This window comes from Arvicola amphibius, chromosome 2 (assembly GCF_903992535.2).
Source record: "Arvicola amphibius chromosome 2, mArvAmp1.2, whole genome shotgun sequence".
In the NCBI taxonomy this organism is placed as follows: Eukaryota; Metazoa; Chordata; class Mammalia; order Rodentia; family Cricetidae; genus Arvicola; species Arvicola amphibius.
In genome coordinates this window covers 13,785,252-13,998,101 of record NC_052048.2, presented here as the reverse complement: position 1 = coordinate 13,998,101, position 212,850 = coordinate 13,785,252, and the positions used below count along the sequence as shown (strand labels likewise).

Below are 212,850 nucleotides of genomic sequence, written 5' to 3'. Positions count from 1 at the left end.
TATGCATGTGACTCTCATCAGATAGAATCACCACGTGCACGAGCACAGGGCCACATATGCAAGCTTATATAAAACCTGGAGAACGGTTTACCAGTCAGGACTCTCCGCTTCTGGCTCTGCCCCGACTTCTGTTGTCTTATTGGCCCCATGTAACATATAGCTGTCATGCCTTCATGCTGCCGTGGTTAGAGCCTTGCGCCATGCCTTTTCTACCATAGTGGATTACAGCCCTTGAACCATGAGCCGATAAACCCTTCCTCCCTTCAGTTACCCCCAGCAGGAGCTTGCCTCAGTGATGTAAAAGGTCGATGCCCCCATTTCTAAATTCATGTGAAGAGTCTTTGTATCCTCCTTGTTCTGTCTTTAAGTTCATACCCGCAACCATACTCAGCTGTATGTTCTCTGTCGTTTGTCCACACATCATTCTCAAACCACTTATCACTGCTTTCCTAGCCTGAGATCAAAGTACCACAGGATGCAAAAGTCCACAAGGTCACGGTCATAGTCATCACCTTCCTGGAGGCAGGTTTGCTGCACGGCTTCTCTGTCACACCAAGACTATTACATCTCCCTTCTTACAGAAATGCTCGTGCTGGCGTTTTCTTTGCTTTTCCTGTTCCTTACGTTCTGGTTAGAATTGGTCCCTGAATTCTGTCTATTTGAACTTTCAAATACTCATAGCTACCACAGCAGTCACATGTCTTCTCATGCCTAGACTCCCGGAGTTTCCCAATCGAAGATAGTGTGGGAGGTTTTTTTTCTCCGTCCATCGAGTTTGTTCCTGCGTGCTTCTGCCAGCTTGCCTGTCCTAATCCCCGGGTTTCTGTGTGTCATGCTCTTTCTCTACAACATTTCATGACCTGTCAAAGAACAAAGCAAATCCTTGAATCTGGATTCACGGCCTTCTACATCTTGACCTCAGACTTCCTTTTCTAAAATTTGTTTCTATTCTCGTGTTTCACCTGTGTGCAGTTACCCAAGAAGGCCAGAAAAGGGAGCCAGGAAGCAGACTAAAGATCTGCAATGGATTTTTCAAGCTACTTTGCTGTCAGTGGTGGTGGTCTCGGCTAGGAAAAAAAAAACACAAAGGAAAGGCTCACACAGATTTGCAGAAGACGCGGGACAGCTTATTTGGAGCGAAGAGATAGTGCAGGCTGTAGAGGGAGACCCTGTCCAGGCTGAAAGTGGGCCGCTGGAGTGATTGTTCTCAAGGGGTCCCAGTTACTATTTGGGTCTCATTTTTATGCGAAGAGAAGGAGCTGATTCCGAAAGGGCAAAGTCTGGTTACCAGGTTAGGTCACACATGATCAATTTTCTTACTGCACATGACCCTACCATGCATGGATTTTTCTCACGTTGATCACGCATGTTGGCAGTGCTGTGTGGTGCTGAGCAGAGCGTGATCACTGAGGGCTTTTAATGTGCCGTAAAAACCACTCCTTTTAGAATTACCATGAAAATGCCCAACTAATGATTCCATATTGATTTCATGCAAGCTGAATCTAAAAGTTTATCTGGTGAGTGTGGTGGGGCCCAAATGGGTCCATGTATTTGGACACTTGGTCCCCACTTGGTGGCACTGTTTGGGGAGGTTATAGATCCTTTAGGAGGTGGAGCCTTGCTGGAGGATGGGCATCCCTGGGAGTGGGCTTTTTATAGCCTTCCACACTTCCTGAACACTGCTGGTCAAGACATGACCTCTCAGCCCCTGCTCTTGCTACCATGACATCCTGCCGTTGTGGGCTCTGCCTTTGGAACCATAAACTAAAATAAACTCTTTCTTCTATAAGCTGCCTTAGCTGTGCCAGTTCATCACAGCAACTAAAGCAGCTAATGCAGAGGAAGTGTGTGCACATATCAAAACAATAGGAGATATACATAGACATCACATGTGATAAGTACGAACTGTCACATACTCAGTGAGAGCCATGTGTCACTTAAGGAAGGGGCTACACTGTCAGAGAGAGCAGATGCTTAGGGATACTGGTGACATCCTAGGCCGAACAGAGCATTGTAGGAGTCAAACCTCTGCCTTGTCCCTTCTCAGGTCTCTGTCACGACACATGTAGCACATTCATGTTGCTAAGTAGACAGGCCAAGGCAAAACCGCTGTTTTAAATCAATAATGTCCCCATGCACAGAGGGTGCTAGTGACCTTCAAGGATCTTGCCCCTGAGCCTTGTCTGATTCTTTCAGCGTGCACGAGTTGATGGCAGGTAGCCCCAGGAAGAGGAACAGACAGTAGAAACATATACTAGACTCTCAAAATGTTTATTTCTACCAAATATCTAGCAGGAGTTCTGCAAAAGTCATGAGTTAAGGACACTTTCACAAAGATAGGCTACTTAAAATATAGTTGAGACAATTAAAAAAAATTCTCTCATGTGTGCAGAAGAAAGAGCCAGTAAACAAAACAAAAAATGAAATAAGAACAAAAATCCAAGTTCTAGAGAGCACATTCCTTCCTCCTCTTCTCCAGGCCGATGCTCCGGGACAGCTGTGGGATTGGGGGCTCCGGAGCACAGGGCCATTACACCGCCAAGGACACACATCTCAGTAGGGAGGTAGCGTGGGAGGATCTTAGAAGTTCAAAGTCATCCACTGCTCCACAGTGAGATCGAGGACATTTGGCGTCTGTGAGACTCTGTCTAATACAACAAAAAAACCAAAAGCCAAAAAAACAAAACCAGAATACCCATGTGACTTGCAGAGGAATTCTATGTTCCAGAATAAGTGCTTGTCTGTGTCATGGAGGTCTCTGGAAATTGCAGATCTGGAACACTGGAGGTCGCTACTGTCAGTTCTTAGACCTCACCTAGGTCTAGAAATAGGTGTTCTCGTGGTCTGAGTTGTTCAGCTGCAGGTATTCCAAGGCGCCTTTTTTGTAGCTGGCCACCCGTGTGGGCCTCCGGCTCTTCACGCCCGAGGCTTCTCTTTTCTGTAAGGAACTGACAATCATGTCTGAAAACTCTGCTTGCAGACGCTGTTGGTTCTCCCTGGAAAGCGTGTGGGGAGAGAAAAAGTTGTCAGTAATCCACGCAGAACGTTGCTTAGCTTCAGACCTTATCCAGTGGGTGCCTGTTCCGTGCTACACACAGGAAATGCAGAGAATATAAAATCATCACTGCCGTGGATAATTCCAGAGAACCTGCTTCCCTGCCCTGTGTCAGTTGTAAGGTATTGTAGACAGAAAACAGGTCTTTCTCTTTCAAAGTGAAATATGTTGTTAGAATTGGGGAACACGGCAGAAGAGCCACCAAGATTCAGAACAGAATCGAGGGAGCTCAGGACTCTACCACACAGCCCCGGAAACACACAGTTCCCCACATAGCCATGAATGTGGGGGTTGTGTGGAGAGGGCTCAGGATGGCAGCGGGTCTACAAAGTTTAGAATGACCTGGGCAGCCCTAGTTTGAAGCCAGGCTTCCCAGGTTGATTTGGCTTGCCTTCTGTCTGTCTAGCCTCTAGGCCTCTGAACCAGAGGGGCTCTCCTCCAGCCAAAGCCATCACAACAGCCACGAGGCTTGCTAATGGAGTAGACAACTTGAGTCTCCTTCAGAACTGAAACCTGCTGGCTAGACAGGAAATCTTCCTATCACCGGGCTAATGCAGACTCCGTGGTAGGACCTAGCACTGTGACTTTAGGTGAGGCTGGTGTCTTCCTCTTTAGGGACACCAGTGGACAGAAGGAGGCAGGAGTGGAAATGCAGAGAGCCTCTCTGCTTCCAGCATTTTCTACCCTTGTTATTGTTGTTGTTTATTGTGTATGGGTGCTTTGTCTGCTTGAGTGTCTTGTACCGCAGGTGTGCCTGCTGCCCAGGTGGTGGGAAGATGGTATCTGGAACTAGAGATACTGATGGTTGTGAGCTGCCATGGGGGTGCTGAGACTCAAACCTGGGTCCCCTGGACTCAAGTCCTCTGAAACAACAGCTAGTGCTCTCAACCTCTGAGCCATCTCTCCAGCTCCCGTGTTCTATTCTCGTAAGGACCAAACAGGTGTGGCGTGAGCTCCCAACTGCCTTCTTTTGTTCTGAGCAAGGCGGGAGCAGAACCCTAACTTTCTGAGGCTTCCTGAGCAGAATGTGACCAGCTTTCCACCAAGCGAAAGAGAATTGCATCTTCATGACTTTTGTTTCTCTGTATTTCTGTGTGTGATGTATGTCATGTGTGGTGCCTGCGGAAGCCAGAAAGAAAGGATCCGACCCTTTGGAAGTGGAGTTGCAGGCATTCATAACCGGATGGGGATGTTGGGAAACACACTCACGTCCACTGGAAGAGCAGCAGGTATTCTTAGATGCGGAACCAACTCTCCAGCCCCTGATTTATTTTATTTTTAATTACGTGTGACTGGATGTGGGGTGGGGTGCATTGCAGTACTCACAGGATCCAGAGGAGGGCATCAAATCCCCTGGGACTGGAGTTACGGAACCAAGGGGATGGGAACTGAACTCAGGTTCCCCAATCACTGAGTCACCTCTAGGGGCCTCCCCCTCCCTTTGCGGTTGAGACAGTGTTAATGCAGATTACCCTGGCCTCAAACCCACAGAGATCTACTTGCCTCTGTCTCCTGAGTGCTGGGAATAAAAGTATATGCCACTACACCTGGCAAATCAAGTTCATTTTAAGGAAGACAAACTGTTTACAATATAACTAGGTGAGGCATGGTGGCATATGCCTAGAGAAAGCCAGCAAGGAAGACTGAGAGGTGGAGGCCAGTCTGGGCTACATAGTGACCTTGTCTCAGTCTGTGTGTCCGTGTCTGTGTGTGTGTGTGTGTGTGTGCACGCGCGCGTGTGCGCATTTGTGTGCGTGTGCGAGTGTGTGCTCATATATCATGTACTCTATTTCATCTATCAATCTATCGTCTTGCAGCTACATCGTTGGCACAACCAGAAAACAACCTTAGGAGGGCAGAAGCAAAGGAAGGAGTCAGTGAAACAAAACGAAACCAAAGTCAGCTAAATAAGAACAGAATCTCTTCTATGTCTAGAGTAGCCTCCTTCCCCTTTCCCAGGTGGAGCCTCCCTGAGACAATGGGACAAGAGTAGCCCGGTGTGACTTCTCTGAGAACACACATCTGACTGACTCAGGAGGGAAGTAAACCCAGGGCTCCAGAGCAGCAGAGGTTGTGCATCTCTGTGTCACCGAGTCTCAGGAAGATACAGGAATTCTGGACACTCCAGTTCAGCAGCTGGAGAAGGGAACATTCTAGACTTTCTTGTGTCCCTAGGCACTTGTCAGGTTAAATACATCTAAATATCATAGTGTGCAGCCTGACCCAGGACTTCGGGGCTTCTCTCCCTCTTCACCTGATCCAGGACTTCCAGCTCCTCCTCTACCCTTGCTGGACCCTATACTCCCAGCTCCTCCCCTACCCCTGCTGGACCCCGGGCTCCCAGCTCCTCCCCTTTCCTTCCCCCCACCTCCACTGTATTCCAGACTCCAAGTTCCTCTCCCTCCCAGCTGACCCCCAGACTCCCAGCTTCTTTCCCTCCCTGCTGGACCCAGGGCTCCCAGCTCCTCCCCCTCCCTGCTACCCCTGAAGCTTACACAGTGGGTGGGGTTGGCAGGTTGTATTCTTGGTCCTTCATCCCAGTCAGCCAGTATGTGGTCTCTGTCCCTCTTCCCTAGTGAGACAAAAGGAGGTCCCATGAAGGTGCTGTTCTCACCCGCAGCCCCCACGATGATGTGTTCCAAGAGGCACACCACCCTAACTTTGCCCATCAGGGCCTGTGTTTAAGCACATGGCACATCCCTAAAATTTAGAAAAAAATTAAGAAGTCTCTCACCAGGCTGGTCTTTTACTTTCCTTTTCCCTCCCTTTCTGTTTTTGAAAATTTATTATGTATATTAAATTTATTATGTATATTTATTATGTATATGTGTATAAAATAAAACTTATTATGTATATACTAATTTATTTATTTGGAGGCAGGATCTTATACTATGGCCCAGGTGGTCTGGCGCTCACCGTGTAAACCAGCTTGTCTCAAATTCATAGCAGCTCTCCTGGTTCAGACATGGAGTACCACAATTTCAGATAAGAGCCCAGCCAGACAAGCTGTTTTCAAAATAGTTTTCTTTTTCCCAAGAAGATATTTCAAATTACAGTATAGCAACATTTTAAGACCCCTACCTTAAAAACAAAGGCATTCAGGCCCGAGGAGATGGCTCGTTTAGAAATGCGAGGACCTGAATTCGGATCCCCAGTGCCCCAGTAGAGAGTGGGGTACAGAATACATCTGTAACTCCCACTCTGGGGAGCAGGGACAGGGGGGCTCCTGGAGCTCACTGAGCAGCCAGTCTAGGAAAATCAGTGAGCTCCGGGTTTAGTGGGAGAGCCTGTCTCAGGAAGTGAGGCCAGCAGGGCAGACAGCTCCTACGGGTAAAGGCACTTGCCACAAAAGCCTGACAGCCTGAGATTAGTCTCTGGGCATGCGCAGAGCTAGGGAGAGAGACCACAGACTCCACAGGGGTGTCCTCTGGTTACCCAGACACACAGACACAGCAATAATACAAAATAAAATCTAGAACTTAAATAAGGCTTAAAGCAACTGGAGATGACACCCAGTTTTGACGTCTGGTATCTATATATCACACACAAGAACATATCCAACACACACACACAGTAAAGTTTAGAGAAAGGAAGAGGTGTGTTTTGATTCTGCCATGCTAACAAGCATATCAGTTTCCACTGTGTGTGTTTTCTTTGTTTTGATTGTGTGTGTGTGTGTGTTTAAGACAACACACATGTGCTAGTCAGAGCACAACTATCTCCTTCCAGCCTGTGGGACTACTCTCTGGCGGACAGACTTGCCAGCAAGAACCGTCTTTCTCCAGCTCTGAATGTCCTTTTAACCTTTGACAACAAAGTTTTGCGACAAAATTGTTGTCCCAGCTTCATTATCTTGGCGTGTAATTACGAAAACATGTACCATAATAAGTACCTGGAAGGAACATTTGCTCATGGTGGGTGAGTGGGTGGGGCTAGGAATCAAACGGATACTTACATAAAATTCCATTTTTGCTAAGTTCTATATCTAAGGAGATCAGATGGGTCTCGATTAAGAGAGTAATCATAGCTCTACATTTTTTTACAAGACTATAAACAGCATTTTAGAGGAATGATTGTAGATTAGTCAATGTATTTGTAGAAGACTCAAAAACTGAGTGCTTTATTAGACAAGTTTCATGTAAAATGTGACATTTCCCAATTTGCAACTGCAATTCCATGGCACAGAATTTATGGGTCCTAGTGACCAAAACAGAGTCTGGTCAGTTACTGGCTTCAGACCAACGGTGAAAAGATTCTGATCATTTTAAAGCGCATCTGAGGGGGACAATTGGTGGCATCCCAGGGCAGCTGTGCCAATCATGAGAAGCAGGTAAAGTGTTTGTCATCCTGGCAAGAGGACCAGGGTCTGAATCCTCAAAACCCACACAAACGCTGGGTGGGTTCTCTTCTTACCGATAACTCCAACCTCAGAAGACAGAGAAGCCTCAGGCCAGCCTGGCCATCTAGACAAACTGCTTTGGAGAATGAGGGGGAGTCCAGATAACGACTTCAAGTCTTCACATTGCGAGTGGACACTCGCACACATAAGTGTGCTCTCACACATGTACGTGTATCTAACACACATATACGAGAGAGAAAAAGTGAGACAGAGCACGGAGAACCTATAGCCTTGATCCACAAACAAGGAAGGAAGGGTGCTTGTTCTGTTCATTCAGAGAGTCTCGGGAGGCCCAGCAAGGTGTCTGGACTCCTGCAGTTCAACAAGGACTCAGAAGCGAGGAGTACCCACATCTTGGTAGCCAAGGGTCCACAGCTTCAGAATGGTAAAAGCAGCTATTGAGACAGCTATATTCAAAAATGAGCAAATGGGTTTTGACTTCAGTAAATCCTGACTGGTTTGAGCTCTCGGGTTTGGAGGAGCAACTAGGGACAGACGTGAATCTAGGTGGAGGAAATGGTGGCAGTGTTTTGATGCTGTCATTGGTGTTTTTTTCATTATTTAATTATTTTTAGATTTATTTATTTTACTTTATGTATATGAGTGTTTTGCCTGCTTGTATGTATGCATAGTGTATGCATGCAGTACCTGTGGAGACCCAGAGAGGGCACCAGATCTCTTAGAACTGGAGTTTCACATGGCCGTGACCCACCATGTGGATGTTGGGAGCTGAACCTGGGTCCTCTGCAAGAGCAGCCAGTGCTCTTAACCTCTGAGCCACCTCTCCAGCCTGGGAGCAATGCTTTATAACATGCTGGTCCCAGCACAGGGTATCTAAAGGGCTTGCGGGAGCACAGAGCAGTCTGGATTCACAGCTTGGATGGATGCTCTTTCTCTAGTGATGATGGGTGGAGGTTCCTGCCTTTGTCTTTTCTAACTTTCTTGGTGGAGGGTCGCACGTGGCCCGCATCTGCCTCAGTGCTTGCGGCTCGCATGTGGCCCGCGCGTGTGTCTGAGTGCTTGCTTGCATGCGTCTGCTGTCTCCTTACCTTTAAGTATGTTTCTCCCCTCACTTCGTACAGGAACTGGCAGTCCGTTCTCTTCAGGATGGCTATCGTGGAGCTGCTCATGTGGATCCGCAAGGCTGGAAACACAAACCAGACCAATGAAGGTTCCCCCGTGTTGACGTCTGCTGTGGCCACATTGGATTCTACCTGACTCTCCATATCAACAACACTCTAAGTACCTCCTCCATCGTGGAGAAACACACACGGATGTTTTGGTGGAATGGCCTTTAAAAACAGTGTCAGTGAGAAGAGAAAATTCTACCCACGTAGGTAGAAGGGTCTGGCATTGTGTTTTTAGGGTTCTGAATGTTGTCACTCCTGGGTTTTGTCCACTGAGTCTCATTCCAGCTCAGAGTAGGAAATTTGGATCTGGCTTTGGATGGAACATCTCGTGCAGAGCCTGGGGTCGGGCTTTGGCTGAGCAGTCTCCAGTTTAAAGTTCTAGTAAACAGCTAAGGTGCTGTGAACAATGTGAAGATTTGGGTTCTGGGTTTTTTCAAATTTTCCTCTTCAACAGACTATTATCCTTCTGAAAAACAAGTGGTGTGGGAGTTCCACCTACAGGCCCATTGATGGATGCTCGACAGCCACACCACAAGCCATGACCATGGCCAGAATAGCGGACACCCTCCGTGGACCAGAGGATCGCCAAGTGCATAACACCGCATCATCCGAGTCCTGTCCAGAAACCCTCCTAACAAGGGAGGCATCTCATCCTCTGTGCTCCTCTTCCTGAGGCCTTGAGAGATGGAGTAACTCCCCCGACATATGCAGATGATTGTTTGTATTTTAGTCTAAGTCTGTTTGACTCCTACCTCGTTCTTTTCTTGATGATTTGATTTTGTGGTACACGCTAAGAACACATTGCCAGTTTAACCACCAAAATCCTGTCCTGGGTCCTGTTTTCATCAGCTTTTAGACATCACCGGAGACTGCTTTTCTTCTCTCTACTATATATTTTTTGTTCTTGTCACTATTATTAATATTGATAGAGCATCTACTGCATATTTATCACTATCATTAATATTGACTGAGTGTCTACTGCATGTCGAACTGGGTTCCTCAATTCTGCCAGACTCACGCCTTAGAAATATGTCAAGAGCTGATCCAATGTGAAGAGGAACCTGAAACTTTGTGCACTAACAAATTCCTATAACCAATCACTTTCTAGAGAAATCAAATACACAGGAAATGTGAAGCCAAGTCAGGGTGTGTCTGGTCCATATCTTTCCCATTGGAGACCACACGGTTTACACAGGTCTATACTAAAGTTCATGGCTAGTCCAGCTAGAACACGCCTGAATTCATTGCACGTGGTCCAAAAATACAAAAACAGTCTAAAGCTGAAGGAAAAAAAAGGCTAAAAATATCAGGGTAAATACAACAAAATCAAACATGGCGAGCCTGCTAACACAGGCTCAATCAAGTCTAGCCCATGTGAGGGTCCATCTGTCTTTGGCTGACACTCTGCACCTCACCATGATGTAGTGAATTCTACAAGTGCACCTGCTGGAAGAGAGAATCTCTGTTCTCTAAGGAAAGCAGCAATCCCCCTTCTTACGGAGGCCGGTGGATTCCATCCTAGAGGCCGTGTTGACCGTATCTCCAAATAGGCAATAACGAGGCATCTTGATCCCCACAACACCGGCAGCACAGGGGCCTAGAATGAAGGACGAAGAGGAGATATCATTGCACATTGAAGAATGGAGCTGGGATGGGTGAGCGTCTCTCACAGTCAGGTTGTGAGGCTGAATACTTCAAGGCATGGAGACACGGCTGAACACGTGTGGTTCTTCTAATGAATGAATGCATCGTCTCAGGTTTGGCTTATAGCAAAGAACACTCATATTTTCACTGAACACAATAGTATCAGAGGTTCAGGTCACAAAAATGCCAACATTTAAAAATCAAAGGCTCTCAAGAAGGGCTCAGGCGACCCCACAGCCTGCCTGCTGTCCTGAGGCACACAGCCCTGAACTCTGGATTGCTAGAAGGAACCATAGAGCTGAAGACACAGTTGTTCATGTTTACTGGTGGCATATCATGGAACGCTCAGAAGACAAGGACTTGGCAGAGTCTTCTGTGAGCATCCTAGGCCACACAAATGCAGCTAGATTAAGCCTGGGCACAAGGATGTTCCTAACATGCAGAACAAGAACCAGCATCATGGGTGGGTGCTGGGGGCTTCCATCCCTTAAGCGTACCCAGCCACTGTCTTGGTCAGAGTGGCTGCTAATGTTCCTTTATAGAAGGATCCTTAGACCCTTACCTGAGATTTTAGCCCCTCCCTCTCTCCATCCCTCCCTCGCTCCCTCCCTCCCATGTCTTTCTCCCAGCTGTGGTTCTGCCCTCATTGCATGTGATCCGGGGAGATGTTACAGTATTTATGTATGAGGAGGGCGACGTACTGAAGCAGTGACACCGTCCACGCAACAGTAAGAAGCCATCATCCTGGGGACTTTTGAGTGATGTGGCTATTTGAGGTCACCCAAACTCTTGTAAAATAAACTCAATGAACTACTTCCTGGCCCACCAAGCTTTCTCTGGTAGCTGCCCTAAGCAGATGCTCATGTCTCCCCAGGAAAAGTTAATGTGACTGTTGGGAAGAAGGGTCATTGCATCAGGGTTTGCAGGGAAGACTGGATGCAGAGTTAAACATTAACACGTGAACTGAAGACTGGCTTTCCAGCGAGGGCAGTGGTTCTCAACCTTACTAATGCTGAGACCTTTAAATACAGTTCCTCACGTTGGTCTGACCCCAAACCATAACATTATTTTTGTTACTTTTTCATAACTGTACTTTTGCTACTGTATGAATCATAAATATTTGGTATGAATGTAAATATTTGGTATGCAGGATGTGCCTATCCACTGGGCCTATGTGCACATGTTCTTTTTCCGTCCCTCTGTTGTTGGACACCTAGGCTGCATATGAGTTACGCTCCAGCTATGTGCTTCTATAAGACTGACTGCTTGTCTTCTCAAGTCTCTATAAACTAAACTGTAAACTAAACTGGAGGCCTGAGGCTGCTCCCTACCTTGAGTCTCTCAGCTCTGCTCTCTCTCCCCCACCTCATTTTTTCAGACAGCCTCCAGCTTGAGACCTTCCTGACTCCGCCTTGTGGGGCGAGGATTCGGAGCAGGCGCCGCCCCACCAACCTCACTTCTGTTTTCTGTCTGTAGGTGCTCCCTGTCCATATTGCCTGCTGAAGCACTTTGGATCTGAAGGACACCGTCTGTGAAATGTTCTTTCTTAAGTAAACTCATTAGTCTGGTCTGGAGTCCAGGGCTATCACATTTCTGTGGTCCCCGTAGTCACCGAGAGCTTTCTGTAGAGTAGGTATAAATGCTGGAGGAATCCGACCAGCTGTTTTCCTCTGAACCGCATATTTTTAAGATAGTATTTTTCCTTTTCTAAAAAGGATTTTACTTTTTATTCTGTGCACGCTTCCATTTCATGTGGGTAGGTGCCCATGAACGCAGGCGCTGGAGGGGACCGGAAGAGGGCCTCAGATCTCCAGGTTGTGAGCCGCCCAGCATGGCTGCTGGTGCCCGCCAAGTGTAGTGTACTTTCCTCACCGTTAAGGCAGCGCTCCAGCCCCAAGATTGCACTGTTCTAACGGGAGATGAACAGGAAGTTGGGGCTGTGCGCCGGAAGGCGATAAGTGATAGAGTAGACGTGACGACTTCACTGGAAGTTCAGAATGTCTGCCGTGACGGTCCTACCCATGATGTTGTTTCAAGCGTTCTCTAGGAACTGGCTCTGTGCCAACATGTGTAATGAACCCCACATTTGGCACATAGAGTTTAAGGAGTCTTTGATGAAAAGCAAATCACGTCAAGATGCTCTTGTGTACTCTGCTGTGAGTAACTCCCACTTGCAAGGACGCCCAACTCCTTACCAGAATGAACTCCAATGCGAATCCATACTGGGAGGCCGGGGAGATGCTCCAACTCAAAGGTCCCCATGAAGCTGAGGATGTCCAGGGCCATCTTGGAAATGTCTACCGCATGTCGGTTGCCGTTTCTCATAGGCAAACCGCTGGCCACCACATAGGCATCGCCGATGGTTTCTACCTGTGGGAACATGCTCTCATCAGTGACTCTGCCCCATGGGAAGACGCCAGAATTGAATGAAAGTCTGCACTGAATGCACACACAAATCGGGGCTGGGAGCTCAGTAGGGGCACAGTTCTGTGCACCTCATTCAGGGCCAGTTCTATGCCAGTTTCTCCAGGTAGCTTTTCTTTCAGTAGTCAGTTAACCTGACGACGGAACAGCTATGGAAGACTTTAACCACGTCACGTTGTCTCATAATTATATGGATTGTGCAGATGTAGCGACAGCTCTGCACATGTTCAGATAATCTGGTTGCGGGGCTGGAGACCTGTCTCAGTGGTTGAGACTGCCTGCTGTACTCGCAAATGACCAAGGTGCAGCTCCCAGCCCCGCACAGTGGCTCACACCTGCTTGTAACCTCAGTTCCAGGGGATCAGATGCCCTATTCTGCCCCCCCTGTGGGCACCTACATCTAAGTCAGTCAGATTATTAAATTATTTACTTTTAATTTCAGTTGTTAAGTGTATGGGTATGGGAGAAGTGTATGGATATGTGAGTGTCTCCCTGTCTGTACCAATTAAATAATCTGAAAGACCCTATATAATTTTAGTAATATACTAAATAACCGGGAAAGTCATCTTTAGTGGTTATCATTTTCTACATAGGTTTTTTTTCCCCAATAGTAATTGTAGGTTCCTTTGGGAATCAAGCATTTTTGCAGTCTTGTGCTGTGCTTATCCTAACTCCACTGTCTCCACTTGGTTTGCAGTCAGCTTAAATGCTACCCATTGTTTTGGAGGTGATCTGAAACTCTGTCACTCCCTCTACATTTGTCGCCCGAATTCATTTTTGCTGTAATTTGGTCCCCTGTGCTGCTCCTTAAAAAGGTGGAGCTCATTTGGACATTTGACCTCTCTCCATCCTTCCACACCTCTTTTGTTTCTGCTTGGTGTAAGCCACCACTCATCAAGTGTTAGAGGTTTATCTATTTATTTTGGGTGCATGTTTGTATGTGCTTATGTGGGGGCTTCTGCGTGCATATAAATGCAGGTGCCTGGGGGAGGACAGAAGACGGTGACAGATCCCTTGGAACTAGAGTTACGGGCAGTTCTGAGCCCCCTGAATTGAGAGCTGGGAACTGAACTCGAGACCTCTGGAAGAACCGGAAGCATTCTTATCAGCCTCTGGGTATCTGTTGGACAAGGGGCGACAGGAAGCAGGAGCAAGGGTGTCAGGCCCCGTGGCCTTGGGCTGCCCAGCTGTCTCAGCCTGAGGGCCAATCCATTACCTTATAGACATCATGGTGATCCACAATCTGGTCGAAACTCTTGTAGATGTCATTGAGCATGTCCACCACCTCCATGGGGGTGCTGTACTTGCAGATAGTTGTGAAACCGACAATGTCACTGAAGTAGATGGTGACTTCCTCAAACAGCTCTGGTTCCACGATGCCTTTCTCCTTCAGGGATTTTACCACCGGCCTAGATGAGGGAGGGACGAAAACCATGTTTAACCTCTCTAGAGTTTTCTCGCCTTAACATAAACAATTTAGACTGTAGCAACTGAAATTTGAGCTTTCTAATGAATTCCAGTGAGTGCCCAGGAAGCAAAAGGAAGAGATTGCATACACTGTGTGGATGAATACATTGCCCACACGCGTGTGTATGTATGGATGTATTTAAACTTGGATGAATAAAAGCATTTTCAACATTAACTTAGATTATCAATAATACACATAAACGCACAGCCCTAACACCTGTCTAACTCTAATACCTATACGTGTCTCCATTGACAACCAACTTCAAACAAGCACAGCACCATTTTCAGAAGCCTAGATGAGGAGTGCATCACTGATGTAAGAAAGAGACCCCAAAGCTAGGTGCACTACCTCTGTCCACAAAGCCAACACTTCCGCTCCTCTCATACACTTCATGGTATTATTTAGTATCATGCCAAATGAATAATGCAGTCATCGTTCATTTTGATATATTTAAATTGGAATTTGTTGGATATTTTGAATTAGATTTGAGTCCTTTGAAAAGTTAAGTCAACCACACTGTGTATAAGTTGCAACTTCAGCAAAGGATGTCAAAGGAAATGACAGAGAAAGCCTCACTGGGGGCTGGAATGATGCCACAGCAGTTAAGAACACTGGCTGCTCTTCCAGAGGATCGGGGTTCAATTCCTACCACCCACATGGCAGCTCATAGCTGTCTGTAACTATAGTTCCAGGTCCCTGACACCCTCATGCAGGCAAAACCCCAATGTACATAAATTAAAAAAAAACAGAAAAAGAAAAGAAAAGTCGCACTGAAGAGATGGAAGGTGCAGCTTCTCAGAGCAAACAATACAACAGAAGCATCCAAATGGACTGGGACTTCCTTTAGGGGCCAAGATGCCTTTCCCTTGGAGGAGGAGGCATGAGAGCTGACTGGAGCTGGGCACACTCTGCTGCCACTGGGGTCATTTGGAGGGGAGTCTGTATTTTTGTAGAAATACAGAACCTTAGAATCAGAACCTAGAAGCTGGGAAATGCTGCGGCAGACCATGAGAACAAATCCCTCATTTTACTTTATTTTGTACAAGTGTCTGCTTGCACGTATGCATATACTACATGCGTGCCTGGTACCTGCAGAGGCTGAAAGAGGGCACAAGATCCCTTGGGACTGGAGTTAGAGATGGTTGTGAGCCACCAAGTGAGTGCTGGGAACTCAGGTCTTTTTCAAGAGCAGCAAATGCTCCTAACCACTGAACCGTCCCTAACGCCTCCATTTTTATATAGAGAAGAAAATAAAGGGCTGAAAAGGAAGTGGGAATTTCCAGTGATCCCATTGGACAGAGCTGTTACTGGGACCGAGCAAGACCAATCCCGTGCACTGTGAGCCGTCTGCGATCCAGACCCTGGATGTTGAGGGAGATGGAGCAGATTTGGAGGTGAGAGAGTAACAATTGCAGAATGCCTGTGGATCTTCCAGAAAACCCGTGCCTATCACCCGGTAATGAAAGCATATTATTTTTGTCAACTAAGCATTACTTTCCAGGCAAGGAATTCTGCATAATATAACAAGGTTATGGGACGCAGCGACACCTACCCTCTTTGACATAGAAGTGGTGGTGGGGGAGAGGGCTCTAGTGTATTTTCAGAATGCTCTCCCAGCCTGTACGTAAGAGCGGAAAGGCTCATGGTTCCATTAGGATTTTCCTCGTTTCAGGGACTGAGTGGGGCATGTGTGTACCCCCCCCCACCACCTCTCCGCCCAGGCTAATGGAGAAGAAACTATTTTTCTATTTGGGAAAAAGTCATTCGATTGGGAGGGGGTGGATCTGGGAGTGGCTGAGAGAGGAGTAACCCGGACAAGCCATCATTACTGTGTCGTCCAGCATGGATGTCACGGGCAAGTGATGGTTTCCTTTCTGTGACACTGGCCTCAGTTTCCATGATTTTACTGGAACTTCTCCATACACTGAAGTCACAGCTTGCCACACCATAATGGGAAAAGACCATTATTTCTCGCTTGTACAAAGCCATGGGCCAAACAATCATGGTGTAATTCCCTGTTTATCTTAACATCCCTCAGGAACATATTCGAATGGCAGTGCTCCAAAAACATGAAGCTATCTTGGGACCTCTGTCCTGAGTATGCCGCAGCTTCACAAAGAAGAGGCCAACGTTGGCTCCTGGAAGCCCGGGTGGCGAGGCATCTGAGGAGTGTTGCCTACCTCCTCTCCCATTGGCAGCTTCTACTTACGACTCCGAGTTCCAAAGAAACTAACCCTTAAGGCCTGACGGTCTCACAGTTCATACACTGCACAGGGACACTTGAGTTTCTGCTTTTGAGACCAAGGGCAGACAGACAGCGACTTGCCTGAAGGCTGTAAGCTTTACAAGGTGTCAGAACTCACAGCTTTCTTCTCAGTCCAGGATTCTCCCAAAACGTCTTGCTTTAGGAATTGAGAGTGAAATCGGAAGTGGGGCTCAGCAAGGAATAAGCACCATCAACCCCAATAATCTGTTCATGGATCTACAAAAGGAAGCCATCCTATACAGTCCCAAGTAAATACAAGGCCAGACCAAATCTAGAACAATCCCAGCAACAGTGAGAGATGGGCATGCTGAAGGGTTCAGTTGGGAGCCCTGGAGCCTGGCTGTGGAATCAGGGAAGTCATGTCTGCCGGAGACTCGCCTTACCGTGGGAGCAGCATAAAGTTAAGGCGGTCAGCCCTGTCCCGCTCTGCCTTGTACAGCTGCGTCCTCTCCTCCACCAAGTGTTCCAGGTTTCGAGAATACAGTTGGAGACGTCGGATCAAGGTGTCCATGTAAGATTCGTTTTTTTGGTCATGAAAAAGGCTGCAGGTGGTAACAAAGAGCTCTTACATATGTCACGGAAGGGGCACGTGGGGTTCTCACAGTGTTGCGTGTATTAAAGATAATGCTTACAATATGCAAAGGCATGGGGACGGAAGGTTCTAAGATGCCACATCCTTGACAGGTTCCCACTTCTGCCCACAGGAAGAGATGGTTCGCTTTGTGTGAATGTGTGTGTGCGTGTGTGTGTGTGTGTATGTGTGTGTCTGTCTCTCTCTGTGTGTTTGTCTCTCTCTCTGTCTATCTTTGTCTCTCTGTGTGTCTGTCTCTGTCCCCCCATGTGTGTGTGTGCATGTGTGTGTGTGTTTGAGAGAGAGAGAGAGCGAGGAGAGAGAGAGAGAGAGAGAGAGAGAGAGAGAGAGAGAGAGAGAGAGAGAGAGAGAGAGAGAGAGAGAACAAGTGCCTTGATATGGGTTTAGAGGTCAGAGGACAACTTGGTTGTTCTGGGGATTGAACTCACTGCAGTCTTGTGTGACAAAAGCCTCCGATTAAGCCATCTCTACAGTCCCAAGAGACATACTGTTTTTTTAACAGGCTCCCAAGGGATTCTTAGTTGGTTCCACTGGTAGAGGCTGGTTGAGCAGAATGGAATCAGTAGCAGGTACAAGAAACAATGATAGATTGTTTTATTCCCTTTGAATAGATTCAATTAAAAGTTTTCATGTCTTGACTGTGAATCTTTACCACCTGGGGAGCTATTAAAACTTCCAATGCCAGGTTACACCTGAGACCAGTTACATCAAATGTTTTAGGGTAGAAGTCGGGTGTCAGGTTTTCTTGAAGTTCCTCTGGGGATTTCAAATGGGCAGCCATGTTTTGAGAACCACAGTCAAAGCTGAAGACTGGGGGCCCCTGTATCTCCCTGAGGGTTCATGTCATTGATACTGCACAACCCCTTCCGACCTCGGTGACAGGTCAGGGAAGGAGTGCAAAGGGAGGGATTTAATCTGTTGTTCTTTCCTGCTACAAACAGTGGGCCGTTCTGTTAATCAGACCACGGTCTCAATTAGCTTCAGCTCCCATCCTAGCCTTGGATTTCCACCTCCCCAGGTATCTGAATCTTTGGATGTAATGATACCTCCAGAAAGTCAGAGATGGAAGGAATGATAGAAACCGTCCAGCTCACTCCAATTTTATGAACGAGGAAGTTGGTAGCCTGTGATGTGTTTAACCCTCTGGGCCTCAGCAAGCCATTATGGTGTCCTACCATGGAAACTTGGATTCCTAGCTCTCGTCTGCACTGAGCTAACTGAAAGCGCACAGCACCCAGAATTCGGTATCAATGGATAATGGGGCACACCCCCACTTTGAACTTGAATGCTGTTCTGATTCAGAAATGCAAATCTAAAGTGTCTGGGCCAAAGCTGGTGATTTTGGAGCCTTTCAAACTTGCTGACCTCAGGGGCTGGAAAGATGGCTCAGTAAGATCGCGCTGGTTTTCCAGAGGACCCGAGTTCATCTCCCAGCACCCCAGGAACCTGGCGCCTTTATTTTCCTTGGGCACCTGCACACATGTGCACATACCCACACATCACACAAATAATTAAAAATGAACAGTACATCTTAAAAATATTAAGAACCTACTAGTCTTAAGAATTACTCATTTGGGCTTGGAGAGTTGGGTAGGTGACTAAGAACACTGGGTGCTTGTCCTGAAAGTCTGGGTTGATTCCCAGCACCCTCATGGCAGCTCACAACTGTCTGTAACTTCAGTCCCAAGGTCAGAAGCCTTTCCTGGCCTCTGTGAGCTATGCATGCACATGGCACACAGACATACATGCAAGCAAAACACCCGTACATATAAAATAAGTAAACTTTGAAAAAGAACTTCCCAGGAGCTTTACAGAATCTTGGGACCCAAGTTAGACTTATAGAAGAGTCTGGATGTTTAATTAAATTTTTTCATACAGTATATTTTGACTCTGTTTTCCCTCTTCTCTTAACGCCTCCCAGGTTCTCCCTACTTGCCCATACACCCCAACTTTATGACCTCTTGGAAATTTTATTTTCTTTAAGATTTATTTTTAACTTATGTATGTGTGTGTGGTGGAGGAACTGTGCTCTGAACACAGTTGCCCAGGAAACCCAGAAGCATCATACCCCTTGGAGGAGTTAAATGCATTGTGAGCCTCCTGATGTGGGTTATCTGAAATAAATTTGGGTCCTCTACAAGAACAGTACATGTCTTTCTTCTTCTTCTTCTTCTTCTTCTTCTTCTTCTTCTTCTTCTTCTTCTTCTTCTTCTTCTTCTTCTTCTTCTTCTTCTTCTTCTTCTTCTTCTTCTTCTTCTTCTTCTTCTTCTTCTTCTTCTCCTCCTCCTTCTTCTCCTTCTCCTCCTCCTCCTCCTCCTCTTCCTCCTCTTCCTCCTCCTTCTCCTCTTCCTCCTCCTCTTCTTCCTCCTCTTCCTCCTCTTTCTCCTCCTCTTCCTCCTTTTCCTCCTTCCCCTCCTATTCCTCCTCTTCCTCCTCCTCTTTCTCCTCCTTCTCCTTTTCCTCCTCCTCCTATTCCTCCTCCTCCTCCTCTTCCTCCTCCTCCTCTTCCTCCTCCTCTTCCTCCTCCTTCTCTTTCTCTTCCTCCTCTTCCTCCTCCTCTTCCTCCTCCTCCTCTTCCTCTTCCTCCTCTTCTTCCTCTTCCTCCTCCTCCTCCTTCTTCCTTCTTCTTCCCTTTTTCTTGGTCTTTTGAGACAGGGTTTCTCTGTGTAGCTTTGGAGCCTGTCCTGGAACTAGCTCTCATAGACCAGGCTGACCTCGAACTCTCAGAGATCCACCTGCCTGTGCCTCCCAAGTGCTGGGATTAAAGGCATGCACCACCACTGCCTGGCTACAGTACATGCTCTTAAATACTTAACCATCTTTCTAGCCTCTGGAAACTATTTTTTTAATAAAAATATGATTGATTATGATTTATTTTGTCCCTGAGCATTTAACTTTATAAGTGAGTATGTCCCTGAGAAGTGGCCTTTTTATCTCTGAATCATTTGAATTTTATGTGACAGGTGTTGGTTACAGCCTGAGAATTTTATAGACTTAAGCATTTTCATTCTCTGGTGTGGCTAAATATCAACTATCTGTCATTAAGGAATCCAAAATTGAGGAAGAAAAGTAAAAATGTCAGTAATACCCAAATATCTTGGCTAGTGTGCTCTCGATTTTCTTGAAATCTGGCCTCTTTTCTGGGTCCTCCTCCCAACAGTTTTTGACGAGTAGATAAACCTGCAAAGAAGAAGAAGGTGGCTTAGCTCGGGATGCTAAACTCTAGGAACGAGTCTCACCGTGTTCTCCTCCATGATCAAGGCAGGGGGCATCTCAGAAGGATCTACCATGATGATGAGAACCAATCTGAGGTTCTGCCCTTTTCATGGTATGGACCCTGGCACCTACACCACCACACCCAGCCAGCCTCTCGGGGGCAATTCATTAAAATGCAGTGACCGTTTGGATAAGGCTAGGTTTATGGGAGAGATTAAATGTTTTATGAGAACATGTGGTGTTTAGGGAGGGTTAAAAAAGATGAGGTTATAAATGGTTTACTCTGGAATTTCCCGTGTAGTAATTTTGGACCTCAGTGGTTGCTGGTAACTGAAACCACAAGAGGGGAAAAAGCTACCAACAAAGGAGACTATTTGACTTTCTCAAACGTGATTAACCGAGGAATCTCGAGAGAGGGCAATTGTACTAGGTTCCCCGGGGTGGGTCCAAATGGAATCACTAGGGTTCTGATTGGCAGAAGAGATGAGAAAAAGCAAAACAGGAGAAGCAAGAGGATGTCACTAGGGGGCTACACGCCAAGAAAAGCCACTTGAGAGCTTGTGAAGGAGGAATGGGCCACCTCCAAGGAACCTGGAGGCCCTGTAGCATTTCTCTAAATGAATACGTTTTTGCAGTTTCGCCCACAGGCTCTGTGGTAGACTGTTACGGTAGACAGATGGCTGAAGACTGGGAACACCGACTCACCTCCAGCTCCTTCTCGTCTACAGTTTCCAGGAACAGATCCGGACGGAACGGTTTTATCCCATCTGAGTTTTCCACCCTGAAAATCTTCTCTGATTGGGATGAGAATAATTACATCACAGGAGGAACTTCAGCGTGGACTGTTGGGCACCTCTGAATTGGCTCACCCCATGCTCGCTCTTTAGTCCAGTAGGAGAGTCAGGTGGGAGGAGTCTTCTCCCACTTAACCCAGGAGCCTCCCTTCAGATAGAGGAGCTAAGGCTGAACACCTCAGATTCCACCACTGCCTCCATGGGGCTCTCTCTGTCCCACGCTCTCTCCCCTGCCTCCCAGATCCCACGGTCACCTGACCTCCAGTCATGAGTTAGTGCGTAGTAAATGCTCAGAAAGTGAAGACCGGATGAACAGAGCAAAATGCTTGCCCTCAGTGAGAACGGGACAGAAAACTAAGCGGTGCTTCCGATGAGAATGAAATGAACTTGCTGTCTCGCTAGCGTGTGCTAGTCTAGCTAGAAGGCAAGTAACTTCCCTTCTGTGATCAGGAGGAGAGCCAGAGGGTGCAGGAAGAATGTGTGTGTTGTTGTTGTCTTGTTTGTTTGTTTTTTTGTTTTGGCTTTTTTGAGACAGGGTCTCATGCAGGCCGGGCTGACTTTAAACTAGTCAGGAACTCCTGATTCTCCTTGCCTCCAAGTGGTGGTTAGAAAAAAAAAATGGCCCCCAAAGGGAGCAGCACTCTTAGGAGGTGTGGCCTTGATGGAGAAAGTGTATCACTGTGGGGACAGGCTTTGCGGTCTCTCTGGCTCAGTTTCCCTCAGTGTGACTGTCAGCCAACTTCCTGTTGCCTGCACGATGTGGGACTCTCAGCTACCATCTGCCTACACGCTGCCATGCTACCTGTCATGATGACAGTGGACTGAACCTCTGAAGCTGTAAGCAAGCCACCCTAACTGAGCTGCCGTGGTCATGGTGTCTCTTCACAGCAATAGAAACTCCTAACTAAGACACTCCACCCCCGAGTGTTGGGATCACAGGTGTGGGCAGCTAGAAAGAGAAGGAAGATCCTTTAGCACCCATACGTGATGCACATAATAATGGCACTTGGCCGAGCGCTCTAATCCTGAGCCTTTGCAATCCTAGAATGTGCAACTCAGAGAAAGAGTCATTCCTTGAGCAGATGAGAGGCCTGGGATGTGGGACCAGAGACTGGCCAGTGAGTCTAGAGGCCAGATCGCCTGGCTCCGTGCCAGGCTGTGGAAGAGGTCTGACTCACCATTCTGGTCCCGGCAGCTCAGCGTGTAGAAAGTCTCCTTGCGAAGGATGATCTCCTGGGCAATGATCCCGAAGCTGTACACATCTCCTTTCTGAGAGATGTTGGCATGCCGCAGGTGCTCCGGGGCAGTCCACAGGTCTGTGTGTGAGACGCCAACAGGACAAAGTTGAGGGAGGTGGTTTACTTAGGCTGAAAGTTCAGGTAACAGACATCTGTAATCAGCAGATCCGGTTGGGAAAAGCTGAGGACGATGGGCTATGTCTCAGCTCATTAAAAACTCTGTTTCTTTGCTTTAGGAACCAAAGTGGTACCCAGCAGGTCTTTTATAAGATCTCATTAGGGCATGGGAGGATGGCCCCGTGGGCAAAGCACTTGTGTGACAGTGAGGACCTGAGTTTGGAGACCTCAGAACCCATGTGAGTGGTGGGCGGATGTGGTGACTGCCTGCTGTGCCAGTGTTCTGTGCCAGCTCTCCGAATGTGGAGACTGATTCCCCAAGCCAAGCTGGCCAGTCAGAAAGGCCTGATAGACAGGCCTGGGGTTTAAATGTGAGACCGCCTCAGTAAATAAAGTGGAGAGGGATGGAAGGCTCCTGCCTAGCCTCAGGCTTCTCTGGAGCTCACAAGTAAATGTGCACTCACACCAATGGAAATATTTAGTCCAATACCATGCTAAACTTCACAGGATTGTGGAAATAGAGGCAGGACTATAATTTTTCTTCTATTTTGGAGGACAAAACCCAAAGGATTGTTACACAGAGTTGGAAATGAGACCTTCAATTTTGGAGCTAGAAAGTATGTTGGAATAAGTTCTAGATTTCTGAGGTCACTTCGCTGTGACTTATGCTAAAGAATGGAGGGGAAAGGCTTGCATACAGCCCTCACACAACTCAAGTGTTTGTGGTCTTTTTCTGGGCCCTCCCCACAATACTGAAAATGACTATGTAAGTTAGGTAGAAATTTCAATAAAGAAAGTAAAAAATGCACAGACCTTTTTTTGGAGGTAGGATGGAATTGCACCCAAAATCTGTGATCTTCACCACCATCCGACTATCCACCACGCAGTTAGTGGACTTCAGACGCCCATGGACCTCAATCTTACTGGAGTGCAGATATGACATTCCCTGCAATGTTTCAGATGGTGAGAAAACAAAGAGCCATCGCAGGCTTTGGCTGAATGACCATTTGAAGGAAAGAAACGACATTTTGAATTGATTTCTCATTACATGTTGCCATGCTATCCCATTTTAAATTCGGTGCTGTGAACCTTGCTTTAAAAGGATTGTGAAAACCCCAGTGCTTGCCGGTACGATGCGGGGTACAGCCCATAATAGGAACAAAAATGATGGCGCGTGTAAACTCTAGTGGAGTAGCTGCCTGCTATACAAGACATAGGGCTTTGGGATTCTGCATGTGTGGGGGTGGGGACACGTGTGTGGGTGCATGGGAAGGAAGGTCAGAGGTCAGCCTCTGGTTGTGTTGTTACTCAGGTTCCATCTACCTTGTTATTTTTTCTTAAACTGTGTTTTCTTTTTGTTGCTGTGTGTTTGATGCATGTGTGTGGGTGCCTGCGTGCGTGCCACAGCACGCATGAGGAGCCAGAGAACAACGCCCAGGAGTTGGTTGTCTCTCCGCTGTGAGTTTTGGGGGTTGTACTCACATCGTCAGGCTTGTGGGACAAGTGAGTCATCCCTGAAGCCTTCTGGAAAGCCCCCGCCTTGTGTTCTGAGGCTGTCTCTCACTGGGACCAGAGCTTGACAGTTAGGCCAGGCTGATTGGCCAGTGAGCCCGGGTCAATCTGCCTGTCTCCTCCTCCCCAGTTCTAGAATTACAGATGTGCACCACCATAGCTGATAATTTTTACACGGGTTCTGAGACTGGACTTAGTTCTTCGTGTTTGAGCAGCAAGCGCTTTACCGACTGAGCCTTCTCACCAGCCCTGCTTTTCCTGTTTCTGTGTCTTCACTTACTGTTCATTTGGACAGTGATCATGGACATGGCTCTAGCTCTCTGCCGCCTTGATCTAAAAGCACTGATAAGACAGCTTACATTTAGGAAGGGAATGACTGGGCTGGATTACTTTCTAAAATCGAGCAGACTGGAAATTGTTTCATATGGGTTTCCTTTCTGACAAATCGACAAGAATGGGTGAGTACACACATTATTTCATCAAGTCCTATATACACCACAGCTGCCACTGTTGTCACTTGCGGTGAACCGGCGTGAGTGACGCCCAGCAACGGGATACACTGTCTCACTTTCATGAGTGCTTCTGTGTACACGCCTCTTACCTTAGCGATGTCATATAAGACAGAGATCTTAAACTCCCAGTCCATGAATGTGCCATCGGGGTAGGAAATCGTGTCGTTTAGAACTTCCTAAGGAGGAGAGAAACACACACACACACAAGGAAGAAGATGAAACGCTGTGGGAAAGACGGTGTGGAGAGATTAGGAATTCAGTAATCCAACCACGGGGCTGTTGCGTGAGGAACACACCGGGGCACCGTGGTTTTATCATGACACACCATCATCCCGGGTTGTTTGACAGAGCTACAGCCTGAGAAGTGTGTTAACGACTCTACTGTGTGACTGTCATGCGGTGTTCTCACTCAAACCTAGAGCCCAGGACCTTCAAAGTCCAAACCACGGGGCACAAAGCCTCCATACTATGGACATGCTTTTGTGTAGAATGGCTTTCTCTCCCACACTCTGACACAGATAAACACACACACACACACACAAGCACACACAGTCTCTTTCTCTCTGCCTCTCTCTTTCTTTTCCTCTCTGCATGATCTTGCTCCCAGGGTCATGAGGAACAAAACAACACAAGAATTAATCAAGTATCATCAAAATGACTCGGGAATCTTAAATAAGAGAATTTCTGCCAGTGTGAGGTCAGCCTGGACTATGTAGTGAAACCCTCTCTCAAGAAAGTAAAAAGAAAAGAAAAGAGGAAGGAAGGAAGGAAACGAAAGTTGAGATGAACTATGTAGCTGGCTAACACAGCGTACTGCTCTAAAGTAAGGTTTTTTTCAATAAATGGAAGTATGTTGTAAAATAATCAACACTGTAGCATAGTAACCTAAGATAATGATAAAGTATATGGTACGGGAAATACATAAACCAGAAACATAGCCATTGGCTGTCATTATCAAACATGTACTGTACTTAGGAGGTGGAGGCAGGAGGATCAGAATTTCAAGGGCAACCTGGGCTATGTGAGACTGTCTCAGAAACTCCAAAGAAAGAAAGCAGGTGTTGGGTGAATTTCACCATCAGGTAGAGGGGAAAGATGAGCAGACGCTGCCTGGCGACCGGCCTTGGGGAGTCAGACTGAACCGTATCTGCCTTGCCTGCTCCATCTCACCAAGACTGGATGGATGGATTTGTTTTCTATGTTTTTAAACACTTTGCTTTTGAGGCAGGGTCTCCTGAAGCACCCTGTGTATCTGGCGTACACAGCCTGGAGGCAGAACTCCCTATGTTACCTTGAAGCTGTGATTCTCTTCGACTGCCTCCTGAGAGCCATCAGCCTCCTGAGAGCCGGGATTACAGGCATGTGTGCCACCACACCCAGCTGGACCAGTGTTTTCAAGCATGGAATTGCTTCTGGGAATTCCTTCATTAGGTTTCTGTCTCTATTCTCAATGCTAATTATTTCAGGTGACTTAATTGCTCTGGGTTTTCTTTACATCAGCTAAGATCTCTGTCGTTAGAGAGCTCCTGGCTTTCCTAGGAATTGGAGGAGGTAGGCCTTACACTAATCTGACATTAGGGTGGATCCTATGAAGATACAGGGCTTAGTTAAACCAGGAAACCACTGTTTTCAGTATAACCTGGAGCAGAACAATTGCTTGTTTTAGGAAAAAGCCTGATTGGAGTCTTGCTTTAACTTGGGCGTGGCACCAATAATTTCTCAGGAGGTTCTAGAGTTGTTAGTTATTACAAATGCGGCCATGGCGCAAGGAGGGAGCTGTGAGCAGTCGGAACTCTCTGGAACTCCTTCCTTTCTGTCCTGGGCTCAGCACTTGCCCATTCTAGCCTGCTCTCATCTGTCAAAGTTCACCACTTGGCAGGATTCTGTTTCAAACAAAAAGAACATATCTATTAAAGAGCCCAGGAATGTGAAAAATTGTATGCTTGTAGCCTATACGCTTATTTCTGAGTGTAGGAGGATGGATAGCCACTTTAACCCTCTGCCCTGCCTTCTCCCAGGCAGGGGAAGGCAATTGAAATGAACCCACGACTATGTAAACATTTTGAACTAACACTGTAATCAGAAGTCTTAAATTCCGATGTCCCTCAGATCTCAGAGGTGCCTGGAGATCTAGCTAGCTCAAGTCTTGAGACACTGAGATGCCCTGAACGCAGTAGACCCCAGTATGCACTGTGCCCTGTGTATCACCCTTGGCTATGAAAAGGAGCTTGTAGCCCTCTCTCGGGGCTACAGAGTCAAATAATTCTCTGCTGCCCTGACTAGTTAGAAGCCCCACACTCCACCCCGTCACACACAGTGCTTTTAAATAAAATGGCTTCTGGTTAATAGACTTTGGAGGTCTGATCCCCACTATTTGCACATTCCAGGACCCAACAGTATCTTTCATGAAGTGTGAGCAGAATTTGAAAGATATCAAGAGGTAGAAAAGAAAATCACTGCCAGCTGCATCACCTGGCCTGGTCTCATTCTGGCATGCCCCCTCTTTAATTCTTTATATCCTTAAAGCACACACCCCTGCGCTATAAAGTCAGATACGAAGGCTTATGTGCCACTTCCTGAGCTGTTTTAATATTTTCAGCTCTAGAAGGCCGGGAAGACTTATTATCAGAAGTGCATGTTCATTTTATCAGTATCAGTTCAACTGATCAATTTCGGGTCCATTAACACGATCATATGGAGGATGAGGGGATGGTAGACTGGGTAAACCTCTTTCCTGCAATCCTAATGATGGGAGTCCAGATGCTGGGCCGCTGCATGGGTGTCATGCCATAGGGGCCTCTGTAAGCCCAGTGTAGGGGAGGCTGAGACATCCTGGGGCAGGCAGCCTATTGAAATCCATGGACTCTGATTCAAGTGAGAAGCCCTGCCTCAATATACAAGGTGGGGCGTGAACAAGGAAGATGACCAACATCGACCTCTGACCTCCACATTTGCACACACACACACACACACTTGTATATACACACACAACACACAATATACATGGCATGCACACACACACAAACAACACACACATATACAACACACACATACAATACACACACTTGTACACACACACAAAACACACAATATACATGGCATGGACACACACACAAAAACAACACACATACATACACAACACACACATACAATACACACACACCACAAGACACACACACCACACCATGCACACACCACATTCATACACCATATCGACATACAGATAATACAGTTGTTCTATGCTCTTTAGTATAATACATTATCATATTTTACTACACACAGAATTAATTAAATTCTATTGCTTTGGATACAACTAGCTTAATATTGCAGCATTTCATTGATATTGATATGGTTATGTGTTCATAACCATAGTTACGCTATAGTCAGTTATACGGTCAGTCTTACGCTAGCCTTGTTTGTTAAGTGTCCAACAAGTCTGGAGGGAGTTAGCGTAGGTTCAGCTTTCAAACAGTATTTATATGGAAAACGGGGATTAGTCATCAAAGTTTAAAGGAGTTGAGCTGCAGTGTTTGTGTGGGAATCGCAATTTAGTCCTTTGTTGGTGGTGTGATGACAAGATAAAACATGAAATATGATTGGTCTTCATGTCTCTCTTCCTGGCACCCAGTTTCTAAACCCTGGGTCATTTCCTGACACAGAAAATGGGGACAGGAAGGAGAAAGAAGAGCTCTGTCACCCTTTGTGATGAGACTCTTCCAACAGCACAGCGTGTGCTGACAATTCTCCGTGGACCTGCACAGTGCAGGGGGCAGCGGTCACCTGAGCTAGCCTCCTAAGTGCCACCTTTTTCTGCACCCTTAGCCTCCTAAGTGCCACCTTTCCCTGCACCCCCGGCCTCCTGAGTGCTGCCATTACCTGCACCCCTAGCCTGTCTGTGTGTTTGTTTATAAAATCAGGGCTGACAAGAAGGCTCAGTGGCTGAAGCTGCCACCAAGCTTTGTTATGAGGCTCTAGATTATTATGAAGACCGATTTATTTATTTGTATACGTAGGGTGGGGGTGAACATGCTACAGCGCTCCCGTGGAGTCATAGAGACTGAACTCAGGCCATCAGAATTACCTTGCCCACCGGTGTCTGGCCACCCAGAGCATCAGAGCTCGTGCCCAGCCATTCTGCAGAGTTGGGATCAAATTCTTTAGCCCCACCTTGAGTCCTTGCCCTGGATTCCAGCCTCTCCTTGCCTTTTTCGAGCCCTGTTTCTGACACCTGCCCCTGTGCAAGTTGTGCACGCCCTTCAGGATGCTCCGTGGCTTGAGGGTCCTAGCTTAATGCGTGACTCTTCTGGAAACCTTCTTTTCCAGCTCTGAACTTGCTCGTCCAGAATTCCAGAGCCCACCTGGCTCCTGCTGAGTCATCCACTCCATTTGAGGGAGCGTGGGGTGAAAACTCCATGGGGCAGAAACAGGTCCTATAGCAGGTCACCTGATGCTACCTGAGCACCTGTCCCTGTGCCTTCGACACCAAAGCAAGGGAAGTAACATAAAATGTGCCGAAGCGGGCACTTGATTTCCTCCTACTTTGTCCCTATGTCTATTCTGCTTTTCTGAATGGCTGGATTGTAATGATATCATAGGACCGGGGGATGCAGCCTGATGATTCTGCTCATTCTTTCTGACATCTCTCTGATGTTATTTCATTAGGGACAAATTTTAATTTGTTTTATGTGAGTGCACATTTTGCCTGCATGTGTGTATGTGCACCACATGTGTGCGAGGCCCATAGAGACCAGAAGGGGATGTTAGATCCCTGGCTACTGGAGTTACAGGCGCATACGGAGCCATCTCCAGTATGTATTTTGTTTGTCTTTTTTCATGTGGTGAACCACCTAGGCAATAGGAAGTGACGATGGTTCCTTACCCGGAGGGACCCTCTCTCACAGTATTCGATCACCCCAAAGATCCTGGTGTCCAGCTTCACGGTGCCATAGAACTTGGTCAGGTTGTAGTAGTCCGACTGCAGCAGCTAGGAGGGCAGACGGCTAGGCTGGTTACAAACCAAAGCAGCAGGGGGCAGGTGGGGGTGCCAGGGTGGAGATTGATGCACCAGTGAAATGTGCTCCTTTTGAGATCCCACATAACAGCTGAATGCCAGCATCCGCTTCTTCCCCCAAACATCATCTTACTCAACCACATTGAATAAACATTCGAAGTAGTTTTAAATAATCCCAGGGCTGTGTTGTAGCTCACACCAGGCCCCACACCCCAGTACCCCTTGGTAGGCGGCCAATAAGAAGCCTCGTCACCCTTTCCTCTGCCCGGGGTTCTCTGTCAGCAGTGGCACCCGGGGGACCGCAGTGTTTGGAGAAATGGGATGAAGTCAGTTCCGAAGGGTTGTACAAGCACATACCTTGTTCAGTTCAATCTTCTGCTTCTCGGTGAAGTTGCCGTCGCTGTGTTTGAGGTCTTTCAGAATCACTTTCTGCCGAGATCAATTGCAGAAAAGGGGGATTGCTGCAGCTTGTACGTCTTTTCACAATCTCCAGCCAATTGAGCCCCAGGACAGCAGAGGTGGTGCCATTCACTATAAGCATTTCCCAGAAGTCTTTGCGGCCCCATTGTACAGTAAACTTTCTGGAGCCGTCACAGCCTGAGACTAAGGCTTCTATCTCTGGTGCCTCATAACTGGGATTTAGTAGGCTGGAGTTTGCACATTTCGTACAGAATGGAAGAGAGGAAGGGAGGAGGGACAGAAGGAGGAAATAAGGACAAGTGGGAAGGAAAGAGAAAGGAAGGAAAAGCGAGGAAGGAAGGACGGAGCCCTTCCCTGATAGGAGAGCCTTGAGAACGAACCAAAGTAGAAGGGCTTCCTTGAGTGAACTGACTCCCATGCTTCCTTTTCCTTCCTGTTCTCGACTTCTCCCAAGAAAGCTTCATCTGTTTCTCCATGTCCCCAGGGCTCTGCCTTCTATATGAGTCTCTTACAGCTACTGGGCACCTCTACCGCTGCATTGCCAAGGTCAGGGACTAGGACAACCCTGTGTCAGAGCACGCAACTTAACCCGGACAGGGCTGCTCTAACTACCCACAGGGTTCAGGGGAGCAGGGGTGCAGTGGAACAGGGGATGGGGATTGTACTAACTGGAAGGGTTATAGGGGACATGACGATGATGAAGCCGCCTGTACAAACTGACGGGTTTGGGACAGAGCGGGCTGTACTAACTGCAAGGGTTCCTGAGTGGGCGCCGGGTGGGGAGTACTATGCCAACCTTTTTGTCGTATTTGCACTGCCGTAGTCTCTGGATTGTATCCCGTCTTTTGTCGTCGTCAATCTGGCAGAGAAAAGAGCAGCTGTTACAGAACTTTGTGCCTGTCCCGTCCACTGCCAAAGACGAAGGGACTCTGGAGGGGGAGTGTCCGCTGAGTCCTCTACACCATGCAGGGCAGGCCCCCTGATGCGATCCGGGTGCACCCTTTGCTCCTTCTGATCACGACCGTCTACCCAGGTGTCTACCACCTCATACTCTGGGCTTTCCTCACTCCCTCTCGTGGTCCTGGTAAAACCCAGAATTCTCTTGGCTTCCTACCCCTCTGACTCTCCTCCTGGGGGAAACCTTGGCCTATGCCAGCTCCCGGCAGGTGCTCCCAGAGGAGGATGCTTCAAAACTCACTGCATTTGAGTTGCAATTTTAGGCCTAAAGGGCCAGCAGAGATACAAGTGAGATGCTAGGACCAGGTCTCTAGCAATCCTGGGTTTGGCTAGAACTGCCAAGTCAGCTAGGTTTTCAAAAGAAGCCTGAAATTCCAATTTTTATATAATATTTCATGATTTTATATGTTGGCAAGTTTGATTTTAAAAAAAAAATGTCAACACAGGCCAGGTGACAGTAGTACACACCTTTAGTCCTAGCACTTGGGAGACACAGGCAGGCCTCTCTGTGAGTTCAAGGCCAACCTGGTCTACAAGAGCTAGTCCAGGACCGCTAGGGTACAGAGAAACCCTGTCTCAAACAAAACAAAACAAAACAAAAAGTCAACACAGAACAACACATACATGTGGTTTGCACCCATGTAAATGAACATATGCACACCATTGCAGGTTAGATATAGCTCCTGCCTTTCCTGCCACTGACTTCTGCTCTAAAAACAGAAAAACAAGACTTGTATGTCTTCAATGTGCATTTCATTAAAACTTGGGGTGCTGTACTGGCTAGTTTTATAACAACTTGACACCTGAGTCTCCATCTACAAATGGCACCAGCATGGGGCAACTACATCCACATAAAAACTGAGAGAGCTTGGGAAGGAATTCTAGACACAAAAGAACAGTGTTAAGCACAGCTTCTTGGTAGCTGCATTTTTTTTTTCAGACAGGTTCTGCTTGCTGGCAGCGTACAGAGGCGTGGCTTCTCCAAGAGAAGGTTTCCTGAGGTAGCATTAGCAGAAAAAAAAAAGGCAACTTCCGGATTCATGCTAGTAGCTCTTTCTGGAGGTCTTGCACTTAAATGGGATGAATAATAATAATAAATGCTGTGAGCAGTGGGCTACAACTTGTTTAATGGCAACATAGACCTTCTGCTTCTTTGGAGCTGGGGCAGTGAGCATGGCTCATAGAGCTGCCAGTAAACATACCTTCACCATATTCAAAAGGTCAAGAGAGGCAGAGCCAGCATCTAGGGCTGATGCAACCAAGCTGCTTACCATTTTAAAAACACTCCTGGTCAGAAAATAATTACAGATACTCAATAGGACAGATTTAGACATAAAAGGCCTCTAAATGAGACACAGTGTGTTTAAAAAATGTATGTAGTCTTGGGAGATGGAGGAAAAAGAGTGCAGACAGTGATAAAAAGAAGTAAATGGTTTAAAAAAAGACAAAGTTTTTAAAGAGAAAATAAAAGTAATATAAATGAGTACAGATAGTTATATATTAAAGGGGTAGAGAAAAATAAGCCACGTAAAGATGGAATATGCACAAAGTCTGGATTATGCATATTATTGTGTTTTCTTTGATTTTTTTTTTTTTTGACTGCAGAGAGACATTTGATTCTGGGGGCTGCTAAGCTAAACCAACTTACGGGTATCCTGTCTTCAAAATTTGGATCTAAGGATATGTTGCTTTGGAAAAAAGATTATGCTTTTGTTTCCACAGAAGATGAACACCTTTGGATTCCTTCCAGGCTAATAATGTCGTTTGATGGAACAAGATCCCCCAAAGGTCTCCATGAACCCCTAAAATACTTCACCCAAGAAACAGTAGAAATAAGTAGAGAAAACTACTATACCCAAATTCCCAAAATGATTGCTTATAAATGTTTATTTTCATTTAACGGGAGATATGGTATAGAAATAAATACTTTGCATTGGTATGGATCTTTGTTTATTGACACAAATTTAAGGTCAATTTTGTTATATTTCCACTTTTGTTTAAGGTATTCTGTTTGTACAGCTCACTTAAAAATGTAATGTATAATTTAAAAATATAGATTAATAGATAGCCATTTATAATAGCCAAACTTGTAGTCATGTTAGTTAGGTTTTCTAGACTATAGGGATATATTTCAAATGGATATGTGTTCTTCAAACCTTTCAATGACCTACAGAATTTGTTATTTAAAATGTTTTAAGAATTTAGGACTTTCCGTGACAATGAGACACCAATCTTCTTCAAGAGGATGATGGGCATCAAAGAGACTTCCTGTGGAATTTGTTAGCCATCTGAGCAAGAAACTGCTCTTGCCTGGACTGCTTAATGGTATGCTATAAGAACTGGCCATGCAGGACCCACAGAAAAATTACTGCTGAAATTGCCTAAAGAAGGTAAGACAATCTTTCAGGGTTTCTGCTTCATGAAAGAGTCTGCAGATATTCTATAGGACACAGAAGAAATTTTTTGCTTCACTGAAAAGTCTGCCAGATACTAAGGGCCTGTAGACTGAAGATGGATGCCCCAACAATACAGAAGAACTCTAGGTGACTGTCCAGGCACTGAGACATTTCTGTCAACTCTAGAGTTGGAGTGGGATTTGCTTACAATGCACTTCTGTTTACTTAGGTAATATTATATCCTTCTGTGGTCTTTGTTAGTGTTAAAGACAATTATAGTTTTTCTTAGTTATGATAAAAGATGAATTAAATATGACACTTTCCAGATACAAATAGAATAAATAAGTGTAATTCTTGCTTGATACCTGTTTTGTTATATGAAATTTTACTATGTTAAAGTTAAAACCGTTTTTTTTTTTTACTTAGACCAAAAAGGGGAGATGATGTGGGAGTCCCCTCTATACATTGTAAATATGTTTTATTACCATTGGTTAATAAAGAAGCTGTTTTGGCCAATGGCTTAGCAGAGTAAAGCCAGGTAGAAAATCTGAACAGAGATATATAGAGAGAGTAGGCAGAGTCAGGGAGATCCCATGTAGCTGTTGAAGGAGGAAGACACAGAACCTTTACCGGTAAGCCACAGCCTTGTGGTGATACACAGATTAACAGAAATGGGTTAATTTAAGATATAAGAGCTAGTTAATAAGAAGCCTGAGATAATAGGCCAAACAATGTTTTCTGTGTGGTTTTTCAGGTCTGAGCAGTCTCTGCCTACAGAGGCAACTCTAGTTGGGAAAATGCCTCCATAAGATCAGCTGTACGCAGGCCTGTAGCGCATTTTCTTAATTAATGATTGATGGGGGAAGGTTCAGCCTATTGTGGGTGGGGCCACCCTGGGCTGTGGTCCTGAGTTCAAAAGCAGGCTGAGTGAAGACACCATGGAGAACAAGCCAATAAGCAGAACTCATCCACGGTTTCTGCATCAGTTTCTGCCTCCTGGTTCCTGCCCTGATTGAGTTCTTATCTTGATTTCCTTCAATGATGAACAGTGACATAGAAGTGTAGCCCTTTCCTCCAAAGTCACTTTGGTCATGATGTTTCATCACAGCAATAGAAACCTGGACTAAGACAAAAATTGGTGTCAGGAGTAGGAGTATTGATATGACAGTCCTGACCATGTTTTGAGGGGGAGGGATTGTGGAAGGACTTTGGAAATTTGAACTAGAAAAGCCATTTAGTATTCAGACATTGATGAGCTATTCTGCAGGTACTTGGAAGATAAAACTGTTGAGAGAAATGCAGATGAAGGAGGCCTGGCTTGTGAAGATCCAAAGAAAGGTTTGAGAGTTGCTTAAAGACTTTATCAGGCCCATTTCTATTCTGAGTTAAGAATCAGTGGTTCTGGCTAGCTGTCAATGAAGAACCAGCTGTGATTAATGAGACACCAGCATCACTGAAGTAAAACATTTGCTCTACTGGGACAATTGATGCTGGTCTACTGGAGGTGAGAAATTAGCAGTGATTAAGAAGAGATCAGCATCATTGAGATAAGACCTTCTGGGAAGTGCTTCCTCAGAGTTAGCACTCAGGAGCTATGTTCCAGAGGTGAGCAAGGTTACACCTTGTGCTGCCAGTCAAACCTGGTAGTGTAAGAGTCACCCACCCAGGTGGTACTGATTTTGAAGGCATGAGGGGTCATGGAAATAACTGAGGCTTAGTACTGTATGGTAGGCTGGAGTCCTTGAAGAGAGACCAGGGGAGGCTATTGGTGAAAGCACAGCTCAGATGCAGCAAGAGGCCCCAGCATTTTGGAGATGCCAGTACCATGGGATGACTGCCAAGAGCAGCAGCAGAGGTGGAGTAGAGTTTAGAAGACAAGCTGTGTGAGCTGCAGAGGGTGAAGGGTGTCAGAGAAGGGGCCCAAGCTCCTTGGAGAGGCCCAGAAGACTATGAGTAAATCTGAGATATTAGACAGTGAGTTATGTATGTTGTTGAAGCTTGGTTTTGCTTTATTTGGCTTGTGACTGTACCCTGGTTCTTCTCTCTCAAAGTAATAAAATATTTAATTAATCTTGATTTTACAGGAGCCCATGGTAAAAAAGACTTTAAACTTTTAAAAAAGAGATTTTAGAATTTTATAGATTGCATTTTAAAGGAGACTGATATTTTTAAAAATACAACTTTTAAAGTGTTTAAAAATTTGAGTTTGTAAAATATTTTGTGTTATAATGTTTATATTAATGTGTGACCTTGGTGCTGAATAGGAAAAGAAAGATTATGGCTTAATAGAGATGTGTTTGTGTGTTAAGTTTGACAAGGGATCGATTGTGCTGGCCAGTATCATATCAACTTGACACATGCTATATTCATCTGAGAGGAGGGAGCCTCAGCTGAGAAAATGCCTCCATTTTCCTTTTACCTACATTGCTAGTTGAATGATAAAGAAGGCCAAATTCAGGGTTCAGAAGACTACAGGAGGGCTGCTGGAGCATGAAGTAAGCCTGGGGCAAAGGAACATGTCACCCATGTACAGCTGTGAGTAGGTTCAAGCCACCAGAAGGCAGCGTGCAGGATGTGAAGGTGGAATACCCATAAGGCTTGGCACCACTTCCTGTTCTCTTTCTCTGCTTTCTGTGTGTGGTGACATCATGTGACCACATTGCTGGCAGAGAAGCTCCAAACTGTAATGTGATTTTATGTCTATCAGCTCTTGCCTGACTTGAGAGAACTCACAAACTCCTTTCTGTGCTTCAGCATAGAAATACAGATAATTCTATGGCATGTGTCAGGAGGTAGGATCTTCAAGTCTTCAATTAATTTGGATTCAAACTGTAGTCACATTTCTGGAATTCCAGTCCTGTTACCTGATGGGCTCAGGAGAAGATGAAACAGAGTGATAACACATCTAGCATGTAAATTCTCAGTAAGTGTTATCTATCTATCTATCTATCTATCTATCTATCTATCTATCTATCTATCTATCTATCTATCTATCTATCTATCTATCATTTCTATCTCTATCATCTATGTATCATCTATGTATCTATCTATGTATCTATGTATCTATCTATCTATCTATCTATCATCTATCATCTATCTATTTATCTATCTATTATCTATCTGCCCATCCTGGCTGGTTTTGTATGTCAACTTGATACAAACTGAGTCATCAGAGAGGAAGGAGCCTCTGTTAAGGAAATGCCTTCATGAAATCCAGCTGTAAGGCATTTTCTTAATTAGTGATCAATGGGGGAGGGTCCAGCCCATGGTGGGTGATGCCATCCCTGGGCTGGTGGTCTTGAATTCTATAGGAAAGCAGGCTGAGCAAGCCAGGAGAAGCAAGCCAGTAAGCAGCACTCCTCCATGACCTCTACATCAGCTCCTGCCTCTATAATCTTGCTCTGTTTGAGTTCCTGTCCTGATTTCCTTCAGTGATGAGCAGCAATGTGGAAGTGTAAGCCAAATAAATCCTTTTTTCCTCAACTTGCTTTTTGGTCATGGTGTTTCATTGTAGTAATATCAACCCTATCTATCTATCTATCTATCTATCTATCTATCTATCTATCTATCTATCTATGACCCTAAACTGATGTGGGAAATCCTTCTGTATATGTGTTGCTTTTATTGGTTAATGAATAAAGAAGCTGCCTTGGCCTGTGATAGGGTAGAGTAGAGCTAGGCAGGGAAAATTAAACTGAATGCTGGGAGAAAGAAGGCGGAATAAAGAGAAGCCATGTAGCAGCCACCACAGATAGATATGCTGAAAACTTGCTAGTAAGCCACAGCCACAGGTGATACACAGATGAATAGAAATGGGTTAACCAAAGATATAAGAGCTAGCTAGCCATATGCTTAAGTGATTGGCCAAGCAGTGTTGTAATTAATACAGTCCCTGTGTTATTATTTCGGGGCTGAGCGGCTGGGAACACCTACACACAGCTTCTCAATCCTTTGTCTTTCAGTGTCGTCATCCCAGGCATGCCAATAAAGCTGAAGCAGAGGCTCTCTATGGGGAGTTGGCCTTCCTGCAGTAAATGCGGGTGAGTTGTTCACACTGGCTACCATTTGCATTTCTAGACAAATCTCAGCATAGGCCTCCTCAGCAATGACCAAAACATGTGGCAGCTACTGAGCATGAGGCGATGAGTACCCAGGGTGAGAAGAGCCTACCAGCATTTATTTCTCTTCCAGGTCAGATGCAAAGACTGACACACTGTTAGGGTTTGAAGGTGAAATTCCTCCCATAGGCTCATGTGTATGAAGACTTGATGCCCATCTGGTGATGTTACTGGGGGATGCTCTAGAACTTTTAAGACATAGCTGGGGGAAGTGAGCCACTGGGAGGAAAGGGGTGGGACAATCCTTACAGATTGGAATATCACAGGGCTCTGTCCTAACTGCTCTCTTTGCTGACCCATGGAGTTATGGGCAAGCTATCCAACAAGCCACCATGATCACAGCCAAAGTAGTCCTGAAACCACGAGCCAAAACCGTCCTTCCTCCTTTAAGTTGCAAACATCTAAATCTTGGATTTCTGAATGAACTAAAGTGTCCATGTGTGGCACATTTGCTACCATGCCACCAAAGTCCTATCATCACAGAGTTCTCATCAACAGGTAGATCACACCTAACTTACCTTCAGGCTGATCTGGCTGGTCTCATTGGTCTCCAGAGGAAAGATATTTTCAGAAGGAATGTGGGACCATTTTTTCTGTCGAAGTTCATTATCTCTTCTGTATTTTCTGTAAAATGAATAGAACCACCAGGAGGTATTTATAAGTATCTGTCATAGTTAGGGTTTCTGTTGCTGTGAAGAGACACCATGACCACAGTAGCTCTTATAAAGGAAAATATTTAATTGAATGGCTTACAGTTCAGAGTATTATCATCATGGTGGGGCATGGCAGCGTGCAGGCAGGCATGGTACTGGAGAAGGAATTGAGAATTCTACATCTTGATCCAAAAAGGCAACGGGAAGTGCTCTGAGACAGTTGGTGTAGCTTGAGCATATATGAGACCTTAGAGCCTGCCTCCACAGGGACACACTTCCTCCAAGAAGGTCATACCAACTCCAACAAAGCCACACCTAACAGTACCACTGCCTATAAGCTTATGAGGGCTGTTACATTCAAACCACCACAGCATCCATTCCATTTGGCTCCCAGACTCTAGGAGAAATTCAGGACCTTGACCTACAGACCTCAGGCCGGCAGACACTGAGTGTGACCCCATGATCTTCCAACTGCTAAGTGGGCTACTGTGGGCTTTGCTATCCTCTTCTCTTCATTTCCCTTTCCCAAGTTCTTCGCTAAGACAGTCATTTAGTATAATAAAGGATCTGGAATGAGGGTGAAAAGAATGAAAGACAGTCAAAGCAAAAGCAAAACCAGAAGCAAACAAAACCCTGACAGCCTTGAGGGGCAAAAAAAAAAAAAAAAGTAAAATCTGAAACCACCATTGATTCCACAATACTCCTAAATAACTCATTTCTTTTCATGCCTTGCCCTTAAAACAAGAAGTTTAAGCCATGCCAAGAGAATCATGCCTGGAACCCAGCATTTGGGAGGAGGAGGCAGGAAGATGAGGAGTTCAAGATCAGCTTTGGCTACATAACAATTTCAAGGCCAGCTTGAGCTGTATGAGGTCCTAGTTCAACATTTATCCCAAGGTACAAAGACAGTTTTCTAATTCCTTTCTTCAGGCACTACACATGATACCGTCCTGGGTTACAGTGGAGGAACACACTTTCAACTTCATGGATACCACGAAATCCTTTTCCAAAGTAGCATGCCAATTTCCCAACGCGATAACTCTCATTTCCAATATTCTTGATATCATTACGCATTTTTAAACATTTATGATGTCTGTAAAATGGTGGCTCGTTGTTTCTTAGTTTTGTGTTAGTCTGACTTCTGTGGAGAGGCTATTTCCAGATATTTGCCAGCTATGTTATGGCATCAAAGAGTTGGTATAGAGTTGTTTGTGTTTTCTCAGTTTCATTATTGTATCATTTTATTTTATTATCTTACATGAATTTTGATCTCTCTTTCTGTGTGTGTCTATATGGATTGGTATGTGATTGGATGTGTATGAATTGGTGTGTGTGTCTATGTGGATTATGTATGTGTCAGCGTATGCGCATGAATTTAGTGTGTTATGTGTGTTATGGTTGTGTGTCTATGGATTTGTGGGGGTGGAGGTGTGTGCGTGTTTGTGAGAGCGTGTGAGCATGTATGTGTGTATGGGTATTAATGCGTATGTGAGAGAGAGTTGCTGCGGTCTGCAGGAATCATGTAGTGAGATTTCAGCTGATAGAGCGGAAGTCTGACCCACGAGAACAAATGTGTTCTGATGGAGATAAACCCAGTTCTCAAAGCGCTGGGCCACCACCTTCTAATACAGGGGATCTCTGAGTACCAGCCTCAGTGTCCCCTTCAGGGCTCAGAAGAAGACTTACAGCAAGCGCGGGACTTAGATCTAAGGATGAAATGAATTCTCCACTATGTACTTTTCTGCATCAGTTTCTTTATTCTCCTCTTGTTCTGTAAAGTTCCCAGTTTATATACACACGCAAAACAAAGGCAGCTCTCTGAGCTTGGACGCCCCTTTATCCCTGAAGGTCCCAAATATGATCTGTATGAGAGACTCCTTTGCTGATCACATGTCCTACCAAGTGGAAGACGGCTGCAGGGAGGTGGTTCCTAATGTATCGCAGGGAATGGAGCAGAGATTAGACTGTGGGGACCAAGTTTATGGACTAGGTGACTAAATTTCCCACTGGAGGTCCCACAGAGTGGGGGGATGACCCAATATACCACTACATGGGAAAGAGTTGTGCCCAATAATCCATACTCTGCTGAATGTTGCACCAAAGGAAAGTGTTTACAACTTTACAAGAGAATCAGACGATATGCAAAAAGTGGTAGGTGCAGCACTTGGCACACTGGGTTTGCCTCTATCAGAACACATTTGTTCTGCTCTTTTTTTTTTTTCTCGAGACAAGGTTTCTCTGTAGCTTTGGAACCTGTCCTGGAACTAGATCCTGTAGACCAGGCTGGCCTCGAACTCACAGAGATCTGCCTGCCTCTGCCTCCCGAGTGCTGGGATTAAAGGTGTGCACCCCCACCACCCAGCCAGCCTTCTGCTCTATCAGCTGAAATCTCACTGCATGATTCCTGCGGACTACAGAGTCAAGTGTCTGTGTACTGGTGTGCACGCGCGCGCGCGTGTGTGTGTGTGTGTGTGTGTGGATTGGCATGGGGGTTGATGTATGCATGTGTTTGTGTCTATGTGGATTGGTGTTTGTGTGACTGAGTGTGCATGTAGATTGGTATATGTAAATGTGGATTTGTGCGTGTGTGTGTGTGTGCGCACGCATTGGTGTGTTTCATATATACATGTGTACACCACAGAATGCTTCTTCCAGAAGTCCTGAGTTCAATTCCCAGCAACTACATTGTGGTTCACAACCATCTGTAATGAGATCTGGTGCCTTCTTGAGGAAGAGACCTGGCCAGTTGTCCTCATCAACTTAGACCATGAAACCCAATATGGACAAGTTCAACAGAACGGGTATATGCCAGCTGCCCATGCATATTCAGCACTGCTAGAGTATAAATTTCAAATTTTCAAATTCTTACTATGTAGTGCAAGCTGGTCTCAAACTTACATTTTTTTTTTTTTGACTCAGCCTGGAGTTACGGGCTTGAACCATTACACCTGGTTGTACGGATGGTTTCTCAGCTTCGTCTCACCTTCACACTATACCATACAAAGATTCTGCAATCTCTCACAACACACCAATAGAACTCTGAAGCAAGCTAGTTACACACTGCTTATATAATGTGGCTGTCTGGACACACGGCTCTTTCACAATCTTCCCAAGCACACACAAGACCTCAGACAGGCAGAACCCTTTACTTGGGATTCTAACCTACCCGTATCAGCTTCTGCCTTTGACACCACTCTTGATGCAGATGCCTTCAAGATCCCAGGTCTGCCTGTTGCATCATGCATTGCCAACAGACACCAGACCTGTGCCCTGTCTCCTCCCCACCAGGAGGGAAAGCCTGTGAGAAGGCGGTAGGTACCTCAGCACCAGGAGAGCAATCAGCAGCAGCAGAACCACAATCCCCGCGAGCGTGAAGACAGCGATCATCAGGATTTGAGGGCCTGTGGCAAGGGAGGCCGGAACAGCACATTAGTGGGAGCACGGATGAGTGTGAACGCGCCCCAAGCTTCTCCTGCTGTAACATAACTTGAGGACAGGAAAAGCAAGAGCCTCTCTGAAGAATTCCGATCTTTTTAAAATCTCTCCATTGGTGACAGGCGTCCAGCATCCCCAAGCTCTGAAGAAAGCTGTTGTATGTGCCCAGGAAAAAAGGCTATCTACCTGGGCAGTGATGGCATATGTCTTTAATCCCAGCATTCTGGTGGCAGAGGCAAGTGGATCTCTGTGAGTTCAAGGTCCATATGGACTACACAGAGAAACGCTGTCTTGAAAAACCAAAAACCAAAAAAAGACCCACCCCCCCCCCAAAAAAAAACCACCAAACCAATAAAACCCAACCAAGCAAACAAACAGAAAAAGGATTCCATTTTGGAATCGCTTGTTTTTCTCGGTGTGTGAGGATTATAAGATTATAGGCACACAACAACAGGCACCGCTGTGTAACGCTTTATTTCTGATCAAAACCATACCACGGTCATAAGAACATTAAGTGGTATTCAACACACATAATTTGGAGGGTTCTAAGCCTATCTGCCATTCTCTAGACCTGTGTGTCTAAGGTGATTCTTGCAGGAAGAAAGCGAAGGGTATTCTCAAATGTAGGGCTCACATCCTAAGAAACCACAATGCTGTTTGCTAGTCCTTTCCAAGCTGTCTAGATTATGGAGGGAAGACAATAACGAGATTTTATTTGTTATGGTGTGTGTGTGTGTGTGTGTGTGTGTGTGTGTGTGTGTGTTGAGGAGACATCATAAGTTCATAGATTCTCAGAAGACTAAGTGGAATCAAGGAAAATGGGAATCTATCCCAAGGACTCTGGAAGGACATCTGAGGACGCAAGGGAACAACAGTTCAGAGAGAGAAGGCCACAGCAGTAAACCCTCATAGGGTCATCCTGGCTACCATGTGCCAGGAGTTTCCCCACTAGGCAGGAAGTCAGTGGGCGCAGTGTCAGGACTCAAGGTGAGAGACAACATGTGTGAGGAGTTGGGAGATAATGGTATGTAATAAAGAAGACATGATTTTTCTTATAGCAAGGGGAGAGAGAGAGAGAGAGAGAGAGAGAGAGAGAGAGAGAGAGAGAGAGAGAGAGAGAGAGAGAGAGAACGCACTTAGGGGGAGTTTCTTTAAAAAGGCAGGAGATCGCTTCTAAATAATGAATGAAGTTACTCCAGGAAGAGAGATAACAGATTTCCCATTAAAGTGGCAGGCACCCCACCCGGCATGAGTCTCTAACGTGGCACCTGAACACATACCATCCTTGCAGGCAGCAGCAGCCTGGTGCCTACCAGCTTGCCTGCACCCATCTGGAGTAAATTATAACGGACGAAAAGTCTGAATAACAGTTTGTCCCTCCTCCTACTTACACTGAGACAAGAAAAAGGTGCCCAAATATTAAAACGTGTTAAGAAATTCCTCTACCATAAACTTATGTGTTTTAGACATGCTAGGTCCTTCTAAAAACTTTTCTCTCCCCTCTCTCTCCTCTCTCCCTCCTCGTCCCTAGGCAGAGATCTAGCAAATGGCAAAAACCGGGGACACTGTTCAGCAAGAGCTGCTCAGCAAGTGCAAGACTGTGCCCCGCCCCCCTTTGCTTATCAGCTCGCTTTCCAAGGGACCTTTCTCCTCTCTGCTCCCACTTTAAGGGCTCTTGCCTCCATGGCTGTGTTTATTTGGATGGATTCTGTCCAGGACTGTGATGGGCACCTTCCGCCACACACACTGCTATCACAGTCCTGCAGCAATACACCCCTATCCCAGACAAAAACAAACAAACAAACAAGAAAACCAAAAAAAAACCAAAACACGTCAAAGAAATATAATGCCCACAGCCAGAGCATGAGTTTGAGGGACTGGGCTCATTTCAGTCCCTATCTGCAGAAAATGAGCACCTCACTGTGCTAGACATAGTCACCATAATTGGATACTTAAGCGTACTATCTAAACCAAATAGGCTCACTGTTGTTGAGTTGGAGTCACATTCTGTAGTTCAGGTTGGCCTAGAGCTCGCTTTGTAGCACAGGATTGCTTCAACCTCATGGCGGCCTTCCCGCCTCAGTGTTTCAAATGCTGTGATTACAGATGTGAGCCAACCCCACACCTGGCTAAATGCAGTTTTCCACGGCTCTTCCTGGCTTAGCCAGACTCACGTTACTTCTAAGGCAAACCTTCTGCTGCCCTCTAGTGGCTACTATGGTTACTCTAGTCTGCCGGCTTCACAATGAATGAAAGATGGCAAGATCATGTCTAAGTCACATGACAGTACACCTGCACTTGTCTCTGGGTCATCTTTTGTTTGGTAGGATACACTGCCCTCTCACACCTCCCTTAAGGCTTTACGTCAGTCATTTCTACTTAGTAGGAGTTCCAGACCAGAAAACATTTAGAAACAGCTGTGGTTTGAATACAAGCAAGCCCGTCAGACCACGGATGCTCTCGTAAAAGCGATTCAAACTTCTAATTCCTGGCACAGAACACTGTCAGAATAGAAATTTTTTCAGTTTTTTGCTTGTTTGTTTGTTTTTGCTGCTGTTCTTTTTCGAGACAGGGTTTCTCTGTGTAGGTCCGGTTGTCCTGGAACTCGGTCTGTAGACCAGGCTGGCCTTGAACTCACAGAGATCCGCCTGCCTCTGCCTCCCAACTACTGAGATTAAAGGGGTATGCTACCACCGCCCGGCTCTCTAACTCAGTTTTTAGTACTTTAAAAAGTGATAAGTGAATACAAACATTGTGAATAAGAATTGAAAATTCAGAAATATTTAGAAGGGATAAAATTCTTTCAGGCTTTTATTACTCAATGGAAACTAACATTAAAATTTTATGTATTTTGCTTCGCTTTTATTCCTACAAGTTAGGGCCTTGTTAAATAGTCACTTTTTTTCTATTCTTCAGTGTTACTAGTTTCCTATCACTTAAAATTCTTTGCAAACAAATTTCATTTGGTTGTGTGTTCAATTTAAGAATACATCATAAATTTCTAAGAACCATTGATGGTATTTCACATCTTTGAGTATAACTGTGTGTCTGAATTTAAGATCTTCATCTTAAATTTAAGATGCTAGATTAGTAGTAGTATAGAATTACTGATTGTTACATTAAGTGTTGCCCAAGCTAGCCACAGAATGTGATGTGCATCTTATGGTCCACAGAGGCCCCTGACCTCCCTGTTGAAGGCCAGGGCTAATATCGTATGTTCTCATTGTGTCTTGCTCACACGAAGGCCAAGCCATGTTAAGGTTTGTAGAACCTCATCTCCTTGTGTCACCATCATTGTCACCAAATGTATGTCCTGTGAAGGAATGGAGGAGGCTTTCGGGGCCATGAACACTATCTCTCAACCTGATATAGCAAACAGTCCTTGCTAAAATGTAGAGAATGTTCCTTGATTCTGCTGCATTAAAATGCATGCAGAGCAAAGCAAGTATTTATATGGCTACTTATAGTTTGCCCATTTTATGTCCTTGTTTTCTAGGGGACTTGCTTATGTGGGATCCATCTTCAGAATAGGGTTAGCTAAGTTAGAATGTGGCTATATTTACGTAACTCACTGGGTTTGTAAAACCCACATTTCCAAGCCCAGAAAGTCTACGTGAGATGAGAAGAGAAGGAAAATAAGCTACTTCATACAGATTACATGGATACGATGCCAGAAAAAGAAACCCCATTAAGAATGTCTTACCCAGCCCGGGAACATCATTAGGGAGCCGGTGGTCCTTCCAGATGAAGTTGGGGTTTGTAACCACTGGGATAGTTTTGTTTTCATGGGTGTCATACTTCATAAGAATCTCATACTGTGTTGGGCATTAAAAAAAGAAGAAAAGAAAAACATGACAGCATTTTTTAACAATTGAGATGGGACTCATGATATTGTAGCCAAGTCTGACCTTGAACTCGTAATCCTCCCGCCTCAGCCTCTCAAATTCTGGGATTCCAAATGTGAGCCATCATTGCCAGTTATTAGTTAGGCCTCTGTGATTAAAGTCTTCATTTGCTTCATCCGCTAATGGAAACATCACTACAGAGTAGCCATGATCTTTTATTGTAGATATCGATAATGCTGTGTAAAATATGTTTGAAACATGGCCTCCTGTCTACAGTCATTATCATTTCCTGAAAATATTCCCCATAGAAAACTTACATCTAAAGGCCTTTACTCTGGAGAACTGAATCTATAATTGCATCTATGGAAGGTCAAAGTTTACCTGTACACTAGGCTATGGCATTCTGATCCTTTGCTGACACCCTCTCTGGATGTGGACTAGCATCTTGCTAGCTCCCATGTTTTGAGAGTTCATCTCTAGGTTTCCCCAGATAGACACACTATGTCCTGCGATTGGATGCAGTCAATTGCTAAAATGCTTGGTCAGATCTGCTTTGGAAGAGCTGTGTAGGGGAGAGTTCTCGTGTAAAGAGCAGCAGCGTGGGCAAGGAAAGATCTCACACATGTCTTTGCCTCTCTTCCACGGGCAGCAAGGACGCCTTCCAGTTGGGTAAGGATGTGGGTCCGTGTACGGAAGTCTTTAGGGAATCTAAGAGGCTTCCTCATGGCATGGATGCCCACTACATGTTCCTTTTTGCATTTTTTTTTATTTGGGAGGTGGGTATGTGTATCATGCATGTGGAGGTCAGGGGACAATTTTCAGGAGTCGGATCTCTCCTGATCTCTCCTTCTACCATGTGGGTCCCAGGGATCAAACTCAGGTTGTCCAGTTTACAGCCAAGCACCTTTACCCACTGAGCCATCTTATTGGCTTCAAATATAGTATTTCATTTAAGGTCCAATATAGTAACAGAAACTGTGGATTCTACGAAAAACTGCCACAAAGTTCCTGTGTCCCTTTCTCAGCATGAACATCTTTTTTGAATTTTCACACTTGTCATGGTTGGTATCTCTCAAAACCAGTGTCAATACATATGCTCACATATTACTTAAGCATGTCATAATGTCCACTCTGAAACATTTCACAAATGAACACTATTTTCTTCTGGAGTTCCAGTTTTGTCAGGGCCTGACCTCTTGCAGGAAAAAGGCATTCAGTGGCCACTTCTTGACTGGAACAGTGGCTTCCATGGTTTCTATGGCTCAGCTTTGGAATGTCTAAGGGCAGCAGTTCCATTTTTAGGTTCAGTGCTGGTCAGTCATGAACTCCGTACTAGATGGGAAGCTCTGTGTGGAGAAATGGTGCCCTGCTCCTTTTTGGAGGCTCTGTCCTAGTCAGGGTTTCCGTTGCTGTGATGAACACCATGACACAACTTGGGGAGGAAAGGCTTTCTTTGGCTATGCTCCACCATCTCCGTTCATCACCAAAGGAAGTGAGGGGAGAAACTCAAACCAGGCAGGAGCCTGGAGGCAGGAGCTGATGCAGAGGCCATGGAGGGGTGCTGCTTACTGGCTTGCTCACCATAGATTGCTCAAACTGTTTTCTTATAAAAACCCAATACCAAAATGCCCAGGGGTGGTACCATCCACAATGGTTCGAGACTCCCCACATCAATCACTAATTAAGAAAATACTCTACAGGTTATCTTACAACCCAATCTGATGGGGGCATTCTTTTAACTGGGGTACCCTCCTTTCAGACAGCTAGAGCTTGTGTCAAGTTGAGACAAAACTAGCCAGTACAGGCCTTAACACGGAAGTGAGGAAAACCAGTGTGTGACGTGAGCGGAAGTGTAGTGTCAGAGTATTTTATGTTTGCCTGAGGGACTGGACAGTTCACAAGCTTTGTGGGAGTGCTGGTGGGGAGAGCGAGTTCTTCAGAATCTGTGGTTTGTAAAAATGATTTCCAGTCTTTAGAAAAAGCTTGCCATTAGCTTGTTATCTGTTCATTGACTCTATCCCTAGTCTGATGTGTGTGTGTGTGTGTGTGTGTATGTTGATTTCTGATTAAACGTTCTATGAACTAACATGCTCAGGGACCCCTACCCTAAGTGAAGTACAAGTATGAGAACCAAGAAAGCTGAGATGATCTACCTGTAGATCCTGAACAGGGTCCCTCCTTCAGGGTTGGGCCTGGTCCAGGCTAACTATCTTTCACCCAGTCCCGTCACCCCCCCATGTTCTAATAAGAAGTCAGACATACTTTCCTGGTGTCCAAAGACACATACAGAAGACACATAATGTTGTCAATGTCTCCACTGTCATCCAGAGTCACAGGTCCCGAAAAACCTAAGGGAGAGAGAGGAGAGCGTGTTGGAGAGCATCATTGGCTCTGGGCCTGACACAGTAGAGTCCTGATGGAGACGGTAAAATGGATTCAAATCACTCTATTATGTGTTTTTCAGACAGCCCTCAATCGCTTCTTGCCCCTGGGATTTGTGAAGGGTGTTTTTAGGGAGGATGTTCGTTTAGAAGGAGAATTCTCTTTCTTTCGTTTAGGATGTGGCAAGTTGATATGTCACTCAGTTGTCCATGACACATATTTCCAGGGACACAGCTCACTCAGTTGCACAGTGTATGGGGCATAGCACAGTCTACATTGTACAAAGAAAAAACTGCTTCTCTATTGTTTTTTGGTTAAAACACTGAAAAAAGATGCTTCAGTTGTTTATATTTCAATTACCTAACTACAAAATAATAGCAGCGTAGATTGACCATACAGAGCGTGTGGTTAGGAGGTGGGAAATGTTTGCATCTTCAAACATAACAGCTAGTCTCTGGGCTGCCGAGATAGTTCAGGGGGAAGGGAGCTTCCTGAAGACCTGAGTTCAATCCCCCAGAACCCACATGGTAGAAGAAGAGGTCCGACTCCCACAAGTCACCCTCTGGCCTCTGCATCCTGTGGTACACATGTATAAATGCTCACTTATATGGGCAGCCCCAAGTAAATAAATTCAAATTTAAACCTGACACTTATTTCATGTTTACCAGACACCAGGTCTGTGCTGAATGGATAATGCACATTTGCCATTTTCTTCTCTCCAGAGCACACGACATAAAAACTGCCATTCCTATTTTATTGATGAGAAGTAATTTTCATGAGACTCAGAGATAGTAAGACACTTTCTCAGGGCTGCAGAGTGATAAACGACTAAGTTAGGACAGATAGATGTCTCCTGGCTCTGAGCCTGTGACAATGGTCATTGGGACACTTGACTGTGACCATGGCTGTGACTCCCTAAGTGCCTGTCAGAACTCAGGACATACGGGTGATCAATACACTTCTCTCCCTGCTTCTTTGAGGAAGCAGAAACTTTCTCCTCCTCTCCCTGTGGAAACACACAGCCATGGGCACAGCTCTCAGACCAGATGCTAACCATTTGCTACCTTTTGGAGCTGACAGAAGGCTCACTTTAGTTCAGACAAAGGTTTCCTTGGGCAAGACTTTAAGATAACTTCCTTCCTCCCTTCCTCCTTCCTTCCCTCCCTCCGTCCCTCCCTCCCTCCCTCCCTCCCTCTCTTTCTCCCTCCCTCTTTCTCTTTCTTTCTCCTTCCTTCCTTCCTTCCTTCCTTCCTTCCTTCCTTCCTTCCTTCCTTCCTTCCTTCCCTTCTCCTCCTTGTCCTCCTCTTTTCCTCCTCCTCCTCCTCCTCCTCCTCCTCCTCGTCCTCCTCCTCCTCCTCCTCCTCCTCCTCCTCCTCCTTCTCCTCCTCTTCTTCATTATGTATACAGTGTTCTGCCTGCATATAAGCCGGTGGGCCAGAAGAGGGCACCAGATCTCATTAAAGATGATTGTGAGCCACAATATGTTTGCTGGGAATAGAACTCAGGACCTCTTAATCTCTGAGCCGTCTCTCCAGCTTCAAGATAATTTCTTAAAATGAAATCTCTTCATAACTCCTGCCTGAGACCCAAGACACGAAAGAGGAGCTTCAAGAGGAGCGTGAAGGATGGGGGTGTCAATCCAGCAGCTGGGGGGGGGGGGCATGCTGCTTTTGGTGGTGTTGTTGTGAGGGGGTTTGAAAATAAAGACAACACAGGAGGTGGGGGAGATCTATCATGATATAAAGAAGTAAACATAAACCGACAAACATGAACCTAAGAAGAAAGGAGATGAGAAGACAGGTCACATGGTGGGTTTAGGGGATCAGGAGACTAGAGAAGGTGAGTAGAGTACTAAAACACACTCCATTTGAAATGCCGCAATTATATCTTGTATGCCAATTTAAAAAATAAAAATAAACTGCCAGAGTGTCTCTTCCTGCTAATCTCCAAGTGCAGGCCACACACCACTGTTATAACACCCTCTGTGAAAGGCTGCTCACGAATATAGCCCTCAGGCTGCACGCTCATTCTGCAGCACCCCTGCCAACAGACAGTTCTGTAGCATAAACTGCAGTCTAGTTATGCATCCCAACGTCTGGAGAGTGTGTGGAAACATTTCCTCCAGTTGAGTTTCAGTTTTTTTTGCAATTGAAGCATCAAATGCTGAAGCCTCTGGGGGTTCCCACCGCCCCCTCCCAAAGCCTGAATTTCTTTGACTTTAATGCTGTTTGCTCTTAAAGAGACCGGGTACCTTGAAACGTGAGATTCCTGAACGCACGAGCAAATTTGGTTGTGGTGATATTTTCATTATTTTCAAGAAATATCTTCAGCATGTGCCCAAACAGCAAGGTTCCCTCCAAGTAAGCGAGAGAAAAGTCATTTCTTCCCTGAAGAAGAAAGAAAAAAATCTTTTAATGGGGGGGGGGGGCTTTGGTCTTGAGTTTGGAGCAAAATGTTATTGGGATCAGTGAGAGACTGGAAGATGAAATGGCATCAGAGGACATGGAAGTGTGATATTAAGGAGGACTGGAAATACCTCCTTGGGCCACGGCTCTGTTGTCAGAATTTTGCTTTCTCATGGGATCAGTAAGCAAGAAGCCTGCCTTTAGAGAAAGGTCTAGAAGCCATTATGCTTCCTTCTTGTGATGGAGGAATACACAGTGTAGCTAAGAAAATCAACATCCAGCACTTTCATGTTTATAGGATTGCATGCAGAAACACAATTTGCTCTAAGCTAATGTTTTCATCAGAATGTAAAAGAGAAAACCCGAAGCCGAGAAAACAAGCCCTGCCCCCAGTGTCCAGGGTGGGATGTGCTTTGAAGTTGGTTTTAACTTAGGGTCACTTCAGTCCCCTCAAATCTGTCCTGGCAAAATATTAGAGTTAGCCACCTCTGCATCCACTACCCAATGCCTGTTGCAGGATTATGAATTGAGAGCTCTTGCCCCCTGAACCAGATAGGTTCTGTTTTCTCATGTGGTGTGGGAGAAATGTCTGTATTCTGTCAATCATGTTATAAATAAACGCTGATTGGCCAGACAGAAAATATAGGTGGGAAAACCAGACAAGAAGTAGAAATGATGTAATGAGAACAGGATAATTCTGGGAAGGAGGAAGTTGATTCCTCCCACTCCTGCCCAGATCACCGAAGCAGCAGGATGTCATCTGCCCCACTGAAAAAAGGTACTGAGCCACATGGCTAACATAGATCAGAAAAATGGGTTAATCAAGATGTAAGAGTTAGCCAGTGAGAGGCTAGAGCAAATGGGCCAATCAGCTTTATAACTTTAGAGACCCATATGTGATTTTCTTTGGGGCTAAACAGTTGTGGGAACCGGGTAGAACAGAAACCCCAACAAACAGGCCCTGTTCATTGTTATACTCATGCACTTAGGACCTCCCTTCTGCCAAAGCCAAGAGACAATTCAAGTTCGATGCACATGGAATTACACTTTTCAGAAATATTAAAAGGAAAGATAAGCTCCCGTTTCTTTTGCTGACATCATCATTTCATTACATTTATTTATTTATTTATTTATTTATTTATTTATTTATTGGGGGACGGCAGATAGTGGTCAAAGGATAACTTCTGGGACTCAGGTCTCTCCTTCTACCATGTGGGACCCTGGGATCAAACTCAACTGATTAGGCTTGGTGGCAGGTGTCTTTCCCCACTGAGCTATGTGGCCAGTCCACAAAAATCATTATTTCATGTGATAAACAGAACTCAGTTAAGCCCTTGCATTAAAGGAACTTATAACCTCTGATTTTTGACAGGTCCGTGAACTGGTGTGCTTGGAACATATGGTCTAGGTAAAGGGTGATGTTCATACTTCCTTACAGCGTGTAGGGACTTGTGCTCACTTGTCATTGAAAAGCTGTTTGGGCGTCTTTGGATTGCCCCTTCTTCCTTTACCATAAACCTCTTTCAGCAGAGAGCAGAAGGCGGCATATGGCCAACTGCATCTCATTAGGGCTCAGTGACTGGCAGAGTCTAACGTATCTTCAGAGCTTTGCAATGTAATAAAGTGACTATGATTTAATGGGAAGTGGAGGCCCTTTTCTGGGACAAGTGCCAAACCAGACAGGACCCTGAAACAATTGGAATACGTTAGCATTCTCCTGGCACACCTCTGGACAATGGTCAACTTCATTAAGATGGACGCCACTGTCATGTCTTCACCTAGGAGCACCTATTTGGGGGCTAGCAACAGGAGAGCATTGCTTTAGGATGGAGAAAACTTTCTGGTACCTCTTTAGTTATTTTATGCTGTTTAATTTCTACCTCTCCTAAGTGTGAGACTGACTCAGTAGCAAGGCTTCCTCTTCCATATGGGGACTTGCTCTCTGATGCTGTGGAGATGTCCGCTGCTCTCACAGTCTAGAGTCTCACACAGTGACCTGCAGGATGAGGTTTGATGGGAATGCTGTACTTGCAAAAGCTCTGTACACTGCAGGAGCCCGTGGCATCTACTGAGCCAAGCGGAATTAGCAAAAGTGCTTGCAGGGCCTGAGGAGATGGCTCATTCAGTAATGAACATGAGCGCCTGAGTTCAGATCTGCAGTATCCATGTAAGGGCTAGGTGTCATGGAACACTCTTGTGTCCCAGCACTTGGTGGGTGGGCTAGGTGTCATGCTACACTCCTGTGTCCCAGCACTTGGTGGGTGGGCTGTGGGACCAGTGCAGGGATCGGATCAGGTAAATCCCTAGAGCTCTTCAGTCAGCTCGTTCAGCAGCATCAGTGAGCTCCAGGTCTAGCGGCTAAGAGCACTTGCTGTTCTTACAGAGAACCTAAGTTCTGTTCTCAATACCCCAGCAGCTCACACCTGCCTATAACTCCAGCTCCAAGGGATCTGATGCCTTCTTCTGACCTCGGCAAGACTCTCACCCACTTGGCACCACCCTCACATACACACAAATAAAAAATAAAGAAAGTGGTGATCGAAAGAGGAAGACAATATCCACCTTGGCTTCCTCATGCACGTGCACATACACACACCTGCACAATGAACACATAGACATATATACACACATGCAAAAACTACTTGCAACTATAAGAATCTGGGCTCAAATGAGAGACTAACTTAACTACCTTACCCTGCGCTATCTTTAAGGAATGCTTACATAAACATACACACACAACTAACTCACCTGTGAAAACTGTTTGGAGAAAGAGGTGTTTGAGGGGGAGTTCTGAGGAGGCAGTGTCAGCACGAGGACATTGTCCATATACTCAGGAGCCACAGTGTCATTCTCAAAGTAATGGTTACTACAGTAGAAACACAGGGTCCTCGTCAAATTAGCATCCCAATACAGATGGACACGTTACAACTCAGGCAAACTACAGTGTAAGCTTTGAAAACTGCGGTTCTCGCTGTTTAAGTTGAGCCATTAGAAAATCTTTCCACTTCCCCCGTTAGTTTTCCACTTTGCCCAGTTCTAATTCCCTTCTCCACCTGCTAAAGTCAGCAGCAGGACTTAGGCCACTCTCATTCTTAACTGAGGATGGATAGGAGCCCAGCATACGGACACACTGAGGGAATGTTTGCATTTGCTCTTAAGGAAGCCTAACTCCCTTGATCTCTGCTGGAAAACGTTCTTTTGTTTAAGTGTGCAAAACAAGTTGGAAATGTTGGGATATGTGACACGGGGTATGGGATTGCTCCCAGCAATGCAGAGTAACGCAGAAGGCTACCATATGCTCAGGACTGATCGGAAGATGGCAGGCCATGACACAGAACTGCTAGACATGGCAAGCCTCTGGGTATGTGCGTGTGTTGGGGATGGGGGAGGTATGTACAATGTGTGTGTATACATACATATTCGTGTGTGTGTGTGTGTGTGTGTGTGTGTGTGTATGTGTGTGCATTCACGTGTGTGAATGCCGACACCTTTGTGGCACCCCTGTGGAGGTCCGAGGACAGCTCCAGCTGTCAGCTCATGCCATCTAACTTGTTGGGGATAGATCTCTTTTGTTGTGGCTGTAAGCTTCTGGAGGTGGGACTGATCAGCACATAGAGCACCTATTACCAGCTCAGAGACAATGCTCAGCATGCTACAGTCTGAGATCGCTCTGAAAACCCTAGGTTTTCTGTGCTCCCTGACCATGCGGGTGCTTTAGTATACAAACAGGGTGACAGCTGAGCTGCTGTAATTAGGATGACCTCATTTGATGCTCAGTCTGTGCTCTGCTGAGAACCGCATCAGTGCTGTGCTAACATTGCCATCTTACACCAAAAACAGACATCCTCATTGCCATGTCAGGGTTAGCCGTTGAGCGCATTAGGTTTAGTTTTGAATTTCACATCGTTCTTTAAACTTAGCCATCTGTCCCTTGGACCAGCGTCACAAGGAAAGCCAACACAGTTGGTGGAAAATGAAATCATCCCAAACCGGCCACACTAATGACTTCTTCCCCAGAGCAAATCAGCTGTTGAAATCAGCAGGACGGTGGGAGCACAATCTGATGCCATTGCTCTCGTCCCTGCACGGCGGCAGCTAGAGAGCTAGATGGACTGTAGATTTCCGTGAGCATTTAACTGTCAATCAGGCCCGCACTTCCAGAACTCCCTTCCCTCTCATGCTGGGAAAAGTATGTTTAGTAGCGAGTGATAACTCAGCAAGCACGGGAGAGCCACAGCGGAATGCGGCTCTCAGAGGAGGGCTCGCGGGTAATGATTAATTATCTGGGTAGATACGTGAGCCGTGTGATGTACTTATGGGACAAGGGGCACAGTGCATCAGTGGCTCCTCCTCTGAGCATAACTTAAGAATTGCTTTGGTACGGTTTGCTAGTGTAGTGGCTCTCTCTCTCTCTCTCTCTCTCTCTCTCTCTCTCTCTCTCTCTCTCTCTCTCTCTCTCATACACACACACACTTTTCTCTGCTCCATGTCAGAGAAAAGGGCCACCCTGAGTAACTGTGCCATGAAGGACAGAGAATAATTGTGTAAATCTGATCCAGCTGACTGCAACTTTAGTCTTTCCAAAGACGGCTGCTGAAAAAATAATCAGAGGCCGAAGACCATTAGCAACTAAAGCAAAGCAGTGAGGGCTACATCCTCAGGGAAACCACTGTTGAGTGTCTGGTTGTTAGATTGTTTACTGAGCAAGATCTTACAGTCAGCCTGGGAATCAGGAATCTGGGTACTGAGTGGACCTCACAGATGAGTGGCCTGGGGCTGCAGATATAAGGCAGGTGTCAATGAATACATTTCTGCTTAAGGTCACGGATGATTAGTTCTGAGAAAGGAACAAGGCTTTAGTTCAAATGTCGTCATCATAGAAGCTGCCTATCACAGCAGAGAGGACGATGTGCTGTGGTCATTGATATGCTACCCTTCTTAGGGGAGGAGGCTTTCCCAGAATTGTCATTACACCAACCTGAACAGGTCTACCAGGATAACAACAGTGTCTTCGGCCACTTTGATGTCAGCCTTCACGCTATAGAAGCTTTCTGGTGTGCCGCACATAACAATCACTGGAAGTAGAAATGGAGACAGAGTGAGAGGTCACATGCACATCAACCAAGAGCAGACAGACCCCTGAGCCTGAACATGTTCACGCTGTCTGTTAATACTGCTATGTTTCTCTCTCCTTCCCTCCATCCCCCCTTTCTTTTTGAGACAGAGTCTCACTGTGTATTCCTGACTCAAGCTCACTACGCAGCAGTCCAGGCTGGCTTCTAATTCACAGAGATCCTCCTGCCTCAGCTTCCGAGTACTAGGATTATAGGTATGAAATACCACACCTGTCTCTCACGTTAGCTTTTAAAAGATTAACCCCGGTTCTCCAAATCTTTCCCGCCCCGTTTTGCATCTAGATACAGAATCAGAATAGAACTGTGTCGGGCCTTTAAAATAGAGCCAGTACCAAAGGGGTTAAGGATTGGAAGAAGAGAGAGAGCTTGTAGTAGGACTCACGTTTGTGAGCCCTGCTGCAGGGTGTATTCTATCATACAGGGTGCGGTGAGTTCCCAGGCTATTTTCATCAATGAGTGGCCCACATTTCATCATTTGTGTGGAAATATATAAAGAAAAAGGCAATGTGAGAACAGTTTATAGTATCTGTAAGCAACTGTCTTTGGTTCGTGCCTGTAGTTCCTTAACTCAGAACCCATCTTAGCCATTGGAAGGGCAGAATTACTCTGAGCCTCTACCGCTAATCTAGCTACTGCCTGAACATATGGTTTAGGTGTGGAAATTGCTAGAACAGACACTTCCTTAGATTTTCGCTGTTTAGAGATAGGGTCTCACTATGCAGACATGGATGTCCTGGATTTTTCTCATAGACCAGGCTGGCCTCACACTGTCTCAGAAATCCTGGGATTAAAGAAAAATAAGCACCAGCACACAGGCTTTTGTTAGATCTTCTTGTATGCTCTGCCACCCAAGTGAACTGCAAACTCTTTAGGATCATGGATGGTTTTATGCTCCCCGCAGCCATCCCCCCAGTTTTATGCTCCCCCAGCCATGCCCCCAGTTTTATGTTCTCCCCAGCTTTCCCCTTCCCCCTGCCAGATCTTAAAATAGCAAATTAAAATAGATATGCTCTTAAAATAGCAAATCCTTGCTTATGGCAGCAAATGATTATTTGAATGATGTCAGTAAGCTGCCACATAAGGGTCTTCCCTTATAGGAAGTTACTGCAAGTCGTTCTTTACTTCTGAGGTCCTTAAGAAGGGGCAGCCCTGCAAGGTGTAGCAGATCACTTCATAGTCTGGCGAGAAGGCTTTTATCCACTGGCCTTTCACACCTAACCTTTAGCTCATTGGTGAGATCGGGACCAGAAAAATGAGAAAGTGAGATTGATCATCTTTGCTTGCTTGTGATTCTGACCGAGGGGCAGGGTAACAGTTACTAGACCACAGCTGGTGCAGTCACAAATCCAGTAAGACGTTGGCTTTGTTACAGGGTAAAGACCCAAAGACCACTCAGCACGACCCATGTTTGAACCGAGAGTCTGCTTCAAGAGACTTCCTGGAGAGAAACCCTTCCCCCAGAGCAGCTCAATGTATATTATAGGAAGTTTTTAAAGGCAGAGAACACAGAAAACTACCTCCTGGTCAGCAGTTCAGGGGGAAGCAAGCAAGCAGTTTAACAAGAGCCAAGAATATGCAGTTAGCTGGTGTGTTTCGACTGTGAGTTTCTAAAACAGAGCTGGGTGCCTTCCCAAGCAAGAGCACATTAGAAGAAAAGAACAAATTGGGTTAATTTCCTGTAAGGGAAGACCCCCACTTGGTGGGTAACTGACATCATGCAAATAATCATTGGCTGCTACCACAAGAATTTGTTATTTTATTAACTGACCAAGATCTGGGGGTTGGGGAGTGGGGCATAAAGCCATTCATGATCCTAAAGATCAGGGACACGCCAAAATTCTACCAAGGAACTTCTATAGCTTATAAACACTTTCAGTAATGTAGCAGGATACAAGATTATCTCCAAAAAATCAGTAGCCCTCCTGTACAGAGATAATAAAAGGGCTGGGGAAGAAATCAGAGAATCAACACCCTTCTCAAATAGCATAAAATATCTCAGAGTAACACTGACCAAACAAGTGGAAGACTTGGATGACAAGAACTTTAAATCTTTGAAGAAAGAAATTAAAGAAGACGCCAGAAAGTGGAAAGATCTCCCATGCTCTTGGGTAGGCAGAATTAACATAGTAAAAATGGCAATCTTACCGAAAGCAATCTACAGATTCAATGCAATACCCATCAAAATCCCAGCAAAATTCTTCACAGACCTAGAAAGAATGATACCCAACTTCATATGGAAAAGCAAAAACCCAGATAGCCAAAACAATCCTGTACAATAAAAGAACTTCTGAAGGCATCACAATCCCTGACCTCAAACTCTACTTACTACAGAGCTACAGTACTGAAAACAGCCTGATATTGCCATAAAAACAGACAGGAGGACCAATGGAACTGAATAGAAGATCCAGATATTAATCCACACACCTTAGAACACCTGATTTTTGACAAAGAAGCAAAAAATATCAAATGGAAAAAAGAAAGCATATTTAACAAATGGTGCTGGCATAACTAGATATTAACATGTAGAAGAATGAAAATAGACCCATATCTACCACCATGCATAAAACTCAAGTCCAAATGAATCAAAGACTTCAACCTAAAGCCAGCCACACTGAACTTTAAAGAAGAGAAAGTGGGAAGTACACTTGAATGCGTTGGCACAGGAGACCACTTCCTAAATATAACCCCAGCAGCACAGACACTGAGAGAAACAATTAATAAATGGGACCTCTTGAAACTGAAAAGCTTCTGTAAAGCAAGGATACAGTCAACAAGACAAAACGACAGCCTACTGAATGGGAAAAGATCTTCACTAACCCCACATCAGACAGAGGTCTGATCTCCAAAATATACAAAGAACTCAAGAAATTGGTCATCAAAAGAACAAATAAGCCAAAAAAAATGGAGTACAGACTTAAACAGAGAACTCTCAACAGAGGAATCTAAAATGGCTGAAAGACACTTAAGGAAATGTTCAATATCCTTAGTCATCAGAGAATGCAAATCAAAACAATTCTGGGATTCCATCTTACACCTGTAAGAATGGCCAAGATCAAAAACACTGATGACAACTTATGCTGGAGAGGTTGTAGGGTAAAGGGAACACTCCTAAATTGCTATTGGGAATGCAAGCTGGTACAGCCCCTTTGGATGTCAGTGTAGCGATTTCTCAGAAAATTAGGAAACAACCTTCCTCAAGACCCAGTAATACCACTTTTGGGTATCTGTCCAAAGGATGCTCAATCGTGCCACAAGGACATGTGCTCAACTATGTCCATAGCAGCTTTGTTTGTCATAACCAGGACCTGGAAACAACCTAAATGCCCCTCCACCCTCAGAGAGTCAGTCAGCAGAAGTCACAATACGATGAGGCTGCTTTCAAATACACAGCTTGTAGGCAGGCAGTGAAGCCAGTGCTACAGAGACAGATTAGCCTGAAGGACTCAGAAGGAGGTGACAACCTTGAGGAAGGCTGTGGCCAATCTTACCATTGCTCTTCCTGTTATGGCCGATTAAGATTTCCTGGAACTGTTCACTGCGTCTCAAGACATCCTTGAAGCTGAGCATCCCAGAAAAATAGGACACGCTAGCCTCCAGAGCATTGAGGTACCTGAAGCAGGAGGGAGAGGAGCTGAGAATTGGCTTTGTTTCTTTATGGCCATCCCACCTTTACTCTCATTATTTATTTATATCTGTGTTGGAATCTTTATCTCACACTCAATTCTTCTGTGAATAGACAGTACACACCATGATACCTTTCCTTTGGATTGTGGCTAGCTAATGGAGGCAGAGAGCATGGGAGGCATTTTAGGGACTCTTGGTATGTATGAACATATTGTAGACATTGGAGGGGTTCCTTCTATCTGCTATCTTCTATGGCAAGAAGGTTCAAGTCCTCTAGGAACCTCTGATGTCTGCTCTGGTGTGAATTGGACACTTATATATTCTAGTTTCACACCAAGGTTTCTAGGGTAAACTCCTGGGGCTGATTGCCATGGGTTTCCAGATGCTCGAGCCTGGTGACACCCTATCTTAAACCTCCAGGCAAGTCCTCTGTCGAGAGAGAGGGTAGAGTCAGCTAGCAACCTGGGTCACCACAGCCAGACACGACAAACACACTACTTCCACCACTTTCCAGAGTTGCATAGATTTACGATTCTTAAAGCTATGTTCTATTATGTTCTGTGGTTTGTGTGCATGTGTGAACATACATGCATATGTCTCAGCACATGTGTGGCAATCAGATGACAACTTGCAGGAAATGCTTCTCTCCTTCCACCGAGTGAGTCCTACGGATCCAAGTCACGTTGTGTTTGGCAGCGAGCGCTTTAACACACTGAACCATCTTTTGAACCCAGACTTAGGGTTTTTAAAAGGACCCATTGTTCCTGCATCTTCCTGTCCCCTTTTTCCTCTAAGAAAATGGAAAGACAACATTTCTGTTTCTTGGTTTAGGCAGAATGAATATTTTTTAAATTTATATTCCACAGTAATGTGGAAACCTTGACTTCTAGCTTTCATTTTTATTATCTATAAACGAGATCATATGTATTTGTCTTTAGAGGATTTACCCCAGGGAATCATTAGGACAGACAAGAAGTCACTTTCAAACCGAGTGCTCCACATAGTCTGTGCTGAGCATCCTCATCTTGCCCCTTTGATGAGTAAGAAAGTGGACTGGTGTCCATCCCAACACTGTCCCAGATAAGAGGTGGCATTTCTTCATGGCGTACACTCATTAACAGCCTTCCTTACCAGAAGCAGTCTTCAGGCTCCGAACCATTCTTGTAGACATACGAAGAGTTCCAGGAGAAGGTTTTGAATGGAGCATCGTTGACTTTCCAGAAATCAACCAAGAAGTACATCAGCTTCCTGGCTGGAGGCAGCACCCTGGTCAGGGTTTCCTTGTAGTCACAGGACAATCCGAAACTTCCGGCTGAAATCATGGGGTAGCTCAGTTGTGTGTCAAGGCTGTGCCAAAGGTGAGAGGGGAACCAATGCCAAGGTTAGCTCCAATAGCTTAGAGAAGAGGCCCCCCCCCACCCCACTCCTCCATTTTCACATGTGTGCGGAAGTGGGAAGGATGAAGTAGGATCAGGAAAACAGGTGTACGGGTGAACCTCTCACTGAGGTGACTTTAAAATTACAATGACTGGTCATATTCTGTGTTTAGAGCAAAATGACTACATGGCTTGACTACTCTGCTCCATTTCTGAACGACTTATCATGCTGTCTGGGCTGAGAACCGTGTGCTTTGATGGAAGAGGAGTGAGAACTACAGGTTAGACAAACCATAGCCCTTCTGGGGGCTAGGTTCTTTTATTTGTCAACTGACACAAGCCAGAGTCATCCAAGAAGAGGGGAAACAATTGAGGAATTGCCTCCATCAGGTTGGACTCTAGGCAAATCCGTAGGCGTTTTCTTGACTGATGGTTGATGTGGCAGGGCCTGGGGCAATGTGGGCAATAACACCAGAGTAGGTGATCCTGGAATCTATAAGAAAGCAGACTGAGCAAGCTACAGGGAGCAAGTCAGTAAACAGCATCCTTCCATGGCCGCTGTATCAGCTCCTGCCTCCAGGTTCCTGTCTTGAGTTCCTATCCTGGCTTCTCTCCATTAGGCACTGTGAGCTGAAATAAACCCTTTCCTTCCCAAGTTGCCTTCCGTCATGGAGTTTATTGCTGCAACAGAAGGCAAACCTGAAGAGCCAACATAATTGTGATAAAACTGGAAGCGTACCTATGCCTTTTCTTCCTCACTGTGCCTGCTTTTTTGGCCCTTCCTCTGAGCAGGGACATCAGCCAGGGAGTTTAAGGCCTTTCTGCCCTTGCTCAGCAGGGACCGCTTATTGTTATATCTTCAAACATACCAAGTTCTCTTCTCAGTCAGTAACTCAACCTGTACAGGCCCTAGCCTGGCTTCCTGGCTGACTTACTAGACTCTCAGGTCTTTGGCTGAACCTGTCTTTCTCACAGAAATGCTCCTTGACAGCTAAGGCCGGGAGGTTATGCTGAGCAAGCAGCCGCTGATGCAGCCTTCCTCCACTCCGCTGGAAGTTCCTCGAAGTGGGGGTCTCGGCTGGCTAGCTCACCTCTGGCTGCCCAGTTCACACAGGTACTCAAGATCTGTGTGATGAAGGACAGAAAGCGGTGCTCTGCCCCACCTCCCCAGACTGTCTGCCTTCATCTCAAGCTCACGTTCTAGTGTGTGTTATCCTTTCTTCTTATCCCTCGAAACGTTAGCTCGATTGTGTTCACATTTCTTTCAGCGTTTCCACATCCCGAAGACTTCTCTGGTCCTACCCCAGCTCTCAGCTCCACATCCAATGCTATCAAATGTCGTTGACTCTACAGCTTTAGCTGGCTTCTTTTGCTTTCTGGTTTTGGCTAAGCCAGGCCCCAGACCCCTCTTGTTTCTTGTGGCCTTTTCTGTTGTCAGTCTCTGTTGTGTTTCGCCTACACCATTGGTGGTTTTTATTAACTGTAAACAGTTAATAAAATAAATGTAAAATAAAATGATTTGACAAACTACCGTGTTGTCAAGGCAACAAATGAGCTTTTGACAGCCCTCCCACACTCGAAAGCTTAGGGGTGTCTGTTGCTATCCTCGTTAAGTACAACTCAATGATCCTGTTGCATAAGCTACCAAATATGGTCAATGTGATTTTTCTGGCCTTCAACATCCTTCTGTACATTTCCCAGACTGTAGTAGCTAAAAACACTTGCAAACTTTCTTCATCCCCCTAAGTCTTTGTTTTACGTTCACTTTTACCTCTACCTGGCTGCAAAGTTACTGCCTCACTTCTACCCATTGACATCTTACCTGCGCGGGCTAGTTTCATGCCAACCTGACACAAGCTATGGTCGCCAGAGAGGAGGGAGCCTCAGCTGAGAAAATGCATCTGTAAGATCCAGCTGTGGAGGGCCTGGAGGGCATTTTCTTAGTTAGTGATTGACACAGTAGGGCCCAGCCTTTTGTGGGTGGTGCCATCCTTGGGCTGGTGGTGATGGGTTCTGTAAGAAAGCAGTCTGAGCAAGCCATGGGGAGTAAGCCAGTAAGCAGCAAGGCTCCATGGCTTCTGCATCGGCTCCTGGCTCCTGGTTCCTGCCCTGTTTGAATTCTTTCCTTGGCATCTCTCAACAGACAGTGACTCAAGACATGTGAAATATGTAAATCAAATAAACCCTTTCTTCCTTGAGTTGCTTTGGGTCATGGTGTTCCCTCACAGCAATAGTGACCCTAACTAAGACATTATCTGTCCCCAACACAAAACTCTGATGATTTTCATCATGAAGTATTTCCCTCCCTGCTTCTCAGCCCTCAAGTACAGGTGACCATTACTTTCTGTACCCTCTCATTTGTTCCTCTTTAAGGGAAGCTCTCTCCCTCTGTCTTGTATTGGCCAATGTCCCTGTCACCTTCTCTCTTTGGAGGGGAGAGTGTTCTACCCAATGTTTTTTTGTTTGTTTGTTTGTTTGTTTTGCTTGGCAAAACTAAAATGTTTGTGGGTAGAAAGCTTTCATAGTGGTAGACCAATTTTCTGGATTCCCCTTTTGTTTTTTTTTTTTGTTTGTTTGTTTGTTTTTTGTTTTTTTTTTTTTTTTCGAGACAGGGTTTCTCTGCAGCTTTTTTAGAGCCTGTCCTGGAACTAGCTCTTGTAGACCAGGCTGGCCTCGAACTCACAGAGATCTGCCTGCCTCTGCCTCCCAAGTGCTGGGATTAAAGGCGTGCGCCACCACCGCCCGGCTCCTTTTGTTTTTTTTTAAAAATATTTATTTATTTATTATGTATACAATATTCTGTCTGTGTGTATGCCTGCAGGCCAGAAGAGAGCACCAGACCCCATTACAGATGGCTGTGAGCCACCATGTGGTTGCTGGAAATTGAACTCAGGACCTTTGGAAGAGCAGGCAATGCTCTTAACCTCTGAGCCATCTCTCCAGCCCTCCCCTTTTGTTTTGAACAATATCAGTATGTGATCCGTGAGATGAGGAAGAACAAGATCCCATGGCTGGAAAGTGCTTCTGCAGTGTGCCGGATGTGGTGGGCCTCAGCTTCTGGGGCTGCTGCGTCGCTGGGCATGAGGCAACGTGTTGACTTTCATTAGAAATCTCGGGTTTGTGTCGACCCTGTAAAACCTACTCTAGTGTGGCTTCCTCTGGATCAGCAACAGCATTTCTCAATTGGGAAGACTGAGCGAGGGAGAGAAAGCGTGCCAGACAAGTTCTGGCTGGGGAATGTGTGATCTGGCAGAACAAAGCCAGTTACACTGAGCGAAACGAATGGAAGGAATCAGGCCAAGATTTCCAGAGAAAGATTTTCCATTCTAGAAAAGGTCGAAGGCTTTTCCTAAGCCACTAAGGGTGTCACACAGAGAACTCCAACATGTCATCCCTAGCCCACTAGAGCACATGGCTCTGGCAGACCTTGTCTTGCTCCCCCCCGTTCCCAGATGACATTCCTGAAGCTAGTCACCAAGGTCTGGGCCTTTATTTGGCACTTCCTCCTCTTGAGGCTGACTAACAGTGATCAAAAGCTCCCTTTGACTTGAAATACTATTCCCAATTAAAATTAAACACATCATCCTAACACGGGGTTACCCCTTTACTTTTGTAAGCTGCCATTGTCTATGGGCCACATCTGTCTCCCCTCTATCCAGAGGCAGTCCTTTGTCCCTCTGGGACAAATACCCCTGCTCCCTTTCCCTCATCCCCTTCCCCTTCTCCCTGTCCCCTGTCTCCTTTACCACCACATCCTAGCCCCTTCTAACACAGACCTCGCCTCTTCTCTTAAAATGCCCCCTGCACGGCCATTTGCTGCTGTTTGCTGCCCAAATCAGAAAGCAGCCACTGTAACTTTTCTTCCCTGCTGAATACAGGAGCTCTCTGTGAAAACGGGTGTTGGTGTGGTTTGTGCCTAAGCTGGGGTCTGGGAGGAAACCCCAACTGTTTGGGGTTCTCCTTCACTATTCATCTCAAATAAGCATAGGAAATAAGCAGCCGGTTGTTTCCCCACATCTGCAAACTAACAACAGGACAGAGTTCTAGGATTCCCCCTCCTCTGTCTCTCCCTCCTCTCCCTCTGCCATTACTTGTGGGGGAATTTCCCTCACTAAGCTCAAGTGTTCAGAGCTGCTGACTTTCTTTTTTGCTGATGGAGTTCTCACAGCTTGCTCTCTCTCACACTCAAATGTGAATGACTGTACCTGGAAGCTACTGTAATCATCACACCCTGAAGGAAAACAGAAAGATAGAGAGATGGCAAAATACAAGGGGGCTCAGCATACATCTTTATGTTACCTTGACAACACGGTTGTTTATTTAATCATTTAACACTCAAAGTACTTACTACATCTGGAAGGTGGAATAAGTGCAGGAGGGCCCCATGAGGACACAGCCCATGTTATGTTCTCTCTGTGGGAGAAAAAGAAAATTACTGAGCCCTAAAAGAAATCCAAGCAGCCAATAGACAGAAAAGAGGTGAGCAGGGAAACTGAGAGAAATGAGATCCCCCAAGAGTCTATATGAGGAGCAGGGAGGCGCTGCTCAAATGATGGGGATGGGTGGGGGGAGAGTCTTGCCTACTCCTCCTCCCCATTGCTAACTCTGACTCTAAACAGGGTTTAAAGAACTCAGGAGAATTACAAGCTCTCTAAAACCATGTGGGTGTGCAAGGCATCTTGTAAAAGGGCTTCTACCAGGCGATGGTGGCACACATCTTTAATCCCAGTGCAAGGACAGCTAGGGCTGTTACACAGAAAACAAAACCTGTCTTGAAGAAGAAGAAGAAGAAGAAGAAGAAGAAGAAGAAGAAGAAGAAGAAGAAGAAGAAGAAGAAGAAGAAGAAGAGGAGGAGGAGGAGGAGGAGGAGGAGGAGGAGGAGGAGGAGGAGGAGGAGGAGGAGGAGGAGGAGGAGGAGGAGGAGGAGGAGGAGGAGGAGGAGGAGGAGGGGAGGGGGGGAGGGGAAGAGGAAGGGAAGAGGAAGAAAAGAGGAGGGGGGCTTCCAAAGATTACAGATTTACAGATTGAGGGACTACGATTCTAGAAGATTCACATTGACCTGATGGTTCATATGGATCATATCATGGATGTCGGATGGGTATACCACATCCACTACATGGATATCATATTTACTCTTAATCTTGGGAAGCTGGGTAAATTCTAACATAAGGATAAGGAAGTCCAAGGAAGAAAAAAATGGTGTGTGTGTGTTTATTGACTATTTGTATTTCATCTCTTTTGAGTGTCTGTTCGTTTTATTAGTCCATTAATTGTTAGGGTTGCAACTTTTTGGTATTTAGTACTTTTAGTACTTTGTGTATGGCAGCTATTAATCCTTTGTCAAGTCAGCAATGATTTTCTCTTATCCTGAAGATTGTCTCTTCACCTGATTCTTTCCATTCCTGTACAAATCATTTTAATTTTGTGAATTTCTATTTGTTGGGTGTTAGTCTTAATTCTTGAACAACTGGAACCCTGCTCAAGAAGTCCTTGCTTACATCAAAATCTTGGAGTGTTTTCTCCACTTCTCCCATGAACGGTTTCAGAGTCTCCAGTTTGACAGACAGGTCTTTGGGTCTATTTAGAGTTGATTTTTGTGTTAGATGAGAGATAGGAATCTAGTTTCATTTATCCGCAGGTGGATTTCCAATTTCCCTAGCACCGTCTGTTGAAGAGGCTGTCTTTGTCTTTTCTCCAATATGTAGTTTTTCCATCTTTGAAGTCAGGTAACCACAGCTATGCGGCTTTACATCTGGGTCTTCTGTGTCATTCCATTGATCCATGTGTCTGTTTCTGTGTCAGTACCATGCTGTCTTTCTTAGTGACTCTGTAGGATAACTAAATCAGATATGGTGACAAGTCCAGCGTTATTCTTTTCAGTCTCTTTGATTATCTGGGCTCTTTGTGTTTCCATATAAAACTTCAGTTTTCTCCCCCTTATTTCTATGAAGAATAGCATTGTACTTTTGATGCAGATTGCATTAAATATGTATTTTTCAAATAAAAGAGACATTTTGCCGGGCGGTGGATGAATGGATGGATGGATGGGTGCGTGGATGAGAAGACCTGTGGATGAGTCAACGCATAGCTACATAGCCGGGTTGGTGAAATGACTGGATGAACTAGAAGTAACTCTCTGCAAGACATTAACCACCCAGGAGTAACCAGTCTTTAGTCTTTACTAAGAAGTCATGAGGAAGCTGGGCAGTGGTGGCACACATCTTTAATCCTAGCACGTGGGAGGCAAAGGCAGGCAGATCTTTGGGAGCTTGAGGCCAGCCGGGTCTACAGAGTGAATTCCAGAACAGCAGACCCGTTACACAGAGAAATCCTGTCTCGAAAAACCAAAATTAAAAAAAGAAGAGAGACATTTTTGCAACATTAACTCTTTCGATCCTGAGCACTTGAGGCTTCCCGGTGGTTTCCAGCTTTATTCAGGGCTTTAAGTTTAATGTGATGGTGGCTTTTCACTTAATTCATTCCAAGGCGTATGCCCTAGGCAACTGTGCATTTGTGATTTTCACGACTGCATTTTCCTGATTTCTTGCATGCATTTCTGCAGCCTATAATAAGGCTGTTGGGTTTTTGCCAACTTCGTGTCCTAACACTTTTACTAAAGGGGTTCAACAGCTCTGAGAGCTTCCTGGTAGAGCCTTTGGGGGGCTCTCCTCCCATTTACAAAGAGAATACTTTGACTTCTTTTCTTCATATTACTATCAGGTTCACTTCTTTCTCGTCATATTTCTGTAGCTGAGACTGTCAACATTTTAGCAGCAAGAGTGGAAAAAGTGGACGCCTTTGCCTCTTTTTTCTCATCTTTGTAGAAATGTTTTTCTTCATTTATTATGATGCCAACTGTATGTTTATTATGTATGACACATATGTTTGTCATATATATATATATATATATTTGATTGTTGAGATAGATCCCCTCCACTCATAATATCTTCAGTGCCTTTATCATGAATGGATGTTGGAATTTTTTCAAAGGTATCTATTGAAATGGTAATATGATTTCTGACCTTGAATGTGATGTGTTGTTATTGACTTTTTTTATTATCTAGTGACTTATTATTAAACTAGCCCATGTACCTCTAGAATGAAGATAGCTTGATCATTGTGAATGATCTCTCTGATGAATCTGTGTGTATGTGTGTGTGTGTGTGTGTGTGTGTATGTGTGTGTATGTGTGTGTGTGTGTTCTTGCGCACACCAACTACTGCATGCACACGTAGAGATATGAAATTGTTACTGGATATTTTCCTCAGTCTGTCTCAACTTTATTTTATGAGATAATGATTTTTCACTAAACCTGGAGTTTATTAGTTCTTATAGGCTGGCTCTCGAGCAAGCCACAGGGATCTCCCTGTCTCTACCTATCCAGTGTTAGAATTACAGGCACGTGCCGTCATGCCTGGCTGTTCTAGGGAGCCAGATCCAGGTCTCTTCATGCTTACAGACAAGACTTTACTCCTTAGCCACTTCCTCAGTCCTCTGCTGCCTTCTTGAATTTGGTTTACAGAGTTTTTTGTTTATTTGTTTGTTGAATCTGTGTTTGTATTTGTCGGGGAGACTGGACTGTGTTGCTTTTTTTTTAATTCTTATCTGGTTTTGGTATCAGAACTGGCTCCATAAACGGAGTTTGCAAGTGTTTATTCCCTTTATGTTTTATGAAATGATTTGAGAAAGGTTGATACTATCTCTTTCATGGTCTGGTAGATTCCTGCACTGAATCCATCTGGGCCTGGACTCCTTTTGGTTAGACGATTAAAACAAAACCCAACCAAACAAAACCCCCATACTATTGCTTCAATTCCGTGGCGTGTCACAGAGCTGTTTATCTCATCTCTGTCTCACTTTGAAGGTCATATATATCTAGAAATTTACCTAAAGCTTCTAGCTTTTCCAATTGATGAAACTAATTTTCCTGGCACATCCTACATCTTTCTGGGTTTCTTTGGTATGTGTTGTGATGTCTCTATATACCTCTGATTTTATTAACTTGGTTCAGCTCCCTTTCAGCTAGTTTGGGTAAGACTTTTTTTTTTTTTTGCCTTTTCAAAGAATGAACTTTTTGTTAAATAGATTCCTATATTTTCCCCATTTCTGTTTAATTAATGTGAGTTCTGATCTTAGTTACGCCTGTCCACTCCTTGCTGAGATATGTCACTAGGTTTTTCGTATCATCTAGCTGACATTCTAATGTAAGGACTCACAGTTATGAGTTTCCCTCCTAGGAATGTGTTCATTGTATCCCAGAGTTTGGTAGGTTGCATTTTAATTTTCATTTGGTTCTAAGAATATTGAACAGGTTTCTTTTTAATGTCTTCAATAACCCATTTGTTACACAGTAATGCATTGTTTGATATCCATCACCTGTTAATTTCCTGTGGTTTCTCTTGCTGTAGGCTTCTAGTCATATTCCATTTGTGTTCAAATAGAACACAAGAAGCCATTTTAGGTTTCTTGTATTTCCTGAGACTTGCTTTGTGACCTAAGATGTTATCTGTTTTAGAGATATTCCATGGGCTGCTGAGTAGACACTCTACAGTATTGTTCTTTATATGTGTCTTAGGCCCATTTAAACTATTAAATCATTTAACTGTGAAGTTTTCCTGTTTCTTTGTTTGTGTGAGACAGGTTTTCTCTGTGTAACAGCTCTGACTGTCCTGGAACTTACTTTGTATTCCAGGCTGGCCTCAAATTCACAGAGAGCTGCCTGCTTCTGCCTTCTAAGTGCTGGGATCAAAGGTGTGCGCCACTACTGCCTGGCACTGTTCGTTTTTTCCCCCCACTCAGGATGTCTTCTAGTTAGAGTAGGATACTGAAGTCATATACAATAACAAAATTTTAAACATATATCCAAAATAATAAATCTTTAAAAACATAAAATTTTAAAATTTTTACAGATTCAACACAATGCCCATCAAAATCCCAGCCAAATTTTTCAAAGACCTCAAAAGACTGGTACTCAACTTCATATGGAAGGCAAAAACCCAAGGTAGCCAAAACAATCCTGTACAATAAAAGAACTTCTGAAGGCATCACAATCCCTGATTTCAAACTCTACTACAGAGCTACAGTACTGAAAACAGCCTGGTATTGGCATAAGAACCGACAGGAGGACCAATGGAACCCCATAGAAGATCCAGATATCAATCCACACATCTTCAAACACCTGATTTTTGACAAAGAAGCAAAAAAATATATCAAGGGAAAAAAGAAATTATATTTAACAAGTGATGCTGGCATCACTGGATATCAACATGTAGAAGAATGAAAATAGACCCATATCTATCACCATGCAAAGATAGTCCAAATGGATCAAAGGCCTTAACATAAAGCCAGCCACACTGAACCATATAGAAGAGAAAGTGGAAAATACACTTGAACACATTGGCACTGGAGACCATTTCCTAAATATAACCACAGCAGCACAGACACTGAGAGAAACAATTAATAAATGGGACCTCCTGAAACTGAAAACCTTCTGTCAATAAGACAAAATGGCAGCCTACGGAATGGCAAAAGATCTTCACTAACCCCACATCAGACAGAGGCCTGATCTCCAAAATATACAAAGAACTCAAGAAATTGGTCATCAGAAGAACACATAATCCAATTTTAAAAAATGGAGTACAGACCTAAACAGAGAACTCTCAACAGAGGAATCTAAAATGGCTGAAAGACACTTAAGGAAATGTTCAACATCCTTAGTCATCAGAGAAATGCAAATCAAAACAACTCTGAGATTCCATCTCACACCTGTAAGAATGGCCAAGATCAAAAACACTGATGACAACTTATGCTGGAGAGGTTGTGGGGAAAAGGGAACACTTCTGCATTGCTGGTGGGAATGAAAGCTGGTACAACCCCTTTGGATGTCAGTGTGGTGATTTCTCAGAAAATTAGGAAAACAACCTTCCTCAAGACCCAGTAACACCACTTTTGTGTATATATCCAAAGGATGCTCAATCGTGCCACAAGGACATGTACTCAACTATGTTCATAGCAGCTTTGCTTGTCATAGCCAGAACCTGGAAACAACCTAAATTCCCCTCCACTGAAGAATGGACAAAGAAAATGTGGTACACTTACACAATGGAGTACTACACAGCAGAAAAAAATAATGACATCTTGAATTTTGCTGGAAAATGGATGGAGCTAGAAAACATTATTTTGAGTGAGGTAACCCAGACACAGAAAGACAATTATCACATGTACTCACTCATAGGTGGTTTTTAAACATAAAGCAAAGAAAGCCAGCCTACAAACCACAATCCCAGAGAACTTAGACAACAATGAGGACACTAAGAGAGACTTACATAGATATAATCTACATGGGAAGTAGAAAGTAGAAAAAGACAAGATCTCCTGAGTAAATTGGGAGCATGGGGACCTTGGGGGAGGGTTAAAGGGAGGACGGGAGAGGCATGGAGGGGAGCAGAGAAAAATGTAGAGCTCAATAAAAATCAATTAGAAAAAAAGAAATTTTAAAAATATTTAAAACTTTTAAAATTAACTTAAAATAACAGTTCCCTTCATACCACAGTGTACACATAGTAGTTCCAGGAGAACTCCATCCCTTGGGAACTCTGTGGTATAAAGTCAGGGTACCCTGGCATCAGATCATACAGCGGCTGGACCGCTGCTGAGGCAGGAGATGCTTTGTGTACACATGCCTGCATTTCACACGACGATCACCCCAAACTTAGAATGCGTGACCTACCCATGAGCAGACGGTACTTACGGTGATTTCCCTGAGCAGGTCAAGGCCTTCACAGGTGCTGCTCCGGCAGTCACCTGACTTGTGGATTAGACCGTCGGAGTACATGAAAGTCGCGTTCACCGTCACATTTAGGCCTGTTACCAGAAATTAGGGGGAAAAATCGGAAAGCAGTGTTATGGCTCCACAATGTACTCAGCTGTGAGACACCGCCATTGCTAATGGATTTCGTGCAAGGGGTGCGGGGTGGGGTGGGGTGTGGGGGGGATGGTATCTGTGCCTGCTAATCTTGGTAGTCACCTTGACTACATTAACAAAAACAAAGCAGCAGCCACACCTGTGAGGAATTTCTCTCGGTTGGGTGACTTGAGATGGGAGACCCACCCTAAATACAGATCGCAGGGGGTCAGAAGACCCACCCTAACTCTGGGCCACTCCTTCTGGCGGCAGCCCACACAAAGCACCCAAAGAGCAAGCCTGCGCCTTTCTAGCCTCCTGCCTTCGCTCTCACTGCCAAGCTCACCAACCCTGAGCCATTCCCGTGCTGGCGGCGGAACCTATGGCGGCGGAACCTACTTCTTCAGGATTTAACACAGACTCGAGGCCAGCCACTCTCCAGGACTCCCTGGGACTCCAGCACCAGACTGGGACTGCTGAGACCTCCAGTCTCACGGACTGAACAATCCTCCATTCATGGTCTTTCTGTCAGGAGACAGCCTTTGTTGGATTATTCAGACCACGGCCTGAGAGCCACTCCAATCAATCCCTTACCAATATATAGATATAAGTTAATTCATTCTGTCAGTTCTGTTCCTTAGAGAACCCTGTCCGACAAAATATCCAAATTCAGGTCTGAGCATATTCTAATTCTGAGTTCTTCTTTTCTCTTTCCCTTCTCTCCCACCTTTCCTAAATGTTTCTTTCTCTCATTCTATTGAGGCCTCATTTACCCATCATAGAACTCATCCATTATGAAAATATGATGAAAGCGTGATTTGATAATTTATGTACAGAGTATGTACAGCGTATGCAGAGTCAAGAAATCACCACGGTCCAGTCTGAGAGCATGTTCATTATGCTCATAGATCTCTCCATCTTTTCTAACCCCGGCTTAGCACATGGCCTGGAAAGCGTCAGAAAAGCAGAACCAGATGGCATCTTGTTCTTCCTGTTCCCAAGTTGCTGCTACTTCGGGTGAGGTGCGGTCCTCCTTGGGCTCTGAGTATCACCCATCCAACAGCCCACTCCATCCCTCCAGTGTTCCCTGAACTCTTCTATGTGCTCGGGATACAGCTGTGAGCAAAACCAGACCCTGGCTCCCTGAGGTCTACATAATTTCCGGGAGATGGCACCAAATGGTGCTGTTGCCCATGGCATGGTGATGGGAGAACCATTCCAGGTGCCAGGACCTGAGAGATGTAGGGATGTGAGCTAGGCAAATGTACAGTCCCTGGTGGAGGAAAAACAAACAGATAGGAGCATCCTTAGTAATGTCTCAGAAGCCGAAAGGAAGCCCGTGGACTTGCGGTTAGCAAGCGAGTGGGATAATAGACATGGAGTGGTATTGAACGATCATATCAGGCATGCATGTACATGACATTGAAGAATGGGATAGTTCTGGGGTTTTTTTGAGTAAAGAAATTATAATATCTTATTACCATCTTAAAGGATTTCAGATAAAGAGTAGATTGTGGGGAACAAGCAGAGAAAGAAGCAGGGAGACTTGTTAGGAGACTGTTGGCAGCTAGGACGAGCTTGGAACAAACTAGGGGCAGCAAGTTGGAGACAATAAGTGGTTGCGTTTTGAGGGTAGAGAGTAAGAAATTGATGATGAGTAATGCTTGAGAAAAAGAGGGTGCAGGTGTCTTCAATACTTTCGTCCTGAGGAACTGAACAATGGGCACTGTTCCTGGTGAGTGAGGGACAAATAAGGGGAGGGCATGGTTGTGAAGAAGGGATCGAGAGCTTGGTGGGAGCCCAGACTTCATAAGCCTAACAGCTGAGAAGCAGAGACAGGAGGATCTGGGATTCACGGCCAACCTGGGCTACATGAAAACTTCTTTTCAAACAATGCAAAAATACAAAACAAAACAAAAACTCAACAGGTATGCATTTTGGGTGTGAGCTGCCTGTTGAGATTTCCTAATGGGCGTGACAAGCAAATAAACATACCAGTAGGAATAGTTGTGGGTGCAGGAACAGTTAGGGACTTTAAAAGGTCAAGAAAACACAGCCTGAGCCAACGCTGCATTGGGAGCATCATCTCATTGGCTCATGTGTAATGAAGTATGGGCTTTGACACTGAAACCCCCAGAGGCCAGGAGAGGGCATAGGATGTTTCAGACAGTTGTGAGCTGCTATGGATTCTGGGAGCTGAACCCAAATCCCCTGCAAGAACAGCAAGGGCTCTTACAGGCTGAGCCATCTCACAGCCTAGAACACCGTTCTTTTGTTTGTTGGTTGGTTTGTTGTTGTTGCTGTTTTTGAGACAGGGTTTCTATGTGTGTATCCCATACCCGGTTTAGAACACCACTCTTTATATTGAGCATTTCCTGAAGTCAAAGTGACCTGTATTCATCCCTGCTTGGGGTGTTTAGATAACAAAGAGTTCCTATATTTAGGTGCAGACAAAGGCGTGATGGTAAAATTCCCGGGTGTTGCCGGGTACCACATCTTAAGGATAATCAAGAGCTGGCAGAACCATTTGAACAGCTCTTTCTGTGAAATGTTGCTTTCAGTGACAAGAACTCAGGACAAATGTGGACTGGCCTTCTGGAAGTCAGGAAACCCTAGTGATGTTATGAGTACATTCTGTGTTCTTGCAAAAACCATTTGAATCTCCCTGACTTTGGTTTCCTTGCATGTAAAGATGGGTCAAAACCAGGTTTGTCCGACATGACACATTCCAATAATATTATCTTTAAAAGAGCAAAGTCTACCCAAAACAGAAGGAATTTTCCAGAGCATTCAAAAGTATGTGTTCCTAAAATTGAGACCTCCTTCTTCCAAGAACAGGAGTAGCCCTGCTCTACAGTTGCTGCAGAGATGTGGCTGTTCTATAAGAAAGCAGGCTGAGCAAGCCATGGGGAGCAAGCCAGTAAGCAGCTCCCTCCATGACCTCTGTATCAGCTCCTATCTCTGGGTCCCTAGCCTGATTTCCCTGGATGCTGGACTATAAGGTATAAGATGAAATAAACCCTTTCCTGCCCAACTTGCTCTTGCCTATGGTGTCTTATCCCAGCAGTTGAAGCCTTAAGTAAGACATTCCCCAAGTAATGCTCTCCATCCTTACCCCAGCACAGCCCGACCCCAGAGAGCTCAAGCCTCAGAAGATGGTGGAAAGCTGAAGAGCTTACTGTGGTCTCAGAACCCCCACTTTCCTCTCCAGGGCTTTGAGGATAGGATTGAAGTGGCATCTACATGCTGAGTGAGGTCTGGGGGGATGGACCTCATCACATGAGACCACACACAGGGTAAGGACTGTGTGTTTAGCCATGGAACACACATCCCCAAGGATCTGAGGCCTTGGGGCTGAAGGAATCTTTCTCCATACTAGTTCTACCATTTTCCCCAGTCCTTTCTAATATTTCTTCAGTATCCACATAACTTAACTAAGTTCTAAAACAAACAAACAAAAAACTGATTGCTTATGTTGAAGTATCACCAACAATTTAAATTATCAATATTTCCCAATATAGCCTTCACATAGGTTTTTAATTAGTTTCTAAATGACATGCTGGATGCATTTAGAATACAATGTTATTTCTCGTCTCTAACCTGCTCTTCTTGTGTTTAGTGTGTTTGAAAATATTACAGAATGGGTTATCGAGTGCCAGCTTCTAGGCATCTCTGTTTCTTCTTCCATATCCATACAACCATCTACTTATGAACCCTTTCTTCCCCCTCAGCCTTATAACTGTTATGTGAGATGAGTGACTGAAAATGTCACTCAGTTGGTAAGGGGTGGAGCAGAATTTCAGACTCGGGCTTCATGACCTCAGATTCCAAGAAGTGACCCACTACTCTTCACTATTTATTTGATGCACCAGGCAACGCGTTCTCTTAATGACATCAGCATGGGTCGCAGAGGTGCTGAACAACTGCCATTTACGGAGTGCTCCTGTGTTTCAGTGCCGAAAGTGCTCCCATAGTTTTCCCATCGAACCCCCACTTTACCCGCACACCATGACGGCCCCACTTATCCTGGTTTTATAGGTGAGGACGCTGAGCTTCAGGGAAGTTAGGTAACTTGTTTCAGCATGGTCAACGGTAAGTAGACAGGAATACAAGCCAAGTTCTATCCAAATGGAAATTTTTTCTGCAAATAATATCCCACGGCTTTGTCTTAATGAAAAGTGTAGTTAATGGTGGGGTATTACAAGGGCAGTATGGTACACTCGTGGGTCTCAGACAGACATGGGTCTGCATCTCATTTAAACGATACACTCGCAGGACTCAGGCAGACATGGGTCTACATCTCATTTAAACGATACACTCGCAGGGCTCGGACAGACATGAGTCTGCATCTCATTTAAATGATACACTCACAGGACTCAGGCAGACATGGGTCAATATCTCATTTAAATGGACCTTGTGTAAAGTGACTGAGACCAGTATCCATCATAGCCCCATGCCCACCAGAGTTGCCGGAACTGAAGAGACAGTGTACAGAAACTCTCCAGAACTTCCCTGGCACATGACGGACACTCAGGAAACAAATGGAGTCTCAGAGAGATGGAGATGGAACTGGTTTGACAGCCAGGGTGACACAGAGAATCTTAACCCAAGTTCTTAGATTTCAAACCCAGCGTCCTTCCCACTGGTCCATACTGCCTCAGTACGCGTGTGTGCGTTACTACATGACCTCAGCAGACATGTACCTGTAATTACGCAGCCTCCTAGTTCTAGTACAGTCTGGATCAGACCTTTTCATGTGAATCTGAATCTAGAGTTGGCACAGCTGGGGAGGTAACATACATGCGCAGAAGCCAGTGCAGTTCTTATGTATACACGACTGTTGCTCTCAACCCCGTGAGATTTTAAACAGAAAATTAATATATGCCATCTTTAAGACCCAAAGTAATCATTAGGATGTAGCAAGTAAGTACTTGGTTCAGTAAGTACTGACTCAGTAATTCTACTTGTGGTAATGCAGTCTCAGGGGATGGAGAAAACCGTGTGTAAGGAAAAGGTTTGTAGTATTATAAAAAGGAACCACAACAAACTAAAGACAATTAGATGTTTTTCTACAAGAGACTGTTTCAGATAGTTTCGGTTGTATCTAGTCTAAGGGACACCTTGTGAACATTCACATGGCGATGGCAATGTAGCTCTACGAAAGTCACACATGGGACAATACGGCATGACACAGAGGCTGCGAGACATCCCTGTGCCGTACTGATCAACAGTCCTCAAGTACCAAGAAAGAGTGTGCAGGCGGTGCCAAATTATTGTAGGTTCTTGCTTTTTCTTTACATGTTTTATGTCAAGTTATAAAACTGGTTTTTATTAGTAAACGATAAGGTTGAGAAAGGCAACGATTAACGCGACTGCAAACGTTTAACCCGGCCCCGGCCGTATCTGATAGTGAGAGCCATGGGAGACAGGAAGAACACACAGCCAGAGAAAAATCTTTCTATGGACAAAAGGTCCAGAGAAAGTTTCAAAACCTATATGAGCTTCTTCCTTCTTGACTAGAAACCCTCTGAGACCCCGGGTCCAGGCCACATCTTGCATCTGAACAGCTACAGAAGGAAGCGCGGTGTCTCAGGCTGGGCAACAGATCCGGTTTTAAGTGGGGTCTGTCACTCCTGTAAGGGATTCTCCTTTTCTTCCAGCAGGGTGGGGTGGACGGTAAGCTCACCCTTCTCCACAGGAAGGAAAGGATGGGGTTTTGAGATAAACGTAGAGGAGTTTGGGCAATCAGACAATCTGCAAGGTCTCTCCAGAAGCCTAGCAAAGGGTGGTACGGAGAAGGGCGAATTCCTTTCCCACATGCTTACCGGCTTCACTCAGGCGCTTGCGCACTATGACCAGCCCGTCATTCACAGCCTTCTCCAAGTTTTCCAAGGGCTCATTGTAGGCCGAATTGTTCATCATCAGGACACTGATATGGTAGCTGCCATTGTAGCAGTTCCTCCTCAACTGAGAGGTCCAGAATGTCCTCCCGGGCTGGAAGAGCAGTAACCACACAGCCAAGGCCAGCAGTGATGTCTTCATGGCCCGGCTCACCTCAGCACCATGCCCCTGGGGTTGACGGCTTGTGGAGACACAGACGCAGTGAGTCCCTCTAGACAGCCGCTAGCAGAGTCTTCTCTTCCCCACGCACCTTTCTGGTCTCGCCACACTGGTCACACGGGCCGTGAGACTCAGCCTGCCTGCCGGTAATTAGCAGGTACATTATGGTCGGAGGTAAAGCAAAGTTCACTCCGTGTGTTTGCACACAGAAAGGTCAGAGCTATAAACGGCAGGATTACCAGGGCCTCGTCCAATAAAAATACACCAGTTTGTGCCACATCACTGGGAAGAGGGAAGAGAGGAAGGGAGCAGTATATTTTACATAACAGGCTTTATGAAATGGAAAATAAAGGTCGAAGGGCTTCTGGAAAGCACACACGTGATGCCTTTAGCTGCGCATCAAAATGGAAACCTCTACCAGGAAGAGCTGTGCACCTATCATCCAGGGAGACCATGTATCGCTACTTCACCATGTGTTGACAGTAGCAAGGTTCTGGGGACACAGTCATGAATGATGCAGACACATGAATGTCCTTGTGGATCATGCATTCGTTCGGATGGGGCAGATAAACATCAGGCCGATGGACAGCTAATGTCAACAATGAAGAAAAGTGTAGAGTGGTCTGGGAACACATGGAAAATTGGCCTAATGTATTCTAGAAAGTGAAGGAAGCTTCCCTGAGACCATAAATGTCCCTAAGCTGAAATCTGAAGGAAATGGTCTTTAGCTGAACGGGAAGAGGATGTACGCTAGTCAGGGGGATGGATGCGAAGACAGAGGTGGGAAGAGGCGAGGTGTGTTTGAGGAACTGAGAGATACGGCATGGCTGGGAAGTAGTGAGCTATGAGTCAGGTGGTAACAGATATCAGAACAGGTAGAGGCAGACCATGGCCTGGATAATACATTAGGAGTTTAGACTGTATTCTAAAAGTCATAGAGGGGACTTTCCATGGTGAAGTTTTTATCGTTTTAGATTTGTGAAGCTGAGGATTTAACTTAATCATTGACATGAATCAAATAACTTAAGAAAAAAAAACCTATGTGTATGTGTGTCTGTGAACATACATGGTGCACACAGAGAGGTCAGAGGGCAGCCTTCAATGTTGGTACCAGTGTTCCACCTCAGGACAGGATCTCTTTGCTTACAGCTGTGCACAGTAGACCAGCTGGCCTGGGAGTTCCCCTGTGGCCATGCTGGGATTCCATACGTACACTCCCGTATCTGATTGCCTGTGTGTGCTGAGAATCCAAACTCAAGTTCTTACACTTGTGTGTAAGCTCCTTGCTTACTGAACCAAGTACACAGTCCATCATGCAACTTTTGAGAAGACCACTCTTGTGTCAAGGAGGAAATATCCTAGAGAGAGACAAGCATAGAATCAGAGAATTCACAAAGAGTCTGTGTCTGTGGTCCACGAGAGTTGAAGGAGACCCAGGGGAAGACGGATGCAGTGGAGATGGTTCAACACATCCCAAAACAAGATGGATGGGACTTGATATATTATTGAATTCGAGATATCAAGGAGAGGGAGGACTCAAGGGTGGCACCTGAGGGGCTCAGCAAAGCTGATGTTAGAGGTGTCTGCTGAGCACTGAGCACTGAAGGGCAGCAGGTTTCAAAGAGGTCGCGACTTCTGTCTCGGGGCAGGTGGATTTTATGCCCCTCTGTGCAGATGGGGGAAGAGAACCTGCCTTTAAACAGATGTTAGGGATTAAAAACAAAGGCACTGTCTGCTGAGTCAGACTATCATTGCTTCCAACATTGACTTAAACTGGGAAAATAAGTATGTTAATTAGCAGTGTGCTTCTCCTTTCATAGATGCAATTAAAATTGCATTTTCAGTATTTCCAAGCAAAGTATTAGAACCGCTGATAAGTCCAATCTATCTAAATAGAAATAAGCTTCCTGCCCTAATGAAATCTGTAAAATCTATACTGCAACTCCTTACAAGGGGTTGAATGGCCTTTCTGGGATGTCTGTTTCCTAATTTCCTAGCCGGTGGCATTCACCTTTGTAGGACCTATGAGGATATGATTGACCTTCTTCAGGACATAGCTTGGAACAGACTCTATGGGTGATTAGTGGTAGGACTTCTGCCTCCTGGCACAGGATTGGGATTGTTTGGTTTAACATTGGTTCCCTTGCCTGAGCCTGACTGGTTCTGGTGTTTGGTTCAGGTACAGTTAGTGCAGGTAAAAGAAGCACATTGTGAACTGTTCCTTAAATCAGACACTAGTGGAGAGGATTACTAAAAATATGGCACTATACATGGGACTCATTTTTAAAAAGATCTATCTATCTATCTATCTATCTATCTATCTATCTATCTATCTGTGTACCTTTGTACCTTTATGAGTTTATTTGCAGTGTGTGCATCCAGGTACCCACGGAGACCAGAAGAGAGTGTCGGATCCCCTGGAACCACAGCTACAGTGGTTCTGTGCTTGGAATCAAGCCTAGGTTTTCTGCAAGAGCAGTAAGCACCTTTAACTGCTGAGGAATCTCTCCAAATCCTTGCACTCATGAGCCTTCTCTGTTCATGGCAGCCAAGAACCTGAAAATTAGGCTGGTCCCAGAAGCCTACTCAGCTGTTGAAAAGGACTGTCTCTCTTGCCGGACATGGAGGGGAAGCAGAGGGCTAACTGGAAAGCGGACCTCAGTGCAAGGGTTGTTTTATTAGGGCAGAAGTTGGATTGTTGAAATGTTGATAGGAAAGAGCTGATATAAAGTGAGGGGGAAAGGCAGAGATGAAGAGAGGTAAAAGAGATGGTTCAGGGGGCTGGAGAGATGGCTCAGAGGTTAAGAGCACCGACTGCTGAGTTCAGTTCCCAGCAACCCCATGTTGGATCACAACCATCTCTAATGAGATCTGGTGCCCTCTTCTGGCTTGCAGGGACGCATGCAGACAGAACACTGTACATATACCTAAATAAATAAATCTTTTAAAAAAAGATGGTTCAGGAAACTACAAAGCAAGGGATTCTCAAGACATCTTGCAGCAGTTTGATGTGTTGCTTGAAACACATGCATGCTGCTAGACATGACTTCGAGCCCCATGGTGCATGTGGCGTCTTGGTTTAAATTCTCCTCCCGAAGAAGAGGCAGGGTGTCTGCTGAGTTAGAGAGCTGGAGTAGCCACAGGCTTAGAAAGAAAGGGGGACCTTGGGAAGCTCCTGTAATGAGTAAATAAAGGAGCTATGGGGTGCACCAGAGGCTGCTTAGCTGTGGATGGTGAGGTTCTGACATTCGTCACTCGGGTTTTATGATTATTTTCTCCAGCAAAGTTCAGCTGCTTAGGAATAGACACAGGAAAATGAGTGACTGGACCTCCTTAGGAATGGGAAATTTCTAGGTAGGAGCAATAAAAAATAGCGGGTTTGAAAAATTAGAATAAAAAAGGAGTATCTAAAGAGGCAGACTGTAACACCAAACTGAAGGAAGAGCTAGACATAGCGGTATAGAGCAATGCCAGCAATGGGTGGGTGGAGGAGGTTTGTGAGCAAGGCCAGCCTGAACTACACTGCAGGACCCTGTCCAAAAACCAAACAGCAATAGCAACAACAAACAACCGAATCCAAACAAGTGGATGCAGACAGGGATGGGGAAATGAATGGGAAAGAGGTTGTGAAGGCTTGGCGAGCCAGTGGTGTGGAAATGCAGGGTAACCTGGAGCTCTTGGAGTAGTGACCTGGAGGGCAGGCTGAAGCAGGTGCTGAGATCTCTGCATCACTGATTTGAATAGCATAGGGTGGCTGACTAAGGAGGTAGAGGGCAATACATTTGAATAAAGGGGCTAAAGAAACTGGGAGTCTGGTTTGCTGGGCAGGACCCTCATCGGCAAGAATATCGCTGAAGTAAACGGGCAGGTCGTTGCTTGAGGGGAAGACCACTCCATGCAATAGCAGACGGGGGTGGGGGAGGGGGATAAGAAAAATGTAGAAGGTGAGGAGGCGGGGCTGCGTCCCGCCACCTGGCCGCTGGCTAGCTTTACACCCGAAATAATTACACGGAAACTGTATTCTTTTAAACACTGCCTGGCCCATTATCTGTAGCCTCTTATTGGTTAATTCTCACATCTTCCTTTAACCCATATTTAGTAATCCGTGTAGCACCACGAGATGTGGCTTACCGGGAGAGATCTTAACCTGCGTCCATCTCGGAGAGAAGAATCATGGCGACTGCCTGAAGCGTCTCCCCACTGCCTACTACCCCTTTTCCCACAATTCTGTTCTGTCTACTCCGCCTACCTAATTTTCTGTCTCTTAAAGGGCCAAGGCAGTTTTCTTTATTAATTAACCAATGAAAGTAACATAGACAGATAACTCTCCTCCATCAGAAAAAAACGACAGAAATCACAGCAGTTCATGGAAAGGGCCAGAGAGTGGGGACTACATCGTGTAGAAATCAGAGACCAGAGGCTGCCTTCTAAATAACGCTTCCCAATGACAAAGCACATCAGCATACAAAGGGTAAGTATGCAAGTTGGAAGAGTGGCAGTGAACATGTACAGGTTAAGATGTAAAATGAAGACTCACATGTCACATTTCAAATACCTAAGATACAGAATACTATGACCTTTGTACCCCTGTGCACCACATCCCTAAGGCTTCATCTCTTTATTTTGCTGAAATAGGCAAGGGGGGGGGTAGGAAATTGTCTATGAAGAAATAAAGCATAACAAGGCATTTGTTGGTTATGGCACAAGTAGTCCTGAGGACACAGGTGACTGGATAAAGGATGGGAAGCCCAGGATATCAGGGGAGGAAGAGTAGTATGGTCAGGAAAGAATGCTGGAGGAGATGCACGGGAAGCACAGGATATCAGGGGAGAGAGGGTAGTAGGGTCAGGAAAGGATGCTGGAGGAAATGCACGGGAAGCACAGGATATCAGGGGAGAGAGGGTAGTAGGGTCAGGAAAGGATGCTGGAGGAAATGCATGGGAAGCACAGGATATCAGGGGAGAGAGGGTAGTAGGGTCAGGAAAGGATGATGGAGGAGATGCAATACAAGGGCTGGAGCTTTGGGCATGGTCAATGTGGAACATATGAGTTTAACCCCAAGTCTCCCAGAGAAAGCAGGTGGGTGCTCAGGCTTCACAGGGCTCAGTTTCTATTGAAGAGGAGGCTGCTGTGGTCATCTAACAGGGCAGGGTGGGCTGTGCTGAGGGATAGACAATGGTCATGGTGCTTAGAGAGTATGAAGGTCAGTCTCGACTGTTAACTTGGCAGGACTTAGATTCACCTCAGAGACCAACACTAGAAGGGTGTTTCCAGAAAGGATTAGCTGAGGGAGGTAGACTCACTTTGAAAGAGGGTTGCTGGGCTCCCACACTGAGTGGAGGGGAGGAAGTGAGTGGGATCCCAACACTAAATCTGCTGTTCTTCCCAGACTCTGGACACAATGTAACCAGCTTCCTCCTCCTCTTGGCCGTAGCTAAAGCTGTTTCCATCACCATGCCTATCCCACTCTGATAGGCTGTGCCTTCCAAGTACAAGCCAATAAAACCTTCCCCTCTGAAGTTGCTTTTGTTCAATATTTTGCCACAGCAATGAGACAGTAAGTAATATAGGAGTAAGTACTAAAGGAGGGTCATGGCTGTGGTAAACCTGACCATGTGGTTCTTAGAACTGATCCTGTGGAGGGCCTATGGGAGAGTTCACAGATGCTGACAACAGAAGCCCTAGGAGTCCAGAAGACTAGAAGGCTGAGATGACTTCAGACAGCGGGAGCCTGGCTCATGAAGCTTCAAAGGGAAAGAAGCCTCCACTGAGAATTAGAGCAGAGGCCGTTTATGCTATGTTATGGGGAAGAATCGGGCTGTCTTCTGCCAGTGTCCTGTAGTAAACCTTGGGTAAGGCTAAACTGAAGAGCAGGGGACAAGGTTGTTTGTGGGAGAAGACTTCAAGACAGGATAACATCAGGTTGTGTCGTGGTTATTGCTTAGTGCTGTTGGCGGAGGCTGCTTATTCATTCCCGACCTCCCAGACCTGAAATAACCACATAGAAACTATATCAATTACAGTCTATTTGGCCAATAGCGTAAGTGTATTTCTGGATGGCTCTTAAATCTTAAATCTTAACCCATTTCTATTAATCTGTGTATTGCCATGTGATTGTGGCTTACTGGTAAGGTTCCATCTGTCTGGTGTCTGTCTCCTGCTGCGACTACATGGTGTCTCTTTGACCCCACCTATTTTTTCCTCCCCTATCTCCTTGGAATTCCTGTCTTGCTCTATACTGTGATGCAATAGGCCCAAAGCAGCTTCTTTATATTAACCAGTGGTACTCATAGCATACAGGGGGAATCCCACATCCTAATGCTCTTAGTCAGAAATGCAATAAGAGAGAGCAGAAAAATCTGGAAAATGTACCGTTGATGAAGGAAGGAATAGGAATGGCCTGAAAATTGCTGACAAGCAGGGTTCAAATCAAGCAGCTGTAATTGTTAAAAGGATTAGAATCAATAAAGGGAAGCTTCCTGCTTTGCACTGGCACAGTAGGTAAGGTGGCCGAGTCCAAGCCCCACCTATAGTTAACTCCACCTTGTATTCAAATTAATTTGAAAGAAGTCTCATCAACTGAGACTGCATGCTTCCAAATGGCTTCACAGGTTTGGAGTATGTAAGGTTAAGGAGGTCACAGAGGCTTGCACCAAGGTTCCAGAAATCCTCTGAGGCCAAGCAATATGGGGTACCATCAGATTCTTAGCAAGAGTCTCCAAGAGACCACGGCATGAGACTGGAAAGGTGAAACTCAGTTGCAGTGGAGACTCCCAGGGTGTTGGAGATGCCAGCACTGTGGGGCGCCAGCTGAGGAAAGCTGCTGGTGTGTTGGAGAGGTCACATGATCTGGAGGGGCGTGGCTACCCAAGGCTTTTGGAGCCCGGATGATTCCATCACAAGCTCTCCACGATGGACCTGGAAATGTGGGATTTGGTGTTGTCTGGTTGGGTTTTATTATGCTTCAGCGTGATATTCCTTGTTATGATCCCTAGTCTTTCTTTTTCTAATGGGAATGTTTAGTTTGTCTTGTTATATAATGGAAGATATAGCTTATTACTTGATCTTACGTGGGTTTGTAGTTAAGAGGTTGCCATGAGTCTCACAAGAGTCTTCGGATCTTTTGAACAGTTTTGGGACAATTAAGGCATTGAGGAGATACATTCTCTCCTGTCATATTATAAGATCACAAGACTTTAGGGAGGGCCGTAGAATATCATGACTTGAAAGTGACAAGCTGACAAGGCCTGGACTCGTGCTGGTTAATCTTCATTATTAGTTTGGTGGAGATTTAGAATCATTTGGAAACATCCGGATGGAACGTTTAGAAACTTCTGGGCACGTCTGTAAGGGTGTGTCCTGAAAGGACAAGACTTGCCTTCAGAGCGAGAGGGAGTGGTACCATTCCAAGGCCCAGGGCATGAATGGAATACGAAGGAGATAATAGGTGGAATCTCTCTCTGTCTGATTCTGAAGTGCTGACACAGTGTGACCAGCTCCTGTTAGCTCACCTGGAGCTCCTCTTTGTGGCACAGCTTTCCCACGGTGATGGATTATACCCTCAAACAGCAAGCCAAATACAGGCCTCCCTTCTTTCAGTTGTGCCTGTCAGGTATTGTCATGGCAACAGAACGGGCATTTTGGTGGATGTCTGGAGAATGAACACAGGCTGTAGAAAAGCATGCACTCATCAGAAACACGTAGGTGCCTTTGCTGTGGGGCATGGTTCATGAGTTATTGGGTTTGTTTTCATTAGTCCATTGCCTTTCTCATTTTCTGAGGCAGGTGGAGAAGTGGAGGCATAAACCAATGTTCTTTTAAAATTCCTCCTGGAAATTACACGTGTGAAGGAAAGTCATGTCAGGAGCTGAGGAGGCAATCAAATGTAAAGAACAGCAAGAAGCAAAGAGAAAGGCAAAAGAACGATAACAAGTAAAGGCAGTTCTGAAACCCTCCGGCAATGCTGTGTTACTGGGACAAGAACTTCAAATGTGAGGGACCAAGATAACAGTCTCCTCTGAATCCTTTAAGATGAAGTTATCCGTCTTTATGCTGTAAAACTCCTAACCCATAGGCTGTCATAAAGGGAGGCAGGTTGTGCTGAAAGAGTTTCAAGGTCAGAACTAAACAGTGGAGCAAGGGGGTTGGGGTGATTGGCAGCGGTGTGCTCCGCGTCCTTTGTGTTTACTTCCCTAAAATCAGCGTGTGGAGCAAACCACCTGCATTTGCTACTGCTTGTTTTGGGCAACATGTGGGAGACCTCTTACATGCTTTCGGCATGTAATGGGAGCATTGGCTTCTCCCACATTTGCCCTAAAGGACACAATTGTTCAGTCCAGAATCCTCCCTTCCTGTCCCCTCATCTCAGCATGGCTACCCTTCAGAAGGACCTTAGCAAAGAAGAATGAAACTGAAACTTGAAGACCTGGTGGCGAGCACCATGCAAGAGACTCTGCCTGAATCTGGACAGAAGAATGCTTTGGTGAGCCCTTCTAGCTGACTGCCCGAGACACTCAGGTTAGCCACAATGGGCAACGACTCCGTGGAGCCAGGGGACGCCTGGATTTTTGTTTCTTCTGTAGACGTTGTGTGCTTACTAAGACTCTCTCTGCACTCAAATTTGCTAGTTTGCTTATTTTTTCGTTCATCTACTGTAGCATGAATTCTAGTTGGTCTTAATAATAAAAATCCATGGTCAGATATAGAGGTTAATGCTGAAGATCAGAGAAGCAGGGGAGCCAGGCACAAGAGAGTTCTTTTACCTCTACCGATGCTCAGATCGAGGGGGTGATCCTGTCCTCAGACTGCATCCCCAGACTCTATCTGTCTCCACCAAACCTCAGACTACACTGAGTTCCTGTTTCCTCCCACCTGATATTCCATTCTCTGCCCAGCCATATCACTCCTGTCTCCACCTCCCTAGTGCCGGGATTAAAGGTGTAGAATCCTAGGGCTAGAGAAATGGCTCAGAGGTTAAGAGCACTGACTGTTCTTCCAGAGGTCCTGAGTCCAGTTCCCAGCAACCACATGGTGGCTCACAATCATCTTCAGTGAGATCTGGTGCCCTCTTGTATACATAATAAATAAAAATCATTAAATAAATAAAGGCATGGGATCCTAAGTGCTGGAATCACCTTTGTGAGATCTCTGTTTCTCTTTTAGACAGTCAATCTTGTGTAGCTCAGAGTGGCCTTGAACTAAGAGAGTTAGTTCCCTCTGCCTCTGTCTCCTAAATCCAGGGATTAAAGGAGTGTACCACCATTCCCTGGCCTCTAGTAGCTTAGCTCTGCACTCTGATCTTCAGGCAAGTTTTATTTGTTAGGACATAAACAGAATATTATTACTGAACAGCCCAAGAATAAGGATATAAAAATGTAGCTTCCAGAAATAGTAATGTAAACATAAAGAAATATAAAGTTGTAAGCCTAGGAGAATGAGAACAGACCGTCAGCAGTTTTTTTCAGCAGCTTAAGGATTAACTATTAACAGTGGATTGCTTTGCTTTACAACCGATAGCAAGCTCTGTCTGCAAACTGAGGGTCCCTCTGCAAACTGAGGGTCAGCTTTTAGATAACCTCCCAGCCACTCATGACCAGCAACTGAAGAGAGCTGAGTTAACTTTTAAATGATGGGATGTACGTGACAATTTGGTTGTGCATTGTCCCGTACCCTTCCCTGCTATGCAATCAGGGGAGTGCAGAGCTTTGGTCAAAAAAAAAAAAAAAAATCAGAAAGCGCCAGAATGAATGGGCTAAATACAAGCACTAGTTTAACAGAAAAACCCTGTTAATGGAAATTGTTTTAATAAAGCAATTTATATCTGAGTTTTACCTCAAGATTGTAAAAATTCTTTTGTTCATGCTTAATGCTTGCTTCTTGCTATAATAAGGGGAGTTCAGAAACAGTCCATGGCCACAGCTATAGAAGTCCCATCTCTGGCTGTGGTCACAGCTTTAGCTGAGAAGCTTTGTGTGCTGCTGTGGGACAATAATCTTGTGCCCTGTAAAGACTTATCAGTTGTATTGCTTTAATAAAATGCTGATGGGCCAGTAGCCAGGCAGGAAGTATAGGTGGGGTGACCAGGCAGGAAGTAGAGGCGGGGCAATGAGAATTCTGGGAAGAGGAAAGAGTCAGTCTGCAGTCATCACCCTGACACAAAGGAAGCAAGATGAGAATGCCTCACTGATTAAAAAGTATCAGGCCATATGGCTAACAGAAAACAATTATGGGTTATAATCAGAAATGATAAGTTATAAGAGTTAATAAGAAGCCTGTGCTAATAGACCAACGAGTTTGTAATTAATGCAGACTTCTGTGTTTCTTTGGAACTGAATGGCTGTGGGACCAGGCGGGACAGAAGCTACAGTCAACAGTGTGCTCCATGGAGACTTTTTTTTTTCTTTTTTTGGAATAAAGTTTGCTTCTGATTTAATAGACTGTGGTGGTCTGTCCCCCATCATTGTGTGACACTGCCTGGACCCAACAATTACAATTCACTCGTTCATTAATTCACCCACTTATTTACTGGAGATTGAACACAGGGCCTCACGGATGCTAGGCAAGTGCTGTCCCTTTGAGCTCTACCCCGAGCCCTTTTATCCACTTCAAACAACAAAGTGTAAGACAGGTCTTTGCTAACTCTCCTAAACTGGACGTGAACTCACTCTGTAGCCCAGGCAGGCTTTGAACTTGAGAGCCTTCTGCCCCAGCCTCCCCAGTACTCAGATTACAAACACAAGCTCCCATGCTCAGCTCCAATTCCTGCACTAACAAATTCGTGTTTCTCTGAGGAGGGAATACTTATTTTTATGTACTATTTACACAGGAAAATCAAATACCAGTTTGGGTTTAGACATTCAGTTTTCCTTCCTTCCTTCCTTCCTTCCTTCCTTCCTTCCTTCCTTCCTTCCTTCCTTCCTTCCTCCCTTCCTCCCTCCCTACTTCCCTCCCTCCCTCCCTCCCTCCCTCCCTCCCTCCCTCCCTCCCTCCCTCTTTCCTTCCTTCTTTCCTTGAGTGATAGTAAGACAGGGTCTAATGTAAGCCTGAGCTTACTTCAATTCCCTATGTAGCTGAGGATGACTTTGATCTCCTGATGGCTCTGTTTCTTCCTCTCAAGTTCTGGTATTACAAGTATGTGCCACCACACCTGACTGGACATGCGAACATATACAGGTATATCATTTTTATATAACAAAAAAGGAAAATGTAAGAATTCTCAGGGACCATGAGGCAGAAGGAGGTGAAGAAAGAGTAGAAACAGCAAAACGTTGAGCCGGTGGGATCTGCTCAGACAGAACCGGTTAGGGGAGACCCACTGGTCTGGAGTCTGTTGATGTTAAAAGAACAAGGTGTGTAAAATAAACAAGGAATTGCTTGTGTTTCCTTAAGGAAGCATGTTTGATTTCTGGGAACAGATATAGGTGTTGAAGGCTCTGCAGTTGGTCTGTGTTGGTGCATAGCCTGAATGAACAAATCTGCCACTGTGGTGATTGTGTTTAAACCAGTCACATAGTAACTTAAAATATCCGCTTAATCCTTCAGATCTGTCCCTTGCATCATGTGCCTAATTTGTAGGACTATGAGAAGATGTCCAGGTCTCTGCAGAACAGACCGTCCAAAGGAAATTCCTAATGTTCCAACCGCTGTAGATAGGATCACCTGCCAGCACACACTCACCAGGACACTCCTAGACAAATGTCAACCAATCAGGGGTCCTGAACCTTAGAAATCCCTCACCCCCACATTTACTACTATAAAAGCCAAACTCTAACTGAAGTCAGGGCTCTCCAATCTTTCCAATACATTGGACACACAGAGAGTTTGAGTTTGCAGACTTGTGTAGAATAAAGGCTCTTTGCTTTTACATACGGGACTCCGTCTCCTTGTTTGTTTTGGGGGGACTTCACGGATCTGGGAATAACATTGTCAGTGCTCCCTCCTCTTGCCTCCTCTCTACACAGTGGGCTGTGTTTATGTACCATGGCAAGCATACATTGGAGAAAGCCATGGTGTCGTTTAGCTGAAACAAAGATCCCTGGGTCTTGCAACTAGCTCTGTTGTCTAACCTCAAACATAAGGGAAGGAAACAGGGATATGGGCTTCACTGACATAGTTACCTGGGGTGATCCTTCATTCCTTCAATCCTGATGAAGGGTCTCTGCCTTCTGGTGGAAAAGCCAGGTTTTACTTTAGCGCTTGTCCCCTGGAGTGCCTGAAGGGTTACTTTCTCAGTTACTAAAGCCATAACTTTGAAAAGCAGCAAAAAGCATGGTGTGTTCTCTGAAGTGCAGACAGAGGCTCTGCCAGTCTAGGTCAGTGATGCATTCTTAGAACATATCTGCAAATGCAGGAAAGGCATCCAGATGGTGCTGTGTGTCTTGAGACAATGAGAGGCTTTTTGAAGTTCCAGAAGGCAGCTTGACATTCTTAATAAATACAAGGCACGAGAGGTGGGACTTGAACCTAACTTGGCTGCTTGCTAAGCAAATGAATGGCAGCAGGTTGCCTAAATTTGCCAGTGCTCAGCTCTCCGCTTTCCAAGGTGAATCTACTGTTTATTCTAGCACATTCAACAGCTTAAATACTAAGCCACAACTGGTGCTGGAGTTTGGATGTGGGTAGGTGTGCCAAGTGGTTACCAGGATTTACTCAGAGAAAAGCCACTTATGAGAGGCTGAGATGCCACCTGGGAGGCGATTCATTGTTTCCCAGAGAAACAGCCAAACACTGAACTACAGCACTCAATTGCCAAATTTTGTAAATCTGTCTCTGGTTCAGCCTTGTAGAATGCCACAGTCTGGGGGAACAGAGCCTGGAATTTAAACGACAGCAATAACAATAACAACAACCTGAAGAAATGACCTGACAGAGTGCTTGGTGGGTAATAAATAATAGCTGTCTTTGCATCTCACCAGCCCCACCACACACACAGAAGGTGATGACCCCTGCTCCTACCCTGATTTGTCACCTTGAGGGTCCACAGCATCAGGAAAAGGAAAGGCTGTGGGAGCGTGCAAGAGGGACTGCAGGGTAGCACCAGGTGGCCCCTGCTGTGGCATAGGCCTCCTCTGGAGATCCTCCTGCTCAGTGGGTCATACCAGAACACAGTGTAAGTAGGATTATTGGAGAAGCGTCGGGACGTGCCTAGTAGCTTCTAGAAATAAATACTGAAGCAGCCAGCAAACGGCCAATCTCAGGTTGGGAAGTTTGTGTTAATTCAGTTAAAACACAGTATTATGAAGTATTTGGTGCCCAGTAGGGGTCCAGTGAAATCATCCCCTCCTCTTCCTCCTCCTGGGAGACAGTCTCATGTATTTCACACGGGCCCAGGGTGATCTTGAACTTCTGGCCCTATGGCTTCCATTGCAGACAGCTGGAATTACAAGTCTGTCACACCGCATCTGGCTTATGTGGTGCTGGGAATAGAACCCAGGGTTTAACGCATGGAGGGGGAAGCAGCCCTACCCAGAGAACTTCTCTGCTCCCAGCTCCCCAGCTCCACCGTTGTTGGTGTTCTGCAACCCCCTTTAAACAGCAGAATCCATTTCCGCTTCCTGTGTGCGCAGCAGTTACACCTTCTGTAATTTTGATTTAGAGTGTGTTCAGCTGAAACTGATTTAACTGGGGGTGATGAGAAAATGCCAACTCCAGCATAACAAAGCAACAGTGGGAAGAAGTTTCAGTCTTACTCAAGAAATGATGGTGCAGGTTGGAGAGAGATGGCTCAGCGGTTAGGAACACAGGCTGTTCTTGCAAATGACCCGAGTTTGAATGTTAGCACCCATGTCAAGAGCTCACGCTCACCTGTACATCCAGCGCCAGGGGCGATTTGACGTCTCTGGCCTCCACAGGCACCCGTACACTTGGGCAGGTACCCATATATATTTAAAAATGAAAGACATCTTAAAAAGAGGAAGAAACAAGGATAGGGCAAGATGCGAGTTAAAAGGCTATCCCAGAGTTGGCAAGATGGCTTAGTCAGAAGGCACTGAAGACTAAGACCAGCTTGGTGGAAGGAGAAAGCAGACCTGCTCTAACCTACACACACACACACACACACTCACACACACACACACACACACACACACGTATATACACTGTGGTTCTCCATATTCATGTTCTCTTTCTCTCCCTGAAGAAATAAAAGGTAATTTAAAATTTCTGCTTTCATCATCAGGAAAGCTGCAGAGGCGGGTTAAGACATTGGTATAGAAATAGTAGGGGTGATGACCATAAGGACGATTTGATTGTTTTCCAAGTTGTTGGATTTCTTTTATCATCATTCGTGTGTTTTATAGGAAACGGGATGTAGTAAACAGGTCAGCGCCTCATGAGAAACAAAGCCAGGTTGATTGGCATTCGCTCTGTCTACATTGATGTCCCCAAGTCAGGAGCAGGAACTGCAGAGGCTTGAGAGCAGCTGGGGTCCATCTGGGTCTGGTGAGGCTGGGGATGCAGGGAGAGTGGCAAGGAGGTTGATGGACTATGGGATGCACAGCCTGGTGTTTACTCCGAGAAAATGGAGGAACACGGGTCATAATGAGACAATTCAGCGTCCAAACTAAGGGGAACAGCAAATGGCGAAAGGCAAAGAAAACATCAGTGAGGTCAAATCCATCTTCAAATGCTACGGTCAGCAAGCCTGCAGGAGATAGGAGACCCTGGGAGCGGGAGGGAAGTGAGGAAAATGAGTTGTTATGTACAATACGTTTAAATAGAGTTTTAAAGATATTTAATTGGCAGCTGGTTTAAGACAATAGTGGACAAAATCACCTAGGCACAAGATTTATCTTGTTAAAACAGTAGAACTCACACCCCAAGGTGTAGACTTAAACATACCAGACTATAGGACAAGCAAAAATCCGATGCATGGGTGGGCACTGGCTCAGGGTAGGCTGGCACTCACATGGACACCCAACGAATCCGAGAGACTGGGTACCTGTCACCCTCAGCCAGCTCACGAGGCTTCCTTTCTCGCTTACTTGAGCATGCTTTCGTTTTCCCTCACTTTGGTTCACTGGTGCCTGGATACAAGAGAGTCTTTTTTTCCCTGTGACCCGCATCCCTGTCTTAGTCTCCCAATAGCATGAGAGACTGCAGGGTCAGTATCCATCAAGTAAACGTCTGTTGACAGTTTTCTCTTGTGTTCCGGCTGTGCCCCTGACACTCCACAGGAAAATCGTGCTGTTTTTGTTTGTTTGTTTAAGGAACGCTAAAAATCGCACCTTAATGAATTTTGACGTTTAAAAGGAGAAACAAGGGCGGCGAGGCAGGCTCAGGTTTGAAATACCCCTTGTCCACAGTTCCTGGGGGTGATGTATCCATATCAAGATAAAACAAACAGACAAACAAACAAAAACAATTCCAGACAGAGCACACGGAAGAGAATGTGGTGATCTGCTCAGCAGCAGAGCGCGGCCTACCTAGTGTGCCGGCCAGAGCTTTAACCCACTGTCCAGGGTGGGGAAGTGTGTGTGTGTCAGGAGGAGGAAGGGAGAGTCTACTGGAGATAATGCCGAGGGGGGGGATGGGGTGTGCGGGTGGCTGGTGGGGAGGGGGGGGTTGGAGCTGAGGGGGCGGGATTGGGAGGGTGAAGGGGCGGGGAACTGGGGGTTGGGAGTAGGAGGTGGAGGGGTTGGGTCTGGGAACACATGCTCAGGAAAGTCTGTCAGAGGGAAATCGCGAAACTAAGGAAGCCTGATGAGAGAACAAGGTTTGGCTTCTTGAACCTTCTCCTTGCCTCAGCACATCTATCTCTGAGGCAAACGAGGAATCGGAGTTGAAAACAGAAAGTGCTAGCTTTAAAGATAAGAGCTCAGACCTTCCAAGGGCCGAGGGTCGAGGTGGAAGTGAATGCGGAAGTTCGAGAGGGCAAAAAGGAAGTCTTTCATTCATTGAACGTCCTCAAAGAGCTCAGTATGAGGCTGAAGATCACGCACAAATGTTCCCCGCCGTGGATATGGAAGAAGCACATTGCTGTGTCCTAAGGGTTTTCTCAGAATTTACTGATCACTTACGGAGAACTTACTACTCGAGTCGTGCTTCTCCCACAAAGCGCTTTGTTTAATTTTCCCAGCTTCATTTCAGAGAGTTTTATTAGCTTCTCTTTGTTTTATAGCGGAAGGAAACTCACACAGGAGTAAGTGATTGAGCCAGTGTTTCGATTAGTTCTTGCAGGCTTCGGTTTTATTTCCTTGGGTCTGTATATTGAGAGGCTCCTGAGAGCACCGGTATGGAATTGGCTAGGAAGACATGACATTAACTCAGTTTAGATGACAAAAAATATATAGGAGGAAATAAAACAGATTGGGAAGAAATAAAGAAAATCTGACACATGACATTTAAAGAATAACAGAAATGTAAGATGCAGAACACGGAAGTGAAAATGGTGTAAATGTGCACTAAAGATATGATTATATACTACGTACTTTATATAGCTTTAGCTTATGCAAAAATAACAAAGTTAGTTTTAGAAATGAAAAATAAGAGCTATAGGTTTGCACCAGTAGTTATTTCCACTTTTTTGGTTGGAACATTACCTCTTTATATATTGATCTTAAGTTTACATCCTGAACCGCGTGGTCCCTTCCTGAACTCTATAAGTATCCAAGCCAGGGCAGTTCCAGGGGATCAGATGCCCTCTTCTGGCCTCCATGGGTACTGCACGCGTGCACACACACACACACACACACACACACACACACACACACATCTGTGCACAGTGTGTATGTATGCACATGTATATATGCAAAACAAAATGATCATACACATAGAATAAATATAATTCTCAAACCAATTTAACAACAACAACAACAAAGAAGGAGCCTGATGTGTGGTAACATCTCTGTGGGGATGTGGAAATGAAACCCAAACAGTATGCCCAGAACAGGGCCCTAGGCTACGTACCCCTCTGCCTTCCTCCTCTTCCAACCTCACTATCTGTTGTAGCTTAACTGTCACCTCGACACAGCCTAGCATCTTCTCAGAGGAAGGCAGCCACTAAGGAATTGTCTAGATGGGACTGGCCTGTGTCTGTGTCTGTGTGGCATTGTCTTGACTGTTAATTGATGTAGGAGGGGCCAGCTGATGTGGGACAATTGTCCATATTCTGTCAATTATGTTTGGCCAGTAGCCAGGTAGGAAGTATAGGTGGGACAACCAGACAGGAAGTAAAGGTGAGTCAATGAGAATAGGAGAATTCTGGGAAGAGGGAAGGTCCCACTGTAGTCCTGTCCAGACACAGAAGAAACAAGATGTAACTACACCACTGAAAAAGGTACTGAGCCATGTGGCTAGCACAGATAAGGATAATGGGCTAATGTGAGTTATAAAAGTTAATAAGGGGCTGGAGAGATGGCTCAGCGGTTAAAAGCATTGCCTGCTCTTCCAAAGGTCCTGAGTTCAATTCCGGGTCTGGTGCCCTCTCCTGGCCTGCAGGCGTACATGCAGACAGAATATTGTATACATGATAGATAAATAAATAAATAAATAAATAATTTTTTTTTTAAAAAAAAAGAGTTAATAAGAAGCCTGAGCTAATGGGCCAATCAGTTTATAGTTAATGTAGACCTCTGTGTGATTTCTTTGGGACTTAATGACTGTGGGAGCCAGGCAGGACAAAAACCTCAGACAATAGTCAGCCACTGTGGGCAGCACCATCCCTAGGCAGGTGGTCCCTGGCTATCAGTAAGCGACATTCCTCCACAGTCTCAAATTTCTGCTTGGATTCCTGCCTTGAATGATGGACTGTGACCTAGAAATGTCCCTTCCTTCCCTGAGTTGCTTTTGGTCAGAGTATTTAATGGCTCTACTTCTAAAAGGCCTCACCTCTGCCCCTGTCCCGGTTGTCATTCCTGTCCACACCCCTCTCTCTCACCCAGGATGCTGTCAGACCCTCCTAACTGCTCTTGCTGCCTGGACTTCTGTCTCTTATGGCTCATTCCCCACACTGTGGCCAATAGACATTTTCAAAATACTGAACCAGACTGCTATTCCTAAGACTCCAAGAAGCTTGTCGTTTTACTAGTATGGCAATAAGAACATAAAGTATTTACCAAGGGCCCAAAATAGTCTAAGTGCTTTATAAAATTATCCAGTCATGACAAAAATTCGTGATGTGAAATAAATTATTTTTAATATTTATTTTAATTATTTTTTAAATTGTTTCCAAGACAGAGTTTCCCTGTAGCTTTGGAGCCAGTCCTGGAACTACTTCTTATAGACCAGGCTGGCCTTGAACTCACAGAGATCTGCCTGCCTCTGCCTCCTGAGTGCTTAGATTAAAGGCGTGCGCCACCACCGCCCGGCTAGTTTCAAAAGTTTTACTCTCTTATGTGTATAGGTATTTTACCTGAGTGTATGTCTGTGCACCACATGTATGTGTGGTCCCTGCAGAGGCCAGAAGATTCCCAGAATTGGAGTTACAGACAGTTGTGAGCTGTCATGTGTGGGCTGAGAACTGAGCCCAGGTCCTCCAGAGGAACAGCCAGTGCTCTTAACTGCTGAGCCATTGCTCCACCCCTATTCTTTATTTTTTAAAACATCTTTCTGTTACTATCAAAAATCTAGATGAAAAGAATGATGTATTTGTTTTCATGGCTTTAGTTCTATAATAACTTCTTAAATAAAAGCATTCAATAATACCAAGGAAAACATTTATTGCAGAGAAAGAAAACATTTATTGCAGAGAAAGAAAACATTTATTGCAGAGAAAGAAAACATTTATTGCAGAGAAAGAAAACATACAAACTGATTTCAAATACAGCTCAAATAAATGTCTTTTAGTATGATAAAAATACATGTTGTTTTAGCCAAGACCCATGAATGTCAGTTGTTTTCATTTAAGATGGTTTCCAAGAACAAAATCTGCCTGTCTTTGTGATTTTCATTCCCTTTGGTACCAGGCACCAGCCAGCCAGGCTCACAGCTCTGTTCTGTCACTTCCTGGGGCAGCATGAACAGACTCATCTCAGAGAGGAAACCATGCCAGATCATAAATGAAGTGAAAAGCCTTCGGCGAACACATGTGAGAGTTATGGAGCATGGAAAATGAAATTACTCCAAACATTAGAAAACAAGCTATCCCGGCTCTCGGACAGTGTGGGAAAACTGAACAAAAATTTGCTGAACTTCTAGCTCCAAGTTGATATTCTTTAAAAGGTGGGCAATGTTTAGGTGGTGGTGCACATACCTTTCATCCCAATACTCTGGGAGCAGGAGAGGTGGATCTCTGAGTTATACAGAGAAACCATGTCATGTCTTAGAAGAAAAAAAGAGAAAAAGAAAGAAAGAAAGAAAGAAAGAAAGAAAGAAAGAAAGAAAAAAAGAAAGGGGGTGCTTGGCAAATATGCACAATTCAAATATAAAAACTGACATTCTGATGTATATTTCTTCCTCTTACACCTTTATAGGTGGGATGAATTGGAAGTCTCCAGATAGGAAAGGGTAATTCATCACCTAGCCACTAGCCACACAGACACAAGAACTTGAGTAGAAATTGTTTACATAATGCAATTTGTTTTCACATCTTATTCACCATGAACAAATAAAAAGAATCTTTCATTGTGATTTACAACATTCAGATTGACTATGAACACTACAGGAAACATTTGAAGAGAGTTTTGTGTGTGTGTGTGTGCATGTGTCTTTGCCTGTGTAGGTGTATGAGTCTACATGAGTGTGTCCGTGTTTGTGTATCTTGGTCTGTGTAGGTGTGTATGTGTCTGTGTGTCTTTGCCTGTGTAGGTGTGTGTGTGTCTGTGTGTGTGTCTGTGATTGTGTGTTTTGCCTGTGTAGGTGTGACTGTGTCTGTGTGTCTTTGCCTGTGGAGGTGTATGTGTGTATGTTTGTGTGTAGGTGCCTGAGAAGACCAGAGGAGGACATCTGATCTTTAGGAAATGCGGAATGCAGCAGTTGGGAGCTGGGAAGCCTACGCAGGTCCTCTACAAGAGCATCAAGTGTTCTCAACTGCTGAACCATCTCTTCTGCCCTGATACTGGTAAATTTGGAGTCAACTTTCAAGTAATGTAACACTTGTTAGACCTAAGGGGGGGGGGGGGGGGGGAAACAATTCCACAACTGTCTGATTAAGCAAGCTCTATTTAGAACTGGCCAGTCGGCTTCCTCTCCCAGAAGGGGGATTTTGGAAAGCAGCTTTTGAGGTCCCTTTTATGGGGAAGGGTCAGGGTTGGTAGAAAACAACTGTCCAGATAATCAGCTGTTAGTGCCAGGGCAGAGGAGTGGGCTCTCAGGGCTCAAGGCCGCCTGTGTTGCAAGTGTTGAAAGTAGCTGTTGGGATAAACTGGCTGTTACAGAGGAGGCAATATGGGTAAGCGCAAGAATACCTTAAGTGGAAGGGGAGGCATTACGGTGTCTGGGAAGACACATTTCCATAAGGCGAAGGGCAATCAGATATCACAGGCTCAGGGATTGAGCATGGCAAGGGGGTGGGCATACATCATGGGGTCACAAGTTCATTGTAGGCTGGAAAACACGGTTTGAGGATTCATTAGACTCCAGAAGCAGAAAGTTGCCTTGTAGGGTGTGGAGACTTAATAACAATGTATGACAATGTGACTCCTGTTCGGGCCTTGCACCCTCCCTTTAATTCAAGGTTGGCGATCCTGAATTATTTAAATTAAATGCACACAGCTTTAGTATTATGTTGATATTTCAAGCTAACTAAATTATTTTCCAAAAAGTAATATTTTGCCAGTATATATATATATATATATGTTGATCGTCAAAGAAAATAATTTTTGGTACTTTATTCATCTCCTGCAAGTTTTACAGTATGTCTGTGGCCTACTAGATGCGAAGAACTGTTTCCAGTGGTAGACAACGAACTTGAAGTAGATCAAACACACTCACAAGCTGTGTCCTGCTGGAGGTTGCTGTTGTTAGTGTTGGTGAGCATAAACACACAGCAGACTTCAAAAACTTAGTTCAAAAGGTTATAACATACCTCAATAATTTTTCTATTGGTTATTCTAATATTTTTGACAGAGTGGGACACAAAATATTTCATTAACTACACATTTGTGTTTTTAAACTCTTTTAAAGAAATCTTTTCTAACACAGTACTAAAAGTTTGAAGTTGCATGTGTGACTTGCATCGTGGTGTTTTACTTTTGCTATGGAGCATTGTTCTGGGTCAGTTTAGGGCTGTGTCACACAAAACTTTATCTATTCTAAAAGATAATTGGTTAATTTAATGTAATAGCCATTGACTTTGAAAACACCTTTTCTTCTGTGACAAGAGGATCTAATTGAATTGGGAATGAAGACTAATCTGAGCTTAAAGCAAGGCTTCTCCGCTAGCTTCACGTCCTGTGTCGAGTCTATTGACACCTTCAGTCTTCTGTGAAGCTGTTGTGCGGGTCAGGCCAAGCAGACAATGTCCTTAGCATAATGCTGGGTACTTAAATGTCACTGAAGCGGTTGAGGAACTGGATGAAGAAGTGGCCAAAGGAACAGAAAGGTGGCTGGATTGCTCAGAGAAGATGGGATATCCGTATTACCAACATTGAATTCAAAGGGTAGCGCCTGCTTGACAGTCAGTTCAAAACTGACCACAGCGAGGGGGTAAAGATGCAAGAACCCCCAATCCCTACCTTTCAGGGAGCAAAGAAAAAAACTAAATCTGTTGGGGGGAGAGGGGGATAATGAATTTGTTTTTAAATATATGCAGCATATTGTGTCTCAGTTGCTCACTGATTTCTACAAAGTAGACATTGGGGAGGGAGAGGTACAGCAGGGGCTTGCTCGTTTTCATTATGAATTTGTAAAATCCAGTCTTATAAAACTGGATTTGTAAGACTAAAGTTTTAGTGTTTTGCTATACCGGGCCTTGTGCATGTGAAACAAGTGCCTTACCAAACATTTAGATCTCAGGAAGGCCACGTGTGTAGAAATGAGCTCAAGATAGACTACAGAAGGACTTACAGCCCGGTAGATAAAAGCCAGCATTCCTTAGGGACGTGTGAAATAGGCTTTCCACCCCTCCCCCCCACCCTCCCGCGCCCTCCCACACACAGCGGAATCCTTTTTTTCACCTCTGGAAGAAGGGCATATGGCTCTTTATGTGGTTGCATGTCAAAGTCCACGCTGGTCTCTGGATTCCCTCAGGGTCCTGTCCCTACCCCCATGCCCTCAGCGTCCATAAGCGTTATATCTTGCTATCTTCACTATTTCTCTGCTCTGTTTCCTTAGCTCTGGCCTGTCTAGTCTACTGCTTTCTCTCTCTGCTCTGGACCCGTCCAGATGCCTCTGAATATTCCCTCTCCCTTTCCACAATAAAACCCTTCCACCTAATAATGGAGCAGCCATTGTGGCAGATTCTTTACTGAGCCCCCTCACGTACATGAACTACACCCCCAGCATTAAATATATGTTTTTGTAGAAATGTATCTTATTTGACTTATTTATTTGGGGGTCACTATGTGAATGTGTAAAGTCAGAGGACTCTTTGCAGAGTTTGTTCTCTTCTTCCAATATATAGGTCTCTGGAAGCAAACTCAGGTTGTCAGGCTCGGCAGCAAGAGCCTTTACCTGCTGAGTCACTGTAAATGTTACAGCGTCCAGGGGAAAGGTGTCCTGGCAGTTGGGAGCCGAGGAATAAAATAAACAAATCTCAGAGGAGGGATTGGGAGGGAAAATCCCAGAAGGGTGGCGGCCTCTGCTCAGGAGAGAAGCAGCAGACAGTAACACAAATAATAAAAAACCAGAGACAGAAATTGGGGTTCAACCCGAAAACCAGAAAAGCAAAGCAATCAAGCCACTAGAGAAGTCTTGACTCTACCAAAGCTAAGTGACTGCAGACTAAGCCTCTCTCTCCTCCCATTTTATATTCCCTCTAATGCTGGTATTAAAGGCATAGGACTCCCTAGTACTGGGATTAAAGGTGTGAGGCACCACCGCCTGGATTTGTTTCTGTATTGATCTGTTGTGGACCAGGGTGGCCTTGAACTCACAGACATCCTTCTGCCTCTGTCTCCCGAATTTTGGGATTAAAAGGTGTGTGCCACCACTGCCTGACCTCTAGTGGCTTTAGCTTTGCTTCTGGTCTTCAGGCAAGATTTATTTATCAAAATACAAACCAAGTAATATCCCACTACAGCAAGAGAAGTAAGCAGAAGACAGGATTAAGAAGTCTTTCTTGGGGATGGGGGTGGGAGTGGGGGTGGGGGGAGTTTTCCAGGGTGATTTGGGATTGGAGGAATTATGTGGCTTGATCTTGGGGCAGGCTCCGGGATTGGTGGAAATTTTTTCTGCAGGGCGGGGCCCGGCCACTCTCCCACCTCAGAGGGCTGGGAATGGCCATTATGACAGGTCTGGGGGCAGGGCCTAGCCACTAGGGTGCCACAGGGGCTGAGAAAGCTGTCCCCGCCACCCAAGTCGTGTAAATAGCGGACCCTCATCTCGTTGTGGAGTTTTCATACCCAATTCACTATACTTTGTTCTATAGTAATCTGCCCTCCCTTTCTCCCTGCTGTGAGCCTGGCTCATTTATTCTTTCCCACACGTAGGCAACTGGCTTCTGCTTTCAGAGCATGTGTTTTTCACACCCGCTTCCCCCGCATCCTCTTTCTAGTTTCATGACCTACACACATGTGCAATACACACACACACACGCACACGCGCGCGCCGACTCTGCATTAAAGAAGTCATGGGTTTTTCTTTTAGAGCCTGATTGTGTTTAACATACTGACTTCCTGTTGCACTTATCTTCCCGTTCACGTTTATCACCAAGTAAAACCCATCAGGTCGCATACCAGAATTCTTCATCCATTCATCTGGTGATGGACACACTGGCTGACTCCATTTCCTGGCTATAATGAATAAAGCAGCAATAAACATGGAGCGATGGTGACTAAATCTTCTATGCACAAACCCAAGAGTGGGACAGAGGATTATATGGCCGTTCTAGTTTAAGCTTTTTGAGAAATTTCCAAACTGATTTCTACAATGACTGCACCAATGCGATTTTTTTTGTTATTCGTGTAACATTAAATGGCAAATTTCACTTTTCTTTGCTAGTAATATAGATATTTGATACATTTTCTCAAATAATTAAAACACTCGTTAAAATGGGGTAATAAACATTTATTACATTTTCTGTATTTAATATTTTGATAAAACATACAGCTTTATAAGAAAACGAAAATCACCAAACTTAACTCAGGAAAAAAAAAGTCCATTGGACAAAAAGTAAAAATAAAAGAATTTGAAAATATAATACCAAATAACTGTAATTGAAAATATTTCTAAAGATAGAAAATAAGCAATTCAGTTTTTCACTTGCTTGAAGAAATGAGTTCGTTAGACTAACATCCCTTTGAAATTTACACCAGCGTTACTTATGTTCAGAAGGTGGAAGTGAAAAGGTCAGTAATGGGAAAGGGGAGCCTGACTGGCAAAAACAGGGGGTACATAAGATGAAGCTGTGTAAAATCACACAGGGCCAAGTTCAAATCCAGCCTCCAAGTCCTATTCTTCGTTGTCCCATCCACGGCTACGAAGTGTTCATTAACAATACTTAAAGTAAATTTACTGATGAAGAATGGCACGAAGTTCCTGCATGCCACATAGGAAACATTTCCTGCATACCACATAGGAAGCATTTCACAGATCATCGTTCCTAATGAAATCCCAGGTTTCTGCTGAGGGAACCCCAGAAATGCCTCCCATTCCCTAAGCCAGTGAGAAGACTAGTGAACTTCAAATGCCAAAAAACTTAGGCATTGAAAAAAAAAATTACTGTTTTTGGTTTTGTGTACGGAAGAGTTGGGAATGCAAACCTGAGCCCAGGTGCCCAAGGAAGCCAAACGCATTTTGGCGCCCTGGAGCTGGTGTTACAGGCGACTGTGAGCTAACCCACCTGGGTGCTGAGAAACAACAGGTCTCTAAGAGCAGCCCGGGTTAAGTCCTACCCTCTGGAGACTTAAGGAGAAAGGAGTCTTAAGTGAGACTTAAACCCCCGTCTGTGTACCATGAATTAAGGGAGCTGACCAAACTGAGCTAAAGTTAGACCCCGAATCCTTTCCTTGCCCCAAAAGACACCATCTAGGGGCAGCTAAATAATTACAGTTGAGAAAACCGAGTTTACGCTACAGGGTCACTTTATTTTGGGGGTTCCAAGCCTCCGCCCCACTCCTCTGTTTCCCGCCGTCCTTAAGGAACGTTTAATTTTCCCTCTAGAGAGCGCGCTACAGGTCACCCCTCCCCACGTCTAGAGATCGCAAGGCGGGAGGGAACCACGCATCGTCAGCTTTCGGCCTGGCACCCAGAAACAAGCAAAAAAATAAAAAATAATTCACGTAGGCTAACAGCACTCAGCAAGCAGACCGCATCACGTTGTCTATCGGCGGGCGGAGCCGATGACCCACCGCTCCAATGAGAACGTGCTCTCACGCGGCCTGATTTGCATATGCTACAATACAAGCCACCAGCATCGTCAGATAACCTAGCCCGGGGTCGAGAACCCTCTTCCAGCCCCTATACAAGTATTCCCCAGCTCCTTTTTTGATGCTTTGGGGGCCCTGAAAAGGGCCTTTGGGTTGGGGGTGTTGGTACAAAAGACCGAAGGTCTGAAGCCGGTGGCAGCACTCAGCCGCCGAAGCCATAAAGAGTACGGCCCTGGCGCTTGAGCGCGTAGACCACATCCATAGCCGTGACCGTCTTGCGCTTGGCGTGTTCGGTGTAGGTGACAGCGTCCCGGATCACATTCTCCAGGAACACTTTGAGGACACCGCGAGTCTCCTCGTAGATGAGCCCGGAGATGCGCTTGACGCCGCCGCGCCGAGCCAAGCGCCGGATGGCAGGCTTGGTAATGCCCTGGATGTTATCTCGCAGGACCTTGCGGTGTCGCTTGGCGCCGCCTTTCCCGAGTCCTTTGCCGCCTTTGCCACGACCAGACATGGTGGAATACAGAAGAAAGTATTGAGACGAGCGAAAGCTGTTCTACAGGGTGCAAGCAAGAGCCTTATATTGGATGGGAGCGGACCTGTTTGAAAACAGCAAGCAGTGGGCGGAGCTCTAGGCGCCGCCCCCTGATTCTACTCCTGACTGCGTTAGCTCCGAGACTTTTTGTTCCCCTCAAATCTGAAAATCCTTAGCATATTTGAGGATTTAAACGATATAAGGTAACTATTTATTTTCCCTTCCTTAGTGCAAATAAAAAGGCCGCATCATGCTTGCTATCTTCAGCACCTTCTGAGTCATTTTCTTTGCAGAATGCTTATCCTTAGACTACTGCAAAGTGGTGTGAAAATGAATAGAAGCTAGCGCTAGAGAGCTAGCTTACTAGCCCTTACGTTAAAGCAGTTTACATTTTCATGTGTGGGCCTTTGGAGTGGATGGTCACTTCCTTTTGGGACCACGCTAATACTCCCCTCTTGGCTTCCTGTTCGTATTCAATTGTTTTTCCGCAGTGTGTGGGTTTTTCTGCTTCTGCCGAACAAATACATTAGTATTTTCTTTTCAACCAGCTGTCTGTTTCGATAGTTACTTATCTCAACTACTATAACGTGCCACTTCAATAAGTTTGCATCCCATAGCTTGCATTTAAAACTTACAAGTTCTCGCCAGGTGTAGTGACTCACACTTGTAATCACAGCAGTGTGGAGGGTGAGGCAGGAGGATTGCCACAAGCTGGAGGCCATCCTGAGCTGGACAGACTCAACTACATTTCACCCCTCTCTATTCAGAGGTCTTGTAAAGTTACACTTGTTAGAAGCCTGACTTTGAATAATTTTTTTTTTTAATTGCAAATCCCCAAACCAGAAAGGGACTCTTTTGGTGGTGTGGGTTTTTTGTTTTGTTTTGTTTTGCTTTCTGAAACAGGGTTTCTCTGTTTGAACAGCCCCGACGGTTCTGGAACTCACCGTGTAGACCAAATGACACAGTCTCTGCTTCCCGAGTGCTTGGATTGAAGGTGTGTGCCACCACCGCTCATGTGGTATTACTGTTTTTAAGACAGGACTGCCCTGAAGTTTACTGTGTTGAGAAGACCGCAGGATTTAAGGGAGACGTTAACCACACTTTCCCAGGTGCTTAATGAGCTTGTTGAGGACTGAGCATTTTAGTAAATTGTTGCTGGTCTGCAGTCTTGAAGATAAGCTTCCCAGCAGGAAAATGGTTTCCTAAAGTTTTATACTTGTAAATGCTTTTAACCTACAGTGCTTATCAATCTTCATCCATCCCCATAACTCAAACAGCATTTGTTGTTGTTGTTTTATCTGCTACAGATTGAGCACGCAGGGCAGTGGTGGCGCACATCTTTAATCCCAGCACTCAGGAGGCAGAAGCAGGTGGATCTCTGTGAGCTTGAGGCCAACCTGGTCTACAGAGTGAGTTCCAGGACAGTCATGATTTTAAATCCTTAACTCTTTAGAAAATTCTTACATAAATAAGGCAAAGCTGCATCTAGAATACGTTTTCAAACTCTGCTAAACCCTGTCTCCAAAAAAGAAAGAAAGAAAGAAAGAAAAAGAAAGAAAGAACGAAAGAAAGAAAGGAAGGAAGGAAGGAAGGAAGGAAGGAAGGAAGGAAGGAAAGGAAAGGACTTTTCTATGATATAAGCACATATTTAAGCTGGTTTACAGAAGTCATTCTAGTACTTTCTTGCCAAAACAGCACCAGAGGCTTCCATAGGCACTGACTCAGTATATACATAAATAGATATATACTGTATATTTATATATGTATATACAACAGGTCGGATATGTGTGTGTGTTTGAGTGTGTGTGTATAACCTGTTGAATGCTCACGGACATTAAATAGTGTGTCCAAGTCAGCTCTTAGGTGGTAAAGGCAGAATTCTGAGGAAGCTGTCTGGCTTCCTCACGTGATGACCGATCACGTTTATGGTGGCAATACATACATTGCTCAGATTTAAAGAGGTGTGTTTGAGACCCAGCTACTGTTTATTCGTCAGTGTACTAGGCCATAAAGACATACATAAATACATGTAAACACTGCTTTCCTCGTGTGTGTGTGTGTGTGTGTGTGTGTGTATGCATAAATACATGTAAACACTGCTTTTCCTCGTGTGCGTGTGTATGTGTGTTTTGTGTTTGGGACCAGGTCCTCTGTAGCTAATGATGGCATTGAACTGCTTCTCCTGTTTGTACCTCACAAGCAGCACCACCCACTTCACTGTTAACTTTCAGTGAAATCAAATCGTAATTAGAATAGGGATAGGTTAAATTTGTGATCTTTTAGTTAAACGGCATTTTACTTAACGTTTGACATTACATCAGTTGTGTAATTTTTTAAAAATGTGGTAAATTGAACTACCTCAGTGAATCAGTGGAAAGTAATTAAATAATTACTAATTAAATAAAAAAGGACCTTATTTTATTTCAAATGCCACGGGCCTAGAATTTGAATATACAAGAACAAGTCGAAGCAGTCTTCCTCCAGCGCTGGGTCTATTTTAGAGTGTTCTAAAGTCTTGGTGGAAGACTGATCGACGACCTCCATCTCCAATTTCTGGATTATAGCCGTGTACCAAATGCAAGGCTTTCCTAAATTCCTCTTTTTTCCTTCCCTCTCTCCCTCCCTTCCTATCACGCCGATCTGGATCTCAGAATAGCTAAGGCCAACCTCAAGCTTCTGGCAATCCTCCTGCCTCGGCTACCCTAGCGCTGGGATTGCAGACAGGAATCATCCATTTTCCTCCATTTCCTGCAGTCAATTCTAATCAGACTGGGAAAGCCTGTTAACTATGTAAATTAGGACTAGGAATTTGCGCTTTTGATTGGGCTGCATCTGGGAAGGCGGGCGCTCTGCTCGGGCGAGCTGATTGGGAGCGGCTCCTGCCCGTCACAGGCGGCAGCGGCTGCAGAGTTCGGCGAGGTAGTTCCGGAGTGGCGCACGGCGTCCCGGAACTGAGCCGGCCGGTGTTTGGAGCTCGGGGCGCGGGGTCGAGCATGTCGGGGCGAGGCAAGCAGGGCGGCAAGGTGCGCGCCAAAGCCAAGTCGCGTTCGTCGCGCGCGGGCCTGCAGTTCCCCGTGGGCCGCGTTCACCGGCTGCTGCGCAAGGGCAACTACGCGGAGCGCGTGGGCGCGGGAGCGCCGGTCTACCTGGCGGCCGTGCTGGAGTACCTGACGGCCGAGATCCTGGAGCTGGCGGGCAACGCGGCGCGCGACAACAAGAAGACGCGCATCATCCCGCGCCACCTGCAGCTGGCCATCCGCAACGACGAGGAGCTCAACAAGCTGCTGGGCCGCGTGACCATCGCGCAGGGCGGCGTCCTGCCCAACATCCAGGCGGTGCTGTTGCCCAAGAAGACGGAGAGCCAGAAGGTGAAGAGCAAGTGAACCCGACGGGTGCTGAGCCCACCGCAGCCAATAAAGTCGGTGAAAAGCGAGTAATCCGGAGAGCTGTGTAGTCGCGGGACCGACGGGGTGCTGGGTGGGGACGCGCCCCGAGTTTGAGGCCATGTGGGAGCCAGAGGGGACCCAGTGGCTGGGTTGGGAGCTCCCCCTTGCATCACAGTGGGCAGGAGAATCGGAGGTGTGCGGGGGAGGCTATTCTGGAATTAACTTTGCCCAACCACCCAGGTCTTCTCAGGGAGGAGTGGTAGGAGAGTTGTTTCGAGCTATGCGCAAGAAGTTGCCTCGCTGGCCATACTTAGAAAGAATGAGCTACTTGGAGAAGACGAGTACGTAGGGACCTTGACCGGTGCTAGTAATTTAAGATCGACAGTCTTCTGAGCAGTAGATAGTACATATTCATGATCTGAATACCAGCCGTCTTCACCTCGCAGCCGTGTTCACGCTTCTATAAAATTAAGTAATTTGTGCAATACGGAAGTGAGTCATGAAGTTTGCTCCCTCGACGGTATTGCATAACAGCGGGGCCCTCGGTCTTTAATTATGTTTAGCAGCCTTTAAAATTCTCTTCTCTTGCTGCTCATAGTGGCCCGCACCTGCCATCCCTGCACTTGGGAGTAGAACGTCGTTCTTGTGGCTAGTGAGTTCGAGGCCATCCCTGACCCACTTTAGGACTATGTCCCAAAACATACATACATTTTCCCCTTAAGTTTTATCTTTATATCAACCTCTTCTCGAGCATTGACCCTTGGAAAGTAGCTTGCTTTTACTTAAAAATAAACCCTGCTTTTATGGATAACTAATAACGTTCCTGGAGTCTGGACCCCCGTTTTCCCACTAGCTCTAGAGCTGAGTAATGACCCGGTAAGGAGAGGAAGGTCACTAAGAGAGCAAGAGAAACCCACAGGTCTCTGGAAATGCTGTTCTTCCCTTGGCCGTTCATCCATCCTCAGCAACTCATTCTGCCCACAGGATCTACAAAAGCCACCCCAGAGTAGTTTTCAGTCGGCTTAATTTTTTTTCTGGGAGTCAGAATTGAAGTCTTCGTCTTCATTTGCAGTCCCTGGCCCATTTTCCCATGTCCCCTGTGTTAATTGGCTGTCTACACCATCTGCTAGTATCAGGTGGGGAGAAGAGAGCTATGAGTGAGGGAGGCCAGCTAGGTTGCCACTGTCCTGAAACCCACATTTCCCCCCTTTTCATGGTTCCCGAAGACAGGAAAAAGGACAAATAAATAATACATTACAAACCGGTGTCTGAGTATTTGGTTCTCTGCTGCTTGTCAAATGGATACTCGTGGTCATCCTAAAAGATTGGGTCACACACTTCTCAGAAAAGAGCACATTGCTCCCTCTGACACCTGAGAACAGACTCCAGGGGCATCACGGGCAATGTCAGGAGGTAAGCTTTTCAAACTACCTGTGAGGAGGACTGAGATGATTTTAGTGCCACATATTGGCATTAGATGCTTACATTGGGGAGTGCTATCTACAAGGACTAAGGGTTTGCCCTTGTGACTTAAATTATAGGTAAACATGAGTAGGTAAGATGTGGTCCAATACCTACTCGGCTGTGGGACATCGAGGACAGGAATAGAGGTGTGGCCACCGAGTGTAGCTTAGTAACGGGGTGTCCTTATAAAAGCATAAGGCAACACAAGGCTGTACCACTGAAGAAAAATAGCAGTCACTTGTAAATCCTAGGGAGAGGGAAGGATGGCACCTTGGGAACCTGCCCCCACTCTGCCCTGCGTAACTCTTGGGGCGAAAGGTGGGGTCTTGAGCCCAACAGTGACAAAGTTGGTGGGTCCTATCTTGTGCAGTTCTGCAGGTTATCACAAGTGATCAGTTGGCCAGGGCAGGTCCTTTGTCATGCATGGAGGACAGCTTTTCCCAGCGGTAGGGGTTTTAAAGACTTGTAGCCAGGTGTGGTTAACAACTCTGACTCCAGCACTTGGGAGACTGAGGGAAGGTGCTGAGTTCTGGGACAGATAGGACTGCACAGGGAGACTGTCTCAAAACAGTAAAAACTCACTTGTTAGAATTAGTTGTGGGTGTATGGTGGCTCAAGACCATCTGTAATGAGATCTGGCGCCCTCTGGCGTGCGGGCATACATGGAGGCAGAATGTTGTATACATAATAAATGTTAATTAGTTGTGGGTGATGCCACTTAGAGCCAATGTATATGCAGTCGCCCTTCTCTGTCCATGAGTTCCACAGTTACAGACTCAAACGTGTAGCTTTTAAGTGCTAGTTTGACATTTGAGTCTAATTTACTGAAGATATGTCTTGAGTCCTGAAGAAATAAGAACAAAGGTAATCTAACCCATCTGTCATTCTCATGATTCTTCCCATGAGAAACGCTACTGAAAGAGCAAGATACAAGATGATGTCTGTCCCCATTTCCTCCTAACCTTTGCTGCCACTGCTGCAGAGATACTCAGGATCCTTTCAAATACTTGTGTTCTTCACCATTTCTGATGAGAGTTTTAAATTGGAATGAGCTATTAACAGAAAGAACTCTGCAAAATAATACAGCCTGTGGTCCTAGATGATGTTCCTGAGGCTAATTTAAAAGGCCAATGTATTAGGAACGAGACTGTAGAAGGGCCAGTCCATCACTTCTGGTGTGGCTGAGGCCAGACTTGGGCTAGCATACGGTGCTTGGTTTCCCTTGCACACTGACACTTCTGCAGAGAAATGCCACTCAGTGGGGCACGGTGCAGTGTGACCAAGGTTTGTTCTGTTTCCCTACAGGGCCGGTTTTGATCTTTGGATTCCAGAGAACTGGTCTGTTCAGTTTTGGAGTTCTAGAATGAAAAGGCTTACTGCGTGACGTAGTTGTCTAGATGTAAACGCCACATGAGTTTACCCCGTGACTGGTGTGCTAAGTGTGAGCTCCACAAAGCCAGTACTGGCAAGGGCAAATGCCATAGTGATTAAGAACTTGAACTTGATACAATGGGACTTAGGTTCTGTCATAGTTACTTCTCTACCTCTGAGACACCATGACCAAGGTAACTTAAAGAAGAAATCATTTAATTGGGGGTTTCCTTACAGCTTCTGAGGGTGACTCCATAACCATCATGGTAGGGAACAAGGTTGCAGGTAGGGAGGCATGGTGCTGGCTCAGTAGCTGAGAGCTTATGTCTGATCCACCAGCAGGAGGAGGCAGAGAGAGGCTGGGTCTGGCTGGCATGGGCTTTGAGATTTCAAATCCCAAGCGACACACCTCCAACAAGGCCACACCTAATCCTTCCCAGAAACATTTCTGCCAACCAGACACCACGCATTTAAATATCTGAGGCTGTGGGGGCCATTGTCATTTGAACCACCAAGTCAGAATGCTCCTCAGTTGCCTGGCTTGGAAACACCATTTCCAGCTCATTTAAAACTATTAAGTGGTTTCTATTTTCTGTGGATTGAAGGGAAACAGGAAGAAATGAAGGAAGCTCAAGAGTGAGGTAGCTAAGGGAAGTGACAAGCCTCAGGAGCCGCTCTTCAAGGTTAAATAAGCTGCATACAGTTGGGGGAGATAGGGAGGCTTGGTCACTTGTTCTGGCTTGTCAACTGGACACAGCTAGTGCCATCTGGGAGGAACTGCAATTGAGAAAATGCCTCCATTAGATTGGCCTGTGTGGGGCATTTGCTTGCTTTACTGGTTGATGTGGAAGGGCCCAACCCACTGTGGGCAATGATAACCCTTTATTATTCTTTATTAACAAATGAAATCAACACAAACAGAAGACTCTCCCACATCATTTCCCCTTTTTCTGTTTAAACAAAAAAGGCTTTAACTTTAACATAGCAAAACTACATATAACAAAAGTTATCAAGTAAGAATTACAGTATTTATATCTATCTTTTATCATAACTAAGGAAAACTATAACTATTCTTCAACTCCATCAAAGAATAGGAAGCCATCACTCTTCCGGGGCAGAGAGAGAGAGAGAGAGAGAGAGAGAGAGAGAGAGAGAGAGAGAGAGAGAGAGAGAGAGAGAGAGAGAGAGAGAGAGAGAGAGAGGGAGGAGAGAGAGAGAGAGAGAGAGAGAGAGAGAGAGAGGAGAGAGAGAGAGGAGAGAGGGAGGGGGAGGGGGGAGGGGGAGAGAGGGAGAAGAAAAAGACTGTCTCCAGGTAAAGTCAGATGACATTAATAGTTAGCTCAGTGGGTTTTGAGGAGGATCTGGTAATGTGAATGAGTCTGTGATCCATCTACTCCACAGTGGTAACGTAAGCAGAGCACGCTTGTGAAGGCACAGAACCAACTATGACCATGACAAGAAACCAGACCAGAACTGTTGGCCTTTTCGCCTTCCTTCCCTGCAGATGGAACTGAAGGAGTAGTGGGGCTTTATGACTACTCCTCAGATACAACTAGCAGTACATTGGGAGATGTTTTGATAATCAAAAGCTTCCTTACACAGCCACTAACAGAAATCTCTCCCAATTAAGAATATTAAAATAACCAGACTCAGACCAAATTCTGGGGAGTGATTCTATTTATGCAGAAATGTACTTACCATGCTAAATGGATAATGTAATTGTTTCATCCCTGTATTGAAATGACCAAATTTACTGTTGGCTTTTCTTGATTACACTAAAATCCCAAACCAAACGGACTACTTAGTGCTTTGTCAGGATTTGTCTTCATCTAACAAAGCCAGACACACCAAGCCTCAGAGAACCTAAAACCCAGCAGAGAACTCAACTCTGGGGAAGCATTAAGCCTTAGCACAGCACAGCACAGCACAGCACAGCACAGCACAGCACAGCACAAATCATCCCTTTAACGCTGTAGATTTGCATGAGATGCAGTGGGCACAGTGGAGTGCCTAGCAACACAACACTCATGTTCTGTGCCCATCTGTGGGAGTCACATGAGCCCTGTCTCAACATAGAGTCAACTGGTAGAAACCCTGCCAAAGTCTTCACCAGAACTGCAACAGTTCCCAAAGTTCTCCTATCTGCTTTGTTGGTGTGGTAAAACACATGACCAGGGCAACTCACGATGGCGTGTATTTCGGCTTCCAGTTGCAGAGGACAGTGAACCGGCATGGCGGCAGGAGCAGCCAGCTGAGCGCTTACGTCTTGAAACTGAGCACAAAGCAGAAAGAACATCTGGAAAGGGGAATCCTAGCCTGCCTCCACGACATACTTCCTCCAACAAAGCCAGACCCCCAACCTCCCCTAAACAGCACCACTAGCTGGGGAAGAGTGTTCGATGTCAAGAGCCTCTGGGGCCATTCTTACTCAACCACAACCATAGCCCTGAGGTTCTCTCGAGCTGTATCTAGATAAGCAGTCAAAGTGGAGACATTGAATTTCTGGGGAGCCAATACAGTCTTGAAGGAACTCTTCCTCTTTATCCCTTTCTATTTCAAAGTTTCTTTTTACAGTTTCTAACAAAATCCATTCTCATTCTGCATGGGATACAGCAGTTCCTGAGAACCAATGCTGTAAACGTATTCTTTGTTTCTGCCCACAACCCAGGAACTGTTCACATTACCATCAACACAGAATATATCTTGGTATGGAACATTTTATTTCTTCATGAAACATTCAGAGGTTAGGTTGTGGGAAATAACTTTAATCTGAGAATTGTACATTTTCTTTCCACATATTCTGCTTTGAAATAGGAAATGACATTGTAATCCATTTCACTACAAGTAAAATATTACAAAATATTTACAGAAAAATATTAAAAATAACTCAAACACAAAAGTCAAGATGAAATAAACCTTCTTCCCCCCAGAAATCTCTACTCCAGTGCCCACAGCAGAGTCAAACAAATAACTAAGACCTCTCTGATATAATTCCAAAATGGAGAGGGGAAGAAAGGGGCTGAAATGGTGGCGTCAAAGGGAGCGGGTGTCAACAGCAGAGCTTCTCGTCCTGGTCTACATAAAGAAACGCCCTGTGCAGGGACCACAGCAAGGCAAGCGCCAGGAGGTCCCGGACTGAAGCTGGAAAACCCGACGGTGGACACAGCTCTTCACTACGTCTAACAAGAGCCCCTTGTTCCACAGACCGGTGCTTGCGGCAGTAGCCTGTCCCGGCACAAGAAGCTGTCACAGCAGCCCTTCCATCTCTTTCATAAAGGCTTCATAAACATCGTCCTTAGTTTGTACTGAGACAGGAACAGAAGGACCAGATCTTGGGGCTGCTTTGGCAACAGGCACAGCAGAGTCATCCTCTGACCTTCTTTGGGGAACAGCAGTAGCCCCCTTATTCTCCCGGCGCACTCTCAGTGCAGTGGGCACAAACCGTGTGACCTCTGCCTTGGGATTGGTGATCTGGGGCTTGGCACTGATGGTCGCTGTGGCTTTCTTCTCGATGGTGGCTGCACTTGCATCATCCGCCTTCGGTCGCTGAATGAGGCTGGGTGGGGCACTCAACACCCCCGGGTTGGGCAAGGGAGCTGGCGGGAAAAGCCCAGGAGGGGCAGGTCCGAGAGGAGGCACCAAGGGTGGGCGCATCATGCCAGGACGAGGAGGAGGGATACCTGAATGAAGAGGGAGACAGAATGAGTATAAGAACTAATGACATTTAATTGCCACTAATGATGTGTGAACATAGGCTGATACTGTTCCTTAAGCACGTATATTACAGGAAATACAATAAACTTACAGAACCTGCTATGTGAAAGGCATATATTCTGATAGGAAAGAACAGGATACTATAAAGTAATGTTCGCCTTTAGTCTGTAGCACCACGCTTAAAAGCTTTTCTTCCTGCAAATACTGTCCTACTTATCGGCTGACAAACTGGTTTCAGACATGATTTCCAATCTGGCCGTCCCAGGATGCTCCTGGCTGTCTAGTGTGAGGGTATTAAGGTCAAGTGGGCTGATCCCCCTGCACTAGTTACTTCTAATCACTCAGAGTGAACGAGGAACAATCTTAGTCCTGGCTCGTTAACTGGAAATGGAACGAGAGACTGGAACTATGATCTCATTAGAGTTCACAAACTTCTGGCAGTCACACCATGTACATACCCCACATCAGATTTTTACTTTTTTAATTATTTTTAAATAACTAGGTGTTGTGACATACATCCTTTTTTTTTTTTAAAAAAAAAATAGTTTATTCTTATTTAATGTGATTGGGGTTTACCTGCATGTTTCTGTGTGAGGGTGTCAGATCTGGAAGTTATAAACAGCTGTGAGCTGCCATGTGGGTGCTGGGAATTGAACCTGGGTCCTCTGGGAGAGCAGTCAGTGCTCTTAACTGACTGCAGCCATCTCTCCAGCCCCCACCGATTTTTACTTTCTTTCTTTTTTTTTTAATTATTGAGTTTATTCAATTTATTTTTACATGTGAGTATTTAGCCAACATAAAATAAGTGTGCACCACACGAATGCTTGGTGCCTGTGGAGGTCAGAAGACGGTCCCCTGGAAGTGGAGTTGCAGACAGTTGTGAACCACCATGTGGGGGCTGGGACTCGAACCTAGGACCTCTGGAAGAGCAGCCAGTGATCTTAACCACTGAACCACCTCCCCAGTCCCTGATTTTTACTTTCTTCTCAAGCTATTTAAGAGTGAATATTAAGTAGCAAACCATACCAAATCCAAACTGCTGACTACCTAAACTCAGTCACTCTACATAGCACCAAGACAATGAAAAAGCCTCAGCTGTGTTTTAAAAGAAATCTTCAGATTGAAGTAGAACATTCAGTGCAGTAAAGCAGAATGTGGTCATACTACAATCCCACAATGAAATCTGTAGGTCTAAGTTGGACAATGGGTAAAGAGGAAGGAACCTCCCTTGTGATTAAAGCTTGAAGATGGTAATTTTGGAGATCCATGATGCACAACTCTAGCTGTACTCAGCAAAACTTCTCAGACAGAGAACTTTTGCAAAGTGTTCATTTGCTTGGTTGGGGAAGTCCCAAGTGATGAGTGGGAAAAAATTGTAAATGCCCGCTGGAGAACACACACCCGTGTGACCCACTGGAAGACGCCCTCAAAGTCCCTCAGGTGACAGTGCGCCCGTGAGCACAAAGGCTAGGGCTAGCTTCTGCTATAGAAACCGGAAACTTTACCTGGAGGTGCAGGAGGAGGTAGCCTTGGCGGGGGTCCTCGAGGAGGGGGTCCAGGGGGAAGACCTGGAGGTGGACCTGGGGGAGGGCCAGGAGGTCGACCTGGTGGTGGTCCTGGAGGCAAAAGTCGAGGTAAAGGCCCTCGGATTCCTGGCATTCCAGGTGGTCTCAGGAATGGAGGAGCCCCTGAAAGGAGAAAACAATGTCAAATAAATAATGTTGGGAAATAAAAGCAACTCATATATCATTTTATTCAGAAACTAGATCACTTTATAAACACAAAAGAAGTATTACATAAAATTCATTCAACAAGTGTTTGAGCACTAGAAAAGGGCATCACATTTGTTAAAGATCTATCCACTTAGGTCACCTCTACTGCATGAGATAGCAATCATTGAGACCAATGTAGAACTGGGCTAGCCTATCGCTTTAAGGGACTAAAGGAAGAACAATTATGTTCACGCATTCAGCTTACATAATCAGAAACAAAAGACCCTAAAAAACAACTTTGGACAGAGAGGCAACCATCAGAACTCTAAGCTACCAGCAATGCTCACAGAACAGAACACAACACTTTTCATTCTCTCTTTGAGCGTCCTTGATGGCTTAGAAAGTGTAACCAGGAGCAAACAGAAGATATCAGTACTGCTGACACATGGCAGTGTAGGCGAATGATTTCATTCCCTATTGTGGGGAGCTTACCTGGAGGTGGCCCAGGAGGGAGGCCTGTAGGTGGCCCAGGAGGCCGTAAGGGTGGGGCAGGCGGTGGTCCAAGAGGCGGTGGTCCTGGCATGGGAGGTGCTTGTATCTGGGAAGGAGGGACAGACTGCGGAGGAGCCTGCTGCTGTGAAGGGGCAGCAGATGTGCCATCCGAGTGGGAGTCCTCTTTATGCTGCTTCTGTGATTGCTTCTCCGCTTCAGAATCCTCAGAGTCGTCGTCGTCATCATCCTCAGAAAACTCCTCCACTTCCCGTCCTTCCTCAGGGATCTCCTGACCTGAATGAAAATTGTAAAACAGGTGACTTGTGTTGTGGGATAATGTGTCACTTGGATTGGTTTAATAAAAAGCTGAACGGTTAACAGCTAGGCAGAGAGGACGCCAGCCACAGAGGAAGCAAGACATGCAGGAGGAGAGCTAACAGCAAGAGCCACATGGCAGGACATAGATGAGTAGAAATACGTTAATTTAAGTTGTAACAGCTAGTTAGAAATAAGCCTAAGCTAACGGCTAAGTTTTCATAATTAACAATATGTCTCTGTGTCATGATTTGGGAGCTGGCTGGTGGGACGGAGAAAGACTAGCTATAGACTTGTGCTTTATGGCTTGGAGAAGAGTAACTAAACACACTATAGCTAGGTGTGGTGGTGCATATCCTTGATTCCAGCACTTGGGAAGCAGGGGCAGGCTGATCTCTGACTTTATGGTCAGCCTGGTATACAGAGTGAGTTCCAGGATGACCAGGGCTACATAATGGACTCTGTCTCCCCAAACCAAATGAGTAAATACATTATTTAAATACACAAAAACCAAATAGTATTCCGTTCCTCTGTAACTAGTGTAGCAGCATGAGCCCAGGCTGTTAGAACGAGACAGACTTGGAATTAAATGTTATTCAGGGCTGGCAAGATGGTTTGCCACTGAACCTGACATTCAGAATTCAATCTGTGGTACTCAATGGTAGCTGCAGAGAACCAGCTGTCCTCCAACCTCTATGTACCAGCTCGAGAACATATGTGGCACCCGGAACTAGTCGTTTCCACATCTTACTGGCAGTGAAACTCTGGGCAGACTACCAAACGGCTGCACACCTTCAGTTTGATAGAATACAGAGCACGACTTACTTCAGAGCTGCTGACTATACATAGAAGAAATGTATGCTAAGCAAGTGGCACAGAGAACGCTAGAGAACATTCATCCTTGCTTCTCACCTGCCATCCGAAGCATCATGGCTTGAAGAGGAGTCAGCTCCTTCATGTTCTTCTTCTTCTTCTTCCTTGATTTTCCAGGCATATCAGCAAATCGGACACTCAGACCTGAACGGTCAAGGAAGGAAATGAAATTAAAAAGAATCATCAAAATTCAGTAAAAATGTTCACTACAATGCAGACACTACAAATAGTAAGATTGACTATAACCCTGACAGAAGAGAAATGCAGAGATATATTAAAGATAATCAATGCTGTGCTAATTGGCATTTATACTAAGGTGATTTAAAACTTAACAGATTTTGAAATTGCCAGGACACTTAAAAAACGTATTTATAAATTGAATTAGTCAATGCAATTTTAAGCCCAAAATGAAAACTAAAACAGTAAAGATATGTCTTAAAACAACAATTTTCGCTGGGTAGTGGTGGCACACACCTTTAATCCCAGCACTCAGGAGGCAGAAGGTGGATCTCTGTGAGTTCGAGGCCAGCCTGCTTACAAGAGCTAGTTAGTTCCAGGACAGGTTCCAAAGCTACAGAGAAACCTTGTCTTGAAAAAACAAAAAACAAAAAACAAAACAAAACAAAACCAAGAACAAAATAGAAACAGTTTTCTTCAGAAAATCAGTCAAACATTAAGTCACAAGAAAGACAAAAGCTGTCCAACTCATGAAAGCGCCATCCCACTAACCCAAGTCTACCTTATTAATCAACATAGACTATAAGGTGCACCAGAAGGGCAAGGTGGTTCAGCACTAGAAAATTAGCAATGTAATGGATGATAATAGGCCACCTAAAAGGTGGGGAAAATCTTAGTAATAACCTATCAGGAGCTTAAAAATCATTACTTCTTAACACCACCAGTTCCACCACAACGTAAACTAGGAAGTCTTCACACCCCGACTGAACACTGTCAAACATTACACTTTCTATGTGAGACGAGTTTTAGTTTATCTTGCAGTTTTGCTGCCCAGAGAAAGTGGCTTGAATATGGTAAAAGCAATAAATGTTAGACAAAAAACTAGAGAGCTGAGAGCCATTTGAGGAACATACTAAGTATACAAGAAAAACAGGCTGGTGGCACCTGTCTTTATTGAAGTGCTCAGCAGTTCAATGAGTCTGAGGCCAGTTTGGTCTACACAGTGAGTTCTTAAGCAAGCCAGCTACAGTGAGACCTGTTCCGACAATCCACTCCTGGCCACCCTCCCCCCCCCCAATAAAAACCCCTCAACAACAGCTGGCAGCAGCAGAAGAGACTACATAGCCTTGCAGTGAAACACAGCCCACGGAGCTCTAGTGTCCCTTTCCTACAATTTCTACTCTAGATCATCTATAATTTTATAATGTCAGGTTCATTCTATCACCATCTGTGATAGAATTTTTGATAGCAATCATGATTAAGAAACATTAGGAAAAATCAAAAAACTATGGCTCAATGGTTAAGACCACTTACGCAATACTGAGGAGCCTGGAAAATTTAGTTCTAAGAGATCTAATGTCATCTTCTGACCTCCAGGAGCACTCTGACAGGCTCATCTGCACACCCATGTGCAGACAGGTATGTGTACACATGTACACACATATACACACTCTCACTCTCTCTCTGTCACTCTTTAAAATGAAAAAAACTAGGATGAGCATTTGTTGTATTTATAAATACAAATATAACACACGGACCCTACACTGCAGATCACATCAACAGTCCCCAAAGAAGCTCCCAGCTCCTGGGGTTTCATAGAGCTGGTGTGCTCTTTGAACTGCTTGGTACCTAAAACACAATGCTTAAAATTTTGACAAAATACAACACACTGTATAAAACTGGGGACACAGGGCAACAGAATGTAATTAGCATCCACCCATCAGTCCTAGGTTTACTCCCAAGCACCACACACACACAAAAACCAAACCAAACCAACAAAAAACCCAAACCTTTCTGAAAGATGCTCATAGTTGATCCACCAAGAATAGTTATTCTATTATACATGCAGTATTTGCTAAATTAGATGCTTTTCTCAATGAAGACAAGATACCAAGGGTAATGAATAAACATTTTAAAAGAAAATATAGGCCTGAGATGATAAATTACAGATACACCTGAATTGCAATTATGACCTTGGTTAATATATCACACCATTAACATAGAAAATCTAAAAAGTTTCCAGTGTAGATATTTAAATAAGCTAACTTAAAACATGGTTACTTCCTACAGCATGTTCGTTTCCTACATGTTCGCGATAGTACGTGCTAGCAACTTCATGGTGCTGAATACTTGTATTTTGTGGACTTTCTTGTATGTACTTTTCCTCTTAAACTATATGTACATTTTTTTCACAAGTATCTCTTAAGAATAATGCATCAAAACTTTTCAAACTATCAGGACAAATGGCCAGGTATGGGGGCTTATATTTGTACTTCTGAAACATCGGAGGGTGAAGCAGGAGGATCACCATGAGTTTGAGGCCAGCTTAAATAACAGTGACACTTGTCGCCAAACCAAACCAAACCAAACTGGGATTAAAAGCTGGTCCTGATTGGCTCTCAGGAGATAAAGGCACTTGTTACCAAGTCAAACTACCTGAGTTGAATTTCTGAGACAGAGCAGATTGAGAGAACCAATTGTGACCTCCACATATGTGCCCTGGCATGCATGTGCACTCATGGGTGCACACAAACACAGAAATATACAAATAAATGTAACAGTAATAATAAACCACATAGATAACACCTCAAATTAAAGAACAGAAAAGCATACTATGACTTTGATTCTGCATTTGGGCTGAGCCGTGTTCCAGTCTCACCGTGGCACGTCAGCCTTCACGTACCTGACTTCTTCTCCTCAGAGTTGTCTCGCTCACTGTCATCGCGGTGCCCAAACTCTTCCCCCTCACTCTCTGCATCAGATCTGTCGCTGTCACTGTCATCAGTGCTGCCATCATGCTTGTCCTGATCCATGTCCTCAGGATAGCCATCGTCTTCACTGGTACTGGACACGTCATCGTCATGACCTCGCTGAGCTGGTGACGGAAAGAGAACAAGGAATAAGTCGTCTGGTTGGCTTTTCCAGTACCCAGAAAGACAAAATAATGCTATTTTAACTCAATATATCATGCAATGTCAGCTACCACATACTATGATGATATTTTCATTGGGTACTTGTTTAAAATCCTTTTTTGTTTTCCTGTAAGAAGTTCAAACACGCTGTATTCTACAATTATGTGTACAGTCACATGCACAATCAGTAATTCTGGTCAGCTGACAACACAACTAGGAAGAGCTAGCTATTCAGGTCTGAGGGGATGCATAGTGACATCTCCGTGTAAGCAAGGCTCTCTCATAGGGCAGATCTGATGAACTATCCATGGGGATACACAGCAGTAAGGACATGGTATCCTCACTTATTTCCTATGTTCTACTTGTGGCGAACATGTTAAGTATGGCCAACATGGAAACAATACTGAGGACACAAAGTAAAACCCCATCCCTTCATACCAAGTTCTGGACTATACAACATGTCTTCATCTCGTCTACGTGGGGGAAGATCTAGAGCAAAACCCACTTTACGGCCATACATCTGCATAACTTGAGGAGGAGGTGGGCCAGGTGGAGGGCCCGGTGGCTTTCTGCCAGGGGGCAAACGTGGGACGCCATGTCCGAGGAGCGGAAGAATAGAAACTGCCCGAGTTGGAGGCCTGTAAAGAGAACTTGACTGTGTTATCTCCATCTACAGTGGTAGTGAGAATGTGTAATTCCCCTCACAAGTCCAAGGCGCACTCCCCCCCCATCTCCCAGCATCTCATACTAATTACACCCACACCGCCTTAAATGTCTCACTGTACTCGCTGTGGCACCTCACAGTAAAACACTGCAGCTGATAGGGCTTCCTTACCCATAAGCAGAGGTTTTCTTAAGGATGGAGGGTGGCTGGGCACCAGGAAGTGGGATATCCTGGATCAAGATGTTGGACGGAGCATGCGGCATGTCTGGCAAAGGGATGCTCTCTACTTCCACATGCTGAGCATTCTGCAACACAGAAACCCAGTGGTATGGACCAATTCAAACAGCCCCAAGAACCCTGAATCCTCTGAATTTGTTTTCCAACTAACACAAATATCATGGAAATTAGCTGAATGCCTTAAGTCAAAACTACTGAAGGATCGAAAGAAATCTTGCTGTAGGAATTTCTGCAGCCAGTAGCCTTTAAGTTACCTGCCCCCTTGGGCGGGACCTCATATACTATATATGCTGATGTAAAGCGTGCATGTGTTCGCTCTCTCTTCTGACTATGGCAGTTGGTTGCTGTTCCCTTTTCGAGTAGAGCATTGTGATCTGTGAGTCTATCCCTAAATAAATAACCCTCTATTATATTTAATTCTAAACTACTGTGGGATTTCTTTTAAGCGTCCTTCTTCAAAACCTATCATTTCTTTTTCAAGAACCCAAAAATAGCTTATCCTTTCTTTTATAATCCCTATAACCAGCTGATTCTTTTTTGGTTTTAAAGAAACTCAACCAAAGTGGCAGGGCTACTATAATAGGACAGTAACACGCATCTATTAACAGAGAGTATATATTGTCTCTAAAATCCATCTGCCTTTCTTAGGATTTTGTCCTGTGCTGTTGGAAACATGCCATCTACTTTACAAAAACCATTCCATTTGGGTTTTTGATTTTCTATCCCAGTAAAAGGAAATTTACAATAAACTGTAAAAGCTTACACAATTGGTCATATCCCACCCTTCCTCAATTAATTTCTGACACCTTATGGTCAGCCAGTGTTAATAGACCTGTTTTCCCACTGTGGAAGTGTATACACATGGAGCAGTAACTGAAAGAAGCAACAAGACGAGGCTGGGGACTCATCCACTTCTTTCACAGGCAAGGATTACAGGTATGCACCATCATGCCTGACTCACTGTTACTAATTTTTATCATGTGTTGTTTCTCTTTATCATCAGTAGATTTACTGTTACATATAATTTATCTAAATTTGCTAGAGAACAAGGTGCACACTTAACTTTAAAACAACTGCAAAAAAGAAGAGACTGAGAATGATCAATGCCCCGTTAACTTCAAGAGCAAACTACAACCCATTTTGGTCCTCTCTCAAGAGCAGCTTACCTTAACAGCATCAAAATATTGACTCAGCTGAGCCCTCTTCTGTTCATATTCTACTTCTAACTTTCTCAATTCTTTGTAAATATCTGGATTTTCTTTTTCATAAAGTCGTAGAATTCGCTCAAAGGTTTCCCGCAGCTTTTTACGCTTGTCTTTCAGTACTTTCTCATTTAACTGTGGCTGTTGCACTGGGTTAAACTCTGGGAGAAAAGTAGATTATAGATTTGAAAAATTAAAAACAAAGAGCTACTTCAACAACAACCTCCTTATAACATACTAGATTCAGATACTACCATTTCATTTTGGAGTCCTTTGTGCTAAGAGGGACAGACCCCAGTCCTGCCAATCCCATCCTCCTCCGCAGACTCACAAACTAGCACGCGGTCACCCGAGCTGCATGACAGCCCTCTCTGGAACTGGGGATGAAAGAGCGGCTTTCCCACTATCTGCTGCGATGCTACAGCCACGTCGCCCAGCTACCCTCACTGCACACACACCTTCCACTCTACCCCGGCAGCTGTTCACTACTGCTGTGCTGGAGCAGAACAGACACAGACAGTCCTCAGGCTTCTGGGCTTCCTCCTGGAGGCAGCTTTATAGGGATACCTCAATTATGGAAGCCAACGCACACCTTTCGATTTTAATTAGTTTAGATTTTTATAAATGGAACTAGGGCCCCGATGATTAGAATTTTTTTCCTTTTTCTTGAAGTACCAGTTTTCCTAAATCTTCCTATAACTTGAAGATTTACTCACATCTAGAAGGTATATTACTGCAACATTCCTAGTGACTAAGAATTTGTCTTTTCTTACTCTACTTACAATGGCAAAGGGAAAATATAATTAAATCTGAACAATTATAAAGTGAGCTGGCCAGACTAGGCCTTTGTTACCCAATAACAGTATATGATCTCCAGCTAGAAATAGATCTTATCTTTTCACTTTATTTCCATAACATTAAAACAAAACACGGTATCCGGTGCTATCGGGTTGCTGTTTCCTCAGGCCTACGCTGATTGCTGCTGTGCACAACACCACCACACTTGCTCCAAACCTGGCCTCTCCAGACACGCTCACCCATCTCATCCAGCTTCTCCATGTCCCGGATAATCTGTTTGGGATCTTTCATCTTCAGAACCGCAGCTCGGACCATCATGCGCTGTTTTTTGTTCTTACGAACACAAAAGAGAAAACTAGTGAGAGGCTGGATGCTCGGGACATCTTTTACTTCAATTTGCTTCAAGAGTCTGAGAATAATTTCACATTTCTTTTGGTTTCTAATCACGTGTTTAAACCACCAGAAACAGCCATGACATTTCATGTTCTCAACAATGTTTAGACTTTACTAAAAAGATCTGCCTTTTTAGGAAGTAATTCCATCAACCCAATTAGACAGCAATTACTAAAAGAAAATCTTATTTAAAAACAAAAAACAAGAGCTGCAATTGCAATTAAATTTAAAAAAATACTATGCTGGACAGGGAAGTTTTTGAAAGATTCAAGACTAAAAAATAAAACAAAGGCAAATTAGAGATTATAAAAGCTCCTCAATGCATTGACGAGTGATACCAAATGTTTACTCCTTTAAGTACAGTCAAACTCAATAGCTAACAAGATACACAAAGATTTCCAGCAACATTTTTATTGGCATTCATTCAACAGCTTAATTTAACAAAGGATCTACATTTTGATAAATAGCAAAAATAATTTCTTTCTGAAGACAGGGTCTGATGTAGCAGGCTGACCTTGAACTCCTGATACTCCTGACTATGATCTCCACATTTCAAGTGCTGGGATTACAGGCATGAACTATCACACTCACTTAAGAATTATTCTCAAAGGCATTTTAAAATATTTCATTTATGAGTATGTGTTATGTGCGTGTATGGGCATGTGTTTACGGGTTCTTGTGGAGATCAGAACAGATGGTTGTGAGCCACCCAACACTGATTCCAGGAATAGACTCAGAGCCTCTGTGAGAGCACTATGTGCTACTCAACACTGAGCCATCACCCCAGCCTTTTAAACAGTCAATTGTCCGTTTTTTATTAGAAGTATGAAGCATCTTTTCTGGCATATAATTTGAAATATTATTTCATTCAAAAATCTAAATTAATACACAGAGTTCATCTAAATTTGTACCTTTTTCAGTTCTCTTTTCCGGGCTTCCTTTCCTAAAGAGAGGGGAAGAGACCATGTAACGCACGTCTTCAGTATCAGCATTTACTATCTATACGACCACCACCCCCCCACACTCTTCTCCTGAGGCTTCCCTACGCAACATGGGCTATGTGACAACAGCAGAGGCTCCGACTTGTCGACAGCTGTAGCACCTCTAACCCTCACAACCCCAAAGCCAAAATGTGTGTTTTCATAGAGATAACAGAACCACAAAGAGAAAGAGATTCTCAATACCAAACAAACACTTAAAAACGCATGTTTAAAACCTCCAATACAGGGCTGGAGAGATGGCTCAGAGGTTAAGAGCATTGCCTGCTCTTCCAAAGGTCCTGAGTTCAATTCCCAGCAACCACATGGTGGCTCACAACCATCTGTACTGAGGTCTGGTGCCCTCTTCTGGCTAACTATATACAAAATAAATAAATATATATATAAAAAGTAAAAAAAAAAAAAAAAAACCTCCAATACAAAAGACAAGCTGGTTTCATCTTGTAAGTCAACCAAGTTCAACAAGGAAACATGGTTTTAACTGGCTTACATTCTCAACAATTTAGTCATTTAGTCATGTGAATTAATTTTAATAAGAATTAAACATGACTTTACCCAACTCACTCCTACCAATGCTTAAGCCATAATAAAATATTCTCTGCTGTTTTTAACTCTTCTACTTCGTCATTCCACACTAATGACACTTACGAGCTTGGTCTGTGGGGTTCATAAACTTCCCACTCTTGGTGGAAGATGTTGATCTCCGTCCCATGTTGACAATTTATATGATTTACTTCTTCATTAAAAAAACAACAAAAAACCTGCAATTAAAAAAAGAACAATTTCAATCTTCCTGTGTTTAAAATGTCTTCCTTTTTTAGAATTTTCATCAATTTCTGGAAAGAAATATCCCTTTGATTATTGATTTTGTAAGAACCTGCTCTTTCTTTAATTCTGAATGTATAGCTTTACCTTTGCTGACCACAGAAAAGCTAACGTCTGTATTAGTCAAGGCAATGAGATATCATTAACTCACTATTTAGCACTTTGCTATGTATTATATAGCACTGTCATTTGAAAAGAATCAACTAAGAGCATGCACTTGGATGTGGACTGATCCATAAGAGACTATCTCAAAACAAAACAAAACTAGAAAATGTCCTACCAATGGATACAAACCCCTAGTATAAGAAGTCATTAGTCCTTTCCTACACCCCCCTTTATACAGAAGGGGGAATCAAACACAAGTAGGGATAATGGATCTAGGCGGCGATTTATATGTTTTAAGGTAACTAAAAGCGGTAGTCACTGTAGGAAAATATTTTAATGGCTTTTATTTGTATCAATCCTCCATTAAAAATGAATGAATGTTAACTTTCAAAATTTAACCTTTCCAATAATAAAAAGTAACAAATGTTTCCCGTTAAAACCATGTGACATTTGGCTAGGGGTATCTTCTTGTTGCTCCCCTTTGCACATTAAACAAATCTACTTTCTTTTTAAAAATTCATTTTAGGAAATCCTAAAATGAATGTAACAGATCCACAACTGTAACTCCTCTGGCTCCTTTAAGACCTTGTAGGCTTTAGTTAATTCTTCTTTCGTGAAGTCACCAACTGCCCAGCTCCCTGCTACTTTCTAGATGGTTCAGAACCGTTCGGTGGCGATTATTTCCTCATAAAATGTTTCGTTATCAGAAAACAGTAGGGGCAGGATGATGGGAGAAATAAAAGAGAAGGGTATTGATTATAGAGAATTAGAAAAAAACCACGGATACAAGCTTTGATATTTTTGAACGTCTTTAGTGTTTCCCTTTTTGAAGTAGCCTCAGGTTCACGTTCTGACCTTTTTTCCCCCCCCCACAACTGAAAACACAAGAGCCACGAGTCACTGAGAATTTTTACAAGGCTATATATATGCCTTCGTCTACAAAAAGCGACTCTCCTAAAAGCAGAAGCACCGGGGAGAGATCGGGTCAAAAGACCGGGGGGAACCCGGAGAGCACACGCGCCGCGGGACCCCTCCAGGTCCGCCGCCGAGGCCTCAACCGCAACTGCCGGCACCATAGCGACGGTTGACACCGACTCGAGCGGCCGGACGTCAACCCAGGCCGCTGGCCGACGCGCTCAGGAAGCGGCCCTAACGGGCCGGGCCTGTCGGACGCCGCGCCACGCCGGCCCGGCCCCGGAGCCCTCCAACCCGCAGTTCCCGCGACCCCGGCCCGGCGGAGGAAGAGCGCGGCCCCCGGGCCCGGTGTCTCAGAGGCGGCCGCGCAGGACACTGAGAGTCGCGGGCGACGGAGCACTGCGACCGCGCACACTCACGCGATTGCGGGGCTCCCGGATCGGCGAGGCCGGGGAGCGGGCGGTCCCAGCCTACTTTCTGCGGTCGGGGCCTTCACCTCTGCCTCTCGGTCAACCACCCAGACCCCGCCATCTTGAAACCTCGCGCCCCTCCGCCATCCTTACGTCACTTCCTGTACCCGCGGCCGACGCTCTCACCGCGTTACTGAGGCTCGGCACCATAGAGAGGACACTACGACGTCAGGGCCAGAGTTGCTTCCGCTGCAATCCAACATCCGATTGGATAGCTGTCGACAAGGACCCGCCTCATTTCGAAGCATTGTGGATTGACACTGATATAGTCCAATAAGAATGAGAAGAAGGAAGCTGCTATTTGATTGGTCAATTTTTTTCCTCTCTCGGACTTCTGACGTATTTCCGGAGGCTCCTTCTGTTGGGACGTCAGGTGCCGGTGCACCCGCCGGGCAGAGCCACGTGTTGGTTTTGTCCCTCGTGTTGGGTGTAAATGGATGAAAACAAGCTTCCGAGTAACACTGGGCACCGACTCGGCGAACATCAGCCCTTTGGTGCCTGGTGCTCCTAGAAATTCAGTAGTGGCTCATAAACACGCAGAACGCATAGAACTGAAAAGAAAAAGTCATTTCCTGGCGAGACTCACTAATAGATAAACTACACGAAAAAAAAATACTTTTGAAAGAGAATCATAATACATGCTTTAGATTTTACAGAGGAGAAGTTGGTACGTAACACTCCCATCCCTACTGGTCTTTCCATCAGCCCAAAGTCCTTTATGATGTCATTACATGCTCGGAATAATTTTTCTCTAAGTCTTCGCCCTTTCCTTCTTCATCCCCGTTCCTTAAAACTCCTTTCCCCTTTCCCCTTAAAGGTAAGCATTTTAAATGAAATCTTCGTAAAGCTCTCATGCTTGGTTGTTTTTCAAGCTAATCTGAGCATCTTTTACAGATAAAGGTTATAAGGGGATTTTTGATATCAGGTGTTTCGTAAGTATTGCAAGAGATGTATATTAATGTTTATAATGTGTCAAGTGTGTCCCATAACAGCGTTACGTCAGTTCCATACTTAAGCTTTGTTGTAGTAGAAAAAAATTAGAAGTTTGAAATAGGATCCCTATGAAGCCGTGACTTGCCTATTCAATAAGTAGAACTCCATCTCCCCTTCCTCCTACCTCATCGTCTTGACTGATGGAATTTCAGGCATGACCCGTGATGCTTGGGTGTCTTAGTAAATCCTTGGTTTGATTACTCTTTGAGTGTCAGCAAAGATCTAGTCATCCAACACTTACAAATCAGGTAATAATAATAATAAATCTGAAGGTGACCCAAATTGTGATATGTTGAAATTAATTCATAAAAGCAGCAATAAAATAAAAAGTAATACATTTGAAAAAGTCATATGGCTAGTTAAAATTTTTCATATTTGTAAGAGATTTTTTGAGATACACTCAATGTTTTATTTTAATGTATCAATGCATTTTTGTACTTAAAAACAAAACAACTCAAGAAAGACATTCTCAGCATCAACAGTATAATAATTTTTGAAGTAGACCCTAAAATTGGCTCAGTGGGAATTTAGTTGAAGGATTTAAAAACAAATGCTGAATGTACGGAAATTAAGTTGTATCCTTAGCCTCCATAGCCTCTGGCTGTTTCTAAAATTCCTAAAGAGCGTGGAGTCTTCATCCTCCCCCTAATATGTTTTATGCGTGGATAGCTAGGATTTTTTCTTGTTTGTGTCTTAGAATGTTCCAGAGTGTTACACTCCTGGAGTGACACATGACAGTTCGTCAATATTAGTTGCATTATAGAAACAAGTTTTATTATTTTCTCTTTTTCCAAATCCACCCAGGCACACTTTGTAATTAGTAGACGCTGAGCCGGTTCCATTGCCTCCTTACATTCTTGAGGGAAATGTAGCTGCTTTGCTGTCCTTTCCAGTTTTCAGACATTTGGATTTAATCCAGTGGGGAAAATATGGACGTATTTCTGGTTCACCTGCAGGCCCATAGGTGTGTGTCCAGCCCGATGAATATGTCTCGGTAGATCTAAGTGACGGCTGGGACAGGTGATAGGCATGGTCTCTACATTTATGTGGGATGTTTGAGGACACTGGTTGGTAATGAGGACACAATTCTGTACCTGCTGCTCGGTGATGCATTTCTACCACATGGTTCTGACAGCAGGGGAAGAAAACGTCTGGTTAGAGACTCTCCCTTGAGGGTCTGGTACCACCGAGTTGGGCACTCATTGTTGCTCCAGAACCCAAACATTCCAAATCGTTTACTCCGTCTCTGTCCACATCAGAGGCGTATGGAATATGAAGCTAGTTAAATAAGCATTGCGATGGAGGGGAAGCAGAGGACTAGCCCAGTGGTAGAGACGTGACTTCATCTTATCTGGCGCTTCACGGCACTGCTGACCTCAGTGATGGCATGATGGTACCTCTCTGAGGCGGCCTTGAACTCCACCAGATGCTTCTCGTAACTTCTGATGGCTGCTTGAAGCTGCGTCTTCTCCACTGCTCCCAAAATGGCTTGGATGATCATATCTATGCCAAGACTAAGCACAGCAATTCCAATGCTACCAAGGAGAGAAGTCCCGATGTGAGCTAGCACAGTGACCAGCTTGTTAATTATGCCAGTTGTGACATTTGAGCCCACGAGTTTAACAGCCACTGCACTGGCTGCAGATGTAGCTTCTCCCAGGATGACAGAAATGACCTTTTGCACAATTGCTATCTTCTCTGTCTCCCTTTCCTTAATATCCTGAAGTTTCCTATAAAGGGTTGGCTCCAGTTTGTCTTTCAGTGCCTCGTCAACCTTTTGCAGTTCCTTTTGGATTTTTGTCATGGCTTGGATAATGATGTCACAGTTTTCTTTGATGGTCCCATCTCTTTTCATTTCGATGAAGGCCAGCTTACAGCCCAAGTGGGTGTTCAGGACCCCTGCCAGCTTGTTGGTGACCTGGAAGCTGTCAGACAGGCAGTCCAGGAGCTGCTGGTGAAGACGGTTCACTTCCTGCCGCCTCCTTGGGTTTTCTGGGTAGAGGAAGTCACTCTGAGCCATACTGCAGCCACAGTCTCTGAAAAATCAAGCAGAAATTGTCACAGAGTACCTGTGTGACTCTACCCCGGAAGGAGGCCTTCAAAGTAGCCACAGCCAAAGCTTTCCCTGAGAACTTAGCAGGTTTGATTTATTTGTTGGTTTGAGATGAACTAGGTGTGAATTTCTGATCCTCCAGCCTCAGCCTCCCATAGCTGTGATTACAGGCTTGTGCCCCCTGCCTGCTTTATTCGGTACTGGGGATGAAATGCAGAGCTTCATGCATGCTACACAAGCATCCTGCAAACTGAGCTGAACCCTCCCAGCCCTTCAGAGGTCAGCTCTCCACCTCTTTGTTACTCAGTTATTTATTTCCCCAACCCCTAGCCACCACACTAAGTGTGTGCCTACCAGATATGTTTCTCAGGCATCTAGAGTGAAATCAATAGTATGAAGATCTCTCTGGGTTTACTGCAACACTGATATAAATTTAGTGGGTAGGCATTTGATATTTTAAAATATTCACAGCAGGACCGGCTAGATGGCTTAGTGGGTACCAGTACTTGCTTTACAAACTTGCAAACCTGAGTTTGGACCCTGGAACCCACATGAGAGAGGAGAGAACTGACTCTTGGGAGGTATCCTCTGAGCTCTACATACCTGCCATGACGTTCACGCACCCACCCACAACACCTCACCTCTCCCCAATAAATAATTTCAAAGTTTCAAAAGGGAAATAAAATGTTAGCCTATTTTATACCTCTACAGGCCAATTGCTTTTAAAATATAATGACTATCGAAAGTGATGCCCATGTAATATTAGAATCTTAAACAATTCTTCATGAGCCAGGCATGGTGCTGTATGCCTTTGACCCTGGCACTCTGGACGCAGAGGCAGGCAGATCTCTGTGAGTTCAAGACCAGCCTGCACTGCATAGCAAGTTCCAAGTCAGCCAGAGCAGTTCAGTGAAATCCTAGCTCAAAATACAAAAATTTCTCAGAATAAGAGTATATTTTCAAGATGGTAGGTTGGACTATCATTTAAGGAGGAGGTGGATACCATACAAGGACAGGACAGTTATGATTATGTCTGGGACTCTCTTTGTAAAGTACACACATTAAATGATTTAGTATAGTCTATATTGCATGTGGCCATTTGTTTTGTATGAAACAGGGTCTCACATGTAGGCCAGGCTCATATGAATTCACTGGGTAGCCCAGTACAATCTCAAACTCACAGTGATCTCTTGCCTCTACCTCCTGAGTGCTGAAAGCAGCCACCACACTCTGTCCTCAGCCATTAAGACAGGCTAGAGTGAGTGTCTGAAGGAAGGTAATGGCATCTCACAAAAGCATTAGTAGCCAAAGCACACTGTAGAACAATACAGGTGACCTGGGGGTTACTTCTTGTGCTTGTATTTGTGGCTCACAGCACCTTCTACTAAGAGAGGAAAACAATGATACTTTTCTGAGTTTATTTTACTGAAAAACTCGGCACAGAAAGAACAGCCATGCTAACTTAATGTGCACACTTAAAATAGGCTTTCTGTATGCCTGGCACTTTGACATTCTGTTAAAGTCTGCAATGGTTACTTTTATAATTATTTTATTTTATGTGTATGAGTGTTTTGTCTGCATGTATGTATGTCTGTGCATCATGTGTGTTCCTAGTGCCCTCTAAGGCCAGAAGAAGACACCGAATTCCCTAGAACTGAAGTTACAGACAGTTGTGATCCTCCATGTGGGTGCTGGTAACTGAACTCAGGTTTTTTGGAAAGAGCATCCAGTGCTCTTAACTTCAGAGCCATCTCTCTAGCCCTGCTTTATATATAATATATAAAGTTTACCAAACAATCATTTCTCTGTTGTCTGTGTTGTGAGTCTGTCTTCCTGTTTCTGTTTTACAAGGCAAGTAACTGACCACCAACTTATATTCTGATCTTGTTTGTTCTTGCCATCTGTCCTTTTCTATTAAAAGAACAATTATCTTGTGTTCAGTGCATCAGAGCACACTTAGAAGAATTTGATGCTGTCTACCCTAACACTGAAACTAAAGCCAGCTAGCATCTTTGAACTGCTTTTGCTGTTTGCAGTTTGTGTTTGGTATAATTTCCAGGAGCGCTTTTCTTCAACCCAGCGAAACACAAAGAAGGAACTATGGGTGATGCCCCACTTCCTTGGTTTTTCTAATCAGGTTAGGAAGTTAAAGCATTTATAACTACAATGTCAAATTGGAAAAAAATGGTTGTACAAGATTTGTGTTTGACTTGTGTAAAGTCAATTTTTAAACAATTCCCACTTTTTAGTTCTCTCTATTGGTGTTGCCCCAGGTAGGGACACTTGATCACTCAGGAAGGGTCACAGCTTGTGGGCTTTTGAACTGATCTCTTTAAATGTGTGCATGATAGTTAAGAGGAGGCTCATGCTGCACAGAGGACCGAGAGTAGATAATGTGTGCTGCTTCCATTCTGGCTTTCAACGGTTTGCTTCTGAGTCTCAGTCTGGTTGCTCTACTCAGTGGAACAGAAGCCCTGTAATTAGGCTTCTTAAAGATCACTGATGCCTGCCAATGACACGATGCTGTCTATGCCCAAGAGGCGTTCTGGGCCATACACTTACTACCACTTTATTAAATTTTTGACAGTTACTTGCCTGGCGCCTGTTAAAGATCGTGGCATCACTAGGAGCCTCAGAGGTGAGTTTAACAGTTAACAGACCTGTGTATGGCAGATTTGGGCTTTCATAAAATCTGACATAGCCAGTGCTTCCTGTGAGTGAGAACCTGTTTGGGGGGTTGCTCTCCAGTTCTGCAGCCTGCTGTCACCTCAACCAAGCCAGATTCTAGAGCCTTTCCACAGCCTGTTGGGGACTTGCTAGCCAGCAGGTGGAGCTCGTGGCTCCTGGGAGTCCCATCTCACCCAAGCCTTTGCTGATGCAGTTTTGCTGTGCTTGGTCTACATCTGGGCTCTAGGGGGTTAAAATTTAGTTTGATGTGAGTGTCTGGTAGTTAAAACAGGCTTTCGAGTCCAAGAGTAGCTGTGCATAGCTAACTACAATCACAGCATTTAAGAGGTAGAGGAAGGAGGATCAGGAGTTCAAGTTCAAGGTCAACCTCGACTACACAGTGAGTCCAAGACCAACCTGAGTTACCTGAGTCTGTCTCAAAATGGGTGAGATGGGGGAGAGATAAAAAAAAGAAAGGAATTAAGGTTAATTTCATGGTAATGTGCAGGTGGTTTAGTTTTGCTGGAAGAGAGCCACATTACAAAAGAAAGGCTACTGCCTGTCAGAATTATTATTATTATTATTATTATTATTATTAAATATCTCTAGCATGGAACTTTGGATATAATCCAGGCTGACCTTGAACTCATAGAGATCCTCTGTGTCTGCCTCCCACATGCTAGGATTAAAGGCATGTGCCACCACACCTGGTTTATCATGCTTTAGAATACTTATTTAAATTAAAGTTTAAAGTTAACATTCAAAATAATGGGCTTCATTATGGTATTTTATACATATACCTCATTATGCTTCTCTCTTATTCACCCCTCCTTCACTGCTCTGCCGCTTCTTGCTGGTCTCGTTTTCCAACAAGACTCTTTAGGGTGCTTTATGAACAACACCATTGCTTTGTCTGCCAAGAGCTACAGGAATTTAAAGAGAGAAATGAAGATTGAGGGGCCTGCAGGGAACTTCACAGAGGAAGCTTCATATAATTTGAGTTCTGGTAGATGCCCAAGTCATAATGTCGAGGAATTAAAAATAATAAGAGAATATTTTACACATAAAACCATTAAAATGTATATTTAAACAGAGAAAGACATCTGCAGTCCTACTCTCTTAGTTTGTTGTAGTCAGCCCTAAACTTTGTCTATGTGCATAAGAATCTCTACAAAGTTATAGTCACAGTAAAATTATAGTAATAGAAAAATTCCTCTTATTTTAGCTCATTTACTTTCTTATGTTTCTAATTTTATAAGCACTTTATTAGTTATATAAACTATTCCAAATCTTTATCATTATTCATTAAATCTCATTATGTCACTGATGTAATGTTTATATGGATGATTTGGTTAGTTTATTTTTCCTCCATCATCTGTGTTATTTCCCTGGAATAAACAGGTAGAAAAACAACATAAGAGGAATTATTTTCATGTGAATGTAAAAGTTATTTCTTTCCTTCTACCTCGTGACTTCTGGGGATCAAACTCAGGTTGTTAGGCTTGACAGCACACACTTTTACTCTCTGAGCTATCTTGCTGATCCTATTTTTTTATTACCTTTGAAAAATATTCAAATTGCATTTTAAAAGCTTTTATGCTGATAATCAAAGTAAATTTTCATGCCATGATACTGATCTCTCTCCAAAGTGGTCTTGTTGAAATAGTATTGATTTGGAGAACATAGGATACATTTCAGAAAGACTTTTCCTTTTAGGAATGTATACTTAGGACATTTAAGATGAAATGTTAAGACCCCTGGGATTCATTTCTCACTAAATTGGAAGAAGTAGTATAGTGGGATTGTAGTCGGAGGCTGTTCATTTTTTTCCAGCCGCAGACCCAAAATAATCCCACAGAAACTATACTATTATAACACTGCTTGGCCTTTTAGCTCACGCTTCTCATTGGCTAGCTCTTATATCTTAAATTAACCCATTTCTATTATTCTGTATTTTACCACAAAGCTCGTGGTTTACTGGTAAGGTTCAGGGTGGCAGCTGGCATCTTTCTTCTCTGGAAGCTCCTTGGCTTCTCTTTGACTCCACCTATTCTCTCCTCTATCTGCTTCAAATTCCCACCTAGCCCTATTCTGCTCTACAGTAGGCCCAAAGTAGCTTCTTTATTAACCAATGGTATTCACAGCATACAGAGGGGAATCCCACTGTCATAGAAAAATAAGATGGGCCTTGTTCTGTCCTTCCTAAAGCTAAGTCAAAGGTCGAAGGAAAATTAATATATGCAAGTTCACTATGTCAGTATAATCACTGCTGTATAGATCTGGACTTGTCCATAATAATTACATATTACATTACATGTGCACGCAGAGAGAAAGAGAGGGAGAGGAGGGAGAGCCAAGGCTCCCATGCTGTCACTAGTGTTCTCTCAGCATATGCACTGCTGTCTTGGCTCCTCACTGTTCACTTGTGAGTGGACACAGCATACAAATAAGGCCAGGAGCCTTGCAGAAGGAAAGAGCAGCTGCTGTCTCATCCTGAGCTTCACTTCAAATCAAAGCTCTAGCGTTCAAATTTTAAGTTGCAAATTTTAAGTTGTGATACATTTTCTGATACAAATTCCTCTGAGAAATATTTTGAACAGAATGCACTAATGATTTTGGGCATTCTATTATATAGTAGACTATCAAGTTTATCCATTCCCACTTATCAAAGGATCCCATTATGCACTTGAGACATTTCTGAGAAAAACAGTGTTTACCCCATTAAAGGCTGTTTAAGGGCACATGGTCTGTGTGCCACACCAAGTGTGGTTGACGTCACAGAGTACAAGCAAGTGCTGTGGAATAACTAAAGTAAGAGCTCACTTTCACTCTCTCAGAGCCAGCTTCTGGGTCTCTTGATGACATTCATGGCATAGAAAGTACATAGAAAGTATCCACACAAGCAACACACTTTCATGCATCATGGCATCTCCAGCCTTCCTAAAACGAACGTCTTCATTGCTTTTCTCCTTCATTGACTTAGTCCTACATCTTTCAGTGAAAGTATTCCTTCCCTGGCATCTTCAAGAAGGCAATCGCCAAAGCATGCTCCACGATCCTCTCAAAACAAAGCTGGCACTATATGTGGCTCCTCACAACTGGCATTATTCCAGAGCCCTTAACCCTTGGCACTCAGGGTGTTAGAACGCTCACTCGCAGGACTTTCCGCATCACTTACCTTGTTGGGCTCCCCAAGTTTCTGTCCCCTCTGATGTTTAGGAGTATTGTTGAAGGGCTTTTTCATGTGGGTTCATCTGGAAGCTTCTGGTGGAATGTGATGATCTACAGGCTTTGCTGGTCTCTGCTGGGTCCCTCTGCCTGTCGGGTTTACAGTCACCTCTTCCTGGCATAGTTCTGAGAAGCCTTCAGTTTCCTACAATACAATCCATTGATCCATAAGCAATGTAACTTGAAGATTAATAAATTGGCAGAACTTGTTTCTATATTTTCTGTTTTTTTAATGAGTTTTTCTTTTATTAAAAATGCTGTAAAACAAAACCAGACAGGCAGAGGGATGCCTCTTTGGTTGTAGCCCTGGGAATCCATCCTATCAACTCTTGCAAGTTTATTTTCTTTGGCTTCTACTGCGTTTGGACCTTTATCTGTTGCTGGTGACTTTGTTCAGAGTCTTAGGAGATACACAACCAGACACAGTCAAAAATGTACGCCAGAGTTTGTTCTATCCAGGCCAGGAGTTCTGTTTTCATCACTTGTTATTGTCTTAGCAGAGGGGCACTGGTCCCGGAAGACTCAGTGCCTGGGTCTCCCTTTCCCCCCTGCACTGTCTCCTCTGTATTCCCCCTTCTCCCTCCTGAAATCATGGCTTCTGTTTCTCTAGCTGCTGTTGTTAAGTGCACACACACACACACACACACACACACACACACACACACACACATAACTATATAAATACAATCCTATCATTTCATTTCGCGTTACTTGTATGCATATGATTTCAGTGTTTAACATTTGGTGTTGGCTGATCGATGAGGCGACTCATCCCTGGGAAGACTATCTCCCCGCATCAGCTCTCAGCATTCCTTTTCTATCTTATGTGTACGTGTGTGAGTGGGAGCCCGAGCACACATGAGCACAGCATGTGCAAGAGCTTGCAGAGGTCAGAAGAGGGCATCGGAGTTACGGGCAGCTGTGAACATGTAGGTACTTGTAACTGAACCCAGGTCCTCCGGAAACGCATGCAATGCTCTTAACCACTGAGCCACCTCTCCAACCCAGCGTGTCCATTGATGCTGTCTTTGTAGGTGAAAATTGAAAGTGAGTGGTAATTCCCACACTACTTTGGACCTCTTGTCCCAGGAAAAGTCTCATTGCTCCAGGAAAAGTAGAGGACTACCTGCCTCTGGGAGGCTTTGAGAGCACTGGGGTGGGATGAAGCAGAGGGAAGTCAATGCCAAGAGAAGAAGCACAGAACAGACTTAACTAGGAGACCCGAGAGGGAGTGACCCCCCCACCCCCAACACACACACAACCATGCTGATTTTCCTTGTTGCCTAGCAAAGTCTCTGGCATTTAGAGCCTGGACAGTATTCAGCTCGAACCCTGTCCCCAGGCTGCCCCTTCTGCTGCATCTTGCTTTTTGCCATCTGGGCCCCACATTTCAAAGAAGGGATTGGCCCTGTAGGACAGGTGAGATAAGCATTCAGGTTTGGGGACCCAGTGGGTTTCAATGTGTTCATCCCACAGCCTCAGGGCAGCAGTTGATCTATGGAGAGATTACCTTAGGTGTGAGGACACAGGCAATAGCTGCCATAGCTACTGTGGCAGTCTCTTTGTCCAAGCCTGTGGTGTCTTGGTCTTCTGTTTCCATTGTCTTAGTAGGACTCCGGGAAGGCAAAAGAAGTAAGGAGGGAGGAAATGAGGAAGGAAGGAGAGTGTAGGGATGGGCGAGCAGATGTCTGTGCAGGTAAGTATGGAGTATGTGGTCCCAGAGGACCTGGATGAAGTGTAGATCCAAAGCAGCCACATAAGCATCATTATCTTTATTAGCACCACCATCTTGGTTAACTACATGGTTGCCCTTGGCTGATGGTGGTCAGGTGACTCCACATGTGTATGAGCCTAATTATCAATGATGCATGAGCCCCAGCAGGACTGCAAGTTCATGCATCTCCCAGGCTTGTCATGGGGTTGGCCTAACCACTGTAGATCAGCCTAGGCCTCCTAGTTTAAATGCAGCCACCTCCTCCCTTAAGTGCAGGGCTCCTCTGGAAGCCACCTCCAGGTCTAATTTTAAGACTTGTCTGGCGCCTGCTGGTGTGTGTGCTGCTTTGTCCTTTGTCCTGGTATGGCAGGGAAGAGGATGTAGGCACACTGTCAAGCTCCAACCGCCAGGCACTATAACCAGACAGGAATGAAGAGAAAAGGGATGGGTTAGACTGATAGCTTGTGCAGTGATGGAGTCCCTGGGGGGTGGGGGTCTTGGGACAGCATACAGTATTTGATTATGTATGTTACCAAGGAGCATGTTGGGGTTCTTTTGTGGCTTCTTAGCCTCAGAGATAAAATAATGTAAAAATGAACCCAGAAGAAAACTTAAGGACAATTCAATTGGAGTTCAAGGTGGAGGGGAGAGGAAGAGCAGACAAGCTGTAAATCTTGACAGCTTCTAGGAGGAGGGATAAGTGTTGTCAAACTTGGCAGACTCTTGAATCACCAGAGAGATGGGCCTCTGAACATGTCTGTGGGGGATTGTCTAGATTACACTAACTGTGGTGGGAAGACCCACCCCACTGTGAGCGGCACCACTCCCCAGATCGTGGACTGCAGGAGTGGAGAGGGTGAGCTGAGGCTAAGCCTGCACTTCTTGCTCTCTGCTTGTCCGAAGCTCCTGCATCTGTGACCTCTCCACACTGCCCACCTGCCCAGTGCGCTAAGACAAGTGCTCTCTCCCCCGTGTTACACATCAGCAGGAAGGAGCTAAGAGAAGGACATGGGTAGGAAGAAGAGAGAGAATCCAGCTTCCGAGATAGAAATAGTGTGAGCATTTGTATGGGGAAGAAGGAGGAGGGAGAAGGGAGGAGGAATGATCAGAGTGTCAAGGCAAGCAGGACTAGGGCTTGTATCAATATCCAAAACAGGGGAGAAAGCGGGAAAGAAAAGCTGCACACTCCGAGGTAGGACTCAGGATTGACAGTGAAGGTCTGCAAGTCAATGCAGAGGTTTTGTCTTTGTAATAGTATGTCTTTATGTCAGTAAACACCAAACATTCCTCTCACATTCCTCTCACATTCCTCTCACTTCAGAGGCTGTTTCACTGTTACTGCTGTGGTGTGGAGGCCTGCACTTCCTACAGCTGTGCTTGTGATGTTAGGAGCAAACTCACAGGAGTCCCTTCTCTCCTTCCACCTGGTTCTGGGGTCAAACTGAGGTCTCCAGGCTTATGGGTGGCCATCTCCCGAGGGCCCAGACTGTTCTGTAGCAGGACTTTCTGTGTATCTTACTTCTTCTGCTTACAGCTTTGAGGGGTCCTATCTAAGTGACTGATAATGTAATCTTACTTTGTTTGTGTTTTGAGACTTTGAGACAGGGTTTCTCTGTGTAACAGCCCTGGCTGTCTCGGAACTAGCTCTTGTATACCAGGCTGGCCTCAAACTCACAAAGATCTGCCTGTCTCTTCCTCCTGAGTGCTGAGATTAAAGGCGTGTGGCACCAATGTTGTCCCCTCCCACCTCCCCCCCCCCCCCCCCCCCCCCCCCCCCCGCCAGACAAGGTTGTAATCTTACATTCTTATGGGCAGTTCAGAATGTCATGTAGCTCAGGACCAGAGGTAGAGCTCAGATTCCATTCTTTGCCCCCAAAGAATGAAACTATCACAAAAATGGATCAGAATAATTCAAGATAAATTTTAAAAAATCTACAAACTACCATACTAGGAGGAGATTATGTGGCCCCCCTCCTACCCCCACCCCCACATTTCTTTTTGTGAGCATGGTCTCTCTATATGGCCTTGGCTTGGGATGTCCCAGAACTCACTTTGTACTGACAGCGTCCTTACACTCACAGAGCCCCACCCACCTCTGCTGGTATTAAAGGCCTGTACCACTATGCCCAGATTGAAACAGCCTCCTCTTAATAGAGACTGAGCAATCCCTGCTGCCCCACCCTCCTTCTCTCAGACTTCCTCCCTCTGCTGTAACATTCCCAATCTAAGGGCAGATGCGATATTTTCCCTTTTGTAAAGTTAGTGTGTTACCAGAGCAACTACAGGAGGGCTTCAAAGCTGGTTCTGAGAGGGAGGGATCCTCTTCAATGGCCTCCACACCTGCGAATGCCCAGCTAGCTACCCAACGTGTAAGTGGTGTAAATTCAGCAAGATGTCCTGTGCTACCCTACTGCTCTGCCCTCTGTTTCTATTAAAGCCCAGAACCATGTCTGCTTCGCTACTGGGGAGCTCTCCTGGCCTTGTCGGGACTTTGGGGTGTCAGTCATCCTTTAGTCTCTCCATGGTGGCCGGCTCCAATCTTAGTTTTCATTTGTGTTCTGCTTTGCTTAACAGGGCTGCGAGTTCTTTGTTGTAGAAATGTCTTCGGAGTCAGAAAAGGATAAAGAGAGACTAAGTCAAGCTGCCAAACTATTCTTCTTCCACATTCGAGATCTGGTTTCCTTCATAAATAAGTTCGTTGAGTTGTTTAACCTCACGATGAAGACTCAGGTCCTCCCAGTGGATCTGAAGGAAGACAGTTGCATTAAAGATTTCTTTGAGCAAATGATCACCAATTTTAAAGAGATGCAACTGATGGTTGAAGCCAAGCACAAACACGTGCAGAAGCGGCCTTTATGTTCCACGGTGGCGACTGCCGTGACCTCTGCAGTGGAGAAGTGTGCCAACATGGGCCCACACCACACAGCTCGAGAAATGCTCAGAAATATCCAGGTCCCAGCCGCTGCCTCTGTGCTGAACAGTAGTCTCATCCTTGGGAGTCTGCAATCTTCTCTCTCAAACCTGATGCAGTTCCCCATCATGGGTCTCCGATTAAGTGACTTCTATAGAGAAGAGACCAAAGAGCCATCGGGTGCCACCACATCCGAGAAAATCACAAGTCCAGAATGTCCCAAGGCCACTCCCGAGGATGCCTTGAAGAAGCTGCAAGATGCCCTGAGAACTGAGGATGCCCACAAGCCGGCGGAAGCAGCCGCAGACGAACTGGAACAGTTTGTCCAGACTATGGAGCTCACCCTACAGGTCCTCCAGAAAGCAATAGAGACCATGGAAGGGGGCCTCTCCACATTTAGGGAAGCTGGGACCAAGTAGAGGCGCAATGCAAGATGTGTTCTTTTCTGTCTGAAATCAACTGGAACTCTCTCATTTTTTTGTGGTACTTTGTACATTCCATCAATGCTGTACATGCGTATGTTAGCACTTCAATGCAGAGAGGCATCCCTTGACAAACCGCTCACCTGTAGTTCTGATGTGTTACCACAGTGACTAAATAGAACGTGCTGATATAAGGATCAGGCACTCAGTATTTCCTTCAGGGATCTTCTAAATCTGTTGTTGCTTTGAAAGCATTAATTAAGCAACTAATCTGTCCTTTTCACAGGTCTGTCTGCACTTACAACAGCATCCAGTCCAGGCAAGTGCTGGCATTCTCATATGATGATCTCTTCTGTACTGTAATCCATACTGTAATCTGTTCATTATCATAAGGGAACGGGTGTGACTGCCTATTCCCGGGAAACACAACCCATGCTTTGTCATCCTTCCTGGGATTTCCAGAAGAAAAACTGAACAGAGAAATCTGTACTATAACAAAAACAGACAGTTCATTAAGAGCCAGAGAGGAAGGAGACCAGAGCTGGAAGGAAGTTAACTGCTCAATGGTTGTGCTGGGAGGCTTGTGACCCTTGATGTGACAGGTGCATGGTACCAGCTTTCTCACATGGCTTTCTTTTTATATGTGCTGCATGTCTGTGTGAGGGAGCTGAACCTCCTGAAACCTGAGTTACAGACAGTTGTGAGCTGCCATGTGGGTGCTGGGGGAATTGAACCTGGGTCTTCTGGAAGAGCACCCATGCTTTTAACTGCTCAGCCGTCTCACACATACTTGTCATGGCTTTTCTGCCCATGCTGTCCCATCTGTAGCACTCCCACCTGAGCCAGTCTTCCCTTAGGCCACACGTTTGGTTCCTATACTGATCTCACAGCTTTTGTGCCAGGGTTTTCCTGGCCCTCGCTCAACCCTACTCTCTGGCCTCAGTACAGTTTCTATAGGGCCCAGTGTCTCGATGATCACAAACCACTTAGGACTAAGTAAAACAACAAATGGCAGTAATATAATTTCCTTGCTTACATGAAGAGGACTGGAGCACAGAGTTTGTTCTCACCAGTTTCCCCTAAGGTCTTGAGGGGATACTAGCGGCTAAAACATGAAGGTGGTTTTGTCAGGGTGGACAGAGCAGGCGGGGACACAGCTCCTTTCATCTCATGGCACTCCAAAGAGTCTTCTGATATTTTAGGGGACATCACTTTGGGACAAACTAGTATTCGTGACTTGACTGTAGAAAACAATTTTAGGACTAGCCAGGAGAACACAGAGTTTGGACTTAATAAAGACTGAGGGTTAAGACAGAACAGTTCCCAGAAGGGAAGACACACCCTAGAGCATGGATATGGGATTCTCCAAGAAGAGTTGAAGTTTATTGAAAGAGTGTGTGCATATATACATTTGCCTTCTCAAGACAAGATTTCTCTGTAGCTTTGGAGCCTGTTCTGGAACTAGCTCTTGTAGACCAGGGTGGCCTCGAACTCACAGAGATCCGCCTGTCTCTGTCTCTTGAATGCTGGGATTAAAGGCATGCGCCACCACCGCCTGGCTTAAAAGAGTATTTTTAATGCAAATTTTAAACATGCATGGGGGGACCTCCAAGTGTGGGTATGATCTCTCCAACTGAAAGTCACACTTCAATGTGAGCTTTGAAAAGGTGAAGTGGACACAAAGTTCCAGCCCAGCAAAGAAGCTCTTTGTGATTGACAGCAGGAGAGGGAAAATCAGTTTTCTCCAATGGAGTGACACTGGGTGTATCAACCACTCCCCAGGACAGGCCCCAAGCCTAGGGGTAGTTGGCCAATGCGAAACAAACTCCATGTTCTTTTGTGTGCTTTTTGTGTTGTCCTTTGGTGTTTTGTTTGTTGTTTTGATTTTCCGATTTTTGATAATTTTGAGAAAGAGAGAACATGAAGGTGAGTGGGTAGGATCTGGGAAGGGTTTGGGGAGTGAAAAAAAGCATCTGGGTCCTATGCAAGAGCAGCAAGTGTCTTGACTACTGCGCCATCTCTCCAGCCCCTCTCCTGCTGTTGTATGTAAAAGAGTACACATAGAACTTCAGATGGGCACATTGAAGAAAGCACTATGCTCTGACATAGAAATAAAATATTAAATGGATTCAGGATATTTTTATACACACAAATGAAAGATGCTTTATTATTTTAATGAAATCACTGTGAGAGACAGTCACTTTGTGCCTTGTCTAGTAGTTTCTTCTAACGGTCTATGTAAATTTTTCAGCATCAGTTTTCCCTATAGAAGATACCCCAGACTAACAGAAGAAGAAGAGAATTATTACAATGAAATAGCTAAACTAGTCTATAGTTTCATGAATATATGAGTGTGTGTGTCTGACTGTGTGTATGTGACTGATTGTGTGTGTGTGTGTGTGTGTGTGTGTGTGTGTGTGATTGGGTGTGTGGCGAGGCCAAAGGCTCCTATCAGGCATCTTCTTCTACCATACTTCACAGTATTTTATTGACAGGTTCTCTTGCTGGCCCTGGAGCCCACAGAATACGTTCAACTATCTCCCAGTACACTCTGGGCATCCTCCTGTCTCCACCTCCCCATGCTGGGATTTCAGGTGTGTTACCAGGCCCAGCTTAAACTATGAAATGTTAACTTGGATTTTGATTTAATGTAAATAAACGACCCACTTTACAGATTTCATACTCAAACACTTTGAACTTGTGGGAGAGCTCAAGGGAATAGAAACCATGCTTTTGTCCTTAACCAAACTCATAAATCTGCATGATTTCAGGAGAATGATTTCTGTCTCCAGAGCTTTGGTCTGTGAATAGCAGCAGGAGGGAGAACTTAAGTCATCATTTAAAGAACTTCCTGAGAGTCATGACCACAAAAGTCGCAATGTTGGAGGAGAGCGGAACTGGATGAAGGCACAGACTGCTAAGAGTCTGCTGATATAGCAGCACCTTCTTCAGAGCCCATATTTCTACCATGTTCACTGCGGGCTGCTCGAGACAATGGTGTTGCCCGTGTGGAGAGCACTCCGTAAGATTCCCCTGTTTAGAGCTGCCTAACTCGGAAACCTGATCAGACACAGAGATGAAATGCTTATGGCTGACTTTGTGGCTTTGTTATGTGGCTTTATCAATTTTAAAATATTTGAAACAGTATTTGTGCGTGCATGTGTGTGTGTGTGTGTGTGTGCGTGTGTATGCACACATGCACATGTCGAAGTCAGAAGATAACTTTGAGGAGTCTTCTACCATGTAGATTCTGGGGGTCAAACTCAGCTCAGCAGGAAGTGCCTTTACCACAGAGCCATCTTGTCAGCCCGCATTGTGGGCCCTAAGTCTCACCTTCCGCAGCCTTTACTCCTTTCTCTGCCAGACCTAATTGTTGCTTGGCGGTATAAATTTGAGGACTAGCCGGGCGGTGGTGGCGCACGCCTTTAATCCCAGCACTCGGGAGGCAGAGGCAGACGGATCTCTGTGAGTTCGAGGCCAGCCTGGTCTACAAGAGCTAGTTCCAGGACAGGCTCCAAAGCCACAGAGAAACTCTGTCTCGAAAAACCAAAAAAATAAAAAATAAAAAAAAAAATTAAAAATTTGAGGACTAGCTCTCCTTGCCTTTCCTTTCTCAGCTGTCCCACCCACATGAAGTTGCATCTAACCTAGACAAATCCTCATCTCTGCTAGAAAGCTTCTATATCCATGGTCCAGAGGCATCTCCTTTTCCTCCCTACTTCATGTCTATGGTTTGTTTGTACTTGTTCTGGCCACAACACACTGCCATATTCAATGTCTTATTGTCTTCCTCCCCTCCTCTCACCCTTCCCTCTCACTAGACACCCTGTGACCTGGCTCAAATGCAGGCACCATCCATCCAAAGCCTTCATCCAAAGCCTTCATCCTGGTTCTTCTTCAAGGCATCTTAAAGGCGCTTGGACTCTCATGACCCTAGGACTTGGTTTTCCTTTCTTTCCATATTCCTCTTGAGACTTGTTTTTCCTTTTTAATTTCTTCTTAGAGAATACAAATCTGTGAGAGGTCTGATCAAATGTATTCAACTTTTAAAAGTAAGATCAAGCATATCCCCGCTACTGTGCGTGCGTGTGAGTGTGGGTGTGCACACACCATGGCATGCATGTGAGGTCGGAGAAAGTAACCTTCGAGAGGAGGTTTTCCCCTCTACCTCGCCAATCTTGTTTTTAAGGCAGTTTTTTTTTTTTTTTAATGTTTCTGTTTGGCTTTTGCTTATGAGCTTCAAAGTGATTCCCCTGTCTCCGTTTTCCACCTCACTGTAGAAGTACTGGGATTACAGAAGCACATGACCATATATTGCTTTTTACATGGGTTCCAGAGTTTAAGTTCAGGTTGTCAGGCTCGTCCCGCAAGGCCCTTTACCTGCTGAACTATTGCGCCCACCCTATCCTCAATTTCTAACACTGAAATCACATATCACAAATTCTAACACCGAATTTCGCATATCACATAGCTCAATAGATGCATTTATATGGCACAAAAGAGAAATGTTTGCCAGATGTTGGGTGGCTTTTCCTGCTGCTTCTCCTGAGCATCCTGCAAAGCCATTCCCTAGACTGTTACCAAAGACCCTATGCAAAGGGTAACAGAAATTGTGGAAATTCTTGTTCCTTGTGCTGGGTAGTTTATGTCAACTTGACACTCAGCTATAGGCACTTAGCTGAGAGGTGGAAACCTTGTTTGTAAAAAAAGAATGCTTCCAGAAGACTGGATGTAGGCAAGCCTGTAGAGCATTTTCTTGATTAAGTGGCTGATGAGGGAGAGGGCACAGCCCATTGTGGGTGGAGCCATCCCTGGGCTGTGGTCCTGGGTTCTGTAAGAAAGCAGGCTGAGCCAGCCATGAGGAGCAAGCTGGTAAGCAGCACCCTCCATGGCTTCTGTGTCGGCTCCTGACTCCAGGTTCCTGCCCTGACTTCCTTCATTGATAAACAGTGCTGTTGATGTATAAGTCAGACAAACCCTTTCCTCCTCAGCTCGCTTTGGTCATCGTGTTTTGTGGCAGCAATAGTAACCCTAAGTCAGTCCTGTTAGCCTGGGACTCCCCAGCTGTAGAGACAGTGTGCCCACAGCTGAGGATTCGGACAGGTGGCTTATAGCTAGCTGTCCATTCTGTTTTTCGGATTTTATGGCTCCTCCCACACTCCTCTCTGGGACAGATGAGCTGATTTCCACTTCCGGTGAATTTTGTCTTGGTCTTCTTCAAGGGGCTAAGAATTGCATCACATAGTCAGAGTTCAGTCACCTCCACCCTCCTTACTCCACCTACCGCACTAGCAGGGCCATCAGAGATCAGGTCTGAATTTATGTTGTACATTTCCTGAGGGAAAGGCTAGAAAAATTTTGTATATAATGTACATTCTGCATCTTTTAGTACATAACGGACCTCAAGTATTTTGGTAGTTATTCATTAATCAGTTTTTCCCCATATTCTCATCTTGACTCCACACACATCCTCCCCCCACAACATATACGTTTCTACAAAGATCTGAAATAAAAATTTCCATCTAGTCTATAAAATAACATACCTAAATTCCAGTTTTTAATAATGTTTTAGGAACATGCACGTAGGAACTTGTCACAGGCGTGGCTGTGATTTTACTAACTGATAGAATGCCTTGGTCACAAGACAGGATTCCTACTAATGGTCTTGTTGGGTCAGATGCAACTGGAAAGGAAGAAAGGGAATGCGGGTCTCCCTATGCTGCCTGAGAACTCTAACACATTCCATTTCCCCACCCAGGTTTCTGCATGTCTGTGTCTCTCCATCTGAAAGTGCATTGATTTGATCTTGAATGCTGACAAAAGTCCCAAAGAAAAATCGTTTCTTTTCCTGCTTATTCTTCTGTGATTTGTTTACTACTTAGGATCACCAAGTTAAAAACTGTGAACGTGTGTGCTCGCAGACCCCCTCCAATTGCTTGAGATAGAAACAGAACCCAGATTATGTTAGCAAAGGCATCGTTTATTGATTCGTGTGATGAGGAAGCTTGACGTCAGCTTCAGGCACCATTCTGCTCTGGGGCTCACCACACGCTCTTGCCTGTCTCAATTCTTTTTGTGTCTTAGCTCGGCCTCCACTGAATTAGCTTCTCAGGGAGGCAAATTTTTCTCTCTTTGTGTCAGGGAGGCTGGTAGCAAGGCTAAGCACACAGGTGCTGCTTCTGCCAATCACCCCCAAAAAGAGATGCCTGCTGTGCTCCTAAGCTGATTTTGAAAACAAACCCTGGCTGTGTCTCATAGGCTACAACTGAGTGGTCTTCTCTCTCACCATGGGTCTCCGGCCAACGCATAGGCAAGTGGTGTCCTGATTGGATAAGAACGCGCCTGGCAGAGGCTACCATGCGCTTGGGTAATAGTGGAATAAAGGCTTTTTCCAGGTCTGGTTAAACAGCTGCGGCAGGAGAGTGGTCCTTTGTGAGGTTCCTGCCAGGGCAGAGAAAAGAAGACATCTCTGAGGAGCACGAAGCCTGCTCAGGTCAAGGACGTTCTGCCCAATGTCTGTCTGCACTCCCGTCTCTCTGTAAGAGCGCTTTGAACATAAGACCTTGCTGTGGTTTGAGTGTTAAAGCTCCTTAGGTGTTGGGGTACTTTGTACCCTGCTGGTGGCTTTATTTTCCTGGCTGTGGAGTCTTCAGGAGGTGGAGCCTTGCTGGAGGAAGTGAGTCATGGGGGTGGGGGTCTTGAGGTTTGGTACCCTGTCCATCAGTAGTGCCCAGTGTGTCCTGCTGCCATGCCTTTCCGGCCATGGTGTTCTGTACGTTTATAAGTAAAACTTTCCTTTTGAACCTTGAACTTCTGCCTCTGGTTTTGGTCACAGTGACAAGGAAGTAGCCAATATAGATAGATCTCTTTTAGTAGGGATTTGAGTGTCTTCTGCCTTAGTTAGGGCTGGTTTTGAATAAACTTATTTTCTTCCACCAACTTCTGTCTCCTGTGTCCTCTGTGGTGTGGTGGGAAGTGTGGATCTCAGATTCTGATAACCAAAAGATGAGCAAAAAGTTTAAATAGTTCCTTTAAAAAGGAGCCGGCGGATTCCTTTGCCCTCTGTCTATGGAAGAGATAACAACGCTGACCAAAAAGAGGCAAGCAATAATCATCTGATCAGGGGTGCATCTCCTGCTGGAAGCTGGAAAAACAAAAAAAGACACAACTTAGAGATGGGTTAGGTAGGGGAGATTTTTAAACATTTTTAAGCAAGGTGTAGTGGCGTGTGACTTTAATCCTTGGGTGCAAGAAGCAGGCGGTTCTCTGAGTTCAAGGCCAGCTTGGTCTACAAAGGGAGTTCCAGGACAGCCAGAACTGTGTAGTGAGGCACTGCCTCGGAATAAAGAACTCTCTATCTCTGTCACGCACGCACACACACACACATCTGAGATGGGGGTCTCACTTTGTACGTAGTTCTGGCTGGTCTGGAACTTGTTATGTAGATAAATAACTACCAACTCACAGAGACCCACCTGCTTCTGCCTCCTGTGCAAGGCTTGCTTTATTTTAAAACACGTGTGTACGCATGTGTGTTTGCGTGGAAGCGTGCACACCGGAATGCAGGTGCCCATACAGGTGGTTGTGGGCCATTAGCTATGAGTGCTGGGAACTGAACTGCATTCTTCTGACAGAGTGGCAGCCGCTCTTCGTTGCTAAACCTTCTCCCCAGTTCCAGCCGCAGAGAATTTTCTTTGGGAACGAGCCCATTTCTTCCTTATTTACTGATGTAACACAGTGACTTCCTAATGGAAACATTTGAAGTCACTTACTTTAAAAAACTAAACTCAAAACAACTCTCCATTGTGATTTGAGCATAAACGCTCAGTGCCCAGCTTCTGGTGCTGATTTGAAAGGTCTGCCAGCCCTTAGGAAGTGCAGCCTTGCTGCAGGAATTACTCACTGGGGGCCAGTCTTTGAGCTTTATAACTTGGCCCTATTTTGTCTGTTTTGCATTTCCTGTGCACTTAGTGACTGAAAGGCCCCCAGTGTGGGGAGACTCTCACTCAAGTCTCGGGAAAACACGACTCCCCCAGTAACTCACGAGAGACTGTCCTTGCTGCAATCACACGAGGTTTAATGATGAGATGAGACGGGAACCAGTGCACTGGGGCCGAGACTCATAACCCACGCAGGGGAAGAGTTCGACCCTGAGTGACCGGGAGAAGGGGCTTTTAAGGGAAGAAACCACAGCCCAGTGATCCGAAAGGGGCAGGGAGGGTGTAGAAAATTCCGAGAATACCAATGATGATCACCAGGGGGCAACTCCCTGCCTCTCAAGACCACTCCCAAAGTCATAATCAGCTAGTTCCTTTCTCAAGATTATTCTCAAGATTACAATCTAACTTTATCTTCAGCTAGTTCCTGAAACACAGTCACTGAACTGGCTAATCCTAGATTCCTGATTTTTCTCTCCCTGCTTAGATTTTTGGCTATTTTCTTCCTGCTGGGGTGGGGGGGGGAGGGAACCTGGATTTATCCAGGGCTTTCTTTGAGGAGACCTGGTTTTATCCAGGTCTTTCAGTGAGAAGCTGCATTATACTCCTGCCTTAGCGCCTTCCACACTGTGGTGGACTGTGTCTCCTCAAGCTGTAAGCCCAAATAAATCCTTCTTCCTCTTAAGGCATTTTGTTATAGCATTAAAAAAAGGAACCAACACAGCAGCCTCCTCTTTGATTTCTGACTCGGAGAACTTAAGTTATTCTGCACAGGAGACAGGAAGAGGTCCAGAGACTTTCTCAGTCTCTGGGCCATGATCGTCATCTTCATCGTCGTCATCAGCTGCTGCACGACTCCTCCCCTATCGTTCCTGTGTTTATCATCATCTTCATCACTGCTGTGAAAGCTAACCTTTGATTAGTCTGGGTCTGTTTTGAGCCCTCAGCATCAAGAACGTATGTATTAATGTTTCTCTATGGGCGTGTGTAAATCCCAGTGCACATTACGTGTGCGCACATATGTGTGAAGCCAGAGGTGGAAGATCAGCATCTTCCTCTGTCACTCTCCGTCTTAGTTTTTGAGACAGAGACTCTCCCTGACCCTGGAGCTCACTGACTGGCTAGAATGGTCGGCCATGCAGCTCTGGGGTTCCACCTTCTCTACTTCCTTTCCCCGCTCAGTACTAAATTTGCAATGTGTGCCATCACATCTGATTTATTTATTTATTTTTCCATTCAAAAACTTACACTTCTTCCCCTCCTCTCAATCCCCTCCCAGTCTCCTACTTACCCTCCTCTCTCCCCCTCCCTGCTTGAGAGAGGGCAGGGAACCCTGCCCTGTGGGACATCTGATTTTTTTTTTTAATGTGGGTGCTGGGGATCCGAACTCAGGGCCTTGTGCTCATGTAGCTGGAGCTTTGCCGACTCAGCCATCATCACCCAGCCCCCTCAACATCTGCTAAGCTATTCACCCCTCACAACAAACTTAGGAGGTATTTATTTTCCTTGTCTTCGTTTTGTAATTGATAAAATTGTAGCAGAGGGATGTAAATGACACATATGTAGTGAGTGCAGCAGAAGCAGCCTCGCTTAGGCTGCTTCCTCTTGGGAGGCTCTTTCCTCAGACAGGTATGAGTCTAACTCTCTCCTCCACCCCTGTGCACCCCTTTATGCTCAGCGGCTCCTCCTCCGTGGTGCTTTCCTTAACCACCCGCTTTATTTTATTTTATTTTATTTTTTTAAAGATTTATTTATTATGTATACAACATTCCTTCCCTGTATGCTTGCATGCCAGAAGAGGGCACCAGATCTCATTATAGATGGTTGTGAGCCACCATGTGGTTGCTGGGAATTGAACTCAGGACCTCTGGAAGAGCAGTCAGTGCTCTTAACCTCTGAGCCATCTCTCCAGCCCCCTAACCACCCGTTTTAATATTGCAACTCTCCATACAGCATCCCCTAGGCCCTGGTCCTGCTCGGTTTTGTTCCATAGTACCAACTGCCCAATAACCTACGCTTTGTTTTGTTGTCTGCCTCAGCAAAGTGGAATGGAGAATCCCCGAGGGCGGAGGTGTTCCCTAGTCATTCCCTTGCTAGAATGGTTCCAGCACACAGGAAATGCTCAATGAATATTTACGGGAAGCATGACCGCTAGCTGTTGTTTAATATGATGATGTTACTACATCAGACACAAAAGTGACATTGTCACCCTATACTCCTGTTCATCCTCGGCAGCCTCTTCATAAGAATTAGGATGATAACTTTTATTTTTTTTTTTTTTTAGCTGTGACATCTGTGTGTGGCTCCTTAGTATGTAAGGTGAGTGCAGGGGCCTGAGGAAGCCAGAGGCATCAGGATCCCTGGAACTGGAGTTATAGGTAGTTGTAGCTGGCTGATGTGGGTTCTAGAGACCAAACTCAGGTTCTTTGCCAGAGACCAGTACATGTTTGGTGTGGGAGAATTGTCTGTATCATGTTTTAAATAAATGCTGATTGGCCAGGCAGGGAGTATAGGCAGGTCAACCAGACAGGAAGTAGAGTTGGGGTGCTGAGAACAGGAGAATTCTAGGAAGGAGGAAGCCCATTCCTCCCAGTCCTGCCCAGATCCTGCACATCACAAGCAGGATGTGACCTACCCCACTGAAAAAGGTACTGAGCCATGTGGCTAACATAGATAAGAATAATGGGTTACTATAAATTATAAGAGCTAATAAGAAGCCTGAGCTAATGGGCCAACCAGTTTATAACCTAATGTAGATTCTCTGTGTGATTTTCTCTGGGACTAAATGGCTAGGGAACTGGGCAGGACAGAAACCCCAACGAGCAGGCCCTCATGCAATACATGTTCTTAACTCCTATGATAGTTTGAATGCAATTGGCCCCCATGATCTCATAGGGGGTGGCACTATTAGGAGGCATGGTTTTTTTTTTTTTTTTTTTTTTTTTTTGGTTTTTCGAGACAGGGTTTCTCTGTAGCTTTGAAGCCTATCCTGGAACTAGCTCTTGTAGACCAGGCTGGTCTCGAACTCACAGAGATCCGCCTGCCTCTGCCTCCCGAGTGCTGGGATTAAAGGCGTGCGCCACCACCGCCCAGCTGGAGGCATGGTTTTATTGGAGTGGGTATGGCCTTGTTGGAGGAAGTATGTCACAGTGGGGGTGGGCTTTGAGGTTTCCTATGCTCAGTGTTGTAGTCGACTTCCTGTTGGCTGCAGGATATAGTACTCTCAACTCCTCCAGCACCACATTTACCCGCATGCTGCCATGCTCCCTGCCATGATGAGGGAACCTCTAAGACTGTAAGTGAGCCCCCCTCAATGAAATGTTTTCCTTATAAGAGCTGCTGTGGTCATGGTGTTTCTTCACAGCAATAGAAACAGAACTAAGACAATTGTTGAACCATCTCTCCACTCCCCAGAAGCTATGTTTTATTCTATCCTCCCAGGTTAAATAAATTTTTCCTTCCTTCCTGTTAATTTAGAATATTCCCTAGCAAAACCTAGGCACTTAAAATGTGGTAGAGCTCCCCTTTCTGTGTCTGTCTCTGTCCTTACAGTTAATCTCTCTAAACCATATATTTATGCCATTAGCCCGCTATCTCTCTTCCACATGCAAAGACTTCCCAGGTTCTTGCTTTTGCTTGAGTGGGTAGTGACACCTAAGTCCTGTCATGTCATTTCCACAAGCAAGCACTGTTTCCATTTCATTAGCAGAGTAACCAGCCCAGGGCTCAGACGTTGTCACAAGGGCCTCATAGCTGCGGACACACTCTGACTCCAGAGTTTATTTGCTTTTTACCCCACAGGTCATAGTCAATTCTTTTAGACCTCATCTCAGTCTAGAGCTCACTATGTAGTCCAGGCTGGCCTTGAACACGCAGCAATCCTCTGTGGAATAAATATTCCTGTACACTGTGTGAATATGTGTCGCTGTGATTAGAAACTGACTGGCCAATAGCTGGGCAGGATAAGGTTAGGTGGGAGAACCAGACTAAGGACACTGGGAAGAAGAGGGGTGGAGACAGAGGAGTTGCCAGCCAGACAAAGAGAGGGAATAGGGGGTGCAAGGTGAAAGAGAGGTAAAGCCACACGGCAGAATGTAGATTAATACAAACGGGTTAACTAGAGTTGTAAGTGCTAGTCAGTAATAAGCCTGAGCTTTTGACCAAGGTTTTATAATTAATAAGTCTCAGTATGGTTATTTGGGAGCAACTGCCAGGATACAGAGAAACTGCCTACAATCCTCCTGCCTCAGCCTCCCCTAGTGCCAAGATTACAGTCATAAGACATTACAAGCAGCTCTAAATTATTTGTTCTCTTACCCGTTCCCCTTAGACAGTCACTCTACATCAAGGGTAGTGGTATACCACAGGTAGGAGGAAGATAGTTCAGGGAACTGAAGTCCAAAGTAAAACGAAACGGGGAAGAACAGTAATGCAGCTAGATGTTGGAGCCCTTCGGTGGCAGAGAGCCTGCTAAGAGAAGAGCCTTCCACACACTGTCATTTCCTTCTCACCAGCACCTCATGGGGTCAGTTTTAGCAATGGCTTCCCGTTTACATGCTCAGCAACAGGTGCCAAGACCATGCCACTCCCCAAGACCACGCTACTCCCCCAAGACCACGCTACTCCCCCAAGACCATGCTACTCCCCCAAGACCATGCTACTCCCCCAAGACCACAATACTATTGTTCTCCACTGGCAGAGGTCACAGGTAAAACTAAGCTGCTACAAACAACTGGCTGTGTTTTCTAGAAGCATACCAAGAATTTTGATGATTTGAAATATTTCGACATAAATCCTTCTTTGTAAAGCCAGTGATAAAGAGCAGATTGTGTATTGTGTGGTGTAGTGTGTGTGTGTGTGTGTGTGTGTGTGTGTTTGGCACACATTTGTTTTGCTGAAAGGAATTACTTAAGGGAGAAAAACAAATTAAACATTCTCTTGGCATAATTTGACTCTCTTAATAAACATGAAAATATTACTATGGCAACTAGTGTAGATCATGTGGGGGCAACAAAGTGATTACAAGGGAGACAGGGTAGTTTAGAATAACTTAATTTTTTTTGTATTTTCTCCCTTGAATCTGTTTTGTTACCAGTTTGAGCCCTTGGCTTATTTTTGAATGGTTCAGGTCCTTGGTTCTTTGAATTTGGGTTTCAAGTTCACAAAACTAAAAGGGTTTATTTTGATATAAACTAAAAGACTGGGAAAGTTACATTTGTTAATATACTATTTCTCACTGAGACAAAGACAGTATCCTAACTGGTTAATTTTAACAGTCTGTTTTGGTTATTGTTGTTTTGTTTTATTGTTTGTTGTTTTTTTGTGACAAGGGCTCAGGCTGGCCTCAGTCTCCCTAGATAAACTAGGACTGACTTTGAACTCCTAGTCCCAACTCTTCTTCCCAAGCCCTGGGTTAGAGGCGTGTGCCACCCTGCCATACTGCGTGCTGTCTTTTAAAGAATCCATCTCTTGAGTTACAGGTGAAGAGGGGAGGCAGGCTGCCCTGGCTCATAGGGGCTTCGGGAATATGCACTAGAGTGTGGTCTTTGCTCTGGAGAGATAATGTAAGAATGAGAAACTGTCTTAGGAGAGGATCAGAGTTTCCTGAGGAGTTAGATGCCAGTATTCCAGAACATCCATGCGTTCCCTAGATAGACCTTAGTGGGAGAAGTCAGCCTTAGCTCTAGCAGCAGAATGCTTGTTGGTTCTCGGCCACCCGGCTAGCTTAGACCCGGAATAATCACACAGAAGCTGTATTAATTAAATCATGGCTTGGCCCATTAGCTCTAGCTTCTCATTAGCTAACTCACACATTAATTTAACCCATTTCTATTAATCTGTGTATGGCCACGTGGCACTGGCTTACCGGGTAATATTCCCAGCATCTGTCTAAGGTCTGGGAAGAGTGCACTGACCCTACTTAGGAAAGGAACTGCCATAAAAAAAAATCTACGGCACTAAGATAGGTGTGTTGGTACATGCCTGTTGTTATTCTTTTGGTCCCCGCCCCTTTCCACGCCCACTCCCAGCGACCTCTGGTCTCTTGGAGTCATCCTGAATCTCTTCCCTCTCTCTCTTCTCACTGCCCCCTTTTGCGTGTGCACACGTGCCCTCCCTCTCTCTCTCTCTCTCTCTCTCCCCCTCCCTCCCTCTCTTGCTCTTGCTCTCTCTCTCTTTCTCTCTCTATCTCTCTCCCCTTCTTTTCCTCCCTCCCTTGACCCGCACTGTGAAGCACCCCCTTCCCTAATAAATAATCCTCCCACGCACGTGGTCGCATCCTGGGTCTCCCTTCCTCCGGCTCCGCGATACACCCTACCCAAGAAAAGAAGAACAACACCTGTAATCACAGAAATACGTGGTGGGTGGTACATGCCTGTAATACCAGAAACACATGGTAGGTAGTACATGCCTGTAATCCCAGCACTTGGGAAGCAAAGGCAAGAGGGTCAGGAGCTTGGGTGGATACTAAGTTCTAGAGTAGCCTGAGACCTCATCTAAGAAGAAAAGAAAATAATTGGTAGTGTCCCTTTCTTCCCAGGGTTCATGTATAGATATAGTTTCCAGAAGTTGGGATAATTGGATCATTATCTGAATGAGCACAAATGGCTCAAGGGAAGTTTCTTAAGACATCAAGAGCATCTCCTAGTATGGTAGTGACCGAAAAATGAAAGAAAACCACTGCAGGTTCAGCTGAGAACATCCTGAAGCCAGTCATGGTTTTCCCATCAATCAAGATGAGTACGTGCTGACCGTGTCCAACCCAGAGCGTACAACAGCTCTGTCCTTAGCTGAAGTGAAGGTCGGCAGCCAGACGGTGGCAGATGAGGCTTGGGGAGGGCCTCGCAGAACCACCAGGCTGGCCAGTGTCCTCTTCACCTTCCTGCAGAGCCCATGCTCAGAGGAAGAAAAGCCCTTCTTGCAGCAAGCGCTTGGGTCTCTCCTTTTCCCCTTCCAGACACTTCATAGTTGGGGCAGCTGGGAGGAGACCAGATGCTAGTGCCAGTTCTTGGCTCACATGTCTTTTCCCTTTTCAGTTTATGAAAAAAAAAGTCACCTAGCATGAAGCCCCCCACCTCCACCCCCTGGAGGCTACAAAGCTTGGAATTAACACATTTTTGGAAAAAGAACTTTGTTTACATTACAAAAGAAATGGTTATGTATGGCTATGTTTGACTACAGCTCCTTTTATTTGGAAAAGGGTTGGACTTTCGATTATAATCTTTTTCAGGCTCCAAACTGTTTCTAGCCTGTGACTTACAGGGTGACTCAGGTACCAGAACTTGTAACACAACTGAATAAAGCCCAGAGACAGATACTGGGGTTCAGCATGACGGTCAGAAGAGCAAAACAACCAGTCACAGGCTCTTTCTTACCTCTACCTCAGTCTGAAGTGGTGATCCTGCCTCCAGGAATCTCAGAATGAGACTGACTGAGAGCTGTCTCCTCCTGTCTTATATTCCTCTCTAGGGCTGGGATTAAAGGCGTGCACCACTACTGTCGGGTTTCTATGACAAACTAGTGTGGCTGCTGGGATTAAAGGAATCACCAGTCCCTGACTGACCAGGGTGGCTGTTTTACTCTCTGATCTTCAGGCAAGTTTTAGTTATTAAAATACAAATGAAATCTCACTATAAGAACTGCTTCCAGCCTAGTAACTTATATGGTGACCGGGAGATAGAAAGAAAGCTCACCCCTCCACCACTATTCACGCGCTCCGCAAGAGGAGGCTGACCTGTTTGTCTGGGGACTAAAGTTTCCAGGTAACTCCGATTTACCATTTATCATCTGCTAAGGAATGTTTAAGTAAGTTAGCATCTTAGTTTGCTCAATCTTCATATGGTTATATTGTTGTGCTCATTATGTAGGGTTTTTTTTTTTTCTCTCTTTTTATTTGAGTGCTGGGGAATTGGGCTCAGGGCCTCGAGCACGCTCTCTACCCACTCTGGCCTTGGTGCTCGTCTTGTAGAAGAGAAACTTAAAGAATTTAAGCTGCTTGGCCAAGGACGTTAGCTGATGAGTGGAAGAGGTGGTTATGGAGCCAAGCAAATAGATCTGGGCTCAAGCTGCCCAGCTCCCTGCCTGGCTCTTGAATACCTGGTTCTCCAGGCCCTGTCCACAGAGGGCGACAAAAGGGCATTGATTTTCACAAGAATGTTGTGGTTTCAGATGTTCACTGAAGACAAACCAAACAACCAGTGTCTGATACTGTATATGGCTATCCCAGCTAAGTCTTGACTCAAGGTTGAGCTAAAGTTGTGTTTAAGTGGTTTCATTACAGGAGAGCAGTGCGTGTGTGTGTGTGTGTGTGTGTGTGTGTGTGTGTGTGAGAGAGAGAGAGAGAGAGAGAGAGAGAGAGAGACAGAGACAGAGAGAGACAGAGACACAGACAGAGACGGAGAGGGAGAGGGAGAGGGAGAGGGAGAGGGAGAGGGAGACGGGGGGAGGGAGCCTAAGAATTTGTTTTTCTTCTCTTTCTCTGTATCATCTGTGTTTGTAGTACTTGCTATCAATCACAGGACCTTGTGCATCCTGAGCAAGTGGTCTCCCACTGAGTGACATCCTGGGCTTTGTTCTGGAACACCTTTCTTTGAGATTGACAGAATGGCAGCATATATTTCCCCAATCTCCTATTTGTGTTTCAAATCCTTTCTCTTCCCTTTCCTTCCCCCCACCCCCCTCCTCTCTCTCTCTCTCTCTCTCTGTCTGTCTGTCTCTGTCTCTCTCTCTTTCTTAAGACAGGATCTCACAAATCCCAGTCTGGCCTTGAACTTGCTATATAGTCGAGGACGGCCTTGACCTCCTGATCCTCTCGCCTCTCCCCCTAGGCAAGTGTAAGTTCAGGGTCATGGGACCTGGTGGGATGGGCGCTCACTCCTTATCGGGCGCCACTCTTTTCTTCATATTCTACTGCAGTTTCTCTTCCTTTGGCAATCACAGCTGTCGACTCTGTGGAGCCACGCTTCATGTCATTCACATTGCTGCTAAGAGGAAGATAGAGGAGATAACAATACGGGCAGGTCACCTCTCCTCAGTCTGTATGTGGAGACAGGGTGAGCAGACAAGACCTCAGCTTAGAGATGCCATCCCAGTACCACACTGTGGGGAACAGAACTGGGAAGGGCTGAGTCCAAGGTATAGACATTAGTGTTGATGAGAGAGTAGAGAGAGACTGGGAAATAATCCAAAGGTAGATGGTGCAGCTGGCTTACAACTGACTCTGTGCCTGCATTCATATGTGGGGAAGGACTATTGTTCCTAACTGAACAGAACAGAACTTGCGACAGATCTGCCCCTTAGCAGAGCAACTGGGTGGCAACATGAAGGACTGAAATGGGATTACTAACTTTCATAAAGAGCATGCTCTTTTTTTGTCTATTGTGATATCTTGGATATCTCTTTTTGTTTTTTAAAGGTTATTTCCCACAATATCCCCAGAGCTGCTTTTAAAACATTAATCAATTAAATAACCCACTTCTTTTCTGTTTTGAAATTATGTGTACTGGTGAGTGCTTCATCAGCTTGACATAAGCTGGACTAATTTGGGAAGAGTGACTCTCAAATGAGAAAATAGCTCTGTAGGATTGGTCTATATAGACAAGTTTGTAATGCCCTTTCTTAGTTATTGGTTGATGGCAGAGGGCCCAGCCCATTGTGGGTGGTGCCATTCTTGGGCTGGTGGTCCCAGGTTCTTTAACAAAGCAGGCTGAATAAGCCATGGAGAGCAAGCCAGTAAGCAGCACCCCTCCATGGTCTCTGCATCAGCTCCCTCCTCTAGGTTCCTGCTCTGACCTCCCTAGATGATGGACCGACTCCAAGCTATAAGATATAATAAATCCTTTCTTCTCCAACTGGCTTTGGTCATAGTATTATCACAGCAATAGAAACCTAACTAAGACACTGCACATTTTTAAAGATGTACTTATTTTATGTTAAGTGTATGAGCGCTGTGCCTGAGTGTATGCCTGGTGCCCACAGAGGCCAGAAAAGACATCAGAGTGTGAGTCTCCATATGGGTTCGTACTGGGGACCAAATCTGAGTCTTCTGGAAGAGCAGTCAATACTCTTGAGCCTTGAGCCTTGTTTCCAACCCATTTTAAGGAAAAGTCTCACACATCCTAGGCTTGCCCTGAACTTGCTATGTAATGAGAGAGTGACCCTGGACTTCTGATCTTCCTGCCTAAACCATGACACCTGGTTTAATGCCATGTTTGGGGTTCTAGTCCAAGGCCCTTGTGCTGGTCAGCATCCTCCCAGCTAAGCTACAACCCCAGCCCTGGACCTTCTACATCTTTTTGACATTGTTTGTTTGTTTTGTGTCTGTTGTTTTGTGACAGGGTCTTACTAATAGCTCTAGCCGCCGCTCCATAGTCCAGTCTGGCCTTGAACTCACAGAGATCCTTCAGTCTCTGCTTCTCAAGTGCTGGGATTAGCGTCGTGTATGCCACCATGCTTGGCTGATGTCCTCCATACATCTGATGATTTCTTATCATCCATAGCTTACGATGGCTACAGATCAGTCAGGTCCACCAGAACCTACTGCCAGGATAAGGCCCCTAATACTTTTCTGGACCTCTCCCCTTTCCACACACTGTTTTCCGGCCACCCTAGGCTCCAGTGACTCCCCATGATTTCGCTGTATGCTTACCCTCTGTCACTAAAAACCTCCGTGCCCATTTCAAGTCCCAAGTAGCCCTCTGTTGGAAGCCCACCTCACTTTCTCCAGAAGCAGAGCAGCTCCCTGCATGGACCAGCCGTAACCCATCGCTCAAACATCTGCTGTATCACTTGGGACTTTCAGATTCACACATTGGTTTCTGCTCTCCTTGTTCATTAGACTAAAATTCCCCCAGGATAATGATTTTGTTTTGATGTTGCCAAGGTGTCCAATCTTAACAGAATAGGATTAACGAATAGAAAACTAGAAAGTAAAAATTTTACTTTTTGTGTTAATTTGAGAACTTCTTATTCATATAATGACCTTGACCTCCTTCCTGAAGAAAAAAGTTTGATGGAGAAGGTGAAAAAATTTATATCATGTAGTAGGAGGACCCTAGGCTTGAGAGAGAAAGAGAGGGAGTTGCCTGGGGTTAGTCAGCCAGGCAGCCACCAGCCAGAAACCAAGGAAGCAGTGAAAGTAGAATATACAGAACTAAATAAAGGTGAAAAGCCCCAAAGCAAAACACAGATGAAGAGAAACAGGTTAAAATAAGTAGTGAGAGCTAGTGGGACAAGCTTAAGATAAGGCTCAACATTCATAACTAATAAGTCTCTGTGTTGTGATTTGGAAGCTGGTTGGTGGCCCAACATGGGGTGCCAAATGTATCCGGCTTTCTCTTGGGGCCAGTGTGCTCTATTCCAAGCCCACTCAGGAAAAAACAAGCAAGCAAACAAACCCGCGAAGAGCGCTCTACGATTGTGAAACATACAGATCCAGTTCAGAGCAGGCTTACCTTTTAACAGCTGGCAGTTGTATGTGCTCAGGTTCCCAACAGACCGCAAGCTTATCAACTCTCCTTTGGGGTTGCGGCTCTTACTTACGACTTCAAATAACTCATAGGGGGGGATCAAGACTTCCTTCCTGAAAGAGAAGTCTTGCACAGAGGCACCCAGGCACGTAGCAATAGTAAACAGTGTTTGGTTTCCAGACACCTGGGTCTCCTCCCTTAGCAGGGAGGCAGAAAGGAACTGGCCAAAGCGAATGGTGGCACCGACATGGACCTCAGACTTCAAGTTCTTCATCCCATGGTGCACCTCGTAGCACAGGTCACTGTTCTTCGTGGCTCTCTCTTCCCTCAGCAGCTGGAGGGCTGATGTGAGGTAGTAATGCAAATACTTGAAGTGGAATGACTGTCGGTACTGCCCAGGAGACCCCACAGCCTTGGCCATGGCTGTGGTAAAATCAGAGCTCACATTGGGATTCAAGGTGTAGACCAGGATGGCCACAGCATGTACAGTGGTCATGCTCTCGGGGAGGGTGTCCTCTTGGCTCAGCCAGGTTAAGTGGGCTTTCTGCCAGGCTCTGGAGTAATACTTATGACTGCCTATTTCCTCCATGAAGTAGTCTCCTTGGCTTAGCTCCTCCATGACCTCTTTGCTACAGCCTTGGTATTGATCATCAAAAGAATCTGGCGTCAAGTCAAGGTCAACTTTGAGAGCAACCTGTAAGAGAAAGAAATCTTGATTTGCGTTATCCAAGCCAGATAGATGGAAATGAGGTGCCAGATTTGTTGTGCCCCCGACAGCGTTTTGCATGGGGTGGTCAAGCCGTGTCCATTATAATGACCCCCGTGCTATTCCTACCTGGGCTGGGATCATCGTTATTCATAAGAGGCACACAAAACTCCAAAGCTCATCTCGCCAGGAAGGAAGTGTTCGGTACCATAGAGCTCGCAGTGTTTCTACATTTTGAATTTGTTGAAGACATGAAGCACTAACTGTACAGTTGGATTTTACTTTCCATGTCCTTCCGTTTCTCTTCACAGATGTCACAAAGGACACTAAGAGCTGGGTGTGGTAGCACATGTTTATAAAACTAGCACTTGGAAGGCTGAGGTAGGAGAACCTGCTATGAGTTGAAGGCCTGCCTGGCTCTATGTTGAGTTCAAGGCCGGCCTGGGTTACTGTGTGGGACCCTGCCTTGATGAACAATTAGTAAAAACTCAGGGTCAGAAATTGGGGTTCAACCTAAAGATCCGAAAAGCAAGCTCTTACCTCGACCTCAGTCTGAAATGGTGATCCTGTCTCCTGGAATTGCAGAATGAGACTGTGTCTGAGAACCCCTCCCCCCCATTTTATATTCCTTTCTAGGTTTAGGATTAAAGGCATGCACCACTGAGATTAAAGGTGCATGTCATTGTGGCTAAGGGGATTAAATGTGTGTGTTACCATAACCTGGTCTGTAAGGCTGACCAGTGGGACTGTTTTACTCTCAGATCTTCATGAAGTCTTTATTTATTAAAATACAATCGAAAAGCCACTACACTGCTTCAACCCCACCCAGTCCAAACAAAACAACCTCATATTAATATATATATATATATATATATATATTTAACTTCACATCTTGCTGTGTAGTACATGTCCTTGGAGGCCAGAGGTCAATGCCACGAGTCCTCCTTTATTGTTTTCCACTCTGGGTTTTGAGATAAGGTCTCCCACTCAGCCAGGAGCTCGGCAGTTTAGCTGAGGGGTTGGCTGGTGATCTCTGGAGCTCTGGGGACCTGCCTGTCTCCACACGCCTTTCCCACTGCTGGTGCTGGGGTTAGAGATGCCTTCCACCATGCCTGGATTTCATGTGCTTTCTAGGGACCCCCATTCAGGTTGCCATGCTTGTGTGTCAAGCACTTTAACCCTGAGCCTTCTTTCCAGCTGCCTTATCTTAAATGTTTAAACTGTTATCGAAGAAAAACCTTGAGCGATAAGTAGTGTTAGGTTCTCCTTGGGAGACTTTGGTGAAAAAAAACCAAACTTCTTGCTTACTTAGATTCTGAAGAAAAAGGGAAGAAAACAAAAGGCAAACATGGTATCTTAAATATCCCCCTCCTTTCTCAATGAGGCCACGTGGGTGCAGGCAGCTTTGGGTCTGGTGGCAAGCTGGTTTAAGAGTAAATTCCAGACCCGGTCAGACTTGTCTCCACAGTGGCTGGCAGCTCTGAGGGCTCTCAGATAACATCTTGTCCTGGGGGAAAAGCCCTCACATCACAGACATTAGGTTAACCAAGCCCCAGTGTGGAGAGCAGAGCTGACTCCCTGTGTGCAGTTTTTCTTCCGAATCTTCTCAAGAAAGCACTGTTCCCAGGGGAGCGGGCTGAGCAGAGAGTGGGGCAGTGCCTAGGCGAGCCTGTCCTCTTGGTAGTGAGGGGACAGCACATTCCTTTGTGGTGGGGTGGTAGGGGGAACACTTGAGCACTGTCTAGGAGCACTGAAATAAAGCTAGAGGCTCCCTGGGTTCCATCAGCTCACCATTGAGAACCTTACCTGAATTACCTAATTCAAACCTAGGCTTACATCTCAGCAAAGCAATGATGCTTTTCTCAGGAACAGAATGCCTCGAAGGGCAAGATTCTGTCCAAGGTCAGTGCTGTTGGGGGTGGAGCTAGAAAGCACTCACTGTGGTATTTTAAGTGTGTGAGTTATGATGACATGCTGTCTAGTTGCATACAATCTGTCCAGTTTTTAAGACCGATCGAATGATGTTAGGCAGTACATGAGATTTTAAAACAAGCTTCCATTAACCCCAGCCAAGCATCACGTTCTGTCAAATATTACCATGTCACCAGATCTCAGGTATTTTTCCCCGTATCGTTTATCAATAGCTCATTTTCAATGTCTAGATCTTAAGTTAGAATACTCAAAATTTGTGCTGTCCCTACAAAGTTGTTTTGAGTCAAACAGGCTTATTTCACATGATTTGTCCATTGGAAACAGTATGTTAATACTTAAAAAGAATCAGGAAAATAGCTCTATGCCAGATCATCAATTATAAAAAAATACCCCCCCCCCTTTTTTTAAATAGCAATTGTTTCCCCCAGTCTTCACTGAGATCCTTTGATCTTGGATTGTGGTTGTCTACGTTTTTATCACTGAGGTGGACACACCATCATAGTGGTGCGTAGGTCGCGCAGACCACCGAGAGATCCCCTTTTCCATTGCCCCTACCTCAGTGCTCCCCGCAGGGGTCTGCAAGGCACAGAGCAACAGCAGCATCCACAGCGGTGTGACCTGTTCTCCTGGCAGCCACAGCTTCATCCTCCCGTCCTCCGTACTTGGTAGAAGCGTCCTCTTGGATCTACTGGTCAGTGGGCAGCAGTGGCGCTTTGGGTCAGAAGCACGTCGTTGCCCTGAAAGCAGCATCCCGGAGTGCGCTCTAGAGCTCTCCTTTGGCCTTTTCTATCTGGGCTGTGTCTGAGGTTCTGCTCCTGTCGCCCGCAGCTGCATCAACAACCGACAGCTTCCTCCAGCTCCTTGGTAAAGTTGAAGTCTCTGAATGGGCGAGACAGGCACGGCACACAGAGATTGTCGAGCCGAGTCAGTTTCAAATTTTAAGAAGGTAAAGCCCTTCTCCCTATCTAGTCAGCATTCTGGGAAATGCCAAGGGTCTGCTCAGGGTCAGGCGCTGCAGTTCAGCCTTGGCTTTCCCAGAATGGCAGGAAAAAGCATGCTCATTAGTGCTCGGGGCCAAGTCCCATTATCTGGAGCCCCAGGCTTTCATTGTGAGCCATACCAGAGGCACGCGGAGTGCAGCTGGGGAGATGCAATCTTAAGGTGGGCCTGTGTCAGGCTTGTCTGGTGCAGCAGATAGCCCTGGCCTGCACGGCCCTCCACAGGCAGCGCACACTTTAAACTTTGTATACTTTTGCTGTTTTTCCACAAATGCCTTTGAAACATGCCCTTCCAGAGATGGTGACTGTTGGGTTCAGAGTTTTGAACATTTATTTCTTCTGAGAACTTCAGGTCCTCCATCCGTGATTCTGTGATGAATCCACACACAGGATTCAAGTCAGCACTTCCACCGTTAGACACTTCCTGCTAAACTCTGAATTCCCTTCCACGCTCCTCCTGACCTGTCAGACGCTGCGATCTCACAGATGTTTGCTATTTATGTTTCCTGCCTCTTATCTCACGCTGAAGAGAAACCAAATCCTCTTCTTGGAAATCCTGGTCTTGCTTGCTTTTTGCAACTTTAAAGAATGCCCATCCAAAGTCTCTGAAAACCATGGCAGTTCTTCCTCAACAGAAGCTCGGGATATATATGGAAGCATAAGAGAGGAAGGAAAAGTTATCCTTATCCTCAAGTTATTGCTTGGAGAAGCCACTATTTTGATTTAAATTTTGGCTTTATACCCTCCACCCACATGCACACACACACACATAGCAGAAATAAAGCCACAAAACTTTGTATACTGTTTCTCCTTATTTATTTGGTGTGTGTGTGTGTGTGTGTGTGTGTGTGTGTACAACTTGAGTAGCTTCCTCCGTCATTCTCCACCTTAGTTTTTGACCCAGGCTTTCAGTGAGCCTGGAGCTCACAGATCTGGGCATACAGGCAGGGGTGCCTCCTGGTTCTGCCTCCCCAGGGCTGGGCATACAGGCAAGGGAGCCTCCTGGCTCTGCCTCCCCAGTGCTGGGCATACAGGCGAGGGAGCCTCCAGGCTCTGCCTCCCCGGCGCTGGGATTGCCAGTCTTCACGGTGCCCTTTTTGGTGCCGCTTGTCTTATGAGTTCTAAGGTCCTCTTGCTCAGGTCCTCAGGCTTGCGGGGCAAGGGCACTGCCAGCCATGCCATCTTTCCAGCCCTATTAATTTTTTCAGAAATCTTTGTTTTTGAGACAAGGTCTCATGTAACCCAGACTGGCTTTGAACTCACAATGGAATTGAGGATGATTCTCATCTTTTGTTCACCTCTCCCTCCTGGGTATGGGGATAGCAGAATGAGCCATCATAAAGCTGTTTATATCGTACTGGGGAGCAAACCCAGGGCCTTACACTAGGAAAGCGCTCTACCAACTTAGCTACATCACAGCCATCACCTTAACATTTTACTGCAGACGTGTCCCCTCATAATTTACTATTTATTGAAAGTGTGTGTGTAGCTTGAACTTCCCTTGAATTCTTTCTTTTTTTTTTTTTTCCGAGACAGGGTTTCTCTGTGTAGCTTTGGAGCCTGTCCTGGTACTAGCTCTTGTAGACCAGGCTGGCCTTGAACTCATGGAGATCCGCCTGCCTCTTACTCCCAAGTGCTGGGGTTAAAGGCGTGCGCCACCACCACCTGGTTTTCCTTGAGTTCTTGATCCTCTGCCCTCTGACTCAGGAGTCCTGGGATTACAGGTGTGCACCACAGCTCTAAGCTTAAGATAAAGTCATGCTTATTGTTTTCCATTGCTACCTAAGATGTCACAAAATTATTTTGCTGGCTGACAATCAGAATGCATGAATGCATAGATGGAGACATTAACACTACAGAAAATTAGGCAAGGGTAAGTCTAAAAGAACATATCACTAAGAGGTGAATTTAGCCACTTTCTTAATTGACTTTTAAAATGACTTTAAATGAGGCATATTTTATAATTCTTCGTTCCTTCATTCCTTCGTTCCTTCTCTCTCTCTCTCTCTCTCTCTCTCTCTCACACACACACACACACACAGAGAGAGAGAGAGAGAGAGAGAGAGAGAGAGAGAGAGAGAGAGAGAGAGAGAGAGAGAGAGAGAGAGAGACTAACTGTAGCCTTGGCTTGCCTGGAACATTCCACGTAGATACAGACTAGGCTGGCCTCAAAGTTACAAAGATGCACCTGCCTCTGGTTCCCGAGTGCTTTGATTGACGGTATTTACCACTACAGCTGGTTTTAAACTTACCTTTTTATGTTACAACCATTTTCAACTGCCAAGGAATTTTGAGTCATGCAGTGAAGGCTGTGTGCTTTGTCCCCGTTTCTTCCAGTAGCTCTGTCTCATGAACCATGACACGGTATTAAAGCCAGGAAACAAACACTAGTAGGCCGTGTGTAGTTCTGAGGCATTTATCACGTGTGCAGCCTTGAGGAGCCACAGCCTCTATCACAACGTCAAACTAGGGGCTGGACAGATGGCTCGTTTCCACAGGGGACCTGGGCTTGGTTCCCAGCACCCACATGGCAGTTCACAGTGACCTGTAATTCCAGCGACCAGGGATCCTACACCCTCCTCCAGCCTCCACAGGCAGAAGGCACTCACGTGGTGCAGACGTACATGCAGGCAAGACACCCATACAAAACAAACTATGAGAGGATTGTAAAAGTAGCTATCATTCTAAAGCCCTCCCTGATGACCTTGTGACCTGGGAGTCATGCCTTCCCTCTCCCCCCACCATCTCTAACTCTAGAAGGCACCCCAAGTCTTCCCATCTGGGCAGCTTTGTCACTCGACGGCTATGGATAAATAGATCATACACCGTGTCATTTTAACTTTCCCCCACTTAGCATAGCGCCCTTGACGTTGCTGTGCAGGATTTATGTGTTGTGGTTGCACAATAACCCTTTCTCACTAATGGACCATGGAGTGCTCTATCTCAAGAAGACCCTGCCTGCTCTGTGGTGCTCTTTGGTGCTGCTCATTGTTACCTCCTGAGCACCTGACTTTGGACCAGCTCCTCAGCATCTCTGTTGCTCAAATTCCTGGCAGGTTAAATTGGGGGATAAAATGGGTTTTGGGGGGGCCTCTCTGAAGTAAACCTAGAGAGTGTTCGAGGAATGCAAACAATTGCTGTCTCCAGCGCCAGACTTTACAGTCCCCATTGAGCTTATTTTCAATTTTGTGCGATTTCTACTGACTCTTGGATGTGTCTTCAGCGTAAGTCTGGTGTGTGTTTCTCACAGTTTTGAAGACACCATCCAGAGAACTGAGCGCCAAGGCACGAATGTGTATTTCTAGATTTAGTAGCAAGTGCCGGCAGTATCTGAAAATAGCCCCTTAAGATGTTTTAGATTCTTAAGCTTTCTCCCTGTCAGCTGGGTGAGGGGTACTGAGGCAGCAGAGAGCTACAGTTGGGATCTGACCTTTGGGCTGTGGCTTCTGAGCCACTCAGAGCGCTGGCTCAACCAGTTGGACCTAGGCTTCCCAGAGACTTGGAGTCATAGTCCTACTTTATTGAGAGGGTGCTGTGTTTTGAGTCTCTTATGATTATCATTTTTTTTTTTTGAGACAGGGTTTCTCTGTGTAACAGCCCTACCTGTCCTGGAACTAGCTCTTGTAGACCAGGCTGACCTCAAACTCACAGAGATCCGGCTGCCTCTGTCTCCCGAGTGCTGGGATTAAAGGCGTGCACCACCACTGCCCGGCTTGTTTATGATTTTGTTTGTTCTCTCTGCCTACAAGAGAGCCTTAAGAAGAGATTTTAAGAAACAATTTATTTATTTAAATTTTAATATCTTATTTATTGTTACTTATGAATATTTTACCTTCCTGTATGTCTGTTTGCCATGTGTGTGCAAAGTCCCTGTGACGGTCATAAGAGGACATTAGATCCTCTGGGACAGGAATTACAGGTGTCTGTAAGTCGCTGTGTGGGTGTGGGGAATAGAACTCAGTTTCCCTGCAAGAGCATCCAGCACTCTTAACCACAGAACCATCTCTCTAGCTTCCAATTCATTCATTCATTCGTTCGTTCGTTCGTTCGTTCGTTCGTTTGTTTATTCATTCATTCATTCATTCATTCATTTATCTTCGCGTGCCTGCTTGAGTTTACGTTCACGGTGTGTGCAGGTGGCTCTGGAGGTCAGCAGGTGGCATAGGGTCCCCTGGAACTGGACTTAGGTATGGGCAGCTGTGATGGGGGTGCTGGACCCTGAACACGGGTCCTCTGCAAGAGGTTAAGTGCTCATTACCTCTGAGCTACCTCTACAGGCCTAGAAAGGGTTTCGTAACTGTCTCTCTGCAGCGGTGGCTGCTGAGGTGAGCTTTGGGAAGTTGAACGCTTTACTTACTTTTCTCTCCTTCACAGTTCGCTGTCTCCCAAAGTCTAAATGACTGTGTCATTTTAAAATTATTGTCTGGAAAGTTTTTTGTTAACGTTCGTTCTGTGCACGCCAGTTCTAGAGTATGACCACTAGAGGGCAGCAGAAACATTGATAACATTTTAATGGGCTGTGTGTGTGTGTGTGTGTGTGTGTGTGTGTGTGTGTGTGTGTGTTGGGGGAGGTAAAGGAAAGGGAAGTGGTTTTTCTTGTTTTTGTTTTTTTTTGTTTTTGTTTGTTTTTTGTTTTTTGTTTTTTTGTTTTTTTTGGTTTTTCGAGACAGGGTTTCTCTGCAGCTTTAGAGCCTGTCCTGGAGCTAGCTCTTGTAGACCAGGCTGGTCTCGAACTCACAGAGATCCGCCTGCCTCTGCCTCCTGGGGAAGTGTTTTTTTTTATTGTGATTTTCAGACTTTGCTTTAAGTACTTTCGTCACTAGAGGATCTTGTCTGGTGTTGGGGATAACTGTAGTGTCTCACGATTCTCCACAGTTCCTGTTGAGATCTTGAATTCTCCAGTGTGTCATAGCAGTTTTTAATTGTATTGCTAGAGGTCCATGCTGTTCCCAGGTAGCAGGTTGGTAGAGGCCCTGCAATTTGATAGTCAGATTTTTTTTTTTTGCTATTTGTATTAATTTCTCAGTTCTCATTTGCCGTCAACACCTTTAGGGAGAGTGAAACCGGAAGCTACTGATGTAACTGCGGATCCATGCTCAACCTGTTAGAACGCATCCGGTGCTGATTCTGTTTCCTCCAACACCCAGAAAAGTCTTTGTTGAATGAATGAATGAATGAATGAATGAGTGAGTGAGTGAATTGTGGACAAAAACTCAACGTTTCAGCACCTACTGTGACTCATCATCCCAATAAGTCCATTCATTCGGGATAGACCTTTAAAATATATATAATATTTTTATTAATTCTTTGAAATTTTCACACACTCTATTTTGATCATATCCATGCCCCACTCCTCCCCCAGCTCCCCCTAGATTTTCATCCCACCTTTTCCCCACCCCTCCTGACTTTGCATCCTTTTAAAAAAATTCTCCCACCAAGAAGTTCAATTTGTGTTGCCCGTATATTTGTGTGTTTCGGGCCATCCACAGGAGTGTGGTTGACCTGGTAGGGTTCACCACATAAAGAAAATGCTCTCCCTCCCATAAAAGCCATCAGCCATCAATAGCTTCTCATTTAGTGATGGGGGCTTGCTTGTAAGTCTCTCCCGCTCCATGCTGGAATGTTGGCTGCCTTGATTTGTGCAGGAAACCCCAGCTGCCATGAGTTCATGAGGGCAGAGGTCCCTTTGTGTCCAGAGACACTGTTACACCCTGCTACTGCCTGACACTGGCTCTTCCAGCCCTTCCACCAGATCCTGGGATGGTCCTTGAGCCTTGGAAGTGTGTGTGTGCGCGCTATAGATGTCTCTATTTGTGGCTGAGTACTCTCCACTGACACCTTTCCACTCTGATCAGCTGTAAATTTGTGGGCTGTCACTGTCCACTGAATGCAGAAATTTCTCTAATGAGGACTAAGCACTGCAGCAGGCCTTATGTCCAATCAGAGAGTGGCTGGTTTCCCCAGTAACACCTGCACCATTGTACCTGTGGGCATATTTTACCACACTTTTGGACACACCTCTTAATGTCCCTAGGAATTCTAAGGCCCAAATTAGCAGGTAGACATATGTCTGTGGGCAGGCGCTGAGTCTGTTCAAATTCTGAGGATACAACTAATGGTGGAAACCCAACAAAGCTCTGGGACCATCTTACTTCCTGAGCAGAACAATCATCAGGATACTAAGTATGGGAGCAGCCATCTGTCTAGGGTGGCTTTCAGCTGCTGTATTGTGGACGGGGAACTTTATGAAGATTGAGGAGTTTTGGAGGCAGAGTCTTATGTATACTGAATTATGAGTCACCACACCTTGCGTATACCGGTGCTGGGGGCTGAACTCAGGGATTCATGTGTGCGAGGTGAGCGTTCCTCCAACTCAGCCACACCTCCAGTCTCAATAATGAGATTAGGAGCCAAAAGTGACTCTGTGGGAAAAGCACTTGCACCAAGACTGATGACCTCTGTCATAGTAGAGAGACAGCCTACTCCCTTACATTGTCTTCTGACCCCCCAACATACTAACAACTGCGCATCTCCCCCCAAATATTTTTAATGAATAAAAAAAAATAAAAATGTACTTAGCACATGGCTTTGCAGAGTGGGATTTCTAACACCTGGTAGAACTTTCCACATAGCAGAGGGTATCACATGGCGAGGGCTATCTCAGGATCTCAGTTCATCCTAACAACCTGCCTCAGGTCCCACCTTCAAATGCTGCTAACATAAACTTGGGAGCTAAGTTTCTAAAACATCGGTTTTTGGGGAACACATTTAAATCAGAGTACCATTTATTCAGTTTCTAGTAATGTGTCTGCGAGGCAGGAATCCCATGTGAAGTCCCAGAAATGTAGCAGTAACCTACTGTATGTGGTTCTAATTCCCAAGAAACTCAGCAACCCATAGTTTTGAGGGTCACCCCATGGATAACAGTGGCAGAAGACTTAGGCAAACAGCACTGTTTCCCAAAGGGAATACCAGACCAAATCAAACAAACAAAATTTAAAAACTAACATTCGGTTTTAGTCACTAGGGAAGTGAGATTACAACTAACAAATAGTCCCAAACTGTCAGTTTTTAGAAGAAGATCAAAGCTCTAAAAATTACAAGAGAGAATGCTGAGGTTCTAGAAGTTACATTCTAAGGAAGAATGTGGTCCCAGGTAAGACTAAGATAGAGAGAGGATGACAAGAGAAGCTTCTTACATCTAACATCAGGGCCCTGTGTCCCAGGTTCCTTCAAGGACCCCATGTGAGGCTTATAACAAGCTGTCCAGACCCAGGGAGGACCACACATTCCGAGAGGAAATGAGTGGGCTCACCTGTGGGTATAAGGGTGAAAGAAATGCTTGATAGAGCAAAGGGCTAGGGATGTCATTACATGAGCATCAGCAGCGCCCTTCCAGCGAAGGTTTTTAACTTTATGTGTATGTGTAGGTAAATAGATAATCTAGAAACTTCTTGAAACCCAGACCCATGAAGAGTATATATTCATTCTCACACCCCCCTCCATGGGCTAAGTTTGAGGCTATGTCAAGAGAGAGAGAGTTCCTTCCTCCACACACGACAAACTGAGTAGTAAGGAAGAAGCAGGGAAGAGCAGACAGCTGCGGAGGCAGGAGTGGATGGAGGAGATGATTCTTGGTTGCCAGTTTTGTGGTACTCATGTGATAAAGTCTGCTGAGAGCCTGAAGTAGAACAGAAGCCCTGGGAAGTTCCCTCGGTGCCCCAATTTCCCCAATGAGCACAAGGCATAGAAGCCCACAGCTGTAGGAACATGGTCATGTGGTTCCCTTAGGTGACATCAACATACCCAACTAAACTCATCTCAGAAGCTCACTAGGTTGTCTGGCTGCTCAGCGGAAGACAGTGAGTGTTCATTCCAGGCACCACTGACTGTTGTGGATCTTTATCTATGTAAAGGTCTGTTACATTTGTTTGTGCTGTGGACTATTACTTTATAACTGTAAAGGTGGGTTACATTTTTTTCTGCTGCATTTGTTTAGTTATGAAAAAATGTGTTGCTGTTTCACCTGGCCTGCCTAAGGCACATGATTGGTCTAATAAAAAGCTGACTGGCTAGTAGCTGGGCAGTAGAGGGATAGGCGGGGCTGACGGGTACAGAGAATAAGCAGGAGGAGGAAAAATCCAGGTTCAAAAAGAATGAGAGAGAGAGAGAGAGAGAGAGAGAGAGAGAGAGAGAGAGAGAGAGAGAGAGAGAGAAGAGAAGGAGAAGGGAACAGGGTGAAAAGAGGCTCATGCCTGAGGCCAGAAACCAGGCAGGTGCCAGCCAGCCAGATAATGGAGAAAACAGGAAAGTAAGACACACAGAAAGAAAGGTAAAAGCCCTGAGGCAAAAGGTATATAAAGAGAAACAGGTTAATCTAAGTTAAAAGAGATAGTCAGATATGAACCTAAGCTAGGCTGAGCATTCACAACTCTTAAGTCTCTGTGTCATGGCTTGGGAGCTGGTTGGCAGCCCCAAAGAAAAAGCCTGGTACAACTGACCTCAGCCCAAACTCTGTCTCTGCACACAGTACCCCAAAACTCAACAGAAAATCATGATACACACACCCCTAAGTAAAACATTAATTCCTCACACAATTAGTTGCCAACTGTGGACGAAGTGAGGGCTTCCTGACTTCAAACAAGGAATTCAGACCATTGTTAAGCGATAAAGCCACTCACAGAAATATAATCAAAGCGATAAAGCCACTCACAGAAATATAATCAAAGCTGGGCCAGGCACTGGGGCTGGTAGACAGGGATTCACACCTCACTGTCGTCACACGCTCTTACACACATGTTTGCTTAATTGTTTCTTAGATTTTCTTGCAGCGCCTCTAGGCTCTAAAACAGATTTCTTCCAGTTCCCATGGCCTTTAGAGACACCGTGGGCTACAACAATGCAGCATTTCGTCCTTTCTGTTTATTTATTTATTTATTTATTTATTTATTTATTTATTTTTGTCACAGGGTCTCATGTAGTCCAGGTGGCCTCAAGCTAACCAAACAGCTGTCTGGCCTTGTGCCCTGGCCTTGTGCCCCTGGTCCTCCTGCCTCTGCCTCCCAGATGCTAGGCTTACAGGCTTGTACCACCATGCCCACCTAGAGTTGGGTTATCTTAAAATACCTAATTTGTTCTAGGACTTGACATCTCCTTATTGCCAGAACTTAGGTCCCACACAGCTGAGAAGAGACAAGGGCTTTTGTTTCTGATGTTGTTGAACTTCCCAGGTGAACTCAGCGGATCCTTAGCATCATCAAGCAGTGGGCAGAAGTCACGGCAGTGGTTAAGTTAATCGATCGTTAGGTGTGTACACAGTGGGGGAAATGGGTAGACTGAGACTTTCTGACTTGGTCTTCCTAGCCCAGTGGATTCCAGTTCTGTCACAGACGTTTTAAAGACGACTGTATTTTTGTTGTTGCTGTTCCTATAGAAGAAAATTATGCTATGTGCATTTTGCAAATAGAGGCTTTCCAAGTTCGATCCGTGTTTGATTGTAAATGTGTTCACTGAAAGCCACGATGCTATTATATTAAGGCAGAAAACGGCAAGACACATTTTAGCTGAAATGTAACATGGCTTTTCTGGTCTTAGTGAGTGGTTTCATCGCTTCATTAATAGCAATTTTCTTCCCTTAATTAAAAGAACATATCTTCGAATGTTGCTTCAGGCCGGCAGATCTTTGGGTAAAAGTCTAATTGCTGTCAAGGAAAACATCATTTTCCGGGCGATGTGCTGCGACCGCACAGTTACGCTTTCATGGGAGCCGTGGACAAGGCTGTACTGTAATGTTGAGGAAGGAAAGTTTCGGGCCATGTGGTGCCTCTGGGTTCTCACTGCAGTCACACAAACATTGACATTCGGTGACTAACGAGCAGGAAAAACAGCTCCTCACACCCAGAATCCAGCGTCAGCATTGTTCATGTTTTGACCGGGTAGAGTGGCTGGCTCAACGTCTCTCGGTGAGCTGAACTGTGATTTTTCGGAGCTGGCAGCGGAGAAAACGTGGAGGTTACATGCCCCATCTCTACTCGCTCATGTGTGCCCGGCCACCCGCAGACTCTTGACGTTTAGCTAGGTGTTCGGGTCACAGAGGTCAGTGGCACCGAAGCAGAGGTCATTATGGAAAACTTCATGGCATCCACGAGACAGGCTGAATATTCTTCACCGTGGGGAGATGCTTAACAGGGGCATGATCTGAGGAAGCTGATCCCAGATTACATTCTACCCAGGAACAAGGAGTGGGGAAGGAAGGAAAGGAAGATGAGAGACACCGAATAGACAGATTTATTTTTAGTATTTTACATTTTTTAATGATTAAAAACATCAATTAGATTTCGTTCAAAAGCATTTAAAGGGGCCGGAGAGATGACTCATTGGTTAAGAGCATTAGCTACTCTTTTGGAGGCCCTGCGTTTGGTCTCCAGCACCTACATAGCAGCTCACAGCCATCCATAACCCCAGTTCTAGGGAATCTGACGCCCTCTTCTGCCTTCCACGGCACTGCAAACACACGACATGCATTTATAAGGCAAGCAAATATTCATACACATAAAATAAATAGTAAGCCTTTTAAAATGAATTTGAGTTTTAGAAAATGAAGAGATACATAGTATATTTTTTTATATTTCTATGTATAGAATAGGAGAAACCACTGCATTAAAGATTTGTACTAGGAAATTTAAAACAAAGGTGGTTTGGGATCTACTAACAAATAGATGCTGTGCTATATTAATTTATTTTTTTGCAGTGTTGGGGGTTGAACCTGGCCTCGCCTATCACAGCCAAGCTTTCACTACTGGGTTTTGAAGCTTTCACGCTTTCTAATGATGGCTTTTACATCACAGTCCAGCTTACAGACAACCACCGGCCTCATCTGCTTTGGCTCCATCCTTCTTTTCTTCCAGAGTACAAAGTGAGTAAAATTCTGTTTATAAAATATCCTGATTTTTACAAGTTCTGTATCAAGAAGTATGTAATTGCATAGGTAAAAATATCTAGCTTGTTTCAGGCACTCCCCTTACGCACATGCTAAACACGAACTTAGTGGCTTAAAAGTTCTTGTTTTCCAGTTTAACTCTCAGAATTACTTATTTCACCCTATTTTCTGGGTAAGGAAACTGAGTCAGGCTAAGCAGCTTTATTAACTAATACATAACTGGGATGTCTCAAGAGTCCCTAAGTCCAAGCGAGTTAATTCCTGTCCCATCACACAGACCCTTGGACCACTGACTGACGTGCGCAATCCATGCTCCCGTTAGTCTTGTAGCTAGGGTTCCCATATTAGTTTAGTTACAGCTGGGTCAGGAGACACAAGCTGTTCTGAGAGGATAGAAAGTTCTTCTTGCTTGTCAATTCTCAGATGACACCGTCAGCTTAGAAAACATCTGTGATTGTGTGCATGGTTCGTGAAGGACTGAGCCTGTGTTTAGGCTTGTCATGATACGGTGTATGGTAGAACAAACACATTTCATGGCCAGGAAGTAAAAGAGAAGTGTCTGGGGTACCTTTATCTCCTCCCGAGGTCTTGCCCTTCCCAAACCCAGGCCACCATCTCCTGAAACCTGCACCTTAAGATAGTTATGATCAAACAGTAGCATTTAACTACATGTTTCAAACAAAGATGACAGTTACAAGAACTAAAGCACTGAATAGCATCTGTGCTTATGGAGGAAGAGTCCAGACATGGGTCTAAAATGCTGGCTCTATAAACCTCACATAACTCAGAAATAATGATGGCACAGTTATGATCACTATCTTATACGCCCACCTTCTTAAGGCCGTTTCTTTGGTCCTGAATGCCAGCTTCCTACCTTCCGGTTTCTGCATCTTCATATACCAAGTAGCTAACTCCATCCTGCTCTGAATGGAAGTGACTGACAGGTTGCTTCACAGTGAGAAGTGTTAGGTCCACACACCTCTTCTTTTTCAGCACAGATCAAAACCACAGGGTTTTAAGATAGGAGTCTCAACTGGCTTAACAATTCAAAATTTGCCTTCCCTTTCTCTGTTACACATTTAAATGTGTCTTGTCGTGAGAATCATAACCCAGTGGCCCTCTCCAAACTGAACTTCTCTTAGAGTTTGAATTAAAATTTAATAACGTCTTTATTCTTTGATCATAATTGGACCCACAGGAACTACTTTTTTCTTTTCCACAGATTATATCCTTTGCATGACCTTATTTGTATGACATTTTTATATTGTTTGTTCCAAATCAAACAGCATTTTCCCTCTTTCCCTCCTTCCCTTCCTCCCTCCCTTCCTCCCTCCCTCCCTCCCTCCCTCCCTCCCTCCCTCCCTCCCTCCCTTCTTCCCTTCCTTTTTGGTTTTATTGAGACAGGGCATCACATAGCCTATGCTGGCTTTGAGCTCACTACATAGCCAAATCTGACCTTGAACCTTTGATCCTCCTGCCTCCACCTCCTGAGTGTTGGAATTACAGACCTGTGCCATCATGCCTGATTTTATGCAGTGCTGGGAATTGAACCCAGGTCCTTGTGCATGCTAGTCAAGCATCTTAAGAACTGAGCTTTGTCCCTGGACCCACTGACCACTAGGGTTAGTTTTAAGTCCTTTGCTTTTTGTGTTCCATCTCTGGATGGCAGTGCCCTGCTCTCTAGATCTCATGGCTTAGGCTCATGAGCTGAGCAGCACACAGACATCTATTCTGACTTAAGAGATGTATTCTTTTGGATGTTCGAAAAGATGCGGGTGGGCTGTGTGAGAAAGGCCTGTGTGGGGGCTCTGCTCTTCCAGGTTTAGAATTTTTTTCCCATAGCATTTTGAGACAGAAGAAGGCACAGAAGGGGTCCTAGTTAAGCTCTGAGGGGAACAGCCAAAAGTGATTTGCATCTTGCCCCCAAAAGAACAATTTTGTCGGTTTTGGCTGAGCACCCACTTTGGCAAGAGCAGAGCAGGACAGCTTCTGTGGTAGATAAGAAGCGGTTCTGTGGGGCAGCCTGGTGGGAAAGCCATAAGCTCATCAACTTGCACACTGGGATGACTCCGTAGGATGCATAGGACCAGGTTGAGCGCGTTACTGTCTGCAATCTTAATTCGTCCGGCAGAGTTCTTAGTTAGCCTCTGCAGGTAATATCTGTTTGCCTTCCGTGTGAGGAGATAAATCACAACATTGTTTAAAATTGTTAAGTGCACCCACACTGGGCAGGCACAGACCTGCAGCCAGGCTTTAAAGCTTCCTCAGGGCAGCATTGTGAAATCCAGTCCGGTTTGGGGAAAATCATGGGCAGATTTTGGTTTGGCTCGGAAGCTTCTTTTCATCTTTCAGGTCACAGAGTGCAAAGGGGTAAAAAAAATTTTTCTGCAAATGTTTTTATACTTTGAAGCACGGTTTTGTTTTTCCTTCTTGCAAAATTATTTGATTTTTGTCCAAAGGATCCAGTGTGTTCTAGAAAAGAGACAGATCGCCTGTCAGTAAAAATGATTTCTTTCTCTTCATATACCTTTTCTTATGTTTAAAATAAATTACTAGCATATTTTAATTACACCTATTGATGGCCCTCATTATGAAACTTTTAGATACAGTAGGGAGGCAATGTATCTCAGTCACATACATTTGCTCCCTTACTCTCTCATGCCCCCTCCCCCAGCCAGTCTTTGTCACCTTTCCTCTGCTTGTGTGTGTCCCAGAGAGCTTCATTAAGGTTGGTTACCAGGACATGGGCCCTTTGCAAATGGCTATCCTGCTGATGGAAACCTCTGCCCTTCCCCTCCCCATTTCTCCAGGAGGGGTGGGGTCCCAGGAGTCGCCCCTTCTTCCATGATGAGAAGTTGATGGGCCCAGTCTACTGCGGGTCTTACTCAGGGAATTCCAGCTGCCATGACTGGAGAATTTTTACACAGAAATCAAATGTAGGACTGTGATCTCCATGCATGTCTCATCAGAAACTGGAACCTGGTGAGAGCAGGCTTCTGTTCTCCATAGAACATTAGAATGGTGATATTCTCTCTCTCTCTCTCTCTCTCTCTCTCTCTCTCTTTCATCATTGAAAGTCCAGGCAATTTGCCTTCCATGGCCCTTTAAATTTTCCCTTCACAAGAAGGCCTTCAAGACTTCCCAGCCGTATCAGCGTATCAGTGAGTGTCTCATTCCCTGTGTGTTTGGAAGAGATGAGTGCAAACTGCCTTTAGGCTTCTACTGGACTTTATCGTTTTAATTTCATTATTCTAGATGTCTCCACTATTTCTCTACAAATCTGCATTTACCTGCACAATGGAAAAGAATCTCCTCTTTCTGAGCTTATTTTTTTTATTTATTTATTTTTTTTTTTTGGTACACTGTAGTGTGTGGGATCCAACTCACTGCTGGGGCAAATAACAGCCCTTTAGAATTTTCTTTAAATAATTTTATAATTCAAGAACCTTGACTCTTTCGGAACCCTTCCAAGATTTCTCCTTGAGTCGGAATTCTCGCTCAAGCGCTTTGAAAACTTCCACGCATGCGCAGATAGTTTCCTTACTTTATTTGTTGCCAGGAGGCCGTTCTCCTTAGATGGGGGGGGGAGGGGGCAAGACTTGTGTGTTGCTGTACCCAAAGTAAAGGGACCAGAGGATTTCTAGGCAAACATCATAAAAAGCGCCCTGTTTTAACTAAGTGGGCAAGGAGCACATTTCTTGAACAGTATTTTTCAAAGCCTAACCTCATGCTTTAACAACCCCAGATGACTCAGGTTCCTGGCTTTCATGTTTCCTGGTTTGCTTTCAATGCCTGAATTCAGAAAAAGGAGAGATGGAAAAACCCCCTCAGGTCACTCAGTTCATTTCTCTAAAGGAATTAACAGATGTATCTCGGCGTGCACAGATACCTCCTGTGTGTGTCAGCATACTAGAGGGGCATCTCAGGGTGCGCAGACCCCTCCTGTGTGTGACAGAATGCTAGAGGGGAATCTCAGGGTGCACAGACCCCTCCTGTGTGTGTCAGCATACTAGAGGGGCATCTCAGGGTGCGCAGACCGCTCCTGTGTGTGACAGAATGCTAGAGGGGCATCTCAGGGTGCACAGATTCCTTCTGTATGTGACAGCATACTCGAGGGGCATCTCAGGTTATACATATACATTTAAAAATAACTTCAAAGTAGTTCTGAAATGCATTTTAAAGTAAAGCATAGGTGTCAAACACGCCCTCAGTTCTCACATGTCATTGCTCCATGTCATTGTCCTGCATCTTACCTACCTCAAGTCATTTTTCACTCTCCTATACTTCTTCCTTTCTCTTTTTTATTTTTTTGCAAGTTCTTATCCTTGCATTTATCAACACATTTCTAGGTCATTATATTATTGCAGTGATAAAATTCCACAAATTAGCATGGCAAAATGTATTAAGCTGTTCTTCTGACACTCAAAATTGAAATACACATTGAGAGGTTAATAGCATGTTGCTAGCAGTACTCGATTCTCCAGAGAATCTGCTGCAGCATGGTGCCTGCAGGGCTCAGTTCTCCAGAGGATCTACTAGAGCATGGTGCAGTTCTCCAGAGGATCTAGGTGAGATTCCAATTCCTTATGTTTTTCATCTTCTTGAGCTGACTAACATTCTTCCGCTCAAGCCTAGGAGTAAGCAACTGATATGATTATTTTTTTAAAAAAATCCTGTTTGTCAAACTTATTGTGTGATGATGTCATTATTTTTGCCTCGCACCGGTAGCTCCATCTTCAAGTCAGAAACACTGGGGTCAATTTAAACCCCACGATAGACATAGAGACTATCAAGAGAGGCCCTTGTGTCTGACCGTCCAGCCTCCCTGTTACTCAGAGTACACACAGTCACACACTGAGCAGGTAAGCTCGGACAGGCCATGGCCTTTAAACACGGAGGAGGCTGGAAAAATGGAGCTAAGAAGAGGCAATCACAGCCTGGAAAATATAGTTTTTTGGCCTTTATGCCCTGGCACTGGGATATGGGCACCAAAAGGGGTGCAGCTGAGGCAGGGTGGCTCTCTTCAGGAAAGGAGAGGTCTGGAAGAAGGGCTGAGGCAGCTACCTGCCTGTGAGCGGATGAGGATGGAGCGGGCATCTGGACAGCGTCCCGAGTCATTCACGACAGCAGTGGGGCTCAGCCTTCCTAGAGCTGCGGCTCTAACACAGTTCCTCGTGCACGGTGACCCCCACATGAGATTATGTCGTTGCTACTTCATAACTGCAAATTTTGCTGGGGTTATGAAGAATCGCAATGTAAATACCCGTGTTTTCCAATGGTCATAGCTGACCCCTGAGAAAGGGTCTCGACCCACAGGTTGAGAACCTCTACGTTACAATTTATCCCTGCACTAGCTCCAAACAGGATGTTCCGGGGACAGCTTCTCCAGGGCTCTAGTTGGTCTCTTTCCCAGGAAAAAACCATGTTCCTGGAGAGTTCCGAGTTCCGAGTTCCGAGTTCCTCCTGGAGACTGTGCTCCTTTGGTGGAAATACATTTTCCAGTTTCATCTAGTAGACGTTTCTTTCCACCTGTGTGACATCGCCTTCCGTGTCAGCTTCTGTTGGTGGTAGTTCATGCCTGTGAGAAAGCCATGGTTTGTGAAGGTCAGGGCGATCAATACAGCCACTGTTGCTGCAGCTCGTTACTAGGCCACCCCTACTGCTCGCTTTCTCCCTCTTAGGGACTTCCTGTTCTAGGCTCCCCTAACTCTCAGCACATCTGGTGGCCATCGTGTCTAACTTGGTTGGGGAGATGGAACCGCGGTCGTGAGTGTGGTGAACTCTGGCACCTCGTCCTCCTTTGAGACGGCTTTATTACTTGTCTATGGTCGCAGCTCTGGAAAGTAGCAAGAGATACATGAGCGGGGTGCATCCCGCTTCTCCAGAAGGCCCGCCTTCTCCCGAGGAGCAGGCTTGGTTACCCCTGTTAGGAAGATGGTGTCTTCATTTGATACCTTCCTGGTCCCCCAGAGGGAAGGACCTGAAGTTCCAGAGTGTTTTTGGAGCTACATGGAATTCTTTCTGTGTTACATACTGAGGATTTCTACTCCATATGAACCAGGCTCTCCAGTCTCATTGATTAGAATCATAGAGTTGAAGATATAAATCCCCAAAGGGAAGAAATACATCCAGCCCCTTTTGCTTTCACACCTTAATTGTCGTACATGTGTTCTATGCACAGCAGACACTGCCACAGTTTGCTTGTTTGGGGTTGTAACACATGCTACTTAAAGACACTTGGCTTTCAGGAGTCACAGACTGGTCAACCTTGTTTGCTCCAAAGAGACACCGATGACTGGGAATTAGTTACTGGTGAGCGGGCATGGAAGAAGTCTAGCAGTAATATGGTAGAGGACGGTGTCTGTGGTTCAGAAGAGGGCTTTCTGGAGCGGGGCTGAGCCCTGGCTGATGAGGAGATGAAGCAGAAGCAGTCTAAGCAAAGCCTTGGGGTGAGGGATCAAAGTCAGTTCAGGATGGAACGTTGAGTCATTAAAAATTTATTTTTAACTAATTCTGTTGAGTGGAAGAAGAGGCAATAAGACCAGAAGATACTAGTATAGGGGTCTTTATACACTGTGCTGACCAGCTTTGGGAAAAGGTTTGGACTAGGGCAAGGTGACTCACTTCAGGTGAGCACCCTTGCTAGCATATGCCTACCCCCACACAAATACACATAATTAAAACAAATTTTGACAAAGAATGATATAAATGTACTGTGAAGTATACCAGTGGTTGTACTTCAGTTTCCTCTGATAGAGGCCTTCTTTTCCAGAATGAGGTGCAGGACGCAAACAAGCTCTGAGGAAGTCTGAGGAAGCTAAGACTCAGGCCCAGGAAGTCCAACACGAGACTATGGAAGCCGTAAACAATGGCAGAGCTGGCTCTGGGCAGCTATGCTGCAGAGAAAAGATCCCCCACCCATTGAGCTGTCTAGAAGCCCTGTGGGGTGAGGAAGCTGCCTTGGAGTTGTCTTTACTCCTATAAGTAACCCTTCAGCCGTACCCTCTATGTGACCCCAATAGAAACTCAGTTGTTCACAGCCGTGGTCTGTCATGGGTTTCCTACCAGAGGCGAACAGATTTGTGTGTGTGTGTGCTTGTACGCATGCACATGTGTGTGTGTGTGCACGCATGTGTGTGTGTCTACATACAATACCAGCTTATGTAGCTGTTTAAAACTGGATTGCATAGACTATTCACATATGTGATTATGGACAAAGTTAGATTGAACTGGGATATTTTGTCGTGTGTTTTCCATTGTTGTCTTCTTTCCGTTTCATCTTTTTTCTACATGGCCTTGGTACAGAGGTGATTTAGTTTTATGCACGAGAGATGGGAAACAAATGAGGTGAGCTCTAATTTCTATGTGGTTATACCTCCACTCAACGGTACACACAAGGTCAACACAACCACCAACACTCAGGCCATTATGACTTCACTATCATAGCATTTCCCAGAAGAAACTGAATTCACGAAGTGAAAGTATCAAACCAGAATTTTATTATATATAAACACATTTCTTAACACTGTTCTTTCGTTACTTTCAACCTGGGCACAGGAAGGAGTAGCGCAGCCAGACAAGACATCATGTAGGAAACAAGCAATGCGCATGCGTCTGTGTACTTCCGTATTGCTACTGCAGGGGGATATAAAACGAGACTCAGGAGCAAAAATCGTCATTTCGTCGTCCTCTTATTTGGCTCCTCGGCGCTGCCTGAAGTAGCGGTTATAGGCAGCGTTGTATCCGTAGACCATGGCATAGCGCTCACATAGCTTGTAGTCATCGCAGGCTTCCCTGTTGATCTCGTAGGCAGGCTTGTTGCGTTCCCGGACCCTGGAGAGTGGAGGAAGAGGCCACGAATGAAGGGCAGTCAGAAAGGGAGGAAAGGTTGGGGGTACTGGGTGGAACCCTTCCACCCAGTTTGTTTGAAGAGCAGGCATGTTCTCCCCGAGCAGAGGGCAGGTCTTATTTTGATATTATTTTTATGAATAAAAATAGAAGCTTTCTTTCTGTCCCCGTTTCCTTCCTCCCCATCTCCGTTTTAACCCCAAAGCAGAGGAGTTACTAAACATTCTGTTTTCTCTGTCTTGCTTTTCAATTCTTTGAGTTCAAGACATAGAAATAATGATAAACCTCTTTCCCACTCCGTCCAGACCTGTGCTACAGCACTGCTACCCCCATCAGGTTGAGGTACGCACCTCTCTTGGGCTTTAACACGCCATCTCTGCTGAGGGGAAATAAAGGTGTTGGCATTTCTCCTGTTGATGAAGGGACCTAGAACAGAAAATCAGTAAGTGTGCTTTCATGGAGCGGCCGATGAAAATGTTTTGTGAATATTCTGAGGGCAAATCCATCTGAGATCCCACTAACCTCCTCCTTTGTAAACGGGGGTACGCAAAAAATATAAAAAAAGTACAAAGTAGATTTTATAAATTGCATGAGCAAGGGCAACGAATAACCATTTATGTGTCCTGGGGACTTGTCACACAGGCCACACCAAGTCTTATCTGTTTTGTTTTGGGCAATCCTTTGTTACTTTTGGTAATACCCACTCAGAGTGTTTTTAATGCATTTCAAGAGAAATTTTCTCATCATTTGGACCTACAAAGTAGACCACAGGACACCAGTATAGGGGCAAGTTAAATACTATGAAAACAAGGAAGAAATTAAACACAAGAGTGAGGCCTGGCATGGGGGTGCATACTTGTGTTCCCACTGCTTGGGAGGTGGGGGCAGGAGGATGAGGAGTTGAAACTTATCCTCAGTTGCGTCCTGAGTAGGAGGCCAGCTGGGATACAGGAGACAGCCACAGAGTCAAAAATCAAACCAAAACGGGAAAACAAAACCCTTCAGATTAACCAAACAAAAATGCGGATACTGTTCGGTTCCTGGCCAGAGCCAGACTTTCCCAGTCCCTCTACTCAGGCGCCGAAGCCGATGCTGACGCCTGTGGGCTCCTTCCCGGCTGGCTGCTCCCGTTCTGTGATTTGTCAGTTGTCATTGCTCCTCCTCATTTTCCATTCGTGTGGCTGATGTGATGTCAACTTAAAATTTCCAAGTGCTCTGGATGCAGCTTCATGTCATATTACACGGCTTGAAGCTTGAACGTTGCTCACTGGGACAATTTGAGTCACTGGGGCTAAAACTCCAGGTCTCCCAAGGAGGCCCACTCCTCCCTTCCCTCTCTGTCAATAGACCTGACCCAGCACTACTTTATAAAACAAGGTGCTGTTCTTTAATGCAAGCAACTGAAATAAGGTCGTCAGGCATTTACTTACTGATTTCATAGGACTCCATGCTTTCGTGAGATTCTGCAATTAAAAGAAAGACTTATTTGTCATATACTGTCATTGTAGAGGTAGAAGGGGAAGCAAGAGTCAAAAAGGTGGGAATAGTACATATAGCAAGGCAGCTGTTAAGACATTCCGGCAACACAGGAGTTAGGAGTTGCTTCCTTCTCTCCCTCTTTGCTTTGGGAGTCTTCCTGCTCATCTCTCTGACATACTCAGGGCCTGTTTGAGACTAGAGTCGAGTTAAAGGTGGATGAATGGCAGCCAGGCTTCTCCAGGCAGGGAACTCCAGGGTGGTTATTGAGCTGCCTGACCCAGACAGCTTCTAAGAGGGTTCGAAATGGCTCTTAAGAATGGGTGCTAAATTGGCAGCCTCAGAAACCACTGGCTCCCTCTCACAGCTCAAACTGGGCACAAGGCCAGGGCGGAGAGGACGTCAAAGCAAACGCTCTTGCTTTCCATGTGTCTCCTGAACACAGTGGGCAAAGCGGGAATAAGTGTTTATAAGTAGTGCCTACCTGCCTGCAAAGTGGGAAAGGAGGCGAGGAAATCCAAAGCGCACACAGAAAGTTTATGAATAATTCAAAAGTTGAGAAGCATAGCGCTAGAGCTATTTATACAGTTTAGGTTTAAAAACAACTAAATAGGGCCAGCATGATTTCCACAGAATTATGTAAATAAATTGGCTTCAAATCTGTAAACAAATCACAGACGACTTAACAACACACAGGTAGCAGAAAGAAGCGTCTTTTGCAAATAGTTTTGAAACTGATAATTTTCTAAAATTCAGCTGTAAGGCTTCTTTTAAAAAATGAATTTGCAGAATAAACGCACTAAGCTCATGGCATTTGCTGTCCCTAAAAAGTCTATCTCTAGCTATTACTTCCCATGAAAACATATTTTCTTAAAGTGAAAGACTGACCAAATATCCTTAACCCATCAATACTCAAGTTTCAATAAGCGTTCTTAGAGAAGACGATAGGGGCTGGGAATCGACACGTTTCTGGAATATCGTGGTTTCCAGGTGTGCAGATTCATTCCTAGAAGAACCGTATTCATTTCTGGAAGATTCATAATGGGAAGAACCCACTAAATAGCTCACATGCATAGGGCTGTTTAGAATATAAAACAGGTGCGGTGAAGTGACCAATAACCAAGGCAGGGTTCATGATTCTCTGGATAATAACAGAGAAAGGGGAAAGGAGAAAGGAGAGGAGCCGGGAGAATAAACGGAGAAAGGAAGCCAGAGGCAGGAAAGGAAACCCCACTGACAGCAGGGAAAGACTTCTCACCATAGCACAGGGCTGCCACAGCCAGGGCAGCCAGAATGGTCAGAGGGAGCAGGCTCTTCATGGTGTCTCCGTGTCCCGTGAGTTTGCCTCTGTGTCTGGCACAGCAGCAGAGGGGAGAGGCTCCTACACACTGCTAGCAGCGAAGGCTGAACTGTTTTTATAGGAACTTGAGCAGCCGAAGGGGGAGGAACCAGCAGCCGGGGGCTGGAAAAGGTGGGGTGGCTTGGCACTAAACTCGCCTTGGGACTTCTCCCAAGTCCTCATTCCTTCCAGATAGTATCTCCACAGCGTGGGCAGTTTCCCCTCACTGCTGGCCCCGGCTGTGCTACAACAGGATGCTGTCCGGGTGCAGAAGTTGCGGCCACCCTCTGTTTGCTAGCCAGACCTGGGCACATGCCCATGGAGAGGGCCGTTACCGCAAACACAGGTTTGCCTTTCGGATTCTTCCTCTGATCTCCTTGTTGGCTTTGACCGCCGGCCGTTGGGGCTTGATCTGCAGACAGGGCTGTAGTGTTCTCTTCGCTACCCAGATGGAGGAGAGGTCCTGGGGAGAAAGGCCCCCACTCTATATACTGTGACAGCTTAGACATCTGCACAGCAGGGTAGAATTGTCAATTCTAGACCTGGTAATAGGCAGCTTATGGAGCTTTCCAAGGGTTCAGTGGGGTAGAGATGTGGGTACCCCAGTTTTGTTCATTACCTACCCAGTAACCTGATTCTTTAATTTTGTGACATTAGTCTAATCTTATGCCCTAATGCTCTCTCAGGGTAATGCTAAGGACTGCCAGTGTGGTAGGGATGAAGATACTCATTGCTCATGTTCTCATAGCTCCCCTGAGCCAATGTGATAGACTCTTCATGAGCAGGATAGAGTACATGACACGGTGTTTAGGAGCCGCGTGTTAGCTACAGACCAGCCGTGCACCAGCCCTAGAAGTCAGGAATAGCTCTGGGGCTATGCTGTTTGCCTTGACTGTAATGAACCCCCCCCAAGCAAATTTTCACACATCTGTATTTCACTGTACCAGAAGGTCTGGGGGTGTAGCTTATCTAACAGGAGAATTTCAATATGGCACCTCTGACTCTCTGAAGGACCCCTTTCTCTCCCTCTCTTCCTCAGGAAACTTTTCTACATCACACCATCTTGGCTGCTTGGGATCCCAAGAGTTTTCTTTGTGATCCAACAGGCTTGGGTCTCAGCAGCACACTCTAGAAAATCTATGGCCTCAGGATTTGGGGCTTGGCATGAAAAGATAGAGTGGCCTGCTGGACTTTTTGTCTCCTTGAGACATTGCTGTCCTTCCACTTCCCACCCTGGGAAAGGCCTTTACAGATGCTGCAGGATCCCCTGTTAAACAATCTACAAGAAGAGTGGGTCTGAGAACCAATACATCTCTGCTTTTCCCTTCACTTGTTTATGGGCTGCAGAGGTGGACGAGTAGTTTAGGGGCCTGCGGCTCTTGCAGAGTGCTAGAGTTTATTTAACTCAGCTCCAGAGACTCTGGTGCTCTCTTCTGGCTTCTATGGGCCTCCACACATATGTGCATGCACACACACACACACACACACACACACACACACACACCATAAAATTCTAATATGTTTTTTAAAATTGGCCTTTTTGTTTGTTTATTTATTCATTCATTTTTTTGAGACAGGGTCTCACTATGTAGCTCTCTCTGTCCTAGAACTCATTATGCAGACCAGGCTGGTCTTGAACTCACAGAAATCCACCTACCTCTGCCCCTCAAGTGCTAGACTTTGTGTGAATGCATGCGTGTTTATCTGTGAAGGTCAGAGGGCAACTTTAGCAGTTGGTTCTCACCTTTCTTCTTGTTGGAGGCATCTAGTGAGCTTCCTGGTGAGTCTATCTTCCTTTCCCATATTCCCATAGTAGTGTTGAGAATACAGATGATGTGGGTTTTAGGGATCCACCTCATGTTGTCAGCTACTTTTCCCCACTGAGCTAGCTCCCCAACCCAGGATTGGGCCACTTAAAATAAGTCCCACTGAAAGGAGTCTTGAATGCCCCTGCCGTCACTTCTGCATGACGATCAGATCAAGGTAATTGGTGAAGTTCTGGCCTCCTGCACTCAGAGGCGACGGTCCCTCCTCTGTCCCCGCGTTCAGATGCCAACAACACTCTTTCAGGCCTTGGCACCGACGCTTCTTTCCAACCTAAGCATTTCAGCTTTCCTTACAAGTTGTCTTAATGCCGCTGCCACCAGACCCCTCAGGCCCACCAGCTTCTCTTTTCACAATCTAGGCTTTCACAAGGTTGAAGCTTTCTGTTGGGTACCATCACTCTATGGACTCTTCTTTCTTCTCACTGTTCATCTATTTCTGACTTTCCAATGTTAAACACTACCTGCGGGCCACTCATAAGAACCATTAGTGTTTTGGAATTCAGACCCCTGCCTTTCCTGCTCTAATATCATTCCTGGTCCCAGTATAATGTTGTAGACATCAACTCTAATCACATGATCTTTCTGTTGGTTTCTTTGTGGGTGCTGGAACTCTAACGTAGGCCTGGCTTGATGCTGGCTATGCAACCCCTCTGCCATTGAGCTGTGTTATCCACTCCAAGTCGGTCATATATGTGTAAATATAGTGTGGATTAATTTGTGTGTGTGCATGTGTGTGCGAGTCTGTGTGTGTATGTGTGTGTGTGTGTTTGTGTGTGTGTGTGTGCGCGCGTGTGCGCGTGTAGGCTGGAGGTTTATGTTAGGTGTTTCCACCAATCACTCTTCACCTTAGTTTTTGAGACAGGGTCTCTCACTGAACCTGAAACTTGCCAGTTTTGTTTAAGTGGCTGACCAGCACACTTTAGGGATCCTCTTGCCTCTGTCTCCCCATCACTGGCATTGCAACACTGTGCCTGACTTTTTATGGGTTCTGGGGGACACAACACAGGTTCTCATGCTTGTCTGGTGACTTCAATGACTGATCTATTTCTGTAGGCCCTAATAAATTCTCAAAACGAGTACTTGGCCCACCCTGCGAGCAGGCATGGCCTCTGCATTGCAAGGGGCCCAGATTGATTCATCTGAATAAAGAAAGAAGTAGAAAGAAAGAAAGAATGGAAGTAGGAAATTGGAGAGGAAGATGTGAGTAGATATTTGGAGATTTGGAGTTCTAGACAGTTTGTGTTATAGAGATGAAAACCTCCAAGATACCCTTGGAGTGTGAGATGTGCTGAAAATGAGGCATGAGGAAGTCAGAGAATCTACTTTGGTTATTGGTAAGATTGTTTGGAATGATAAATTATCCTTTGAGAACCACTGGGAGTTATTTGATGTTCCTTGACTAATTTTGGCTGACAGTATGCATTTTCCTAAGATCTAACTTGTAAATTCTGAATCATCCAAAGTTCCAACTTACGTTTGGATTTAAATAATTATGACAGATGTCTACAGAGTCATTTATTCTTAATCCAAGAGAAGTGCTACTTAGTAGAGAGAACTATAGGACAACCTCAGGAGTGTCTGTTAAAGTGTAAGGTAGCCACAGAAGTGCCATGTTTCTAATTTACAGAATTCTCTTGAGCAACACTGGCAGGGTGGTGGCCGGGGACAGAGGTCACAGAAGAGTACAAGATCTCCCAACCAGGGTGGTGACCAGGCAACAGAGGTCACAGAAGAATAAAAGACTTCCCAACCCCACTCTCAGGAGGAAAACAAAACAGCATGCTCTAGCCACACATCAGCTGCCTACCCATCCATCCGTGCTTCTGTCCATGCATCCATGTGTCCATCCATCCATCTGTGCATCTATGCATCCATCCATCCATGTGTCCATCCATCGATCTGTGCATCCATGCTTCTGTTCACCCACCCCTCTATCCATCCGTCCATGCATCCATCCATGCATCCATCCATCCATGCATCCATCCATGCATCCATCCATGCATCCATCCATCCTCCTACCTACCATCCACCCAATGTATTGAGTACTTTCTATGTGCAATTCTAGGATGAAATACAGTGAAGGGGAAAAAGTACTTCCTGTCCTTGTGCAGTCAGGAGTTTTCAGATTTAATTAGTGTCTCCTTTTATTTAAAGCCTGTTTTACAGCTGGGTGGCCTCAGAGAAGGCCATGTAATGTGATGGCTTACCATAGGGCTGACCTTTTCTATGTCACCAAGGTGCATCTCTGTATCTAGAGCAGCAAGGAAAGTGTTGATGACAATCAGGTAAGATCAGGGAGAGAGTGAAAGAAAGTTGCCAGCTGCTACTAAGGGGAGATGCTTTCCAGAAAAGCTTAGTGGAAGGAAATCCACCTCCGCTATACTAACAATACAGAAATTTCAAAGTTAAGTTTTCTCTACCAACCATGCATCCTCACTTTCTCTTCTTGCCTATCCATTGCTAAAAAGTCTTTTTTTCCCCAGATGGTTAAGCATTTGGTGTCTGAGAAATTTTCTTTGTCCTAATAAAATAAAATAAAAAAAAAATCTTGCTGTCCCATGAGATCCAACTTTATCTGCATAATATTAGTTTTGTGAATGCATTTTTTGTGGCAGAACAAAAACTATTGTTTTTTCCAGTAAAGGAAAAAAAATCAATGAGAAGAGACTTAGCAAGCAGAAGCCTTGAAGATAAAACAGAAGTCACTGTTTGGGACATTAAAAGACAATGAATTGAGAAACAGAAAGGGGCCAGCATTATGTACTCTTAAATCTATTCTTTTGATGCAGTATTTCCCAAACCTTCCAAATGCTGCCACTCTTTAATGCAGGTCCTCATGTTGTGGTGACCCCAACTGTAAAATTATTTTCACTGCTACTTTATAACTGTAATTTTGCTACTGTTGTGAATTGTAATATAAATAGCTGTGTTTTCTGATGGTCTCAAGCAATCTCCACCTAGAAGGGTCATGACCCACAGGTTGAGAACTAACATTTTAACAGACGTTTCTTGAATGGAAGTTCTTGGATAAGAAGTCTCCGGCTAGCTGCAGAGAAACCCTGTCTCAAAAAACCAAAAAAAAAAAAAAAAAAAAAAAAAAAAAAAAAAAAAAAAGAAGTCTCCGGCTTCTTAATTGACTTAGTTTTCCGGACATAGAATCACTTACTCCTTTTCTTGACGTTTCTAAGCAGAACTAAGGGAGAAAGAAGAAGCGATGTTAGTCTCAGGCAGGGGTGGATCTGTGTACAAGCATGGGCAAAAGTGTCCAGGGAGAGGTTTACGCTATGGAGGCCCTGGTGGGACAATTGTACTTTTTCTTTACCTCCTATTACGTCAACCATGTGCTTCTTACTGAAAATTTCATTTTTCAGAAATGACGGTGTGGAGTGGGGGTGAGGGGGTGTTGCAGGAAGGCCCATGCAAAAAGTAAAAAGGCTTGGTTGTTGGAGCGATACCAGTGAGAGGAGGTGGGAACTTCCGTGGGGTGCTGGATGCTCGGGTCACAGGGGGTGTGGCTTGTGGGCGGGGCTTGGGAGACTGTCCTTTCTCTGGGTTTTTACCTCCTTGCAGGCCCAAAGAAACATGGCCACTTGACACAGACCGAAACTCTGAAATGGTGACTCAAAATGAACTCCTTTCAAGTTGATTATTTTGGATGTTTTGTGGTAGTGAGAGAAACTAGCTGACACAGATAGGAAATACCAAATAAGAATTCCTCCACCATCTGAGTGATGTGAGTCTGTGCTGAGAATTCCTTCTTAGTGTTCATTCACTGTGTCATTTACTTTTTAAACTAATCGACTATTATCCACATCTTCTGTACACGAAAGGAGAAACTCTGAGTCTGTATGGTTTATGTAAGGTCGCACACTACGTGGCAAAGGGACTCAAAAATATGGTTTTCATTATAGATAATAATCATTCACTATCCCCCAAGTTTCTGACATCTGTTTGAGCCACAGATTGTGCCCACAGAGCTAAAGACAAAACCAAAGACAAAGATGTACATGCATGTTTTAAATGTTTTAAATGGCAACCTAGAAAGCTAAAATGACTTCTGAAGCAGAAAGGGGTGAAGTCGGCGCTGGATCCTGGCCCCATGTCTCCACCCAGCACCCTGGCTTGTCTGCCCAAACATGTTCCAGTTTAAGCATGCGACATTCCAAAAACCTTTCAGCTCACTTCAGGAATCACCGCCTGTGTCTCCTCCCAGTCTGGGACTCATGTTTGCTGGTTGTCATCTGATCCTAGCTCTCTGGTTGGTGTTCTAGGGCAGCTGTTCCCCAGCTCCTATAAAGCCAGTTTCCACAGTTACTAAGACCTCAAGGAGGGGAAAGGGGGGAATGTAGACTTAGTTTACAAAATGCTCTTTCAAGTCAAAGCAAAACAGACAACAGTGTTCTGTTGCCACTCTTGGCTAGGGATGAAGGTAAGGATAGCTTTCTGCTTACTCTTTCGACCCTGACTGTTTTTTCTGGATGAGAGGTGACGAAAATGAAGTCTGGGGAATCTTTCCTTATGGAACTGTGGTCCTGGCTGGAGACCAAGGCTTCTTATATAAGCTCTTTGCTGTCGTTGCTGTCTCTGCTACTTCCGCAGGCCTTCATTCACCATTCCAATTCACTAAGATAGAAATACTCCCTCCTTTGCTGGAGAAACCCATCACTCCAGAGAACAGAGTGAGCTGCAGGGGTTGAAGAGGGGCTGATGACTAGACACACTTGGGAGTGTTAGAGGTGGTACACATGGTGATGGGCAGCTGGAAGAAAATAATGACAGCACGTCTCACCGAGTGGTGTAGAGACAGAGGGGACTGTGTTCCTCACTTATAAAGCCATGAAGTGGAAGATCATCTTCTCACCCAACTGCTATACACAACACACACACACACACACACACACACACACACACACACACACATTCCCAGTATTCGGAGACTGATCCTGATGGATTGTTTGTGAGGTAAAGTCCAGAGCTGCATAGTTAGGCTGGGCCTAAACAAAACAACAACACAGCCCTGGAGAACACAAGATGGAAATAATAATACTTCAAATAATGCTGGCCGAAAGCAGCTTCAAGAAATAGCCTTAAAAAGAAGAGCAACATTGGGAGAGTGAGTATCCTCTGGCTTCCCTTCATCTTGTTGTCCCCTCAATACTTCTGGTACCTCTGAAAACAGCCACCACATCAGCAGGACTGGACCCTGAGGGACAGGCTTCATAGCAAGTAAAACCTCTTTGACTAGCATATATGGTTTGGGAGATAAGAAAGCCTGGATTTAGACCTGGATCCTGGCTCATCCATCTATTTTCTGTGTGACATTCAACATTATTCAAACTCAAGAGCCTCTTGCTTCTTAGGGATACAACTGGCACTTATAAAATGCAACTCTGAAGAATGTTGGCTAAATAAAGAGTTACCAGCTTAAAGGCTGTCTGTCATGAGATAGCATGGAGCACACATGCACACACACACACACACACACACACACCTGCACGCACGCACGCAAGCATTGCTAAAACAATAATAACAACAAAAGAAATCCCACTTGCTCAACTCCATCAAGAGTCACCTCCCCTTTTGCCCCCACCTCTTCTTTAGTACTTGGGGAACAGACCCACTGGGGATAAGCAAAACAGAGGAAAAAGTACAAAATGTAGTTCTGGATCATGGAATCAGCAAGGTCTTGTGCAACAAGAAATGAAGTAGGTTCTGGAAAAGCCTGCTTTGTTCTGACACGACCCCTGCATGGCCATGTGAGTCCCGAGCGAGTCATGTGTGTTTGTAAACAAAAGGTTGGGTTAGACCACTATAGTTTTGAGCTTCTAAATTATTCAATCTTGAAAGGATAAACAAGCTGGAGAGACAATTCTGTGAGCCAAGGCCTGAAGGAACACTCAGTTCTTAATGCAGTTTCTCAAGGTCCTTTATAGACTGACTTCTATTTGAATGTCCACACCTCAGCCAGCAATCCAGCAGCAAGGTGGCCTGCCATTCGGATCTCTGCCTGCCTCTACATTCGCTCCAATGTTGACTTCTCAATTGACTGACAGGCTTGAAATCTGTGCTACAAGAAACATACTCTTTGCAGCCAGGCCTTGGTCCCTAAGAGAAAACCCTTCACACAGAAGAGATCTAAAACTCTGTAATTTGTCTCCTTGGCTACATAGTCTAATTATTGCAAACCAAGAGGTGAGATGGAGTCCATAGAGGAAGCCAAGGGAAGGCTCAGAGGAAATGCTGTGAGCTTAATATTAAGCATGGTAGACTACAGGGGCATGTGTGCCTTTGTTGATTGAACTGAGAAGTAAACAGGCCTTGAGAGAAGAGTGTTTCCATATTGGATGTCTTGCTGAGAGAACTCTGATGAGGATAATGCAGAGAAGTGGGTTTAGGTTGACCTGTGGAGAATCGTTACAGCCCTGCCCTCTGGAGTTTACGTGAGAATTCTATTACTGTTGTTAGGAGGGGCCTCTAGTTGGTTCACTCAGCCCCAAAATAATCACACAAAAACTATATTATTTAAAACATTGCTTGGCCCTTTAGCTCTAGCTTCTTATTGGTTAACTCTTACATCTTAATTTAACCCATCTCTATTAATCTGTGCATCACCATGAGGACATGGCCTACCAGCAAAGTTTCAGCATGTCTGTCTCTGGTGGAGGCTCCATGGCTTCTCTCTGACCCCTCCCTTCTTTCTGCCAGCATTCAGTTTAGTTTTCCCCATCTACCTTTATTCACTGTGCAGGCTCAAGACAGTTTCTTTATTAACCAATGGTATTCACAGCATACTGAGGAGAATCCCACATCATATTTTCATTGTTCATTTGAATTTGGGTGGCCTTCATGCTGGCTCAGATTCTTCTAATTTATCATTCCTTGAGTTTCCTGTTTTCTCTCTATCCTCCTTTATTTATTTCCTGGCATAATGAAATTTTGGAAGAAAAGTTTGTTTTGTTGAGTTACTGAAAGACAAGTAAGTATTTGCTGGTATTCTTTGGGTAGGAGATACATGAGCAGGAGGCCAGATGAGACCAAAAAGAAGGGAAGCAAATGGAAGGGAACAGACACAATGTGATTTTTTTTTTTTTTTTTTTTTTTTTTGTGTTTCGAGACAGGGTTTCTCTGTGGCTTTGGAGCCTGTCCTGGAACTAGCTCTTGTAGACCAGGCTGGTCTCGAACTCACAGAGATCCGCCTGCCTCTGCCTCCCGAGTGCTGGGATTAAAGGCGTGCGCCACCACCGCCCGGCTGAGTGTGCACATCTTGATCCACAAAGCAGAGAGCGCATTGGGATGGGAATGGAAGCCTTAAAGCCCAGAGACACACCTCCTCCAACAAGATCCCGTTTGCTAGCCCTGCCCAAGAGGGTTAACCAAGCTGTATTCAAACGCTGAGTATTCAAACACATGGGGGCCAATGTGACTCAAATTCAAAAGCCAATGGGGGCCATTATGTGACTCCAGGGACGTCCTGATTGTATCATGTGGGTGACAATTGTTCCATTAACTATTGTAATGATTCAGTGGGATGAACCTTGTAAAAAATCGAGAGAGTGCACCGTGATTAGTGTTTGAAATGCCAGTCCCCCTCCTCTTATGCCCAGCTGTCTTTCCCAGCCTTTCCTTTTACTGTTTCTCTTCCTGGAACACAGCCTCCAAACAGACTAAGTAATCACTGCAGATGTTTCTGTGTTGGTTGTCTTACCTCTGCTCATTTAAAAAAAGTCATCTTCTTCCCCTGTTTTTTTCTATTTCTACGGCTACCTCATTTCCCTTATTTGTGTGTCTGGTGGCTGAAGAGAGAGAAGAAAGTATTGCTCTCCCAGGACTGTAGTTTATAGATGGTTGTGAGCTGGCATATGGGCACTGCGAAAAGAACCTGAGTCACCTGTCAGAGTAGCCAGTGCCCTTAACCACTGAGCCATCTCCCACCCTGCAGGTGTCTTTTAAAATGAGCAGAAACGAGACCTGGTATGTAATTAAATTAAATCTTCCTCAGTATGTTACTTTCTCTCTTTTAAAACTATCTTAGCTCTGTGTTCTATCTCTTTCCTGGTATGGCTTTTCTTTTTCCATTATAAGCATTCTTGTGCTCTGTCTTGCCACCATGCTCATCCTGGTTCTTGGTGGTATAACCACCCTGTCCCCTTTCTCCTCTGCATGCCCGGCTCTATCTCTGTGTTGACTCACTATGCAGGAAATCGTCACCTCTGAAAAGACTGAGTATATTTCTGCTTACTGAACCTGCATATTGAGTTAACTGCCTCTGTTGAGACATTTTCTGTAGCTCCTCATTGCAGAATATCAACACTGCCTGCTTTAATGGCTGCATTCCCCTGGATCTTAAGCTTCTCAAGAGAAGTCAGGAATTATGTTTGCTTCGTCTTTGTAGCCTATCTCTGATATTTCTTTGTCACACAGTAGGTATTCATCTGTGTTTCTTGAGTTGAGCCAATCTGCAAATTGAATATTCATTAAATACTACAAAACTTCAATAAACTTAAACTTAACATTTTACTGCAAGAGTGTCTTTTTTTTTTTTTGAAACAGGGTCTCACTATGCATCCATGGCTGTTCTGGAACTCACTGTGTAACCTGGCTGGCTTAAAATTCACAGAGATCCACCTGCCTCTGCCTCCTGAGTGCTAGTCTCTTAACTTTAATTGAAGGTATCCATACCCTTTAGATAATTGATGCATACAATTAAGATCTCCGTTCTCCCTCCCTCCCTCCTTCCCTCCCTCCATCCCTTCTTCTCTCCCTCCCTCCTTTCCTTCCTTTTGTTATTTTATGTGTGGTATTTTGCCTGCAAGTACTACAATCTGTGTATCACATGCATGCAGTACCTGAAGAGGCCAGGAGAGGGCTTCAGATTTCCCAGGGACTGGCGTTACCAATGATTGTGAACTGCCAAATGGATGCTGGGAATTGAACCTGGGTCCTCTGGAAGAGCAGTCAGACTCACCAGGCTGTTCCTGCCACCTCCTACAGTTACTCTCCTTCTGTCAACAGGAAAACGGTGAGTTGGGTTTTTCACTTTGAGCTTACACAGGAAAAATCCTTACCACACTCTGCCTAACCATAGAAGGGGTGTGAGCACAATACAAAACACATTGTAAAGATCAGATGTAGGGGCTGAGAAATCCGTGGTAGGCTGCCAGTTTAGCTAAGGACAGAGTAGGTCCCCAGTTGTTCCAAGAACATTTTTATTATTTTACCATTAGATTTATTTCTGGCAACAAAACATGAGGCATTTAGACATCACTGTGGTATAGAGACCAGCCAGCATCTGCACCAGAGTTTCTTCTCATTCCCAGGATCCTGGCTCCAAAGCACATATCCTCAGCAGTCCCCAACTCTGGTCCTGACCCTGTGAGAAAGTTCATACGGCTTTGGCAGCTGCGATGAGGAGTGTTGAAGTTTGTTCCAACAAATACACCACAGATTCTTGGGAAAGGAAGAACATGGCAGGGTTTTTTTTTTTCTTTTCAGTTACTTAGTAAATGTGTGATTGTAAAAAAAAAAAACACAAAACAAAACCCATGCATTCATAAAGAACGGAGGAACTTTGGGAGACTCATGCTTTCCTCTTTTAAATAACTTTCTGTATGCTGCCTGTAGACAATGACTTTGTATTTTTCCTTTTATCTTAAAAATTGTGCCTTGGTCACTAGGAAGTTGACCACGCCCAGTGGATGGCCTCCACAGGAGCGCAATGTATAGCATAAATTGAACAGGGTGGCTTCTAAAAAAAAGAAGTCACAAAGTTCGGAGTGAGGCTGTGAAGAAGAGGGGTGAAGAAGATCAAACTATACTGTAAGAAAGTCTCAAAAATTTAAAAAATGTTAATATAATTTAAAAAATGTTTCTTGTTGCATAGATGGCCATGACCATGACCATGTTGCAAAGATGAGAAGCTTGTTTGAGATAGATCATGGAAAGAGAGAAAAGGAAAAAAGAAAATCCTACCTAGTAAGTATGATTTATATTAATATGGTGAATTTGAAGAGATCCACATTCTTTTCCCTCCCACATACTGGATTAAAGGTTTGCACCATCATGCCCAGCTCAAAAATGTTAGTCCATTTGTTTATGTGTGTGCATGTGTTCGTATGTGTGTGCGTGTGCATGTGCGTGTGTGTGTGTGTGTGTGTGCCTGTGTGCACACCATAGCATGCATGTGGAGGCTGGAGGATACCTTGTGTGAGTTGGTTATCTCTTTCCACCATGTCAGTCCTATGCATGGAGATGCAGGTCTCTTCTAGACTTTTCTTTCTGGCTGATAGTTTTTAGTCACTTTTTCTCATTCTTGTAAGAACATAATGGTAATTATAACGGAAGAGATATAAGAACACTTTTATGTAATGTGGCCACAGGCCTCAGCATGAAGTTCCGGCGTGCAGGGTTTTCTGTGGCTGTCCTTGTGTTGAGCTCTGCTCTCCAGGTCCAGGGATCCTTACACTTTTATTCTAATTTTCAAATCGTTCATTCATTTCCTTATTTATTCTTTCCTTAGTCACAAGTTCATTTTTTTTCAGCATAAGAGCCATTTTCTGGAAATAGTACAATAAAGTTTTTTTTTCCATTTTAATATAGCATTCACTTACACTTATTTTTCAAAGCATCTAAGTTTTTGACCTTCCTACTGTGTGCAGGCAGGTTTATGCACAGGCAGCCAAAATTCTGTTCTCAGACGGATTCTAGTAGAAGAGATAAAGACTAAGCAAACAAGATAAGAGAAAACTCCCAGAGAAGGAAAGGGAAAGGTGGAAAAACAACTTTGGAGAGCCTGTGCCCATGTCACGTGAGTTCCCGTTCATGTCTTCACACTTGGACGCCCTGCAGGGTCAGGTCACCTCCATCTTCCCTCAGCTGATACCATCATTGCACAGGGCTAAGCCAGTGAACGAGAGCGGGGCGTCTCTTCCCAGGGGAAACATGGCTAGGGCATTGTAAGAATGTATGATTATGAACTTTGATAAAATTAATGAAGGAAAAATACAGTTAAAAACAAGTCCACGTCAGAGGATCCAAATATAGTTTGGGGGGGGGGGTAAGGTTGAAAGTAATTTTAAAAAGAAGAATGGTCAGTCCACAATTTCAGTTATGAGGATGAGCGGAATGGGTAAATGGGCAGAGGCTGGGGAAGAGCAGAGTCTGGAAGGCCGAAGGAGCGGAGCCTAGCAGGTTGTAGGTAGAATGAGGCTCTGACAGTGACGGTGAATTAGGCAGGACCGGCTGAAAATATCAAGGCCCTGCTTTGAAAGGAAACTTTAAAGGAACTGCAAAGCCCTGATTAATAGGCGGGAGAAGAGAGACAATCCTAGTTCAGTTTCTGTAAGGTTAGGCAGCTTTGCTGGAAATATATTAGAGAGGGGCGGGAGTTAGTGAAGACCGTGGAGGAGTGGGAGGGGCCTGGGACAGGTGATATTAGTCAGACGGGCGGGCGTCATGATGCAGGGAGGAAGAGCATGAGTGGCATTTATTCAGGAGGCCATGCTGACTCAGTGGGCATAGGAGGGAACGCCTGGCGTCAAGGACGGTGCCTTCAGTTCTGTACCCTACAGTAAGTGAGAATCCAGAGCAGCTCGGTTTTCAAGGAGACATGAAGATGGATGTAATGAGCTGAGATTGTTTTCTGATCGCTAGAGATATAAAAACAAGCCATTAACCTAAGGCTCAAGGAGTGTGGAGGAAGAGGGGCAGAAAGGTTACGAGAGTCAGGAGACCCCGGATACCTTCTGAGAGATCGTGTCTTCTATTAAGGACAGGGAAGCTACACTCCTGAACTCTCAACAATATGGTTTCCTAAACGAGGCATCCACAATGGTAATACCAGTTTTATGCCAGCGTGGACAGGAAAACCTCACTAGGTCCCGCTCCTAGATGAAGAGCTACAGACAGTTAATGGCTACTAAGAGAGGGAGAATCAATCTCCAGGGATGAGACCCTTGATGGGTCATTCAACCCCAAGTGGACTAAACATATATAAACACACGCACACACGCACGCACGCACGAACAATGTTAAATGCCCAACTCTAAGTGAACTCAGCAGGGGACACATGGTCATGTGTGTGTATGTGCACACACACACATCACACACACACTTATAAGGCAACAGTAAAGAGATCACAGATTTGAGAGATTGTGGAGGGCAAAGGTGCTGGAGTCAGGGAGAGGGAGGGTGGAAATGACATAAATACAGTACTCATGTATGAAGTTCTAAAAAATAAAGTAAGTCATTGAGGTTCAGTGTTGGATCTGACCCAGAAATACAAACTTGGGGATTATTGATTCATGCCAAAAAAACCCACACACATCTATTTTCAACCTGAGTGGATATTTCCCTCTTCCTGAATGGGTTCCCACTTGTTTTCCCCTGTAGAATCATCTAGTATTTTTTACCTACAATGGGTAAAACGATGACTCTTATGGATGACCGTCGCTTCTGTTTGCTGTTCTTGTTCCTTCATGAATAATAATAATAAAACCAAACAAAATATTGCATAGTTTCAAAAAAATTGAGTTAAAATGAGCCCTTGCGGGGTGACACCCTTGTTTGGCAAAGGCACACTGAAAACTCTGCTAGATCGCTTTCTGAGGAACGACTTTTAATCGAGTTTGTGTTCCCATTTATGAAGACAAGAGAAAGTCCTTCCCAGCCCGGAGGCTGACCTTAACTACAAAGGCAGTTTAGTGACTTGGCATGACTTCAGATCCAAAGTTTCAATCTATCACTCGTGTTTGTGTGCTCATTGGCTAATATAATTTGGCTAATATGGAGTGTTTTTCTCAGAGGGGCAATGTGGAAAGAACTGTATAATTTTGTAAAAGATTTTGTCTTTTTTAAAAAAACCACATATCTTCCCTAATATTCTGCTTCGGGCAGATTAATGGTAAATCATATTTTCCATGCTCTTTCTGGAGACCAAGAACTTGACATGAACCCTGGCTAAAATGGCCTAGTGAGATCAGTATGAGCAATCTGTACGGATCAGAACATTCAAACTGAAAGTGCTGTCAATGAAGGGGACAATAGGAGCAAGCCTAGTAACTGGTTCTCAGGTAGGGCTGTAGAGGGGAGTGTGGGCAGTCCGGAGTTGAGGCTGGCAGCTCACCACAAGGAGTCCAGGAAAGGAAACCCCTAAATGGGCTGCGAATACAGAGATGTCCTGTGTTTCTTCCCCCTGAGCCGGGCAGGTGTTGGGTGGCATCTAAAGCCTCAGAGCCATTCAGAGCCTAGTCTCTGCTTTTCATCAAAGCAGTCTTGTGAACCGTGTTCCTCTGCTCGCCTAGATCCTTCCTGTTTTCTGTGGACCCGCAGAGGTCCTATTTCTTAAGTGACCACTGATAAGCTATTTAATTGTTCTTAACACAATTTGGGTATAAATCTGTTTCCTTATCAAAATGCCAAAGCATTATGCTGTGTTTATTTCTGAAGGGGCATTTGAATGTGCTCATGATTCTTAAGCATGGTGTTCTTTCCCCAGTAATATCAGATACACTTAGTTAACTAGTTTTTAAAACTTCCCAGCCATCTTTAGGAAATAAATAAATACCTAAACTAGTCACATTTTAAAATGTCATGCACCACATGGTTGTTGTCTGGGAGTCCGCTTTAAAAACCAAAAAAAAAAAAAAAGAAATCATACTTCCTTTATATTATTTTATATATTTTGTAGAGATAATAACAGCAGTCACTAGCATTTAATTCGGTAGTTCTCAATCTGTGGGTCACGACCCCTTGGGGGGGTAGAATGACCCTTTCACAAGGGTTGCCTAAGACCAACGGAAAGCACAGATATTTACATTATGATTCATGACACTAGCAAAATTACAGTTATGAAGTAGCAATGAAAATAACCTTATGGGTGAGGGGGGGTCAACACAACAAGAGGAACTGTATTAAAGGGTCACAGCATTAGGAAGGTTGAAAACCACTGATTGAGGTGCTTATTATATTCTAGATACCTAGTTTATTTCTAATTTTCATGGAAAAATTTCTCGATAGAAATGTTGCTCATGCTTTAGACTGGGGAAGCTTAATCTGCTCATAGGTAGACCCATGGAAGGCTAAGGCTATGATCAGAACTCAGATTACCTTAAGGTAACACTCCAGGTTACCTTAAGATTACTGCTGACTTTAATAATACATATCATTGTTTATATAATCCATTGTTGTTTATATAATCCATCGCTTTCGTCTTGACGAGCTTTACGATCATCTCTAGAGTCAGGCTACACGGAAAGAGTGTGACTATGTGTGCCTTTGCATGGACAGCCACCAACAGGCCAGAAGGAGAGTCAAAGCCAAAAGTTACAGTGCAAGACTCAGATAAAAACGCAGCTCGTTCCCTGGAATTGAGGTGCCAACTTGTATAAAAGGAAAACCAAAGGTTCTATGAATGCTCAGAATTACTTCTTAGTCAGCACGAAAGATCCTGAAGAACTAACTTTGTTTGTTCTCAGCTTTGCCGTTCCAGAGGGGTCTGGTGTTGAACATGATCGCCGGCAATGATCACATGTTGGAGCCCCAGATCCAAAGAGCTTTGGGGAGCAGATTGGCAAGAGAGACTGAAAAGGAAGCTGGAGGAGGATGTTTATTGTAATAAAGACCCTGCCCTAACTTCCTGAACTGAAACCAGTCTAGACTTTTTTTTTCCATTTTACACAATGTCCAAAACAGAATAAATTTATTAAAACCAAATAAACTGGGGGCTGGGTTTTGGCATGGAAAGTCAGACAGGAATAGAGTCAGCTGCTGTGGAGTTCAGTCTACAGACTGATCTGTAAACCAGTGGTAGATTAAAGCTGCTTTGACCTTAAATGAACTGAAATGGTTTTCATGACCAGAGGACAATGAGAGATCAAACATCTGGCCTGGTCATAGGTCCATCCATTCAACTCTCCTTTCCCTTCAATTTTCAAAACTCAGAATGTTCGTATGAAACTTTATGGTCATTTTCTCATGACTTTTTTGTGTAGAGGAAAAGGGGAGAAATTGTCCACCCCTAAATTAGCAGGGTGTTCAGATGGGAGATCCAGTTCTGTCTCCTCTGGGCTGGGAAAATCAGCCCAGGAGCAATTTAATATGCACACATGGGGGTCTAGGGTCATGGAGCCCATTCTCTATGAACTGGTGGATCTGTGGATTATCCAGTTTCTCTCTCCTCATCCTGAATTGGTTTAAGGTATCTTCAGGATCCCTTCAGGACCTAGGCACCAGTGAGGGCATGTTTATGGAGTTGTAGTTCCTAGGAATTTCTGAGCCCAGGCCAAAGACAGCATGGATTTTTATATCTTAGAATATTTCCCAATCCCCATTTCCTTTTGTCCCCTATGTATACATGGGAAGAGGGAGGGGTCATTTAGCTCTATTTCACATGGAGGAAGAATAGGGCACAACAGCTGAAGCTGAAGTTAATGGGAAAGATGGAAATGGAGCCCAGATCCTTCTCGTTTTAGTTTTCTTTATGACAAGCCATGCGTTTCCCCAGTTCCATCCATTAGAAAGAGTTAGGAAAGTTGTTCAGTGAATAGTCACAGAAAGCAATGCATATTTTGTCGTCATTTTTGCAAAAGGTGTTTTAAATTAATGTGTCTTGACACACTGGGTTTGAGGGAGGTGTAGCATGAGGTCGCAATGGCGATTTTAGCTGGACTCTGTTTAGGATTTGCATTGACTAGGAGAAAAGGACAGAGCCATTCTTTCTCAGACCTTTCTGTTCTGTAATGCATTGTGCCCCAGATGTCCACACAGAAGAATGGAACTAGATCCTTATTGCACATAGAAGCAAATGACAACTCTAACTGGATTAAAGGCTTAAATGTAAGACTACAAACTCCAATACTACGAGAAGAAAACATATGGGAAATTCTTCAGGACATTGGCCTAAGCAAACATGTATATGTATATGTATATGTATATGTATATGTATATGTATATGTATATGTATATGTATATGTATATGTATATGTATATGTATATACATGTATACACACATTATATATATATATATATATATATATATATATATTAGCAAATCCTGACAAATAGAATGATGGTCAACAGTCAACTAAGACACGTTTGAGCATCAAAAGAGATGAAAGACTCAGGAGACAGCAGAGAGTGGGGCAAAATTGTCACAAACCACACATCTAATGAGGAGTTAGTATTCTGAATTTATAATGAATTCCAACAACCCAACAGCAAAAAAAAAATTCAAATATTCCAAAAGTGGTTTTAAGGGCAGGCAAGATGGCCAGCTGCTAAGGGCCTTCCACAGAAGCCGGTGACTTGAGCTTGGTGCCTGAAATCGACTCTAGAAAGAGAGAACAGATGCACAGAGCTGACCCTGAGCTCCACATGTGCAGTGGCTTAAGAATGGGATAGGTAATTCCCAAAAAAAATTAAGAAAGAAAGAAAAGAGAAAAGAATTACATGGCCAATGGATCTATGAAGAAATTCCCAACACCAGTCCTCCGGGAAATGCAGCGGGAACCTCAGGGTGATACAGCCTCTTCCCCGTTAGAACAGCCAGAACGGCTGCTATCCAGAGGCAGGATGATGGTGGAAACGGACCCTACTGTAGCCGGGTGGAAAATAAAGCGGAGTCTCTGGGGAAAGATGCAAACATCGTAACTGTGTGTTCCCACAATCCTGTTCCTGTGTACAACCCCAAGGCAGCCCATGAATCAGCTCACCAAAGGGAAAACTGCGGTCTGGTGCTCACTGCAGGACAATGGGGAGGGCCCCCGTCAGCCTTAGTCCTCTGGTCAGTGGATCAGGAGGAAACGCGGCAGACATGGTTGTGGAATTCTGTGCAGCTCCGAAACGCATCCTTGTCGCCTGACAGCATGAGTGTACCCGAAGGCCTTAAAGTGAAGTGAAACAAGTCAGACAGAGGAAGACAAGTTCCTCCTGATGTCACGATCTCCCTCATCTGTGGAATCCAAAAATCAACTGGTCTCTTGGATGTTGAGAGCAAAGGCTGAGGACATTTAAAGGTCGTTGGCAGTGGTATAGTCTTCGATAGGAGCAAGGTGCTCTGGTTTCTGTGGCACAGTAGGATTAATTCCATTGACAAAAAAGATATTATATATTTTAAAATAACTAGAACACAAGAGTTTGGCTGCACATACCAGAGAAAAAAATCTGTTTAAGATGATGGCGTGCTAATTATGCATTGATTCAGTTATTATTCTTTCTCTCCCCTCCTCTTTACATGTGTGTGTGAATCCAAACATCAAATTATACTCTATACATATGTATAATTATTGTTAATGGGAACACTTAGTCTTTGGCTTCTAATGTTCATCTTCCCATGACAGACGCAGAAGTCTGGAAGCTCAGAGAGTCGAGTGGAAGAAAGAACCTTAGTGGTCTTGGTAGCTGTTGGAGAAGTAACTTTATTCTTAGTCAGTTTCTCCGTTCTCTTGGAATTCTTCATTTTCAGACAACTGTGAACTTTATTCTAACACCAGAGCGTCAGTCTCTCTATAGGAAAGAAAAACAGGATGTTTAATGACAAGGGTTTTGAATATCTTTTGTTTAAGGGGTGTATGTTTCTTTCAGGAACCCACTCGGGAATTTGCAGAGGAATATGAGAACTTGAGATTAGTTCCGCAGACCCACCAGTCTTTGCTGTGGTTTGGATTCTGTTGTGTTTGGTGACTAAGCTCTGTTGTTACTAATGCCCTCCCTTTCCCAAATGTTCCTTCTGGGAGCCTGGCTGATGGCTATCTCCGCTTCCCATATACATTCCCCGGCTATCTAAGACCTCTCTGCTCAGAAGTTGGAAACATTGTGCTTAAACCAGACGTTTGGGAAGCTGTGCACAGAGTGGCTTAAAAACTTTTTGGAAATGACTGCACTAAGAAACAAAGCTGTGATGGAAACCATCCAGTTCAGCGAGGGACAGCTTTCTCCTCGAGGCATCCCAGGAGAATGTGAGCGTTCTCTATTTCGGCAAATCAGAAATGCAAGGTGGAAGTGGAGTGTTAGAACCTGATGACGTTCTCAAAAGATAGCTTTAGTAAATCAGCATTTTAGCACATGGACTGGCTAGCTTAGTTCTGTCCAGATGGAGCCTTACTGACAGCCCCCCTCTCCTCTACCTCCCAGTTACCAGCTGGTAAGAGTGAGCAACAATTCCCGAACCCCTGACTCCCGCTTTCTAAATCAAGAACACCTCTGGTAGTTCTTGCAGTTCGCAATCTTGTAAGTGCCTTGCCACAACCACCCCTCTTCCCTTTGCGTGGTAAATAGAATGAAGTCAGATGTGAGCGACTAGATCGCAAGAATCAGTGTCTCGTTTTTACTGTGGTGTGCTTGCCAACGTGTGGTAGAATGGAGGTGACACGTTGCTCAGGTAACCTCTTGGGGACCAATGTGATTCTAATGGCCATAGAAACTGCAGAAGCAGAGCTTTTTTGCGTACTGTTCAGTGTGTACCTATTCCCTCTCAGATACATCCATTCCTCTGTACTCTTCTTTGTATTCAACCATGTTCTCTCTTAACTTACCGGAAACTATGCTCCATGTAACTACCTGGAGCTGCTGTGAAGGCTAAAGTTATGTCTTACATTTTAATTACTGTGCTTATGAGATGTATAAAGCAAAAATGTCTCTAACCAAGTGGGTAAGCCCCACTTGCCCAAGAATGGATAACTTCCTAGCATGCTGGAGGCTATTGTTCATTTAAGATAATGAGTCATGTGTTTTCACTTCTGTAAATAAGGTTGGTTGCCCCAACTATACAGGATGTTCTTGAACACATGTAGGTAGGAGGCATGTAGGCAGGAAGTACATCAGGATGTATGTTTTCCCCCATTGGATGAAGGTGGTATGTACACAGCCTTGTGGGTTTGGCCTCTATAAGCACCTGACTAATATACCTTTTGGCCATTCTCTGGGAGTCCCGGTTATGGACCTGGCCGGTGTCCATTGTTCTGGCCAGTATTTAATAAAGCTTGCTTCAAACTTGGCTCAAAAATTGTGGTCGTGGTCTTATTCTCATCCAGGGGGATTAACGCTACATCCTAGGGAGAGGAGGTGGAGAGAAGCAGAAACAGAGGCTGTTGAGTTTTAGGAGGAAGGAGGAAAGAATGGGCCACTGGTTGGGTAGCCATCAGCAGGAAGGCTGACATTCGAGAAGGCCAGGAACAAGAAGTGGTTTCAGGAAGTTGTTCCTGGCAACTCTTGATACCAGGCTATTTAACAAATTGTAAGAAACATTAAGATATTTAGCTGGTGTAAATTAGCATTATGGTCTGTCTACAGCCAAATATAGCACCAGAGCTTGCTAGCTTATAATTTCTCTTTGTCTGTTTTCTTTTTGTTCTCTGTTGTTATCAAAATACATTCCTTTTAAGTATGTTAGAAATTCAGAGCACACTTTGACATTCAGATGATAAAGGATAGAAGGGAGTGAAGCCAAGAGGATGCTGCCTGGGATTTCATTTGCTCCCTCTATCCTTGCCTTGTGGTAGCTGGTCAACTAAGGCTTGATGGAAAAGTGAGTGCACACCCCCATTCTGCCATTAGAAGTTTGTTCTAGTCCTTTTCTGTCTATTTGTTTTCTTTTGGGGACACAGTCTCGTGGTGTCTCCTGGATCCTACACTGGTCTGGAACTCCTTAGACAGATGTGGATGATCTTGAACTTCTGACTCTTCTGCCCCCACCTCCTGAGTGTAGAGGTTACAGGGATGAGCCCCTGTGTCTGGTTTAAGTGGTGCTGGTGATCAGACCCAGGGTTAAAGGCATTTCATTCACGGTGGTCGTAGACTGTACTGGTGAAGGTACGTCCACAGCCCTCCTCCAGTGCTTTCTATGATGATAACAAAGACATGTTTTCCTCCTACTACTGTCAATGAGGTACTCTATATTCTTTTCAAAAATATTAAATAAATTCATTCTTGTTCATGAGTTACAGAGCATCTACCTGCGATGATCAGTATTTGGGTAATAAGGTGTGGGCCCCATTTTCCAACTTGGGGTAGTTCTTAAGTCATCACAGCATAAAGATCCCCATGGGACAGTCTAAGACATTATTGTGTTTTCCTTCTGTCCAGCTCTACTTCCATTTCAGTACAACTCCCAAGAACGTCCCCCCAGCAAACTTCCTGCAAGGTAATGTAGTCTCTTAACCTTCTCCCTGGGCAATATGAGCTGTAGTACAACCTGTTTATTATTTTTAAAATTCTTACTTCACCACAGCTTGAATTATGTCAAATATGTTCTTGCTTCTCTCCCTTGAACCCAGGCTAGCACTAGGCTGCTATATCCAGACCACTGGGTCTAATGTAGAATTGAATCCTGTCATGAAGACTTGAGTAATTATTTGGAGAGTTAAATATTAACATTCAGTTTCTATTTTTTTTTAATCCTACAGAAGTAACCTGACCGTGCCTAGCTTTTCTCTCACCCACACCTTCCTGCCATGACTCAACCTTTTCATGGTCATGTTCATAATAACACTGAGCTCTGGTTCCACAATAGGAAATGGTGAAGGGGGCTAAATCTTTCATATCTGTAGATATGCTTTCAAAATTCACTTATTTCTTTGTTTTTCCCCCCTGTGGTTCTTTTTCTTCAGGGGTTCAGTTCCCAAGAGAGTCTGGAGCTTAGTCCCAAACTTCTTATGTTCTCCATGCCTCCATCTCTCCAGGAAAAGCCTATTTAGTTAGGAACCAGGGGTCAGGCCCATCCCATTTCCTGTATTATTTATTTTTTTTAAAGGACCTGATATTTTTAGAAAGGTGAAATAAACAGGGTTGGCTCCAAATTCAGTTGTGAAATATGATGTGTCCATGGGGAGCCTTTTCCCTTTTCTGGTAGACTCTTCATTGCAGTTCCTCCTTCATCCCTGCAGACTCCTGGGCCATAGCCCACTTCCTGTGACTTGCTCCCCATAGCAAAACTCTTCTCTTTCCCAGCTTTCTCTGCTCTGCCGATCTCTGCCCATGGCTCACACACAGCTAATGGATTCTATGTTCCACTACAACCAAAAGTTCTCTGCCCAGTGGCTCTTCATCCAAGGTCGAGCTTACTCCTCTCCTTCAGGAGGCAGCCCTGCTTGGCACCTTCAGAACTAGTTGATAAGTATCAAAGTGAATGATTGAGTGTATGAAAGAATGATGTTTTCCTATACTGCATAACACCCATCCTACCCTTTATCTACTCAAACATCTGTATCGATGCAGGTTTCATGAGCACAGTCTTCCTTTGAGGCATGACCCAATGTGGTGAGCTGGGAGGGGAGCTCCATGACAGATGCATGATGGGATAGTTTATAAATATAATGCTTTGATTTCAGAGACATCACTGGTCCAGAAAATCTGCCCTTAGGAACCTGAGTAGGCAGAGAGACCAAGAGCAATGAGATTTAAATTCAACCTGATTGTGATGGCCTCATCTGAGCGTAGGAGAATATATAATAATTTCTACTAAGCCTTTTCTAATGTCCTCCTGTTGTACTGTTCTCTTATCTTTGGGAGAGTGTGATGACTATCCTTGGTTGTCAACTAGACTACATCTGGAAATGGATGGCACACTTGTGAGAGATTTCTTGCTTGATTTGAAGTGGGTGAATCCTCTTCTAGTCTGACCTTTGAGGTAGGAAGTCACACACCTATGATCCAGATCTCAAGTAGGGAAGGCACATGTCTTTAACTTGAATCTTGAAGTGGGAAGACTCACCTTTAATCTGGGCCACACCTTCTGGAAGTCTATAGGGACATGGAGGAAAGACTTTGTTCTTTGACTGCTGGCTCTTGCCCTGGCTTGTGGTGACACTTCGTTTGTGTTGTAACAAACAAAGCTTGCCTGAAGATCAGAGAGTGGAGTCAGCTACATTAGTTAGCCATAGAGGCCAGGCAGTGGTGATTCACACCTTTAATCCCAGCACTTGGGATCACATGCCTTTAATCCCAGCACTGGGGAGGTGGAGACAGGAGGGGATATGGCTGGGCAGAGAGAGGAATGTAAGGTAGAAGGAGACAGGAGATCAGGGCATCCAGTCTAAGAATTTGCAGGAACAGAATTGCCTCTCTGGTCTGAGGATTCAGTAGAGGTAAGAGCTAGTGACTATCTGTTCTGTTTCTCTGATCTTTTAGGATTATCCCCTATATCTGACTCTGGGTTTTTATTATTAAGACAAATTAGAATTCACCTTACACTGGCTAACAAGTCCATTTCTTAACTGGCATTAGGGCTTACTTTAGGATTCCAGTGTCTACTGAAGAACAGCTTTGTGGACTGAGCAACTTCTAGATTTGTGAACTTTCCATTCATAGCTCACCACTAATGGATTAGTTGGTCCATGGCCTGTAAGTGATTCTAATACACTCCTTTTCTATAGAGAGAGATTCATTATGGAGGCTCTGATCTGCTAGAGAGTTATGACTAACACAGAGTTACCTGTGAATTCCAGGGTTGCTGCGGTTGAACTCATGCACCTACCAAAACTGTTATTTTGGTTTTTGAAAGTACCATGTTTGGTAAAACCATTCCTTTTCCTCTTGATCCTAGAAATATCTCCTCAGTTTTCAAGGAATTCCACAATAATGTGCTTGAGATTGGCCTAAGTTTTTTTTTTCAACTTGTGAGGTCTCTCTCATCTAACACCAGAGAGTCAGAGGTACTTGGCTGCTGGGCAGGTGTCCTGCCCTCCTTGAGAGAGCAGCTCTTGCCTTTGATTCAACAGATCAGCTCCTACTTAAGTCTCTGTGTTTATCTGAGGAGATGGATGGCTCCTGGGATCATGGAATCCAAGGGAAACATGGCTGGCTAGTTCCTAGACATATCAAACAAATCGCCTGCTATTCATGTTTCAGACACAAACTAACTCATATAGAGTCCTTACCTTGCCTTCCTTCCTGATGGGATCTTATGTTCTAACTACCGTCCTGTTGTCTTACTCACCCCAGAGCCAAGGTCTTGGCAACTAAGGACAGCGCCTATGCCTGGGAGCTTGGGCATACTCTTCATCTAGCTTCTTACCCTCCTTACCCTCACCCTTCCTAGCCAATTATCCTCATGGAAACCACTGTGAAAACTTTTCCCACATGTCCCTGTTGCTCAAGTTACCACCTAAATGCTGGAAGTGCTTCCCTTGTATACCCAAGTCATCTCCAAAATTTTCTACTGGGAAATCTCATTAATTTAAGAAATTTAAGGAATCCAGTAAGGGAGGCCTCTCTGCTCCCTTAAGTTGTGACAATTGGAGAAATGACATGATGTAAAGAAGGAATATGGTGTCAAGGGTTTTAGATTTTTCCTTGATGGGTGTCTGGTATGGGAGGTCCTTTTGTCTATGTGTTGTTTTTATTGGTTAATGAATAAAGAATCTGTCTTGGCCTGTGATAGGGTAGAGTAGAGCTATGTGGGGAAAACTAAACTGAATGCTGGGAGAAAGAAGGCAGAGTCGGAGAGATGCCATGTAGTTGCCAGAGGGGAAAGACATGAGCTGCCAGCTGTAACCTTACTGGTAGGTCACAAGCCTTGTGGTAAAATATAAAATAATGGAAATGGGTTAATTCTAGATGTAAGAACTAGCTAGTAATACACTTAAGCTATTGGCCAAACAGTATGGCAAATAATATAGTTCCTGCGTGATTATTTTAAGTCTAACCATCTGGGAACAAACAAGCAGCTTCCCACAACATGTGTCATTACCCTGGAATCTCAAAACACCCTTTGTAAACTACTTTATTATCTTCAACAAACTTTAAATTAACCTTAAGAAACAACAACAACAAAAAATGGTTCTCCTAAAGTCCAGAAAGAAGTCAAATCCAAACTTCCCTATTATGATTTGTTCTTTCTGTGTGTATGGCCCATCATCGTTCTCTAAATCTGCCAATATCTTCCAACTTCCATGGGGTAACAGCACATTTCGTGCCTCAAAGAAGGGGTGGGTTTTACCAGTGAGAGCTAATGAATGAATTCATGGCACAAAACACCTGAGATGTTTCTGGAAACTTCAGCAAGAGCGCCACCTCAGGGAATGAATATAGAGTCTTGGGAAATGGTTAAGCAAAGACAAGGAAGCATCTAGAAGTGGCAGAAGTTATAGTAGGCCCCAGCTCTTCCTTTGCCAACTCTGGTCTCACACACCTCTAATCCCAGCACTGGGAGGCAGAGGCAGGAAGGTCTTGAGTTTAAGACCAACTGGTTACACAGGGAGGAAACACAAAGGCCTCAAATAGACGCTGAAATAACCCAAATCTCTTCTCTCAAGGAATTTCATTCTCTGGTTTTTGAGACCTCCAAGTTACAAAGAGCTGGATTAGCATTGACGAAGACATGGAGAACTCCTGGCAGTTTTGAAGAGCCATGAGCTGATAAGAATAATTCGCTTCAACCCCACAAATACACAAACATGAGTGTATAAGATAGTATCTGACACAAAATGCCACCAACCAGCAAAACAAGCTGCCATTTTGTCATGACTTCTGGAGTCTGCATTGGCTATCAGCATGTGAGGGAGGGTATGTTAGGATAAAACGATAAAATCAGCCCATCGTTAAACAGGATTTTGGAGCTTTAGTAAGGTTTGAAGTACTACTGTTTTAAGCAAGAAATAGAGAAAGTTGAGGAAAAGGGAAGAAGGAAAATGATTAAGTGGTTAATACATTGGAACTGAAAATGATAACGGGTTGGATTGTACTGAGGACAGAAGACTGTGTAAATGGGCTTAAAAGTAACCAGGAGATGGCCGGAGAGTGTGACTAAGTGGTAGAGCGCTCATCCAGCATACTCAAGGCCCCAAGTTCAATTCCTAACTGCACCAAAAAGGAAAAACAGGCGGAGGTGAAGGTGCCCTTAGGGCAATGGTTCTCAACTCTATTGAGAGAGTAGAAAGACTCTTTCACAGGGTCACATTTCAGATATCCTGAGATCAGATATTTACATTACGATTCATAACAACAGCAAGATTACATTTATGCAGTAGCAATGAAACTAATTTTATGGTTGGGAGTAGCTACAACATGAGAAATTGTATTAAAGGGTCACAGCGTTTGGAAGGTTGAGAATCACTGCCTTAGGGGATGGTGCCAAGGCAGCGTTAGAAATTTCCAGAGTTGTAAGAAAAGACATCCCTAGAGACTGGTAAACGTCACTCATTAGGGGATCATCCAATAGAAAGAATTCCTGAATGGAAATGTCAAAATGTCGGAAGCATTCCAAGATGCACCTCTTGTGCTTCTTTGATGGACTCAGTGACCCCTCAAGCTCCTGGTTCCTGTGTAACTGCAAGCCTGGCTTTCACAATATTCTTTCCAGCTACCAACCACACCCAGGGGCCATGGGGTTAGCCCACAGAAAGGAACAAGCAACCCTTTCACTCCTTGTCCCTCACTTGAAGCCGTCCTCCTGTTCAGCTGTGGGTTTTTCAGCTCCTTAGTACTTAGGCACTTTTCTTTAGAGCCAAGGCCTGGAGGGGGCAGGAGGGCTGCGACAATGTAGCATCTGTGTGTTGACAGTAACAGCCTGTGGGCCAGTGACCCACTGTCAAACACCCCTGTATCCCCATCCCCGGTGTGCTGGACCGCACACCTTACTGCCAGGAACCATGGTTAGCCCCAACATACTTTGGCGCCAAATGCCCCCGCCCCCTTCTGTCTCTTCCTAACCTTTTACCTAATTGACTCCCTGGTTCTTTTGCCACATTTGTATAAATCCTCACGCAGGATGGTCGGGTCCCACCACTCATCCCACCCACACAGGGAACAACACATCAGTGGGTCATGACCTAAAAGGAAACAGAGCCCTGGAGGGTGGGGCATGCACCGCTGAGCTGGGCAGCTGGGCTCCCTCCAAAGGGTTTGGCTCTGGAGAGATGTTATTCTTCTTTTAAAAGTGTTGGATTTTATTTATTTCATGGGTTGCTGATTAGCACAGGGAGCTGCAATCACTAAATGAGTGTAGCTTATAACATGCTGTTTCAGATGTGTTCAGAAACTTGGAGACATCGTTTAACTTTTGGAGGGGGAAAGAAAAAACCCAAACATGTTTTTGTTCTTGGCCCCAAGTCGGAGAAGGCTATGAGCTTATGAAGGAGGGTGAGGTTTCTATCCTTGGATGACCCCAAAGGAATAGGAACTGTTGTGTAAGCCGTGTGCAGGGTACCAGTTCAATGTCAGTGACACACCAGAAGAACCTCTCTCTAGGAATGCTTCTCCTTCAGGGAGATGCCAAGTTTCTGAAGCCCCTCTCTCTTCAGAACTCACTCACAGAGGGAAACTAGGCTGTGGGAAGGAGAGGATGGAAAGTTGAAAACAAAAGAGGCAAGAAAGGGAGACGTTGCCGGGCGGCGGTGGCGCACGCCTTTAATCCCAGC

General features: G+C 44.9%; 8 protein-coding genes across 9 annotated transcripts; 2 read left to right on the top strand and 6 right to left on the bottom strand.

Moving 5' to 3' along the window:
- Positions 1 to 2,254: 2,254 nt before the first annotated feature.
- Gucy2c (guanylate cyclase 2C) lies at positions 2,255 to 77,266 on the bottom strand. The gene is made up of 27 exons (XM_038319063.1): positions 76,853 to 77,266; positions 70,875 to 70,987; positions 64,473 to 64,537; positions 59,880 to 60,095; positions 58,613 to 58,734; positions 54,968 to 55,064; positions 52,738 to 52,855; positions 49,836 to 49,971; positions 47,465 to 47,550; positions 45,061 to 45,172; positions 41,242 to 41,323; positions 37,788 to 37,893; positions 30,595 to 30,657; positions 29,736 to 29,807; positions 29,247 to 29,351; positions 24,457 to 24,543; positions 23,157 to 23,289; positions 22,167 to 22,304; positions 20,900 to 20,988; positions 20,067 to 20,158; positions 16,770 to 16,928; positions 13,869 to 14,061; positions 12,424 to 12,598; positions 10,083 to 10,181; positions 8,504 to 8,598; positions 5,551 to 5,627; positions 2,255 to 2,996 (listed from the first exon to the last, which is right to left on the bottom strand). Exons 1-27 carry the CDS (start codon positions 77,067 to 77,069, stop codon positions 2,822 to 2,824), a joined length of 3,222 nt encoding a protein of 1,073 aa, XP_038174991.1. The 5' UTR covers positions 77,070 to 77,266; the 3' UTR covers positions 2,255 to 2,821.
- Positions 77,267 to 101,168: 23,902 nt separating this feature from the next.
- LOC119807077 (histone H4) lies at positions 101,169 to 103,027 on the bottom strand. The gene has a single exon (XM_038319224.2). The coding sequence runs from the start codon at positions 103,002 to 103,004 to the stop codon at positions 102,693 to 102,695; it is 312 nt and encodes a 103-aa protein (XP_038175152.1). The 5' UTR covers positions 103,005 to 103,027; the 3' UTR covers positions 101,169 to 102,692.
- A 2,877-nt stretch (positions 103,028 to 105,904) lies between these two features.
- LOC119806873 (histone H2A.J) lies at positions 105,905 to 106,462 on the top strand. Its single transcript, XM_038318938.1, has one exon. It carries the CDS (start codon positions 106,019 to 106,021, stop codon positions 106,406 to 106,408), a length of 390 nt encoding a protein of 129 aa, XP_038174866.1. The 5' UTR covers positions 105,905 to 106,018; the 3' UTR covers positions 106,409 to 106,462.
- Positions 106,463 to 111,945: 5,483 nt separating this feature from the next.
- Positions 111,946 to 126,130, bottom strand: Wbp11 (WW domain binding protein 11). The gene is made up of 12 exons (XM_038320347.1): positions 125,998 to 126,130; positions 124,382 to 124,494; positions 123,647 to 123,678; positions 122,582 to 122,675; positions 121,509 to 121,705; positions 120,277 to 120,410; positions 119,880 to 120,079; positions 119,213 to 119,404; positions 116,392 to 116,496; positions 115,165 to 115,458; positions 114,466 to 114,648; positions 111,946 to 112,926 (listed from the first exon to the last, which is right to left on the bottom strand). Exons 2-12 carry the CDS (start codon positions 124,443 to 124,445, stop codon positions 112,493 to 112,495), a joined length of 1,929 nt encoding a protein of 642 aa, XP_038176275.1. The 5' UTR covers positions 124,446 to 124,494; positions 125,998 to 126,130; the 3' UTR covers positions 111,946 to 112,492.
- A 1,663-nt stretch (positions 126,131 to 127,793) lies between these two features.
- Smco3 (single-pass membrane protein with coiled-coil domains 3) lies at positions 127,794 to 135,019 on the bottom strand. Its single transcript, XM_038320751.1, has 2 exons — positions 134,940 to 135,019; positions 127,794 to 129,077 (listed from the first exon to the last, which is right to left on the bottom strand). The coding sequence occupies exon 2, from the start codon at positions 129,059 to 129,061 to the stop codon at positions 128,384 to 128,386; it is 678 nt and encodes a 225-aa protein (XP_038176679.1). The 5' UTR covers positions 129,062 to 129,077; positions 134,940 to 135,019; the 3' UTR covers positions 127,794 to 128,383.
- A 4,282-nt stretch (positions 135,020 to 139,301) lies between these two features.
- On the top strand, positions 139,302 to 140,033 carry C2H12orf60 (chromosome 2 C12orf60 homolog). The gene has a single exon (XM_038317918.1). The coding sequence runs from the start codon at positions 139,302 to 139,304 to the stop codon at positions 140,031 to 140,033; it is 732 nt and encodes a 243-aa protein (XP_038173846.1).
- Positions 140,034 to 145,995: 5,962 nt separating this feature from the next.
- Positions 145,996 to 165,442, bottom strand: Art4 (ADP-ribosyltransferase 4 (inactive) (Dombrock blood group)). 2 transcript variants are annotated; one of them, XM_038319530.1, is made up of 4 exons: positions 165,327 to 165,442; positions 162,632 to 162,955; positions 159,424 to 160,132; positions 145,996 to 147,180 (listed from the first exon to the last, which is right to left on the bottom strand). In XM_038319530.1, exons 2-4 carry the CDS (start codon positions 162,824 to 162,826, stop codon positions 147,068 to 147,070), a joined length of 1,017 nt encoding a protein of 338 aa, XP_038175458.1. In that variant the 5' UTR covers positions 162,827 to 162,955; positions 165,327 to 165,442; the 3' UTR covers positions 145,996 to 147,067. The 2 variants fall into 2 exon arrangements, with proteins under 2 accessions (XP_038175458.1, XP_038175457.1); XM_038319529.1 differs by lacking the exon at positions 165,327 to 165,442 and having other exon boundaries at positions 162,632 to 163,050.
- A 16,047-nt stretch (positions 165,443 to 181,489) lies between these two features.
- Positions 181,490 to 184,739, bottom strand: LOC119807703 (matrix Gla protein). The gene is made up of 4 exons (XM_038319801.1): positions 184,596 to 184,739; positions 183,292 to 183,324; positions 182,212 to 182,287; positions 181,490 to 181,846 (listed from the first exon to the last, which is right to left on the bottom strand). Exons 1-4 carry the CDS (start codon positions 184,654 to 184,656, stop codon positions 181,705 to 181,707), a joined length of 312 nt encoding a protein of 103 aa, XP_038175729.1. The 5' UTR covers positions 184,657 to 184,739; the 3' UTR covers positions 181,490 to 181,704.
- Between the last annotated feature and the right edge of the window lie 28,111 nt (positions 184,740 to 212,850).

What these genes read in the sequence shown, in the direction of transcription:
- Art4 (XM_038319530.1), bottom strand. Translation starts at nt 162,826, where the DNA reads ATGCTGCTTTCAGGGCAACGACGTGCTTCTGACCCAAAGCGCCACTGC. An exon ending in CCCCTGCGGGGAGCACTGAG is followed by an intron (nt 160,133 to 162,631) that starts GTAGGGGCAATG and finishes TTTCTCTTACAG; the next exon opens with GTTGCTCTCAAAGTTGACCT. An exon ending in CAACTGCCAGCTGTTAAAAG is followed by an intron (nt 147,181 to 159,423) that starts GTAAGCCTGCTC and finishes TTGTTTTTCCAG; the next exon opens with CTTCCAGCAGGAGATGCACC.
- LOC119807077 (XM_038319224.2), bottom strand. Translation starts at nt 103,004, where the DNA reads ATGTCTGGTCGTGGCAAAGGCGGCAAAGGACTCGGGAAAGGCGGCGCC.
- Wbp11 (XM_038320347.1), bottom strand. Translation starts at nt 124,445, where the DNA reads ATGGGACGGAGATCAACATCTTCCACCAAGAGTGGGAAGTTTATGAAC. An exon ending in GTTGTATAGTCCAGAACTTG is followed by an intron (nt 119,405 to 119,879) that starts GTATGAAGGGAT and finishes TTCCGTCACCAG; the next exon opens with CTCAGCGAGGTCATGACGAT. An exon ending in CTCTGAGGAGAAGAAGTCAG is followed by an intron (nt 116,497 to 119,212) that starts GTACGTGAAGGC and finishes TTGACCGTTCAG; the next exon opens with GTCTGAGTGTCCGATTTGCT.
- Smco3 (XM_038320751.1), bottom strand. Translation starts at nt 129,061, where the DNA reads ATGGCTCAGAGTGACTTCCTCTACCCAGAAAACCCAAGGAGGCGGCAG.
- C2H12orf60 (XM_038317918.1), top strand. Translation starts at nt 139,302, where the DNA reads ATGTCTTCGGAGTCAGAAAAGGATAAAGAGAGACTAAGTCAAGCTGCC.
- LOC119806873 (XM_038318938.1), top strand. Translation starts at nt 106,019, where the DNA reads ATGTCGGGGCGAGGCAAGCAGGGCGGCAAGGTGCGCGCCAAAGCCAAG.
- Gucy2c (XM_038319063.1), bottom strand. Translation starts at nt 77,069, where the DNA reads ATGAAGACATCACTGCTGGCCTTGGCTGTGTGGTTACTGCTCTTCCAG. An exon ending in CAAGCGCCTGAGTGAAGCCG is followed by an intron (nt 70,988 to 76,852) that starts GTAAGCATGTGG and finishes TTCTGGTAACAG; the next exon opens with GCCTAAATGTGACGGTGAAC. An exon ending in CAGGAATCTCACGTTTCAAG is followed by an intron (nt 47,551 to 49,835) that starts GTACCCGGTCTC and finishes TCTCTCCCTTAG; the next exon opens with GTTTTTCGGGACCTGTGACT.
- LOC119807703 (XM_038319801.1), bottom strand. Translation starts at nt 184,656, where the DNA reads ATGAAGAGCCTGCTCCCTCTGACCATTCTGGCTGCCCTGGCTGTGGCA. An exon ending in TGTGGCAGCCCTGTGCTATG is followed by an intron (nt 183,325 to 184,595) that starts GTGAGAAGTCTT and finishes TTTTAATTGCAG; the next exon opens with AATCTCACGAAAGCATGGAG. An exon ending in CATGGAGTCCTATGAAATCA is followed by an intron (nt 182,288 to 183,291) that starts GTAAGTAAATGC and finishes TTTCTGTTCTAG; the next exon opens with GTCCCTTCATCAACAGGAGA.